Below are 232,778 nucleotides of genomic sequence, written 5' to 3'. Positions count from 1 at the left end.
CTCCTTGTTCCCTACCGCAGTCCCCGGCGCTGCTGTGGGAGATGCAGAGCTGCTGGTGGCAGGTGGGAGATGGGGGGGGGGGGACTTAGGCAGCAGAGGGGCACAGCTGAGGGTTTGGGTAAGACCCCTCCGGCGGCCAGTGCGGGTGTAGACTGGAGAGCAGGAAGGATAAAGACGGGAGGTCTAGTGGGCAGGCTGCTGGAGTCGCCTAGAGGATGCTGCTCCAGTCATCCAGCTGGGGTCCGGGTCAGAGGGCGCCGCGCGGGGGCTGAAAAATGGCAGCGCCAACTTTAGCGCCGCTGGAGCCGAGAAGGCGCTCCAAGTTCAGAAAGGGCTCTGAGGGAACGGGTCTGCCGAGCGCGGGGAGCGCCGCCGAGCCGGCGGGGGAGGGCGTGTCTGCGGGCGGGGCGCCAGGTTGGAGAAGGAGCCGAACGTCTCGGGAGAGCTCCCCAGGCCTGAGGAAGGGGGCCAGGAGGGGCAGGCACGCCGGCCGCCGAGGAAGGGGGTCCGCGGGTCAGCCGGGCCCCAGGGGCCCCACCTGCGGGGGTGCCGGGGCCCCGCCGCGCCAGGATGGGCGGGGCCGCGAGGCAGCAGGTGTGCGTTACCCGCCGAGCGCCGGCGGGGAGGCTGCCGCCGGCCGGGGTCCTGGGGCGGCGCGGCGCGGCTGCCGGGAAGAGGGAGACCTTCCTCGGACTTCGGCAGAGCTATTTCCCGACCTTGTCCTTGAGCGATTTACAAGAGGCCGGCGGGGCACGTTCTCCACAGCCCCAAGCCCGCCCGGAGCCGCGGCTTCGCGCGGGGCCTGCCACAGAACCGACGCTTGGCCGGGGGCTCGTCCGGTCGGGCTTCCCGACGCTCGCCAGGTTCTTCTCTGGGGCGACCCCTCCCGCGCCGGCCGCTCAGGCGGCCCAGTCCCCTCAGCCCCAGCCGCCCCGCCCAGGCTCCTCGCCCGAGACCCTCAGACCGCCAGTGACCCCTCGCCGCGCCGCCGCCTCCGGGCCCTGGGTTCCCTCGGACCGCCACCGCCACCCCCCCGACGGGGCCGCCCCGCGTCCGCCCCTCCCGGCCGCACCCCTCCCCGCCGCGGTACCTGGGGCTCTCGAAGCTGCACCCCCTGCGCCGCAGCGCCGCCCTCCTCTGCCGCAGGAGCGCAGCAGCCTCCCCACCGAGCTCCGGCTCCATCGCCCCGGGCGGGGACCGCGGGCTCGGGCGCACTCGGGTGGGCTCGGGCTTCGGCGGGGCTCGGCGGGCCGCTCGGCTCACGCGCCGCAGCCCACGCCCCGCCCCGCGCGCCTCCGCCGGGCCCAGGCCCCGCCCCTGACCCGCCCCGAACTTCAGCCCAGTCCACTCCTCGCTCCTCAGCCGGGCCCAGACCCCGCCCCAAACCTTGGCCCCTCCCACTCCCTGCCCCTCGGAGAGCTCCAGGCCCCGCCCCGGCCTCCCCACCCCCCGAACTTCAGCCTGGCCCACTCCACGCTCCTCAGCCGGGCCAAGGCCCCAGCCCGTCCCCGCCCCGCACTCTAGCCACGCCCATCCCGCGCCGGTCCCGCTTGGTTCGCGGGACTGGCTCGCAGCACCTCTGCTCGGCCTACACCCATGAAACGCCCACCCGGGCCTCAGCTCTTTAAGGCCCACGGCCCCGCCCCTCCCGCTCCTGCCCCTCAGCTCTGACGCAGGCCCCGCCCACCTGCCACGCGCGGCCCCCGCCCTCACCCCGAGGGTCGGCTCCCTGGGGCGTCGCTCCTCCGATTTTAATGTAGTACCGTCTCCTCTGGAGGCCGCCCGTCCCCGTGTCTCGCCCACAGGCACGGTCCCCTTTTCTCTCCAAAGCCCCCGGACTGCCGGGCTCACTCTAGCCGCCCACCTCAACCCGGCGGGGGACGGGGCTCTGCCCTCAGCCCCGCCCAACCTGGCCCCGCCCACGCCGTGGCCCCGCCCACGCCGTGGCCCCGCCCACGCCGTGGCCCCGCCCATCCCGTTTCCTCTCCGCGGGCGCCGGGTCGCTGGCTCCCCGAGCGCCCGGGTACCGTGCCCGCCTCCGATGCTAAAGCGGCAGGCATTCTACCGCACTGTGCGCGAGCTCCGGAGCTCCCCACCACCAGCAGGAGGTGCTGCTGTCCCCTGGCGGTCGTTTGCGGCGCCTGACGCAGCGGGCCTGAGGGGCTTGAGCTTTGCCGGCTGCCAGCGGTGGGTTCAAGTCTTGACCGCATCACTTTCCAGTTGTGTGACAACCAACACCCTCCACCGCCTTCACCTCCTCCCCAAGTCAAATGCGACGGTCTCAGAGCCCTTGGGCACTACACTGGGGCTGAGGGCAGTGACCCCATCTGGGTAGAGCTGGGGATTACTGTGCCATCTGAATTGTGAGGAGGAGGTGAACTAGGCTCCCTCAGGTAGAGGGCTCGTCTTGGCTAGGGAGGCGTGGCCATGCTGGCCTGGAACTGGGGTGGTGAGCTTGTGCTTGGAGAATCCGCTACTGCAGCTCTGGAAGGCACTAGCTGGGAAACTGAGGCAGGGAGGGCCAGGGCTCTCATGATCAGCTTGGATCACGTCCCTCCCTGGTGCACACTGCCTCAGTAACTAGCTTTCCCAGGACTCCTTTGCTTGCTGCACCTTCCAGCAGAGAAGCCAGTCTGGAGAGAGAATGGAGGGGAGAGGGAAAGATGCAGGGCCTTCCTTTTCTCCTTCCGGCCCCTTGAGACTCCACCTCGGTCCTCCCCTCGGGCTCCCACGGGACCCTTGTAAGACAGCCTCCCCTCGGTGTAAGATGGTCCCGCTTTCTCTTAAGCAAGCTAGAGAGGGTTTCTGGCTTTCGCTTAACATCATGAATTTGCCCCAACATATCTTTTCAGACTTGGATCCCATTCCTCCCCCAAATCCTTTACTTAGTGAGACTGGGCCGGCTGCCTTTCCCAACCTCCTCCTGCTCCTCCTGCCGTCTGTCTCTCTGCTTTCTCCACCCTCCATGTGTTCAGATCTTGGAAATCAATCTCCAAATGTCCACTGTCCTCTAAAGCATCCCCAGATCCCCCACCTCCCTCCCCGAGTGTCCACAGCACTGACTCTGTCCTTCCTGAGGCCACTGCTCCCATATGTCATTTATGTTCTAATAACTCTTAACTGGGCCCTGAGCGCCCCACGCCTCCTTCATGTCTGTATCTGGCACAGCAACTGTTTACGAAGTGAAATACACGTGACCTTAATAAATTGAGCAATATTCATTGGAAAACACATTTAATTTCAAAGTAAACAAAGATGTTTGTACATTAAAGTATTTAATTAGTGAAACAATTATCAGTGTAACAAGCTGAAAAATACAGCAACTTGATACAAGACTGAGGTAACAAAATACTTCACCAAAAATCTAAAGAATCGCAAAGGGCTGATGTTCAGTGTTACTTCGGGTGAGACACTTCACAGAAATTAGAGAAAGTCCTTACACAACTGCATGCAGGGAGTGTGCTGGGGAAGACAGCCGGGGAGAGGGGGACAGGTTCAACAAGAAATGAATTAAAATGTAGAAACTGATTTTCAACTTATTTTGAAGAATACATAAGAAATGGATACTTAAAATACTCTCTACGCAACATTTTGAATGCTAAGTGAAAAACCATGCATTTTGGCACAAAATTTATTTAAAGGTCATACCATACTAATAAATTAATTACTATCGTTTCATTACCAAATGGTCTCAGTCATTCAGAAATGGGTAAAGAGATTAGTGGTTATAGAAGGGACAGATGCTCCATGGCGTCGCTGCTGGGAGCAGGGACTTCGGGCTGCCTCTGGTGTCCACTCACTTGTGCAGCCTGTGAGGTGGTCCACGGTGCAAATTCTCAACGCTCAAGAGATGCAGCTCTCACTCATGCTGTACTTATGTTTAACATGAAATTAAAACCAAAAAACCTATGAAGTAAATACTGTGAACATGCTGGCCCTGCTCTCATTCCACCTTGGGGTCCTCTGCGTGCCCAGCCCCAGCTCTGCCCCGCCTGTTCTGCACCGACCAGTGCCTGGGACGGCAACTCCATCCAGTCACTGCACTGGACTCTCAGATCAAGGGGCCGGCTGTTCAGTCGGCTGAGCCTCTCGAAGCGTCTCTGGAGGAGTCTGCACAGGCCTTGTACTCAGTGCTGGGAGACAGGCAGGGTCTTGCCAGAGGAGATGCAGTGTGAGGATTATTTGTTCTTTGAGCGGTCAGCTCCTGGGGGCAGGGACTGGTCTGTCCTGTTCTCAGCCATTTACATCCGGGAGAGCCTGGCACACAGGAAGCACTCACTGGAGATGTGAACGAATGAATGAGTGAACGGGTGGCTCTGCAGAGAATGTCGTTTTTTTCTTTTTTAAACATGAAATCGCCCAACATGTCAGTATGATACGGGCTGAATAAAGTCATTTACGAAGTCACTAAAAATAGGTTGTGTTTTTGGCCATGTTTGCCTGGTCATAAGCATCAGTGATGTGGGTAGGAGCTCCAGATGCCACCTGTGAAATGAAGGCAGACCCTGCTTGCAAATGGCTTCCCACTTTCACGGGCCACGGTCCGCCTGGAAGACGGCATCCTCAAAGATACATGTCTTGGGCTTCGGAGGTGGGAGGAAGACGATGAAAGAAATACTGGCCATCTTGGCAAGAACAGAAACGCTTTATAAACTCAGTTGGCAAGGAGAGTGGGTTCTTTCCCAACAGAATCTTTTTAAGTATCTTCCTCTTTAGGATCCACGGTGGGGCAGGGTGACGAACGGGCTTCTTCAGGGAAGGAGAGGCCACGCGCTCTCACCGGGCACGCTCAGAGCAATACTGCTACTGCTGTCCATCAAACCAGTCCTCCCGGGGGCATTTCAGTCATCAGGACACACTTGGCTGACCTTGAGTTTCAAAAGGTCAACTGAAAGGAGTGAAAAACACTCCCAGGAAGGGGTGAGGGGCATGGTAATGATACCTATACTCCAGTTAGTAAACGGCATCCCACAATTTTCCTTTCGGGGTGTCATGATCTGTTTGCTTAAAATAAAAGATACAGCATATGCATGCAAGACATACCACCTACAATGGTTTCACAAACATTTGTGCACTATGGACAGTCAAAGAGCAAAAACCAGAAACGCTTCCCTCCAGGGTGAGAACCCGCCTGTGGACTTTCCCCCTCTGGGACTTGAGCCTTGCTCCTCCGTCCCAGCCTGCGGGCCTCCTCACCTGCAGCTTGAGGGGCAAAGCGACACCGGGAAGACAATCTTCCTTCACTGGCGAGCTTGGCCTGAGCCCCTGCTGGGAGAGCCCAGCGTCTCTCAGCTTGTCTCAGGACTCTTCTGGTAGCTCAAGGTTAGTACCAGTTTTACACAGACTTGGCCAATGAGGTCTAAAAAGATTCTTCAAGAATCCAACCTAAAAATAGTTCTAGGAGGGGATGGGGGATCAGTCTCAATTAGTGAAAAGACTGAACACTTTGGAAAGAACTGCAATTGTGCTGTTTCAAATTAGGCCCAGAAGGAAACATTTGTAAGAGAGAAGAAAAATTTGTAAAGGGCAGAAAATGATCTGATTTAGTGGAGCCCGAAATTCTGAGGTTGTTGGATCGGCATGTGTAATATTTCATGTGAGAAAACCCAGGACAACTGAAGAATGGAGAAATACAAGGAAAATACGTAGCTGACGTTCCAGTCGTGCGCATTCATCCACACTTAAGACTTTGTAAAAATTAACAGGCAGGATGAGACTGAATGTAGGTGAGAGTTAACACTGAGTGGTTCTGGTGAGAGGTTTTTGGGGTGTTTGGTGCCTTCATTCAGCTTTTAGATTTCAGATGCTAATTTGAATAGTCCTGGCTGTGAATCAGGTGCATGCACTGGACCCCAGCTGTGGGTAGGCGGGCAAAGCACCAGTGGCTAAGGCGTGATGGCCTCGCTTTTACTGTCTGCCGTTTCTCCTGGCATGAAAGTACTTTCGACTTTGCTCCGAAGGAGGGTTAGTGAATGAGCACAGTAAGGCCCCCCACAAAATAAGATCCTGATGACAACATCTTTCCTCACCAATTCATTTAAATTTTTAGGAAAGTTGTCACCATTTGATCAAAATATAGTGGTGGCTACTTTAGTTGTTTTGAAACTGACCTGTTACAGTTTCTTGGTTAAGATGCTGCTTTGAAGCATCTTGTCTGGAAACTGTTGCGGTGGTTTGATATCTGATCCACGTGAGCCATGAGGCCCCGATAGCAACAAGGACCAGAAATTCCGTTTCTTTCAGAACAGCATTTTAGGGTTTCCCCCTCACAATTAGGACACCCAGATGAGAGAGAGAGAAAGAGGGGGGGTAGGAAGAGAGGAGCTACGGTGACAAAGCTGCCATAAATAAAGTTAGTTTTTATTAGTTATTTTGAACAAAAATGTATTTGTGCAAAATAAAAGTCACTTAAAAATATGACAGATAAAGGATGTTGCTCATGTGCCGAGCTCTTAACTGAATGCAGAGCTTGGGCCGTCACTCCCCAGGGCTTGGTTCTCTTGTCACCATGGTCATCAACAATTGTGCCTTTGGACTTGGATGATGGAAAACTTGCTGGTGACTGGGTTGGGGGGAAATACTGTGGGAGCTTAAGGCCTCAGTATCACTCAGCTCCCCAGTGTAATCAGGACTCCCAGTGGGCCCTGCTCTGGCAGTGGAGGCAAAGGGGTGAGATGAGGGAGCAGAAGCCTCTGCCTGCAGGGAGAGGTTGGTGCAGCCACTCGCAGTGAGCATGGCCGCCTCCGAGCTGCTTCTGGGGAGCTAGGAGGTGTGGCACAGCTTTCCATCCTGGCAGGGAGTGGGCATGGGAAGAGGGGCCTTCAGGCCCTGCAGGAGAGGGGTGGGAGGAGCAAGCAGGCAGGGGCCCAGTCCATAGTCCTGAAGCCAGGTCCTGTCTCGGAAGAGCTGACACCACATGACCTGGAAGGGACCCGGGCCCGGAAGCAGCCTTCCAGATGAATAGCACCCATAGGAACAGAAAACAAGACACGATTTAAGGCATCGTTTGTTTACAGTAAAAGAATGCGAGGGACCCTTAACACGGGGGATCTGGGCTCTCACTCTGACCTTCCTTGGTGGACAAGGCTGTCACTAAAGGTTAAAGCAGGGCCTCAAAGCCAATGAAGTGTTGGATGTCACGAGTCTTGTGCCAAAATGCATGTTTCTCGAAGAGTTCACACTCGTTCGCATGCACACGTACACGGCACGCACGCGCAGAGGACGCTTCGGATTGTACAAAATCTGAGGGGGCCCTGAGCAACCCCATGCACTTGGGGTGTAGAGCCAGTTCCACAACCTGTTCCTGCTCTCTGGCCCCTCATGCAGGGCAACACTGTCCACTCCTTTGTGCAGGAGAAAGCACTGGGGACCCAACGTGGGCCAAATGCTCTCTAGTCGCAGCAGCAGCTGGCGGACGGACGAGGGCCCAGAGAGGGAGCATGGAGTGTAGCTGCTGAATGAGTGTCATGAGAGTCGCTGGGGATTGGTGGCAGATCCTGCACCGGTGGGGCCTCCGGACTGTGAGGCCACAGGCCCCGTCCCCTGGAGTCCAGCTGTGAGTCTCCAGCACCCTGGCCAGTGGCCTGTGCCCAGGACCTGCGCTCACCACCAGTCCCAGGCAGGGCTCCCAGAAGCTTCTGAAGTCACGCCAAGTCCTGCAGAGACTTATTCAAATGACATAAGGTTTGCAGGTACCTAGAAGAGAAAGCTCAGCCTTTGTCAAAGTCCCAACCTCTCAGATGGGGACGAGCAGTGGTCCCTAAAGGATGGGACCAGGCCTTGCCCAGTGAGTCTGTGAATGAGGTCAGGTGGGGAGAGGGCACAGAAATAGTGAACACTGCCACTGTGAAGTGACTGCTGCCAGGCACTGCTCTGAACACCTCATATGCATCATGTCCTTGAGTCCTCCCAACAATCCCGTGAGGCAGGTACTGGAAGCATCCCCACATAGAGATGAGGAAACGGGCTTAGCAAGGTGAGGTGCACAGCCAGTAAGTGGCGGGGCTAAGACACCAGGGCCCATGCTCTCAACCACTCTCCCTGGGTCCAGATAAAACTGAGAAGTCACAGATCCTGCAGGAATGGGGGTAGGGGTGGCAAGACTGGCAGGTGGAAGCACAAGGAGTAGGTTTGGGGAGATCAGGAACCCCAAGACTTCCCCATAGCTATATCCCCAGGATATGATCCCAGCTCCCTTTACTGGGGGACCACCCCCCCAAGGTCACGGTGTTACCCCCTCCCCTTGAAGCTACTAGCAAGCCCCAGGCCTCCTCCCCGCACAGTGCCCAGGGGATTCCAGGAGATCTGATGAGAAGCAATCTCATCAACAACGAATCCATCTTGGTGTCAGTGTGGGCAGGTGATGAGCTGGAAAGGCGCACCGCCCTCACCAGGAGACCGTCACAAGGGTGGGAGGGCAGCTCTGCTCCAAACAGCAAAAAGCAGGAAATCTACCTCGGGGATCACTCACAGAATTGATTTTAAAAAATGGGTACAGTAAATGAATGAAAATGATACACATGGACACAGATGAATCTTAGGAACACACTGCAGGAGAAAAGCAGGTCACAGAAGAGAATATATAGCTACGGTTCTATTTGTAAAAAAATGTTTTAAAAAATGTACCCCAGACAATACATTAAGGAATCAAAACAAGTGCTAACAATTCACAGGAATGGAAAACAAACAAACTGGGAGTTATGGGGTTATGACGTTTAAATGTTAGTACAAACAACTTTAAGAAATGCAACTCCCCCCAAAAGAAAACCACTCTCAGTCTCGGGGGCTTCCCAGGGCGCGGATGCATCTCTGTGGCCGTCCTCGCGCCCCCCTTGTTGCCACCACTGGGGAGGACTGGAAGGACCGTGGCTTGCTGAAATAACCCTCAGCTTTGGAGCAGTCAGTTGTAGCCAACGTCTTATTACTATTACTATATACAGCACAGAGCGGGACTACTTGGTTGAAAGTAAATTAGAAATAAAACGGGAAAAGAGTAGAAAAATGAAACGTCTTCCTCCCCTAGGTCTAAAAATTGGACAAAATACTGAAAAGTAGCAAAACCTTTCCGTGGCACCCCACATTTGCCACACATGAAATCCAACCCATTTGTCCTTCTGACCAAACACCTGCTCTGCCACCTGGGTGTGACCCAGTTCCCTGCTACCTGCTGTGACCCTGCTGCCACGCTCAGCTGCCCTAAATGGGCTCTCGTTCGGGCGACCATTGGTGCTCCTGGCTGGTGCCCCACAGAAAGGCCCTGTTCTCTCCCCCCCCCACTCTCCTGGGGGCCCACCTCAGGGCTGCCAGTCCCTGTTAGACCCAGAGCCACTCCAGCCTCCTGCTCACAGGTCACTCAGGGCCTCTGAGGGGTCCCGGACGTGCACGGTGTGACCAGCATGGGGAAGGTCAGGACTTCTTTCTCTTTTAATGTGACCTGAGGTGGCACCAGCCTTGTTCAAGCCCTAATGCCTTGTTCACTTGGCATCATCTTAAGGTGACTGGCCACCAAAAACAAAACCCCTGGTCTCTCCATTGTGTAGACGGGCACTTACATTTGTTTAATGCAGCGATTTTCATCTCATGCACACATAAACTAATTACTAAAATTCTGCGGCACACCAAAAAATATATTTTTTGCCAATCTGACAAAAAATAGGCATGATTTTGATCCATGCACACTGGACGGCTACTGTTGTGTTGGCTGGCGTCATTGTTCTATTTGACAGTCTAAGGGAAGAGAGGCCAGAGTCCCTGACTAAATAGGCACTGCGTGTTTAAAGAATTCTTGTGGCACACCGGCTGAAAATTGCTCGTCCCGGGTGTGATGGGTGTGGTGGGGGAGGGAGCCGAGCCAGAGCCCTGTTCATCAGCTGCCACGGCTGGCTCTCAGCACGCTAGCTGCTATTATTATTATTATTACTATTATTATTATTATTATTCCAAGGATTGTGGGGGCCAGGAAGCCAGTTAGTCAGTCTGGAGTATTCCTATGGATAAACTTTTGGGGGGAAGATCTAAAGAGATGCTGCGGCCTAACTGGCTCTGATGGATATTTCTGTGGGTTTCCTTTAGTGCGCAGAACACAGGGATGAGACTCAAAGTTCTGGCCTGAAGCTGGGTTTTGCCACAAGCCGAGCAGGGATGCCCTGTCTTTTGGGAAAAGGCCAATCACAAGAAGATGCCAGAGAGCCCAGCTGAGAGGCTCTGAGGGGAGGAGGGAGCCCTGTTTTCTAAGTACCCTCAGCCCCAAGGGTTGAGAGGGTATTTCAGGTGACAAGCAGGATTTTGGTGACTTTACCTGAGGCCTGTTGCTTTTACATGCATCGTCCAAATGCTTGTGCCACAGTATCGCATGAAACCGGGAACCAGTCTGGAACTTGTAAACATTGCCTGATGGGTAGAGAAACCACTAGTTAAGAAGTGGGTCACAGAAGAGGGTCTGCCTGTGACTGAGACATGAAGATAACGCAGACATGGGTAACTAAACTGAGGAAGGTCAGAGCCCGGGGCTTGCTGAGGAGGAGCGCCCCCCCTTGTGTTTCCAGGCTGGCTCTTTGGATCAGGGCCCTTAACCGTTTTTTGGGGCCATGGTGCCTTTGGCTCTGGTGAAACCTGTGGACCCTGACAGAATAATGTTTTCAAATGGGTAAAATATAATACTAGGGGAATCCATACTGAAACACAGGGATCAAACTACTAAAAAGCAAACAGGTGGTGCAGCTCTGCACGTGCCACTTCAGTAGAGCACAGCTACAAGAACCAGGGGGTCTGAAGCTGCACCGTGGCGCAGAGAGGTGCGCATGAGCGGCACTCTGAAATGTCTGCGACAGTGCGTGCCACCAAGACGCCTGTGGTTTCTCTCGGGGATAAAATCACAGATATTGTGATTATTCTAGGAGTTTAGAATCCAAGGCCTGGGCCACACTGGGGCTGTGTCATGTGACACGGCTGCCAAGGAGACAAGCTGACCTGTTCTGAACAACAGTGCGGACAGGGCTCCTGGACAACATGGTGCCCAGAACCTTCCCTTCTTCCTAGCGTGGCCAAGGGGTACGGACAGAACCCAGAGGAGCTGGGAGCTTTTGTAAAAGGGTTCTTCTCTGAGCTGGCCTTGGGTCAGGACACTGCCGGAGTCTCATGGCACCAGTAATATCTGGGGTGTCCCTGAAATCTCCCAGGACCAAGACCCTTCTAGCCACACGGTTGCTGCCTCCTCCAGCATTATGTCATTTATTCTAAGAGCCTGAGACTCCAGCGCCAGGGGTGATGGGCCCCGGCAGTCACAGGTGAGGCCACAAAAAGGATTCCTGCAGCCACATGCCATGTGCACTGCTCAGTGGACACAGCGACCACGATCCTAGCAGCTTCCGTGGGCTAGTGAGGGAGCCTGAGAACATCAGAACCTAAAGCAAAAGGAAAGCTGTACCTCAGCAGTCCCTGTCGCTTCAAGGTGCACGTTTAGCAGAAGGGGACACACGGTCGAGGGGCTGCCGGCACCAGCTCCGCCCACTGCCTACCTCTGTCTGGGTTATTCAGCTGGAAGATGTCCGGGTGCTCAGGGTCGTCGGGCAGCTGTACCATCCAGCCCGCAATGGAGACCTTCTTGCCAGGTGTGGATTTATACTGGAGGAGAGCAGCAGCAGCAGGAGGCTCACACCCCCTTCCCCACGGAAGGCTGGCCCGGGCCACTCAGCCCCCCCCCCGCTTCCCCCCCCCCACTCCCTGCTGTTGACAAGAGGTGAAGTCCCCGCACGGAGAGGCCTTTCGCGGACTTACGTGTTTTCTGTCTGTGCCCCGCAAGGACTTGGCTCCATAGTACAGGAGGGTGGATCCTGAGAGAATGACCCAGTACCTGGTCCATGAGGACAGCTGCGCAGGAAGGGGAGGCTGAGTGACAGCACCGAGAGTGGAGGCAGCAGAGCCCCGGCTGCCTGATCACACACCCAGCCCCTCCTCCCAGTCAATCCCGGGCCCCACACACCCCTCGATGCCACCTCCACCAGGATCCAGAGGAGGCGACTGTCCTCACCAGTGCCTCTGAGCCCCTCAGCCCTCAGCCCTCCCCCCCCTCCGCTCCTTCACTCAGAGCCCTTCCTTTTCCACCTGGTCCAGGGCAGTGCCAAGGCATAATTTCTATGTGTTCAGGGGACCTGGGCCCAAGAATGTCCCGGGGGGAAAACATTTTAAAAACACAGGTATGGTAAACCTCAGCTAGAAGGACCATAATGCCTGCGACAGGGAGCTCTGGCAGGGATTGAATGGCGCCGCTTTTGAAGAATTTATGGCTAGAGGTGGGAAACCCGCAGGGCCGAGCTGTGGGCATGGGCTCCGTTTCTCTAGGCATGAAGGCTGGCACTGGCCGTTCAGGGCCCGGCTCTTTGGTTTGGGGAAAATCACTTCAGTGGCTTTCCGGCTCTGCACAGGCGAAGCAAATGGCCCGCCTTAGGAGGAAGAGGGCTGAGCGCACAGGGGCTGCCTGCTCTGCAGCACAGCCGGCCAGGCCCCCACACACCCGGCGAAAGCAGCGCTGTCAGACCGCCCGCGGACGCCCACGGGTGAATATAGCACGCAAAAAAAAAGGGTCAGGACCTCCTGAACTGATCTCATCGTTCCCTATCGGGAAACCAGCGTTTGGGAAAACACTGTCCTGCTCTGGCCTCAGAGTGGCTGGGGCCTGAACTCTGGGAACGGGAGAGAGGCCGGCAGGTCAGTACAACAGGCTAGATACAGGGCCCCATGTCACAGGATGCTTTGTGACACTCGGGTCCAGGGGTAGTGTGGCCCAGGGCTGGGGTGCAGACTCCTCCCCCATGAACCACCTGGCACCAGAAGATAGGGGACAGTCTGGAGGCTGCACCTGGACTAGGGCCCTGGCATATTCATGGGTGTCGGTAGGAGGAGCATCTCCAAATGGCTCCATGGGCAGTGGACAGGTGGGCAGGGGCCAGAGCAGGAGAGGAAGGCAGAGTAGATGCAAGCAGATGCTGCCTGGAGACGCAGCTCAGACAGATTTGCAGGCAGCTTGCCGTGGGTGGAAATAACAGAGAGGCCTTTGAAGGGACTGAGGCCCTGCCATGGGTGGAGGTCATGGGGCCAGTGACATCTGGGTCCAGCCCGGGTGACCTGGGGGCTAGTGGTAGAGCCTGAAAGGCCTCCTGATTCCTTGTCCCTGTCTTGTGACTTGTTTTATGATGCTGGGGGGCGGGGGGGAGGGACTGGATCTGGGAATATCCAGGCCATGCTGCCCTTCTCAGGGGCAGTATTCACACTAATTCCCCAGGTCTCCAGGCTTCCACTCATCCTCAAGATAACTGTCTAGCTCCTGTTCTCTGCATGCTCACTGTGTGCACATGACGTCTTGCCAAGTCCTTTACGACATAATTTACAGATGGAGAAACTGAGTTCCTCACTCACTCAGTGGCAGAGCCTGGGCTGGAACCCTGGTTGGCTGGTATCTGGAGCCCAGGCCCCTCGCTGAGGCCCATGCTGCCTCCCAACCAAGGGGTGTGTGCACTTACTGCGGGCTTCCGTCCTTCCTTGAGCAGAGTTTTCCTTCGTAAAGGCCCCTCCATGGTGGGCACTGCGGCCGAGCTTCCCAGCGTACAGATGCACGGGCCGGTGGGGCTGAGGGGAGACCACCGGTCATACACTGCCCGGAGGAGCTGAGGGCAGGACCCTCTCAGTCACTGGGATCCACGATGTTGCCACAGACTGGGGAACTCACCAGTGCTGGGGCATGGCCAGGGACAGGAGGGCCCCAAGGCGACAGAGAGCATGAAGGGAAGGTAGCCCTGGGCTCACCCACATCTGGGAACTCTGACCCCCCTCATCTATCTGAGTGCTGCAAGCCCTATGTTTGGTGACCAAACCAGGCCCCTAGGAGCACCCACACCCTATCCTGACCACCGGCTTCCTCCTGGGCTCAATCTGTGGGCCTCCTCTCCACGTGGGGAGCTTGAGGACTATGCAGACCTTCTTTGTGTTGGCAGGAGCCTGGGAGGAGCATGGAGGAAGTGGGCGAGGTGGGGGGGAAGTGGGAAAGGAGCAGAGGGGACCCACACACTGCCAAGACTTGCGCCTCTTCCTCAGGGTTCCTATCTCACCCTCTGCCTGGGCGGAGGGGGGGGGTTCAGGTGCCACCTATGGGTGAAGACGACCCAGTGCAGCACCAGCCCAGACGTCTCCCCTAAGCTCCATCTCAGACAGCAGAAGCTTCTGCTCACTGGAGAGGCAGCCCCCACAGACACCTCCCTCAGCCGGCGCCTTCCCCCAGGCTGCTCTTCGCTCCATCCCAGGGAACAGCACCACCGCCCACCTGGCTGCTTGAGCCAGAAACCTAGGGGTTTTCTTCTCTTACCCCTCTACCCCTGCAATGTCCGTCCCAGCCACCCCACTCCCCCCAACGTACAGGGAGCTTGATCTGCCTCTGACCCACTGCCCACGCTCAACACTGGCCTCCCAGAATCCGCTCTTGCCTTCCTCCCATGTGCTCTCCACACTCAGCCTGGGTGACCGGGTCATGCCCTCTCCCCTCTCCCCTAACGCCTCCATTGCCTGAGGCCACCATCCTAACGCCCCTGCTGGATGTGGCTCCGCACACCTTTCCAGCTTCATTTCACATCCTTTCCCCATCTTTCCTGACTTTCCTTCATACGGAATGACCCTCCTCTTCTTGCCTCAAGGCCCGGTGGACTGTCCCTTTGCCTGGGGACACTCTTATAACCCTCTGCCTCCCCTCCCTTTATTTTGTCCGGTTAATTCCTCTCTCTTCCATACTTTTTTCCAGGGAGGCCTTCCCTGCTCTCCCCTCCCAGAGCACCCCCTTCTCTGGGACCACGGGCACCTGTGATTTTGTTCCATTCCTCTCTCTCCTGTAGCAGCAGCTCGTGGACTGAGGCAGTGGCCATGTCCATCTCACTCACAGCCTCTAGCACGGAGCTTGGCATCCAACATGCACCCTATAGCTCTTTGTCGAACAGACAGACACATGAATGAATACCTGTAGACGCAGCTCCGGGTTCTGGGAGAATTCCGAACTGGAACCCGCCAGTTGGGCCCCAGCGTGGCATAGAGACGTCCCCTGCTTTGGAGGAAAAAGGTTGAGTTTTAGCAACAGGCTGGGAAGACCAGATAATCTGCAGGAGGCAAGAGCATCTCAGACTGTGGTCATTAGCTCAGGAAGCCCCAACCCCAACTCTTCCCGCTGCTTCCTCGGTCATGGTTCAAGCACCTCTGGGCACATCTGAGCTGCCAGGCCAGTGAACAAATAGCCCCAGGTCTCCATCCCTGCAAGTCCCCAGGTCTCCAGGTAATTATTTCCTTGAGAGGCTTGCAATGAAGTGAGTGGATGGGATGCGCTACAGAAAATGATGAATCTGCTCTAATTTCTGAAAAGCTTTGGTACTTCATTGTGACTGGCAACACTGTCGAGCACCTTACAATGGCTGTCACACCGCGACATGTCACCACCCTGTGAGTGGGGCCGTAAGCCGGCTGCTCAGGGGGCTCGCTCACAGACCGCCTCCAGGGTTGCTCTCCTCCCAGCCACACCCGGGGATTTCTCATGAGAATGAACTTGGCTGTGGTGTCGTCCTTCATGCGCAGGAGTCTCCTCATTCAGTCTGAATTCCCGCTGAGCTGAGCCTCTGCTGATGTGGAGCCAGAGATGGACCCTCCCTTCCCTGAGCTGGATCTTCTGGCTCCTTCTCTCAACCTTTCTTCTCAGAAGTCTTCTTTCCCAGGTACCCAGGAAAATGTGCGACAATAGTGGACTGTCTGCGATCACCAGTAGTTCCTCAGACGGGGCGATGGGGTGGGTGCTGCCACCTTCTCTCCTTCATTCTGTCCCCTTCTCAAGACGGTCCATGGCTACATACCTAACAGATGTGGCAGGACGGACATGTGTCGATGGCGAGCTTTACATCAGCATCTTCCAACAGGTCTAGCCTTGCGAGCAGTCTTTCTGTGTTCTCCCTGAAGGAGTGAGGGGCTGCCCAAGGCACTGGGCTGGCAGGGTCGCTGGGGGCTCGCGGAGGAGTCACTAGTGAGTGAACACTCTGATGCACCAGGCCATGCACTATGCCTCTCACTGGAGCTTTGTTCAAGCACGATTAGGCTCCCCAGAATGGGGAAACTGAGGCTCGGTGATATGAGGACACTTGACAGAGATGTGAACCCAGTTAGCCAGGATCTGGACCCAGGTCTGTCTGACCCTATAGCCCAAGCTCCTCCCCTACCTTTCGGGGTGGGGAGAGGCTAAGGTGCCTGCTGAGGTGGAGTCTGCCCTGGGGACTGGGCCCAGGTTTGGAGCAGCCCTGTGTGGGCAGCTGCCTGGCATTCTTCTCCGGAGGCCCCACTTCTTGTCTGTTTCAGCTGCAGCTCCTGCTGGGTGGGCTTTGTCTGTGTGGGTGAGGCTGGATGGCCACATACTTAGGCCCTGGGTCTCCTGGGGTGGGGCCAGCTCCCGGCTGCCCGGTCCCTGGGCTTCCCCGATGGAGTGTTTTTCTGGTGGCTTTGGCTTCCTGGCACTAAAGAGCAGCTGCTGTTGATGGACTCCTAACCATGAGACAATTAAGTGCCCTCACACACCATGCCTCCCAACTCCAGGAGGGGGCACCGTTCTCACCCTGTCATAGAAAAGGAAACTGAGGCTCAAGGAGGTGAAGCCACCTGTCCCACCCCACTGGCCTGTCCTCAGGGATGGAGACACAAGTGCTCAGAAAGAAAGGCTGGCTTTCCTGTGTGAATGGAGGGCCCATGTCAGTCAAGCTGCTCCAGGTGGGGAAAGTCAGAGCCAGCTCCCCCTGGAGACTGGGGAGTGACCCGGCCTTGAAAGGCAGTGGGATGGTGGCTCCTCCCCGAGATCAGCTCGCAGAGAATGGAGTCAGGGCTGCAGTGGCCAGCTTTCCCTCCCAAGGTGGGCCCTGCAGAGCTGGAGGAGGGTGTGACGGTGGGGCAGCTCTGGCTGGGCCAGGCAACCTAACATCAGCACAGGGGAGCCAGGGACAAGCCGATCCCTTCCCTGATTTGAGAAGATCTGTCATTTGAATGTTCAGGGCCACAAAATGCAAAATGAATGGGCAGTGGTATCTGAAGAAAATTCCAGAAATCACAGAATTTCTCTGACTGTCATGGGGGCTCCCCATCCAGAACCATAGGCACCTTTCCCGGCATCATGCTGGGAACATGTGGCTGAACAGCATGTACCCCAGGGAGCCCATTTACTGTTCCCTCCCAGGGACGGGTCTTGGGGGTGGCAGGGGGGAGGGCTGTAGTCGACAACCCTGCTCAGGGCAAGTCTGGTCTGGGGAGGATGTGGGCTGGCAGCCAAGTAGACACCTCCATCCCAAAGGGCGTGCAAGACAGTGATGATGAGGGTGATAGGATGATGGGCGGAGGGACGGTGGGACAGTGGGATGGCGGGTGACAAGGAGGAAGGGATGATGGGTGGCAGGTAATGAGCTCAGCAATCCCCATTCATTATCTTGTTAAGCAAACAACACTGTGAGGCGGGGACTATTATCCCCACCTATAGACAAGGACTCCAAGGTTTGGAGAGGTGGAGGAACTTGCCCAAGGTCACGACACTAGGAAAAGGGAGAATGAGGGGGACTCAGCCAGGGTCCTGCTAGAGCCAAGAGCACCATGAGAATTCAGACTAGCCAAGACAGGCCTTCAAGACATCTCCCCTTGAGAGTTTTCTAGGTACACCTTAGCCGGCAGGTATCTAGGGGGTTAAATTTCATTATTTAACCCTGAGTCCCTGTTACTGGTGTAGGAGGTTGGGGGGCAGGGAAAAGTCTTGGACAATATTCATACTAAGGCCTCAGTAATCTTGTCTTAGCAGAAAAAGGAACCCCCATTCTTCTATCTCAAGTGCACGGAGCCGTGGTAGGAGTGGACCTGTGCAAGGGCCCAGGTGAGGCTGTTCATCAACAGTGTCCCCCGACTCCAGCAAACCTGGGTGGGGAGCCGTCCCATGCGGCTGCTTCCTGATGATTCACTCTCATCTGCAGACAGGAAGCTGCCACCCCGAGTCCTGCTGGCCCCGGGGCATCTCTCCAGCAGTACTTGTTAAAGGACTTCTACTGCCTATGAGTCACCCACTCTCCTTTGGGCAATGTCCCCAATCACTTGCTTGCTGACAAGAGGTACCTACAGAGTGAAATTCATAAAAATCCCCAAGGAAGCTTCTCAAATGGAGCACCTCCGCTTATGTGCTATTTCTTGTGAGCATTCTCCCTGCAAGGCTGAGGGACCTGAGGCTCAGAGAGATTGAGAGACAGGCCCAAGGCCACTGAGACAGCTGCAGTCCTGACCGCAGGCCCCTCCCAGTGCTGCAGGCTGTGTCCAGAGCCAGGCTGTGACCTCTCACTGCGAGGTACACTAGGGACTTCAGAAACCAGGATACATCCTGGAGCCCACCTCTCCTGCGGTGACTCTTAAAGACACCAAGCACTCCCAGGCCATCTCTCCCATCCTGGTACACAACTCAGGCCTCACGGCCTCCTCAGGCCCCAGGACCCCCTTGAGAGCCCACTGTGTCCTACTCACCAAATGTCCTTGGGCTTCTGCTTAACTATCACCTCGCCAGGGGCATAAAGAAGCACCTGCTATCTTTACTGGTGGGCCTGGCTGAAACAGCCCCTTCCTCCTTTCACTGCTGAGGAGCCTGGAGCTTGCTCAAGGTCAGCTTGGTGCAACATCCACAGTCCCTACTTCCAATGAAGTCCATGGGGACAGTGGAAGGGACGCCTCACTCCCCTCCTTAGAGTGTGCCCCTCAGGGTGGTGTCTGACAGGGAGCAGTTGCTTAATAAATTCGTATTGAATAAATGAATGAGTGAATGAATGAGGGAGGGAAGGGAGGGAAGGGAGGGAAGAGAGGGAAGGGAGGGAGGGAAGAAAGAAGGAGCCAATGGATAGTCCAGGTTTGGATGATATTTAAGATCTTGGCACCGTGCCTGTTTCCCACTCGATGTCCCCTTGGCCTGTGGCCAGGGGGACGCTGGATTGCCTGTAAGCCTCTTCCTCAGGGTCGCCCAGAGTCCTCTGACTGGTGCTGAGAAGAACCAAGCTTTTTCTCAGCAGGTCTGCAGTCTCCCCCTGGGGCCTGCCTGGTCTCATGCCACTGCTGAGGTGGCCCCAGGGGTGGGCAGTGGGGTTCGCCTGCCCCAGAGAGTGAGAACAGAGCAAACGCCCCTCCAGGGGTCCTAGAGCAGGGACAGAGGGAGGGCCTTGCTGCTCCTCACTTCCTGCCCTCCATCTGGGGTTTCACAAGGACAGACTGACTGACCGACAAGGGGCCAGTGCCCGTAGCTGTCACAATGGCCTTGGACGAGGCCTGAAAAAGTGGTGGACAGGTGGGCTCAGTGGTCAGGAAGACATGAATCCGCGGCAGCTTTGCCCCAGCAGAGTGCGAAGCAAGCCGGGTCACGCCACCTCCCTGAGCCCTGCTGTCCACACGCATAAAATGGGGACACTGACTAAGCATTGTGTAGAAGTGCTCGCGGACCCGGTGAGACCAGGACAGTGCCGGGCACCCAGGGAATGCTCAACAAAGGTCACTTATCGCCTGTTTCATCCTCGTGCCCGGTGAGGACTTGCTGGGTGGGATCCTCCTCTCTCTGGCCATTTTCTGTTTATGGGGACTGAGGGGACAGGAGGCTCAGCACCAGAGGAAGAGTGTGAGTACGTGTATGTGTGTGCTAGTGTGTGTGTGGTGTATATCTGTGTGAGGTATGCATGTGTGTGAACGTACGTGTGTGGGTATGTTCACCCACATGTGCGAGAGGACGTGAGTGTGTGTGTAACTGTGTGCGTGTGCCTGTCTGTGCACACGGGCCCCCACACATTAGTGGAGGGCCAATCTGAGGGACGGTGCAAACCTGCCTCTCACAACTTCCTGCGTCACTGGGTTTCTCCCTGCCTCCCCTCAAAGTCGCCACGATGCCCTAGGCCTCTGGCAGCGCCATGGCCATGGAGCTCACCATTCATAGAGTCCCTGTCTTCCCAGGGCCCACATGGCACCTGGCACCGAGAAAGCAGCAAGATGTGGAGTGGGTGCCGAGGGTGAGTTCCTGAACGGGAGGCCTGGTTCCCCAGGCAGAGAGGTCCCCGCAGGGAGCCGAACTTGGGCAGAGGGATCCACTTTGCTGTCGCCACTGCCCAGAGTGCTGGGTGCAGCCCAAGGCTGAGGCCATGTGGGTGCAAAACTCTCAGACCCCACCAGGCGGAGCCACATGCCCGTCTGCACATGAGGCCTGTTCTCAGGCTTCTGGTTTCAAGAACCTACATTTCAGAACAAATATGCTCCCAGGTCTCCTCAGCTGCTTGGCCTGAGGAAGAGGAGCTGGCCTCAGGTTCCTGGGCTCACTCTGGACCAGGTGATGAGGGGCTGCTCAGAACATGGGGCTGGGACCCCCACCCCACCCCTCCCTCATTTGGTCCTGCCCCTGAGCCAAGCTGACCTGAGGAGCCACAGAGCAGCCTCACCAGGCTGGGCCAGTGGGGTGAGGTTGGGGGCTGGTCCCTGCTTGGAGCTGTCTCCAGCTCCCCAGGGCCCGAGCACCTCCCCTGGGAGGGAGGCCAAGCTGAGGCCACACTCACCTTTCCAGCCCTGAAGACATCTCTTCACTAAACTCTGAGCTCTCACTACTGCCTGGAAAAGGAACACAGATCAGTGAGCAAGGCAGCCTCCCCCTGGAGGGCCTGTTCTCCTGGCTCACTGGGCACAGGCCCTTGAGCTCCACACAGGTGCTAGAGAAACAGCTTCTTGATGCTGTGGGTCATTGTCACTGGGGTTTCTGCTGCTTCTGTTTCTGCCTCTCTGCCCTGGGAGGGTGGAAAGCACCTGTCCCACTGGTCCCAGGTGGTCCTCTACTCCCTTCCCACTGCCCCCTGGAAGGCTGCGGCTGCCTGCCCCAGGACCCCTGGGGTCTGGGTCCTTCAGCCTGTGTTTTGGCCTGGCCTGGCTCCCCAGTGCCTCCCTTTGGCCAAAGGAAAACCAGTGCTAGAACAGGCCTCGCCTGATGAGGACAGGGGCCAAATTCTCACTTCTTGCCCCAAGAGTCAGGGCTTGACTAAGCCCTGGTCACAGAGCAGCTGCCCAGCATTAGAAGCCTCGAAGGAGGGTCCCTTTAGACCCCTGGCCAGTACACAGGGAGAGAGGGGCTCCCCCCTTCCCCCAGGCCTGCTTCTCAGGGGCTCTCCAAGGCCCGCCTCCAGCCACAAGGACAGCAGAGATTCTGTCACTTCACCGATGCCACGTGCCTTTGCATTCCTGCTCAGACCTCAAGGAGCCTCAGTTCAGGGCTCTCTGCCTGGGCTACCTGCTGGCACCAAGGCCGGACAGTGGGAAAGGGGGAAGGAGGAGGTCTCAGGCCTGCTGGGAGTTACGGGACAGAGGGGACCAGCTCAGCTCCAACAGGGCACATGCGCACAGCCACCTGCTCCTGGGCTTTCAGCTCCAGGCAGAAAACCATCTGAGTTTCCGAATACAGGAGCTGAGAACCAAAGCACTGGTGATCCCCTGCCCGGATGCCAGGCAGCACTGCATCTGACTCTGTTTTCTGGCCAGGAAGAGCAGGGCCTGGGCTCAGGCACAGCCCAGGAAGTTTCCAGGATGTAAACCAGCTGCAGTACCGCGCAGCTGAACGCTTCTGGGCCAGCACTTCCCACCTGGTTCGGAGCCCATCCCACAGGACACTGCGAGGGAAGGGTGCCGTGACCAGACTGTGGGGCCCTGCAGGCTGCCTCAGCATTCAGAGTCTAGAAGAGACCTGCTCACCTGCTTTAACAAGCCTTTCCCCGGCTACATCCCCACGACTCTTCTCCGGGTATTAACCCTCTGAACCACACCGCTGCACACCCGACTAGGTCTCAATAGGATGGCCTCCTCCCAAGATGGAGGCAGACATGGGCCTTGCTTGTCACAGACCCTCTGGTAGTGGGAGATGGCTGTCCCCTGGACACTGGCCTCATTTCACAGGAGTGTAGGACATTTTCCCTGTCCCCACACACCCTTCCTCCCTAAGCTCATGGGCCCTCCACCCTACAGGCCTCACCAGATCAAACCCCGAGCCTGGCAACTATCTACACCACCACCCGCACCAGGAGGGCTCCCTGCTAAGGAGAGCAGACAGACACACAGACACAGGACTGCAGAAGCACAGACACGCTGAAAGGGCAGGGCAGCGGAGAGTACACTTGTCTGATGATAGTAAGGACGGGCGACCTGGTCACTACAGAGGGATGGGCCTGAGACCAGAGCTCACGCCATCCTCGGCTCTGACTCTGACCCCGCCCCGTCCTAGACTCAGCTGCTGTCCCTTCTGGTGACATGAGCACCATTTCCAGCTGAAGCTCGCACATGCAATCACACCCTTGAAGATCACTTTTTCACCCACTCTGACTTTTTGGAGTGAAGACAAACACACAGATGAGAGCCCAGCGGCCCGTCAGCTGCTGTCCTTGGGCAGCTTCCGCAGGGTTGCCCTGTGTGCTGGGGTCTGTGGCTCCCCCGGGGACAGAAGCCCCACTGAGGCAGCAGCCAGGCTCTCACAGTTGCCAGCCAGTGGCGGCAGGTCTCAGGTGTGTCTGGCTGCCCCTTCCACCTGCTTGCTATGCTCAGGGCCACCAGCAGGTTGAGGACAAACCCAGGCATCTCATGACTCTGGTGGCACCTATGGGGGGCCCTTCTGTGGGGGTGAGGGGCCGCCGGGCGCTGCACAGTGAGAGACAGACACGAGCACACGCCAGGCTGTGGCCACCCACTGTCGTGTGCAGGCCAGACGCTTACCTAGGGAGAGTCCATTGGTGATGGCGGCGGAGGAGGTGAGGGCGAGGCCCCTGCGAGGGCTGCGGGACTCTAGGACACTGTCGTCCAGCAGGTGCCTCGCTTTCTCCGATGGGAATGTCGCACTTTTACTCTCAACTACACTCAACTGACACATCATACTGGAAAACGGAAAGGAAGAGAGAAGGCAAAGCTCCTTATCTACGGAGTAACAGCGGTCACACCTGCCTCGGGCTCCTGGTAGACGGCGCACCTGCAGGACAGACCTCCACCCAGAACCAGGGCACAAGTCAGGCTCTGCCCCATCTCACGGCGTGACTTTGGGCAAGTCCCATCCTTTATCTGGGCCTCAGTTTCTCCATCTTTCAGGTGGAGGCCAATAGTACTTGTCCTCCTGTCTCCCAGGGTGACTGAGGCTCAGGCGGGAGAGTGGGGCTTGTGAGCGATGGGGCTCGCAAGTCAAGGGGGAGTGACCCTGCGGTCACCATATCTGGTTCTGGAGTCACACACACCTGGTCCAAATCCTTGTTCCAGCCTTACAGTTGGAAGGTACTTCACCACATCGAACCTCATTGGACTCATAGTTACAATGCATATAACTCAGCACCTACCTCGGAGGCCTGCGGGGCCCAGTGAGATGTGTGACAGGCTCAAAGCAGAGTATCTACAGAGTAAGCCCTGGACACTCCAGGAGCAACCATTTCCTCCTCCAGCCCATGAGTGACTCCAGGGCCAGCCTAGGCTGGCTGAGGCTTGTGTCTTAGTGGTGGGAGGAAGGAAGGCAGGAAGGAAGGGAGGGAAGGAGGGAGGATGAAAGAAGGCAGGCAGGAAAGAACAGAGGGAGGGGGGGATGGACGCAGCTATTCAGGAGCCTGTGCCCAATACCCTGGGGACACAGGCATGGCTGCCCCTGGCAATGCTGAGGCCCACCCGTGTCCCCCAGCTGTCAGCCCACAGGGCTGGGTGAGCCTGTGGCAGGTGCACTGTTCTGCAGGCTCCCTCTAGCAATGGGCAAGCAGAGACCGTGAGCCCTGAGACTGGCAGGCACCATGAGATACCTAGTGCTGCCTGGGATGACGGTGACAGTGCCCACTGGACTCTGAGGTTTACACAGGAAGGCACTAACTGAACTCAGGCAAACTTATGGAAGGAGTCCCACCATGCCTACTGAGATGGGGATACCTGTCACCAGTCCCACCCCAGCTTTTCCTGACCTTGTGCCAGGTTGAGGGGAGGGCACCAGCCAGGGATACCAAGAGCACCGTCAGCATCTTCCAGGTGGGTGGGAGAGCTCCAGCTGGCAAGCACTCCTGTTAGCCCAGACCCACGCTCAGCCAATGTATAGCCCAAGTGGGTCTCACTCAGTTACCCACTTGTTGCCCAGGCTGTGGCTCTTCCTGTGCCTTGGGACCGGGGGAGTCGGGAGGCTGCCAGCAACAGATGTGTCAGGACAGGTGGGGCGCCGGCTGAACCTCGCAGAACTGGAGCCAGTGGAGGGGCCTATGAACAGAGCAGAGAGAGCATAGTGATGGGGGCTGTAGAGGCTCAGAGGACATGGGCACCTGGCCCAGCGGTCACAGGTGGAGCAGGCTCATCAAGCCCCTGGCTTTCTACTCATGAGACACTGACCCTCACTCCCAGAATAACTACCTTCTGGGGATGACAGCAGGCAGGATGGCCAGTGTCCTGCTGTGCACGGTGCCCCTGGTTGAGTGTGCCTTATTCGAGGCCACTGGCAGGACAGCTGAGTTCAGACTTAACAGTAAGTCTTCTGAATCCAAGGCCGGTGACCACCCTGTGCCCTTCCACAGCCACTTGCTCTTCTCTACCCATGCAGTCAACAAGAGGGACAGAGGGCTTAGGAGGGAGGCAGAGGACTCACTGAGTGAAAGCACAGCCAGGCAGGCAGGGGCTGGGCCCCCAGGCTTGTCAGTCACTGCCTGGCTGACCTTGGACGGGTTCCTTAATTTATTCCCTTGACCCTCAGTTTCCTCATCTGAAAAGTGGAAATAATTCAACTCATCTTGCCGGCAGCTGGGAGGAGTCATGAGGTGATGTAAGCACAGTTTCACAGTTAGCACCCATACTTGTTTTATTATAATTATTACCACATTCTTCTCAGCCCCAGTCATGGGGACAACAGGGCGTCATCAGAGCGAGGAGGTGGGGCCACAAACCCCACTGAGCATCATGTGCAGAGACGGAGGTGGATCCTTCATGCCGGCCAACCCACAGCTCTATTTTGAGGGGCATGGTCCTGACCACTGCTTTACGCTTTGGTACTCTACTTGGCGTGGGAAGAGAGGTCTTTCAGACAGGTGACCCCAAGATGCTAAGCCTGAGCTACCTGGGACAGAGGAAGTGTGGCCGGGGCTTCTGCACTTCCTGCAGAGCACACCAAACCCAACGTATCCAGGGGCTGCCGCCTGGCCGAGCTGGGAACGTTCCTGAAGGGTCCAGGAGGCCTGTGGCCCACCCAGGGCTGCACAGCCTCCCCACAAGGTGCTGCAGATCCACAAGTGACCTAAGGGTTCCTCCAGTGTGCTTGGCTTGTCATTTTTTTTAACATCCCAGCCTGTCCACTGTGGACAGCCTGGCTCCCATGTGACACTTGGGAAGGTTCACGAGGTAGGGCAACTCGCATCTCCTCGAGCTCTGAGTTTCTGCTCCCAGCTGCCGTCTCACCCCCGCTCTCCCCTCCACACCCAGCTCTGCACACACCTCCTTCATTTCCCGGAGCCTCACCACCAATCCCTTTACTAGGCCTTGGCCAGCTTTCTCCATCGTTCCCCTCAATGCCTATTCCCAATCGTCACCTCTCTCCATAAGCCCCCGCACAACTCACAGATCCCCCCTTTCAAACAATGGCAGGCCCCACTTTGTGAGAGCGCTGTGGTTGTCAGGCTTAGTCTCTCGCATCCAGCCCCACCATCACCACGTGCGCCTCCATCCACACCAGCCTTCCTGTCAGGCCTGGGGAGGGGGGGGGCCTCCTCTGTCCAAGGCCAATCCCTCCTCTCCAGTCCTATTTGTTTCCTCTAAGAATTCACTCCATCACTTTCCCCTTCTCTCTAGCCCCTTCCTCCAGCCCATAAATACACGCGAGTTTCTCATTTTCTGTAAAATCAGGTCCCTTGGCCCCAGAGCTTCCTCCCTGCCCGTCACATTTCCTCAGAGGTCTGCACTCCCTGTTGCTCTGCTTCTGCCCCTCTCACTCACCCCTCAAGTCACTGAAAATCTGGTTTCCATACCTATTGGCATTTTCAATGACCTCATTTTTGCCAAACCAATGAACACGCATCGACTTCTCACCAGAGCCCTTGGCATCCTAATAATGCTAGTGTTCGCAGCCCAAGGGACCTTCACAAGGAGGCCTCACCACACCACACTGCCTCTGGGTGTGGCTACCTAGGCGACCTGGCCTGGTGGCAGGAGATGGGGCACACTGTCTGAGGTCCCAATCCCAGCCAGCACATGGCGGCTCAAGAACAGGGCTCTGAAGACCAATCCCTGGCAGCTCCATGCGCCGTTTAACAACGGGGATGCGCTCAGAGTGCACTGGACACCTGCCTGGGCGGTGCAGCCGGCTCCACACCGAGGCTACGAGCCTGTACAGCACGTTACTGCACAAACAGCACGAGCTTTAGTAAATCAAGCACAAGAGAAAATGACACAATCAAGAGACTCCGCAAACATGAGATGTATGACACTGCTGTTGGCCCGACACAGCATACTGTTTTCCAGCAAACTTTTTCTCTTTTTACAAGTAGAAAGAACGCAATCTAAAATGATTCAACGTATAGTAACTACCTAAACCAGTAACAAAGTCATTTATTACCATTTTCGAGTCTTCTGTACTCTACATAATTATATCTGCTCTACTTTTACACAACCGGCAAGCAGCAGGTTTGTTTACACCAGCATCGCCACAAGCACACGGGTAACGTGTTGCACTATGATGTTACGACAGCTCTGACGTCACGATGCAACAGGAACTTTTCAGCTCACTACAATCTATGGGGACCGCCGTGTATACGTGGTTTGTCACTGACAGGAACATCCTTATGCGGCACACAACTACAATCTGCTCGGAGAGGCACGGCCCGGACCTCACCGCCCAGCCCAGGTCCACGGTCGGCCTGTGAGGACTGCGTGGAGGTACTGAAATCGTACCTAAGGAAACAAGGGCACACGCGTGCACTTTCCTGCGAGGGGTTCCACTGTCAGTCAGCTTCTTCGAGGCTGTGATCCTTAAGCAGGGCCTGTCCCTGGGTCCTCGGGAGAGTGTGGGAATGGAGCGTCTCAGGCCCATCCCCGCAGGCTCTGATTCCATTGCCTCCGGTGGGGCTGGGTATTGCTCTCCCGGTGATTCCCGGGGACACCCGGTGAAGAACTTCTGCTCAAAGAGTTGGAGCGCAAGCAAGCTCTGTCCTGGAGGAAATGTCTTGTGCCCCAGAGAGGAAAAGGAAGGATGGAAGCCACTCTGCTTTGTTTTTGTTTTGCACATATTGCTCAATAAACGAATCCGTGCAGAGGGCGAAATTTGCCTTGTTTATCAACTGGATTACGGTCTCTCTGCCTGAGTCACTCTGGCTCCCACTCTGGGTTCAGAAAATACTTTGTAAAGGTCAAGTCACATGGCTCCTCCCCTTGTGGTCTGAACTGGAACTGGACTCCCTGGTGTTGTAGCCATAATAAAGGTGATAATTACGCTTGAATGTCCGGCGCCTGGCCCCGTGCTATGTTCCTGGGCTGCAATCCCTGAGGTGGGTACACTTTAGCAGGCCCATTTGACAGGTAAGAACGCCGGGGCTTATATATCTATTACATGCAGGACTTGAACTCCGGGGTACAGTGTGGGGGGAGGAGCTCTACACTTCAAAGGTCAGGCACTGGTGAAAACCGGAGGAAGAAGGGACACAGTGACATGTTCGAGGTGATCTGGTGAGGAGGCACTTCCTCCAGGAAATGTGACTGATAAGGTCCAGCTGCTATTCCTGAGAAAGGGAAGGTGAAGGGGACTAATGTGTGCTAGGCACTAGTTGCGTGCCAGGCTTGTCTAAACACTTCCACATCCTATTCCATCGGGTCCTAGGCAGTGGCTGTTTTGACTATCGTCATTTCACCAGGGATGCTTGGTGCACACCTGGTCACGCAGGGAAGGGGTGCTGGGTTTATTCTCTTAACCAGCCCCGAGTGCAGCAAGAGCTGGACACTCAAGGCTCTTCTGGTAACTTCCCTGACCTCCCTGTCACTCCTAATGGGCTCCCTTTCCCACATGTCTCCCTGTGGTTCCTGCTCCTGGCTCTGCTCCCCACCTTTGGGCTCTCCCAAGCCTGCAGTTCACCCTTAGTCTCTTCCATTCAGCTATTGACTCCCTCCAGGATGGGGCCTGGATCCCCCCCTCTTCTTGCTGCTTTGGATGGCCTCGGGAGGCATGCCTGGCCTCAGATGTCCCTCAGCACGGCTGGGGGAAGAGTGGGGGGCCCAGGCAGTAGTGGCTGTGATCTCCCTGGGCCCAGTGTCAAACTAATGCTGCTCTGGATGCTCTGGCTCTCGGCCACTCCCACCTCCTGCATTGTTGACCAACAACAGCCTGGATCTGACGCTGAAGCAGAATTTCCATTCGGCTGGGACCTAGGGATGGGGATGGCCTCTACCAGTAAGTGACACCCTCTGCTACTGAAAGGCCTCATGTTCCTGCCCCACCACGCTGGGGATGGCCACCACGTGACAGCACCAGGGACACGTGTCTTCCGGGACAGTTTCTAAACTGGGCGGCTGGCGAGCGCTGTTTTCTCCATGTCCTGCAGGCAGGGGCAGGGGCGGGGTGGTGATAATGGGCCAGGGCTCTGGCCTTGCTCAGCACTTGGTCCCTGCTGCCGGCCGATATGGCACGAGCAGTTGGAAAAACTGACCGTGTGGCTTGACTATCTCAGAGGATTGCTCTATTTTTCCTCAGCATAATTTTTCCATGAATAATTTTTAAAGCTCTTTAAGTGGCTGTTTCTTTAGCAGTTTTATTGGAATATATGAGAACTGACAGTCTGTAGGGAATGAGATATCATGTTGGAAAAAAAATCTGGTTTTCATTATATTTTTCTTAAGAAACCAACATGCTGCCCCACAGACCACTCATTGATTGGTAGAGAAAACAGCATGGGCCTCCTAATCGTGGCCTTGGAGTGGACAGGATTGAGGGTGATGGACAGCAACAGCACAGAACTCGGGATCCAGACACAGACAGGCCTGGGCTCCCCCTGGTACCTGCCACCTGCAGGTTGGGCAAGTCACCTCCCACCTCTGAGCTTGAATTCTATGTCTACAAACCAGGAGCAGGGATGTGACCTGGCCAGCAGTTAGAGCGCCACTGAGTGCGCTGAATGCCGCTACGGCGCTCACGGCTGCAGAGCCGGTGGCTCTGCCAAGGAGGACACGGGGCTGGGGTGGGGAGCCTCGTTCCCACGGGTTTCCAGCAGCATCGGAGCGGCCCTGCCCCGGGTCCGCACTGCCCGACTGCAGCAGCCTGGCAGCCCCACGGCTGCCTTCGAGGATGCTTTCCAAGTCTCGCATGTCGGAAATTAATGGGAGGCAGCTGTGGCACAGAGAAACTACTTAACTTGGAGTCACAGGATATGAGTTCCAGTCTAGCTTCTGCCCAGGGCTGAGCTGGGAACTCATGGCCCAGTCTCCTCACTGGAGAAGGGGAATGACAACTGCGTGACCTGGGGCTCCTGAAAGCGCCACCCTGGCTGTGGATGCACAGGGTGCACTTTTGTCCACTCTGAAGGGGCTCTGTCTCAGCTTTGTTCCTGCACCTGCTAAGAGCCCTGTTCCCGGGCCAGGACTGACCCTTTGCTGGGCTTGCCAGAGCCCTGCGGCACCCAGGACCTGGGGCCCCTCTGCACAGAAAGTCTGTTTGTGTTGAAACCTTTCTCTGGCCAGGTTTCATGGTCGAGCCTGGGAGCTGGTCCCTTTCACATTCACACACATTCTTTGTTTCTTATACATGCTGCTCTCATGGGTCCTTATTGTGAGCCAAGATCACCCTTCAACTGTGGCGAGGCCCAGACGTCTTTTCCTTTGAGTCTGAAGGCTCAGATTCCCAGGCCATGGGGAGCGAGGAATGCTGGGGATGCCAGTGATGCCACGAGAAGAGATGGGCAGCAGGGTCGGAGAGAACTGGGCTGGAGTCTCTGCTCCTCGACTGACCTTGACACACCAGCCTACTAAACTGGGAGGCTTCCAGAACAGAGCAGATGTATACTTCTAGGGCGAAAACTGGCTTCCCAGCCCTTGAGCCCCTCACCTAGGAGCCCCTCGCCTATTCTGAGACTATAAAACGGAGGAGAGAGGAGCACATGGAAGGGGAGTCCCCATCCCTCGCCTATAGGGTGATCTCTTCATCTATTTAACCATAGTGAGGGGCCTCCACAGACCACTTTCAGAGCTTGAAATATGTCCCCAGTAGTTGGGAGACCCAGAGGACAACTAGTGCCTTACTCAGGCCTGCGGAGCCAATGTGGTCACAGCCAGAGGACAGTGGTGGTCGTGCTAGGCTTAGCTGTGCTCACAGATCTGTTAGAACAGGAAGGTGTGGCCTCCCACAGACCAAGGTGGCCCCTGTGAGGAATACTGGCACGGAGTTGAGGGGATCCCAGCAGCCAGGAGCTGGAGGTGGGCACAGACTCTGAGGGGCTCGGAAGGGGCTGCAGTGGCCCACAGGATGGTTTTGTATCTGCCCAGGTCAAGGGACCTGTGCATTCTCTGAAAAACCCATGACAGTGCCTGTAGGAGGAAGCATCAGAGTTATCAACTGCCACCTGGGCTTGGATTTGTGTCCAAGACAGCAGCACCCACCACTAAGATTGCGTCCTTCCCTCCAGCTTCCTGAGGTTAGCAAGCTGAGGGAGGCAGAGAAATGCATAGGGAGGGAGAAGGCCCAGTAGCCCTCCTCTCCCACCACAAGCAGTCGGCCTGAAGCCCCAGCCAGGGCAAGGGGAAAATATTTTATGCCAAATCAGGTCTGGAGTTCTGATTCTTACACAGAACCAGACTTCTAAGGACCAAACTGGACCAGTGTGTGACTCAAAGTGTCTGCAGGAAAGTCACACGGGTGCCAAGGTTGTCATCTGGGGCAGGGTGCTCACTGCACTGCAGAGACACACAGGGTGGGCAGTGGGCGGTGGGCGCAGAGCCCAGAACCCTCTGGGGCCCTCATCTGCATCCTGCTCCCTTCACTGCTGGATACAAGTGTGACCAGCCTGACGCCTGGGCTCAGCAATGCTCCGCCCCTTCCCCCATGTGTAAGACGAGGCACCGTGACCTAGAGAAGGAGGGTATCAGCCATACGAAGGTATCGCCTGACAGGGCAGGTGTGAGGGTCAATACATGTTAGAAGAGAGTGTGTGTTCAATACATGCTAGCTGTCATTATAATTATTATCTCTCAGCCTCCGTTTCCCTACCGTGAACCAGCTGTGTGCTGGTTTTAACACCTGTGCACAAATTCTCTGACACCGCTCTTAGCGAGTGGTCACGCCCACATCCCCTCTCCCCGGACCTGGGCAGGCCTTTGTGACAGCCTTGACCTACAGCGTGTGGCAAAAGCAAGGCTATCTGACTTCCGAGGTGGGTCACACAGACGCTGTGATGCAGCTTCCGTCCTGCTCTTGGGACATCCTGTCTGGCGAATCGCTGCCGTGCAAGGGTCTGATGACCCCGAGGCTGGCCCGTGATGAAGTAGCCCAGGGCACACGGGAGGCCACACGCACACACGCTTCACTCCAGCTGCAGCCGCAGCTGCAGCCAGCAGCCGGCACCAAGCATGTCTGGGTGAAGATTCCAGCCCCCAGACATCGAGGCCTGCTGAGTCTCTGAGTCTTTCCAGCGGAGGCCCTGGATACTGCGGAGCCGAGACAAGCTCTCCGGCTGTGCCCTATCCGACCTCCTGACTCACAGAATCGATGAGCCTAATAAAACAGTTGCTTTGTGCCACTAGACTCTGGGTGGCGGTTATGTGGCCATAACCCTGACAGGCTGGTGAGTGGTGAGCTGCAGCGGAGGTGAGGGCCTCTGGCCCCTGTTGGCTGCCTCACACTGTCCCTGCATCGGGACACGAGAGCTAGCGTCCCTGAGGGGTGAGCGTGCGCAGGTGCTGTGCTCAGGCCTTCCCGGCCTGGCCTCAGCCCTCTGAAGCGAGCCAACGTGAAGGGTTTACTCCCATCCCCATCCTACCGACAAGAACACTGAGGCTCGGAGGGATCAAGCCGACTGCTGAGGTCCCCGGCAAGTGCCAGAGCCAGAGCCAGGCTTTGAACTCGGGTTTGCCTGACTCCAAGCAGGGCTTTCCCCCCGTGGGCGATGAAGCCAGGAAGCCAGAGGGGCGTGTGGGAGAGCAGCCCCGAGGGTGCGTGTGCAGGAACCCGAGGCGGGCCGAGATTTTCCATGGACTTGCTTTGCTGCCAAGGACTCTTCAGAGGAAACCTGTCCGCTGGTTTGGCCACGTGGAGGCAGCTCACAAAGTCTGGAAATGTCTTTACCGGTTCCGAGACGCACACAAACACGGCTTGCCCTCTCCGGGGTCAACGCTCTTTATGATTTCTGCTCTCCAGGAAAATATTAGTTCATTTATATAAATGAAACATTACATATGGGGAAAATTGAAAACGTGGCATTCCTGGCCTTTTTTTCTCCACAGACCAGAAACTGAGGTTTCTCCATTTCCTTTCTCACAGTCTATTTGTCCGTGTGGATCTGCTGGCATAGCCCCTCCCCGGGGGTGCAGAGTGGTGGCAGCTCTCTGGTGGGGTGCAGGGGTCATTGCAGAGACAGAGGGCACAGCCTCAGCTGGGACCCCTCTGACATTAACCAAGGTCTTAGAGGGACCCAAGACTACGGTTGCTCCCAACGCCAGTCTTCGTCCCCTATGTCCCTGGCAGGTGAGCTGGTTAGAGAAGTGGGTCCACCTGCAAAAAGGCGTCAAGGAGCTCCCAATGGTCTGCTTTTGGCTCTTCGACAGCTATACCTTGGTCCCTTGTGGCTTCTGCCGTCAGTCTCCCCTACTATCATGTCAGCTCCACGAGGGCAGGTCTGGGCCTTGTTCCTGGGTTGTGGCCCATAGCAAGCGCCTGGTTCACAGCAGAGCCCTGGCATGGGAGTCTTGAGTGAAGGAAGGAATGAATGCATCTTGGGGCCTTTCCCTGGCTGGTGCGGGAGTGCCTGCCTGCTGGAAAGACAGTCCAGAGCAGTAGCTTAAACCCTCCTCCTGAGGAGCAGAGGGAGGCTGCGTTCCTGCCATTCCTGGGACTGCAAGAGGCACATTCCTGTCCCAGGTCTGGTCGGGCTCCTGCCATGAAGCCTAGTCTAACTACCAGACCAGAAAAGGCCTCTATGGAGCTGCCCCTCGGGCCCCGCCCTCACAAGACCCCTGGCTGTCCCAGGGCTGCAGAGGCACCACCTCTCTGTCACCTGAGGCTGCGGGTTGGGAGCCAGGACCTGGAGTGAGTCTGAAGCTTTCCAGACACTCCTAAGCCCTCTGGTGATCAATGAAAACCTTAACATCCTGCTTCCAGGGCTGCAGCCAGGGATTCAGAAAATTGGTGGAAAACACCCGTGAGCAGAGCTTGCTCCACTTTGTGAAAACTGCTGGCATCAGCACTTCTTTGGAGGGAGTGTGGAGTCAGCAGTCCCCGCCTCTGGAGCTGCTTAGAGAACCAGGAGCCCACAGGGCCCAGCAGGGAGCTCAGAGGCTGAAGGGATAAAGGCAGGCAACCATGGGTATTTACCCAGTGCCCCTGGGTGCCAGGCTCTGAGAACTCCAGACGGGGTCCTTACCTCAGGGGTTCCAGTCTGAGGGGGAAGGCAGGCCTGGGACAGACAAGCACAGATACCTGTCTGATTCGTGCAGACAGAAGTGCTGTGGAGAGGTACGGAGCTGGAAGGGGGAAGTGCAGGGTCAGCTAGCTCTGTGAAAGGCCAGCTAGTGGATGCTTTAGGCTTTGTAGGCTGGAGGGTCTTGGTCCCAACCACTCAGCTCTGCCACTGGAATGTGGAAGCAACCACAGACCATAGGTCAACGATGGGTGTGGGGTCAACGATGAGTGTGGCTGTGCACCAATACAAACAGGGGGCTTAATTTGGCCCTTAGTCTGCCTACCCCTGGTGTGGCAGGGGCCCTGACCTGGTCCAGGAGGGGTGGGGCTAGGGTGGGAGGAAAAGGCTTCCTGAGGCAGTGACATCTCACTAAACTCTGAAAGGTGATTTGGTGCAGAGGTGGAATTATAGTACTGACAATTACACTGTCCTGATGAGAGCGGTCTGTGTGTCAGAATCAGTGCTCAGAGTTTTACACATGTGATCTCAGTAAATTCCCACAATACCCCTGAGAAGGAGGTATCAGTGTGCCCACTTTACAGATGGAGAAACAGCCTTGGCGGGCACTGGGTGTTCTGTTTGACCCCTCAGACACTGAGTCCTCTGCGACTCAGCCATCACTGGAGTTGGAAACACTTTTTCTTCCCTGTGTCCCCCAGCCTAGAGGTGCTGCGCCACGCTGCTCCTTATGTGCAGAATTTATCCCTGTTCCCGTGGAATCTTCACGAAGTTGCTTCCTGTGAGCCATCAGGGGCAATTTTGTTTCCTGCCAGGATTCCAACTGACGCCGGAGGCTCATTAACGTGCTGGGCTCTGGTTTCATATGAACAATGGAACCAGGTGGAGGTGCTGGTGGGTGGGGTGGAAGAAGAGTCTGGCTGACCTCGAGGAGACTGGGCCGGGGGTAGGTCCCGGCTCTGGGCACTGGTTTCCATCCTAGGTAGGGGTCAAAGTAAATGCAGCTCCTCCTTCCCGGCCCCAGAGAGCTCAGTGAGTGGCCCGGTCCCGAGGCCCCTGATTAGCAGTGTTCTTTTTCCAAGCCTATTGCTGGTCTACAGCCCTCTGGAGAGTGGGAGGCGCAGGTGGTGCTGACCGGGGCTGGGCGCCAGAAGGGGCTCTGGGACATGAACCCTCTGCACTGTCAGGAGGGTGAAAAGGAAGAGTGGACATGGGAACTTCTTGGCACCAGAGAAGGCCAGAGATGTGGCTTCTCCTGCTAACACATATTAACCACAGAAGGCTGCGGAGGCTTCTCACTCAAACTCATTTGGCAGAGACTCAGGAGGGTGAGCGGAACCTGTCTGTACTGGAGCCCCCCCTCTGCTCCAGAATCCTGGCATTATCCCCTGAAGAAAGTCTGGGATGGTTAGTGTTCCCTATTGTTCCCTGTGTGGCCCTAAACAATTGCTGTAGGATCTGCTGCTGTTCCTGGCCTCCCTCTGATGGGATCCCTGCCCCAGCCCTCCAGAGGCCAGGCTTGGGCAACTGAACACCTGGAAGGAACTCTGCTGACTGGGAGGGGAATGTGTCCTTGGACAGGGACAGAACTGAGGGGCAGAGACAAGACCAGCACCAGGGGCTTACACATGGTCACCTTTGCTAGCGGGTTATCCGTCATGTGTGGGCTCAGTATTGGGCTGACAGGACCCTGTGAAAATCAAACTGAGGCCAGGACTCTGTCTCGAGACGTGGATAGCAGCACCACCCAAGGCTCTGTGGACCAACCGGCATCTCCCTCTGCTTAGTCACTATGTGGCCCTAGGGGCACGAGGGACAGGTCCAGCCCACGCGATGGAGGCAGGAGGGGCTGGAAAAGAAAAGGAGCGTGGAGAAAACCCAGGGGGTCAGGGCAGGGGCCTTGCTTGCTGGGGCTCCTGAGAGGCGGCAGGCAACACTACTTCTTGTGGGCTCTGAGGCCCAGAATCTGCAGCACTAGCCTGGCTCCAGACAGCGGAGAGAGTGGCTTGAGCAGGTCAACGGACTGGAGGTGCCACAACACCAGGCGGCAGCTTGCAACAGCCACTCTTTCCCAAACACACTCATGTCAGACTACACCGAGGGCCTTCCAAATATCATTTCCATTCTGACTTCCCAACAACCCTGGGATAGAAGCTGTATTATCTTTACGGGTGAGAAAACCGAGGCCCAGAGGGGTGGAGCTGCTTATCTAACACTGTAGTGGCCTAGAACCCAGGTTGGTGTGACCCAAGCTCCAATCAGGCGGAGGAAGCACAGCTGGCCCCGACCCCAGTCTGGCCCCACCCCAGGCAGCCTCAGAGATCTGCCCCAGTCTTGGAGAACTGGCTGGAACACTGAGACAAGCAAATTGTCACGGTGATACCAACGACGCACTTTCACCACGTGCCACGAGCAGAGCGTTTCATGGGTATGAGTCTGCCCAGGCATCACAACGACCCTGCAAGGTGACTGCTAGCATGACCTCCAACAGTGGCTGACGCCACTGAAGATCAGAGAAAGAAAATGACAAAGCACAGAAACAGGACAGCTAGGGTTGACTTCAAAGCCTCGGCCCTAATCACAGGGAGGCCCAGCCAGAGGTGCGCTCCAGGGGTTCTGTGTGCTCGGGAGCCTAGGCAGGTCGGTGCGGGAGGGCTGTGAGCGGGACAGCTGTACCCTCTGTCTCCCAGGCAGGACCAACCCTGGCAGCCATATCTGGGCTTTTAGCGGGTTTGCCCCCACTCGATATGATGTGGCTACAATACCTGCAAGATCTTCCTTGGAAGACACGAGCCTTGGAGAGCTGCTTCCTGGTTCAATTCTGAGCGACAGTCTGAAAGCAAAGATTTTTCACAAGATCAGATGGGCTCTGGTGGATCAGAGGGGGAACGCAGCATGTTTGTAATCGGGAGACTGGGCTGCTCTTGAGGACGATTATGGGCATGACACCCAGGAATACTCTGAGGTCCGCTCCAGATCACAGTGACTTCCTTCCGAGTCTCCAGAGATTCCCATGACCAAGAAATAATGGTTAAGGGTGACAGGGCAAAAAGAGTAATCATGGCCCGTCGCCTGCGTGGCGTCAACGTGTTCACTCTCAAGAAAAGCCTATGAGCTAGGCAGGCATGTTATCTGCATCTTATAGATGACGCAGCTGAGGGGTAGTGAGCTGAAGTAGCTCCCCAACTTCATAGGGCAGCAAGTGGCACAGCAGGGGCTCAAACCCCGAGTGTCTTATCCCGAACCGGGGTTTGTGATCATCACTTGGCACTCCCTCTCAGCTGCCACCACAGAGGCAGGAGGCTATGGGCACGTTATGAGGATTGGTACCTCAGTATTATTATTATTATTTAAAAGCATCAATTAAGAACTTCTGGGTGAGCCCTGGTAGGTGTTGCTCAGTGGTTAGAGCATTGGCCCATGAACCGAAGGGTTGTGGGTTCGATTCCCAGTCAAGGGCAAGTACTTGGGTTGCAGGCTCAATCCCCAGCCCCAGTCGGGGGGGTGTGGGAGGCAACCAATCAATGTGTCTCACTCACACTGATGTTTCTCTCTGTCTCTCTCCCTCTCTCTAAAAATCAATGGAAAAAATATTCTCAGGTGAGGATTAACCAAAAAAAAAGAACTTCTGGGTGAAAATGACAGAGTGAAGCCAGATGCCAGACTCCCCTTCTCCCAACAAAACCAACAAACACTTATGAAAGCTTAGGAGTAAACAAACTCACCAGATGCTACTCAACAAGGGAAGGGGTGTGAACTGAACCATGAACTTCAGAAACGTGTAGCCAAGGAAAGAAAAGGAAGACGGTGAAGTCTGACCGAAAGTTGTCACATGCACGGTTCCTGTCCTGCCCTCCGAGACGGCTCAGGAGGGCTGAGCGGGTCCTTGCCTACCCCCTTCTGAACAGCTCCAGGTGCTGGGAGAAACAGCTGAGACGGGTGGGGAGCATGGAAGTGAAGCCTTCATTGGGGGGTTCACGCTTGAGGGTATCCCTTTCTGGAATGGGCTATAGCCCCCAACAGGGTGGAGGAAACCCTGACATAGGTCAAGTGGAGCTCCCCTACCTAAAGCAGACTGCTTGCTCCCTTCCTTATGGAGCATGAGCCCCGCATTCCCCCAGACACCAGGAGGGACAGACTAAGGACCCGTGGACCTCACCGCACAGCAGGAGAATCAACCCATCTCACACATGGGGAGCAGGGTCAGCTGTCCCTCCCGCTGTCACAGCCATGAAATAGCGAGACGGAGCCTCTCAAACGGGAGCAAGATGAAAGGAATGGAAACATCCTCTCACAGAAAAAGGAGAGAGGAAGGAAGAGAGCAAATGGCACGGCCTGGCGGCAGCCCCCACAAACACAAGGAAATCCCCCCAAGTGCTCTGAGCACAGAGCAACTCAAGCAGAACATGCGCTAAATAAACAAGACCTGAAAATGAGATGACACAGGAGATGGAGGGGCCAGAGGCCTTGGGGAGCAAACCAAGCAGTGATTGAATACCTAGTGGAAACAGATGACCCGAGTGACCACGGTGACAAAGACAGAGTAGAGCCCTTAGAAAGAAGCTAATGGATATGGAAGGCAGGGCGCCAACAATGGATTCCTGGGATCCTGGAAAGAGAAAAGCCAAGAAATGGCACAGAAGGAGTCAAGGACACACAGCTCCGACGCGAAGAAAGAGTAACCTCGGGCCAGGGGCACTGAGTACAAACCCTCCACCCGGAGGCGCTCCCCTGCTGAGCTTTTGAACGTCAAGTAATTCTTCACCCACCAGGCAGATCAAGCTAAACACTCAACAAGAGGAAGAGACTGGACTGGCCCAGGCTTCTTAGAGCAACGTATAGGGCCGGATGGCAAGGGAGCAGGGCCTGCGCGTCTTGGGAGTGACCTGCAAAGGACAGCAGCCCAGCGAGCCAGAAGCCATGTGCTCATGAAAGAAATCAGAGCATGTGGGACTCCTGAAAACCTACTGGAATCATCGACATGAGGGGCTGACTTAAAAGAAAGACTCCAGGCCCTCCTCAGTTTTCTCAGTGGTTAGAGCTTTGGCCCTCAGACTGAAGGGTCTTGGGTTCAATTCCAGTCAAGGGCATGTACCTCGGTTGCAAGCCTGATCCCCGGTCCTGGTCCGGGTGCAAGCAGGAGGCAACCAATAGATGTGTCTCTCTCACATTGATGTTTCGATGTTTTTTTTTTCTCTCTCCCCCTTCCACTCTCTCTGAAAAGCAATGGAAAAAATGCGTTTGGGTAAGGATTAAAATAATAATAAAAAGAAATAAAAACATAAAGACTTCAGGAATGAAGAAGCTGTGGAGAAACAACAGGTGGTAAGAACTGACTGTTTAAAAACACTGAGCAGTAGGAATTGTGATTCCTGAACATGATGTGTATGTTGTAAACTTGGATCTGTGGTGACAATAACATAACTAACAACAAATTGGAAGGCGGTGAAGTGGAGGTGACGGGATGGGGAGAGAGCCAACGTTCTCATCTTTCACAGCCCGAGTGAACTGACCCTGCTCACAGTGGAAATCTAGTCAGAACTGACGGGCTGGATCCTTTCAGTGTTTCCCTGACCTCTTCTGTTAATCTCAGAGGCTCTCTTAGGAAATAATATCTCTTGTAGTGGAGAGATATTTATTTGAAGAGCAGCAATTCCTCACATTTTATTTCAGTTCCTTTATTCTGGTTAAATTAAAATAAAATTAAAGTTAATACTTTTAATTAAAAATAGCAAGTGTAGCACAATTCAATTTGAACAGATTCTAGTCTTGCATCCACCCCTCTGTCTACCCTTCTCAATGTATATCTATGTACCTCCTGTGCAGAGAAAAACGTCCAAATTTATGCTCACTTAATGAGTAAAATAAAAGAGACTAAAGGCTGAGCAAAACAAAGCACTGGGTGGGCCTCCTGGCACAGTATCTCCAAAGCGGAGGGGGGCAGGGTGCAGAAATGTAATCATCGAGGTATCAGCTAAGCAGCTGCGCCCTTTGGGGTGGGAAGCGAGTCTCCAGCTGGGCTGTGGAGTGTGGGTTCCTCAAGCGGTCACAAGGCTGGAACGTCTCTGCCGCTCAGAAACAGGGAAGGGGCCCTCTCCCGGGGAAGGGGCTCCCTCAACGGTCTGGGCCCGGGGGCAAGTATGCAGGCTTCCTCCTTGGGTCTGTCCACTTCCACAACAAGGACCTTTGTAAAGTCCAGGCTGACTGGTTTAGCATTCAATACCGGGGGTGCTCAAAGTCCTGCACAAGGGATGGGGCAATTACAACCTTCGGCTTGTCCAAGGATTATCTCATGGCCAGAAGTATTTATAGATCACTTTTCTCCTTAAGGGATTTAGTGTTAATGAAAACTACTATCTCGCCCTGGCTGGCGTGCTAAGTGGTTAGAGCACCAGCCTGCGTACCAGAGGTCACAGGTTCGATTGCGGGTCAAGGACACACACCTGGGTTGCAGGTCTGACCCTCGATCCCTGACCCGGGTCAGGGCATGTGTGGGAGGCAACCGATCGATGTGTCACATCAATGTTTCTCTCTCTCTCTGCCTCTCTCCCCACTCCCTTCCACTCTCTCTAAGAATCAATGGAAAAAAAATATCCTCACTTTTCGGGTAAAGATTAAAAAACAAAACAAAAAACCAACAAAAAGCCCCACTACTGTCTCTTTAATTGTCTATTGGCACAGGAATGGGAAATATTACCCCAGAACCTAAGAAGGAATAATTTCACACCTCAGACTACATTTTTAAGCACAGCAAATGTTTTGTAAGTAAAATGAGTTCAATTTGTGGCAGATACAATTTTAATGATAATCTCTGGCTTTCATCTATTGTTGTTACTATTATGTAATAGATCAAAATTTCATATTATATTCTATTTTAACAAAGTATCATACGATAACAACTAAAGATATGTCTTATTCTCAAGGTTAAAACCAATCATTAGAACCACCTATGGAGCTTTGAAAAAACACAAATTTTCAGGCCCTGCCCCAGACATCTGGATGGTGAGAAGTCCTCCTGGGTGACTGGCTCGCCACCAGGGCCGAGGATCGCGACTGTGGAGCTGGCGGACATGGAGCTGTTTGAATGGTCATTCCTGAGGTCCTGGTGAGTGACCCATGGGAAACCTGGGTTCTCCAGTTTTCAGGGACTTAGATGAAGAGTAATCAAGCTGATCAAATTTTCAGATTCCAAACAGGAAGAGATTAAAAACTATATTGGCTAACAGGGTTCAAAGGAATCACGGTCTACCAGAAGCAGCTGAGAAGGTGAGATTTAAAAAATACACGTAAAGTTGAGAGTTAGGGGTAAATGATCCACTGCAAGAGGGGGAGCCTTGCAGATCAGGTCATACGGAAGTATGCTGAGGCTCGTGGATGACCTCAGGCTCAAAATGAGCCGAGAGGACGTCCGATCAGTATGGCAGAGTTGATATGAAAAAATCCTCCATCTCCCTCTAAATGCATAGAAATGCTGGATAAACTCCCAGGTGCCACAAAGAAAGAACCGAAAGCCAGAGCAGGATGAGTGGAAGGTGAGGCTGAAGGACCCAGAGGGGTCTTCATGAGAACTGAGTCTACTCCATAAGGGCTGCCCGGCACGGAGATGGGCCTCAGCCAATGCCAGTCAGCAAGTATCCCACAGAAAGCTGGGAGCACAGGGAGCTGTCTCATCCATGAAACAGGCTCCCGGAGAACTCTATTTGCCAGCCTGGAGATTCGTCTAGAAGCTGCCCACCACCCCAGCACCGTGTCACTCATGAGACCTGGCGCACCAAGCCTGCCCCTCGCATAGCCGTGGAGTCTAAATTCGCATTCCCTGGGCAGTTTGGGAGAACCAAGCTGGGAAGTCCACAGACCGCTTTCCTCAGGAACCTGGGGCCCGTGGGCCCAGACAGGCAGCAGCTCTGTGGCCGGGGGTCAGGGGTTGTGTCCCTCGCGTGCCGTGTGGGCCAGGAACGTGGGCACTCACTTGTAGTTGTCGTCTTCCACAAACTTCTGGAGCTCTTCGATGTAGCGCACAGACTTCAGGTACTTCTGCACGTGCGGCAGGGTCGTGAGGTGATCTGCAGAGGTGGACAGAAGCCGGGGGTTCAGTCTTTCCCCACCTCCAGGTCCCGAATGAGAAAGGTGGGAATCGCTGATCTGGGCACTAGAGGCTCTGTGGGTGTTGGGACATATATTCAGTCTTCCAAGCATTGCTGATGGTCCCTTGGACCAGGCCTTCTACTGGGCACTGGGCACAGAGGGGTCATCAGGCTTGGTTTTCTGCCCTCGAGGAGTGCGCCCAGATGGCTGGGCCACAGACACCTCACCCGAGGCCACCACAGTTCTTTGGCCGGGGAAAGATGGGTCTTTGGGGAAAGTTGGCCCTCAAGAACAGACCAGAGTCAGGGTCTGTCCTAAAACAGGTTTCCACCGGGGTCATTTGGCAAGCCTCCCGTGCCTACCCACCCCTGTCTGACAAGAAAGCAAGAATGGATGCAAACACCTCATCCAGCCTGGTGTGGAGCCCAGCCCAGAGCCAGGCAGAGCAGGACGGTCTGGCTCCCGGGCTGCAGCTGCTGCATCCTGGGGAGACAGGGACGGGCCGAGACACGTGAGCACCTGCTCTGTGCCAGGCTCTGTACCCCGCAATTCCCAGGAGTCATCTGCTTTAACCTTCACTCCTGCCTCATCTGGGGGACATAATATGTCCGTTTCACAGAGGAAGAGGTCATGGCAACTGGTAAAGTTCATGTCACTGAGAAGTGGCGGAGCTAGGTTTTGACCCCAGGCCACCTGCCACACTTCATTGTCTCCGTTTCCTGGACTGACTGATGTCAGCTGCTTTCCGCATCCCTTCACGATCACGGCACTCCTGAGGGCCGAGCATCCTCCAAGATCCTCTGTGCTGTTCCCCACGGGGAGGGAAAGAACAAGCTAAGGGGACAGGTGGAGGCAGTGGAGGGGGTTGTGAAGAGCAGCAGGGAGAGGGTGGGGAAGGGCCCTTGCTTTCTGGGAGGTGCGTCCAGGCAATGTGAGGAGCACCTGATGCTTCTGCCCCTTATGATTCTGAACAGGTCATTTTATTTCTCTGAGCCTCAGTGTTCTTCTCTGCAGTGGGGATGACCTCTGCTTCCTGAAGCTGACGACGGGGAAGATGCAGGTACAGGGAATGGTACCAAGAGTGAGCGTTTGCTGAGCTCTAATGAAAAGTTGGGGTGTGCTAAGGGCTCTGCACACATCGTGTCCCCGTGTTTACTGATGAGAAAACCTGACTCAGAAATGAGAAAGTGACTTTTCAAGGGGCAGAGCCCCAATCTGAGCCTTAGTCTGTCTGACCCCAAAACCATGTCTGCAGTTGCTCTGCTGGCCATGTACTTGTTGGGGGGCTGATGAGTGGGCTGTTTGCTTCAGTGAGTCCACCTTGCAGAAGCTCACCCTGGCTTCCCAGGGGGCCTTCCCAAGTAGAGGCTGTTGGTTTTCTTATACCCTGAGTCCTGCAGGTTTGCTCACACCCTGTGTCCTGCAGGTTTGCTCACACCTGGTGTCCTGTAAGTTTGTTTACACCAAATGTCCTGTAGGTTTGCTCACACCCTGTGTCCTGTAGGTAACATCTTGTTCGCACAGTCTTTGAAGATCAAATGTGTGTAAAAAAATCTAGCACATGTTTGACGCTCCAGATGGAGCTTTCTCACTGATAAGGTGCTGGACCCAAATTTCAATGATGTAACATTTCACAATTCCAACAACTGGGGTACTAACCGTAGCTGCAGGAAACTTGTAAATCAGAGATTATTCGGAGAATATTGTTCATCTGATTGGATCTTTGTTCGTTTTCCATGATGCTGCCTGAGGCAGGATATGCAGAATCAATGTAGATTAAGTCCAGAAGATAGATCCCTAAAAGTAAAGAAGATATTTAATGATGGTAAGTGTTCACCATTAATCAGACAAAACAGCGCAAAATAGAACTGCTCTGCTAGAAGATATAAAGGGTGACTTAGTGAAAACTGGATACTACTTGGACTTCAACTCCAATCCCGACTACTAATTTTTCACATAGATCATCCAATCGTAAATCAAACATCTGAGTGACAACCAAAGTGAATGCTGGCAAGAGTTTAGCATTTCTGGTTCATACACTCTCCAGCAACAAGGACTTTTTTTTTCTTGTAACCCAACTGGAAAGTACCAGGACGTAAAAGAGATGAATGAATACTTGTGTTTTCACCAACCAGTGAAGTTTAATAGGTCTAAGGTAACATATCCAGGAGAACACCATTTGAACTGAATTCAGCTTTTCATTTATTCACTTAGCTGCATATCTATGTCTGTCTACACACACACACAAATCTAAGATTAACCAAGGGCAAGAGAAGAAATAATGAAAGCAACAGTCCTTGGTAAATAAAAGCTAAAGCTAAACAGAGAATTCTTCTAAGGGTGCTTAATAAGAAAATAACATGCAATATAAAAACGTAGCTATGACAGGCCAGTGTTGGGCCTCAGCATGGCCTCATGGCGTCACCCCGGGGGGATTCGGAAAAGCCACCTGGCCAGGGATGGGAGGACTGGCTATGTAGCGTGATGCCCTACACAGCTCTCAGCTGGCTAGCTTGCCACAGGGCTGTGCTTCAGACTCTCTGGGGATGTGTACGGACAATGGGTGACACGTCCTTCCAGCAGCCCTCCAGGGGTACTGCCACGATCCCCATAATACTGGTGGGGCTGAGCAGCAGTAGTGATGTAAAGCAGAATTCAAGGCAGAAAACATGGAACAAGGGAAGAGGAGTGATTGGTGCTAATGAAAAGCACAGTTGATTGAGAAGATCAAATTGATTGATTACAAATTTCTATGTATAAAGCAATATTAGATCAAAATATACAAAGCAAAAAAATTGCCAGAAATAAACAATGAAGTCAATAAAGACATAACGATACAGGGCACCTTTGGCATGTCTCTTCCAGAACTTGTGTGTGTGCGCAAAAATATACACATATATACATATACAGATATATGTATATATACACATATACAGGTATATGTACATATGCTTGCATATATGAATATAGTATTTGAGTAACAAAATTAACAAGCTTGATGTTACATAAATGAAAATATAATTATTGTCAAATACCCATGGAATGCTTACAAAAATTGATTATATATTAGACTATAAAAAAAAGTTTAATAAGCTTCAAAAAGTAAACATGATATTATCCATATTCTTTGACCTTATATTACATGTAGGATTTAACAATAAATACAGAAAAAAGTCTAACCATTTAGAAAACACACACACGCACACATATACACACACTCACAAGAAAAAACAAGAAATCTAAAATAAAAAGTCTATTTACAGATAATGACCATAAGAACACTACATGCCAAAATTTATGGGATCAGGCCAAATTGGTAGTCAGAGGAAAATTTATAACTTTAAGAGCTTATGGTTAAACTATTAAGAATTATTACAAATGTAATTAGCCAGCTACTTAAAATTGTGTACTTTTTTTTTGCATGGATATATGAGCACCACACTGACTTATACATTCATTGTGTTATTTATTCTTACAACAACCCATTTTATAGGGGAGGAAAAGGAAATGCAGAGGGGATGTGTTACTAGCTCCAGGTCACACAGCTGGTAAATGATGGGAAGGGAATTGAACTCAGGCCTGCCTCCCCAGAGTACACTCCTGCCATCATAATAGACTGCTGCTGCTGGATACCATGAGTCATTCATCTGCTTTTAAAATAGCTACACACTGTTACAGCAAACCGTTAAATCACAGAAACATATGCTGGTATTTCTCATAGGAACCATTTCCACTTCCATTCTTTCTACTGGCATCATGTTTCCAAAATTTTAATAATTAGAAATAATTTCCCTTGTATAGAAGCTCCAAGTGCGGTAGGTTGAAATCCACAGCTGTATTCTTCCGCTTGACCTTGCTTTCCCTCTCTCCTCCTAACAACATAACTCGGTTACCTCCCCAAGGATCCAGCAGTCGCAGTCCTGAAAGTCCCATTACTGCTTCAACCACAACAGAAAGTATCCTCTTGGGCTGAGCAGGAGGCAACGGGATCGGGGGCACGAGGCATCTTTGTTCCAGATGAGAACTTGGTGCAGACTTGAACCAGCTGCCTCTGAGTGGCAGAGTGAACACTCGGCCCAGGAGCAGAGACTCTGAAGAGCAGGACAAGGGAAAGGGAGAGAGAGACCTGATGCTTCCCAGGGATTTACCATAAGATGGAAACCTACCCTCCTGTGATCCTCTCACCAACCCCATGAGGGTTCAAGAGAAAACTAAAGCTTAGAGAAATTAAGAGACCTGCCTGAGGCCTCACAGTGTGTGCAGGATTTGAACCCAGGCCTGTTTGGCTCCAGCACCTACATTCCCACCCACTCAGTGGCCATCAGAAACACACGGGGAATCGTTTTTCTCAACATCAGCAGGGAAGCCTTGCCCTATTCTGCCTTGTGAGAATGGGTGCTGGCCCCTCTGCTTCCTCTCAGGGCCCTGGCTCTGCAAACAGAGGTTAGGAGGAGTTCGCCTCTGAAGGGGCCGGCACCCCTCTCCCACTGCCCAGCCCCTGCTTGCACCCTGTTGGCACGGGGAGCTCACTACTTAATAAGAGCATATTCCACTGTTGGAGTGTTCATCACCCACCTCCACAAAATGTGCAGACTCCAACACTGTCTATTTCCCAGGACCAGAGAGTACAGGCCACGGCCAGGACATGCTGAGGACTGTGGGCAACTCCCAAAGGAGGCCTCCTGGCCCCAGTGACCTGGAGAGACCTTGATCCGCTGCAACGCCTGGACAGAAGCTCCATATAAAGTCTTTCACTCCCATAACAAAAACTCCAAAAGCAGCAAATCTTCCACAGTTAATACCGTACAAATCCAGGGAAATCTTTTCAGTATTATTAGCCCAGAACTGGAAGTATTTAAAAGCCTAAACTGTAATGAAGTCATAAAAATAGCCACCTCCCTCTCGCACTGTGCCAGAGCCGTGCTAAGCCGTGTGCACAGCTCGCACTCACAACCGTAATCTATACTCATCTGTGTCACTCTCACATTTAACGTCTGACTCCCCTTCAGACTCAAAGGCCCTCCACGTAGGAAGTGTGTCTGGCTCCACGAGCTCAATCCCGGCGTCTGGAGCAGAGCACACAGGAGCCGCTCGGTAAACATTAGTTGAAAGAAGAGCAGAGTGAATGAAGCCAGTTTCTTAAATCCATACAATGACCTCGTGAAGGCCCCTTATTCCCACCCTCATTTTGTAGCTGAAGACTCACTCGGAGTTGGGTGATGATAATAAAACAGTGCTCACTATGCGCCAGGTCCTAAGCTAAGAGCTTTGCCCAGGTTATTTACTCCTAACACCACCACCGTTGTCAGGGAGGTTTTATCTTTATTCACAGAGGGGAAGCTGAAGCTGAGGGAGTCGCTTCCCTTATCTGGGGCCACAGCTGGGAAGTGACTGAGGCAGGATTCGAACACAGGTCTGCCCGGGCTGCCATATTGTTGGTCTTCTCCTTTACCCCGGCAGGAACTGGCGAGGCAAGCTGGACGCAAGGTTTCCAGGCTGTGGCTCTCCTGCCTGCTTTCTCCTCCGGAGTCAACACTCTCCCGCTGCCTCCCTGGCACCCCTCATGGTGTATCTGTCCAGGTCCCATTGTCAGTGGGCCACCCAGGCCTGGGGGCCCTGCCAACTCTGCCACATGTGTGAGTGGGAGGGTGTGGGGCTGGGAACCAGGAGATTTGAAACCCTGGGTCTGCCACTCTGGGTGGCCTCAGGCAGGCCTTTCTACCTCCCAGGGCCTCAGTTTCCCTGACTGGGACTGGGAGTAATGACGGTGGTCTCAAGGAGTCTGCTGGCCCAGGGCCTGGACCACTGAGATGCCCAAGAACCTAAGCTAAGCTAACCTCGAGCCTGTCTCCATGGCAAGGCCCCATGGGAGGGATGCCCTGGCTGGGTTTCCCATAACCAAGGATGGCGCCCAGATGCCGACCACGTGGTGGCCACCCACCTCAGGCCAGTGCTGGGAGCTTCCATCTGGGTTGGGACAGCACAGCTGGGCCGTTTCAGCTCCTCTCCTATTTATACAGAGTTACTGCCACAGATGACACCGTGTTATTGGCCTTGTTAAGATGGACAGTAATTGGACCAGCCTCTGGCCCTGGCTGCCATGGGGCTGAGCGGTGCCAGGGACTGGGGCTAGACTGGGAGGTGCAGATGCGTTGGAGGAAACAACCGTAATAGTAACAGCCACTCTCTGTGACAGGACAGGCTGCCTTGCTTATATTACAGCATCTAGGTACTCTCATTTCCCATTTTACAGGTCAGGGAACAAGAGCCTCGAGGGGAAAAGTGACTTGTCCAAGATCACACAGCTTGCAAACAGGGGATTTGAATTCAGCCTGTCTGACTCCAAAGATTTGGGACAGAGAGCAATGCTGAGTGCTAGGGGCTGGGAGGCATTGGCTGGCACAGAAACGAGGGTCCCAGGCACAGAGTTGGGGGTTTGAGGACCGCTGCTTTGGCCTGCTTTCCCCAATGAAGCTGCTGGCAGCCAGCGTCTGCCCCATGGATTGCTCGCCTGCAGACAGGACCTCCTCTGAGATGGACAGCTATCCACATATGCTTCTGCTCTGCTCCCTCCTTCCACGCCCCACACAGGCCTAGTCACTGCTGTGGCTGCAACAGCAGTGCCAACCAGGCTGCCCTGGTGGGGCAGATAGCCGTGAGAAGCCCTCAGCTCGCTCTGCGGCAGATGCCCTCTGCAGCTGGGCTGGTCCCAGCCCCAGGGGCATGTGGCCAAACCCTCTTCCTGACAGTGATCCAGGCCCCCCACCAGGGTCTGTCCACAGACGCTCTGACCCCAAGGCGAGGGCGTGCCAGGCTGACAAAGGAGGTGCTCTCCTGAACAGACACCTTCTCTTAGGCCGAGGGACACCGTGCTCCATGGAGCCAGCTCACTAGGAGCTGGGCGCTCTCAGCCGCCAGAGCCAGGGCCCATGGCTGGCACGGGGCCTCGCCACAGGCCCAGAACTCACTGCTCTCTTGTTTCTCCCATCGCCACCCGTCTCTCTTCCATCCCAACCCTGGTTTTGGTTTTTCTCACACAGCTATCTATTTAATAAGGAATATTCTGCTGTGTTGAGGGGAAAAAAACCCTTCACAGCATAAAAACATGCCACATTTCCATCTTATGCTTTCCATTCTCTCTCTCTGGCTCTTTCTTTTAAAGTTTGAGATAAAAGGCTTTTTTCCATGTTCTCCTGCTCTCCCTTGAAAAGATCACTTTCAAACTTCAGAAGTGAGGAGTGCTGGCACCCAGAACTATACTTGTGTGGTTTGAGCACATAAACTGTCCTGATAAAATCCAAATGAAATAACAGAGAAGCAGCTCATTAGGGCTTTTTTTTTTTTTTTTTTTTTAAAGAGAGCACAAAACGATTCCATCTACTGCAGGAGGAGGTCTCAGCGGGCGGCTTAGGCTCCCTGTCAAGATGCAGAAGACTGTATTAATTAGTGCCCGCTAACTAATATCAATCATGCAAAGCACGGACTGCAGAAAAAAGTCCTTACTTAAGCAATATTCCTTATATGAAATGTGCTGCCAGCTCACTGACACCAAGACACGTGTTTCCCAGGTCTACAGGAAGGGGGCAGGCCCAGGAGTCACATGTCAGGTGGTCAGAGGCCATGTTTCTTGGATAAGCATGTGGCCTCACTTATTTCATGGTGTGGAGGCTCATGAATCACAAAGCCACGTGGGCAAAGCCCCGCAGCCTGCAGCCTGCCCAGAATCCAGGGTCAGGGGAGTCAAATCTCATCCCGGTTGCCCAGGGTAAAATGAGGACACAATCACAGCCCCCCTCATGCCACGGGGACTAACTGGTCATCTACAGGTGCAACGGGGTAACCTGTTCACCCCGTTTGCGAACGTACTCCCTAGAGAGCTACGCGGTCGTGTAGCATGTGCTGGATTCTGATCCACAGCAGGAAGGGGCATGAGGAGATGGCATTAGTCTGGTCATTATTACCTGGCCTGGTTTGTGCTGGACACTGTCCAGGCCAAATCACAAGGACTATCTCATTTAATCCTTCAACAACTCTACTGACAGCAGAGAAGAAACCAGACTTTTGTCTGCTTACCATCCACTCCCAATTCTTTTGGAAACAGCCCTCACTTTTCCTTTGGGGGAAATCGTACCTCCCACACTCATAATCCATGTGGTTTTGGGAGTTCTAGAGTAATTCCACTTCCTCCCCTGCCCCAGAGGTAGAAACGAATTTTTAAAATGAACCATTTGGGAAGGAAAAAACACACTCCAAATAATTCAAAGGTGAAAGAAGAAATTAAAGTGAAAATAACAAACTATAGTATATACATATAGGATGCAGTCAAATCACATAACTGCTAAGAGAAAACTCCACAGCCTCAAAAGCTTATATTAGTAATTAAGAAAGATAAAAAAGAAATGAAGTTAGTATTCACTGTAGAGAACTAGAAGAGCAAAGCACGGCAAAGGAGAGAAAAAAAACAGACTGAAATATAAAAGCAGAGATAATAAATTTCAAAAATAAGTCTTACAGCGTGATAAATAAAACTGAAAGTTGGTTCTCTGAAAGGTCAACAAAGTAGACAATTCCTCTGGTGTGTGTGATGGAGGAAAATGAAAGAAAACAGATGTTCAACGCTAGGGATGAGAGGGGATACGCTCCCAAACACGGAGGCGGGCGGAAACGGTGGTACGTGTAATTTCATGCCAACACATCTGAAAATATAGCTGAAATGGGTGCTTACTAGGGATATCTATCTTCCCAAAATTGTCTTAAGAAGAGGCAAAAATCTTCAAGCTACCAATAAAGAGAAAAATATTAACAATATTGAAAAAGACACTATAATAGAAAAGTACAATATCCAAATGGTTTTATGGAACCCAGTGTTTTAAAATAATATTAGCAAATTGAATTAGCAGTGTGTTAAAGATTAATAAAGCAAACAGGTCTATTATAGGGATGTGACGACACTTCAGCAAATAATCGTGAGAGATGCTACAAAGTCACTGATAACTTTAGTATCCATTCCTGATACAGAACTGAGCCAGGAACAGGCTTTCTTAATGTGATAAAGGATGCATGTCAGAAAAATTAAAACAATGTCCTTATTATGAAACCCAACTACTCAGAAGAAGTCAAGAATACCTACATTCTGCTAAAATTTAACACTATTCTGGACACACGAGCCAATGAGATAAGACAAGACAAAGAAATGTGACATAAGCATTAAAGATACACATAATATTACTATTATTTTCAAGTGATAGAATTGGTTATCATATCGGTTATATAATTAAATAATCTAGGATAGTCAACTGGAAAACAATTAGTACTAAATAACAGAGTTAAGCTCAAAGTAAATATATAGGGTGTCCCCAAAAATGTACACACACACTTTGAATAATTATAAGGGCAGTGTTTATTAAAATACATTTCATTTTCAAAACTGAGCTGTCAGCTGTTAAAGTGTGTATACATTTTTGGGGGATATCCTGTATGGAAATCAATAGCATTCTTATAAACCAGCAACTATCAGCTAGAAAATGAAAATGATGCAGCTATTAAAAGGCTAAAATACATTTCTAAGAACATGAAAAGATATCCATGATGTGTTTTTAAGAAAAAAAAAATCAGGTATGATTTTAGATTGGGGGGGGGGGGGAGGATATATTGCCCAATCTGCTAATGGTAACCATATTTAGGGATAAAATTTTAGGGTTATTTTCTGCTTTACACAATCTTACATTTTTTCAGCCTTAGTTACGGATATATATTGCTTTTAGAAATATAAAGAGCAAGATCTTCCTTCCCTGTCTCCCCCCCTTCCCTTCCTTCCTTCTTACTATTGAGGAAGCAAACACTTTGGGGGCAGGGAAAAGGGAGGCAATATTTTATGCAAATCATTTCCCAAACATTCTTAGTTCCTATTTAAGACCTGGTCTTCAGGTTTGGATTTAAAGACCACCAACTTCTACCCAATGCCTCAGAGTCTACAGGCCGCTGTTAACACTCTGTTACCGCCTGACTCCTCGCCTTGCCGTAGTTTTCCACTTCCAATCCACCCGGCACCAAGGGTTCTAAAACCCCGTCAGACTGCCCTTCCCCAACTTAAAACTACCCAACGGCTTTCCGCCCCAGTGGGCCAGGGTCCCCGGCCTTCGGGGTTCTGCCCCCGCTGGCATCTCTGGCCTCTTCTCCCGTTTTCACATGATACTCCGGCAGCGCGGGCCCCTGCAGCTCCCCAGACGAGCCCCCCGCTTCGCAGCTCTGAGCTGGGCAGAGGCATCTCCTCCCCTCGCCCACTGCACTCCCTTATCCTCTGGCTGTTAGCTGGTTCCTCCTGGGCACTTGGAGCAGGGTGCCCTTTCCTCGATGGCAGCGTTTATCACATACTCCTCGAGGGCAAGGGCCGGCCTTCCCCACCTCTGCGCTCTCAAGGGCGCGGGACGGAGCCTAGCACACAGGGGGGGCTCAGAACATGAATGTCGGGGGGACGCTGGACAGGGTGTGGGATCTTCACTTGCACACATGTGACTCTTCAATCAGCCTGTGAAATTCCACTGTTTAGTGGAAGGGAGTGCCTGCAGCTGCCAGGCACCTCACTCCTCCGCCCCACAGGGTCAGCCCTGTGTTCTGCTATCTCCAAGCTAAATACCCACATTTCTCCGAGCGCTATAAAGGGCTCCCAGAGTAGCTGACGTCACCAAAAGGAAATGCAAGATGATTCCCCCAGTGAAAGCTTCGGAAACCTGCCTCATATTGGGTAGAATCGAGGCTGCCCACGTGCCAAGGAAAACACTCCGAGCTTGTCTTTCCAAGCCTGGCTCACAGATTCGCTACTGTGCACAGAAAGGCTCCCTGGACGTCCAAGGCCACCAGGATCCCGGCCAGAGAGTGAGCTCACGGCCGGCCGGCCGCTTCAATCACCAAAGTATTTTCCACTTCCACTAATGCGCTCATGTATCTGTGACCACACTTCACCTAGTCTTTAAGTGTAACAAAAAATAGCAGAAGCAAAGGCAAAACTGTCAGATTTGGTCATTACTCAATGGAAACTGTGTAACAAAACACGACATTCTAAACCCCAATCGCTAAACCCTGCATTCTCTGGAAAACAAGCAACAGATTTTCGGAGAGTTTGCTAGATCCAAACTGATGTTCACTTTCTTAAAGTAAATTCTGTTTTGATTTTGCTGAAATGAAATACTGAAAGGGTCCTTGGGCCCCTTTGGAGGAAGAAGCCATCTGACTACTAACTAATGTGCGGTTTTCAGGTCAGGTGTTTTGATCCCTTCCTGCCTTGCTCAGTAGAGATGACAGATTCCCTGCAGGACTGTCCTAGAAACCCCTCTTTCAGGGACCAGGGGCTCCTCCTGCTCCACAGTGGGGGCCATATCTGCCGGCTCTGCTCTTCTCCAGGGCACACTGTATACAGCAGGCTCAGGGCCAGCCCACCCTTTTCCAGCCCTACTCCATGATCTGGGGGGGCTGGCAGGGCCACTCCCACCCAACCTGGGAACCGTCCTCACCAGGGCAGGAGAGCACTCAGCCCCACCAGCAGGGGGCGCTCGCTGGTCTGGCCTTGCCTGTGGGTGGGACTGAGGAGAGTAAAGGAGAGCCGGGCCACTGCCTGGGGTCATGCCTCAGGCTGCAAGGCCCACTCATACCTACTCTTGTCCTGCCTTCCCCCTGCCCACTAGGCTCAGCTCTCTTGGGAAATGATTCAGGAAACTGGACCCCTGGGCTCCTGGCCACCTCCCCGAGACGAAGCCTTCCACTCTGGCCGCTTCTCCAGCACCAGTTACTCAGCCCCGCCCCCCCTTCCTCACAGCTCAGGGCCGTTCCAGGGGGCTTTGGGGCCAGCACATCCCTCATTAGGAAACTGCCCGCTAACCCATCATGGGATGCTTTTCAGGGAAGAGAGAGGTCAAAGTGGCAGAGAAACATGTCTGCTGCCCGATGAGAAGTGGCAGGGAGCACAAAGGAAGGCGGCAGGTCACTGTGGGGGCGAGGGAGCCGAAAGGACACAGGGTGAAGTGTTTAGGGACCAGCCCACTCACGACATCCACCATCCCTGTGAAAGGACATCAGTGCTACAAGCAGTCACGGAGCGCCTCCCATGCTCCAGACGCAGGGGGACAGAGGAGAACCTGACCCCACAGGGTGTCCAGGCTAGCAGAGGCCTTCAAAGGAGGCCTGAATGACACAAATAATTAAGGGCACAAAACTGCTAAAAAATAATACTCTAGTACATACTTCTTTTGGAGAATTACCCTTAGATGCCAATGAGAGACCCCAGAGGAACCAGTGGCATGAGAGTCAGGAAGGGGCTGGTCACGTCTTCAGCACTCGTGGGGTTCATCAGCATGCTCCCCCAGCCTCAGCTCCTCACCTCCAGACACAGTAAGCAACCCGCCCGAGGTCACTCAGCACAGCACGGACATGCAGAGGCAGAATCTGAGCTCAGGCCATTTGGCTTTAGGGCCACACTCTTATCTACGATGTCATATATGATACTTAGGCCTCAACATATAAGTAAGAGGAACAATAGTAAAAGTTGAGACTTCTGTGTTCAGATCTGGACACTGTGCCGTATTTGTCCAGTGTGACCCTGGGGAGGAAGGGAGTGGAGACAGTGCCCGGAACGTCCTCACAGGCCGAGGTGAAGATGGAGGGAGATAACCCACGTGAAAGGGACTAGCACAGTGTCTGGATAAAGTGGGCACTTGATGAAGCTACTTGAGAAAAGACATGAGGGGGGGTCCATGTCTGTCTCTGGAAACCTTCCAGAACAGACTACACAGCCCCTCATAAAGCCTCCCCTGACTTATCAGCAACATTTTTGTAGCTAGGGGGGAAAAAAAAGATGAAACACACCTCACCAGCTAAGACTGATGGACAGCCTTGTTGCTAGAATCCAGGAGGAAATGGAATATGCTACAGACAGAAGTACCGGATAGAAAATGAGCAAGTTGAGACCGTGTCTTTTGAAATGAAGACAATGTGTCCCTCCCGGGGCCTGTCCCCAGACTCGGGGACCCAGAGCTACCCAAACTGGAAACCTTGGGTCAATGACCAGTACACTGGAAAGTAAAAATACGCAGAAGAATTAAAAAAACGAACATCAGAGGCAGCGGTGGGTGAAACAGGTACCTTGGAAACTCACATCATTGATATGAGGGTCATCTTGGTAGGGTCTCCCCGGGTGCCCAGGAAAACGGCAAGGGAAGAAAGCATGTAAGGGGGCAGGGGGCCTGAGAACAGTGAGCTGACCCAGGGAAAGCCATCTTCCCAAGGACTGTGTACCAGGTCCCAGGAAAGAGATCCCTCCTTAGTCACATCCTGGATAAGTGTTTGAATTAAAAAAAAATCTTGCAAAGATCCAGGCAAAAAACAAAGAGCAAAATATCCCACAAAACTCAGAAGTGACCGTACCCCTCCCAGTGAGTTGTAGGAGCCCCTCTGTCTCTGCTATAACTGACCCTGACTCTCCACCAGTGATTTTGGCAACCTCTGGCCTGCCCCACAGCTTCCCTGCGGGAGGAGGAGCCTCTCAGAGGCAGGAAGGACGATTTACTCATGAAATGTCAGTGGACATCCGGTCATTTGTCAGTTGCTTTGAGTTTTGAAGAAGAAATATATTGTCCCCTAGTAATTATGGTACTTAAGTATAAAAACCCAAAGAGACTTGATATATGATTTTGGATGCCATAAACTTTGGTCAATGCACATTTTTTTCCATATAAATTTATGGGGTTGCTTCACCATCGCAGACCAAGGCCTGCAGAAGATGCCAACTTCGGGGCGCGCTATGAACGGGTGACATGCGCTCTAGCCGCACGCCCTCGTCAGCGGCCTGTGAAGCCAGCTCCCGGCCTGCGGACGCCGCCCCAACGGCTGGGCCGGAAAGCAAGCACTCAGGCGGCTTTTATGGCTGTTTGAGATCTGGGTGATGTCGGTGAGCTCTGAGGAGGGACACCTTTCTGCGGGCCCAGGGGGAAGGCCACCAGCTAACTGGCTGTGACACCACAGGGAGAGGCATCTGTCAAGTCCAGTGTGGGGTGTGGGTGCTTCCTGGTCATTGAGCACCCAGAGAGCAGGAGCCTGTGCTCAGCTGGGGGGGGAGAGGGGCCCACCGAGTGGAGCTGAGAACAGTGTGGGTGGGCTGGGTGGGGGTGAGGTAGCCTAGGGACCCCAGTAAGAAGGCCCATTTAGGAGTTGAAAAGGCTCATCTCAGCTAAAGTGGAAAGTCTGCCTCAGGGCTCTGGTGGGGGAATGATTTGTGAATGTCCAACTTCCCAGCTGCAGTGGGCACCCTCTGGGCAAAGGCCTGCTCCTCTCCCTCAGTCAGGGTTTCCTGACAGTGGTCTGGCCTGAATCTTACTCTCAGCAAGACCCCCTGGTGACCCAGAACCCATACATCCGGATGGAGCGGTGAGGGAGGGGCTCAAATGAGGCTCTGGGACAAGAGAGCTGCCTCCAGCACCCGGGAGAGCACGAGTCTCCGGGAAGCGAATGCTGGTAACAGAGACCACGGTCTCTATTAAGCTCCTACTACGTGCCAGGCTCTGGGCCACTAAGAGCTGCACCTACACAATCGCATGAAGTCCTCATTTTGCAGAAGAGGAAAGTGAGGCTCAGAGAGGCAAATTCTTTGTCCAAGAGCACAGAGAGTGAGAGGCAGAGCCGAGACTGCACCCGGGGTCTCACTCTTGAGTCGGCTCTGACCAGTGGTGTGGCCCTGCCTTGCGCTTGCCCATCCCTGCAGGATAGCACATTGAGTGTGCGAAGCCGGAGGACCTGGGGTGGAAACACTACCATTTGTGGGGTGGCCCTGAGCCAGATCATGTGCTCTGGGACCTTAGACCCATCTCCTCAGCTCATCTACCAACAGGGCCTGAAGGAAAGTACCATTATCCCATCACTGAGGTGGGGAAACTGAGACTCAGAAAGGGCAGGTGACTTTCCAAAGATCTCCTGGCCAGTAGTTTGAGAAGCCAAGATTTGAATCCAGGTCTGGGTAGCCCCAAACCATGCTCTTTCAACCTGCCAGCCAGGGCTGGCTGGGTGAGCTATAGGGACCACCTTTCAGTCATAAATCTCTCTGTTTTACTTCATGCCAGGAGCTGAGTCCTGTGGGCCCTGCCCTTTGAGATCCTTAGTCCAGGCTTGGAGGGCTGAGTCATAAACCTGCCCTCAGAGGGGGCAGATGTCCTTCTGGGGAGCCGAAACACCTCCCGGCCAGACAGGACTTAGTTCCAAGTGGATTACCAAGCGCTCAGGAAGAAAAGTCTGATTTAACCCCACAAAACTTCACTCCACCTGGCTCCTGGGCCCCAGCTAGGTTACATCCCCGGGCTAAGGCCTCCAGAGCCAAGTGCTTCCTTCAGTAAGAGGTGCCCCCTCTCGTATCAGCACTGCCCCAGCCACGAACCTCAGGACACAGCCCCCTGAGATGTCTCGGCTTTAACAATAAGACACCAGTGTCGACCACGTGGACGGGCTGGGCTTGGAAGCGGGAGGACTGCTGCCTTCTGGAGCAGCAGCTGCTCCAGGCTTAAGCCCTCTGGAAGCCAGCCTGGGAAGCCGGTCCCACTGGTGCCATTTAGGGTGGGGGGGTGTTTTGGAGCCAGGTGGTCTGTGGGGAGGGCTGACTCTGCCACCAACTTGCTCTCAGTGGCCTGGGCACAGTTCCTCAGCCCCTCTGAACCTCAGAGTTGGCATGGAAGCAATGGGGCAGAGGGCCCAGGGCTCTAGCCTCAATCAGAGGTGATACCAGGAGGGGCCAGGAGGACAGGGCGAGGCAGAGCAGAGGGTCTAGCCTTCAAGCTTCCTTCAGACATTCTCTAACTGGGAGTGCTGTCCCTACTCGGAGACCTCTGCCTGGGTAATTACGGGATGCCTAGAAAGAGGGGGTTGTTTTGATGGAGACTCTTTCATCTCTGACTTAAATTATACATCATGCGCTAATGTTCTAACTCCGATGTCTTCTAGAATTCAAATGAGACATAAACATACTCCCAGCAGCACAGAGCCTGCATTCATTACTGGGACCACCTTGAACAAATAAGAGGTGTCACCAAATCTATTTATACTTTAAACATCTTTCCACTGTCTTTCCTCTAAAATCTATTGAGGTAGTTCCCACATAAACAAGGAAGAATGCCCAGCCCCAACAATCATTCATTCATTTGGGCTTCACGTCTAGGGGTTGAGAGCAATGAAGTCACGCGTGGGGAATGAATGGAGAAAGAGGCTAGGGGCCCTGAGCGGAGAAACGGAGTGGAGGGAGAAATGTAAATTAATAAATAAAAGCTGCCATTTGAAATCCATTACATCATTAAATTTAAAACAAGACCAATGCTGAAAGCTAGCAGGGCTGTGGTGAAAGGGGGAACCCATATGGTGCTGGCAGCAGGGTGAGCTGGTACAGCCTTTTTGGAAAGCATTAGGGATTCCAAAGCCAGAAAACTACTGGTATCCTTTGACTCAGTAATCCCACTCCTAGGAACTTATTTTGAGGAAATAATTTTAAAAGAAGGAAAAACATTGTACACACAAAGATATTCATTGTGGGGAAATCTACAGTGGTGAAAAAACAAAACAACAAAAACTGGAAACATTCTAATGTAAAACAACAAGAAAATAGCTAAGGAAATGAAACTATGTGGCAAAAATATGGAAAAAAAGGTATGAAAACATTAAGTGCTAGACTGGTGGGATTTTAAGTGCTTAAAAAATTTACAGCAGTGTTACCCAGCTTTCTGTGCATTTTCTAAAAGAACGCATTAATCTTTAAGTAAGATTAAAGCCTTATTCTAACCATTGATATTAACTATCAGATTTAAGTCACCAAAGTAGGAACAAATATGTTTTTACATAATGTCATATATTATGTAAATATACGCATGTTATGTAAATATACACATTCTACACAAATATGTATTTACACATATATATGTAAATACAGTCAACAAGCCCCAAAAGAAGAGTGGTTTCCTCCTAAAATACCAGGAAACCTCAGTTTCCTCAGCTCCCTCCTCTTCCCGGCTATTTAATTGGTTACCCACGTTGAGGGGCACGTGAAATTCAGGTGAGCCCACAGTGACTCAGGCATCTGACTTACAGCCAAGAAAATGGAGCTAGCAGCCTTCCCTGGAGGGAGACTGGGCTTTGCTGACCTCGCCTGACCTGCCAGGCCAGCTCCCTGGTGCGCCTCTACCAGCTCCTACTTCCCTCCAGACACGTGCACCCACCCCATGGCCTCCAGAACTTATCCCATCAGCCTTCACCCACAGAATTAGGTTGGACCACTCAGCCTGGCATCCCAGGCCCTCCACGGTGTGGCCTGTCTTATATACCATTTGCAGTGCAGGGGGCCACACACTCGTCCATCGGACACTTTCTACTCCGGGAGCAGACCAGGACTTCTTTTAACCTACACATGGGCAGGTCTGTAATGAAGGACTCACTGGCCCTGAGCCCCTCTTGGACGGGTCCCCTGTTCTCTGTGAGGTTGACCCAGCCCTGGACATTTGTTGCCGCTGGGCAGACACCACAGCCTTTGCTAATCCCAAACCTGGCCTGCCACCTCGACTTACTTCCCAGCATGTGGCGAGACCTGTCCTCCCAGAATGTCCCAAATGAAGCAGCTGACGTTTAGAGCGTTGCTCTCATTTTCATCAACAGACCTGTGTGAGGCTGGACTTTCGCAAACAGCTGTGAAAGACAGCAAGTCCTGGGACAGGCTGCTGAAGACATACTCCAAAATGACACGTTCGTATCAAAGATTCACTTACAAATAAGGTAAAAACATGCGATAGAATGTCATGTTGTAATTTTCTATATTCAAGACATTTTAAATAAAGATTGCATTTTTAAAAACTTTAAAAATCTGTGTCAGCAAACGGCTGCAAATTGCCCTTACTTGGGAAAAATGCCCTTTCTCCTGAGACTATGCCCAGCTTACACTGTTGGTGCGAAAATGTCCCTTCCTCTAGGAAATAATCATGATGGTTTATATTTTCTTCATTCACCATTAAAAAAAAAAAAAAGTTGGCAGCCTGCAAGAGTCCCCAAAGTTTCTTTCTGAAGTTCCCCTTGCCCATGAAATCGAGGTCAGGGGCCCACTAGCCTGAGATCACACGAGGTTCCCTGGCAGCGGTCAGACTGTTGGTTGGCACGGGGCATGCCAGAGCTGGCAACCCCCCAGGGTGGCTCCTGAGCGAGGAGAGGGAGCCGGCCGGGCGGGAGGCAGCTCTGTGCTGCTGCAGGCGGGAGGATCTCTAAAACTTACAAAATATCTGAAGGCTGAGTAAGTAGGAATTTCAGTTTGGCACAAAAATAGCAAGCTTGAGTGTGGCTCTTCTCTCTTTTTCTGTCAGAGTTTCCGTATTACAGTGGCAATGACCACCTGGATCCCACACATGCCCCCAACTCCCTGCACCTCTCGTTGGCCAGGTGCAGGCCACTGAAGCAGCATCTCTGTATCCACCTTAGATGGCATCTCCCAGCCTCTGCTCAGGCTGCCAACGCTGCAAGTCCCCAGTGCCCAGCCTTGGTGAGGCCCCAGCCCACTCCTTGGTGTCTCCCCTGTTCCCTCTGGTGGGTGGTTTTCCCCAGCAGCTGCCCATCACCCCACCCACAGCCATCCCTCTGAACGAATGGCCTCAGCTTCTTGCTCTGTGCCCTCAGCTGTCTCCACTCGCCTTTCCCCAGGGCCACCACCCTCGCCCAGTCCCCTCCGCATGGGCTCCCTGGCTGAGCCGTGTTCACCTGGGGATCTTTACTGTCTCCCTACCTACACCACCTTTCTTTCTTTCTTTTTTTTTTTTAGGTTTAAAAGAACATGTCTTTTCTGATTAAAAAGGGAATTTATGTTCATCCTGGAAAACAGATAAAAGCCTAATAAGATAAATACCCGCCCGCTACCCCACGGCTGTGAAATGAGCACCCTCGGGATTAGGTGTCTGCCAGGCAAACCCTCTGTTCGAGCCGCCTGCGTGCTGCCGGGTGGTTCTGTGGACTGTTCGGTTGGGGCGAGGCCCAAGGGTCTCCTTCTTCAGTGATAGTGGAAAGGGTCCCAACCCAAGGTAGGTGCCGAGCCTGGCCACCCAGACACCTCCGTGAAGGACCCAGGAAGTGGGCAGGGACTGCCACAGGCCCTTCGTGACCGCACGTAATCAGAGCCATCGTTTTATTCAGGTGCGCAGATGGCTCCAGGGTCTGGCGTGAATAGCCTGGTCCACACATCAGGCCCCGTCAGTCAGCACCCGACTTCTAGGGCACCCCAAAGTCAACTCTAACGGTGGTAAGAAAAGCAAGAAAAGCAGAGACTCCCTGGATGGAGAAGAGAGTCTGGCAGTGACAAGAGAGCCCAAGCTTTCCTCCTATAGACTCAGTGAGGCGATAATGGCAAGAATAATAATAGTAACACCACGCATAATACTAGAAAAGCTGACCATGTTGGGAGCTCAGCATGTGTGAAGTCCATGGGCTGTGGTTGTTCATCTCTGTGTTCCCCAAAGTATGACACACACCACCGAGAGGCTCGTGGGTGGCCCAGAGGTGGACGTTTGACTCTATTCTAGCATGTATTAGAAAAACTACAGCACACCTAACCCTCAGTATATCACAGATGTGAACCAAATGCACCGAAAGAGAAAAAGTAAGAAAGCTAGTGAGACGGCTCAAGGCCCGAGTACGGGAAACACCGTGTTGCCTCATAGGATCCTCTCGGCAGCTGTTCCACATTCGTGTGACAGCACGCAGGCAGGTTAGGTGGCACCCTGCGGTGGTGACTGGGGTTAGTGGGGCCCTCCTCCCCCAGTCCCTGCTGAGGCAGGCTCTGCTTCTCCCCTTTGCCCTCGCTCTTCTGACCCACCCGCTGCTCACACGCGGCCCAGAGCAGGTTCTCCGAGCTCTGGCCCTCAGTGGGTCACATCACTGGCCATTTGGCACCCATATCCACACAGGTTCTCTATTTTTTTGGGGTGATGCCACCCCCAAAGGGCAAACAGGTTTATTGGGGCTGCAGCCAGGCAATCAATGGTTGAACTTGGCCACACGCTCCAGCTCGCCTTTCTTTTTTTGATTTTTTTGTAAGAGAACATTTATTTGGAAAATCACAGAAGTAGAAGTAATTCACAGAAGAAATGGGCTTAGGAAACAAGTTATAGAGGCAAAGGAAGGGCCCCTGGAGCTTAGAAGTGAGGAAGGTAAAGGTGATGCATCTGAGGGGATGGAGGGCGGGGGAAAGGCTCTAGGTCCTCCTTCCTAAGGGTTTTAAGGGAGGAGATTTTAGGGGAGGTCCCAGGGGAAGATCTCAATAGAATATTCAGCAGCTTTCCAGGTGCGTCCTTTCAGGGTCGTGGTCTCCACTGGTTGGTCAGCGCCAGGGCAGGGGGTCGTTAGTCAGTGCAGTGGGTCCTGATGTCAGCCATGGTGTCGCTTGTCTGGTTTTGCTGCTTTTCTGGGCCCAGAGCTGAAACCCAACTGAGGCCTAGATGTTATCTCTAGGGAGGAAAGGCCAGGGGTCCAAACCTCATGACCAGTGATAAGCCAGGGGAGGAAAGGCCACCCTGAGGATGAGGTCGCACCCTACGATGGTCCTTTGCGAGGTGCCCGGGGATTTCCGTCCTGGTGACCCTCTTCCTCTTTCTTCTTGGTCGCAGAGAAGTTGCAGGAGCCCTTGGCCACAGAGATGAGCTCATCTGCCAGGTACTTGGCGATGGTCTTGATGTTCTGGAAGGCAGCCTCACGGGCACCTGTGCATAGCAGCCAGATGGCCTGATTCACAGGACACAGGGGACACATCCACAACCTGCTGCCTCATGGTTCCGGCTCACCCCATGCGAGTCGAGTCCTCCCGGGGCCACTGCTAATGATGGTATTCACCAGGACCTGCAGGGGTTCTTGCTGGTAAGCAGATGGAAGATCTCGAAGGATGCGCATGGTCATGAGCTCCTGGCCGTTGCTGCGGCCACGCATCATCCCTGAGTTGGTGAGGTACTCCACAATGGGGCACGGTGCCCTGCACTGCAGGGCAGGTACCTGGCACACTGCTCCTTCACTTCGATGTTATCCTGCAAGGAAATGTCATTGATCTGTCCATCATCAGTGCTCCACTTCCCGAAGAGCTTGATGGCAGGGGTCTCTGTTCCCGCAGGGGCAGCCATCTCCCACTTGGTCATCCTGAGACCAGCTGGGGAGTCTGCCACTCTGGGTTGCACACAGTGGGCTGGGTTCAGGAGCATTTACGCAGCTACCGAGTAGGGTGCCCCTTAATGAGAAGGAGACACCTAGGTGGCGAGGACTGGGTAACGTGGACGGGCAAGTCTGCCATGGCCATGGCAGTCACAACATCCTGGGGCCTCCCTATAGTCAGACTAACTCAGGAATGGCAGGTCTGGACATTTCTCCCAGCCACAGGCCACACCAGCAGCCTCTTGGGGACAGGGGCATGGGGTGGCTCATCAAATCTTGTTTTGCCAGGCCTGTAGCATGTCACCACAGGACTGCGTGACCCACCTTCTGGCCAAACCTTCCTCTGAGGCAGGGCAAGCCCAGACAAGGCACCGTTGCCCTGAGGTCTGGAAATGTCTCTCTGGAAAGGATCATCTTCCATCCCTTGTAAGGACAGAGAGCTGTGATGCAGGGGCTAAGCCATGAGAGCAGATTATAGGGAGAGACAGAGCGATCCAGCGGGATACTGTGGGACCCTGTGGGACCCAAACTCGGGATCCTCATCTCTGCCAGGACCAGAACAAGAACATGAAGAGTTCAGATCAGGTTTGAGCTAAAATTTCTGGTCAATGAAAGTGCCTATCCACCAGTAATGGTGACCCTAGCGTATTAATGAGAATCCAGTAAGCACCATTAGCTGGCCGCCTAGCGGATGTCAGGCACTGGGCTTGATCGTGAGCTCCATGGAGCCCTCAAGCAGTCTCTAAAGGAGCTACCGTTACTATGCCCACTTTACAGACCTACCACTCTGCAGGTCTGGCTCGCACACTCCCTGCAGAGCCCTCCAGGCCGCCTTGGGCTCCTCCTCTGTAATAATCAGTCTGCAACTAAGGGAGGCTAATCCTTTCTCTATTCTCTGCCCTTAAAACCCTTAGGACGGAGGACCCAGCTGTGTCCTGGTCCCTCCATAGCTGAAGAGCAGCCAGGTATCCCTTCCCTGTGACAAGGGGCACATGTCCCAACCCCTCTCTCGGCTGGTGTACCACCTGGGCAGCCGCAGCTCCTGCCCTGTTGCCAGCCTCTGTCCTCCTCACATGGAGACACAGCAACATCTGGGGTCATTTCTGGCATCCTGTGAGGGCCACAGAGAACTGGAATGGGAAGGTGGAGCCCACCTCTTTCTGATACCCAAGTCCTTTTAAGTCCTGTTGATTCCACAGAGTCCCACCTTCAGAAATCTTTATAGCAGAAACAAGACACAAGTTTCTATGTTCAAAGTGACCCTCACTTCAGGGGCTAACAGCAATCACCCTCTTCCTCTTCTTCTTCAGAGAGGGAGAGGGGGCTGGAAAGCATGTGGCCCCCTACTCTCAGCTCCCAGGGTGCTCTCCCATGCTCCACAGAGGGTCTGAGGCTCTGCAGTTCATAACATGCCCTGTTTTTGAAAAGGGCTCCCCCAGAGCCTCCCCACTAGGCCTTGGAAAGGAGAAGCAACTGTCACAGCTCAAAAAGACACTTGTTTCAGGTCCAGGACCCTTCTCTTCCTCATAGTGCCCATCTTGCATTTCCAGGAGTGGGTGTGGGAAGTTGCTGAGCACTGGGGGTGGGGGCAGGAAAGTCATATATATTATGTAGTTACTCTCAGCTGTTCAGAAGCTCTGGTTTGTTAACAATAAGGCGGTAAGGCATTTACTTTTTACTTAATATATGCAGCAGTTCAACAACAAAGAAACAAAGAGCTGAGTCAGTTCTGGGGCCAGCCCTTGCTCTGAGGGAGCCTGGACAGGACTTCTGACCCTTCAATGGCTCAGCTTCCTCACCTGCATGGTGGACATCAGAGTCACCGCACCCGCAACAAGCAGCTGTGGGCTTTCGTGTCGTACCCGGCACACAGTAACCATAAACCTCACAGTATGCTTCGGTGGCCATTATTATTTATAGGTGTAGGGAAGGGTCACGGGCCACTGGCCCGGTGTCCTCATGGCGGCTCCAGCTCTGCCAGAGGAGCCTGGTGGGGTGCCAGGCACGTGCAGGCCTGTAGCACACATTTTGTTGAATGAGCGGTGTTCTCTTAATTCCAGGAGACTATTAATCTGCAACTTATTAATGAGGTGTTCTGAACACAGATTTAAGCTGCATTTGGTCCAGCAACCAAAAGAGACTGTGAGTCTTAAAAAAAAACAAGGAGGAGAGACCCCTCTGTGTGTGGAGGGTGGGCGGCCCTCCCGGCCCGGCCGGGCAGGAGCCGGCAGCTGTCTCCCGGGCCGCCGGCGCGGGATGGCGGCCGTGAATACTTTCTTTCTTGAGTGAAGCTCCTCTCTGTGTGCGCTGAATCACAGCATTCACGGGGGGAGTGGGGACAAGAGCATTTACTAAGTGGATACCAGGCATCAGCTGGGGCGGGGGCGGGAGCCCTGGCTGGGCCAGGCTCTAGCAGGAAAGGAACGTGAAACTGGCTCCTCCAGCGGCGTCTCTCGGACCCCGCGGTGGGTGCTGGGGGGTTGCCCAGAGAACACTCAGACCACAGACCTCGGCAGGGGGGTGGAGAGTGGGGGATGAAGAGACCAGGCCCGAAATAGGCTGTGTCTGGGGCGTCAGCTGGGATTTGCCCCTTCCAGCAAGACAGGGCTCAAGCATTCTGTTTACCAAATACTCTGCACATAGAAACCAGGAAGGTCTGGGTTCCACGTTAAAGGAGATGGGGAGGGTCTCTCCAGGGTGAATTTCAAGGTGTGGGAAGGTTCTCTGCCTGGTGATTTCACCCTGGCCTCGTGCCTAGGAAGCGCACTCCTTCGGTCTTGCCAGAAGCCCTCCTTTATCTGCCCAGCAGCCTCCTTGGGCCCTGGGAAAGAAAAGCAAGGTCATCAACTGCTCCCTGCTCCTGGGATGAGTATTTCAGCAGGTATCTGTAAGGAACCGGGATCCTCCTGCACTGACTGTAAGGCTGCCTTCTGTCCCTCATCTCCTGTTTGGGACAAAGGTCTTGTCTGACACAGACAATGTTCCGGAATCAACAATTTTAATAACATTTATATAGAATGGGGATGATTCAAAACAGCTTTGGAAATTTCCTGTAAATTTTTTATTATGAAGATACAAAGAAAACCAGCGAACTAAAATGAAAGCTCTCCTGTCTCCACTCCCCAGCCTCCCCTCCTGGGGATGGGCCCCAGCATCAGCCGCAGCATGAGAGAGCAGGGACAGGACCAAATGAACATTCCTTCAAATGCCGTTATGATGACAAAATGAAAACCAGGCAACTAAAAGTCTCAGCAAATTGGCTTTGAGCAAATTGACCTGCAGCCCAAACTCTGGTGCTCAGATGGGACTTAATAAGTATTTGTTGACTGAATAGCAAATGTGTCTGACTGTTAGGTGATATCCAGACTCAAGGAGAAGCGCTGCCCTGCCTCTGTCCCTGGCAGTGGACTGAGAAGTCAGGAATGAAGTAGATCATACACAAGCTAAAAACAGGCTCTCGAAGCTGCTTTGGAACTGAGCATGCGCCTTGTGCTGACATTTGTTTGGCAAACATGTAACAGACAGTATCTTCAAAGGGCTTTCCACGGGGCCTGGACATCCTCTGTGACACTGGGCAGTACAGGATAACCGGTAGCACTGCCTTAGAATCCTCCCATAAATGCAAATGTCCTAACTTCTCACCAGGGCCAGGGAACACGTGGTTCCCTGCCAGGCAGGGGGAAGCAAGTCACAGGATCTGACCACAATGCCTCCAGGAGCGGAGAAGACCAGCTGGCTCACTCTGAGCTTAGGGGCAGCTGTTTTACTCAATCTGGACGGATGGAGGATTTTGGCAGTTTCACAGGCTTCCTGATGCTCGGACCCTCCCCTAGACCTTTCCAATACCAGCTGACCAGGAGAGGGGGGACTTGCCTTTTTGGCGCTTAGCTATGGGTCAACTTCACTGGAACTTTGATCGCTAAAACTGCCAAACTTCCTCAAATCTGAGAAGTCATCAACTGAAAAGTGCCTCACGTTCTAGTAAAAAACACAGAGTACTGCCAATTAAACCCTGACATGCTATTAACTTTAAGATGCATCCTGATTTCAGAGATCTTAAAACAAGAAAAAGTGTGTTAGAATTGAAGACATGCAATTTGTTTTCAGGACAACTATGTATGTTCCTGCTAGTTTTGAGATAGGTCTTAACCCTAGTCCCATTACTTCCTAGCTGTGTGGCTTGGTACAAGGGACTTCACTTTGCTAAGGCCCTGTCTTCTTGACAGATTAATACTTCCCTCATAAATTTTAAGAAGAGGAAAAAAAGATACCCATAAAATGTTGAGCTTGATGTCAAGTACATCACATATAGCAACATAAGGGGCTCTAACAAGGCTGTGGGGACAACACATTTTGTCATCTTCTGGTGCCCAGGTGGATACCCTGAGCTGAAACAATCTATGGATTATTAGGACTGATATTTCCCAACAGACTATGACCAAGAGCAGGGAGAAAAGATATATGAATCAAGAATTACCAACCAGCTGGCTGGGTTTACGGTAGGGCAATGACAGCAGTGAGTGCAGGGGGTTTGGGTGAGAAGACACATTTAGCTGGGATGTAGGGAGTTCCTGTTCCCGAAACGGAGGAGGGATTGTATTGAAGTAACTCTCTGGTCAATACCAATGATAAGATCTGGACAATATACAAAAACAAACTACTTCAAAGCACTTGAGAACAGCCTAAAGCAACAGAAACTGGAGGAGGCATGGTCCTTGAAAGATGGGAAGCACGCTAGAGCACTTCCCAGTTTATGGTGACACATAGGAGAATAGAACTCAAACAGAATGTAGTAGTATTGTCAGCTTGGAAGAGGGAAAGAGGTTAGAATTGAGGATGAAAACTGAAGAGGAAAATGCCAGAAAGGAGAGAACCACAGAGGGGAAGCTCCAAAATTGCTGTACAAATTCCCCCCCCCAAATCCTTAGTTAACCCCTAAATTGTATACGTGTAGATACAGACTCCAAAGAACCCAAAAGCTCCCCAAAGAAGGCAGTAAATACCTGGGAGGCAGAGAATTCAACACTGCCTAGAAGATAGAATTTGGAGTTCAAGTCCTGCCAAGTTAAAGGGGCTTAGCAAGTACTTAAGGCTTTTGATTTAATTCCAGAAAAACCATGCCTTACAAATAAGCACAGGACTAAGGGTTATACCCTAAGGATATAGGCAAAACCAAAATAAACCTATCTGAACAAAATCTAAAGACCAAGCCTCTACAAGCTCAAGTGGATACACCAGTAATTTGACTGCCTGCTAGAACAAAACATTCTTCAGAGGAAGACAATAAAATACACAGTATTTTCCATGTATCATCCAAAATGTCCAGTATACAATTAAAAACATATAGACATGTGAAGAAGCAGGAAAATATGACACACAATCAAGAGAAATAATAGTCAATAAAATCAGACCCATCGATGAATCAGATGTTGGAATTAGCAAACAAGGACTTTAAAATGGTTATTATAAATATACACAGGACTTTCAGGAAATGAAGAACGGAATAAATAAATGGATAGAGAATTTCAGAAGATAAATGGGACCTATAAAAATAAATCTAGGTAAATTCTAGGACCAAACAATAAAGTACCTGACATAAAACATATTTTGGATGAAATTAATAGCAGATAACATACTGTAGAAGAAAAGATCAGCAAACTTGAAGACAGGTAATAGAAATGATCCAAACTGAAGAACAGAGTGAAAAAAGATAAAAATGAATAAATACACGGAGCTTCAGTGACCAGTGGGACAACACCTCGTGTGTAAATGGAGTTCCAGAAGGAGACAGGAGAGAGAATTGGGCAGAAGAAACATCTGAAGGAATAATGACCCCTGCATTCCCAAATTCAGTATGCAACATTAACCCACAGACCTAAGAAGCTCAGTGAAGTCTGCATAGAGTAAACACAAAGGACGCCACATCTAGTCACACCACAGTGAAACTACTAAAAATCAAAGATAAAGAGAAACCTTAAAAGAAGTCAGAGGGAAAAAGACTTACTATGTACACAGGAACAACAACAAGGAAGAGGGCTGACTTCTGATCAGAAACAACAGTGTAGGCCAGAAGACCATGGAAAGGCATTTAAAAAGTACTAAAAGGGGAGGGGGGGGCTATTTGGGATACGTAACGCTTGAAATGCTTGTGAGACTCTGAGGTTGCAAGATACAGCAAGTTCCCCTCTCAAGCACCCCCTGTAACACACGTTATCCATGCACTCCCACACACTCCTACCACACACACAGTGTCTCAGTTCACCATCCCAACATTCTCAACAGAAAAAAGATTGTATCTGTCAGGAAGGTGATAAGGGATGAAAACATATGAAATCATTTATACAAACTGTGGGACATAGTTAAGATTCTTTGTATTCTGCCACCATGTAAATATCACACATTTTTTCATCCTGATAAAAACTCTAATAAGAAACATGAAGATTCTCTCTTCCTTAAATGCTTTCGTCACATGATGTTTTAGTCCAACAGGCTGGTGGAAAGGTGGGAATAGTGCTCCTAGAGGAGGTCAGGGGGATTCCAAGACTCAGGAGCCATCACGGTAGAAACTTGGCAAAAATGTACTGGGTAAGAATGGGGAGAAGTTTGGGAGCAGCAGCAGCACATGTTTTCTGGGCAATTCCAAATGCCGGGCATTGTGGTAAGTGCTTCAGGTGCATTACCTTAATCCTCACACACGTCTGAGGAGTATTATCATTCCTTATTTTAAAACGAGGCGACAAAGTTTGAAAGAGAATCACAAAGTTGCGAGGTTAGTCACAGACTTGGGACTGGAACCCAGGTCTGTTAGACTCTAAGCCACAGCTATTCATCTTCCCCAGTCAGCCACTGCACTGGGCTAGACAACAGAAGGGCTCTGCATGGCCAAGCCCAAGAGTGCCCCAGTGCTCAGGGAACTCACAGCCACGGAGGCCATAAAAATTACTATAGCCAACATTTATTGAGCACTTACTATGTACTAGCCATTGTGTGTTACACTTAAGGTGTCACATTTAATTTTCACAACAGCCCTATGAGGCAAATCCCTGTATCATCTCCATTTTACAGGTGAGCAAAGTGAGGCTCAGAGCTACGGTAGGACTAGAATTTGACTTCAAGGCTCAAGCTCCTCAGCAGCATACTCGACTGCCCAAGGCCACCAAAGGGACAGGGGTTATGCAAAGATGGACAGAGCAAGGCCACCCTGGTACTCCTCCCCCACTTGATGAGATCCTAGGAACTTTGAATTGTGAAAGCAAATTTGTTTTCAAGGGACATAGGCTGCATCTGTTCCAGAGGGAGGGGAAAGCCCAGGAAACTCCCCCCTCCCGCTGACCCAGTGAATCCAAATGCCTCTCTCACCCAGATGGCTGCAACCATCTCCCACCAGCTCTGGATGACTTGTCTGACACTCTCATCAAGCCAGGCTGCACTCAACCATTCCTGGGGGCTTTTAAAAGAAAAAGTCTGAACACTGCCACGGGGAAAACCTTTCAGTGGCTTCTGACCATCCTTCGGGTAAAGCCCCACCTCTCACAAGGCCTTACGTTCTGCCCTGCTCCCCTTCTCTCAGCCAAATGCACTTTTCCGCTCCTCGAAAGAACTCCTGCCACCGCTCTCGCCTCAGGGTCTGCTCCACTTCCTACTGCCGTGTAACAAACTACCACCCAAACGTCGGGGCCGAAAGCTACCATTTGCTATCGTCATGGGTTCCGCGGTCAGGAATTCGGATGTGGAACAGTGGAGTGCCTCATCTTTGCTCTTGATGTCGGGGACCTCAGCAGGAAGACTCCAGCTGGGGGTGACTCGATGGCAAGGGGAGAGGCATCTTTCCTCACATAGCTGGTTGATGCTGGCTGTCGGCCGGGGCCTCTGCGTGGCAGCTTGCGGGCAGCTGTGCTTCTCAGGCTCCAGCCCGGCTCAGGGCTCCGAAACAGAGCGTCCCAGGGAACAAGGCAGAAGCTGCACTGCCTGCTCTCTCCCAGCCTTGGGAGTCCGGTAGTGTCCCTTCCACTGCATTTTGTTGGTTACAAGCAAGTCACAAACCTATCCAGATTTAAGGGGAGAGGGCAGAGGCCGGACCCCTCAATGGGAGGAGTGTCAAGGTCTCACTGTGGACCGGGAAATTATCGTTGGGGTCATCTCTTTGGAAAAGCAATCCACCACTCAGTCTTTACACGCTATTGTCTCCGCCCAGACCACCATCCCCCTGCAGCCTCACCACCCCTCGTTCTTACCAGTGTCCAGGTTTCAGCGGAAGCACTGCTTTGTCAGGGAGCCTGGCTTGATTGCCCTGCCCAGGCTCAATCAGGCCTCCGGCTTAGATACTTACTTAGCACCCAGAACTTCTCATGTGCCCCAGTCTGTCTGTCTGTCTCCCCTCCTGAATGCAAGCTTGCCACGGTTCCACCACCAATGGCCTGATCCCGGCCCCTCCGGGCCGCTCCAGGCCTTCTGGAGACTCCATAGAATGGATGGGCATCTTCACCCCCACAGTAGATGTGGGGAGGTTTCTGTCCAGCCCAGCTGTCTGGCTAATGTTGTGGCCTCTAACATACTGGGGTCTTTGGGCAAAGACCTGCCTTCTAAAACGGGATGGGACTGGCAAATGGAAAATGGAGAGTGTCTGAGTACGCTGAAGGAAGCTGAGGCAAGAAGAAAAATGTGTCCCCTGCAAGTACAGAAGTGGCAGTCCTTGGGAGAGGAGGGCCACGATGCACCCACCTGCCCAGGGACCGAGAACTTGATACACTGCGCTTAGGAGTGGGGAGAACCCCATTACAATCTCTCTCAATTTGTACCCAAACATCAGTACCACCACCATCATCATCATCACCAATTTTTTTTTTAAGGAAAGAAGAGTCACCACGGATATTTCACATGGCTGTTGCCCAGGCAGAGTGGCACACTTGTGCCTGGTGGCCCCCTTGCCAGTATCTGCCCTCCCTCCTGGAGGAGAGCTCACTCTGTGGGTCCAGTGCCATCTTCCCCTTTCTTGCTAGGACTCTATAAGCACTCACAAGCTCTGCCTTGATGACAGGACTGTGTGGAGGACTCTGATGGTCCCCCATTAGTTCTTCCTTGAAGATCCTGATTGGGGGATGGGTCACAGCAACCCCTGGCCCACCTGACCCCGGAGTCTGAGTTCAGTCCACTGAGTCGTCCTTGCCCTGGACCAAGCCCCTTCCTGAGTGACCTCACAAAATCCTCACCTTGAGGTAAATTACTAGTATTTGCTCATTTACTGATGCGTGAATGGGATGCCCAGAGACGTGACTTAATCAGGACCACTCAGGTGGGAAGTGACAGCATTTCTCCAGGGCTGCCTCCACCCCCAGCTGTGGTATTTCCAGGCCCTCGGTTCCTGCAGCCCGCTAACTTTCACAGCACAGATGCTACTGGCTTCTGTGCAGACAGCATCGGGCTCCTTCCCCCAGGGTTCAGAGATGCAATGAAGCCTCCGGAAGGCCATCTGCAGGGGGCTGCCCTGCCTGCCCACCTGGGGCTGTGCTGGGGGAGGACCCAGCGCCCTGCAGTTTGTGCATTGTTGCCTGCACAGCTGGAGCAGAGCTCAACCCATTACCTGAGTCAGAGGGGAAGCCATCTGCTTTGCAGAGCAAACCGGGAGCTGCCTGGGGTTTGGGGAGCGGGCGGGCCAGGGAGCAGAGCTGGGCCAGGCTGCTCGTGCCAAGGAAGGAGGGGGCTGCCAAAGCGGGCTGGGGCGGGAGGGGCCAGGCCAGCTGGGGCCGGAGCTAGTGTGACATCACCGGGCGGCCCGCCTCTGTCTGGGGCTGAGGGGAGGCCCGGAGCCTTTCTGGGGCCTGGGGGATCCTCTTGCATTGGTGGGTGGAGAGAAGTGCCTGCAGCCAACCAGGGTCAGGCTGTGCTCACAGTTTCCTCCGGGCGGCATGTAAAGGCTCCACAAAGGAGTTGGGAGTTCAAATGAGGCTGCAGCAGACGGCCTGAGGACCGACCGGAGCCCTGAGCTGTGTCTCCTGAGTCTGGACCTGCGGAGCATGGTCCTGAGGCAGCCGCGGCCCTGACCACAGGAGAAGGCAGGTTGTGAGCAGCCCGCAGGTCCCCTGGCCAGCCCCCGCCCCAGCCCGGCCGAGCTGTGAGGCACGGGGCTGTGCAGGCGGAGCAGAGCCAGCAGAGGCCAGTGAGGCAGGGCTGCTTGGTGGCCCAGCCAGCCTGCGACTCAAGGACCCCTCCTGGAGGCCATGGACAGGCTGCCTCTCTGACGCCAGGGGAAGCATGTGAGGAGCTGCCCCAGAAGCCAAGCAGGAGGGAAGAGGTAAGGGGCCAGCTGGGTGGCACCGAGGGACGGGGGAGAGGCAGCAACTGGCCCAAGACCCCTGACCTCTCCAGCTGGGGGGGTGGTGGGTGCAGCTGGATCCCAGAGGGGGTCACTCCTGCTTTCACTTGGAGCCAAACAAGGCATGTGTCGGGGCAGGACCTGTGGATGCTTGGGCGAAGGGTGGTGTTGTGGGCGTGAGGCTATGGGATGGGGTTCCGAGGCTTCATCAGGAAGCCCACTTTCTTCCTCACACAAAAACCCTCTGGGTGATGGCAGTGGCTCCTGGGCCCGCTCAGAGCTGGGTGTGTGCACGAGTGTGTGCTGTGTGTAGGTGTGTGCGTGAGGGGCTGGCAGACAGCAGGGGTGCCTGAGCATTTGGGAAGCTGTTTTGAAGTTTTAGGTTCCTCTGCACTCTGGCTAGGGAGCATATCCAAGCAAAAGCAAAAGCAAACGCTGTCCTGTGGGAGCCGGGAGCCCTCGTTCAGAAAGTTCCCTGGAGCTGAGCAGCTGGTGCCCACACCCTCAGCTGGGGAGGAGAGAGGCAAAGGGCTCTAGCGCTGGGAGAATTTTGTGCCACTGTGACTCAGGGCAAAGTGCTGCCCTGGTTTTCTCTGCATGTCCGAGGACGCCTGGTCCCTCCTCACACTGGATGGTACCCCAGGTATGCCGATCTCCCATACGCTGGATGTGGCTGGGAAAGAGGAGGACTGGCACTGGAGAGGGGGCACAGTGCAGGCTCCACATTCTGAGTCCCTTGAAAGCACTCAGCATTAGATAACATTTCGAAACAAATTCTTCCCCGATCCTTCCCTTCTCCTTCTGTGATATGTATGTCACGGGTCAGCTGTGGGATTACAAGAGCTCCCAGAGTCCAGTTCGGTTACTTAGGAAAGGATCCCCTTTCATTGGGCTCTAAGGAAAGTTGAGAATGCCACTTCCGAGGCTGGCCCACGCTCCCCACATGTACTTTTCCAAATTGAGGCAGAGAAAGGTAGTGCTTATGAGCTAAGTTCAAATCCTAGCTCTTCCACTCATGAGCCAACTGACTCTGGCAGGACACTTAGCCTCTCCAAGCCTCAGTCCCCTGTCCTGTGAAATGGGATGGCAGCAGTGCCCATCTCTTAGTAACAGCTGATACTTATAGTGTACTTATCCTGATCCAACCTGTAGAATCCTCACAACCCCCCAATAACCTAAGTACTGCCCAATTTTACAGGTAGGAAACAGGCACAGAGGGTAAGTGATATGCCAAGGCCACATGGATAGCAAGTGCCAGCCTCGTGACTCAAACCCAGCACTCTAAACCACATTCCCTGCTTTCTAGCAGGGCCACACATGGTCATGCCTGGGAAGGCCTTAGCACAGTGCCTGGTGACAATCTGATTCACAGACAGGAAAGAGGAGAGACCCACATTCTCTCTGTCTTGACCCATCCTGCTAGGGTGTCAGAACATCCACAAGGTCACCCACCTGGGGGTCCTCCCAGGAGTCTGAGGGAGGCTTAATGTCTGGGGTGACCTGCAGCATGTCTGGGTCCTAGAAGTCCACACTAAGGAAGAGTGCAGACGCAATGACAAAAGGAACCCACACCCACATGGGCATTACTTGTCTGCCCGTTGGTCTCCCCACCAGAACCATGGTGGGTGAGGAAAGTGAGCTACCTCTGTGCTGCAGGAGGTCTACGAAGCAAGAGGACCAGTGCCAGGCCTGTCCTGGGGCTGCAGAAGAAGAGGCACAGACCCCTGCCCCAAACCCCACCCCTATCACCAAGTCTGCTACATGGTGGCCAAGTCGGATGGATCTGACACCAGCCAACACTGGTACATCTTAGCCCAAGAGAGTAGCTTCTCTCCTAGGGCCCCAGAGGTCTCGGTGGGCTCCTGAACTCCTGGAAGCATGTTGAGAAGCTGATGTTAAATATTTGCTTTTCTAACACTAGGCCTCTGGGGCTGCAGCAGCTCCAGCCTAGAGCCATGGTGGCTCACTGTGCTCTCTGAGAAGCCCAGGCCAAGCAGAGGCTCTGACCAACTTCACAGGGCTGGCTAAAAAAGAAGGATTAATTATTACTCAATAAAGGCAGTCGTGGTGGAGCAAATAAAAATGGGTGAAGCACAGAGCAGGGTGGGGTGAGGTGGGGGGTGGGGTGGGGTAATGCACGGTATTGCTGCAAGCTCATGGGCAGAATTGAGCCACTCCTCCATCCACAATGATTTATTAAGAACCCACCAAAGCCTAGGAAGCAGTTCTACTTTTAGCATCCCGTTTTACAGGTGAGAAAACAAAGGCTCAGAGAGGGTAACTTGCCCAAGATCACACAGTTGATTATGCAGAACTTGCTCCCTGCTCAGTCTGGCTCCAAAGTCCACACCTCTCCCTACTCTACTGCCCTGTTCAAGTTGTCTTGACTTTTCTTTTCCTGACCCTGTCACTGGGCCCCTGCCCGTGGCCCCCAGCAGCCACATCTGTTTTCATCGCTGTCCTAGAGAATGCTGCACCACCCCATTTGAAAACCACATGCTTCCCCGATTCGGATGCATCGCTTGCTTGTCATAGAAGCCCACCTCTGAGACACAGTAGGCGTTATTGCCACCACTCTTACAGATGAGCCTCAGCACAGCCACGCAGCGTGCCTGTGGTAACGAGTCAGCGAGAGATGGAACTGGATTCCGAACCAGGCTGTCTGGCTTCAGAAACTCCCGCACCTGGTGCTCTGCGCTGCTGTCCCCCAGGGTCAGCGCCACAGAACTCTGGCACCAGCTCAGTGGGGCAGAGCCCTGTGTTTCCTGCACTCCCACCTGGAGACCCCAGGGCTGCTGAAGCGAGGAGCAGGTCCTTGCGGTCTACACTGGGCCATACCTGAGCAATTCTTCAGAAGCCATCAGGGAGAGGCACTGGTAGCTACATTAGAACAAACATAACAGCAGCCCTGCCCAAGGCAGGTACACTCAGCTCCGGCCTCTCTCTTAAGCACAGATCATTTCATCTGAAATGCTCTCGACTGACAGCAGTTGGATAGGGGAGGGGCTCTGTTTCTTGCACCCCACAGCCCAGGGGGAGGAGGTAGAAGGTGAAGCTAACAATCACACAAACACACAACAGCAGGAGACTTGCAAAGGGGAAGCATGTGGTGCTAAGAGGGTCCTGCAAGATGGGCGGTGCTGTCCCCACTTTACAGAAGAGAAAACTAAGGCTCAGAGGGTGCAGCACCTCTGCCCAGGTCTCTCCACTAGTGGGCCAAAAAGCAGGGATTCAAACCCAGATCTGGGCTCATTCTACTCCATCCCGCTCCATCTTGGACAAACACACTGTGGAAATCTCAAGAATGAATCAATTCATTGAATAGCATTTCTTTTCTGTGAATTTATATAAAACACCCCAAATAGAAGGGTTATTCAGCCACTGGCAGCTTGGAGTTTGTGGTGATAGGTCACATCAGAACCTTATTCTGACAGCAGTTTCTATGACAGAACCGTAATTCCCTCACTCTGACTGCAAGCCATATGACTGATTTAATATCGGGGTGGGGGGACATCGTAAGCATTACATTGTAATGTTGTAAAACATTATAAAATTGTAAACAATTGCAATGTCCCGTTACATGTATATATCACTGTAAGACATTCTGATGACAGAAATGTTCACGTGTGGGGGGTGGGGAAGGAAGGGGCAGGCAGGCCTCTTACAATCGAGCTATTGTGTTAGGTCTATTCTCTGGTGAAACCAGCCTGTGTGGGGCCAACAGCCCCCAAGCCTCAGCCGTGCCCTGCTGCCTAGCCCTCCAGAAAGGCAGGCCCAGGATCACCTCGGAAAAGATCAGCATGAACTCTGTTCTTATCTCCAAGAGATGCCTGAGGACCCACCCAGCTCCAGGAATGCCTAAACTCCTGCTCGAGGTGGTCCCACTCCAAACTCCTTAAAGGAAAGGCTGTATCTCTCAGTCCCTGCTGAACCTCCAGTACCGACTCTGCTTGCAGCCAGGCAGAAAAAGGTATCTGTGGAGCAAGTGAGTGAGGAAGGAAGGAAGGAAGGAAGGAAGGAAGGAAGGAAGGAAGGAAGGAAGGAAGGAAGGAAGGAAGGAAGGAAGGAAGGAAGGAAGGGAGGAAGGAAGGAAGGAGGAAGGAGGGAAGGGGAAGGAAGGAAGGAAGGACGGAAGGAGGGAAGGAAGGAAGGAAGGAAGGAAGGAAGGAAGGAAGGAGGGAAGGAGGGAAGGAAGGAAGGAAGGAAGGAAGGAAGGAAGGAAGGAAGGAAGGAAGGAAGGAAGGAAGGGAGGAAGGAAGGAAGGAAGGAAGGAGGGAAGGAGGGAAGGAAGGAGGGAAGGAAGGAGGGAAGGAGGGAAGGAAGGAGGGAAGGAAGGAGGGAAGGAAGGAAGGAAGGAAGGAAGGAAGGAAGGAAGGAAGGGAGGAAGGAAGGAAGGAAGGAAGGAGGGAAGGAGGGAAGGAAGGAGGGAAGGAAGGAAGGAAGGAAGGGAGGAAGGAAGGAAGGAAGGAAGGAGGGAAGGAGGGAAGGAAGGAAGGGAGGAAGGAAGGAAGGAAGGAAGGAGGGAAGGAGGGAAGGAAGGAGGGAAGGAAGGAGGGAAGGAAGGAAGGAAGGAAGGAAGGAAGGGAGGAAGGAAGGAAGGAAGGAAGGGAGGAAGGAAGGAGGGAAGGAGGGAAGGAAGGAGGGAAGGAAGGAGGGAAGGAAGGAAGGAAGGAGGGAGGGAGGGAGGGAGGGAGGGAGGGAGGGAGGGAGGGAGGGAGGGAGGGAAGGAGGGAAGGAAGGAAGGAAGGAAGGAAGGAAGGAAGGAAGGAAGGAAGGAAGGAAGGAAGGAGGGAAGGAAGGAGGGAAGGAAGGAAGGAAGGAAGGAAGGAAGGAGGGAGGGAAGGAAGGAGGGAAGGAAGGAAGGAAGGAAGGAGGGAGGGAAGGAGGGAGGGAGGGAAGGAAGGAAGGAAGGAAGGAGGGAAGGAAGGAAGGAAGGAGGGAAGGAAGGAGGGAAGGAGGGAAGGAGGGAAGGAAGGAAGGAGGGAAGGAAGGAAGGAAGGAAGGAAGGAAGGAAGGAAGGAAGGAAGGAAGGAAGGAGGGAAGGAAGGAGGGAAGGAAGGAGGAAGCCTCAGACCAAGGCAAACAAGCCTCTCAAGGCCAGGTGCCACACCATTCCCCTCTGTGTTTTCCAGGCAAGGTCTCCGGGGATGCCTCCTCTCCCACCTTGTGCTCCCTGTGACTGCCACCCCGGCTGATTAACTGCCACTACAGCCCCCTGAGCGGCCCTACCAGGGAGGGCAATGATCACTGCATTACAAATGCCTGCTCTCTGTCACCTACTATTGTGGGCCCATGGAGCGCATGGGCCGTCCCTGTTCTTGCTCTCTCTCCAATCCCCAGCGCAGCGGCTGGCACAGGGGAAATGCTCAGGAAATACGTTCAATGAAGAAAATCCTCGAATTCCTATTTAGTAGCCCAGGTGCCATCCTGGCTATTGGGAAGTCAGAAGGGGAATCGTCCTGACCTTGCTTTTAAGGAGTTCACAGTCTGGGGGTAGACACCCAGATGAGCACAAGCTGTGTCCTGGGTGCTGTGATGGAAGGAGCCACAGCTGCTCCTGGGAGCTGGAGGCTTCGCAGAGGTGGACTTCTGAGGTCCACTTAGAAAGCGAGACGGCAGGCAGGACTTGGGGGAAGTGCTGAGGCAAAAAGAACGGCGTGTGAAGGGCAGGGAGGCATGACAACACAGGCTGCTTTTTTAAGTAGGACACTGACGAGACCAGATTTAAGTTTTAGAAAGTTGGGCCTGGAGCTGTGACATCTCAAAGCAGGGAGGCTGGTTAGGACTGTGTGGATAAGCTGGCTCTGGAGTAAGCAGGTTCCAGGCCCAGCTCTACCACTTGGTAGCTCTGTGGCCTTGGGCAAATGACTTCATCATTACCTCTGTCTCCTCAACTATGAAAGGGGCACAAGCATAGCCTCTGCTTTACAGAGCTGCTGCGATCAGTGACATGGGCACAAAAGTACTTGTCCCAGTGCTCAAAGGATAAGCCCGTGCCAACAGGCTGCAGTGGCCCTGGTGCCAACCACTTAGCCTGGCCCAGAAGAACAGCTCAGGCAAGGTCTGGTTTTCCAGGGAAGCTGTGTGGGGTGGCAGTGCCCATCCAGTCCCAGGCCTTCCCCTCTCCTCTGAGGTTCCCCCAGTTCCAGGGCTCCAGAGCACATCAGGCCCCACTGGAAATGTAGCGGCCAACTCAGAAGCCGGGCTCCGAAATGGCTTCTGCAGACTCTCCCGCCTCTGCTCTGCTGGCTGAGGCTCCTGGCACCGAGGACTCAGTGCATTGGCTTTGGGGGAATCTCAAAATGGTTCCCAAGTAATGTACCACGAAAAAGTAACAGCAGCATCCTTGTCCCCCTGGCAAAGGCAACCAGCTCCCCACTGCCTAACCACAGCCCCTCTTACCCTATGATCTCACAGTGTGACCACAGCCCGCCTCCTCCATGAACTCAGCCCTTCCCTGGAGCCAGCAACTCCCCGGGGCAGGAGCACTAGAGCCCAGGGCATCAGGCAGAGTGGATCCCCCAGAGGCCTTCTTCCAGGCAAATCTGTCTGACCCTACACTACCTGCTTCTCTGGCTCACGCCTGTGTTCCCGTCACCACGACAGGGCTGGACCCAGGCTGTAGTCACACACAGTGGCTGGGAAAGCTGCAGGGATCGGCAATGGAAGGCTGGGTGGATGGACAAACAGTTTGTTGAAGGTCTGATGAGAGTTGAGCTGGCAGGGTCTGGGGACTGGCTCCAGACTCCCTGGGTGCCCACATGGTCTGTTGGGGGGGAATGATTCACAGGAGCCCAGGCTGGGAGGGGATGGCAGTTGGAGATGTGGCTGATCTTTCCCTGGCCTCCCGGCTGGCAGTGAATCACCTAAGACAATGAAGCACAGCCTCTCCTCCAGGCTTTCTAAGGTGAGGGTGCCACTGCTCATCCTAGATGACCATTTTGGGGTCTCACCAGTTGGATGATCAGAAGCTCTTTCTAATACCTAACAAAACTCACCCTTGTGCTGACCTGAAAGCCCTTCCCTGGAGCCAGCAACTCCCCGGGGCAGGACCACTCATTCAGTCAGCAGTGACTAATACGTAATCTGCATCCCGGCCAGTAAACAGAAAGACAGACTGGCTGGGGAGACGATACTGATGAAAGTAAGGGCATGGACCTCATAGTCGACAGCTGAACCCCAGTCCTGGTGTCTACTCCAAGTAACCTTAGGCAAGTGACCTCACCTTTATGAACCTCAGTTTTCCTCTACTGCAAAGGAGACCATATAACTTGTTACCCAATCAGGGCACTTTTAAGAGTAATAGGGGTGCTATTAAATAATTACATAAGACAGCACAGCTCAGCTGGGCTGACCAGGACTCATGGTCCCCTATTCATAGGGTGTCAATGCCAATGAGACAGAGTACAGCTAGGCAAACAGTAAGTTGGCAGCTGTTATTATCTACACTATTGGTCAGCTGGGCCCTCTTGGGCCTTAGCTTTTGGAATTTTCCCTTGTCTGGATTCCTCTCACATCCTGGATTGCCGATGGGTTTGGGTACCAGCCCACTGGCTTGCCATACATCTCAACCAGCTTTAGTAGGGAAAACTGTCAACTCTGAAGTTTGGATTTTCTCTTGTCTATCCGGATGTTGACTTAACAATCTTGATTGGCGCTCAGGTCTGTCAGACTCACTCAAACACAGCTCAGGTTCCTGGCTTCCCAGATCCCAAACATCAGGGGCACCCTTCAGGCCAGGCGGCAGTTCCAGATCCCTACGCTGCCCCGGCAGAGGCCTTCCTCTCAGGCCTCCTGTGGTGCCTTGGGCCTGGACCCTTGACACCAGCCCTTCACCTGCCATCACAGAACAGTGGGGCAAGGCTGACTGCGGAGGGAGAGGGGTTCTGTGAGCCCTTCAGACTAGTGATGATTCCATTCTGAGATCGGGATCTTATTTAGAGGTTTCCCTGGGTCAGCAGTCCTGGGGATCTCAAGATCTCCCCCTGTTCTCCTGTTCTCCCCCTGCCTGGGGTGGGGTCAGAGAGCAATCTTTTCTGAGTTGCCTGTGACTTCAGCACTTTTGTTTCTATACGTTCAGTGTGGTATACTTTGGAGTTCTGTTACTGGCTCTCCCACTTAGTAGCACTCTGCCTGGTGACTGGGCAAAATGACTCATGGTCTTTGAATCTCAATAGTTTACTCACCTGCTGTTAGTCTTAAAAGCATTTTTGTGGGAATTAGAAGATTGCTGCAATATAAATATACAAAACTCCAAAGATGACGAATGTGAGTTGTGTTCCTTGGAGTTGCCTAGTGCACAACTCGGGCCATATGCACGGGAGCCCTGAAAGAACAGGGCTTCCCTCCCGAGCTGTGGGGAAGATTGGAGTAGTGTAGGGGTGAGCAAAGGTACATTTACAGTTGTGAGGACACGAAACAGAGTTCATAAAGCCACTGTAATAATCATAACCTGAGTGTCTTTTCCATATAAGCAACTGTGAACCTACTTTTGCCCACCCCTGCATATAAAGTGCTTGGGTGAAAATTAGCTGCACTATTACTTTTAGTACCTGAACTTTCCTCATTCCTAACCTTTGGGGTGAGAACTCACCAGAATACCCCAGGCCAGCAGCTTCTGCCACAGGGTAGAACACACAGCTCTGTCTTACAAAAACAATTCTTCCCACAAAGTGGCCCCTCTCCTGGACCACCGTGCTGTGGAGCTGAGAGGGACGCGGACACACGCTGCGTGGCCCACCGCGCCAGGCCACGCAGGGATGCTCACTGGAGGCCGGGAAGGACCCAAGGCCCAGGGAGGCTGCCTCCCAGTGCACAGAGGCCGTCACGTGGCTGTCACACCAGCCCCACTTCCGGGGAGGGAAACCCGTGCATAATGGAAACTCTTCACAATACAATGTGGAAAAGCCATTTGAAGAATCGCTTTTATTTTCCGATCGGAGCCAAGGAAAGTAGCTGGGCTTGCTTTTCTTTGTTGTCACAGGAAGAAGCCGAGGAGCCCTGACTGGAATCGAGCTCCTCCCCAGGTCTAAGATGGCTGGGATGCTGGGGTCGGTATTTCTCTGGGGATGCAATTAGTTGAATAAGTATCAGGAGAGCAAAAGTAAACAAATTTGTGACTGCCCAGTAAGAACTGCCAAACTAGCAAAAAACAGAGGAGGGGGGTTGGAATCTTTAAGGAAAATAAATGACTCCAAGGCTGAGGGCAACACAGACAGCATGGCCCTCGGAGTCAGGCTGACCTGAGCGCTGGGTACCAGTGCTCCTGGGAGTCACTCAGCCTGTCTGGTTCCTGTGTCCCTGTTGCTAACAACCTCCCTGGACTTCCTGGAACAATGTATGTCAGGCGCCCAGCACAGCCCCTTGTTCCTTCCCTTCCATCTTATAACCCGAGCAGCTCAGGTCACTCTTGCCAAACCCAGACTCCAAGGAAATGTAACAGTAAGACCCAGAACCGGCAGTTTCACAACTGGTCCCACTGCACACAGGTGACCTCGAGCAAGACAACTTTTTGAGCTCCAGTTTCCTCACCCTCTAAACGGCATGGTACTAACCAGCTCTGAGTGTTGCAATGATTACGTGAGATAGTGTGTATGATAGGGTGTTAGTGAACCTGAACACCTGTACGGGTGTAACTGTCAGGTTTGGCTCACTTTTTAATTGAAGAATCTCAAGAAATGCTCTTTATAGAGAGCACAGTCTGAGATGGCATTTGCAGGACTCCTCCTTCCCCACTTGTAGCCAAAGCTGGATGACATGCTAGGGACCCCAAGACAGCCAGGATTTCAGCCCAGGCAGCAGACTGCTTCAGGCTGGGAGGTGAGGCCACGCAGACCTGCTGCTCAGAGAGCAGCTTCGTGAGACAGAGCAAGTCCCTCCTCATGAAATAGGATCATTAGTTCTGGCATCTCCTTGGGGTGAGGGGAGGGTTCAAGGAGATGGTAAGAGTGCTGGACACATGGCCTATGTGTGGCCAGTCCCGTCCGCCCCCCCCCCCCCCCCCCCCCCGTCAGCCAGCTTTGTTACCCTGGTTCTAATGCCACGATCTCATTATTCCATCTCTAGTTTTAGAAGCACTCCCATGTCCCAGTGCACAAGGGGGGTTGGATCCCCTCGTTTCACAGAGGAGGCTCAGCCTTCAGGATCTCAAGTCCAGGGGCACAAAACTTTGCCCAGGAAGCGATGAGAGCCCACGCTTGGGGGGAACAGAGCTCAGGGATAAGCAGTGTGCCCCCCTGCCTGGTCTTGAGGCCTGCCTGGGAAGGTTTGGAAGTCAACCCTTCCCTGCACTCAAGCTGCCTCCCTGGGCCTCTGGCAGTTCCCTGGCCATGGCGGAGGCCCATGCTCAGTAGGGGCACAGAGAGGTGTCTGTCACCAGCTGCGTGGGCAGGTGAGCAGCCCTGGAAGGCAGCGGCAGGCCCACCCTAGCCGGGAGGGTGACTCCTCCCCATTGTTCTGGGCCGGGCGTGGCTGCCAGCACGGGAGCTGCCAAAGAGTGTTGGAAACCAGGCAAACACTCACAAACTCAGCCCGTTTCCACTAACGTCACTGCAGCCCTACCTCGTAGCCCAGCCCACACGAGAGGCTCCCAGACACCTTTCTATGCCTGGCCTGAGAGGCCTGAGCTGGCCACTGGAATTATGCCTGGACTTTGTCATTCAAGTAGAGAACAGCTCAGCCGGGCCCTGGGAGCAGGCCATCTGTTTGTAACTGCCCACAGGCTGTCACAGGTGGAGCCTGGACCCAGGCTGCTCACCAGAAAAGCCCCAAAGGGGCTCCGGGAAGGCAAAAACCTTCAGGTACTGTGTTGTGGTTATTTTAGCATAAATTAATGTGAAATTAGGAAGTGGTGATGCTAATATTTTTTTACTACTAAAATCCAGATTAAGTACATTTCTGTGTAGTCATTAGGAGTTTGAAGGTTTGTGGATGGAAAAGGGCCCATATACTGAACCTGATGAGCTCAGGTTGCCTGCACAGTGGCCTCACAAACTCAGACACTGAAAGTAACCACAAAGAATGGTCTGAACATAAAATTCCTAACTAAAAGCAAGCTTTACCTTAAGTGAGTCGGTCTATTGCCTCTTTGCAACTAAGATAACGCCTTTGAAATGTACAGTAATCTCCTTTTCAGACCCCTCAAGGCACAAACCTGGGCTGAGGCCATAGGACCCTTGGCTATCTCGTCCCCCACATGCCATCTCTCTGTGCTGTGAATGTTTATTAACTGTCCTGTACCCACCAACGTAGAAGAAGTAGGTGTCTCTCTATTTTGCCCTTTTATCCAAACCTGAGATGCCCCCTTTGCTGTCTCCCTCCTCCTTAATCTACCACAATGGATTTCATTAACTCTCCTTATGTCTCATGTATAAAATAAACCACCAAACTGCCATTCTCCCGAGCATTTTCTCCATCCCCTGAGATCTTGCTTCTCAGCAATTGTTGTCAGTTTGGCAACTTATAAAAATTCTCTACAGGTCTTGACGTTTCTTAGATCGACAGCTCTGAGTACATCAAACCAGGGCTGAGTCCTGGTTCTGCCAGGCCAGTGTGATCTTAGGCAAGTCACTTAGCCTCTCTGAGTCTCGGCTTCCTCACCTGTAAAATGAATATAACAATAGTACCAACCTTAAAAAGACATTGTGAGAATTGGATAAAATAGAAAACACGTGCAAAATGTATCATGCAGGGTCAGGTACCTAGTGGGCACTTTTCATGGGTGTTATGAAAGTTATGAATAAATATAATAAATGGCTTTCTGTGTAGCTCCCTCCCCACCAGGCAGTCACTTCCCTGCCCACTTGCATGTCCCCACCACAGCACTCCACTGCCTGCAGCTGCTGATGGGCGTGTCTTTTCTTTCAGTCCACAAATACTTATTGCGCTCCTAGTATTCCAGGCCACGAGCTATGAGAATGGAGCAGTGACCAAAACAGACACCTCCCCTCCCCCCCAACAGAGCTTACATTCATAGGAGTAGGGTAGGAGACACTCACTATATGTCTGATAGTGATGAGGACATCTGAGGGGAAAGGTGGTGAGATCACAGTTTTAAGTAAGCAGGGAAAGCCTCACCTGGAAGGTGATATTTCAGCAAAGACCTGAAAGAAGCAAAGTAGCGAGCAATGAGGAAAGTGTTGCAGACAGGGAACAGCAGGTGCAAAGGCCCTGAGTCATAAGTGTGCTTGGGGAGCTTGAGGAACATCCAGGAGGACTGCAGCTGGAGCAGCGTGAGTGAGGATGGGAGGAGTCAGAGATGAGGTCAGGGAGGAAGCGGGGCGAAATCAGGAGGGCCCTAGAGACCGAGACGAGAGCAGCCACGAGAGGCTTTTGAGTAGAAGAGTGACCCAATCTTACTTTTTTAGAAGGATCACTCTGGCTGCTGGGATGAGGACAGGCCATGGTGGGCAAGTGAAGGAGCAGGGAGGCCAGTTAGGTTGGAGTGAGAGGTGGAGGTGGGCTGTGCCAGGCACAGGAGAGGTGGGAGAGCAGTAGGATTCAGGGAATATTTCCAGGATACTGCTAGTATAATGTGGTGGTGAATTATATGTGGGGTATGAGAGAAAGAAAGGATGACTTCAAGGATGCTCAGGCTATTGGCCTGAGCAACCAGGAGAATGGAGTTGCCATTTACCAACATAGGAAAGACGGGTGAACAGGCTGGGGTGGAGCTATGGGGAACACCAGGAGTTCACTTCTGGATACGTTAGTTCGAGGTGCCTAGCAGAGAGTCAAGTGGGAATGTGAGTCTTATTTGGATATATGACTCTGGAGTCAAAGGGTGAGGTCTAGGCTGGAGAAATAAATGTGGGCATAACAATCGACGCTTGAAGGTAATTAGAGCCACAAGCCTGGATGAGACCACCACGGGTAGGGTAGGGAGGGGCCCAAGCTCAGCCCCAGCACAGGAGCAGGAGGTGAAGCAGCAAAGAGGAGGCATCCAGTGAGGTGGGAGGAGAGCGGTGCTCGGGGAAGGAGCCGAGAAGGGAGTGAGCGCCACGTCCCATGGCGCTCAGAGGTGAAGTATTAATGAGGACCGAGAACTGGGCATTTGGTGTGGCCAGTGAGGCCCCTGGTGATCCTGTGTAGAGCATGTGGAGTGGGGGGGCAGACCTGACGGGAGGAAGTTCACGAAAGAACAGGGAGAGAGGGGCTCTCTGGAAAGACTGAGTACAGGAAACTGTATGAAGGGCTTTGCTAAAAAGGGGAGCGGAGAAATGGAACAGTGGCTGGAGAGGGGATGTGAGGTCAAGAGAGGGTACTCTTTAAGTTGAGGGAAACAGCATGATTGTTGGAAAAATGTGGTCATATGGGAGAAACGGGGGAAAGCTCCTGGGGCAATGTCCTCGAGTACACAAGAGGAGGGATCCGCGCATGTCTGTCCCCTCCCTCTTGGCCTGACTCCTAACTCATCCCCAGGGGTCAGCATATAGGTCACTTTCTCAGGGAAGCTTTCCTGACCCCTCCAATAAGGTCAGCTCCCCAATACGCTCTTTCAGGGCAGACGCTACCTCCCTTCCCGGCACTTACGAGACTGTGACGTGGCGGGTAACCCCGCGAGGGCGGCGGGAGGCTCGGTCCTGCTGGCAGTGGTGTCTCCAGCGGCCGCCACACTGACTGGCACACCACAGATGTTCAGTGGATGTCAGGGGAAGGTATGAACGGTCCAAGGGTAGAACTGAAACAACTCCGAAAGACACATGCCTGTTTGCTGCTCCCGCCTGGTTCAATCATGTTGCAGTGACTGGGACCCATGCGGTGACGGGCTGTGGCAAATATTTGGATCTCTAGGAGCTCGGCTGTTTGTTCCTGTTTGGGCTCCGCAGTCTGGCTAACCCACAGACGAAGGCCACGGGACTGGACACATCCTTCCATTCACACTGTCCGCTAGAAACTGAACACATTCCATACTGTAGCTAGCAATTCACTCCTTTAACAAATACTTGCTGAAAGCTCACGTAGTGCCGCAGGTCGGGACACGGGCCTGAATCGGACACAGTGCCTGCCCTCGTGAAACACGGAGTCCAGCAGAAGGCATCGCAAAGAATTCCAGTTCCTCAAAACTGTGATCATGTAGAAGGGGAAAGCCCAGGGGGTTATGACCACGTAGAATGGGGAGGCTTACTGGTCTGAGGAGTATGAGGCAGAGGAGAAGGCGCTAGGACAGCCCTCCTCCACCTCCCTCCCGGCTCCAAGCTGCCCTCATGAGGCTCTCGGGCTGTGGGCACTGGAGCCAGGCCCCGGAGCAGCAGGGCTGTGGCCTCCTGCCTTCAGGCGCCCCGGTCTCCTCCATTTTCCTTTCTATCTCTGCTGGGGCCCGCCTGTCTCCTGCTGCTGCTTCCAGAAGGGCTACCTCCTGGAGCTGCGTTTTTGGAAAGATCAGCCTGGTGAGAAGGCTGAGCTCATTTATGGCACAGGCCACTGGCAGTGACAGGACTGTTACTGAGTCTCCCCTTCTGTTTACTTTCAGGTTTTCATAGGCTCTGTTCGCAAAGAAAAACCACCATTTTGCAAGGACCATGAGGGCGCTGTGTGTGACGTGCTGGTGGCTGGGACTGCTGGCTGCCTCGGGAGCTGCCACCGGCCAGAAGGATGGTTTGGAGGGCACTGAGGAGGGCTCACCGAGCGAGTTCATTTACCTGAACAGGTACAAGCGGGCTGGTGAGTCCCCGGACAAGTGCACCTACACCTTCATCGTGCCTCAGCAACGGGTCACAGGTGCCATCTGTGTCAACTCCAAGGAGCCCGAGGTGCTCCTGGAGAACCGTGTGCACAAGCAGGAGCTGGAGCTGCTCAACAACGAGCTGCTCAAGCAGAAGAGGCAGATTGAGACACTGCAGCAGCTGGTGGAGGTGGACGGTGGCATCGTGAGCGAGGTGAAGCTGCTGCGCAAGGAGAGCCGCAACATGAACTCGCGGGTCACGCAGCTCTACATGCAGCTCCTACATGAGATCATCCGCAAGCGGGACAACGCACTGGAGCTCTCCCAGCTGGAGAACCGGATCCTTAACCAGACGGCCGACATGCTGCAGCTGGCCAGCAAATACAAGGACCTAGAGCACAAGTACCAGCACCTGGCCACGCTGGCCCACAACCAATCGGAGATAATCGCACAGCTTGAGGAGCACTGCCAGCGGGTGCCCGCAGCCAGACCTATGCCCCAGCCGCCCCCTGCCACTCCGCCCCAGATCTACCAGCCGTCCCCCTACAACCGCATCATCAATCAGTTCTCCACCAATGAGATCCAGAGTGATCAGAACCTGAAGGTGCTGCCGCCCCCCCTGCCCACCATGCCCACCCTCACCAACCTCCCATCCTCCACAGACAAGCCATCGGGTAAGTGCCTTCCGGCAGCCTGCTCCATCCGGGCCTCAGAGCCTGGCACCAGGCTTCCCTTGGCTGTGGCCAAGAGTTGGAGAAAAGCCTCAGCAGTTTGAAGCTGGGCCAACAGACCAGCACGATCCCCCAGCAACCCCTTGGGTCAAGCCGCTGGAGCCGGTGGGATCCAAGGGGGACCCCATTTCTTAGATGGATGCTCCAAGGTAGAACGAGGAAGCAGGGGGTGTCTCAGGACAGAACAAGTGCCCTCTGGCTTCTGACAGGAAAGAAACCAAACCCATAGCTTTCTGGGCTCTGCATTAGGTGCTGTGTTGGCAAGTAGGATGTCTTGCCTGTGAGCTCTTGTACCGTGCCTGGCACAGAACTGGCATTTGGTAAATGCCCACTAAAGGAACAACAGGCCAGAGGAAAAAGTGTGTTCACGTTAAAAGCATGAGAAACACACTGTAGGGGCTGGGGGGTAGGAAGGATTACTTGCTGGAGCCTGCTGCTGTCCAGAATTTTCAATGATGATGCCATAGACTTAAATGCACATTTCATCTTAAAATACAGTAATTCTCAGAAAATCATTAGGGGGGGGGATGGAGTTGCAGGTAAATTTTGAAGCTTGACCAAGATATTGGCGATGGGCACTTTCGTGTATATTACATCATTAACCCCTGCAGCTCCTGTGGAAGATAAAGAGGGAGGATAACCCTTGCTCACAGGGTTAGGACCCTCAGGCTGGACGTGGCTTCAGGCCTTTCACTTTAAACCCAGGGCTGACTCCTCTGTGCTCTAGAACTTGGGGCATCCTCACTCTGGGAGGAAAGCCCAGCTCCCTGCAGTTCAGCCTTCCATTCACCTAGGACCCTGTGACCTCTCCAAATGGCTATCATATGAGAATTAAATTCATCTTGGCAAAAACTACCCACATATCTGCTCAAAGTCAGTGACTCTGGTGCCACTTCACTGTATAAGCCGGGAGATATTTTTACTGAAACTATCCTATTTTACACTTACTTCACACTTCTGAAAATAACCACTACTACTGGGAAGAGCAGCTTCGTGCTAATTCCAGAGAGGGGCTGAACCTGAGTACAGGGGGTTGGCCTGTGCAGAACACAAGGACAGCACTGCCTGCAGGTCTACAGGGTAGTGGGGCAGAGCGTCTGCCCTCAGCACCTTGCAGGAAAGCCCTCTACTGGGTGTGCAGGTTGGGAACATACGCTTTGGAGCAGACTCACCTGGACTCAAACTCTGGTTCCCCCAGTGATGAGCTCTGGGACAGTAAGCAAGTCACTTCACCCTGCAGAGCCTCAGTTTCTTCATCTGTCAGTGGGGATAGATTAAAATCGTGCCTGCCTGAGGATTAAATAAAATAGCGCAAAAAAATGTGTCTAGCACAGTGCTGGGTCCATGGTAGTTTCAGTCATGGTAGCTATGAGTCTCCTTTGCTCTTGGTCTCTTCATCTTAAAACAAGGAGATTGAAATAAGTAAATGGTTCCTTTTTAGCTCTTACATCCTACAGCTGATCTGTGGTCTACAGACAGACACATGCTCAACTGTACATGTGTCTGTTTTAAATCAGAAGCTCCAATAGAGAGGGCAGAGCACGCTAATACATCTTGAGAGAATACCCACAGGGTAAAACATGCCCTTTGGGCACCAAATAAAGGCTCGGCTAAATGTTGTTATAATCCTGATGTGAGGCAGGCTGACCTCAATGGATAACAAACACATCTCTTCTCGCCGAAGCATCTCTGGTTTCTGACTCAATAATGTCAGGATAATTGCTGAGCCTGAACTGAGCTGACAGGTATACAGTGTAGGAATAAAGACCTAGGTTTGCATCCACCCCTTGTTAGCTGTTTGGTCATGAGGAAGTTACTTAATTCTGAGCCTCAATTTTCTCCTCTGTAAAGTGGGGACAAGAGCATAATATCGCAGGGCTTGTTGTGGAAACTTGATGCAGTCGCGCATGTGTGATATTACGTCCATGGGGCAGCCAATAATGGCAGAGCCCCTCTCTGTGCTCCGAAACCCTTAGAGGGGCATGTGAGTGCTGCAGGAACACTAGGTGGCACGGCTGAGTCTGCCTGGAGTAGAAGGGACTTCAGTGTTTATCTTCAGGGATTTGTGTAGGAGTTTACCAGGTGGACTTGGGAGTTAGGAAACACAGTTACTAGTGGGTCCTTGATGCAGATGAGTCCGTGCAAAGACCCAGGCGCACACCCTACTCCTGGCACCTGGAATGGTTCAGATCCCCTGCTGCTTCACGTTCACAGTCAGCGTGGGCTTGTGCAGCCCAAGGCTCCTGCCTGCACCCAGCCCTTCCTCTCCCACTTGGGAAAGCACACCTGCACGGCAGGGAATGGCAGGATTTTATTATGGTGAAAAATTAAATGCACTATAATGTACTTTTTTTTTTTTTAAGTAAAGCCCTCCCAAATGTTGGTACCGATTGTTAGTAACAGATTCCTTATGTCCCATCTGACCACTGAGCCAGCTCCCACACCAGGCATCACCAGCTGAGAGTGAGCACCTGGCTGTGGAAGCTGAACGGGCAGACAGAACCATGGTGAGCATAGCTGGGGACTGGCCCTTCCCTTTCCTGGTGTTGGAAACTGAGAGGAAAACACATATGTGCTCTCTGGGCCAATGAGCAGAGAGCACTTATCAGGCCTGTTTGGAGAGCTAGGGGGCAGGTTCTGGTCCTGGAAAACAAAACCTCTTCTATGCTCTTGCCCAACAGATTCTTTGTGCCTGGGGACATCACTCAGCCAGAAACACCTTTGCAATTATACACCTTTGCACTCAAGCTCTGGCAGCTTCTAAGCTTTTCTTTCATTGGCAACAACCTCGGAGCCATCCACTCTTTTCCTCATTGTCTAGGCTGCTCAGCCTGCAGCACGCCCTTCCTCAAGGGACTGAGAGAGCAGTGGCCGCTTATCTGAAGTGGCACTTTCCAGCTTGTTCCCAGCCAGGCTGGCCCCTGGCCAGGCCCAGGACCTCAGAGCCCTAGTGAGGGAGACCCCGCGGCTTCTAGCTTCCCTGGCATATCACTTGGGTTTTGTCCCGTCTCTCAGGTTTGGCTAAACCTGGGGGCATTTAGGTTAGGATGATGCTTGGGATAAAGCCTGGGCCAAATGGCCCTGCCAGTGGCCCTCTCTCCTCAGGGTCCTGCTGCCACTGCCCTTCCCCCCTCTCCTCCTCTCCACGCTTTCTCCTACTCGCACCTCCCCCCCCACCTCCTCCTCCAGCTGGGTGTCTCTTTGGCACACACACACACAAACACGTCAATCAGGTCTACAGAAGAGGAAGGCTGCAGGGCTCACCCTCCAAGAGGCAAAGGGAAGGCCTCAGCTCTGGCCTTCTCTCAAGATGGGTCTGGGAAGCCTGGGACACCACTCCTCAGCTCAGCCCAGGCGCAGCCCTCCCGCCACAGCGCCCCTCCTAGACACTGGTCAGGAAAGAAGGCAGTGCTACCACCAGCTGCCACAGTGAGGCCTTGTCTGAAACGAATCTTTGAAAAACCAAAAGTTGTAAGCATTTCTAGCTGTTTTGTCTCTGGAGAAAGAGAACATAGCCAGCTGCTTGTTTCACAATGGAATCAGAAGGGGCCATAAAATCATAAAATATTAGAGCGTGTTAGGGGCCTCTCAGATCCCCTGGCACAGCCTTCCGGTCCCAGAACCTGTCAGTGGCAGAGCCAAGATTGTTCTCTGGACTTCTAACATCCAGGACAGCAATATTCAACCGGTGTGCCTCAAGAATTTTTAAAACATGCAATACCTGACTATTTAGTGAGAGGCACTGACCTCTTTTCCCTTAGTGTCAAATAAAAAATGACAACAGCCAACTCAATAGCTCTCCGGTGTGAATGAACAGAAATTATACCTTTTTTGTCAGATTGGCAGAAAATATATTTTTTGGTGTGTTGCAGGATTTTAGTAATTAGTTTATGTGTGCATGAGATGAAAAGGTTGAAATCGCTGATCTAGGATCCTGAGGTTCAGAGATTAAGTAATTTAGCCAAGATTACACAGCTACTAAGTAGCTCAGCCAAGGCTCAAGCCCAAGTCTGTCTTAACCACTCTGGGATACTGCTCATTTCCATGGAAAGGCTGGAGGGGAACTGGCATGAAAATCACTCTATAAATGCTTGACTCAGCCCCAGGTGCCAGCTGCCTGGGACCTGACCCTCTATCACTCTTTCATATACAAGGTTCCAACCAGCTCCTTATAAAAGAGCTCTGGGAACAACGGCTGCGGATTTGTTATTAGAACTTTGATGTTTCTAGTAACGGGAGACACGTTACTGTGAACCCACAGATACAATGTTGCCTCCTCGCTCAGGCCTAGGAGGAAACAACTGAACCAACTCTCTGTGGCCAGCTCACTAGTCACAAAGAAGGGGGCTGTTGTGGTAAATTGATGGAGTAGACTGTATCGTAATCCTGCAATGCTGCCAAAGAGGGAGGGAGAGAGGGAGGGAGGGGAGAGACGAAAGAAAGAAAGACAGAGAGGGGGAGGGAGGGAGGGAGGGAGGGAGGGAGGGAGGGAGGAGAGAGAGAGAGAGAGAGAGAGAGAGAGAGAGAGAGAGAGAGAGAGAAAGAAAGAAAGAAAGAAAGAAAGAAAGAAAGAAAGAAAGAAAGAAAGAAAGAAAGAAAGAAAAAGAAAGAAAGAGAAAGAAGTTAGCATCACACTACAGAGTGTCTAAAACAACTGAGCTCTCCCACAGAAAACATAATATGCACCTGACTTCTGATAAATGGACCAACTGAAGCTGTAGATAAATTTGACCTTTAATTTGTTTCAAATCTGGACAAATTCTCTAGGGTTGCATCTCAGCATTCCAACATATAGCTTAGCTAGTTCTTTCTTTAAATATGTTAACTCTAAATATATAAAAATCAGTTCTGATCTTCTCATTGAGCCACATTAGGAGGCAGCCATGCTGTCTCACTAATGACACAGAAATGGCCTGTCCCTCACAACAGACGGTCCAGGCCAGGGAGGTGTGGGCAACTTGAACAAGTGTTTTCCTAGATGGATTTATTTCCTTTAATTTTATTCTCCCCTATGAGGTGGGGAAAAAGTACATTAGGTTGTGGTTCCCTAGTACTGTGCCATGTTTTAAAATAGAGAATGAGATGTATCGCACTGTGGCTTCCGTTCCTTCTGGAGGTCAAGCAACCGTCAATCCAGGTGGAAAGCTGGTCAGGTGTGCAGACCGGCTCTAGTCGCCTCGGCTTCCAAGCCTGAAGCACTGTGGGGAGCGGGAGACTCATCTGGGATCTGTGAGGATGGTGAGGGGGGACTCTAGCCACCACTGACTGGCATTTCAGGTCACAGAGACTGAGAGAAAACCCAGCCCAGCTCTCATGCCTCCAGAGCTCGTGCTGTTTGCTGCACTCTGTTGTCTCGTTTCTGAAATGTTGTTGAACGAAGTAAGATTCCCAAATTCATTACGAACTACGTAATCCAGTGATATTTCAAAAAGCATTCTTTGCTAGCTTCTTCGTAAACAAAAGCCACTCCAGTTTGAGCTGGGTCATCTGCCCTCTAGCTTTGCTTTCTCTTTTCCCCTCATGGGCCACCTTTGGGACCAGGTCACAGAGAGCCTTTGAAAGTGATGGCAAGCTCTTCCTCTATGACGTAGACATTTTCCAAGGAAAATATTTGGCTAAGTGCTCAGGCTATTTACAGCTCCAGGAGATAAACTATCAGCTTGTTACTGTTAAAAGTGGTGATCTGGCATCCCGTGGCCAGGAAATCGCAAGAGTTTGGCACTTGGCAAACTGAAAGTTATCTAGAAAATCCTGGAGCTCAGGCATCTGTGGCCAGCTCACTGGTCACACAAAGGGATTGCTGTAGTGAATTTATGCAGTAGACTGTATCGTATCCCTGAGATGCTCTCCCAGGAAAAATGATAAGGAAGGCAGAACTGAGTTAGCATCCTCCTACAGGGTCTAAACGAAGTTGGGCAGGTTTGCTGAGTGCGGTGGGCAGTGTACTGCTGTGAAAGTAACAACATGTACTTCCCAGTGGCCTCTATCAGGACCAAGGAAGGACGCAGGCAGCAGAGACTGCTTACGGGGACACGAGAGACAGTCCCTCCTACACTCTCGGCAGCAGAGCTGCCACAGCTTGAGCCCCTGCGATGAATCTGGAGGCAGAGCATGAGAAATAAGCCTGATGATCCTGGCCCTGTACCCCAAGATGAGCCACTGGAGCTACAGGACCCAGAGGGGTTTTATGGCATTCTTTATTTTAATGAATAAATGATTTCCCCTTAATAGATTTTTTTGGATATAATAATTTAAGTTAAAATTACTATACATACAGAAAGTAATTTTGCTAAAAACTTTTAGTTTAAGTGACAAATATAAGTCTTCTTTATTAAATTTCTAAATGTTGAAATTAAGTGGTATGCTAGAGTGACATCCAAAAGAACAAAAAATTCATGTGTTAACTTCCCACCACATGCTGCCCACACTTCCCCAGAGCAAAGGTCTCCTTTCGCACGGTTTGGTCTGCAGCCTGATTACCCCTGCTGTGGGGTCCCTGTTTCCAGATGGAATTATTATTATTGGTCCTCAAACTGAAAAGAACAGAGTGAAGATGACAAAGGGATTGCAGCTGACGGTGGTGAGAAAACGGGAGGCGGGAGAAGGTACGAGGAGCCGAGGCTGTGAGGATCAGCACGTGATCGCTCCCCTGGGAAGGCTCTTGCCCCAGAGGAGCCCGCAGTCTGGTGGGCAGACAGATCCCCAGCAGCCCTAATACAGCGGGACAGCCACGGCTCAGTGCGGCAGGAAGAGCCAGGGCTCAGAAGGCAGAGCTGAGTTCCAATCCCAGAGCGTCCACTTATTCTGCCTGAAGCCTCAGTTTCCTCACTGTTGCAGGGACTTGTGAGGATGCGATGAAGAGCATGTGAAGGCCCTAGATACACAGTAATCGTCATTCTTACTATGTCCCAGTCGAGATAAACATGTAAGACATTATGGGAACCCCGATGAGGATAAGTAACTCTTCGGGGATTGGGGGAGAATTCCTGGAGGAGGGGATGAGAGGGCCAAGGGCCTTGCAGATGTTCTCAGAACCACTGCCAGCGACCACCAAGAGATCAGGAAGACCAGGCTCAGCGCTGGGCCCTGGTCGTCTTCATCATTGCACCCAGGCAGCCTCAGGGTGCTGCCGCCTCCCTGACCCGAGCAGCCTCAGCACCACTGACCCCTGCACCCGGGGAGCCTTGGGCTCTCTTCCCTCTAGTCCTGGGGAGCCACAGTGAGTTGCTCTCCTCTGCACTCAGGGAGCCCACCACTGCCCCTCCTTATCTAACCTTTTTTTTAAAATTGCTTTCAAGTCCTTGTTTCTCCTCCTGCCCCAGGTATTGATGGAAACCAAGGAATGGGCACAATGTTTTCCTAAGTGTTCTTTGGGAAGCAACACTGCAATGTCTGCTTATCCTGAGGTCAAACAGGCAGGAGCAGGTCCCCTGTAAGCTCTTCATGGGCCCTCCGAGTTCTTATTGGGAGGCCTCAGAGTGTATTCGATGCATGGAAATGCACCCATCTCACACATCTCCTGCAATTTTTACTGCTAGAATTCTGAAAGGGTTTTAATAATTTTGCTTTGGAAATTATTTGGTCAAGAGTAACAAGTTAATTTATGGTTGGCTCTGATTTCTCGGCAAACATCAGGCATGTTCAGGAATTCTTGGGAAGTGAGAAAAATCTACCTACAAATTGTTTTCAAAGGTAATAACATTTTAATGAAGACTAAATTTAACAATTAACAGATTTGACAAGATGTCAAACTTTGCAGAAATTTAATTATATGCTTATAAATTTTGATTCTGTAGTTCTCTTTTCATATTTTAGAGATAATAGATTTTCTTAGGCCTCGAACACTTTCATAAACTCCTGAAAAGCTCGTCAGCCCCATGCCCCATGCCCATCGTCTGAGGGCACATGAAATAGCCTGAACAGCAGGCACAACCATTTGGACCCTTTCCCCAGTAAGACAGAAATAATGTTCATAACGTCAGCCCTGCAGGAACCTGAACTTGAGGTGCCTTTGGGAACACACCAGCTGTCCTGAGCAGTATCTATAATGGATGACTCCATCCCCTCCTGGGGTCTGCTCTCCTGCCCCGACATGGGACGCCCAGGACTCCTGCAGCTGGCTAGGCCGGAACTCGCACCTAAGCATTCCACACACCCCAGCTCTCAGATAGGTGGCTAGAAAATTCCAAATCCAGTTTCAACAACTAGTCATTTCTCCTGTTAGAGAAACATTTCAGGGAGTGGCAAGAAGACTTTTTGGAGAGAGACCATTAGTGGGAATAATTGAAAACAGCATCCAATTCTCACGCCAAAGCCGTGTGTCTTGGTGATATCAGAGAAGCCTCTCCCCGGTGCCCACATATGAACTAAAACCTCCCTACAACATCTCCCACAGGCCACGGGGGCCTACACATGGCCTCAGGTGGTCAAATCCAGAGACCGGGGCATGGTGGGTAAAAAGGCCCATCAAGCTGCTGGCCAGCCACGTGGCCTAGTCCAGCTCATGGCTGGGAAGGACTCTGCTCCTCCCACTCGCCTCAGGCACAGCCAGGGAGACGAGGCATCACTCCTGCCCACACAGGCCCAGCTGTCTACCACTTCTTAGCTGCTGGCCTCAGGGGACGCTTCCAGTCAACTTGGTCAGATATTCATGAGGCCATGTTTCCCTAGTAGGAGTTACTACACTGAAAGCTGATGCAGTTGGTGAGCCTGTTTCTCCACTGGGGCCTGGGAGGAAGCTGGGACTATGAAGCTACACATAGGTCTGGCCTGGCTGCAGGTCCCACTCTGCTTCACCAGACAGGCCCTGCCCTGGGGACAGCATGCCCTGGATCCGCCATCATTGTGGTTCCTGGCTTCCTGGGCGGCTACATTCCTGTGTGCCTGACCCCTCTTCTGTCAAGAGCCCCAGCCAGGAGAAGGGAGGGAAGCAGGGAAGGGACTTTGGCGCCCAACCTGATCACCGCCACACTTACCAAATTTGACACTGGGGTTTGGGGGCCCAAGGCCTGTATGCTTTGTGCTCCCATTGCCACCTTCCTTGTCCCTGAGGCCTCCAGACCCCACATTCTGTGTACTTTCCACACCCTGCGCCTCTCGGGAAACATGCAAACTCAGCAAGGCCATGGCGGCTGCACTTCCCTTCATGTGCACCGTCCCAGCTGCAGCTCCACCGGGACTGTAAATATGGTATTTATAGGGATGAGGTTGGGGCCCTCGCCCCACTCGGAGCCCGGGTGCTGCTGAGTTAGTGTTGGCCTGGCGCTCTGGGCACCGCTGCCCTTTCAGAAGGGGAGCCAAGGGAAATACTGCCCGGGCATTCTGCACTGTTCCAAAGGGAGAGCTCTGCCCATGCACACTGAAAATGCAGTTTCATTGACAAAAAGATTTCCACTCTTCATCTCAATGTATCTTTGTGGCCCTTTCCACTGAAGTTCTGGCTTTTAAAATATGCCTTTATGGAAAACATCTCTCAGTACATAATTTCACATTTAGTCTCAGAAATTCAAAAGCAGACAGAGTTAACTTATTTGTGTGGGGGTGGGGAGGTGGGCAGTGGACAACTTCTAAACTGTCAGCTCTCATTTATCAGAGGGAGGAATGGAAGAGAGAATTCCCACCGGCACCTGCCCTGGCTGCCTTGTGCTGGGTGCTCCTGTGTCCGTGAGACCCTCAGAAGAGGTAGGGTTCTTCCCCCGCCACACCCCGTTTACAGAATAAGAAGTTGAAGCTCGAGGACCGGTCCAAAGTCCCAATGTGAGGAGACGAGGCCAAGATTTGAGTTGAGGGCTCCTGACTCTGAGTTGGGGGTCCTATCCCCAGTCCCACACTCCCTCCATAAAGTCTTCAGCGGACACCTCACCTGGCCCTCCACAGCTACACCTATATATGTAACAGATTTCCCATCAAAGTTCGATGCTCTGACCTGGCCATCTTAATGGAGCCACACAACAACCTCACTGCCGCTATCTTCTGCTACTTGATTGTTTGCCAATTCTTCAGTGCTAAGTATTTTTCTGACTAGTTTTCATTCATCATTTAATTTTCTGACCTTTGTCAAAGGAAAAGGGAATGTTTGAATGCAAGAGATTTGCTAGAGCTCTGCAGGGGTTCCTGAGAGAAAACTGTTGGGAAATGTGGTTATTGATGGAAGCTAATGGGTCCTGGGTATCATGGGAAATGCAGGACACAGGAGACATGGAGTTTTCTGTTCGTTTTTGTTAACGGCAGAAAATTTTAAACACTTGTACACCATTTTGTACCTACTCCATGATTTTAGAAAGCATGCCATACCTAAAAGCCTTAAAGGAAAGAATTGCCAGATTTGCCTTTAAAAAAGGAGCCCTGTCGAGCTGTTGATTGGAATGCCGTCCAGTATACTGAAGGGTCGAGGTTCGACTCCTGGTCAGGACACATGCCCAGGTTGTGGGTTCGATCCCTGTTCGGAGCAGGTGTGAGAGGCAACAAATAGATGTTTCTCTCTCACATTGATGTTTCTCTCTCTTTCCCTCCCTTTCCTTTCCTCTCTCTAAAATAAATTTTTTTAAAAAATCTTTAGAAAAAAATTGAAAGGAAGGGAAAACTTATTCCACATCATAAAATATACTAAAATAGTTGAAAAATAGGCAAAGGACACCAAAAGGTAAGCATAGAAGAAAAACAAATCACCAATAAAGGTATTTTTTAAAGGTTTAACACCTTGACAAAGAAGAAGTGTAAATTTTTATTTTTTTTAACCTGGCTGACTAGCAAAGATTAAAAATAGTCTTAGGGACATGGAGATAGGTCAACCTGGCCTCCCTGCCCTGTAGTTCACTCTGATTGGAGAAAAAGAAGAGAGCCATAGAGCGTCGTTTCTGGGCCACCCAGACCACCTGAGTTCAGATCCTGGATATGCCCCTCACCAGTTGTGTGACCTCAGGGGTGTCACCTAACATCCCCATGCTGTTGGGAGGATGGGGTGTGTAAATACATGGATAGGGCACATGGTAAATGCTCCCTATATGCTGGCCGGGAGGAGTGTTTTATTATTGCTACTCCAGCCAGAACTCTCTTACAGGGGTTTGGAGGTCCATTTACCTTCTGAAATTACAAGCAAAACTGTGTGAGTCTATGGATTTTTCTGAATAGAGGATCTAGAGCTTTTCCCAAATTCTGGGCGCCATGAGGCTGACCTGCCTCTCCCGTGACCTCCGAGGCCTCCCAACATGGCACCTTTTCCAAAGCTGCCTCCCTGCTGAGAACTCCATGGCAGTCTTGCAGCGAGGGCCTGGCTGGCTGCTGGCTTTCAGGGGGTGTTACTCTGCTGGGTCCGTGTGTCGTCCCCCCCGCGCCCCCGCACCAGCATTCACAGCAAATGGCCCCTTCTGTGCCCGAGTAGGGAAGGAGCTGGGAGGCCTCCCATGCCCACTGCAGGCTCTGCTCCAGCTGTTGGGGACAGACTCCCATTCTCTGCCTTGGACCCCGGGACTGTGGGCCGAACACAACCGAAAACTTTCTCTCCTTCGCATATGCTCCTTCTGAGGTCTGGCGGCCCTGCCCACGACGGGGGTGGGGGGGAGGGGTGGGGGTGGGCATGGCGAAGAAGCGAGCAGCTGCTCACACCACACCCGCTGCTGGGCGGTGCACAGGCTGCTGCCCACCCCTCGCAGGGGACAGGGCTGCTGAGCAGGTGCATGAGTCAGGAGCCTGTCCCTGCCTCCTGGGCTACCTGTCAGCATCCACACCAGCCTTCCTGCTTGTGCTATTCTGGGCCCTGGGGACAGAGGGGCGAGCCAGGCCCCTGCCTTCCTGCCAGGTTCCAAGGAGGCTGCTCAAACACAGCTGCATGGGCTCAGGAAAAGCCCACCTGAGATGCGTAACGAAGACCAAAAACCCAAACTTTTCCTGTTCTGCCATCACGTGTGGCCTAATCAAGCCCTACCACCAGCCAGGAAGGAATTGGAGAAGTCTCCTGTCACCGGAGCCATCCCCTCCCCCACACAGAGGGAGAAGGACCAGATTCCCCGAGCACAAGTCCAGAGGAGGCTGGTGAGGGCAGCCCCACCCTGCCCCGGGCCCCTGCTGCCAGCACGTGGTCCCCAGCCTTGGACTCAGGAACCAATTGTTGAGTAAACATACAGGTTAATAGAAAGAATAATGTCTTTCTATTAAGAGAAGCTGAAGTAAAGTATGGCGATGTTATTTATTTTAAAATACGTAGCTAATAAAATAAAATACATAGTTCAATGTCTAGGCCCTGAAAACCTTCTCAAGCTTCGCAGATGAAAGAGGAAGAAGCCAGCTTATTTGGACCGTGGTGACTCAAGTTTGTCCGTGCTTGTTGATGGGACCAATGTCCAAACACAGGAAACTGCCAGGGGAGATGGGAGTAGGGACAGGGAAAGACCTGCAGTAGTTATTCGGACCCAAGAGACATCTGCTCCTGGCTCAAGCTCAGTGAAGTCACAGAAGATCACAGAATGATCTGGTCTCAGTTTCAGAAGACAGCCATGGACTGGAGTGTGTCCTAGACACGGGGCTGCCTGCAGAAGAGCAACCTCAGAACGCGTGAGCTCCAAGCACTTGGCCCTCGGTGAGCTTTCCTTGAAAACTACACAGATTGAACTGAAAGGGAACTCGGTCCCTCAAAAGAGGTTTGGAGGCCAGTGTCTGAATCCCAGCAGTATCTTGAAATCACTGGCTAAATGGCCAAATTTAGGGCACTGCTCGGGCCCCTGTGACTACACAGAAATTAAAAAACTGCAGCCGTCCATACATACATGTTTTTTCTATACATACATACCTAGGATAAAGTTTAATTTATAAATTAGACATAGTAAGAGATTAACAATAATTAAAAATAAAACAATCATAACATACTATAATAAAAGTTATATGAATGTGCTTTCTCAGCAAACCACAGATTTTTTTTCCTTTTTCACAGTTTCACAGAGAGAACATTCATTCTTATCATAGATCTTAGCAACCTCAGCATATAATTTTTTTTCTTTCCTTAACAAGTTGAGAATTTTCACTTTAAGGAAACACTTTACGGCTTCTCTTTGGCATATCTGAATTGGCAACTTCACTACTCTTGCACTTTGGGGCCATTGTTAAGTGAAATAAAGATGAGTTGAACACCGGCACTGTGATACCTCGACAGTCGATCTGATAATGGAGACAGCTACTGAGTGACTCGCAGGCGGGGAGTGTGAACAGCACGGAGAGGCTGGACGAAGGGATGATTCGCAGACCAGATGGGTCAGAGTGGGAGGGTGTGAGATTTCATCACACTACTTAGAACGGCTCACAATCTAAAACGTATGAATTGTTTATTTCAGGAATTTCCCATTTAATATTTTCAGACCATGGTTGACCGTGGGTAATTGAGACTGAGGAAAAGGAAACCATGGATGAGGGGGGCAACTGCCACAGAGGTTGTGCCTGCTTAGAGTGCAGCTGGGTGTGTGTGTGAATGTGACTCAGTGGCCTAGTGACAGGCAACAGGGAAGTCTGTGACATGTGTGTGTCTGTGCCCCCAGGCCCATGGAGAGACTGCCTGCAGGCCCTGGAGGATGGCCACGACACCAGCTCCATCTACCTGGTGAAGCCGGAGAACACCAACCGTCTCATGCAGGTGTGGTGTGACCAGCGGCACGACCCCGGGGGCTGGACCGTCATCCAGAGGCGCCTGGACGGCTCTGTCAACTTCTTCAGGAACTGGGAGACATACAAGGTGAGGACCTCAGGGCCTATCTGTGCTGCCCACAAAAAGATCCCCCTCAAGGAGGAACCAGTGAAGGAGCCACTCAGAGGCAGGTGCCTGCTGACCTGTTGGAGCCTGTGCAGCCCAAACAGTAAACACCTGAAGCAAGAAGGACACTGACAGGGCCATTTCTGCAGACCCACCAGGGCCAGTGGCTCCTTCCCACCCGCAATTCACAACTGCTGGGAGGCAAGAGACCGGAGTCCCAACCACAAAGCCCACAGATGGGTGAAAGGGCCCCTCACTCCAGCCTGGGTGTGGGAAGCAGCTCACTCCCAGCTGGGACTTCCTTGGGGGAAGATGTGTTTACACAGCCCAGAGGGACAAGTCCCAGTTCCCAGGGAGTTGAATCTCATCCTCACAGTAGGAAGGCTGCTAGGACTCAGGGTACCTCTCCTTCCCTCCTCTAAACAAGGAGGTGCTATGGACAGCCAGAGCGGCTTGGTTTACTGGGTGCCCACCACGTGCCAGGCACCACCCGAGTGCTTCCATTTAGTACCTCATTTCATCTCACATCAGCCCTAGGAGGCACATACTGGTAATGACCCAGTTTACAGATGAAAAAGTGAAATAACTCACTCAGCTGGCAGGTGGCAGAGCAGTGACCACTGCCTATGGCTCTGCTGTGCCCCTTCCTGTCCTGGCTGCCCTCCAACCCACCTCCTGACCTTGGCCTTCTCCTCTTTCTCCTCACGGGTGGTCCCTGAAGACACTCCCTCACCCTTTCCTCCTCCTTTCTGTATTCTCTTTCTCACAGGCAGCAGAGCACAATGGTAAAACTGGGTTCTGGGTTCAAATCCTACCTCTCCAGCGCTCTGTGACACTGGCCTCTCTGGACTTTAGTAGTTCGCACATTCTAGGGAGGACAGTGATAGCATCTAGCTCTTAAGAGCTCGTAGGAGGAGTAATAAAATACTCTATGTAAAGCTCTGATAACAGTACCAGTACAGCATTAAACACTGTTATTACTATTATTATTAATGAATCCATCTATTTTCAAGACTTCAGTGGCCACAACTCAGCTGAGGACTCCCCAAACTACATGTAAACACAATAAAAAAGCCACTGGGTTTTAGACCTAAGAGGGAGCCCAGGTGGATGTGGCACATGCTTGTCACAGCTCACCCCTGGCTGTGCTTTAGAGTTTGCATGACCCTCTCACACAGCCACTCCTGAGAAGGAAACTGAAGCTCAGAGAAGGGCAGAGACTTGTCCAAGGAGCCCTTGTTGCATGCCTGCTGTAAGCCGGGCTCTCCATATACCGCATCCCCTATATCCCTGCACAGCTGTGTAGGGAAGGAACATAGCATCCCCCGTGTACACACAATGCCTAGCACGAAGCAGGCACTCTCTACATGGTCTTGATGATGCATGACTGAGGCTCAGAAAGATAAAGTGACTCATCAAGTCACAGCCAAGCAGATCAGTGGGGATTTGAGCCCAGGCCCCTCTGTCCAGGGCTGTGCATGTGAGCCAGGCTCATCGGCCAAGGGCACTGCATATTCCTAATGCTCTCCTGCGTTTCCCCCAGCAAGGGTTTGGGAACATTGATGGCGAGTACTGGCTGGGCCTGGAGAACATTTACTGGCTGACGAACCAAGGCAACTACAAACTGCTGGTGACCATGGAGGACTGGTCTGGCCGCAAGGTCTTTGCAGAATATGCCAGCTTCCGCCTGGAACCTGAGAGCGAGTATTACAAGCTGCGGCTGGGGCGCTACCATGGCAACGCTGGAGACTCCTTCACCTGGCACAACGGCAAGCAGTTCACCACCCTGGACAGAGACCATGATGTCTACACAGGTAGGGCCAGTGGCATCAAACCCAGGTGGAGTGCAGAGAAAAGAGGTCAACCAAAGCCCTGAGAATGGGAAGATCCCAGGGCCCAGCTGCCTGACCCTGTCCCTGCCCTCGAAGGTCCACTCCTCGGTCCAATCCTCCGCCCACTGCACACAGACCCCCTTTGCAAAGCTGGGTAAGAGTGGCATTTACAAAAGGTAAAGGTAAAGAGATGTACAAATCACATACTTGATGAATAGTCTGGGTGCACTCGCATCGCCTCTCTGCCTGAGGCACCAAGTGCCAGGAATGCACATCCCTGTGGACTCCGGGCCACACGCCCTGGAATACAAAGCTGGCCCCACCTGTTACCAGTCATGTGTCCTTGGGCATCTCTAGGCCTCAGTCTCCACATGTGGAAGTGAAGACCATACCTACCTTGCAGGGTGGTGAGAAAGTTAGAAGTACTTTGTCTGAGATTCAGCAGTCAGGGCTAGACCCAGTGGGCTCTATGGTTATTGCTTTAGCCCCACTGCTCATGTGGTGCTGCAAGGGCGCCAGCGAGAGAAACTAGGCAAGAGAGGTGAAGTGGTGTGTCCAAGGTCACATGCCTCACACCCAGGTCTTTACTAAGAAGTCTTTATTAGAGTAAAAAAAATAAAAAGCAAGGGAAAAAATTATAAGCGCGTACTCACCCCCCTACCCTGCCCCCGTTAATGCCTCCCAAGGCCCCACACTCAATTTCTTGAGCTGAGGCCCTAGATGGCTGGCAGGTCAGCAAGGTGCAGCTCCTCCCTGAGGGGCTAACCTGCCTCCAGGCCAAGGCTGTCTGTTCTCATGGGCAAACCTGGTCCCCTCCCGCCCCAGCTCCCCATTTAGTCCTGGTCCAAAGGCTACGCCCTCCCCTTTGAGGACTGTCCCAGGAACCACCTGCACTTCAGGTAAGCTCTGCTGCCTGCATACTGAGGAGGGAGGTCCTCACTCCAGGTTCCCATGGCAGCCACGCTCAAGCAGGCCATCCTCACAACATTAGGGGACGTGTAGAGACCTCCACCGGCATACTGGTGGGAGGGAAGCAAGATGACCCTCGGAGCTGGTCAGGCCCTGGGAACATAGGGGCTGGTACAGCATTCTTGAGAGCCATCACGGGGAGCACGGAGAAGACTGTTCTATGAGCCCACCTGTCAGGCCTGGCCCACAGCACAGTCAGTAGACAGTGAGGAGGTGAGCTCCTGGTCCCCAGAGGTGCTCAGAGCAAGCTTAGGAGGGGCCTCTGTGGGCAGATGGGAGGCTAGCTGTTAGCCAAGGACTCTCTTTTCTCCAAATGCAGCACTGCCACTTGGGCCTTGTAGCCTCAAGGCATGGCCCAGAGGAACCCGAGAAACATGCTGAGAAAGCTGGGCTGCTGGGGCTCTGAAGTGCAGGGGCTGAGTCTCCCCTCAGCTTTCTGCCTCAGCCAGCCTGCTCCCTCCTCACCTCGTCCCAAGGCCTCGGCCAGCCCCATCAGGCCCCAAACCCATAAACTTGCCTGGAGCAGCCCTTCTCCTGAGTGGGGCCTGCTTCCTGGGCCTGATCAGAAAACTGGGGAACCCCTCTTTTACCTAAGAGCAGCCCAAGTGGGCAGTGGCTCCTCTTACCCCTCCCTCCTGTGAAGTGCAGTGCCCCTGCACGCACCTTGCCCACACTTTCCAAACTGCTTGTCCTTGGCAGGAAAATCCAGAATGATACAACAGTGCCAAAAGTTTCATAAAAATATCTTTCTTTTATGAAACAAAAAAAGTATATAGTTGGCTGGAATTCAGGCTGGGGAGGAATAGAGGAGGGTTTTCTCTTAAATATTTCCTTTGTCATTCTATGAAGACTTTTGATCCAACAGTTTCAACTCTTCAAAACAACAACAAAAAACCCTTTAGCCTCTCCCTCGCCCACCTCAGGTCATTTGCATTTTCTGTTCAGACCTGTGGCGTGGAGCCGTCCCTGCACTTCCTCTGCACCGAGCCCTGAGCTAAGTGCTTAAATCTGTGCCCTCACTCACTCCCGCAGCAGCCCAGTGTGGCAGGTGTGTATGCTCAGTTTACAATGAGAATCCAGTGGCTCAGTGAGGTTAAGTCACTTGCCCGAGATCATGCTGCTTATTAGTCAGAGGCCAAGCTTCAAAGACAGGTCTGAACAGGTCTGCAGCCTGGTCCCCCTCTCAAGCATTCTTGCTCCAAAGGCACCCCAGGGAGGGTCCTGCTCAAGTCCCCAAGTAAACAGCGGACACAAGTAAAGCTGCCTCCTTCCCGAGACCTTCTCACCACCTTCTCTCCTGCAGGAAACTGCGCCCACTACCAGAAGGGAGGCTGGTGGTATAACGCCTGCGCCCACTCCAACCTCAATGGGGTCTGGTACCGTGGGGGCCATTACCGAAGCCGCTACCAGGATGGAGTCTACTGGGCTGAGTTCCGAGGAGGCTCCTACTCGCTCAAGAAAGTGGTGATGATGATCCGGCCCAATCCCAACACCTTCCACTAAGCCAGCTCCCCTCCTGACCTCTCGGGCCTTCGCCAGGAGCCTGCCCCCGCCACGCGGGCCCAGCACACAAAGCAACTCCTCCCCAGTTCACCTGGGCCAGGAGGACTGGAATGCTGGATTCCGTTTCCCCAAGTCACCGCGGCAGATGATGGAACTGACTATACAGTATTCTCTGTCCCTACCACTCTTCTTCACACCAGACAGCCCCTCGTGTTCCAGACAGGACGGGACTGCAGACCAGTCCTTCTTTAAATAAATTAAGTCCCTACAATAAAAACACAGCTGCAAAATACCTTCATAATATATGTGTATGAGCTGACCTTGTACACTTAGGTGTATGCCACACATATGCATTTAGATATATGGCACGTGCAATATATCTAGATACATATACAAGTTTGCCTTATATACCTTAATACACATATATTCAATTCTCGCGTGTTGAAGCTCCTACCAACAGCATGGCTCCTGGGAGGAAAGCATTTCCTTATGTGGTGTTACTTGAGTCTAAGAGCAGATCACAGACTGCACAGCTGGTTCAGAGCTCAGTCCTGGCGTCTGTGTGCCTGAGTGCTTCCTGGAATGTCGGCAACACTGCTCTCTCACACTGGGGTTTCCAACTGAAGAGCCCTTTTGGGCACCTAACCAAATTTCAAAATCCCCTCTATCTCCATTTCTATATTCCACCCATTCTCAGGACTTCCACCGTGCATCCATCCATCCGTCCATCGGCTTAATCATTCATTCAACGCCGTTCAGTGCGTGCCTTGTGTGTCACTCCTTGGTCACTCACTCTACTTCCAGGCACCTTTCTGCTCTCCTCTTCTCCATGCCTACCTTCTCCTTGCCTTTTCTGTCGCACCGTCCTCTCTTTCTAGGCACGATTCCTTTGCCTCTGAGTAGGAGACAGTCCAGGCTCCAGATTTCTGGCCAGGAAAGGGAAGACCAGGCCCAAGGCTAATAACCAGCCACATAGATATTGTATTCGCAGTTTTGTATTTTCCATTCACACTTTAGCCTACATGTCATTTTAATCATCATAGGAATAATAACCTACCTTGCCCAGGAGATAGACCATTGAAGACAAGTCATTATCTGATCATTGGGAGATCAGTGGTTACAGAACAAAGGTGCCATGCTCTCAGGCCAACTAGAGTCCACATCTCATCCCCAAACTACACCTCCTCAGAGAATGCAGGTGCCACGAAGATGAGAACTGGCCACTTCTTGTGAGTTACTAACTAGGGCTGCCGGCCCTCTTGTTTATTGCATCACAGTGAGGTGGCCTTCCAAGTCCTCTTGGCTATAAAGTGTAAGACTCAGTACTACCAGAACTATTGCCAAACAGGGGGCAAGAGATGAGTCAAGGTGAGACCTTCCCAGTGGGCAAGCGGGTCGGGGGGTGCGAGACATTGGAATATTTGGTACTGTCCATGTCTGGGTGTGTGCCTATTACCTCAGCATTCTCACAAAGTATACCATGTAGCATGTTTTGTGTATATAAAAGGGAGGGTTTTTTAATATATTCCCAGATTATCCTTGTAATGGCACAAATCTGCAATAAAAGCCATCAGTGCTATTTGGATGTATTCACACTGTGTGTCATTGTTTGTGACTGCCTTCCTGGGACCTCCTATACCAGAGCCTCTGTAAGTAAAACAAGGAAGAGATTCAGCATGAGGGACACACACCAAAGTCATTTAAATCACACACTCCCTGTTTTTGGTTTCCACTTATGCCCCAGGAGTCCCAGGACAGTAGCTCAGTCCAAGATGGTCCTCTGATGCTCCACCTCCTTATATCTGTCTTGTCCTGGACATCCTGGAGACCCCTCGCAGGCAGTGTGGTCAACACCTAACACCTTCCTCCTGGGGTGGAGTGTGTGGCACGGAAGGGTCAACAGCAAAGGAAAGCAGGGTCCAACCTTACCCGTCACTGGTCTTGGGTCCAAACCCCAAAGCACAGAGCTCTGAGAAGCCATGTTGGACAAGATGGAGCCACCCTTTTTCTAAACTAGTTGGCATCTAAGCAAAAGCAGGCTGTGACACCAGCTATTTCTCCCAACCCCACGCCAATACCCAAATCTGAGTCTTAAACAATACCGTGGCTATATGGAAGGAGAGGAAGGAATAAGCCCATCAGAGATGTGGAACCCACTCTCCTTAGAGCAAAATGGGGAGGCGGAGGCACAGCTTACCAAACCAACAGCACCAAAGGAGAGAGTAAGGAGACGAGAGAGTGTACTCAAGTGCACTGGCCTTAGTGCCCAGTGAACTGCTCCCCCCACCAGCGAACACAGCCAGTCAGCACCCCTGCATCTGACTAGTGCACGTCAATAATGCTCCTCCTTGTCCATCCTGCTCAGGGGCCTTTAGGGCCTCCAATCATAGGAGTCCTACTGGTACTAAGATCTCCACCGTGAGTGCACCTGCAGGCCCAGAAGGAAGTTGGTGAAACACTGCCAAACCCCCGTGCCCCAGTTTGGGTCAAGACCTTAGTCACTGGAGGGAACCCACTTGCCGGGCTTGTGTGGGGAACGTGGCAGGAAGACAGTGATGCTGTCGAAGCCTGTGACACTGACAGGATCCCCCCTCCCCCAAATCTTGCCAATTTGAGCAAGACTGAAAGAGAAACTTGAACTACAGAAAACAATGTTTATGCGTGTCTACAGTTCTCATAACCCACAGATGCTTTTGGGAGCTCAAGGGGTCTTCCATGATCTCCCAAGGCCACCTCATCTGTTTCACACAGTCTTGTAAACACTCCTGGTTACCTAAGAGAAAGCCAGACAACTGGATTAAACGAAACAGGGGACATTTTAAATGTAACAAAATGTTAAACATGCACTCTTTCTGCCTCGGGTTTATCTAGACTCCTAAAGCTAGTACTCCACATTGGAGAGCAGGCACAAACCATCCCTGCAGGGCATGGCCCCAGGCTGGCTCTGCAGCGTCAGCACATTGCCCCCTGCAGCCTGTGACAGAAGTGAAGAAAAATGTCCTGGGGGATAAGGGGGGGATCAGTCATCCCCCACCACCACAGGGAGGGAGGGTGTCCCCCTCACCCTAAATCAAGTGAGGGGGACTTCAAGAGTTCAGCATGAGCATGACCATCTGACTCATGCCTCAAGTCCACAGGCCTGAGGCAGACAATGGGTGAAAAACTGACCTCACTGGGAGCAAACAGCAAGCCCACTGATGGGGGAAAGGGAGGCAAGGACACAGGTCTCTTAGGAACCAGAGGGAAGCCTGGGTGGGGGATGGGATGGGCACAGTGCAGGAGGCCTAGGAGCCAACGAGGAGTTGTAACTGGACAGCTGAAGAGAGGCATTACCCCTCCAGGCAGCTGAGTCAGTGGTGCCCAGAAAGGAAACTCTGAAGCAGCAGTAGCAAAGAGGGAAGACAGAGTGGTCACAAGTTCTGGATAACTACCGAACTGGCAACTAAAGATGGCCCTGACCCCTTACTTCTCCCTCAGCCCCAGGGCCACCCACACGGTGAGGCGGGCGAGTAGGGGAAGACGCTGCCCTGTGCCCTCCCCCACCCCAGGCCTACGAGCCCAGTCTGGCTTTAGGCGTCCAGACTTCTCGTTAAGACACGGGACTATCTAGAATGACGTGATTGTTAGGATGTGACTGTTAGATCATATCCTCTGCGCACACAGGAGGCAACAACTGGCTTTTTTCGTGCCCGACAGCAGAGAGATGAAGGGGCCTGCTAAGTTTTAGCATCAATTGGGAGTAAAACTAGTCCACAGAGTAGGCTGGGAGGGACACTGGGGAAAAAATAAAGTTGGTTTCTTCTTACACCTGAGTCCAGCTCATTTAATAAGTTGGTTACGTAAGGATAAGAGGTATCTCCCTGAGTCCATGAGCAGGGATGCAGCCAGGCCTCACCAGGGCCAGGAACCAGAAACTGCGTGGAAGGCCTTCAAGAGGCAAAGCAGCAGCTTTCTCCTCTCCTTTCCCTTTCCCCTTCCTTGCCTGCAGGGTCTCTTTCTGTTTCTCATTGTGCGTCCATCTGCTTTTCCCAGCACGGAATTCCTGAGCTCACATGTCCTCCTGGTCCAAGTGCCAGCAGACTTACAAGCGTCTCTCCACTCCAACGCAAACTCCGTCCAGGGGATCCGACTGGTTCCTCGGAGTGGGTGCTGCCTCAATCCTATCAACTCGGCCTCAGCACAGAGTGGATGAAATGAGCATGGCTGTTGGAGCTCAATGCTGTGGGAGAGGTAGGGGAGGTCCCAGGTTCCCAGAAAAGGAGGGATCATGGGCTGGGTCTATATCCAAAAGTGTCTAGACTATACTCCAACTCTTGTTGGTCCCCACTCTCTTCAGGGACCGTGTATTGCCAGCTAGATGAATTCTGTCCCACTACTGGTTAGATTGTGTCCTATTCCCCAGCCTCCACTGCTGATCCCAGCCCTACCCCAGAAAACATATCCAACCGTTCTAGGCCCAGCTGGGTCACTAAGCATGACACCTGTCTGTGCCCTGACAGGGCTCTTCCTGCCCTTGCTGTGGATTAGTCTCTGTGGGTTAGTCTCAGGTCCCCACTGTGGGGGTCTTCTTGGCAGCGTTTTGCTCTAGAGAACACTCATACCATCTACCATCTGTGGGGCACCACGTGTGTCTCTTTAAACTCTTACAACAGCCCTATGAGGTGGGTTCTACATTTTTCCTCCTTTTCACAACAGAAATTGAGGCTCAGAGATGTAAGTAACTTGCCCAAGGGCATGCCGCCTAGGATGCTCAGGATTTGGGTTCCTCTGTCACCCATTATCACCCCCTAGTATGTCTAAGAATCTTGGCGACACAGAGCCTCCTGCCCACAGGAGTGGGTGTGAGGCAGCCGGCCAGCCTGGCTGTGTAGAAGCAGCTGGATGGATGGTGGGTCCCCAGATGTCAGAAAGCCAGTTCAGGGCTATTTGCCCAATTTATTTCAGAGCAATAGGCAGGGCACAGGATAATAGAAAGCAATGACAGAGAGTATTCCACAGCTTCTTGGGGTTTCCAACCCTTTGCCAGGGCTAAAGCTGTTGGGCCCTGCTGCTCTCCCTTCATCTTGTAGGAGAAGAGAGCCACTTGTTCTACAACCTACAGCCCCAGCCCTGCCTTTAGGCATTGATAGTGTCCCACTGGCTGTAGCATTGTGCACCAGTTCTACCTGGTACAGTCCTGGTCCACATGCTCTGCTAACTGGGTCCCTGATGTGGTGGCTCATCTCCCATCTCCATGCTTTCAGGCCTGGGCTTGCTGACCTCTCAGGTCCCAGAGTCAGACCTGAGCCATCCCCAGCCTGGTAGTCGCCACTTAGTGTGGACACAGTACCTTAGTACCAACCATTGCCAAGACATTCAAGTGTCCTGTCTCTCCTGACTTGGGCATCCTGGGGCAGCTCAGCCCACACATGGGAACCCAGACAGAGGTAATCCCACCCATCTGTGCAGCCTTCCCAAAACACTTCCACAAGCAGCACCTCCAGGGTGGGCGGGCCATCTGGCTGTCCCATCCCCGCTCGTCGATGGTCATGCTACATCTGGCTCCATGGGCTGGTCAAGGGGTGCTCCCTTTGCCCCTCCTTCAGCACAGGAACCCTCTGAGGGACAGCTCATGATAGAATAAGAGAGCTCCCTGGACAAGGGGGGGCAGGCCACATTTGCCCTGACCCTTAGCAGAGCTGGGAGTGGCCCAGAGCCTGGAGGGGTAGCTAATGCAGAGGGGAGGGAATTAGAATTTCCTTCTGGGGCTCTGTGATGACACAGGCCAACGCCCTAGTCATTTCAAATTGGGGGGAAAATTAGGAGAAGCATGCAGCCTCCTGGAGCCCAGAATGCTGAGGAAGCCCCAGGCAAGTGTGCCCGGGGAATGGATTTCTGTCAGCCTCCTCTCAGCACAAACCAACAGCCAGGCAGCCTTTCCTCACTGATGGGCGCAAAGCAGGGCTGTGCCGGGACACAGGAAGGGGGATTAAGGACAGATATTCAGGACACAGAAGCAAGAGCAAGGGCGGCTAAGCAGCTGGGTGGGAGGCCTGAAGGCCTGGCTGCCTAACCCTGGGCCCAGGACAGCCCAGGGAACATGTGTTTGAAGTAAAAAAGCAGCTTCTCTTCCAAGAGCACAAAGAATTGGTGGGGAGAGAAATGTGTTTTAAAACAAGATGCTCTCTTTCACCTATCACTTTATTATTGTTTGTTTGGAGAGAGAGGTGAGGGTAGACATCAATTTGCTGTTCCATTTATTTATACATTCATTGATTGTTTCTTGTATGTGCCCTGACCAGGGATGGAACCCGCAACTGTGGCATATTGGGAAGACGCTCTAACTGACTGGGCCAGGGCTTGCCTATCATCTTATCATAAATGAAAATGGCTGGTAACATCTCAAGCTGGTGAGAGTACAGAACAAGGCTTGCTCACAGTTTTGTTGGAAACGTCTCTGCAACCCTCCCAAGGGCACTCCAGTGGGAGCTGTCAGAACAACATGTGATGTGTCTCTGTCCCAGCAATTCTACTCCTGGCCCCCAGTGTGTCAGAAATACTCTGGCAGGCGAGTAAAGATACATGTACAAGGATGCTCCCCACTGCACAACCAGTCAGAGGGAGAAAGCAGAAGCAACCTAACCCTTTATCAGCTGGGGCACGGCTAAAGGAATGAGTGCGCATCCAGGCACCACCCGACAAGTCACCTGGGGGTGCCCGGAGCTATTAGCAAGAGTGTAGTTCTCTTTTTGCTGCCACTGAGCGTCGATGACACAGTGAGTGGGACGAAAAGATGCAGAACATTCCGCATAAAACGCCCGTCCCCCTTTTGGTTAAAAAGCACAGTATTATTCTCACACCCCTGCGCACATATATTTGTATATATGGATTAAGAGGTCTGGAAAAATGCACGCCAACTGTTAACAGTGGTGGCCTCTGAGGAGCAGGAAAGCAAGAACGGGATTTTTGCTTTTTACTTTATAGACTTTTTTCGTGTGAATGAGTTTTACAACAAGCATGTTACTTCTCTAATTTAATAAGCTTTTAAGAGAATGAGTGGGCACTGAATCCACTCCCGAGCACAGCCTTTCCCAGCAGCCTGGTTTCCCTTAAGCAGGCGTTCCTGGGGCCTAGGAAGGTCTGGACACACCGCATCCAAAGGACAACATACACATAGCTAGGGAACTGCAGCCTTTCTGGCGTAACTCTCACGCTCTTCTCAGGCACCTTTCTTCCTTAGAGAGGTGCAAGAATCCATCGGCTCTCAAAGGACAACCACACCTTCTGTCCTACAGGATTTGTGCCCCTCAAAATTAGCACATCAGAGGAACCTAGCCCTTCCTACTGCCCTAATGGTCAATCTTACAGTCTTTTATGCATTAAGTTTTACAGCTGATTTTGACCCAATGCCAATGGGGCAACAGAGTAATAAATGTGGGGTAGTGATAAAGATTGTGCAATGAACTAGTTATCCAACACTGTGTGACAGGTTACCCTCAAGTTGAGCAGCTTACAATAGACACTGATTATCTTGTAGTTTCTGCAGGTCAGGAACCTGCATGTATCTTAGCTAGATATCTCTGGCTCGGAGTGTCTCAAGCGATGAGGTGGAGCTGTTGGCCGCCCGGGGCCACTGTCTTACCCGAAGGCTCCACTTAGGTAGAGTCCGCTTCTAAGCTCGCTCACAGGGTGGCTGGCAGGTCTCAATCCCTGGCACATAGGCCTCTTCACAGGACTGCCAAGTGCTTGGCAGCTGGATTCCCCCAGGTTGTGTGATCCAAGAGAAAGTAAGAGAGAGTAGTCTTTTTATAACCCAATCTCAGAAGTGACATCCCATTACTTCTGTCATTCAGTTTACTGGAAGCCAGTCAATATGTTCTGCCCACGCTCAAGGGAAAGGGGTTACACAAGGAATGGATATCAGGGGGCAGGGACCCTAGCGGGCCATCTTACAAGCTATCTACCACACAATGTCTTTCAGATTTTTCAGGGCACTGTCTTAACTCTCCCTCTCCAAAGCAGTGCAAGGAGACGTCCCAATGGCCCCGGTTGGTCCTAATGATGGAGAGATGCGCAAGTCCTTCCTCCACCCCAACCCTTTCTTCTTTAGGGCTGGCAGACCCTGGGAGGGCTCTTGCACTCCCATCTCGAGCCTCTGTTCTACACAGGAGAGTCCTGGAGGCATTCCTCTTCTCACCCACTCTCTTGGTTTCCTCAGAGGGGAAAGACCTGTTGGAGGGAGCATCTGGCATAGCTGAAGGTTAGTGGTTAGGCACTGGGGTCAGACCTGGGTTTGAGCACAAGTCTTGTTTAGCTTCAGTAGCTGTGAAATAAGTTAAAAAACAGTGCCTCCCTCAGAGGAAGGAGTGTTGGGAGGATTAAACGAGATAATGAGAGTAAAGTGCTCAGCTTTCACATGGTAAAAAAATAAACATGAGTTGTTACATTATTATTGTGAGCATTTAATTAGAAGCCCAGAGACTAAAGGTCAGAGAGAGTAGTCATCCTGATGAGTATACAGATTCCTTCTCGGAAAACACACCTTCTCTTGCACAAAATGAGCTTATACACTCACCTCCTTTTGAGGGGTCAAAATTTCCTGACCCAGAGAAAAGCTGACTGCAAGTCCTCCCTGTGCCCCAGAACAGACAAGTGTGACAAGGTGCTCGCCTCTAGGCAGCAAAGTGTGCAGGAAACAAACCCCTCCCCACCGTGTTTTCCTCCCACAGTTTCTCTCCATGGAGACAGAGAGTAAACAAAGGATGCATAAGTTAAGGCTGGGTGGGACCCCATCCAGAGCATGAGATCTTCAGTTAAACTTGGTATCCACTTGGCATATGACATTGGGTAAGTCATAAGTCAAATTGTGGTTCTTCTTTTGCTCATAAAATGGGGATTTTAGTAACATCCATTGGCTTTTTGTGAAAACTGAGTAAGACTATGAAGTCCCAGTCTCAGAAGCCAGACTGAGAAATGTAAATTTTAAGGTAACAAATCCTGAGATTGCAAAAGTAAATGCAAAACTGCCTTCTGGAAGGGAGAAATGTGAGATAATACACCACTGACCACTCTGCAGAATAATGGGAAGGTTTTCTTCACTTGGGGTGCAGGGTGTGTCTTTGTGATGATTCTGTTGATTGAGAAGCATGTTTGAGATGAGTCAGAGGGCAGTTCTTCCCTGTTTGCTGGGCCCCAGAGAGGGAGGATGCCTCATTTCAGAGAAGGGGAAACTTGATCAAAGGTTCTCCTGGGCCAGGGGAAGAGGGCAACAGGTCAGCCCCTGCAGCATGTGGCCACCGGGCAAGAGGAGAAAGGGCATGGCCCATGGACTCCAGAGCAGGCACTCCGGAATGCAGGTTCAGCTTGTCTCTGTGGCACCGACACCTCCTTATCCATCCCCGAGCTGTGCTTCCCCAGCTAAAGAAGGAAGAACACTGGAGAGAGTGGTCAGGAAAGGCAGGGGATGACTGGAGGGAGGGACCAGAGGTTTGGGGCCAGGCAGCCAGCTGAGGAATCATGCAGCAACCAGGATGGATTTATGGAACAAATGAGTATTCCCTGAGGATCTTTGGAAACATGTGGAGTGGGGAACTGGGGGGGGAAGGGGGGTGCTGGATTTACTGCATGTGGAATGGAATTTCTTCAGTTGGGCATTAAAGGAAAGGATTACCCTTAATGCTGAAAAACTTGGGGACAGCTGGATAATACTGGTAACCTTGACTTGGGAGACACTAGACTTGGTGCTGGGGTATTGGTGGCCCCCATCAAAGGGGGAAGCAAGTGGACGTGCTGGCGGCATCCGCGGGCTCAATCCCTCCTGTCTCTGGAGGAGATCAGGAGCACCTGTGCTTGCCTTTTATCTCTGATTTCAGGGGGCCCGCTCAAATGCACAAGCTGATTCTCAAAGCCAAGTACAGGGAAACGCCAGGTGTCTCTGTCAGGTATCAGGGACCTGCTCACTGACAGCTGTTTTGTCTTTCCAAGGCTTTGCTCTAAAAAAATGACCTGTTTGTAAAGGGCTTTCCCTCCCCCCAGCCTTTTCTGAAATACAGTGATACATCACTGGCTTCTGTATGATCCCCCACCTGGCCTTTCCCCCTCCAGCATGACCTCCTCAAAGCCATTCACACCCTGCAGGCACAGTGACTCCTGTTTAAATGCAGATCCAATCCCGTCATGCCCTAGCTCTGTGCTCCCAACTGCTCTTGGGGGGGGTCAGAGCCCGAGCTCCCCACTCTAAGTGTCTAGGCCCCAGGCGATCTCACCCCTCCCTTTCACTCCAGCTGCTCCTCATGACACTCCCCCTCATTCTCTACTCTCCAGCCAGTTTTTCCAACAAACATGTTTTTCCCCACTTGAGGGCTCTTGCACAAGCTGCTGACTTTGTCTGGCATGTTCACCTCCCACCCTTCACCCCGTTTATTCATCCTTTAGAGTTTCCCTCCAGAAAGCCCTCTCTGGTCCCTGAGGCTGGGTCGGGTGCCCCTTTATTTCACTCCTTTGCCTTTCCCTTCACAGTGCTCAGCTCACTTTTGGTTTCGTGTTCACTGCCTATGATCAGATCTGGACTGTGAGCTCCACCAGAGCAAACATGGTGCGTGCGGAGCCCATCACCTGACAGATGTGCCCACTGATCATCTGAGGGCCAGGGTGGAGACAGCCCCCACCTTGCAGAGGGCCTGAGTAAGAGCCCCCCAACTCACCCTGCTGTTCCGAGGGCTTAGGGCATCAGTATAAACACTTCTTTGCGATCAATGACCACTTCTCTTTTAAAGTCCTTTTAGAAATTCAACAGTACAGTTCTGTTTATTTTATACTCAGAAATGACTTGCCTTTATTTTAAACTTCAGAGTTCACCTTTGAAAATAAAGGCTTACTTTTTTAAAGGAAAGGTTTGCTTATTTGAAGGAATAGCTTAGGTCCTAGCTACTTACTTCACATATGAGAAGTCTGAGTAAACTTACCGAGAATACCTAAATGTTCTCTTAAGATTCAGAACTGTCAGAATGCCTAATTTTTGTTCCTTGAGAGATCACAATTTTCCACACTGCTTATACTTTTAGAATCAGCCTAAACCTTTTAAAATGCATTACATTCCTAATTTTATCTAGCTATTTCCTGGAAGGGATTATAGGTAGTGAAAACCACTCTCTAAGTCAATGAAGCTATTTAGAAACAAATGGCATAGCCATTCTTCACAGCTCTTTGCCTGCTTTTGTCATCACTTCTATCTGAACTAGGCATTTACAAGTTGCCATCAGATAAAATTAAGCCACAAATAACCCACCTGACTATTTCCCACCACTATTTTTACATTTGAAGTAATTGAAAAGAAAGTTTTTGATACAAAGAGAGTCTTATTTTTAAAATGTAGTTTTCCTCTCAGTGTTTTTTAAATTATATTTCAGGAGGAACTCAGTGTAGCAAAACTTTCAGTTCAGGAAATTTGCAACGAAAGGATTTGGAATACACACGCACACGGTTAATGAGAACTGCTAGTACTATGTGAGGGCATCTTTCCATAGAGAAAGAGACACATGTTGAAGAGTCCCAAGAAACCAGTTAGCATAGAAGTTTAGGAGAATTATCACAGAGTAAAACCCATACTTGCTAGGAGAGGCAAATAACTACTCAGGCAGCACTCAAGGTCTCAAGCAGTGGAACTAAAGAAGCAGCTGGAAATACCAGGGAATGACCCAAATCACTCCCAAAGAATAGCTCCCTCTCCCCCAGGGAAAATCCTGCACGGAGGACTCTGCCAGGGGAAAAAATGGTTTCAGACATTCTTTTTCTATATTGTACTTTCCAGGAATTACGTAACGATTCCTCTCTCGATAAACAAACTCGTTCCTGGGACAGGCTGGATTTTCAAGAGGAGTCCAATCCTAAAACCACAACCTAGATTTGGTCAGCGTCTGTCCATGGCAGTCAGACTGCAGGTAGGGCTCCGAGCTGCCCTCGGGTGGATGGCCCCACTGAGACTCAGAATGGGATCTTGCTTCATTCCTTTCAAAGAAGCTATGGCAGCTGCGACTCCTGTATATCTCAGGAGTTGTTCTGATGTATGAGAAATGCAGTCCAATGGGCTGAGGGGATCGGGAAATCATCATAAGGCTAAAGAGGCAGCAGAAGGCAGGTACTGGGCTGGCTTATGGCAGAAGCAGGAGGGCCTTGCAGGAGAAGGAGACCTACATGGAGTCTTGCGGGAAGCCCCTGCCATGAAGATGCAGTGATCAAGGACGAGGGCTGCATCTGTCCAGACACTCAGTGGCTACCTGTCCACTGCAAGTCTAATGAGAGCTTTTGTGGTGATGCACAAGAAGCCTCTGGCCAGTGGCCTGACGACGGGACTCATCTGTAGTGGGGGCCTGGGGTGCATGTGCTTGGTCAGATGACAAGGGGCGTGGGTCAGAAAGGGGCGATGGTATTGGTCCAGTATGCCTTTGGCTGAGACCCATGGACTAATGCCCTCGGAAACCCAATACAGCACAGCACCACTTTGTGGTCGAAGAACAGAGAGTATCACAATTCATCCCACTTCACACAGTGCCCAATGGAGGCCACCCACAAGTCATAAATGGCAGGGGATGTACAGGTGGCAACGACAAGGAAGGAGCAGGAAAATAATGACTTGGACAGTAGAGGTGGGGAGTCAGGAGAGGGCAGTGTCAAAGGCTTAGGGCTTCAGCCAGACCACAGGGCAGAGTCCTGGCTCTGCCACTCTTCAGTTATGTGGCCCTAGGCAACATCTCAGCACCTGCTTATTCACTGGCCACTGTGGGCACTCACTGCAGTAGTGCATTAAAAAGCCTCACAAAGTGCCAGGCAGAGAGAAGGCAGAGAATACAAGGCAGCTCTGGTGAGTACATCGTTAAGGATCCTGGAGCACGTGCTAACAGAACCAGTGGACTGTACTTGCTGCCCTCCTCCTAACACCATCAATCTCAGTCCTCAACTGATCAGCCTCTGGCAAATGGGATGGGCTTGGGAGTGATCCATACCAACACGCCCTCCACCTGGGGTCCAAGAAGGGGATTCCCAGTCACCCAGCAGAAAGACATGGCAGTTTACAGCCAGCCATAAGAGGAGAGGGGGAAAAGACAAGAAAATGTGAAAAAAGAAAGCATAAGATGATACACAATCCAGTAATATGGCTTAAGACTAAACAAATGTGAGAATTTTACTCCCCTACTAAAAAGCAAGGTCTCTCATATTGGGTTCAACTAAATGCTGTTTTCAAGGATCACCCATAAAACAAAGCCAATTTAAAACATTAAAATCTAAAATATAGTCAAAGATTTATAAAATGAATGCAAAGGAAAAATAAAACACTTCACACACTTAAACATTTCAAAGAATAAAAGCAAATAATAAATGTAATCCAGATGATTTTGTAGGGGACACTTAGAAATGAATTGACAACTTTGTAAACTCGTATGTACTAATGCAGGGCAAGGGGATTCCAACATATAGTCCTGTCCTTAGACAAATATTAATTAAGTTGTCAAATATTAATAATTTGAATATTATAATTTAGTAATTATAAGAGTAATTTGAGAAATTACACCCTTCTTTTCCAACACCCGGGAAACATTTACAAAAACTGATCTTATATTAACCCACAAGACAAATAAACATTTTGAAAAACCTAGAAAGCATATATGTTATATATTCTAAACCAATGTAAAAAGTTAAAGACTATGTTTTAAAAAACAAAAGCCTTTCATAGCAGTGTTATGCATAATAGCCAAAAAGTAAAACCACCCATATGTCCATAAAATGGATAAATAAAATGTGGTGTGTCCGTACAACAGAATATTATGTGGCAATAAGAAGGAATAACCCAATAATAACAATTCTAGGAATTTATTGTAAGGTAATAATCATAACTATGTGCAGGAAGTTTGACAACTTAGATGTCAATATTAGAGAGCAGATTCGAGTTTGATTGGATTGAATCACAGTATAGAAACGTAAGATATAACATTAGATGTTCACAGTAGAATAAAAATATATTTTTTAAATGCACTCAAATGAATGAAAAGATATGAAGCAAAACAGAATCATCTCTAGGTGGGATAACGAATTATAGTAACTTTCTTCTCTTCCTAATTCTTTGCAGTAAACGTGTATTATTTTCTAATCATAAGAATCAATAATCATTACTATACTTTTGTTCGTACAAATCTTCTAAAATATATTAATAATGCCCAGAGAACCAAAACAGGGGTTTGGGCCCGAGTTCCTCAGTTGGGGAGGATGTGGCTGAACCCATGAGAGTCTTACGACCCTTCTGGGATGCAGGCTGGGAGGCTTGGGATTCACAGGTCTCTTGTGTGGGAAGCAGATTATCCCTTGTTCAAGGCCGCCATCAAGGTCCCTGTACTTGGGAAGTATCAATAGCCCGTTTCAATCCAAGGAACCAACCAATTAATTACCTCTTTTTCCATGGCCCATGATGCTTCCTGGAAGAGTCTCAACTAGAAACTATAAAAACATCTTACTTGGCACTGAAGAGTCTTAAAAAATAATAAGCCAGTTCAGACTCCTACCTAGATAGGGAATACTGGGAACCATCTTCAGGCTTCGGATATACTCCCGAGTCCGCTTGTAATTATCTTCTTTAGACATCAGGTAGTCCAATTTCTCAAAAGTGGTCTTGTCTTTTCGATTCAAAAGCTGAGGTGAAAAGAACACATAGGTATGAGAAAGAAGAGAAACAAACCAGAAGAAGCTAGAGAGAAAGGATAACTGTAGGCAGAGACTAAAGGGAAACATCTGAACGGCGTGTCTGTGCTGTAACAAATCCTGAGCACAACTAAAGCGTCTAAGAGGCAGCTTCATGCAGAGATGGAAAGTTTCACGGCCTCAGTTTATCATTTTTCATAGACTCTCATGCTTGGAAGACAGCCTCTGGAGCTACCTGGTCCACTGTTCTAAATGATGCCAGAACTCCCCACATAGTACTTGCCTCTGTGATGTACAGACCCTAGAACAGCAAGGAGCTCAGAGAGTAAAGCAAACTGTTCCATGTCGCAGAGTAATTCACAGCCACATCCGCCTCTTTACCTGAGGTCACGGCTACTTGCTCTCTCTTCAACATCTCTGCCACTGCCGAAGGCCCAGGGGAATTTCACACGTTTCACCTGCATGTGTTGTGCCATAGCCAGGGTGTCTCTCCAGTCTAGGCTACCCTCCCCAGGTTCCCTCTAGTCTATGGCTGTGTCATAATTACACCAGTTATGGTATTTTAATCAAAAGAAGCCAGGCTTTTTATCCATATATAGTCATCTAAGTGATGACTTAGTTAAGAAAATAGAGGAGGAGCAGGTATCCATGGCCCAGAGATTAGAGAACCGAGATCTTTATGACTGAGATCGCTGGTATGTAAAGCAGTCAACAGGGAAGGATGGTCCAGTGTGCATAAGGAAGCTGTTCGGAAAGAAGGCATAAAAACCTGAATGTTGTGGTCATCCTGCATGTCCCAGGTCAAGGCCCCATGCCAGGAAATGGCAGTACGTCTCCCTGAATAAAATAGCTTTGAGGAGAGGAGCCTATGCTGGGAGAACAGGCTTAATAAGAGGATCTGGGGGAGGGTCACTCAGGGAGGGCTGGCTTTGGCACAGCACATGGCTCCCCCAAGTTTAGCTTCCAAGACCCAGTGCCTCTGGGATTTTAGGTTAATGACTGAGTCCAGGACTATAAATGGAGAGGGAACTTTGAAGCATCCTTGGTCAAGTTTGGTGTTGAGACCTCAATGGTCTGTACAAGAATCTGGACCAGCCGACCTGCCACATTAGTCAGACTGAGGTGGGCCAGTGTTCAAAAGCCCCATCAAACAGCAGGAGCAGAGGAACAGGGCCAGGGGAAGTCCAGCACCAGGAGAATCAGGCCTTTCATACCAAGGTAACCCCTTTAAGTTACTTTAGTACAAGTGCAGGGCAGTTCCCGAGACCTGGGTCTGCAAATCCCAGAATCAGGCCATGTCTGTGCATCAGGGTGCCTGGGTCGCCACGGGCAGGTCCTGCCCAGCTCCTTGACCCTCAGCCTCTGTAACCACAGAGGAGACATCTGGCAACATCTGGCTGAGCAATGACAGCTTAAGGGCTTCAAGGAGCAGAGGGAGCCCTAGCCAGTTTGCTCAGTGGTTAGAGCGTCGGCCCGAGGACTAAAGGGTCCTGGGTTCAATTCGGGCCAAGGGCATATCCCCCGGTTCGGGTGTGTGCAGGGGGCAACCAATCGAGGTGGTTCACATCGATGTTTCTCTCTCTCTCTTTCCCCCTTCCACGCTCTCTGAAAAGCAATGGAAAAAAATATCCTTGGGTGAGGATTTAAAAAAAAAAGAGGAGGAAAGGGGAAAAAATAAGCTAAAAGGAAAGTCTCAATGCTGAAGTTAGAGAGTAAACATCAAGTTGTTTTTTTCCTATTGAGAAATTCAGGACATGTCAGGGTGGGGATGCTACACAGATGCTAGGACAACGGCTGCTCAGCTGGCTTGCTAATTTGAGGCTGTAATTCATCACATTAACAAATGGACAGGAAATAACACCATCCCCCATTTGCTATTTGTAAAACTCCATAATATACAACTCATCTGGTCTTTACAAAGCCCAGTGACAAAGATGGGGCCAAGACTACTGCCTCTGTTTCAGGTTCATACTCACTGTCTGAGTATCCTTGGGGAACTCAATTCCATTATAGCAACATAGTAAGTAAATAGAGACCAAGAATCCAGACAAATAATAAGTAAATTATGGGTGAGGGAAGTGTCAAGGAAAGCTAGCGAGAGAGAGGCATTTGAAATGAACATTTGATGAGAAATTCACTAAATGAACAATATATACCCAGATCAGAACGAGATACTATAGTTATGAACTGCCCCATGGAGTAGGCCCCTCATACCTTTGACTGGAGGTCATCTCTTTATTAATGCAACTTAGAACCCCACCGAATTCTCTGGCAATCACCCATGTTCATGCAGCAGTCAAATCCCGGGGTTACCCTCATGTTCACTGTAGCTGACCATGCCGGTGCCCAGTGCTCACACCCCTGGCTCTATGGACCCCCTGGGAAATTTTCCATGTTCCCTTCCACATTCAGCCTACCTGCCTAGCCTGTGGAGTGCCCCTATGCATGGCACCACAGAGTGAACAGCGTGCCATCTGTGTCCTGACATGGATATGACCAGACCAATATGAGCTTAGAGCCTTGGCGGATGTCCCTGAAAATCGCTCTGCAGATTTGACCTCAAATCAATAGCTGGGGTTCTCTGGCAGAGCAGGACAACCAAAGGCGGTCACATCTGCATGCTTCCTAAATTGAAAACCAAGCTCCTCTAGCTCACACCTCCCTCTGTGAACCTTGCCTCTATTCACATACTCCTTGCCAACTCCCCCACCCCTACACACACTCACACCCCCCCAGAAGGGCTGGATCTGGTTAACTTCACTCATCTGCTCCATTCTGTGCCCACAAATGAAAGTCAGGGTCGCATCAGATTTCTCAATCATAATGCACAGGATGACAGAAGACATGAAAAAGCTCAGAGCATCTATTTCCCAATCATGTATTTGAAAACTACTTAAGAACTTCCTCTAGCAAAATAAGGAAATAAACCAAATACAGGATGATATGAGATACAGGACACAGTGAATCCAATTCAGGAGCGATAAAGGGAGTTTCGGGGTGACAAATGAAAGGTAGGCCTTAAGAACTGTCCACATCCCAGAGAAAGAGAAGGTGCCATAGGAAACCTAATAGGACACGCATTTGTTGGAAAAAGATATACTTATTATATATAATAAAAATAAATAAAAAATTTTAAAAGCTTATATATTATATAAAAATCTAGTAAAATATTATATATTTAAAACAATATTAAAATATATAAAATAACATAATATAATGTATTACATATGAAATGTTATACATACACACACAGTTGACCCTTGGACAATGTAGGTTTGAACTTCGCAGGTCAATTGAACTTCACAGGTCAATTGAACTGTGTGAGTCAATTTTTTAAAACCTGTGTATAAGTGGGCCTGCACAATTCAAACCTGCATTGTCAAGAGTCAGCTCTGCATGTGTGTGTGTGTGTGTGTGTGTGTGTGTGTAATACCTGGCAGATAAAAGGTAGCTAGAGCAAGAATTTTTTTTAAAGGAAATTTTCTAATTCTAGGAAAACACAAATGTATTCCAGAAAAGACATGTCCTTAATAGTTTACTACTTGACTACAGAGAACTATATTTACACATTCCTAATAATTAAAACACTAAATACTCATTTAACAAGTGATTTAACCATAGTAGCATGAGTGTGTTTGAAGAATGAGGGAAGATGAGGGAAGCTAAACCAACATCGATCATACAAAGAAGTCACCCAATAGTGTCTAAAGTAAACGGATCAAGAAATTTTAGCAAAAGCACAACTGGTGGGAATGTGGCAGAAACTACCGCAGAACCAGCTAATGAATTGTTAGGTGGCTGCCTCTGGGGAATGAATGGGGTGTAGAGAGATGAGTGTTCATTGTTTCACTAAACCTTTCAGTACTTAGTGATTTCTAAAATGAATGTGCATGTATTATGCTGAAAAAAATTCTTTTAAGATTTTTTAAAAATATAGTTTGTTCATTCAAAAAGTAACAGCATTTACTTATACATGTTTTAAACTTTTATTACAGGTAGAGCCACAAACTAAAAACCTCATATGAACTGAAGGTCCTTTAGAATTCAGAGTTTACAGGAAGCTTCAGGAAGAAACCATTAGATATATGTACGAGAGGATAAATTATTTGCCTACCTGAGTCAAACTGATAGTAAAGGTATTCAGGTTGAGGAAAAGAGGTAAGGAAATAGGCTTGAGGGAAAGTTCACTAAACACAACAGGCAATTCGGAAGTCTTGGGGCACCCTGAGCTGTTCTTCTACATATTTATTGTGACTGATTGTGCAGTGCCACCTGTGTCTCACTCAGCGGGCGATGCACTCCATGGAGGCAGGGGCGGTGCTGGCTCTACTCACTCTTTGCTGTCCCTGTGTCTATCATGGCGTCTGACTCGAGAAACACTGCCTGGGCATTTGCTGAGTAGGAGAAACAAGAAAGCTACCAATGATAACTTAAAAATCCAACTCCTTGGAAAGCATCCAATAATTCTTGGGGAAAAGAGGAAAAAGCCAAGATTATGGACTATTTACAAACCACAAATAATGAAAACACTATATGTTAAACTATGCGATGAGGCCAAAACTGTACCGAAAGAAAACACATGGTTTTAAACTCTCTTATAATTAAACAACTAAGAATACAAATCAATTAAACATTCAATTCAAGAAGCCAGTAAAATGGGGGGGAGGGGGAATTAATAGGTAAAATCAGAAATTGATATGTTAAAAAACAAAAAACTAAATACCAAACCTATAGAAATGATAACTAAACTCAAGAACTAATTTATATAAAATATCAATAGAACAGGTAACCTCTACAAATAAGCCAAAAGCAAAAATAGACATTAGAATTGAAAAAGAGGTTATAACCACACAAGTGAACTAAAATTACAAGGTAAAAATCAACCCTTGCATACTGATTTTAAATAATTTTCATGGTGCCAAGTGTCAGCTGCAAGGGATACCTGGGAGTCATAAATCACAGGGTCAAAAGCCAGGAAGACCACAGACCTTGGTCAAATACCTGAAGAAGTGTGTTGCTTTGGGAAATTTCCTTTACCATACTCCTAGAGCCTATATGTGGCATTTGTATTTGACTAATAATGAAAAAAACCCTCTTCTGGTAAACATTTCAAGTCTGGAAACTGTCTCCATGGAGGAAAAAATAAAAGTCCCTCCAAATTCTCTTTATGAGGACTTTGGTATCTTGTCCCATTGCCTTGAGAGAATAACATTTCTTGATACGTGGAAATGTGTTTCAACAAAGAGCCTGCTGCTCCAACTATGTAAAACTGGCTCAAAATTCTACTTTAATTCCAGCGTCTATTGTTGGTATGGAAAGAATTTTTAGGGCTGTGGCTAATCTATGGACCAATGGATTCGACAGGCTGAGTGTGGAATGAGTGTGGGATGAAACTAGGGCACTTAAAGTAATTTTCACCTCTTTAGATACAAATTATCAGTTTCTGAAAAATAAGCTACAAAGTCATATATCTACTGTGAAATATTAGATGCAATGGAGGGTGTCATAAATGAGGAAAAATTGTAACTTTGAAATTTACTAAGTGTCCCGGCTAGCTGTCTATTTGTCTTTGAGTACGGCTATCTTAAACTCTTGTACAGATAAAAGTTAACTTGTAGAAAATATTATAATGCAAATAATTCCTGTTCAGAGAGAGGCAAATTATGTGACATGGAATGCCTGATTATACCCCTGGGAATACTGACAAATTTTGTATCCATTTAAAAAATTACTTCAACATTCCTTACCTGACTAGAAGTACTCTGGGTTCTCTTTGATACAGTAGTAATATCTTACTGGTTCTCTCATTAGTGAATGAGTTAAATAAAATCTTCGACATGTATTCATTTTGTATTTGTATGAGTCCTGATTTTATCTTTTAAAAAATATCCTTTCACGGTTCACAAGCACATATATACACACATACATACACTCACGTGCATACATACATACAGAATGTATAATCTTGCACGACAAATATCAGGTGTTTACAATAAAAATTGCTTTTTTTTTTTTTTAAATTCCATTCATGGCAACCCCAGGAGACATTCCCACAAAGCCCCAAGAGTAGAGCCAGGAGGTTGAGACTGGCCCCTGTATAGAAGTTTGCCAAGGGCCATTACTATGTGCCAGGCATCATTCTAAACGTTTTTTGTTGTATGCATTTTTTCCATATATTTACGCATTTAATCCTTACCATAAGAGGCAGGTCCAAGGCTGAGCCAAGATGTATGTTTCAAGAGCACACACCCTTAATCTCCATGGGCATTGCCCCTCATTTCTTGGCCTGGGGTCCCCACACCAGTTCAGGAATTCAGGTCATGTGGTACTCAGACTTCACAGCCACCTGAGATACAGGCCAGGGTGACAGCTTCTACAAGGTGACTTTTTTCATTCATGTTTCCTTGGGGACTTCCCAGATGAACAGATATTTTCTGAGGGGTTCTCTGATTTCTATGAGTGGCTGAATTCCATGGAGTCTGCAGCCTGGCCTCCCCTCCCCATGCAGGCATCAGCCTGGCCTCCCCTCCCCATGAGGCATTAGAACCCGATCCCTCAGCTACAAGGGCCTTGGCGGTTTCACTGAACTCTGCTCACCATGCTGACTCTGACAGCATTCTTTATTTCTAGTGCATAGTGACTTCCCTTTCTTAGCTCTGGCACAGCTCTGCTTCTTGGTTTTTAATTTGGTTGTATTTTATCCAGTGTTTATTTGTGTTTGTGTGTTTGGAGCAGGCAATTGGGAGGAGAGACCTATTCCTCATCAGCTCAGTCTGCCATATTGCCTCAAAGTCCAAAACAGTCTGCTAAGAGAGGCTCTGGCACTCACTGTCACTTCCTGGAAACAAAAGTTGGATTTCAGACATGCCAAGATGTGAGCTGTCAAAGGAATATGTGAGCAGAGGGCTCTGTGGGGCCAGCTTGGGAACTTGGGTCCAGGGCTTGGAGAAAGACTGGGGTGAGAGTGAGGAAGCAGCCACCACTGGGGCACAGAGGTGATGGCTGAAGCTCTCCAAGCCAGTGACATCCCCAAGGGATGGGAGACGGATTGGGGAGAGTGGGAACTGGAGTCAGAGCCTCCAGAACACTTCCATCCAGTGGATGGGAGGAACAAAAGTAGTCAGGGCGGAGCCAGCTGCCAGAAAGGCAGGACGGGAACCAAGCCAAGCAAAGAGATTTTTCAAGAAGAGGGTGATGAACATTGTCCAATGTTGCAACAATGTCAAGGGAGATGAGGATGGTGATGTCAGCAGAGTCCATGGTTGGGGACTCCTGAGAGGCAGAGCAGGCAGGGCCTCTGAGGAATGTCTGGAGAAGGGGTAATGGGAGGGTGCAAATGTTGGTTTCCTCTGCCTTTCATCTTCTCACCCCCTCACCCATCTCGCCTCCTACCTGAGCCAAGGCTAGGGAAAGCCTGAAAGAGGCAACCCATGCCTGTTACCACCCTCTCAGCATCAGAGGGGAGCTACTGGGACACTTCCCGAATGAAAGACTCTAAAATTCAAACTACGAACACATGTGCCCTCGTAGGATATTTGCAAAGTAGCTATTCCCGGAACTGCAGCTCAATTCTGCGCCCCCAGATGTCTAGGAGTGAGAGCCCTAATCCTGAAAGTTCCCCTTCCAGGTCACCACCCTGCAGATCAGGTCTTCTGTCCTCCCAGCCAAAACCCTCAGTTTTCACTTTGCTGCTGCAGATGAGTCAAAATCTCTGGATCAATTCAGTAGGAAAGAGTGAATCATAATAGGAACACACACAGAGCAAGCTGTGCGTGCGTGTGCGTGTGTGTGCATGCATGTGTGTGTGCGAGTGCGTGTGCGTGTGTGCGTGGGTATGTGCATGGGTGTGATGTGAGCACGTGACTGTAATTACTATAATGGGTGACTCACCCATTCTCCACGAATCCCATACCCCCAGGTCACTTATAAATAAGTCAGTTTCCTCTTGGGATTGAGTTCCGCCATTTTCCCAGTTGCTCAAGTGCGAAACCTAGGAATCATCCTTCACTCCTTTCTTTTCCTCACCTCCAGCATCCCATCCACCACAGACGCTGCCAGGTCTCTCGAGAATGCCTTCCCTCTCAGTCTACTTTTCTCCATGTCCACTGCCACTGCCTCCACCCCTGCCGCCACCACCGCTCTCCTAGATTCTGCCTAATCGCCTAACTGGGCCCCATTTCCCCTGTGGGCCCCTCCCAGAGTCCCCTACTTAACTGGATTCCCACACAGTAGCAATAATAATTAAAAAACAAAAGCAACTGTAAGCCAGATCATGTCAGTCTCCTGTTTAAAACCCTTTCCTACACTAAGAATACAACCTAACTCCCCTCCCTGGCCCTGAGCCCTTCATGACCAGACCCACCTCCCACCCACGGCATCTTGTACCAATCACGCCCCCGGCCCACGGTGTTCCTGCCCCAGCGGCCTTTGCATTTCTTGCCGCCTCGGGCTTTGCACTGGCTGTGCCCTCCCTCTGGAATGCGAGAGTCCTCACCTTGGCACAGCTGGCTCCCTTTGTTACTCGGGGGTCAGACAGGCCTTCCCTGAACACACAGTCATTTCTATCACATCCTCCCGTTTCAGGCTTCTGACCATTCTGTTCCCATCTGACAGTTCTTTGTTCATTACTTCATGCATTCAACAAACACTGATCGCTTCTTGTGCCAGGCAGACTAGGCATATGTTTATAATCCCTCAATAACATGTCTGTCTCCTCTGAATAACATTTAAAAAAAAAAAAAAGCTCATGAAGACAGGGGCCTTGAGCATAGCCTTAGGGCCTGGCATGGAGGGGACATTCAATAAATATTTGATTTGCAGAATGAATAAGTACACACGGTAATGTGTACTCAGGAAATCAGAATTGGCTGATACAGCTTCTAAGGTCCCATGGCTTTGAGGCAGCCAGTATTCCAAAGTGGCCCCAGTGCTGGGATAAATCAGACCCTGTCTGTATTTTTCCAGGCTAGCAGGTGATCCTCTCCCTGTTTGTGCATCTAGACAGCATTTACTAAGGGCCTACTATGTGCAGGCCTGTGCTTGGTGTCAGTCTCCGTCCTGTCCCAGCTTACTCAGCTGCTGGCACTCAGCATCCAGCAGGGACCAGACAACAGGCTGCCCTGTTCTACAGTGAATGACCAACTGACCCTTGCTGGAGGTCACCCATGGTGCAACCAAGTGGCAGGTCTCCTTGCACACCTGTAACTCACTTCTGTTCAAGAAGTTTCCCAGGTATCCAGGGTTTCCATGCAATGCCAGGGAGCCAATACTGCCCTGTCCCCTGGCAGGGAACCAGACCCACATCTCCAGAACCACTTCCCAAGCAGTGTGTCCATTTCTTTATGCCCCATGCGCAGCCTGATTCCAATACCAGGTTCTGTCACTGCCATGTCATCTGGCATGCTGGCCAAGAACATGGACTATGGGGTCCAGCAAGGCAAGGCTGCCTCACATCGGCTCTGGCACCCACTAACTCTGTGATCATGGACAGGTCACTGTACCTCTTGGAACCTCAGTTTCCTTTTCTGCTAAACGAAGACTATAAAAACTACAGCAGTGCCCCCAGTGTTCCTGCTCCTCCCTATTCTGTGGGCCATGAGGTCTCACCAGTCCCAGATCAAAAGACATGTGGCAGAGGGGAAAGAGCTCTTTTACTGGCAACATTTATACGGCTAATCTTATTACCAGAAATTAAAAGCAAGAGAAGGATTCAATTAGCACAATAAATATACAATTCAAACAATAAGTGTATACTGAGCTGGGCATCAGGGATACAAGGAAAAATCAGACTTCATCATGAAGTAAAGCAGTCAGAAGGGGGAGGCAGACCTGTAAACAAAACTACAGAGCAGATGTGCCACGTGCTGTGTAAAAACAGGTGAGGAGAGAGTGTCAGGGATACAATGCAGTCGTCGATTCCACTGGCCTGGGGTGGGCAGGATGAAGGGAAAAGATGATGTGTTTGGCCCCTCCATTTCCCAAATGCTTTGTGCAAGCCAATGTCCTTGGATTAGAAGGACAGGTGGGTGAGAGGTGGCTTGTGAGACTCCCTAAGGCCCTCACCAGCTATAAACTCAGAGGAGTCACTGAGAGTCACAATATCACTGACAGTAAGGCTTATGCACCATGAGATTCATAATTCATTCCTCTGGGTCCACATACAGCTCCCAGCAGTTCAAGAAACAATAACAGCATCTAAATGATGGAAAATTCATTTGAAAAAAGAATCTCCAAGCAACTTTTGAAAAAAGCCTCATAGCTCAGATGGAGTCGGGGAATCACAGGGCTGGCAGCAACTGCAAGACCAGTGGCTTCCAAACTTGCTTTACTTCCAAAGCCATTGCTCAACTGAAACTCACCCAGAAGCCCAGTACACATGACTGATACAGAACTGCTCTGGTGGAAATAGTGTCCGACTGTCTGCTTGGTACCCTCCCTCTTTTCGTCCAGTCCCTGGTAGCCCCCACGGCAGCTCCCAGGAACCCCTGGGGCTCCAAAAGTATTGATGGAACCCGCTAGGCCAACCTCTGTGAGTAGATATGGGAAACAAGTCCCACAGAAGTCACACTCTTAACTATGCCTGAACACAGACCCAGTTTTCGGAATCCGAGCTGATGTTTCTCACCCGGCTTTGTTAGAACTAGATCTATGGAAAACTGCACTTTAAAGAAACAAGGCTCAAATCTGATCACCTACAGCATAATCCCTAAGCAGTTTAAAAGCCTGAGAACTAGCCAAGCATGACATGGAGCTGAGCCCCGCCGACTGGCAGAAAGAAGTTGGGAAATGAGTTGCAGAAGCACAGCTGACAATTCCACAGTTTCCTTCAGTTCCGCGGGACATAAACAGGTCTTGAAATGCCTGGGCTGCGTGGCTGTGAGACCCTGGACCAGCAGCCAGGAGGTGAATGCTAACGAGCTATGGAAATAGCAAGTACTTTCCCCATGCCAGGCACCGTGCCAAGCTGAGGATAAAGAGGTCTGAGATATTTTTAAAGTATTTTTACAGCAGAAAAACTTTCCTACAGACTCAATTATATAACAATCAGACTCCACCTTTGCGCTGAAATTATCCATGGCCTTCAGAAAAAAAAATCACTTTTCCTACATGAGGGTCACAGGTTTCTCCGGAGAAACTACTCACTATATGGCCAGCAACCCACGGCAGCTGCAAACCATCAGCCCAGAGGCCTTCCCAAGCAGAGTCTGGCGCCTGCCAAGAAGAATGCCAGCCAAGCAGAGGGCAGAAGTCATGCTGCTGACCCGGCCATCACACAGGACGTGGTAGGGCAGAGGAAGGTCCATGCTAGGGGGCTTCCAAGCCCATCCACGCCAGTGTCCTCACAATTTCCTGACCCCAAATGGGGCTGAGGTCACTGGAGGAAAGCGGATGCCCAGGGAACAGTGCATTAGCCCACAGTCATCCTCTGTTGGTGGCGATAGGCAGACAGTCTGAGAAAGCCTTCTGGGGCTGAAGGAGTGAAGAGCTTCACCAGAGAAATGACAGTCAGAATCAGAGGGACGGACTTGGGAAGATGAACTTACAGCCCAGGTCTTCGTCAGCCTGAAGATGGGTGCGCTTTGTAACGCAGACACCACCGACATGAGAGAATGAAGGTTGTTGAGTTCTAGAAGTTTCTGAAAAAAGATATGGAATAGATTATTTTGCTGCTACAAACAACAGAACAAAAACACACACACTCAAGTGTTACCAAATGTTGTGATATTTATGAAATTCAATTGCACTTAAAAATATCTCCTGTAGAAAATATAGTTCTAGGGACGTTCATAGAAACCATATGCTCCTTTTCTTTCAAATTGTCACAAGGTGAGTTTGCATCTTCAACATTTGTAACATTTCATGAGCTGACCAGTCTGGCTGTTGGACAGAAACATGTGGCTCAGGAGGAGGTTTGATAATGTCTTTATGTTCTTTTTTTAGACAAATGTGAACAGTCCCTGCAGGCTTTTGTAAACTGAAACCCCAGCTGTGCCAACAGTATTGACCTGGGTCTTCTGTGATCACCTTGACACAGGAATGAGAGGGGCTAAGGAAAGACGTTATCCATCCACATAATCCCCCTCAGCTGGCTGGACAGAGCTCTGACTTTCCAACCACTTGACCATGCTCCTCTGAACCAGACCCTGAATTAGTAAGAACATTTGGATTCAATTCAGTCTCAGACAAGCTCCTTGCCATGGAGGGCAACAGAAGGAGACACAGTTGAGAGTAAGTGCAGAAAAATGTAATTGCTCTGCTCTTGGTTCTATGCCGAGGGAAGCCTGCTAACAGGACTGGGGGTCCATTTTCATTCTTGGGAGTCTGTGAAGTTTGCGTTAGCAAGCAGGCCCTATGGAGCCAATCCTGGCTCCCACTACTGTGTCCTTCAGCATAGGTCACTGCTTCTGAGCACTATTTCTGAGCCTTGGCACCCTCATATTTAAAACGAGGAAGGTAATCAGGGCCCCGCTGCTGCCTAGGGCAGCTCACGCAAACTGCCTAGAGCAGTGACTGACACCAGGGTGAGCACTCAGGGAGATGTGGGTTGCTCATTCTTAGTCAGGAAGACGTCCCCCATGTCCCCGTCACTCACCTTGGGTGATTCCAAGCTCAGATGCTACTTCCTCTACTATGTCTTTCCTGACCATGTTCCCAAGTCTGGGGAACCCATCCGTCTGATCCCACAACAGTCTGTGCATCTACTTAGCACAAGAGACTGTGTGTTACCTGAAAGTCGGGACAAAGTTGTGTCTGCCATCATGTCCCCAGTACCTAGCACAGCACACAGTAGGGCCCAGTGAAATGAATAAATGGAAAGCCCTTTTGCCTAGTCTTCATGGCTCTGTTCCTACTCATAGATGTCTCCCTTACCACGCAGTTCATACTTCATTTCACACATCTTGTAACATTTTCTAATTGTTTCCTGTCATGTAGTAATAGATTCTCTGTGTGAATTGAATTTCGTCTTACATAACTGAATTACTATACCTGTCACAGACTTTCCTTAGAGCTGAACGTCCTCTGGGAAGTGATTTAATCCACCCCTTTCATTGTGTAGACAGGAAACCAAGGCCCAGAGAAGGAGGGGCCTGAACAAGCACACTCCCAGGGCACAGTGCAGTGTGGTGACCCAACATTGGAAGACAGCAGAGGCTAAAAAGGGGTCATTTTAGATCCCTTGGGTGGGGACCATAAACTCATTTACAAACTGAAAGCACCAGGTGGGCTGGAACTTAGTCCCACTTTCTCACGTGGCCCAGCATGAACTCACTAACAGCAATAGTATCATGAAGCCCAGCCTGGCCCAAGTACTTCAGATGTGCAGGACATAAAAGTATCTGTTGCCCCTACCACACATACTTTATAGATGGATGCACTTAACCTTCCTGGGAGGGAGGGGCAGAAGAGCAGCTCCCCTGAAGGCAGAGGGGTGCTCCAACTGACTCTCTGGAGCCCTGGGCACAGATCGTCATCTTGCTAAGTCTCCCCTTCATCCTCTGGAAATGGGATAAAAATCATGTAAGTATTGGTGACGATCATTTCAGTAAAGCGCCAGTTATGGTGCCTGGCTCATGTGGGGCAGTAAAGGTTAGCTGGCCTAGAATGTGGGCCGGAAGACAACACACGCACACGAAGCAAGGAATGAACCCGACAGAACAGTGCTCTGCTGAGAGTCGGGCAAGCTTGGAAGCTGGGAGGAGTTGGCAGGTCTGTGTAAGTGATGAGAGTGGTCCAAAAAGGCCCCTGGGACCACAGCCTGGGCTGGCAGAGATAAGGGAAGAGGAGGGGAAAGGTGGGATGCAGACGGGAGCCTGGTACCCAGCAACTGACAAGGACAGAACCTATCAGGCCAGGAGGCAGGAGCTAGGAGTAGGAGCAACAGGGTCATCCAGCTCAGGCCCTAAGCTCAGGATGGGTGGGGTGAGCTTTGCTGACTGGGGACAAAACTGTGCAGGATGTGATGGTATCACAAACGTCGATGCTAACCGAAACCCACCAACACCCAGCGCTGGCTAAATCTGAAGAGGATGAATGGATCCCAAGGGTAGCGCCTGGGGCCTCATGGAGAGTGTGAAAGGCCAAAGGGAATACTGGCTGCCAGAATCATGGAGGGGCACGCTGCCAGTGTGTGGTGGGCGCAGGGAGCCCACATGGCCATCCAGGCTGGCCTCACAGCTGCCTCTGTCTAGGGAAGTCAGGTCACAGCTCCCTGTTTGAACCCTGCCCAGCAGGCCCAAAGCAAAGCTGCTCCCAAATTACTGAGGAAACACATTTTTGAGATAAAGACGAGGAAAGGGGAGGGGAGGGGAGGGGAGGGGAGGGGAGGGGAGGGGAGGGGAGGGGAGGGGAGGGGAGGGGAGGGGAGGGGAGGGGAGGGGAGGGGAGGGGAGGGGAGATTAAAAAAAAAACAAAAAACGACAAACCAGCTTACCTTGGCTATTTTCACAAAATGGCTCAGGATTTCTGCCCTTATTTTTAAAGTCTGGGCCGTTAGAATTTCTCGTACAACCCAAAAGCTGACCTGTAGAGTCAAATACACAGACACAGACACTCACCAGAAGTTATTAAATGCTGGGCCACCCATGTTACCCCTGCCCCCCACTGTTAATGGGATTTCCAAGAGGTTGGGAAACTGGGAGAGCACAGCCTAGGGTTGTGTGAGGCACCCAACCTGGCGAATGGGTCCCATATTCTCCAACACACAGCGGTGCTGCAAGAAGTGCGTAGGCTGCTCCTCCTCCGGGGGTTACTGTGCCTCCGCAACATGAGTGTCTCTACAAGTGCTGCAGGGAATTTTGAGATGAAAGGATCCCAGTATGGGGAGACCATGGGTGGATGGATGGACAAGTGGCCAGGGGGATATGCATACCGTCAGTACCACCCATGAGATCCATATCCCCAGACAGACCCAAGACAAGAAGAAATTTACCAATATTCGCACAATGTGACAAGTTTAGTTTTTCAGGGTAGGATCACTCAAATACTAATGTAAATAATACAGAAGTGTCTTTCAAAGTTCCATAAGCAATGCAGGTTAAGGGCATGTTTTTGTGGAGACAGCAGATACCAAAAGAACATCCTGGTACTTCTGGTTTAGAACATCACTCATGCTTCACCTCTCACATAAGTCAACATCCTCAAGCGCCTGAGTCCCTTGGTGGGACCAAGAAAGTAATATACCCAAGTGCAGTGACTCGCATGACACCTCCATGGACACAGAAGGGGCTTCATGCCAAGAAGTGCTGGGGAGTGGTCAGCTTTCTTGCTTATGTGTCACTGCTACAACCATAGTTCTGTGTGGAGCACAGATGTCAAGAGTTCAATGACAGGTCTGCAGAGAAAGGTGGAGAGCTGGGCACAGTAGGGACGGTGTGAGGTTAAAAGGAAGGTGAGGCATAGAAAACCTCTAAATTCTACAAAGAAAAAAATAGTCAAGGGTATTCTAGAATTAACAGAGCACTTTTACTGCTGCAACCAAATGTATTCTCTTTACTGAAGTACTGTCACTTTTCAATGAGAAAACAAGAAAAGAGTAACCAAGAATCAAAGCTTTGCTTTTCACATTAAGCAGGAATATTACAGAAAAGTTTTCTCTGCATAATTATCTGTGGTTGCTGCCAGGACATGCCCCAGTTTCCACAGAATCATTTTTTTCCAAGGAATTGCCTGAAATTAAGTTCAGACTCAAATGTTTACTAGCCAGTTATAGAAGAAAGATATTCTGGATACCAAATGATATGCCCATAAATCTTATATTTTAATAAATGCACATTTTTATGCCACATAATCTCAAGTGTGATTGTTTATGTATACTGAATAATTTAATAGATTCCTGCATGCGAAAAAAGCACACATATTTAAGGCATAATTATGGAACATGGCAGAGTTGACTCTGATTTGCAACACATGGTATGTGAAGGAGACTCTGGGTCAATTCAATCCAACAGGCTTTCATGAAGCCCTTGCTGTGTGCAGGCTCCAGGCATTGCCAGTCCAGACCTATCAGTGCTTGCCTGACCAAAGGAGGAGGCAGGATCTTCCAGAAATCATAGTATTAAAAGGCAGCTGGTGATCGTGGCCTGAACTGGAATATGAGGGAGGTGATGACTGAGGAAGGCTTCTTGGAAGAGGCAGCCTTGAAAGATGGGCAGACTTTAAACAGGTAAAGATAGGACTAAGGTGTGGTATATACTCCAGGACCAGGGAGAACTGAGTAGGCTGACAGGACTGCAGTGGCAGGTGGGAATAATGAGGGCGATTGGCACTAACAAGGAAAGTGAATGCCACACTGTGGGGGTCTGGAGAAACAAAGTGATAAGAAGGACCTAGGACAATTAATTATACATAGGAGAGTCCCCGAGGCTTCTGAGCAGAAGAGTGACAGGCTAGATCCCATTGCAGGGACACCCAAGAGGAAGCTGGTGCAATGAGAGATGAGAGGCCTGAGCTAGGGCCATGCTGAAGCAGACGGAGAGAAGGGTCAGATAAGAGAGATACAACAAAGGCAGGATCAGCAATTTTAAACATTTTAAATTCTCTTTTCTAACTATAAAAATTAAGAGAAGCTTAATACAGAAAACAAGGGAAGCAGAGATAAACACAAATCATTCAACCTCATTCTCACACACAGACCACCTTGCAACCTCATTCTCACACACAGACCACCATGATAAACACCATGGTGTGTGTCTTTCTAGTCTTTTTTCCATACAAAGAACATGTTTGTTTTTCAATTAAATTGGTATATATTACTCATATTATCACAAGAATTTTTATAAGTGAATTAATATTCTTCTACAAGATAATTTTTAGCATCTGCTAAGTATTTCATCTTAGGGATGTAGCATCATTAAGTGACCCCCTATTGTCCAGTGGGTTATTTCTAATTATTTTGTTGTAATGAAGAATGCTGTGGTGCCCTGGCTGGTGTGGCTCAGTGGTTAGAGCGTCAGCCCAAGCTCCAAAGGGTCCCGGGCTCGATTCCCGGTCAAGGGCATGTACCTGGGTTGTAGGTTCGATCCCTGGCCCCGGTCAGGGTGCGTGCGGGAGGCAGCCGATCAATGTATCTCTCTCACATAGATGTTTCTCTCTCTCTCCCCACTCCACTTTCTCTAAAAAAAAAATCAATGGAAAAAATATCCTCCGGTGAGGATTAACACACACAAAAACATTGCTATGGTGAGCATATTTATACACCTATCTTTATATATTTTTAATTAAGGTCTTCAGATAAATTCCTGTAAGGTGGAATGAATAAAAGTATGTGTACCTTTTTTCCAAAAGTATATATAAAAAAACTTGGCCTCTAAAAGGTTTGTTTGTTTATCTGTCAACAAGTCTGAGCAGATCCGTGTTCCCACACATAGGCAAATGTATCAGTTGTTACGACCCTTATTTCTTTACTAAACTAATGGACAAAATAATGTCTCACTGTTTTTATGTTGCATTTCTTTCATGACTACTCAGTAAACATTTTTTTGCACTTTTTTTGTGTTTTGTTGTTGTTGTTACAAATATTTATAGGCCACATGTATTATTTGCCTTGTGAGTTACCTACTCAGGTCCTTCACCCATCTCTCTATGGGGACATCTCTCCTCTTACTATTGATTAGTAAATGGCCTTTGTATATTAAAGGAAATACATTAACCCTTTGTGAGTCATACATTGTACCAAAAGTGTGGAGAAATTGGTACTCTTCTACACTGTTTTGGGGTAGGACCATTCTGAAGAACAACTTGAATATATCTTTCAAGATGTTAAAGTTATATTCTCCCTAGAATGTTTACCTTATGAATGTAGAAATTTAGAAGGACACATGTTCAAAGGTTCACTGAAGCAGTGTTTATAAAACAACAGAATAGAAAACAAAACAAAATGCCCATCAACAGGGAACTGGTTACATAAATAATACTTTCACCTCAAACTCTCCAAGGAAGTTCCTATAGAAGGAAGTGGGCAGCCATGCTTCACCTTCTTCAGGGCAAAAGATCTACATTAATTATTTGGAATTCTTCTGCATAGGAAGTTTGTCTTGTCTCCTCTATTTATTTATTCAATCATTTATATCAGAATGAACTCACATATACTTATTTTATACTTTGGGTTATAACCCAATACTGTGTTATTTTGTTTTGCTCAGATTGTTCCAGCTTTGGCCACTGAGACCTCTTTCAGTTGGTTCCTGTGCCCTTTCCATTTGACATACCCCACCATTGTTTTGGTTTGTTGGCTTGTTTGAGCATTTCCTTATTTTCAGACACTATAAAGTACTACAGGCTCATCTTGTACATTTCTCGCCCCAGTCCTAAACCAGCCACTTCTCCAAAGAGCCTGGGTTCCTTTTAGTAGGAAATGGTATTAGAAACCAAATACCAGGCAGTACATTACTGGATTGTGTCTGTACTATTTTGCATTCCCCCCAGCGATGAATGAGAGTTTGTGTTGCTCCAAGCATTTGTTAGCAATTGGTGTTTGTCAGGTTTTTGAAAGCCACTTTAATAGGTATGTAGTGTTTTGCATTTTCCCAATGACAAATGATGTTGAGCATCTATTCATGTTTATTTGCCATCTGCATGTCTTTTTGGGTGAGCTGTCTGCTCAGATCTTTTGCCCATTTTTTAATTGGGTTGTTTTCTTATTGTTGAATTTTCAGAGTATATTTTGGATACAAGTCTTTTATCAGATATGTGTTTTGCAAATATTTTTCCCAGTCTGTGTTGTGTGTTTTTTAATTCTCTTAGCAGTGTCTGCATTGCAGAGTGGAAAGTTTTAATTTTAATCAAGTCCAATTTTCAAGTTTTTCTCTCGTGGATTGTACTTTTGGTGTCATATCTAATAACTCATCACCAAATGTCATGCAGATTTTCTTCTATGTTTTTTTCCTAAAAGTTTCATAGTTTCGACTTTTACATTTAGGTCTATAATCCATTTTGAGTTAATTTTTATCAAAGGTCTAAACTCTGTGTCTAGGTTCATTTTTTTACATATGTAAAAAAAGAATTCAAATTATTCCCACATCATTTGTTGAAGAAATTACCCTTTCTCCATTGAATGTCCTCACACATTTGTCAAAGACCCATTGACTTGTTTGTGAGGGCCTATTTCTGGGCTCTCTATTCTGTTCCATTGTCCTAGATGTCTAGGCATTAGTCAATACCATGCTGCCTTGATTACTGTAGCTTTACTGTCAGTCTTGAAATCAGGTAGAGTGAGTCCGTCAACTTCGTTCTTTTTCAGTATTGGTTATTCTGTGTCTTTGGCCTTTCCATATAAATTTCAGAATCAGTTTATTGACATCTGTAAAACAGCTTGCTGAGACTTTGATCAAGAATGAACTGAATTTATACATCAAGTTAGGAAGAACTGACATCTTAATGATGAATCTTCTAATCCATGAAGATAGAATATTTCTCTATTTATTGCAATCTACATTGATTTTTTGCATTAGTGTTTTATAGTTTTCTGCACACAGAACCTATACATACTTGTTAGTTTTATACCTAAGTATTTCTTCGTGTGCGTATGCTATTGCAAATTTTCTTTTAAATTTCAAATTCCAATTCTTCATTGCTGATATAGGAAAACTTTTGTATGTTGATCTTTTTATTTTTTTTAAATATATCTTTAATGATTTCAGAGAGAGGAAAGGAGAGGGAGAGAGAGAGATAGAAACATCAATGATGAGAGAGTCATTGGAGATCAAGCCTTCAACCTGGGCATGTGCCCTCACCGGGAATAGAACCCTGATCACCTGGATCCTAGGTTGACTCTCAACCACTGAGCCACATCCGGCCAGGTTGCATGTTGATCTTGTAAACTGAAACCTTGTTAATGCTCACTTCTTCGTTCCAGGAGGTTTTTTTTAATAGATTTGAGATTTTCTACATACATAATCATGTCATCTGTGAATAAAGACAGTTTTATTTCTTCCTTTTCAATCTGTACATCTCTCTCTTTTTTTTCTTGTCTTATTGCACTAGTCAGGACTTCCAGTATGATGCTAAATGGAAGTGGTAAGAGAGCACATCCTTGCCTTGTTCCCCATCTTGAGAGGAGAGCACCTAGTGTCTCACCATTCAGTATGATGTTGGCTGCAGGACTGTTGTAGATGTCCTTTACCAAATTGAAAAAGCTCCCCTCTATTCCTAATGGGTGTTGAATTTTCTCAAATGCTTTTTTTTTAATCCTTACTCAAGGATATTTTTTCCATTGCTTTTGAGAGAGAGTAGAAGTGAGAGAGAGAAAGAGAAAGAAACATCCATGTGAGACAGACACATCAATTGGTTGTCCCCACACTCACCCTGACCAGGGCTAGGATCGAGCCTGCAACCCAGGTAAGTGCCCTTAGGCGGAATCGAACCTGGGACCCTTTAGTCCGCAGGCCGACGCTCTAACCTGAGCAAACAGGCCAGGGCATCAAATGCTTTTTTGAATAAACTGGTATAATATGATTTTTCTTCTTTAGCTTATAAATACACTGGATTACATTAATTTTCAACTGCTGAATCAGTCATGCATACCTGGAATAAATGCCACTTGGTCATGGTGTTAATAAGCTTTTGAAACACATAAACTATTGTTATCACTATTATTGTTCCAGTGGTATAATTAGCACTAGACTTTAGCCACTGAAGACTACGATATCCCCTGGGAAATTTCACAACAGTATTACACATGAATAAAGCAGAATAGTTATGAACACGAAGAACTTTATTTAATCAACCACAAAGAAAACAACCAAAGCATAAAGCAAAGAAAAATTCAGTTTTAAGAATACTGTCTTTTCTTATGGAAAATCTACTTTGCCATAAATTTCTCATAAGCCCATTCACAGTTTTCTTAGAAACCTAGAGTTAGAGGGGACTTAAAGGCCCCACCCTTCCCTCAACCCCCACATGATGTTCTACAGTCACTGTGATAAAGCCCTGTCTGGTCTCTGCCTGAGCTTTCATGGGTAGGGAACTACCTTGTATTAGGATAAAGCGCTGCCTCCCCACTCCTATCCCCTGGCCCCATAGATTATGCCTAATCAGCTTCTCGATAAGAACCCCTAAATTACTTGAAAACACCTTAATTATCTCCTCCCTGAGTCTTCTCAATCCTAGATCCTTCACCTGATCCTTTCTGGCCACTGCGATATTGACATGCCATTCCTGTGTGATAGTCCCCCTGCACTTCATGTGAGGCCCCAGGAGTGGCTGGATAAAGAAAAGGAAAGTGAGATTACCACACACCATTAGAATGGCTAAAATAAATAAACAAAATTTTAAAACCCTGACAATACTAATTGCTGGCAAGGATCTGAAGCAACACAAACTTTCATTCATTGCTGGTGGGAATGCAAAATGGTACAGACACAATCCAGTAATTGTACTGCTAAGTATTTCCCCAGCTTATTTGAAATCTTGTGAACACACACACACACACATACACACACTAGTTTATAGCAGTTTTATTCATAATCATCAAAAACTGGAAGTAGGTATGATACCTTCAATAGGTGAATGGACACACTGGTATATCCATACAATGGAACAGTACTCATAAAAACAGGAAGGCATCAAGCCACATAAACACATGGATGCGTCTTAAATGCAAATTGCTAAGTGAAAGAGCCATTCTGAAAAGGCTCTTTATAAATGACGCCCCCTTGACATCTGAAAACAGTAAAACTATAGAAATATAAACAGATCTGGATCTGGATCACTATCTTCCTCTCCATACCAAACCCCACCTCCTTCCTTGGGCAACTTCAACATCACTGTGCATGACCATGGCTTCAAGGTCCCTTGACCACTTTAGCAGCTGTTACCCACCTACCACTTCAGTCATCTCCTCCCCATAATTATCCAGAACAGCTCTGGGCCAGAAACTTTAAATTCCAGTCATGGGCCACAGCCTTTCAACCTTCTAGTCCTTACCTTCTCCTTGAGCCCCCACCATGCCTGTCCTTCCTTCTCACCATACCTGGAGTCCCTGGCAGCCCTTCCCCCGACAGACTGATCCCCTGTCATCTGTCACTGCAGCCCTTTCTCAGTCAGTACTTTAAGTTCCTTTGCCCCTTGCTCCTTCCAAAACACCTGCTTTGCTAACCCCCACCTGTGGATGCATCCAAGTATTTGCCCTCCTGTGTCCCTACTGCAAAGTGCGCTACAGGAACCAACTACCCTCTGCACTGGGCACTTTGAAAGGCACAATCTCTGTTTCCTCTGGGCCATCGTCTCTGCCCAAGAGTCTTTCTATATTTCCACAATCAGCTCTCTCCTTTCCCCTAGAGTGGCTCTTTCATTTCATTTTCACAACAACTGTGCAAGGTGAGTACTTACTATTCTCACTTATAGATAAGGAAACTGAGGCTCACAAAGGTAAGTGACCTGCTTTCCTTTATCTGGAGTCTGATGGGGAGGCTTGTTCTTGAATATGGAAATCCACCAGGAAAGGATGCCAATCAGTTTATCTCTGAGAAAGCAGCCCCAGCGGCTGACCAGACCTGGCTGCCAGCCAGTTTTCAAACTGGAGCTACCAGGACAATGTCCAGGAGCCGCTTGCTCTGAGCAGCTTACAGGCCGCAGAAAGACCATCTCTCAGAGCATCGTTTGGGAAAGTGTGACTTTCCTCTGGCTCGCTGTATTGGTCTGATCTGGACAGAACACAACTGCTCGCAGAACAAGCCAAGCTGACCTGGCCCCACATGCAAAGCAGATTACATCAGAGCCCCCAGCGGCCTCCTCGGGGAGCTCTGCGGCCGCTCGGAGGTGGGACAGAGCTGGATCCTGCCAAACAGTTTTGCTCAGGAAACTATGAATCCCCTGATAGAGTGTGCACATCTGTTTGGTTTTTTTAGTTTTTTTAAGACTAAGCTCCGTTGAAAAGGAAAAGATTTTGAAGAGAAAAAAAAAGAAACAAAAGGCTTCAGAACTTCCCTTTTCAAAACACACAGTGTGTAGTCCCTACCACAGACAGGCCCTTCTTAGTTCCTATTGTCTCATAAAACAACAGGAATGCTAACTCCAGCCTTGATCTCAGGACTACAAGCTGGTGCCTCTCTCTCGGGTGGCAGGCGAGGCCGCGCAAGGCTGGAGAGGACTGAGTAATGGTGATGCACAGGACCCAGCATTTCCGAGAGGGACCGCCCAGCTGGAGGGAGGGGCCAAAGGGAACCCAGGCCCATCACCCAGAAGTCCAGTCACGCACACTGTGCAACCTCTAAGCCACTGCCCTCATTTGAGACCAGAAAAACAAGCAGAAAAGAAGAAAAACTGTCAACGGCACCATTTGGGACTTTGATCTATACAAAGGGGGTCTTGCAGGGTGCTTTCCACTGAAGCTCACGTTCCGAGAGGTGTGGCTGAGCTGTCAGAAGCCCCCTTCCTTTCAGCTAGTCCAAGTTCCCACCATCATTCCTTAAGTAGGGATGCAGATCTTCATACATGGAACAAAGGTTCTGGTTGGACCAAATCAGTTTGTAGTAGGACGTATGAGGCCAGTGACCAGGCCATCAGAAATTCAAATAAATTCAATTCAAGAAATGTTTCCTGAGCACCTTGTGCATTCATCCCACATATATTTACTGAGGGTCTATTATACACCTGAACTTGGGAAAAGGGGTGGGGGATGCAGTGATGAACAAGGCAGACATAGTTCCTGCCCTCATGGAGCCCACAGACTGGCAAGGAAGATGGAGACTAGAGAGTTACACAAAATGAGGAAAGATGAGTAGAGGGCCGCACGGAGCAGCACAGGTGCAGCAAGGGAATGCATGACGGGGAGACCTTATATGGGCTGGGGGGTCACGGAAGACTCCCAGAGGAAATGATGTTTGGGCTGAGGAAGAATTCTGTGCTGAGAAGACAGCACCTATGGGAGCCTGATGGGACAAAGATATGGTGCATCGGGAAAGAGAAGGAAGGCAAGGGTGGCTGAAGCCTGCAGAGTGAGGGTTGGGGGGAGACACGAGAAGAGGCTGATGGAGGGCAGAAGCCAGATGCACCATGCAGGAACTTGCAGGGCAATTAAGGTGCTTAAACCTCAGCTTACGTGGCACTGGAAGCCACTGAAGCAATTTAAACACAGGGAAGATGTGTTCAGTTCTACCTGCTGTGTGAAAAAGGGGACTGATGGCCCAAGGATGGATGAAGGTGGGGGTTCAGGAAGATGGGTCTGGACCTGGGGCCAGGTGCCTGGGATTGAGCTCTGGCAGGGCTCCCAGCCTACAGGGGACAACACTGCTATCTATGGACAGGCACGTGCAAGGGGTTGCTTACCTGGTTAAACCTCCGGGTAAAGGCCACGACATTTGGGGCGAGACTGTGTTTCTCCTTCTTGCTCCATCCACAGCTGGCTAGTTCCTAGGAAGTAAAGAGTCGATTTCAACAGTGATCCTAACTGGGATCAAACACACCAGGGGCATCTAACTGGACGTGAATGTGGAAGTGGGGAGGAGCTGAGCCTTGGCCGTTTCTCTCTTCAGCAGGCTGAGAAGAGTCTCCTCTGGAGAGGAGGGCTGGGTGGAGGCGCTTCCTGGGACCCCGAGGGGTGAGGGGAAGTAGGATACTTTCTCCAAAACCCCAGCCACATTTCCTGGGACTTCTGTGCCAAAATATTCTTAACCCCTCCACTGCCACTCTGCCAGCTTCTCTGGGACCAGAAGTCCCTTCCTAATGCAAATTGTCTAAGAGGACGTAACATTTTAACTAGTGGGACTCATCTCCCACAGGCAAACTCCAAATTTAAATCTGGCTGGAGAATCTCAGATTTCATCAGCCTTGTGTTGTCCTCCTTTCCTAGAGTCGAGGAGAGCCCAATCCAAACCCACTGCAATCAGGTAAGCTTCTGGGATTACCTCAGATTCCTACCCTAGGTTGGACCCTCCCATCTGCCATATAAGCAGGACACAGAAGGAGAGGTTCCCTTTAACATCTTCTTCAGGGGCCTTGTCTCTTCTTTTCCAGCAGATTTAGCATTATAATTTTATCAGATTACCTACATTTTACCTATCGGTGAGGCTGGTTCCCAGCCAAGGGAGATAATAGGAGCGATCTAATGGGATTACTTGGGGGGTTGTAGAAAAGGACCAAAAAAAAGTCACTATCCAAATGCCTAGCATTCCCAGCTTGTGCCTGGGGAGCCCTGGCAGAGAATGGAGGAAAGGGTAGATTCTAAAGCTTTCTACCCCTAAGTAATAAGACCTCCTTTTAATTCACATCAGGCCTCGGCATTATTAACAACATTATATTGCCACACACCTGGAACTTTTATAAAATCCTTACTGAGAGCCAGCTGTCCACCAACTGGAATAGACACAGAACAGAGTCTACTAGGTAGGCAGGGAGGGCAACAGGAATGGCCCAAGACAAAACTTGTGCGCTGAGGAGTTATGCCTAACGTGCTGTGCCCTTCAGATGCATCTCAGGACCCAACTATAAACCACAGTTGGGACCCAACTATAAACCACAGACAGGCACTTGTGGGAAGCCTGACTAAAGACAATGGACAGCTCTGGATACAAGATGAATGACCTGGCTTTGAGAATGACTGAGAACCAACCAGGAGCTAACAAACATAGCTCCTCTCCCTGGCAGCATCATTTCTGTAAATAGCATCATTGCCTTCCCAGTCACCCACATGAGGAAATACAACCATCCTTGACCTTGCCAAATCCTTCACAGTACTGGCAATGATATTAACCAATGCTACAATTTATCAAGAACACCTCCCATGCCAGCACTGGAGGAGGCACTGCCCGTGTTATCTCATCTAATTCCCAGCACATCCATTTTAACAAAGAGGAAAGGACTCAGTATTATTCCCCCTCTTGAATCAATACTTTTACTCTACTCTTTTTCAAAAGTGCACAGGAGCCCAGCTGGGCATGGCTCAGCGGTTGAGCAACCTTCTAGGATCCAGGAGATCAGGGTTCTATTTCCGGTCAGGGCACATGCCCGGGTTGTGGGCTGCAGCCGATCAATGACTCTCTCATCATTGATGTTTCTATCTCTCTCTCTCCCTCTCCCTTCCTCTCTCTGAAATCAATAAAGATATATCTTTAAAAAAAAAAAAGTACACAGGAATCTCTTTGAGATGTGAAATATACCTGCACAGCCCTGGCTGAGTGGCTCAGTTGGTTGGAGTGTCATCCCATACACCAAAAAGGTTGCAGGCTCAATCTTCAGTTGGGGCACGTAAGGGAGGCAACCAATCGATGTTTCTCTCACATTGATGTTTCTCTCTCTCTTTCCCCTCCTCTCTAAAATCAATGAAGATATCCTCCAGTGAGGATTAAAAATAATAATAAATTACCTATGAACCACGATTATCCTTGTTCTGAAAGGTCTATTTGACCCATCTGAGTTCTGTGTACTTCTCCCACCCTGCTCCGCCTTTTCATCTATTTTAATCATTTTGCAGATGTATATTACTGCCCTTTCAAAGTTTAATTGTGAGGACAAGAGCCTTTCTCCCCTGTGACTCCCAAAGCCAGTCCCAGAAAGGTATGGATTATAATCAGATATAGAAGTGAATTCAGAAACTGATTTTCAAGGACTGCATGGTTGTTGCCTAATTTATGGCTGATAGTTGCTCCTTTTGTTTTTTTTTGGAATTCTTTAATAAACAGCCAAAGTTGTGTGTGTGTGTGTGTGTGTGTGTACATTTAATTAAGTCCCTAGTTTTCTACCACATGTACCATAAGTAACTTTGGGAGACATCCTGAAAGGGAGCGGTGTGGACAAGACAGAACCCGGTCACACCACCTACATGATCCTTATCTTCTCAGAACCTCAGTTTTCTCATCTTAAAATGCATATAGTACTCTATCTATCTGTAAAGCTCATCATGACAATTAAATGAGAATGAAACACACAGAGCACCCAGCACATGACATGTATGTGATAAAGGTTATCTCCCTACCTCTTCCCAGGGTCATGCTGCCACATATCAGTTCTGACCTCAAACACCTCCACGTTCTCCCACACCACACTCTTGTTGCTGTCTCAAATTATTTAAAAATCTGTTATTATTTCTCTATCATTTTGCTGATGTCACGCAGGCAGGAACCAAAGCACATGGTTAATACATCTGCCCTGAATTTATTTGATTTGAACATTTCTAAGACCATGACTCAAAAACCTCATGTGCAATTCTTGGGTTTTGACAACTCCCTAAGGAAACTTTGCACTGGAAGACATGTAACATTTAAAATTAAAACCCCAACAGAGTTAAACACTGTTGAAGAGGTTCCTTGATAAAATGGAAGGAGCAAAGGACTTAGAGCCAAGGACCTCACTCCAAATCCCAGTCCTGTCACTTATTTCCTGGGCAACCACAGGTAAGTTAACTTCTCTCTCATCAAATGAAATGGATGAAACGGATGCTGACAGAGACTCCACAGAATTGTGGCAGAGACCAAAAGAGGGGCTGACAAAAGAGGTGACATGCAGGGCAGAGGCCTGGCTCGCAGGAGAGGCCGAGCAGCATTTGTTGAATGAATGTGTTCCTCAGTGTTGAAATCTCCCAAATGCGGCGCAGAAAGATTTATCAAGATGTCAAAAGAAATAAGACCATTCTATCTACTAAAACAAGTCCTGAGCCCCACCTCCCTGGCACTGTTCCTCTTCTGTGTTTGGCCTTATAGGATTATAAGAGATTCCATCTGTGTGAAGTGGGTTTGGAAAATGTGAGGTAATAGAACAATACTCTTCCAGTCACTAATGCCTAAAAAAGGTCCATGCTATGGAATGGATCTGAGTGTGATTAAGTTAGAATTGACCAGAGACAGGGCTGGTTCTGGAAGGGAGACAGGGTTTGGGCTGAAGCTGGTAAGGCCCTGGTAGCCCTGTGACCCTGAGAAGCCACTGGGCTGCACCTGGGCTGTGGGGAGGGGGGTCATCCCACCGGCTGCCCCTGAGCTGCAGGGGGGTCATCTCACTGAGGCTGTCCTCAACTCTGACTCTGAGCCCTCTGCCGAGGTAAACTGGATGTGAAAGGAGGGTAAGAGCCTATACAGTCCTTTGCCAGCTTCTTCTAAGGCCCTCCTGTTATGTGGATGTTCCCTGGGTATATCAAGGAGAAAAGATGTCAGAAGAAAACTTTCTGCCACCAAAAAGGCAAATGTACCTTCCCCCCAGCTGCAGTGAGAGAGCTGCCCCTTGCTCTCAGGACCCCCTCTCCTGGGCTCTGGATCCCACTCCCTCCCCTTGCTCAGATCTGATGCCTCTTTTGTTCTTGTATCTTTATCCTCTTCCTCCCTAATTTCTTCTTCCTGCTAGCATTTTAAAGTGCATAAGCCTCTCCCATTAATAATAATAATGGTAGCGATAATAACAATGACAGTAATAACAAAAGACATCTTTTCTAGACCTCCACACTCCTCCAGCTCCTGCTCACTCTCTCTCTTCTCCTTCCAGGCAAACGTCCTGAAAGGTTTGTGGTTCTCGCTGGCTCAGCTGGCTCCCCTCTCCAGACTTCCCTCTCCAGCTCCCCTCCCCAGGCTTCTCTCTCCAGGCCCCCCTCTCCAGGCTTCCCTCCCCAAGCTCCCTTCCCCAGGCTTCCCTCTCCAGCTCCCCTCCCCAGGCTTCCCTCTCCAGGCTCCCCTCCCAGGCTTCCCTCTCCAGGCTCCCCTCCCCAGGCTTCGCTCTCCAGCTCCCCTCCCCAGGCTCCCCTCCCCAAGCTTCCCTCTCCAGGCTCCCCTCCCAGGCTTCCCTCTCCAGGCTCCCCTCCCCAGGCTTCGCTCTCCAGCTCCCCTCCCCAGGCTCCCCTCCCCAAGCTTCCCTCTCCAGGCTCCCCTCCCCAGGCTTCCCTCTCCAGCTCCCCTCCCCAGGCTTCCCTCTCCACTGTACTCCAGCCCCTGCCCCACTGAACTGCCCCTTTTCCACCAGCGACAAGGTTCTGGCTAGGAAACCCTCTGCCATATTTTTCTGTCCTTGCCGTTCAGCCCTGTGTTCTCCTGGTCATCTTCTCTCCTCTGAGGACCCCATTCTCAGTCTTATTTTCCAGTTGCCTTTTTCTTTTCTGACACATGCTCTGCCCCCACCTACATCTGTCCAGGGTCATTGTCTGTATTCTCCTATGTCTGTGTGCCCCTTAAGATCGCATTCACTGCCATGGCCTCAACCACAAGCATGTGTTCGGCCCAAGTCTCTCCTGAGCTCCAGCCAGGACATTTAGCTTCGTCCTGGCCACACCTTTCTTGGCATCGCACAGGCACCTCAAACTCAGCAGGCACAGACCAAAAGGGTATCTGACCAGCTGCCTTAACATAAAAAACCCACAACAATGTGAGATTCATTTAGACATCCATTCTGACATCAAAGGAGAATGTTTATTACAAAGAAACTGTCTATGGAAAAAAGTCCCTAACTGATATAAAAACAACTTCCTCTTAATGCCTCCATCTGCCAGCATTCCTAGGTGACAGCAAGAGTCAACACTGGTTTTAGCTCACTCCGCAAAACTTCTCTGGGCCACACTGCCAGGAGCGCCCTCTCTAGCTGCCAGCTTTGTTCTTAGGTGTCTGGGAGTCACATGCCCCAAAGTGGCCTGAGAAAGGCCTGACCCTGACCATGTCTGGGGTTAGCAAGCTAAGGCCCTGGAAGAAGGAGACCTGGGGAGTGGGACAAGTCCTCCCTGAGGACTCCCACAGGATCTAGGCTACGGGGCCATAGGGAGCTGGTGCCTACCCATGGCGCTTCCATACATGTGCTTAATTCTGGCTACAATCTTCTCCAAGTCATGTTCCTAAAACATGCCCACATGGAAAATCACCACCTCGAGGAAAGGTCACTAAATCTGGCCTCGGGACCACACCAGGCTGGCAGCCAACCACTTTGCTCAATGGCAAACTTTTCTCTTCCTCCTCCCTCTGTCCCTCCCTTCCCTCCCATCTGTCCTCTGGGACAATCTTCACAACAGTGGAACAATCCCACACTTAGTCAAAGTAGTTCTCAAAGCACCCCAGGGGACAGTGATGCCTGAGGCAGTGGGGGACATTGGGGGTGGGGTCTGACTAAGGAGTAAAGCATTTCAAGACTCACACCTTGCTGTTGGGTATGCAAAATGGTACCCGCAATATGGGAAAGCAGTTTGGCAGTTTCTCATAATATTAAACATACCTATACCAAATGACCAGCAATCTCACTAATGTCGACATTTGTCCACACACAAAACATTCTCTCTCTGGACTGTGGTGTATACATTTATCAAAACTCAACAAACTGTTCACTAAGAAGGGTGAATTTTACTGGATGAAATGAAACTCAATAAATATGACTTTTAAAAAAAGGAAACAGTCCAACCATACAGGACTGTGAAGGGCAATCTTATAATAAAAGTTGTGCAAAAAGACTATAGAAGAAAGGGCCCCGAAGGGAGGGCTCTGGGGAAGATTCATGAGACTAAAAATATGGTAAAATAAAAACATAATAGAAAGTTTGAAAAGGTTTGAGGACATGAAAAAGGCAAATGATAATAGAAAAAAGCAATTATAATCTCTAAGAATAACAAAACCCAAAATTCCTATGTGTATACATTTAAATGTTATATATGTATTTAAATATATATACATTTAAATAGTATATATTTAATATGTCTAAATATGTTTTAATAGTTATATCATTTAAATATTATATACCTATATACATTCCAATATCAGGCAGTTGACAGATTGAAAGAAAAAAGAATCTGTGGCTCCCTGATGTGAGGCACATTCTCGCCTGAATGGCCCAGGGTCATCAGAGAATGAAACACAATCTGGCACACCATTCAGTGTGACACTGGGTAATATTTACATAGCTGTGGCACTGGGTAATATTTGCATAGCCGTAATAATAATAAACGCTGTTTGTTGGTTTTCAACCCAAGGAAAAATGTGATGGACTTGGTTATAGCTGCAGAATGTCAAAATGTTAATTTAACTAATTTGACAATGAGAAAGTACAGCTGACCAAAGGCGACAGGTGGAGAGGGGAAGAAAAGCACAGGAAGTGAGCAGTCTAGAAGCACTACATAAAGCTGATGGAACCAGAAACAGAGGTTTCGGTGCACCAAATAAAGTCCAAAGTCACCAGTGGAAGAAAAAGCAGTTTAAAGGGTTCACCTCTGGAGAAGGGCCTGGGGTAAGGGATCAAGTCTTTTTCATAAGTTCTTCTGTACTGTTATCATGTACAGGATAACTGAACAAATTTTATTAAATGACATGTTTCAAGATTACACACTGTAACCCTTCTAAAATTAAATCTTAACAGTTGAGTAAGTACTCAGAAATATAGAAATTTTTATAAAGTCATTACTAGCTTATAACCCGTCAATGTCAACATTTATAAAAAAACAGTTTTCACGTGATCACTAGCTGCTGCTTCTGTACCTTTGATGGAGTAAATCTGCAAAAATCATGATCAGCTGGACTTCTGGAAACAGGCCTGTCCTACAGAGAGATGTCAAGACTTTAATCAAGTGAGGCCCAAAGGAGGCAGCAGCTAACTGGAGGGCTCCTGGCAGGAGCTGCGTACACCTTCACTGGAACAAAGCCAGCTGTGATGAAAAATGGAAGAAAAAGAAAAGGGAAGGAGGAAGAGGCAAAAGGAGAAAGGAGGCAAGACAGGAAGGATGGAGGAAAGGAAGGAAGAGAGATTGGGGGGGAGCGAGGGAAGAGAGTGCAGCTCCAGGACAATCAGTCAGAGCCCTGAGGGGCTCAGTGTCCACCCGGTGGGGACACAGCTCAAGGCAGCAAAGGACACCTGCACTGTCCTGCTTTGTTTCTCGAGGTTGACGTCCTAAAAGACACTTCCTAGGTCCAAGCCTTCTGAGTGGCTGTGGGTGGGAAGAGGGGTCTTTAGCTCTTTCTTGGATGATGACAATGATGATGATGATGACAGAGAAGGAGGGGAAAGGGTGAGAAGAAATGACAAAGAGGGAAGGGAAAGAGAAAAGGTAGGGCCCACAGTAAGCAGCTCCACATTCCTTTCCTATCAGAGTTAACGCACGTTTTAGGAAATACAGCAATGAACAAAACACATTGCTACTTTCCTGGAGCTTATGTCCTACAGGAGGGGAGAGAGACGAGAAACTTGTAATAAACCAGATGATAATGAATCCTATGAAAAAACATTAATCAGGATGAAGGAATGGAATATTTGAAGGGGATGCCTCAGGAGGCCTGGCTGATAAGCTGACACTGGAGTGGAGACATGAATGAGATGAGGCAGCGAGCTCTGCAAGTACCATGGGAGAGGCTTCCAGGCAGAATTCGGAAGTACAAGTGCAAAAACCATGAGCTGGGCAACCATGGAATCTGAGAACAACAAGCAGGCCAGCATGGTTAAAGTGGAATGAGCCTAGGGGAAGGTGGGAGGGGAGGTGGTAGGAAGGGAAAGGGTGGGGAGGCCAGGTCAAGGCCTGGCCTTGAGGGCAGGTAAGGGTTGGATTTTATTCTGAGAAGGATGGGAAGGGATTGAGAAGAAGTAGCTCCCCAAGCCTCACGCTGCATGTGTTTTACTGCCCTGAGGGCATGAGAAGTAAGTGCAGACACACCCAAACCCATGAAGTACTCTTCAGCTGTGCTACGATCTGTCTGTACTAGAATCTCACACGTGGGGTATTATCATTTTCTCATGTGAGAGCCACTCACTTTAGTCATTTGAAATAAACACCTGCTAAGGGCTGTGTGTGTGGAGAAGGCAAGGAGGCAGGGCCCAGGGAGGTACGAACACAAGGGCCTCCATGGAGCCTCAGCACCAGATAGGCAAACCACAAGAGGGGAATCGCTGGGGACAAGTGGCGCCTTCTGTGGAGTGAGGGTGTGCGATGATGGGGAGATCACTGAATGAGGAGAAGTAATTCATCTTTCTCAGCTTTGAGTCATAACTTCTACAGAAAAGTAACTCAATTACAGGCACTGCTGTTTCATCAAATCTCCAAACTACTGTCTGCTCAGAAAACATGTCGATTTGGGATCATGAAGATGATGCAAACCTCCCAAACATCCCTCTGCAACCCCAGTACCTTGCAGCCTCGCACAATCAGAAACAGCTGCTGGCACAGGGCAGCAGCCAAGTGCCCCCCTGTGCACAGCCTCCCATCCATGTGACAGAGAAAGGGCCCAGGAACAGAACGGAGAGCAGGCACCGGCAGACCAGCTTGCCCAGACTCACAGGCCGGACACGAGCCTCACAGGCCACCCCTTCCTGTCTCACTCTTACACTGGGGGCGAGGCTCAATTCCTTTTCTCCTTATTATTGGGAAGTTTTTTCTAAATAACATCATTCATATGTTCTCTTTTTTTAAAAACACACTGTTTTTTTAAATTAGGGACCTAGTACATGTTCATTACAGAAAACTTGGATAATACAGAAAGCCCATAGAAGAAAATTTACATCACCATTAGCCTAATACCCAGAGAAAACAAGAGTTTACACTTTGGTCAATAACAATGACAATAACAACAATAGCTAACATTTACTGAGGACTCAGGAAGTGCCAGGCATGAGATCAACAGTTTTACATGCATTTTATCCTTTGCTCACTGAATTCTCACAACCCTATTCAATCGGTACAATTATTGCCCCATATTACAGATAAAGAAACAAAAGCTTAGTGGGAAAAGTTACATAATTTGCTCAAGCTTCAGATGTGGTCAATATGAGAGCCAAGATTCTAACTCAGTCGGCCTGTTGGTGTCAGGAGCCTGGGCCCTGAGCCATGGAACACCTCTGTCCCCTGGACGGCGGCCACTCCCCACTCCCAGGTGTAAGGGCACACACACATGTGTATACACACTCACTCTTGAAAATTGTGCTCATGTTGTATCGCTGGTTTTAAAACCTGCTGCTGTCCTCACTGTTACCAACATCTCTCACATCTGCCCCACCCCTCCTGTTGTGGAATTCCTGATACACACATGGCATTTCCTAGAAGCAATTCATCATGCTTGTCTCCTTTTGTTTTCCTCAGAGTCCTAGGGGAACATTTTAGCTTGACTTTTAACTCTTCTTAGGTTCTCTGCAATCACTAACCTGCAGCTCACTGTTTCCACTGCAACTGAAATTTGGTGATCATGTTTTTCAGCACAATTCAATCCTTCTTAATCTTGGTCTTCACATACTGCAGGGTCACCCTGAACACTGCTGGGAACACAAAATGAAATTTCTGAAAGTACCTGCTTCATGGAAGATGCAGGCACTGACCTAATCTTCGTACTGCTTTCCATTTTTTGGCCAAATAAACTTTCCTATGTCTGGTGAGTATGCTAAACACCACATCGGGAACTGGAAAAGTTAACTCAAAGGTTCCAGGACCACGTGATTTTACCAGTGAGTCCTCTCAGACTTTTAAAGAACACCTAATTCTTATTCTAAATAATTTATTCCAGAGCACAAAAAGTAATGAAAAAAAAGTCCCAAACCCTAACACCTAACAAACTCAGAACAAAGGGAAAAAGAATCCTGCATGGATGAGTCCTTTAGTGCAACTGCATCACAATTCAGCTCCTCTTCCAGCTCTACAGCTACTGGTCACTCTCTCCCATAAACTTCCTGCATGCGCATGTGCACGCACACACACACATATACAGAATCATCCAACATGATGTCTGTCAAAGAAATATGAGAATAAGCTAATGTTACGAAAATTTTAACAAAACAGCACATCAATAAATCAAACACAAGAAAGTGATATGATCCTCTCAGATACTTAAAGGTAATTAGCAAAATGTAACATTCATTTAGATTTTAAAAAGAAAAAACAGGACTTAGAAGTTTAGTCACATCTGTCTCCAACCAACAGCCATCATTATACAACAAAGAGAAATACTGACAGAATGTGAATTAAAATTAGAAACAACAGGTGGTGCAGACTTTCTCAACTAGGTTCCTTATCTGGACCACAGGACACAGAAAACGATGTGCTTTTTCTCAGTTCTCCTGAGAATGGTACCTTCATTACATACAATGAACCTTCGGGCATTAGGCTTAATTCTCTCATGGATTCCTGGTTGAAAAAGGCATAGAAGCTATAACCCAGTGTTGGCCTAGAAGCTATAACCCAGAAATATAATGCAAGACACACCTTTTAATATTTTCTAATAGCCAGACTAAAAAATGGGACGGGGGTAAAATTAGTTTAACAATGTATTTAACTCAATATACCCAAAATACTATCTTTTCAACCTGTAGTCAATATAAAATATAGTAAATTATTGATGAAACAGCTTACATTCTATTTTATATTAAGTCGTTGAAACCTGGTTTGTTTTTATACTTAAACACCTCAGTTTGGAATAGCCACATTTCAAGTGCTCATAGCCACATGTGGCCACCATACTGGAAAACACAGCTTTAACCAATGTCCAAGGCATGACTTTGAAATATAATATACACTTGTTGAAAAGGAGGGGTCAGGCAGAACCGAAGACAAGTCAAGAAGCAGAGAGCTAAGAACTAGAGAGGAAGGTCAGCCCAGGTCATGCAGGAAGACTGAACAGGCGATGAACCCATGTGTGACTGACCTCGGTTCTTTATTACTTAAACTCTGTCCCACCTCCACAAAGGGAAATAGAGCTTGTCACTAATGGGTTAGGTAGATCCAGTTCCAGCTCTTAGAGGGGCTCAGGTTTCAGGTGGAATGAAAATATTTTTAAAAACTCCAGAAAGACACATACAACTCACATGGGCAATGTTATGGTTTTATGGGGACATCCCAAGTCAGAAGTCCTGGATTCTAATCTCAGCTATTCCCTAAAGCCCCTTTGAGACTTTGGGTCAGTCCTTCCCACTCTGGGGGCTCAGCTTCCTGACTGTAAAATACAGTGGCATTGAATGTGCTTTAAGATCATCCCGGTTCTCCCAGTCTATGAGCCAAAGAGAAGCAGAGGTCAGATGGCTGGCTTTTTAAGTACTAGTAAGTCAGTCCTGTTCCTGGAGACTGAGTGACTGCAGTGTTTTTCTTTCTCATGTGTTTTGAAGGGGTATGGAGAGGTTGAGTCTGAGAGACATAGTAGAGAAAGAGTAGGGGGCTTCAGGGCACTGTGCTGTTCCACAGGGATGGAGTAGACAGGACAATGTGATGAGGCCAGAGGCAGGTGGGGTCTGGTAAACAGCAAACAAATAACCATGGACACTGAAAACTCAGGCTCCAGAAAGAAGGAAGGGCAGGGAGCAGGAGAAAGGGGAGAGGAGAAAGGGCGGATAAGGAGGGAGGAAGGAGAGGAAGAAGCAAAGAACAGAACAGAGAGAAAAGGAAAGAGAAAGGTGTTCAAAGGCAGGAGGGTAAAATTCCAGGTGCGATCAGCCTGCCTCCAAGGTGGAGATGCGGAACTCAGCCTCTCTCCATCCGGGTGAAGTGCGCAGGGCAGAAGGGGTGTGAGGGCCCCGCCGTGACAGACGACTCTCCAGAGCAGGAGAGGAACTCGGAGAGAGAAACAAAAGGGTAGGACATGTGACAATCCACGCTCCCAACAAAAGGCACGTCAGGAGCCAACACAAAAGGCTGGTCAGACACCAAAGAGGCAGCATTAGTCACCTTATACCTGGGACCCACCTAGGGTGGCTGAGACCAAACCATGTGGCCCCAAACCTCCCCAGACAGGAAGAGAACACAGTGGGAACACACTGAGATAACCAACCACCTGCCCCCTTCCTTCTTACTCTAAGAGGCAAGCAGGGTCCTGCCAGACAAGCTCAGTCCTGTGTCCAGGCTAAGAATAATAACAATAACAATAACAATAATAATAATAATACAGCAGCACCTAACAGCATGCTTACTATGTGCCAGGCATTAGGCTAAATACTTTTCTTACATTATGCCACTTAAATCTTTTAAGGATGGCGTTTATCAAGAAGGGTTATTACTGCCCCTAGTTCACACATAAGTAAAATTGGATTCAGAGAGGATACTAAACTAGTTCAAGGTCACACAGCAAATAAGTGACAAAACTGGGATTCAACTCCAGGTCTCCATGACTCCAAAACCCAGGCTCTTACCCCTGTTGCTCTCAGCCTGGCCAAGCATTATCACCACAATTTTCTACCAACATCTTGAATAATATAAAGTAGATGGCACTACTGGGGTTACAAAATGAACAAGAAGACGGGGAAGGAAGAGAACTACAAGTCGCTGCTTGTTTCCAATGCTTTAGGTACTGTACAATATGCTTTTATCTACTTTATTTTGCTTAAGTCTCAAAGCCAGACCATGAAGTAGATTTTACTATTCCACGTTACAGGTGAGATAACTGAGGCTCACAGAGGTGAAATAATTTATGCAAGTTCATCTAGCTAGTAAATGGCAGACACCAGAGCCTGAGTTTTTAACATAAAAGGTTCCAGAGGGAGACTGAGGTAGGAAGTATGGTAACCAGATGGGCCAGTATGTGGAGAGACTTCACTCAGAAAAGGCTAGAGACATGATGGGGAAGGGGCAGTCTGCAGAAACTGATGAGCCTGGAGATTGTACAAAGTCTAGAGGTTGTCCAGGTCCTAGGGACATCCCCTGGAGTGAGGCAGAGCTGCAGGAGGAAGGCACAGGGGAAGTCTTTATTCATCAAGTTAATCGTTTCATTCAACATACTGTATCACCCTGGAAGAGTCTCCCCCAGCCCCAGTAACACGGTTTTTGATCACGAGCAGCTTGAAGTCCCTGGACAGAGCGAGATTTCCTGAAAAAAGCCAGACTTTTGACAAATTCCAGTAATGTACAGCGGGGTGCAGTACAGGAGAGCTGGCTGTTCTGACATTCAAACTGCCTGACGGTGACCACAGATGGCCGGTGTACAAGTAACCAGGAGGAATGGCTCCTTCTGAAAAGCCGTTTCCTCTCCTGAAAGGCTAGAAGGAAAAACCAACCTTCCGAATGTTTGATCTATATAGGGATACTTATTTAAATTAGAAGTGTGAGGAAACCTTTCAGACACTGGAGCCACTAGCCTTTGATGGTGTGAAACCGCCTTTTATAAGACAGGGAGTGAGACTATGGCTTCAAGCCCAACCTCAGGCTCAGCCAGTTCCTTGACTCTGTCTCCAGCCCCATCTAATCAGTACGAGCCAGCCAGTCTTTGCAGAGCACCTCCTTTGCACCAGGTACTGTGAAAGGCTTGGGGGTAGAGCAATGAACAGGGCATTTGCCTTCCACTGGAGAAGACACATGTTAATTATCAATGTGTTACTAAGGGCCTAGGAACAAGATCAGAGTGTGAAGACACAGTGCAACAGGGGGCTGGCTTAGCTAAGCAGCAGGAGGCTAGTGGTGAGCCGGATAATGCAGAGGGGAGTGGCATGGAGGGCAAGCATGCCAGGCAGAGAACAGCAAGTGCACAGGCCTGGAGGTAGACCCAAGGGCCTGCGAGGAAGCTGAGTATGCGAAGCAGAGAAGTGAGTGGAAAGGGCCAGAAGAAGGGCTGGGGAGGAAAGGATATGCCAGGTCTCACAGGCCTGCACACCCATCTTAAAGATGTGAAACTGCCCGGCCGGCATGGCTCAGTGGTTGAGCATCAACCTAGGATCCAGGACAAAGAGGTTCAATTCCCAGTCAGGGCACATGCTCAGGTTGCAGACTCAATCCCTGGTGGCGAGTGTGCAGGGGGCAGCCGATCAATGACTTTCTCTTCATTGATGTTTCTATCTCCCTCTCTCTCCATCTCCCTTCCTCTCTCTGAAATCAATAAAGACATATTTTAAAAAAAAAAAGTGAAACTGATCCTAAGGGCACTGAGGAAGCCAGCTGAAATTCTGAAGAAGCTCAGTGATGTGGATAGATTTGAAAACTGCAGGGTGGATGGTAGAGTAGGACGGGGGCAGAAGTGGGTATAGAGATGCCTGCTGGGAGATAAGCATATACATTGAAGAGGAAGCAAGAGGGCAGCTAAGCTGGGAGGTGGCACTGGGGACACAGAGAAGTGGAAGAAGGGGAGACAGGGTGCAGGGGGTGCAGGGACTGCCTAGGAGTAGAGAATGCCGGAGAGAGAGGAGTTGCTGATGACTGACCAAGTTTTGGGCGTGACTGGGTGGGCAGCTGTGCCATTCCAGGGAGACCACAGGAGGATTCTGGGGAAAGAATCACAGGTTTGGTTTGGGGCTGGCTGTGACCAGGGGTCTGTAGGATTTTGGCTGCTACTTGTTCAGCTTTTTTTTTTTTTAATGTCTTTATTGATTTCAGAGAGAGGAAGGGAGAGATAGAAACATCACTGATGAGAGTCATTGATTGGCTGCCTCCTGAACGCCCCCTGCAAGGAATCGAGTCCAAAATCAGGGCATGTACCCTGACCAGGAATTGAACTGCGATCTCCTAGATCATAGGTCAATGCTCAACCGCTGAGCCACGTGGGCAGCTTGTTCAGCTTCTTAAAGGAAGCACAGCTCTGCCAGTGCCTATAGAACCCAGTCCCATGAGGCCTAGGCATGGCATTCTAGACTTCGGCAACGGGCCACTCTATTCTCCAGTCTCATTTTGCACAACGCCCTTCACCTCTCCTTTGCTCTAGCCAAACTCATCTGCTCACCAGTCCTGGTACAAGGCCGCTTTCTTCCCTACTGCCTTACCTGTGCTCAAGCTGTTCCCTCTACCTGGAATGCCCTTTCTTATGTCCAAATCATACTGATCTTTCCAGGCCGCAAGCAAACAGGGGCCCCAGGACGCTTTGCCCATTGCCAAGTACTGGCTTTCCTCTCACACAGCACTTAGTCTGCCCCCTTCAGTGTGGCCCTTGTAATTATTGATATAAATTTCTTACCCTTCCCATTAGACCAGGGATTTCTCATTCATCTTTGAGTCCCTGAAACACCAGGCAGGGAGACTCACACATAATCAGTATGTATGGGACAACTGAATAATTAGTATAAAAAGCCACCATCCCAAGCAGGCCAGGGAATGCTTAAGTGAGCCATATGAAGATCATTTGAAAGAATATCTCCTCTAATTAAATTCACATCTATAACTCCACGCAGAGACATCAGACATCTGGCCCATGCACATCAGCCTTCCTCCAGATGCCACCAGGCTTCAAGGGCTGCCTGAACCTTGACTTCACATATGCAGCTGAGACTGCTAGGCCTGCTCTGACCACCCCCACATCAGAGGGCAGTGGCTTAGAGCCACCTGCAGTCTCACAATTACCTCATAGGGTCACCTGGGGTCTGATATGGACCACAGGGGGTGCAAGCTGGGGCTGGCCACATTCTGAGCCCTGAGTGCTTCAGGACCAAGAGGAGGGCAGGCGGCTGAGCAGTGGGGCTGAGCTCTGCGAAGTGGGGCCAGGCTACACAGGGAAGTGTCTGGGCACAGCATTCTGAGAGGCTTGTCCTCTCCAAAAAGTTTATCCACAATGCAGAGGGGGAAAGAAAGAGAGAGAGATCACAACCGTGTTTATGAGTAGGTTTTATCCAAGAACCTCATATTTTCCATTGAAGGAAAAGCTGATCTACATATAAAGATTCAAACTTCCAAGACCTATACTCAAGAGAAAGAAACAATCTTCAGCCATAAATTAAAAGTTTGCTTTAAACTCTCACTTCCCAAGAGAGTCAGGGCTCCAGAGCGCTCCACACCCCAGTTGGGCCCTGCCTGTCCACCAGTCTAGTCGGAAGGCAAACAACACAGGCTATTTGTAATGACAAGCAAACACTAATGAATTTCGGAGCACGTCTGGTGCTTGCATTTATGGATCATAAAATCATCTGGCTGCTTCTGCCTGTGCTGACATGCCAATGAGGCAACCCCAAGTATTTACATACAGGAAGGGGCTGCCAGGACCACTCGGTGAGGGAAGACAGGGGGTGCAGGGGCTGCCTGTTAATCTTCCCATTACATACAAACCCATTTTTATGCTCTGACATTCAGACTAAATCTTGGCATGCAAAATCCTATTAAACAGTATTTATTTTTTTTAATATCTTGCGGTGGGAGGGAGAGTCAACATAACTGTCTCAACTACACAAAGGTACGAACCTCGTCAAAATGGCTTTGTAAGTATCAGCCAGATATAAGTAAAGGATTTAATGCAGTTAGATTTTTCCCCCAGTTAGAGATAATTTGTCTAATACACCCAACTGAATTCTAAGTGTCTAGAGGAAGGGTACTTCCACACACATCGCTAGCCACCAGGGCAGACCCCCTCACTGCCACACTGCCAGGGAAAGGAACCAAGGCTCTGGGACTCCTTCTACCCCAGAGGTCTGCAAGAACCCAGCCAGCCACTGGCTGTCTGGGCCCTCCAGAGACGACTTTCATCCTTCAAGTTGTTGAACACCAGAGACCACAGGAAGAGTTACTAAAATGTAGACTGAGCGCCTGCATAAGGGGATCTTCCTTAATCCTAATGAAATATGTAAAGCTCACTTTCCTATGGCCAAGCTGTTCCCACATCTGCCCTAAGGCATGTGCAAATAAAAGCTGTCTAAGCAGGGACTGTTAACGGGCTTTAACTTTCAGGAGGCATCACTCATTCAACCAAGTCCTCCTGGGCCCTCATCCCACAGTCTTGGGCTCTCTTCAGAAGCCTGCACAATATGAACATGAAAGAGGCACTGAATGGAGCAGGTGGGGGTCTCAGAGCAGAGGTCCCCAAGAGGTAAATGACATATTAGGGCAAGGGGCCACTGAAGGACACTGGCTCCCCACCACTCCCACTTCTCTGGGAACTACACCTGGCCCTAAACCTCATCGCATGGCAAGTCACCCTGCATGACATGAACCTGAGCCCCATTGGGCCATTAATGATTCTTTGTGTGCAAATCTGGAATCTAGACGGAGAGAGAAAGAAAAGCAGCAGCCCCCAGGGCTCAGGAGCCTCTTTGCCCACCAGGGAGCCAGAGGGAGCCAGAGGGAGCCAGTGTGGAAGCCAGAAAAGAGACATGAGGAAGGTCAGAGAAGAGAGATGAAAGATGGGTGTCTGGCCAGCCTCCCTCCACTCCTAGCTTCCATGAGACACCCCTTGAGGCTTATAGTAAATTCCCCTTTTGTTGGCAAAGTCCCCTTTTGTCCAGCTGGCTTGAGTTGTGTTCTGTTACTTGAAAGTAAAAACATCCTGACTCACCTGGTTTCCCACAGTTCTGTTCTCACAGCACCTGAGCCTGGGTGGCCTCAGTGAAGGAGGGCAGGGGAAGGGTCCTAGGCTACCAAAATGCTCCTCTCCTCTCAATGTCACCCATTCCAGCTGCTCTGGTTATCACCAAGTCCACTTCTCTCAAGGCTGCCCCTTTGGGTGTTTTTTCCCCCGGGTCCCACTAGTATCCAAACACGTTGGCTACTAATGAGTCTCCAGTGGCAAATCAGCCCCCAAGATCCCTTCACGGGCCCAGAGGTCTTCCTCTAGACAGGGCCAGATCAGCAGCTGCTAAGAACCTGGAGTTCTGCCAAAGAGCCTGCAGATAATGTCCACAGAATCCGAGAAAGAAGTATTCTATTCACAGTCATGCTTCTTGCACTGGGAATCTCACAGGGGTGTCTCAGGGGCACCTCAAATTCGACACCCAGGAAATCAAATTCTCCAAGGGCCCCTATCCTATATCATCTGCTTTTCTCCACTGTCACCCAGTTGCCTGGCCTCTGTGTGTGCGGCCCAGCCACATGGAACGTTTCGTTCACCCTCTGTCCTACCTGTCTTGTGCTCTCACCTAAGGCCTTGGTACATGCTACTCCTGCTCCTAGGTATGTTCCTTCTCCTCCCCTTCACCTGACCAACTCCCCCTCATTTCTCAGGTCTTCACTAAAACCAGACAAACTTTCCTGAACCCCCACCACTACCCAGACCACATGGACGCTCCTGTGTGGACGTGCAATTCCCCTTACTATTCTTTTTTTTTTTTTTTAAATATATCTTTATTGATTTCAGAGAGAAGAAAGGAGAGGGAGAGAGAGAGAGATAGAAACATCAGTGATGAGAGAGTCACTGATCGAGCCTGCAACTCAGGCATGTGCCCTGACCAGGAATCGAACCCCGATCGCCTGGATCCTAGGTCGATGCTCAACCGCAGAGCCACGCCCGGCCGGGCCCCCTTACTATTCTTTATTGTAGTGCTTGTTGAATTGTCTGTCTTTGCTCCCTAGACTACAAGATAGCACCCAAGAATCTAATTTGTTCGCCTTTGTATGACCAGCTCCTAAGTGCCTGGCCATAGGTGATGTTGAATAACTAATTGTTGACTGAATGAGTGGTATCCTATATCAGTTAGCAGGAAGTAAAGTATTTGAAAAAGTGAGTTTTCCAGATAGAAGTTCAACTCTTTAAGCAGTAACTTTTTATTCAGTGAGTTACTGAAAATTTACTGAACAAATACTATGTGCCCAGCACCACGCCAAGTATTTGAGAGACGATACACTAGATGCGGTCCTTGCCCTTGAGTTTCAGGGTCCTTTGGAATCTAATGAAAGCTATAGGTTCCCCCCGCCCAGTAAAATGTGTTAAAATATTATGTGAAATTTTATATACAATTTATCTTAACATTAAATCTGAATTAAAAAAATATTTTCAGAGATTATTTCTCTCCTATTTTTTCAAGCAAAAATAAATAAATTACTACCAACTTCTTGAAAAGAATCAAAAGAAATCCAAACTATGCAACAAGAGTAAATAAGAACTACAGCAAGGAGCCTGCTGCAATCTGGCATAAGAGGCAGTTACCAGGGGCTGACATGTGGACTCTCAAGCTAGACCACCTGAATCTGAACCTGGCTCTGCCACTGACCAGCTCTTGGCAGATGGATTAACCTCTCTGGCCTCAATCTCCTCATTTGAAAATGAGGATAACTGAAGTGCCTTCCTGGCCCTGGCCAGGTAGCTCAGTTGGTTAGAGCATCATCCTGATACACCAAGGTTGTGGGTTCGATCTCTGGTCAGGGCACATACAAGAAGCAACCTATGATGCATCAATAACTAAAACATCAATGTTTCTCTCTCCCCCTTTCTCTCTCTCAAATCAGTTTTTTTTAAAAGTGCCTTCCTTATATGACTGTTATTAATATTCAATGGTTCAGTTCTTATAAAATTATTAGAATAGTGACTGATACAAAAGCATTAAAATATAGTTATAATAATTATTATTGACTATAAAGTTGAACTTGTGAAACACTCAACATCTAACACATGATGCTCCTTGACACATAATACCTTGACATTCAATCAACTTGACTTTATTTACCAAGAGGTGCTGAAAAGCCTGTCTCCCACCAGATCATCACTGCAAAAGGCCCCCATGAGAGTCAGTGGGTGTCAGATATCAAGGCTGGCCATGTTCTCAAGAGTTTTCCAGTTGAATCAACTCCACGTTGTTTTCTTTTCTCTCAAGTCACTGAGGAAAGCAATGTCAAGGTCTCCATCACTGATGGGTTGTCCCCAAGGAAGGACTTTGAATCTATACTCCTTCTGCATGTTTTGCTGAGCAGAAGCAGTCTTCCAGAGAGAAGGGTGGTGCTTCTAGGTATCTCCAGATTCCTGTTGCTGAGACTCAGCAGGGCTCTGCCACTCCTGTGCTGTACAAACATTTCCTCCAGCAGTACAAAGTTTACAGCCTTGTCCAGCCCAGGCTCCTCTCAGGAGGCAGCATGGCCAAAACTGCCCATTTTTCAGAACCATCTATAATGGTGAATTGAAAGATTTACCTCATTCACATGGCCAAAAATAGCTGGCAAGTAAGCCAAGTCATGAATGAATTCCTCTTTCTCTGTTTTGTGTGTTTTGCTTTACTTTCAAAGAAAAAAAAAAAGTAGAACTTCAGTCTGAAGTTCAGGCAAGTACTTCAAGGCTTGTCTTTGGAGAGCCGGTGAACTCCTGGGCAGTCGAAGCAGTATATGTTCTGCTCCATTTCATAGCAAAGCCTCCGGAGAAGGTGGTAACTTGGGCCCCAGCTCCGATGACACTGCAGGCTTTGGGAACACTGCAGTCCTTGACAGCAACGCACACTACCACAGAAAGTCCCAGCCAGTGGTGGGCAGGCTCTCCTACTTCAGCAAAGCTCCCAAACCAGGTGTGTAGCCAGACAAAGCAGATGCTTCGTTTGTACACAGACAGCCCTGACATTCCTCTCAGTCAGAAGGTAGCTTGCCAAATAAACTGTTTGCCATTTTGAAGACTTCGAAGTTTCCCAAAGGGGTCTGCAATATAAGACACTTCTTGAGTACTGACAACATGCAGGTAACAGATACCAGCAGGTGCTGGGTGCACTGAGACCATCGTGAGCAGCTTGTGCAATGAATTTCAAAAGAAATGGTACAACTGCTGACTCTTTCCACAATCCACTTCAAAATACCAGAAGATGGGCAGCTAGTCCAGAAGTGACATCACCTGACACGGAAACTGCTTTAACCTCCGCGCCACAACTCAGCTTGGTCAGGTCCCAGTTACAAAGCTTCACTGAGCTCTCTCCTACAGAGTGGCTTCTTTTGTGTGACAATGCACTAAGCAGTATTGCAGGGGGTTTCAAAACAAGGTTTTGGGTTGGAGCAAGTCCAAATTTGGGGAAATTTCCAGCCTCTCCTAGTGAAGCCTTCTCCTCCATAAGTTCTCTTCTCCCGTCTCAATCTTTGGGAGGTGGGTGCCCTTCCCCCTCTCAGGTGTCATGTGATCACTGACAAGGGTCCTACCACTGGACCATGAAACCTATATAATTTTATTAACCAATGTCATCCCAATAAATTTAATTTTTAAAAAGAAAAAGAAAAATGGATATGAAACATGGTAATTAAAAAAAGAACAAAAACAAAGACAAAAGTAAGACCAAAGTTTAGGTAAGCTTCATTGCACTCTTTTCATTTGACATTTTCTGACTTCAGCAAGGATCAGCGTAAACACACACAGATGTGCACGAGGGTAAAGGTAAGGCGCACTTTCATACATTCCTTTCAAAGGGAAAATATTAGGCAACATAGTACAGTGACGATGAAACTGTCATCATCCAGACGTATATGCCAGTATCTTGTGCCATACTACACACTTTCGGAGTAGAATGATTACTTAACATAATTTTAGAAAAATAACTTTTTTTCTACAGAAGATAGTTTCCAAAATAAAGAAAGAGGCTTTTGATTCTGGCTATGACAAAGTAACTAGTATTGAATTAACTATGAAAACTGGATAAAGTAACAACAACAAAACTGGCTTTTTGAAGATAGCAGAGAGCCAGGGATTTGATATCAAAGGAGCCAGGATTTGAGGGCCCACGGCTCCAGAAAGAAGGGCAATGCACTGAGGTGAGCTCTATGCTCACTGTTTTGTCCTCTGACAATATCAGGTGTTGGGAAAGATGAGGGACAACTGAACCTCTCACACACTGCTGACCGGAATGGAAACTGGTACAAGCACTTTTGAAAACAGCTCAACTGTAGCTATTACTCTGAACATACACATTCCTTCTGACCTAGCAATTCCACTCCTGGGTATTATACTCAACAGAAATGAATGTTCATACCCAACAAAATGTTCAAGGATGGAAGGACGCCTGTAGCAGCATTATTCATAATAGCCTTAAACTGGAAACAACCAAAACATCCATCAGCATTGGAAAAGATAAATAAAAGGCAGTTACTCATGCAATGCGTGGAATACCGCACCAGAGTGAAAGGATAAAACCCCTGCTACGCACAGAAACACGGTGAATCTCATGCACATAATGTTAAATGAAAAGTCAGACAAAAATATATATAATATGGTTCCATTTGCATAAAGTTCAAAAACAGGCAAAACTACCGACAGCACTAGAAGTTAGAATAGTGATTATGCTTGGGGTAGTTAATGACCTGGAGGGGGCATAAGGTAGGCTGTTCTGTATCTTGATCCAGGGGCAGTTATATGGTTGGTTTACTTTGTAAAAATGCATTGAGTTGTATCCTTAAGATTTGTGCACCTTACTGTTATACGTACTTTAAAAAATCTCTTTCAAAGATAATTGACTTTAACAGATAATTATTTCATGCAATAAACAATATCTTGTGGAAATTATTACATATGTAGAAGGGAAATGTATGATAAAAATACTAGAAAGACTAGGAAGGAGGTAAACAGAAGTATACTGTCGTAAAGTTCTAATATTACACATGAAATGGTATATTATCACTTGATATCAGCCTGTGATACGTTACAGATATATACTAAAACCCTAAACCAACCACTAAAAGAAATATAGCTAGTTAGCCAATAGAAGAGATAGAATCATGAAATATGCTCAATTACTTTAAAAGAAGTCAGAAGGAGAGGAAAAGAGGAACAAAGAATAGATTTAAATCCAACCAGATCAATAACCACATTAAATATAAATTGTCTAAGTACCCCAATTGAAAGTGAGAAATTGTTAGGTTGGATAAAAATGCAGGAGTCAACTATATGCTGCCTGCCCAAAGGCCACTTGTCCTAACCACCCAAAGGTCCCATGCCCTAATACCATCACCATGGGAATTAGGATTTCAACATATGAATTTAGGAGGGACACAAGCATTCAGACCATAGCACATGCTAACACTGATCAAAAGAAAGATGGATATATTATCAAACAAGGTAGATTTCAGAGCAAAAACTATTACCAGGGATAAGGCAGGTTACTTCATAATGATAAAGAGTAAATTCAATAGGAGGACATAACAATTATAAATGTTTATGCACCTAATAATAGAATTTCAAAATGCATGAAGCAAAGACTGATAGAACTTAAAGGAAAACTCAACAAATCTACAATTATAGTGGGAGATGGCAATACCCTTCTCTCAATGGTTAATAGAAAAAATTGGTAGAAAATCAGTTAGGATACAGATGACTTCCATAACATTATAACCAACTTGACCTAAATTATATTTATAGAACACTATGTAAAACAGCAGAATACACATTTTTTTCAGGTTCACTCAGAACTTAACCAAGATGGACCATGTTCTGTGCCATAATGTTAAATCTCAATAAACTTAAAATAATTCAAATTGTACAAAGTATGTTCTCTAACTCAATTAAATTAGAAATCAATAGTATAAAATACCTAGAAAATCCCCAAATATTTGGAAACTAAATGACACATTTCTAAATATTTCATGGATCAAAAAGAAATCAAAAGGAAAATTAAAAAATGTTTTGAACTAAATAATAATGAAATCCCAAAATATCAAAATATGTGGGAAAAAGATAAAGCAATGCTTGGGAGGAAATTTCTAGTACTAGATGCCCGACATTGGAAATGAAGAAAGGTCTCAAATGTCTGACCTCAGCTTCCACTTTAAGAAACTAAAAGAGCAAATTAAACTCAAAGTGAGCAGAAGAAAGGAAATAATTAAAAATAGTAACACAAATCAATGGATTAGAAAACAGAAAAGGAATAGAAAAAAATTAATATAGCCAAAAATTTTTTTGAGATCAATAAAATTGATCAATTTAGCCATACTGATCAGGAAAAAAAGAGAAAGAAGACTGTTGTTATTCACAGAGACTTCATCATCTGTGTAGAAATCCTATAGAATCTACAAAAAGTCCACTAGAATAAGTAAATTTAGCAAAGTTGCAGGATATAAGGTCAATTTAAAAAGTAAGTCATATTTCCATAAACTAGTGATGAGAAAGTGAAATAAAACTTACATAAAATAACATTTATAACAGCATAGAAAATAAAATGCTTAGGAATAAATCTGACAAAAGATGTGTAAAACCTAAACACTGAAAACACTGACGATCTAAACAACATTACCGAAATAAATTAAAGACCCAAATACATGAAGACACACACTGTATTCATGGCTGAGGTGACTCAATATTGTCACAATACCAATTATCCCCAAATTGATCTGCGGATCCAGTGTCACCTGATCAACAGCCTATTGGGCTCGTCATACAACTTAACAAGCTGATTTTAAAATTTATATGGAAATGTGAAGAGACAGCCAAAGCAATTTTGAATCAGAACACATTTTAAGGATGGCCTGATTTCAAGACAGCAGAGGGAGTTGGAGCGGAGGGATTGCAAGAAGCATGAGAATGCTTTTTGAGTTATGGGTATGTTTACTATCTTGATTCGATGATGGTTTCACAGGTATATACACACATAGAATCAAGCTCAAATTGTTGGCTTTATTTATATGCGGTTTATTACATGTCAATTATACCTCAAAAAAAGCTAAAGCCCCGCCAGGAGAGGCTCAGCGGTTGAGCATCGACCTAGGATCCAGGTGATCGGGGTTTGATTCCCAGTCAGGGCACATGCCCCGGTTGCGGGCTCGATCCCCAGTTGGGGGTGTGCAGGAGGCAGCCAACCAATGACTCTCATCATTGATGTTTCTATCTCTCTCCCTCCCTCTCCTTTCCTCTCTCTGAAATAAAGATACATTTAAAAAAAAAAAAAAGGCTGAAAAAAAATCTCATTCTGTCGTGTTTAATTTTTGGAGGCAGTAACATTATGGGAACTGAGACCTTGAGAGGTTAAGTGACTTGACCATGATCACACAGATACAAACCTAGGTCCTTCTCATGCCACAGCCCAAGCTCTTAAGCTTTAGGCCATACAGAAAGAAATGCTTTTTTTATTTGCCTCTCATTCATGCATCAAGTGGTGGCAAACACTGATCTTATAATGCACCAGACTCTGTGGTTGGAGTAAGGGATAGAGCAGTGACGGGAAAAGTCTTCCCTAGGGCCCTTCTGCACTCGACTTAACAGCACTGCCCTTGCTTTCCTCCTATTACATTCCCGACTTCTCTCAAAAGAGAAGAGATAACTTGTGAGTTTCTGCCATGGGCCAGGCCGTCTGTCTGTGCGATCCCTTTAACCATCACAACACTAGGAAATGGGTATCATTTCCATTTCACAGATAAGGAAAGGGAGGCTCTGGGAGGTGAAGGAACTTGCCAGGATCACACAGCTAGAGAGCAGCGAAACCAGGTTGCAAATGCAGACCTTCCTGCTTCAGAAGCCTATGACCCTCCCATCGCTCCGAACAGCCTGGAATCCTGCTGCTGCTCCTGCCACTAGGGTCCAAACGAACCCTGTTTTCCTTGCAGATGAAATCACAACCAGGCGCCAAGTCCCCATGGAGAAAAGCAGCTGTTCACCAAAGGTTCTGTTTTGTGTTATTAATTCATTTAAAAGGAAATTTGGTTTCTAACCAGAACTAATGTCATATCCACACTCAAGAATGGAGAAAAAAATTAGTCTGGAAGTTGCAAAGATGGTTTCATTGGATCTAACATGCTGCTGGCCTATGTCTGCAGCCAGACCGACTCCTGACCCAGCCGGCTCTCCCCACCCTCCGCCCAGAGAAGGACTCCAACCTCTGTCTCCATCATGAATCGAGCTAAGGGAAGTCCTTTTCCACTTTGCTTCCACTGTCACAGGAAGTTGTCACAATGGATACAGCAGTTACTAAGAAAGGAGAAGCAAATAACAAATGCAAACTCAGAGCAATAACAGATGACAGAGACGGCTGCTCAGGCTTCCGGTGCTAACATCAGCACTGATCTGACGAGCATCAGGCCAGGCACCATCATCCCACCCATGCCTTGGCCCAACTGGAGGGCAGTGGGCGTGCACCTACTATCTAATTCAGTTTTTTTAACAAAGGGAGGCACTGTAGCATAGAGGATTCAATATTATTATTACTCCTACTACTACATCCTAAGTGTACTGAACAAATAATATCAGGCACTACACTGGGTCACAGCCTATGGGGTGAATGGTACTGTCATGATCCTTGCGTAGATAGAGTTTATAATCTAGAGGGAGACAGACTTGACACAAGGATTAGTCAAACTTTCCAAAGGCATCACATTTCAGCACAGTGGTGAAAAGCACCACACATAAGTGGTGGGTGGTGAGGCGGGAGGGAGCATACGGGGAACCTGCGCTACCCTGGAGCTCAGCTGCTCACTCCATCTCCTGAGGGACAAGGAGTTGGCTGTGAGAGGGAAGAGAACAGCATTCCAGGCAAGGGCACAGCATGTGTGGGCACAGCGTGTGGGAAGGCGCTGAGGCGGGAGGGAAACGTAGAGGATGCAGGGAGCAGAGGATGCGGGGAGTGTGGAGTTGTGGCAGCGTGCTGTGGCCCCTTGAGGCCAGGAGGGCCGTTGCTGGTCTACCATGCAGAGCCTGGCCAGTGGGTCTGCATCCTGGGAGCAGTAGGGAGCCTCGGAGTGTGCTGGGCAGGACCAGGAAGTGGTCAGACTCTGGATTTAGAAAGATGTCCCTGGATGCAGAGAGGAGGTTAGGGGGTGGAACTGACCCTGGGGGTTAGTGATTGGAGAAGTGGCAGTAACTTAGGCCAGACTGGGGCAGTGCAGGGAAATGGTCTGAGAAAACTGCCCAGCATGTGACCTGAGAGAGGGGTTTTAATGATGTCAGCGAAACCGATCTCCTCTTTACAAATAACTGCCTGCTGGCAAAGCTCTTCCCTTCTCCCAGGGCCCAGCACTGTGATTCCAGGGAGCAGCAGAGACACACAGGGTTTGTCCGGCATCCAACACTGACCTCGGCCTTCTGGAATGCCCGCTTCTTCGGAGCAGGCAAACAGCATCCAGACAAAAGGCCAGAGGGTCAGGTTCCTGAATCCACAGGCAGTGTTTTCCTAAACTAACGTGTCATGTGGCCCCGGGGAAACTGTGTACTCCGGCGGGGAGTCTTCGTTCCTGCAGGCCAGCCCTTCTGCCAACCAGCAGATGCTGGTCAAGTCACACTCCAGGGTCTCAAGCTCTTGAGGACAGGAAGGGTGAAACCAAATCTCTCTCGTCAGTGTCCCACAGGGACATGAGTTCTATCTGGATAACGTCCCAAAACATTTGTTAATGCTGCTCCTACTGCTCCGTTCTAACCCATTCTGCCTTTTCCTTTAAATACCAGGCTCTCCGAGGGCTACAGGAAGGAGGAGAGCCGAGGATGGCATGCCCATCCAGACCACCCCTTGCCTGCCTTCCACTAACACTGAGCACCTGGCCTGTGCCTTCACCCAAGTGGCAGGCAGTGGTGACAGTCTGGTCCGTCCCCTCATGAGGCTCCCAGTCCAGGCCCATGGCTTTCCTCTGGGAGAGCTTAAGCTGTTTCCTGGCGCCTCCATCTCCCTCCACATTGCTGTCATCTCTGGACCCTGGGATGTCCTTAGGCCTTTAGCTCTGGATCGCAGTCTTCTCTTCTCCCATTCTGCTGTCATCTCCAGGGACCTCACTAAACTAGGTGGTGTGACTTTTCACCCCTGGTCACACAGTACCTCAACCTCCTCCCAGAAAGACCTTTATCTCCCCTCCACTTCAGCCACCAAAAAGGCAGAGCCATCGCCCTTCCAAGCACAGGCACCAATACTCCGCCTCCAAGACCCTGAATTTGGAACTCCTGCTCCCCCTGTGACCTCCTGGCCTCCCTCTCGCCCCCTACTCCTAATCAAATCTCCCCTTTGCTGCTGCTTCACTTTCGGTCCCTCATCCCTTTTGAGTCTTCCAAGCCACCTGCCCTCTCCAGCCCTCCAGCCCCCAGGCAAAACATTGCTGACCACCTTGCCTGACTTGCAGGGTGCTTCCCTGAGCCTCCCCTATTCCTGGGGCCACTTTCTCTGCCTCCTTCCTGATCTCTGCTCTTCCTTCTGCTCCCCAAATGCACAATCCACTGCTTTCACTATTTCTCCTGGTCTCGGCTCTTACAACAGCCTCATAACCAGTCTAGCAACAAGCCCTCCCTTCGTCTCTGTCACCACTACCCTCGCCTCACACAGACTATTGCAAAGCCTGCTGACCAATCCCCCTGACTCTAGCCAGTTCTGCCTCAGGTGGTTAGAATGAACCTCCTAAAATACGTATCTGTCATATGCCTCCCCTTTTGAAATCCCTCAGTGAATCCCCAAGGCTAACAAGGTAAAGCTCTGCCTCCCACCCATCCCACCCCCCACGCTCTCCCTGATGCCCCTACAGCCCCCAAATACTTCTTGTCTACTGTCTGTTTATATTCTGCCCCTCACTCTCGTTGGAGTGTGCCAATGTCCCCTTGGTCTTTTTCTCTCCAGCAGGTAGCACAGCAGACTGAGGAATGGATGAGGGTGTGGAGGTGGGTCTGACCACCAGGAAATCTGGCAGTGGGGATGGAGCAGTGTTGGCAGGGGCAGCAAAAAGACTGGAAAAATCACAGGCACACAGAGCAGCTTTCTGCCTCATCAAATTTGGTACCCACTGCAGTTCATTTGCATCGCACTCAGGCCTGCTGGACACCCATCCCCATGCCTCTGTGACCCTGCATGCCCCCAGTGCCAGTGCCAGTGCCAGCTGGAAGAAATGACACACTGACTTCAGATAAGCCCTCAGCATGACAACATCCCAGACAGCAATGCCCTCAAGGAGCAGAGAACCAAGAGAATGGCAGGCTCAGCTTGTCTTCTCCCCAGACACCAGCACCAAAAGTAGTGTTTATTCCTGCTTAATAGATTATCTGCCTTTTCAATGAGTCATTCACTCTGCCTGAAATGCCTTTCCCAGCTCCCATCCCATTCCCCAAGTCCCCCGTAAGACATGACCCCTTTCAGCCTTCAAGGCCCCATGCCAATGCCAACTCCCAGGCAGAGCAAGTCTCCTATTCAATATTCACAGGTCCTCAGCACACCACGGTGCCCATCTTCATTAAACCTCAGCCTCCCTGCCATCTGGGACGCACAAGCATGTGAACTCAGGTCTGAAGGATTTCAAGTACAGTGCTCTTAGCCACTATGCTACTGAAAGCATCACTGTTCTGGGCCACTGGCTCCTACAGGCACCCCTGGATGTTCTGTTGGGCACAACCTCATGTCATAATACAGAGCCCGTGCAAACTTGTGCTGGTGAGAAATAATAGCTGTGGGTTCCTGGGAGCTTACTGCACGCGGCACTGACCTCAGTTCTCACAGGCCCACTATAAGGCAAAAACTATTATTTCCCCCGCTTTACATGCGAGGAAATCAAAGCATAAAGAGAGTGAGCAGTAACTTGTCCAAAGTCCGAGTTGGAAAAGGCGAGGCCGGGAGCAAACCCAGCTTCATCAGATGGAGTCGTGCTCTTAGCAAATGATGCAGTGTTCGTGGGCCCAGAGGCTCGACTTGGCCAGAGCCCTGGGCTGAGGAACGCACACACCGTGCTCACTTTCAGCACATTCTAAGAACAGCAGTTCCCCCTTGATGCTGCTCCACATGGAAACTAATGACAAAAACAGTTCTGACATTTAAACTGCCTTCTGAGAAGCTGTTGGACCTTCAACTCTGTATTCTGGGAGCTGGGCATAATGACTGACAGATTTATTTGACAGAGAATGCTGGTGGGAACAAAATGCCACTCTGGAAATATGCCTTCTTGCAAGGCTGCCGCCACTGGGACCCCTCAGAAAGGCATCCTCTACAGTGCAGCCCTCACCCTGGCCCCCGGCGGCCAGGAATCCACCCAGCCCTGCAACCCAATCCCCTGCTGCGGCGATAGGGTTCTAGGCCACAGCTTATAAGTTAAACACAGCTGTGAGCTATTATACTGCAAAGTTGTATCTGCGTGAACGTGCCAATTTTTGATAAAATTTTCACTTGTTGGAGTCACTAGGGAACAGGGCAGTCAGTCATGGCTCCATTATTTGCTAACTTCCATTTTCCTTGCTCTCTGCCAATCCTTAACTCACCGTCTGCCTGGCTTCCTCTAAACCCTGGGATGATGCTCTTACGGTCCCCTTTGCAGAAAGGAGCAGAAGCCACAGTTCCACCCTCAGTTATCAACAGCATTTGGAAATTTGAATTTTCAAAGGCTGAGCTCACCAGGCAAAACCCTTGCTTTGGGGAAAGTGGTTGCACCACAAAACAGGCACCCTGGTAGTAATGTTCCCTTAAGTGGTATGCCCCGCCCCACCCTGCCGCCACCCCCACCCCCACCGGCCTGGCAATGCACCCCAGATAGTGTTCCGCTGCAGCCCTCCTCTCATGCAGCCATTCACTCTCCACTCATTCAGCAAATATCTACTGAGTATCAGCTATGTTCCAGGCATCAGGATTACACAGGGTCTCAGGATGCAGATCTCCAGAAGCAAAGGAGCAAATGCTCCTTTTCTGCCCTGGTACTTCCAAAGACCTTTGGGGGAAGTAAAGGAGGGAGGCCCGCCTGGGTGTATCAGTGGTAGGAGTAGAGGGAGAGAAGATAAGAAGAGAAGGAACGAAAGACAAATAGAATGGCAAAGAAACAGCAGTCTGTGCCCCGGCCAGTGTGGCTCAGCTGGCTGCTGTGTCATCCTGCGCACCAGAAGGTCGTGAGTTTGATTTCAGGTCAGGGTACATACCTAGGTTGTAGGTTCAATCCCCAGTTGAGGTGTGGACATGAGGCCACCGGCCAGTGTATCTCACTTACATTGATGTTTCTCTCTTTCTCCCTTCCTTCCTCTTTAAAAGCAATAATAAATTTAAAAAACGAGTAGTCTGCTGGTTAATAGTAACATTAATATTGTTATTTTAAGACTATTTTTATATATCATTGGATAATACAAAAAAGTAATTATTTACTGTTGTTAGGAACCCAAATTCTAAGTGTAAAAGATAGCATATAAAAAGTCAAGGGAAGTAAGTTTACAACCCTGTAATGTTAGACTGGAAGTGAGAAGATCAACACTGTACTGGTCATGTGGTACTAGATAATGTGGTACAATACACAGCCCTCAAATCTCAGAGGCTTACAGCAACAATAGTTATTTCATGCTCTCAGGTCTATAGAGTAACTGCAGTTCAGCTGATCTCTGCTGGGTCCCCTTGGACTGGACCAGGTTGGGATGCAATTCAGGCTTCGGGTTTGGGATTCAGGCTACACAAGCAACAGCTACCAGTGCACCATGGAGAGTAGAAATTCCAGGAGGACTGGTGGAAGGATGTCATGCCTCTGACCACCTCAGCTCACCACCTGCATGCTATTACTTGTCCCTAAGTCACAGGGCCAAGCCCAAAATCTATACAATGGGGAATTATACACACCCACAGGGGGGTTATGACAAGGATGAGGAGGGAAGAAAGAATTGTGGAGAAATATCACCACCTCCCCTAATTATAATCTCATGACTTCTCCTTTTAAAAAAATAAGTATTTCCTAGTCCTGTCCACCAAAAAGACCGAAAAGCGACAGCAACCCAATAGCGATGAATATCCTCTCACCCAGATTGTGGTTTCTAAATATTATTCTGCACTAAAAGAAACCAGCGCGCTAAAGAATGCCTGAATCCAGATCTTCAGTGGGAAATGTACATTACATTTATATGTATCATTGTGCCAAAGAGCATGGAAGTTATAAAAGATGAAAATATCATGTTGACATAGGAGATGACATGAAAGGGATCCCATTGGTTAAGGATAGGACAAATTACGCAATAAAAAGAATAGTGACTATAACTGATTAAAACGCAGATTTCCCCACGCACTCTAACTCTATGGAATCAGAATCTCCAAGGATGGAGCCTAAGCATCTGTATTTCTGTGTGTGTGTGCAGAGCTCCCCAACCAATTCTGATGCATAGCCAGGGCTGGAAGTCACCAGTCCACAGGTTTCCTGGTCTTCTGGGAGTCCAGGTCACTCATAGTGTCCATCTTGCTCTCAGATGCCAACCTCTGCTTGCTGGAAAGTCTTGCCTACAACAAACTTAAAATTGCCCCCTATTCATGTCCTTCCAACTCTGGGGTGGTCCAGCCACAATGTGGCAGGCATCTTCAAGGGAAAAAAATTCCAGTTTTCAGTCTGTTAACAAAAATAAAAACAGTAAAAAAGCTCGGGCAGCTCCCAAGGCCCTCCTTTTAACCGCAGTGTTGACAATGACAATGAGGAGCCAACACTTCCATTTTTAGCTAACATATCATAGATCCAAGACATTCAGGTTTGGGGTTTCTCCAGATACCTCAAAGCAATTCGCTCATAATCCCCAGAACCATCTGGTAAGTTTTTGCAAAATAGTGTTGGCTGGGTTCCGGACCCTGACACAGATTCAGGTTCAATGGTCTGGGTGGAGTCTGGGCACCCCATGTTTCCAAGGCTGCCCAGGTGATTCTGATGTGCAGCCACAATTGAGAACCACTGCTCCAAGCTAAACTTTTGAAAGCAAAACATCTCCACCTTAATGTCTTGTCACAACTTGAAACCAGATATGCCTTGGGTGAGGTGCCTTCCAAACTGTAGTGCCCCGTGGAAAAGTCTTGGTCTGCCCTTGTTTGTGCCTCTGAAGAACTCCCCACCCCTTCCCTCCTACAATCAGCCTAAGCAGCAGTCCCAGCCCCCCAGCACATGCAGGTTCAGGGTTCAGGGCTCACAGCAGGCTGGGCTGCCCTGCTCAGCGTTCAGGACAGAGAATAAAGACCCAAATGTCTAAACCACTCCAGATCAAAACTAAGCAGAGCACATGATCAGAAATAGCTGAGAACTAAGGTGACCACCAAACATCTATTCCCCCAGAAGACTCCAAGGTGAGCTGTTTCAGTTTTTGTTTTGTTTTTTCATTAGAAAGAATAGGTAACTCCACATTAGAACAAAACAGAAGATTGGAAGTCAGCCAATTAAAAAGCAAACATAGCTCTACTCCCCAAAGCTAATGAACACAATGTGCGCGTGTGTGTGTGCAAGCATACACACACAAAAATAATATAAATCACATTCACATCTTCACATAAATGCCGATCACAGCTAACAATACGAGTTTCCTCCTCATCTCTAAGGTTAGATGCCAGCTCCCAGAAGGCCTGGATCCTTTGTCTGACTGCATTAAAATGCTGTTTTTCTCAGTCTTTATAGCTACCATACTGTAAGAAGAGCATGTTAGGAATGTTCTGGAATTCACAGTAGACACCTTTTGGTTGCAGCAGACACACTGTGACATATCTCTCTACCAACACCTCTCCTCTCTGAAATCTGCACCCCACTCACAAGGCTGCGTCCCCTCAGCTGTGTTTGCTCATCTTGGCCACGTACTGATGACCTTGGTCACTGAACCCGCACTAGACACATGCTCAGCTGGGCTGGCCTGAGAGTTGCTGGTCTCAGTCTGGAAGGTGGCTTCAGTGGGATCGGTGTAAACGTGGGCCCTGTGGAGAGGTGGTGTGGGACCACATAGGCAGACAGAAGTGAAGGCAGAAGAGAGGAGAGGGAAAGCAGAGGCAAGGAGCAGAGTGGCCTGCATCCTGGTCAGTTCTCCAGGCTGCCTGAACTCCACGCCCATGGATTCTGTAAAATGCCCCTTTTATCCCTGTAATAAATTCCTCTTCTGCCTATCACAGCTACTTGAAATTCATTCCTATTACTTGCTAACAGAAAAAGAACCCTGACTAAAATAACTATAAAGCCTCGTTATCAACTGCTAAGCATTTCCAGCAATTTTTAATCAACTTTAAGTCAACTTTCTTATCTTTATTGAACATGCTGTTGCTATAAATGTACATTACAATTCAATGTAAATATGTATGTGTTTTGCTGTAGCAACTGGTTTCAAAATCAGACACAAGGCAACCACCGGAATATGGGATCAACAAAAAAAAAGCTCTCTAGAAAAACATTCCCCAACATTCCCTTCCTGAGAGTGACCACTTCCAGGAGGAGGAGCCTGGGAAAAGTCATTCATGGGCCAAGACCTGTCTCAGGCATGGAGGCCATGGGCACCAAATGCCACAGCCCAACCCAAGTAGACCAGATGTGGTGACATCCTCTGGAGAACCCAAACACCTGGCTCAAAGAATGAGCAGCACCAAGGATGGCAAGTTTCGGGACACTCTCTTTAATGGGGCTTAAAGCGATCACATGCGTTTACAGAGACTACAAAAGAGAAACTGTCTCACTCTAACGTGGCTGTTAGAACAGTAGGAAGGACAAGGTACAGACCTCCGGCTGGATGGCTTTAAACACAGGGATGTCCATTAATGTGATCTGGCTCTGCAACAAAAGAGAACGGGTGTTAGAAAATACAAAGGTAACTGTCATGCTCCATTGCATCTATAGAGTAATAAAATATTCTTAAAAGTTATACTTCACCCCTTGAATAAAAATCAAGATAGAACAGAGTAAAGAACAGGCAAATTTCTAAAATGCCTTCCCATCCCTTCCCTCATCATAAATCTCGATCCACACCCTTCTCTCTTGAATGCGAGACAAATGTCCAACTTAAGAACTGGTAATAGTAGTTTGGAGGGTGGGACTGAGAGGAAGGGGAACATTTTTTGGTTTGGATATTTTTGTATAATTTGAGTCTGTTTTTTCAAGCATGAATTACTTTTGTAATTTTAAAAAGTTGACAATATTAAAAATTAGATTGCTAAACAGAGATACTATTACTCTAAATTTAAATTAAAAAAAAAACTGTGGCTTATAGAAATTGTCCATTTCTTCTGAAGTTTAAGCCTTCTCAAAATTATATGGTAGAGTGCCATTCCAGATGCCTCCACAGACCAGTGTTGGACCACGAACTGTTTATTCCACAGCCCACGGTATATAAGACAACTATAGAATTTGAGAGCAAGCATTTGGAAACTTACAGCAATTTGCCAAATACTCATTGTATTTTTTAAAGTATTAGCCTTCTATAGATTGGAAATGAAAAAAATTGGTCCTTCACCACAACTAGCTTGAGAGACATTAATGTTAGCACAGAAAGCACATGTCTGGTTAGAAGGGTGTTCTCATTGGGCAACAGTAAGACAGTGTCACTGCTGACAATTCTGCAGACCGAGGCAGGGACTGAGCTGGCTTCACATGGCCTATACCTATCTTCATATGTCACATGGGGGGCCAGGGGTCAGATAATAGGCGCCTCTGTGACAGGCCAGGGAAAGGAGAGCTGATGGCCTTTGGATGCCTCCTAATGCAAGAAGACACCGTTTACCAAACACAGGTCATCTGTGAGGACACAATGCTGTGCGACAAACATGGGCTCTGGGATCAGTGGGGCTTGGGTATGTGTCTGGACATGTTGCTAAACATCAATATTCTATTTGACACCTGACAACTCTCCCAGTCTCAGGTGCCACATCTAGAAAACAGTAACAATAATCCCTATCTTATAGGCTCTTTGTAAAAATTCAAGACAAAGGATGCAGAATGCTTAGCACCTGACAGATGCTCTCTATATACATATGTGGGGGAGCAGGGAGTGGGTATAGTGTGGGTGTGGTTGTGTGTGTGTATATATATATAGAGAGAGAGAGAGAACTATGTGTATATTATACACACGTTCACACACACAGAGAACATCTCTGAACAGGAGGGAGGAATAAGCAGGCAGCTTCAGTGGAAAGCTCTTTGTCCCCTCCAAAAGACTAGTGCTCTTCATGGGCCCAGAGGTGAAATGCTGCCACTGATGGAAGCTCAGCAGAGAGACAGTGGATGGCACTGGGAATGAAGCACTTGGGAATCTACCATCTTCCCACCTCTCAGTCCACTCACCAGTGGCATGGGGGCATTGGACATCTGCACATATGGATCTGGCCCTGAGGCCTGTAGGCCCATGTGCCTGGCCTAGGCAGTGCAAACAGACTGGCATTTCTCCTGCCAGACCCATGGAGATTGCTGGCTAAGTGCTCCTGACATTCGGATTAATTCTGCCATCCGAGGGAACAGAAAGGACTTGTGAAAACAGATTTGAGCTGAGAGCTCTCAGAGGGCCTTGGAAATCTCTCCCAAGTTCAAGTGAACTCTCTATCCGGGAGAACCGGCAGGATGTTTGCAATGTCATTTAGGAAAAGAACCAAAAGTCTGCTAATGTGAAAATGAGAAAACTTCCTTTGCATCCTGCCATCAGTTCTAGGGTTTGCTACTGAATTTCCAAATGATTTATTAAAATAGTGACTTTACATTTCATATATGTTTTTGGACAGTTCAAGTTTCAAATATTCTGATCCCTGCTCAAACTGTATATCAGAAAATGTGTTCAAGTGTTTTTTTCCTAAACAAATAAGATCAACAGAGGTCACCAGACTTAAAATAGACTGGCTGGTCCCAAACACACACTTGGAGCGTTTTCAGGAGAATCCCTTCCGTTTCTATCCTCTCACCTCCAAGCAAAAAAGATGCAGTGTCCAGAGCAAGAATATATCAATACATAGGTAAAATCAACCAATTATAAATTTCATGTCATTTTACTACAAATGCAAACACCTGTGACAAAGGTTGCTGGTGAACAGTCCTTCCCTGGAAATTTGAGCACCCCAAGGCAGGCAGTTTTACCAAAAAGGGAGGGTGTGGGTAGGGGTGGGAGCTTGAGGGCGAGGTCAAGCCCTGGCCCTCTTCAGCCCTCCCTGGGGAGAGGCCCTGGCTTCCTGGACGGAGAGAGCATCTCCTAGGGGTGTGGCGCAGCCTCCACAGAAACAAGACAATGGTGCTCTCATTTCCTAGCAGCAAACCGGAGGTGGTGGGGAGCACATGCCTGAACCGATGAGAACACTCAAGAGCAAACTTCTTAATGGCTTCTCCTTAATTGTTCGAAATAAAGCCTCAACACATGATGTCCAGTTAAGCTAGTCACTCAGCAATGCCTTTAATCCGAACTCCTCCCATCTCGTCCTTCCTCCTAAAATCCAGCCTTTTAGGGAAGTGGCCAATCTCCACATATCTCAAAACATTTCTGTAGATCTAAATCCTTCAGAATGGAGAGATCTATAGGGCCACTTCACAATGAAAAAGACTCTATTATATGGATAAATGAAAGCTACTAGCCAAAAAAAACAAACAACAATGTTTTCATATGTTAAATGTAGTGTTTCTCCCCTCCAACAGTGGCTGACTGGGTCCTCTCTTCCCAGCTACAACCTTAGTTTAAGGCCCTCCCAGCCCCCAAATAAACTAACCAAAAAAAAAAAAAAAAAAAAGCAAGCTGTTAGCAAATCCGGGGTCTGTCTTATCTTAGAGGATCTCTTTAAATCTGCATTTAGATTACTCTGTCAGGGCCTAACCAGGAGGGCTCACAGAACAAAAAGTAATCAGCTCCAAAGAGACACATTCCGGCTTCTACTCTCAGGGCCACAGGAAGTGCACGTCTGGCAGTTTTAGAACTGGAGTCAAGGAAATGCAAATTAAACAGGAAGATACCATTTGTCATCCACCAGTGCCATGAGGACTGATGGGACTAGGAACTGCTCTGTTTGTTCTTTTTGGAAAGTAATCTGGCAGTAACTCATAAAGAAGTTTTTAACTTTTTTTTAAATGTCAAACTTACAAAAGAGTTACCAGAATAATATGGTGAACTCTATAACCTTTCACCTAGCTTAACTAATTATTAACATTTTGCCTCATTTGCTTTATCTCTGTGGTACATGCCCATTTTTTTTCTGAACCATTTGAGAGTAAAATGCAGATATTATGACTCTTCACCCCTAAATCCTTCAGTATGTTGTTTCCCAAGAACAAGATGACCCTCTTACATAATGTTAAACTTACTACATTCAGGAAATTTATCATCAGTACAATAGTATTATCTAATATACAGTCCACATTTAAATTTTGCTAATTATCTCAATACTGCTTCTTATAGCAATTTTGTCTTGATTCAGGATCATCCACTGCATTTAGACATTATCTCCTAAAAGGCGAAATGAGCGTACTGTTAACACAGTATTCCCTATACCTACGGAAAGAAAAGTACTCGTGTTAGGGGCAGAGATGTTGATCATGCTCTATTGATCATGATTGTTAGCTACGAGTTATAAGAAATATTAATCATGTTCATGTGATAGGCAGTTAGACAGACATGAGCAGAGCAAGGGCAATGAGCCAGGTACAGGAGGTCACCAGGGCAGAAAGCCCCCACCCTCAGGATGCCCAGCAAAGGACAATTGTAGGGTGGAACCTCACCCCCTGGGTGGCCTTTCCTCCCCTAGCTGGTCATGTGGTTTGGACCCCCTGACCTTTCTTCCCCTAGAGATAACATCTAGGCCTCAGCTGTATTCCAGCTCCAGGCCCAGAAAAGCAGCAAAACCAGCCACAGCTGCATTGGATGATGACCCCCTGCCCTGGAGCCAGCCAATCAACCAGTGGAGGAGACCACAACCCTGAAAGGACGCACCTGGAAAACTGTTGAATATTATAATGAGATCTTCCCCTGGGACCTCCCCTAAAATTTCCTTCCTTAAAACCATTAGGATGGAGGACCCAGGGTTCTCTCTCCTGGGAGCAGCCTGTTCCATTAGCTTTCCCTTTCCCTTTCCCTTCTCCCTCCACCCCCACCAGGCATGTTACCATTAGCTTCCTCACGCCCAAGCTCCAAGGGCCCTTCCTTTGCCTCTATAACTTGTTTCCTAAGCCCATTTCTTCTAGGAATTACTTCTTCCACCTCTGTAATTTTACCAAATAAATGTTCTCTTACAGCTTGGGTCTTGGCTCTGAATTCTGTCCTAGCCAGAACCTAAGTTTTGAGGCTGCTAAACCCAGGTCCAGTGTGACCCCAAGGACCTAACACCCAGTGCAGTTCCCGCCATCTACAACATTCAGTTAACTGTGATTGTTCTGTTCTAATTAGAAAAAGCGCTTTCTAACCTGGCTGGGAGTTGTGCGCCCCGAGACATAGGAATTACCCTTGGAATGCAGTCCATTCCCTGTTTTGGAGAACTGCCTATCATGGAAAGATTAACAACCTTTTTCCTGAAACAATGAAATCCCAGAAGCACCCGCCCTTTGCAACCCCCAGCCCACATTGCCTGTAATCTGGTCCCAGAGGTGCCCACCCTGGAATCCCTGAGGCACCTGCCCTTGAAAGTCCTCTGTGACCTCCAGCCCACCTTGCCCATTTCCCCATGCCTGTAATTCCTACTTTCTCATGTAATCTTTGTTCTTCTACCCAATGTAAACAGCTGGCATATGGAGGGCAGCAGAACAGATTTTCTTGGATGACCCTTACTGCTCTCCCATACGGCTTGCAATATTGGAATAAACACTCATATATGATTCAACCCTGTCTCTGCTTAACTGGCTCAAGTGGTGACAGGCAGCCCAGACCCATTATTGTCTGATTTCACTAGTATATAAGAAAGTTTTATAGAAAGCTCTACATTTAGATACAGATATAAATATAGATGTTTACTGCACAATTACTTTTACAGTAAAAATCTGGAAACAACCTAAAAGGTCATCAAAAGGGACTTGTTGAAAGAAAAATCATGATATATCCAGACTATGGAATATCACACAGCTATTAAGAACAGGGAATGAGCCCGGCCAGGCATGGCTCAGCAGTTGAGCGTTGACCTGGGATTGGGGTTCGATTCGCAGTCGGGGCACATGCCCGGGTTGCAAGCTCGATCCCCAGTCAGGGGCATGCAGGAGGCAGCTGATCGATGACTCTCTCATCATTGATGTTTCTCTCTCTCTCCCTCTCTCTCTGAAATCAATAACAATATATTAAAAAAAAAAAAAAAAAAAGAATAGGGAATGAGACCTATACATGTGGACCTAGAAGGATGTCCATGACTGACCGATAATAAAGACAAGTCCCAGCAATGCTTTTTGCTCTGCTTTCAGCCATTGGGGAATAAAAGGACCAAGATCTATTTGTAGAGTGTCCCCAGTAAAAAATGAGGACCCTTTTAATAATTTTAAGCCTTTTTATTGTGAAATAACACACATTTACAGAAAAACCACATTAAACAAATGCATGGTTTGATGCCTTATAGATGAACACCCTGTAACCACCACCCAGGTCAAGAAATAGCCACCCCAATCAATAGATGAGTGGACAAAAAATGTGGTATATACACACTCTGGAATATTATTCAGCCTTATAAAGGCAGGAAATTCTGATACCTGCCACAAGAGGGATGAAACTCAAGGACATTATGCTAAATGAAATAAGCCAGTCACAAAAAGACAAATGCTATGCGATTCCACTTATATGAGAGTAGTGGAATTCATGGAGACAGAAAGTAGAATGCTGTTGAGGGTAGTGGGGAATGGAGAGTCCTTTAATGGGTACAGAGTTCTGGGTCTGCATGATGAATACAGTTCTAGAGGTTGGTTGCACAATAATGTGAATGTACTTAACACTACTGACCTGTACACTTAAAAATAAAGATGGTAAATTTTATTACATATAGTTTAACACAATTTTCAAAAAGAAAGTCACCTCAGAGTTCCATCATGTGCCCTGCCCCAATCACAAGTCCCTCCCTCCTGTCAAAAGTAACCATGTGGCATTTCTCCTGCCAGACCCATGGAGATTGTTGGCCAAGTGCTCCTGACATTTGGATTAATTCTGCTGTCCTAGGGAACAGAAAGGCCTTATGAAAACAGATTTGAGCTGAGAGCTCAGAGGGCCTTGGAAGTCTCTCCCAAGTGCAAGTTAATTCATTCTCTCCTGGAGAACTGGCAGGATGTTTCTTTATAATTTTATCATCCAAGTGTGTATATACCAAGGCATCACAGTGTCTTTTTAAAACTTTGATGCATATATTTAAGTTTCTTTTTAAGCTACAGGTATTCTCTCTACCTGTCTGTTCCGTATAATGTATCTGTTGAAGAATTCAGGCCATTTGACCTACACATTTCCCCATTCTTATAGTGCAGGCCAACACATTCCTCTGTCCTTGGTATTTCCTGTAAGTGGCAGCTGGAACTAGAGACTTGATCAGACACAGGTTTGATCCCTTGGCAGGACTGGAAGTGGTGTTGTGTTGTTTCATTGGGAGGCACATAATTTCTCTCCTTTGTGATGTTAATGGCTATTGATGTTCAGTGCTTAGATCTATTAATTCATTGGGGTTATAAAATGATGATATTCTAATTCTATCATTTCCCATTTATTATCTGAAATAATTTAATAAAGACTTTCTCTCATCTACTATTAGGTTACTCAGTACAGGTCAAAAGTAAAAGGCAAGACAGAGACTGGATTCTATCCTTATATTTCTCAGCTTCTGAGATAATAAATTCGTTTCCTATCATCATCCAATGATGACCTATTGCTTGATGGGTTTCGATCAATTGCAATTATTATCCTTGTGAAAGCCAAATTGTCCCATCATTAGTAGGAGCTTCCTCTAGCTGGCTCCTGAGTCCTTTTGACATGACTCTAGTTGTCCTTGATAGCTTCCTTGCTGGTATCGGAAAGATATATGAGGCTCATCTTGAACATTTCCTGTCCCAGACTTGGAATCAACCAGTTATCTGGGAAGCCACGGACTCTTTCAGTGATAAATATTATTTCAAGACCTCAATATGGAATTCATACTGATATTTTTAAATTCAAATTCAGAACACTTTCTCCCCCTAACTTACTTCTTCTGTTTTACTTCTCTATCTCCTTTCATATCAAAAATCCCAGTCTCAAGGACACCAGGTATATAAAATTATAGTATCCCACAATTATTCATTTACTTTATCCTATATTATACACACAATGGTCTCGGAAAACAATACTAATGCTACCACTCTAAGTATAATTACTGAGAAAAGTTATGAAATTTTGCATATGTTCTCTCCGTTCTCCTGCATTTTTGCAGTGTATACTGTAATAGTCACGCTATGTCTATTATATGGGTGTATATAGTCATTATATACTATGTCCTCTCCCTTTTAATCCTCATTTAGCCTTAACACTACTGTGAGTGCTTACTGCTCTCCACGAGTCTTTAGAGTGATGTCTAAAGCTTGTTCTTTAGGAGATTCCTCAGGAAGGGCTCACAGGAATAACATTCTCTGAAGCCTTGCATGTTCATAATAGTTTATTGGTGTCCTTTATTTTTTTTAAGAATAGTGTATTGATTTTTTTAGAGAGAAGGGGGAGAGAGAGAGAGAAACATCGATGTGAGAGTGCAACACTGATCGGTTGTCTCCTGCACGCCCCCTACTGGAGATCGAGCCAGCAATCTGGGCATGTGCCCTTGACCGGGAATTGAACCCAACCTTGTGCACAGGACAAGGCCCAACCAACTCAGCCACACCAGCCAGGGCTATCAGTGTCCTTTATACTTGAAGGTTTTGCTGGATATAAAATCTTTGGCTCACACTTTTTTCTTTCCTTGATTTATTTGTTATTCTATTTTCTTTTGGCAAAAAGTGTTTCTGTCAAAAAGACTGATGGTAATCTAATCTTATTTCTCTTACAACCCATTTGCTGTTTTGTCTAGATGCCCAAAGGATTTTCTTTTCCTTTAATATCCTGCAGTTTACCAAGAAAATGTCTATGGTATTGACCATTCTGGGTTAACACTGTCAGCTTCATCATGTGCTCTTTCAATATGTAATTCTTAACCTTTTTATTTTGTGAAAGTTTTCTTAAATTATAGTTGAAGTATCATTTCAGTTCCATTGCCTTTTCAGTCTCCTCTTTCAGGGATTTCTATTATCTATATGTTGGATCTTCTTTTCCTATCATCAATATTTGTCACTTTTTCTCAGTCTTATTATCTCTTTCTTCATTTATTTTGATCTTAAGATTTCTCCTGCCTTAAGGCATTTTCTGTTGGGTTTATCTATTCTTGTGTTTCTTCTAGTTTAACTTCATTTCCAAAATCATTTTTTATTCTCACTTCTCTCCTAAGTTCTGTCACCTCATTACTGAATTTTTTCTATTTCAGATTTATGTTGTTTAAGGCTTACAACATGATCTTAATGTCTCTTAGCTTATTTTGAAAAAGAATTACATTTTTCATTTGCTTCATGGCATGTCTTTCTTGTATTCTTTCATTATCTATAGGGATTCTCTCCCTAACTCTTTTTTTTCTTATAATAACTGAAAGATTTGACGGCAATAATTTCCTGTTGCTTATTTTATGTAAAATTAGTTTTCCTGAACTTTTCTTTAAAATGTTTTTATTCATTTTAGAGAGAGGAAGAGAGAGGGAAAGAGACAGAAACATCAGTGATGAGGGAGAGTCATTGATCAGTTCCCTCCTGCATGCCCTCTACCAGGGATTAAGCCCGAAACCCAGGCATGTGCCCTGACCAGGAATGTGCCCTGACCAGGAATCGGACCCTGATTTCCTGGTTCATCGGTTGATGGTCAACCACTGAGCCCTGCCACTGAGCCCTGGGAAGTTTTCCTGAACTTTTAAGAGGGAGACATGGTTCAGGGTAGCCTTCTATTTTCACATAGCTCTTCTTTTGGTTGCTTTCATATAGTGTGGTTGCTTTCCTGTAGTGTTCCGAAACACGGAGTTGCTTTTTGAGATTTCACTCACACACACACAATTTTACTTATTTATTTTATTTATTTTCCCTTAACCATAACTTCCCCTATCCTGATTATTTTGACTCCACTCACATACTGAATTTCTCTTTGGCATGGAGCCTTGTCCTGGAAGTGAGCCCTGCTGGGTTGGTTTCAAGAGATTATAGGGACCATTCCACAGATCTCGTCCACCCATCCATTATTTGAATGCTCAAAATCCCTCTCAATTTCAGTTGCTGTTCTCACATTAACCTGCCAAACTTTCCAGTGAATTCCTGTTGAAAAATTTGGGGTTCTCCTATTCTCAACTCTGCCAAATGCCCCAGTGCTTACTTCTGTTTTCTCCTGTATGGATGTTGATACTCTGCAGGTCTTGTTGATGGTGTATTCCAAGCCACTTGTGTTTTGGGTTTTATAGGGATAACTTGTCACCTAGTTTTATTGTAAATATTGTTAATGGGTTTCAGAGTTTGCTATGTGGGGATTCAGAGAGAATTAAAAACTATGCTGTTGTCACCATCTTCCAAAATCACAAATGATTTTTAATGGACTTTTGTATCTCGCTTCTTTCTTTCTTTCATATTAGACAGGAAACTAAAATACCAGGTGGTCTGGTTCGATTCCAACACCTGGCAACTCCAATGCTCCCCCAAGAGACTAAAAACTCCAGGGGACCTGGCTTCACATCTAAGCTAAAGACACATTGGCTCTGGCAGGGGAAGCACAGCTTTAGCACTGCATCCTCAGAGCATTTACCACCCTCCCTACAGTCTTCCAGCCTCAGGAAATTGGGCAGGGGCAGGCTGAGCAACACCCTAGGACTGAGACTAGAAAATCAGGCCCAAGTTTCACCATGAGTCCTGCTAGGCAGCTACTCTAGGTGCAGCCTAATTCTCTGCCATTCCTCACAGTCAACAACTGTAAAGGGATTTTAAACCTCATTATTGCTTCATTCCTTTCATAAAGCTAAAAAATACAATTCAAAAATACAACAAGCAAACAAATGCAAATAGAAATAGAAGCTCAGCCATCAGTCAGTAAGGTCCATGAGGTCTTCTAAAGGAGAGGCAATACAGCTTTGTGGCTGAGAGTATACACTAACATTGCACTGCCCAGTATGGTAGCCACTAGTCACATGCAGCTATTTGAAATGTCACTAACACTTTAAGTTTAAAATACACATTGAGCTTGGAAGAATACTTTGAAAAAAGGATACAAAGTATTTCAACAATTTTATGTTGTTTACATGTTGAAATGATAATATTTTTTAATATACTAAGTTAAAATATATTTTTAAAAGTAGTTTCACCTATTCTTTTATGTGGCTACTAGAAAATTTTAAATCACACACGTGGCTCAGATTATGTATCTGTTGGGCAGTGCTGGTCTAAAATCAGACAGCCCTGCTTCTAAATCCCAGATACATGGTGCCACTTACTGTGTAAGGAGGTGGCTTTCCTCTCTAAGCACTGACTTGCTCATTAGTATATTGAGAAGAATGAATATACCTAACTTATAATGCCATTGTGAAAAGTAAATTAGATAATGCATGTAAAACATGTTGCATAAGATACAGACATGGTTCAAAAATCAGGGCTGCCCTTATTATTACCATCCAGCATTAAGTAAGTAAATAATGAGTAGATTAAGGTTTCAGACTTGGCTCTACCCACACCTGACCCAGGCAAAATAATTAATCTCCTAGATCCTTAGTTTCTTTATTAGAAAATCAGGAGCTAATCTATGTGAGGGCTGAATTTTTTCAGTCACCATGGATTTGTGGCACACCCACTATGAGCTGGGCACTATTCTGGGCTCTAGGGAAAGAGCAATGAACAAGTCAGATAAAGTTTCTGTCCTTATGGAGTTTATATTCCAGTAGAAAAAACATACCATAAAAATATTATATAGTGTTATGTTGGGTAGTAATAAGAGATATGAACAAAATAGAGCAGGGTGAGGGAATAGCGTGATGGAGAGATGCTACTTTAGCCTATGAAAGTCCTCTCCAAGGACTGACATTTGAATAGAGGCTGAGAGACACGTGGAGAGCCGTTAGGGCTGAGGGAAGAAGCACAGGGCCCTGAGACAGGGGGATACAGCTGAGTCTGGGAAAGAAAGGCAGCCATTGCATAGCTGGGGAGCAAGGAGGTCAGGGCAGAAGAGCTGGCATGGCCAGACCACCACAGGCACAGAGACCTGGGAGCAACTCTGGGTCTCATTCTAGCACGAGGGATCCACTGAAGAGTTCTACACAGATTTTTTGTTTGTTTGCTTGTTATTTATTTTATTTAATTATTGAAAGTATTACAGATGTCCCCTTTTTTCTCCATTGACCCCTTCTATCCCACACCCAACCACCACCCAGGCCTTCCCCACACTATTGTCTGTGCCCATGGGTTACAAATATATGCATATAAATTCTCTGATTAATCTCTCCCCTCCCACCCACCCCCACCTTCCCTCTAAGATTCGTCAGTCTGTTCCATGTTTCTATGTCACTGAATCTATTTTGTTCATCAGTTTATTATATTCTTTAGATTCCACATATAAATGAGATCATGTGATATTTGTCTTTCTCTGCCTCGCTTATTTCACTTAGTGTAATATTCTCCAGGTCCATCCATACTGTCCCCAAAAGGTAATAATCCCACTTCTAGGAATATATCCCAAGAATCCCAAAACACCAATCAAAGAATATATGCACCCCTATGTTCATAGCAACGCAATTTACAATAGCTAAGATCTGGAAACAGCCCAAGTGCCCATCAATAGATGAGTGGATAAAAAAGCTGTGGGCCCAGCCGGGCGTGGCTCAGTGGTTGAGCGTCGACCTAGGATCCAGGAGATCAGGGTTCAATTCCTGGTCAGGGCACATGCCCCGGTTGCGGGCTAGGCAGCCGATCAATGACTCTCTCATCATTGATGTTTCTATCTCTCTCTCTCCCCCTCCTTTCCTCTCTCTGAAATCAATAAAGATATATTTAAAAAAAGAAAAAAAAGAAAAGCTGTGGGACATTTACACCATGGAATACTATGCAGCTGTAAAGAAGAAGGATCTCTTACACAGGTTTTAAAGGGGTCCCTGAAACACACTGAAGGAGAAGATATGTGTGCCAGGCTTAGCATGGCCTAGACAAAGTAAACGTGGGAGCAAGTGATGGCAGAGCAATGAGAGGGGCCCAGTGAGCTCCCTTAGCACCCTGGAGTGCAGGAAACCTGCTGCAGCAAGGGAGATGGGGAATAAGTGGGCTGGCAGGAAACAGTTCCCGGTGCTGCTACACCTCAGAAATGCAGCACTCTCAGCCAGGCTCGAGGTCACCCCAGGGCCACTGTCCTCCCTCTACTCTTAAAGTGCAAACAAGGAGCCAACGCTACTCCTGCTCAGGAACACCCCCTCAGTCAGACCAGCAGCAACACACTGGTTGAAGAAAAAACAAATTGTAAAAAATTTATGATTATATAAATTGCCCAAATATTATTATTTATCATTGTAAAAAAGCAGTCATTATAAAAATGTAGCACAGATAAATAAAAATAAGAAAAATTAAATTCCAATTACCTAGAATCCTGTGACCAGAAACTATAGTAAATATGTTTGGCTATATATGTCCAGATGTTTAAAACATGTAAACAACAAATCTAGGTCTTTTCTTATGCAAATATGCGTATGGTATATACTTTTTAAAATGGCACTATTCTCTATAAATTGTGCTACAACCTGCTTCTCTCACTAACTATTCATGTATATTGAGTATGCCTCCCTAGGTGGCTCATTTCTCGATTGAGAGTATCCTATCTAATGCTGTGTGGAATTTCATGAAGAATATTTTATTCAATAATCCCCTATTGTTGGGTATATGGTTTGTCTCCAACCTGAGCAAAAAGGCCGAAGCAGTGACCCTTCTAGCACCCAGTTGTGGGCCCAGCACCCACATCAGTTCTATTACTTACAGCAAACTCCTCGGGAGTAACTTTCAAGACATCGAAGACAACGGCATCGTAGCTCTTGCTGGCATAGTCGCAGCTCTGGCCCTCCAAAGAGTCTGAGCTGCTGCTGCCCTGTGGGGGACAGGGAGAGATGGTGCCACCTGAGTAGTCTGGCTGACTCCTGAGTCACTGCCTCCCACCCCTCAGAACTGAGGAGGCAGGAGTGACAGAACTGTATAATGGTAAAAGCTTGTATTGTTTAGTGCTTCACTTTGTTCCAGGCACGGTGGTAGGCACTTCATGTGCATCATTTAATTCTTGTAACAACTCTGAGTACACACTGTTACTATTCCCATTTTACAGATAAGGAAGTAGAGGCAATGTTACTTCCCCAAGGTATCTCTCAGCTAGTAGTGAAGAGCCAGAAAGTGAACCTGGTTTTGTATCTACCTGATCCCAGATCACTACTCCCCACCTGCTTCCAGCTGCCTGCGTGTTGGTGGGGTCAAAAGTACAGCCCCTCTTCCTTCAGAGAGAACAGGCCTTCACATCTTAGGGGCCAGAGGAGATCACCTCTTTTGCTATGTCTTTCAAACATTTCCTGGTTTTACCTTTTTTTCCCCCTACTTGAAGTCATTGCAGGAAATTGTTACACAAAATACTAAACTGGCTCTCAAGGCTTATTTCATGCATGGGCCACTTGGAATTCAAAGCCTGTGAGCTGATGAGGTGAGAGGCAACCAACTGGCCTTGGAGACAGGCATGAAAGTTATATTTAGTAGAGTCCCCTGTTGGGAAGAACACTGTGAGTCCTGCAAGTAAAGAAAGGGTCTCCCAAAAAAAGAGTAAGTGAAAACTCCCCAAACGTGGCCAGTTGCATGAAACCCAACACTGCAGGGATCCCAGAATGCTAAACATACCTTCTCTCCATTTCATTTAATTTCATCAAATTCTCCTTTGGGGAACCAATCACACTTACCACCCAAAAATTGTGCCCTGTTCATAAACAGTTTTATTCGTCTCAATCCACGGAGAGGGATTTTGTGGTTTCCATTAACCTCAACATCTTGGACTGGGATTTAGAGAATATGCTTTTATTAATTCCTCTTTATTTCACTCTTTCCAAAATGGCTATATCTGGAAAAACTTTGCAATCTTACTGGAAACTCGAGTGCTTTTAGGCCAGTGAGGGAAACCAATAGTCAACAACTGAAAATGTGAGGTTAAAAGGAGGAGCAGAAACTTAAACCTGTAGATTTCAATAGGCCTGTGTCATTTAGAGGTTTTACAAATGAGTCTACTATACTAAAAACTCCAAGATGATCTTAAGAAGCAGTGTCCTGTGTGGTGTGGTTAGGAGCTCCACACCAGCCCCACACCAGCTGCTGTCCGACCTCAGACAAGTGACTTCATCTTACTGAGTCTCATTCACCTGTAAAATGGCACTATTGGAACCTACTCCCCGGGGCTGTAGTGCGGGTTATATAAAGTGAAGCTCACAGAGCCAAGGGCAGAATCCTCTCCCCTCCCCGAGAGATGCTGGTTTTAGGGTTCGAAGGGCCTAGGTGGGCTCAGGCGTAGCTATTTTAGAAGTTGTTTGGATAATAGGACAGCCTCCCCTGAGGAAAACTTGTGTTACACTTTTGAAAGTAATGAAGACTAACCCTGAAACAGACTAGCCGTCTGTTTTACTCCTCTGTCCTATACACACCCTGAGCGGACAAGAACCTGTACATCACTCCACACTTCCACGCCCATCTTCCAGGAAGCAGGCTGAAGCAGGTGACAGGGCAGGTTTTCTTCAGGATGGTGTAGTGTCATCATGGTCAGGAGCACACCAGCTCGAGTCACAGAGGCCTGGCTTTGAATCCCACCCACCAGTGACCAGCTATGTTATCCAAAGCTAGTTTACCCACCTCTCCCTGCCTTAGTTTCCTCATGCACAAAACAACAGGCTTATAATATGGACTGGGGTAAAACAACAGTCCGTACCTCATGGGGTTATTGTGAGGACTAAGTGAGATAATGCCTGTGAACACGCAAAAAAAGTGCCTGCTATATATAGTCAGCACTAATCAGCAGATGTGTGCGAACGTGTCATTTAGTCACCAACATTTACTGAGAGCACTTCAATTATACATGTATCCATTCATACAACAAATGTTTACTGAGTACTTACCATGTTCTGGATACACACATACATGTATATGTGTATACACACATGTGTGCATACACACAGTATATACGTATGCATATATGCACACACACGTGTATGTATACAGAGAGGGAGAGTAGAGAAAAAAGAAGTTTTACTTTAGATGGAGTGTAAACTATAAATAGAAAAAGAAGTGTGATTCCTCTAGTTACCAAACAGAGTCCATTCCTGGGTGTCAGGTTTTATAACTTTCCTGTAATGCTCATTGCATCTACCCTAAACATACACTCATACAAGGGTCCTTGTTTAATCAAAAGTTGCCCCAAATACATTCATTGGCGGTCGTGGTGGCAGTGGTGATCATGCAGTAACTTTATTTAAACCTATGTTGGCGCCATCAGGAAATTTTAAAAGGTACCAACAAGTCTGCTTTTCAGAATTAGAGATCAAAACAGAAAAACTTTCAAAAGGTTTATAAGAAATGAATTAGTTCCTGTGAATTTCTAGCTGATTACATAGGATCATTTCAAAAGCCCAGCTCAACTATGAGGGCCTGTGAGCTCAGAACACAGCATGTCCAGTCTGTCATAGGACCAGGTGTTACGCACTGGGTGGGGTGGCATCCCCGGGCCACAGATAACACCCACTCCCCTTGTGTGCCTCTGTTCCATTACTGAACTTGGAAGGCAAACTCCCAAACCCCCAGAGAAAGGCCGTGGCCCAGCCACTCTCAGACCACCAGTCCTTACAGCCATTTCCTCCTGAGCAAGGTAAATAAGAGCACAGGGCCAGTTGGAATCACTTCTGTCTGACTTCATTCCGGAATGTGTGACTTATTTATAATCAGCAGCGGCTTTTCTGGGGAAAGGTCTGATCTCTTCTTGCCACCAAAATGGAATGTGGCACTTGCTAAGACTGGACCAAGCAGGTATTTGTTTTTCTTTGAAGAGAACGACTTCAGAAAACATACTGATCCTCAGGACTGACTGCCTCCCAAATCTCACGCCCGGCGTGGCCGGGGGCCTCAGGAGTGCTAAGAATGGCGGTATTCATGGAGCCCTGCAGCCTTGCCACCCATGACTCAGCTAGAGCCTGGGTCAGCTGAAGAGAAGGGGCGCCCACTGTCCAGATCCTCGCAGGCTCCATACCTGTGGAGTGGCGGAGGTGACCAACACGCTAGCCATCAGACCATTCCTCTTGTACATAGTCTCCAGGCCGCAGGGAGCTTCAGGGCAGCCTTTGTCGGTGACATAACCTGTCTGGAGAAGTCCTGCAAGGCAAAGGAGCTCATAAGAACCAGCCCTCAAAGACAACTAGATCCCACTCCTGGGGAAAAGTCGTTCGAGACTTGAGCAGATGACCCTAGAAGAGACGTTTGAAGAAAGGTTATAAGCTGGTGGCCTTCAAGCTAAATGTAGCCCACAACCCCAGCAGGTTTGGCTCCGTGGTTAGAGCGTCGGCCTGCAGACTGGAGGGTCCTGGGTTCAATTCTGGCTAAGGGCATGTACCTTGGCTGCAGGCTTGACCTCCGGCCCCTGGTTGGGGTGCGTGCAGGAGGTAACCAATCGATGTGTCTCACTCACATCGATGTTTCTCTCTTTCTCTTTATGTTTCTCTCTTTTTCTCTCTCTCTCCCTCCCTCCCTCACTCTTCCACTCTCTGCAAAGCAATGGGGGGGGGGATCCTTGGGTGAGAATTTAAAAATAATAATAATAAATAAATAAATGTGGCCCACAGATGTAGTTTGTTGGGCTATAGGTTTTAATATTTTAAAATTAGTCACCAATGTTTAAAACTTGAAAGGTTTCCCATAGAATTGTGGATTTCTGACTTTTCTTGAAAATAGGAATACCTGGCAGTACCTGGCCCACACTCCTGTCTGACTACCATCAGCTGTGCTGAGCAGAGGCTGCCCACCTGGCCTATGCAGGCACTAAAGTTTGTGACCTTGGTTTTAAAGTAAAGGCAGGTAAAGACGACAAACTGCTTCTACTGTGTCTTCCTGTGCACCAGACCATGTCACCAGCAATAATGTGGGCAACAGCTAATATTGCACAGTACTCGCCATGGGCTATGCATTTTATACACCTCAATTTCTCTAACCCTCACAGCCGTCCTCAGGCAGGTCCTATGATTATACCCATACTACACATGAGGAGTCTGAAGCAGAGAGAGCTAGAGTAACTCACGCTTTGGTGCCTTTGCTCATGCTGTTCCCCATCCCATCAAGCATTCAAGATCCTGCTCAAATGTCATTTTGTCTGGTCATCACACCTGGACCACCAAAAGCAAAATCAGTTGCTTTCATACCAATGTGTACAAAATTCTAGCAGAGCATTTATCATATCACTGAACATCACAGAACTATAGCCACGCCAGCTTTTTTGCAAGAAAGTGACAAGAGTAGTAGGGAGAATGTAATGGGGGAAGGGAAGGAGAAGGCAAAGGTACCAGTTGGAAGCCAACTGCAATTTTCCAGGCAACAGATGAGGGGGCTCCTCTGAACTAAGGTGGTAGCAGTGAAGTCAGAGAGGAGGAGACAGATTGAAAGACAGTAAGGGCAGAAATTCAATAGAAATTGATGAGGGAGGGAGGGAAAACAAGCCGAGGATAAATGGTTTCTGGCTGGAGGTACCAGAAGGATGGCATGTCCTTCATCAAGGGAAGGGACAGAGGTGTAGGAAAAGATGATGAATTTAATTTAGGACATGCTAGACCTGTGGTGCCCATCATATAATCAATCCTGGAGAACAAGGTCAAGCCTGAAGGTCACTGGGAAAGGTAGAAAAGAAGGAAGTATCAGTCTGATTGTCTGTATCCCCACTATGCTTCCGGCAGCCTGAGCTAGAAAGACAGACAGCACTTGTTTCTGATCTCACTCCTGCATGTCTCGCCACTGACGAAAACAGCCTAATTTATGGGCAGCAATTCTCAGACAAGTGATATTTCACATGCTAAGAAAAAAACAGAACCAAGCAGAATGGAAGATCTTTTCCAGGGCCCAGAGAAACCTCCACCCATCCACCTTCAGTCCCTGAGGCCTGGCCAAGCCCCTACTCCTCGCCAGGAACCAGACTCCCAACAAAGAAGTCAGCCCAGCCCAAGCCCCTCCCTGAGAACCCCTTTGCAACCCCACAGGTGGGCCCCCAAAGATGGGAACCAAGCCTCCAAGGCTGGACTGACTGGGCCACAGTGGCCGCCTCATTCTCCTGGGAACTCAGGACCCCAGACACCAACCTCTGCTGGTCAGCCAAGCTGAGGCACTGTACCCTCAGGAGCAGAAGTTGGCCAAATCCTGCTGGGGGCAGGGGCAGTCAGTCAGAAGGAGATGCACAGAGAGAAGCTAAAGGGACAGCGGCGTCTGAAAGAGAGCACTGGGCCCGGTTCCCACTGCTTTGTAACAAATCCTCTTTTTCATGGTCAGATAGATTTCCAAAAGACCTTGACCAAGGCTATTTCCTAAACACCAAGGTCATGCCAAGCCACCAGAACACTGACCCTGGAAACACAGGGGCCCATCTGAATGGGGGAAGATATGTGCCCCCATCAATCCATCTTTCCATCCATCCACCCACCCATCCATCCATCCATCCGTTGAGCTCCTGCGTCATGCAGGCATAGTCTAACCAGGAGTCCCTAGCTGTTTTGTGCCTTGGACCTTTTTGGCAGTCTGGTGAAGCCTCGAGGCCCTTTCTCCCAGCAATGTTTTTAAATACTTAAAATAAAATCACACAGGAAATCGATTACATTAAAGTACTGTCACTAAATTATTTTAAAACATTTGGTAATGTAGTAATATATATACTTCAAGTAAGGGTAGGTAGGTAGGTAGGTAGGTAGGTAGGTAGATAGATAGATAGATAGATAGATAGATAGATAGATAGATAGATAGATTTTTTTATTTTTTATTTTTTGTATTAAATAACAGGATCTATTGGTGAGTCTGGAAACTACCATAATTTCAAAGCAGTTATGAGCGCAGGCATTCTGAGATACCCACAGCTATTACGTGACAGGGAAATATCCGATATTTATTGGTGACAAAGTCCCAGATACTGTTAATATTACTGATTCATTGTCTATGTTAGTAACTGAGAGAAATGCTACATTTCAGTTAGAAGTTTGTGAAAATAAAGATGTCTACTTTTTCCCATTCAAATTCAGAGATGCCTGGTTGAGAATCCCTTCCAGACACTGAGGACATGAAGTGAGCAGGCCTTGCTCCCATGGAATTCACATTACAGAGAGTCAGAAAATACACGTGAGCAAAGAGGGTAATTTCAGATGATGAGAAATGTCCTGAAAAAATAGAGTGGAATATAATATTTGCCAGGGTGGTCAAGGAAGGGCTCTCTGCAGATGTGATATTTGAACTGAATCTTAGGAAGGAGCCAACCACAAGAAAAAAAGGACTGTTCGCAGAGGGCACAGCAAGTACAAAGGCCCTGAGATGCACATGAGCTTAGAAGCTTTGGATGGAGGCAGATGGCCATGGCTGGAGCTTAGACAGTAGCCGGCAGTGGACAGACAAGCTGGAACCAGGGCACGGAGGGCCTTGCAGGCCATGTGGGGAGTTTGGGATTGATTTTGGAGTACACTAGAGGGCTCTAAGCAGGGGAGTGACATGATCTGATCTGTTTTTGAAGATGACTGTGGCTACTGTGTGAAGAACTGGACTAAAGAGCCAAAAAGGCAGGGACAGTAAAGCCAGTGGTGGGTAAGGGATGGTGATGAGGAGGACTGCTGGCCATAGGGAAGAGGGATGGATTTGGAAGGGGGTCTGGAGGTGAAACAGACAGGACTTGCCGATGGACTGCACTTGAGGGAGGATGACTTGGAGCTCAGACTACGTAGATGTTGGCCTAACAGCCACACACTGACAAGCAGTTCACTCATTCGTTCACTCAACAGCCATCCACTGAGACAGCGGGGGGACCAGCTCTGGGGAATCTGGAGTCGAAGATGACACCACCCTGCCCTCCAGGGTCCTGCAGGGGAGTGGAAGAGAAACTCCAGGAAGGACATATGCTGTAACTAATCACAGGTTCACTTGGGGGTTCAAAGGAGATGTCACTGAGAAGAGCTGCTGAGCTGGGTCTTAAAGGCTCAGTGGGAGTGTTTGAAGGAAAGGGCAGAGAATGGGAGGGCAGTCTGAGCACGTGTGGAAGCACACAGGTGTGAAAAGACAGACCTGAGACGCTCCTGTTTCTCACTTCACCCCAACCCCACGTCCATCCTAAACTTACACGGGCACTGGGGGCAAAGCAGCAAACAAGCCAGGCATGGAGTGTGTTTTAACAGACAGCCCTGACACTTCTGTGCAGCAAACATGGTGAACTTTCCCTAAGCCCTGAGCTGTGCAGTCTGATCATCACTGTCATCCCGACAATTTATTAGACACTTTGTTTTAGGCTCTTACTAAGGACTTATATGCATAAAAAAATTTTTTTTTACAGATGAGGAAACTGGCATTCAGAGGGAAATTACACTGTAACTTGGGGCTACATTTTGACATACCCACATTGACTGTGTTCCCTGCTACATTGGAGGCAGTCTAGCCTAAAAGTAACAGCATCAGCTTTTTTAGTTTGGCCATTTTAATCTGTACACACCAAAACCCTTTTTTTCCACCCTCTGTCTGCCTCTCTCACCTCACACACACACACACACACACACACACACACACACACACACTCTCTCTCTCAGGCTGCTAACGCCTCTGTGGAAACCAAAACACTGCAGGAGAAAAAACGATTCTCATGATGTAACTTTGCAAGCACGTGGCAGTGGTAGCAGAACCACAGAACAATCCCACGTCTCGTTTCCCTATGACAGAGTCTGGTCTGGTGTGTGTGGGCTCCCAAGGAGGGGAAGGAAAATCCCATATGCAACGTTGGTTTCCTTCCAAACTCAGAATTCTGCTTCAGTGTTTTAGGCTCAGGAAACCAAGAAAATAACACAAGACAGTCTGGTGCAGACCACTATTGAGAGGCAGAATAACCACTTTTTCCTAAGCTTGTGGAGGTTGTTTCAAAGAAAATACACACATCCAGGAATGTTCAATTACAGGAGAGTGATCTCTTCCAAATGTTCGGACAAGTATGAAAACGGACGCCAGGCTGGTAAGAGCCCGCTTCCTCAGCGCGGGGTGTGCTGCTCTCCGTGGACGTGGACATGGTCGAAGCATGCTCCACCTTCCCGTGTCTTGAACAGAAGCAGTGACAAAGATGAATAGTAAGGAGACAAAGAGGGATTCTGCCCACAACCTCTCCACCAATTTTCAGTACACTTAGGAGCAGTAAGTGTTCATATGTGTACACACACATGCACACACACACACACTGAACCACAGACACAGGGTCAGATTTTATATTGCCAAAAAGTATCCCTCAGGGTCTGCCACTCTGGGGCTGGGCCACCTGCCAGCAGCTTGGGAAGGACAGCCTGTGTGGGCTGGCACTGCTGTTATCTCTACCTCCTCCTGACCCTCTCTGAGCCAGCCAAGCCTCTTTTCCTGGCCAGGAGCAGCGTCTGGCAGCGTTTACAGAGCAGCCTGGCCACGTAAGCACATCGGACCTGTGATGCCATCACTCACTGTGGTGTCCGCCCACGGGCCCCACTCCTTTCAAACCATCCTGCCAGATGTTCAACATCCAACATCTCACCTCCTTGCTGAGGGACACAGAATGGGCTGGGGAGGTACTACTGTGTCCAAAGGCCACTGTGCCTCCGTGGAGGACAGGAAGCAGCAGTGCTTGGGAGAGAGGGCAGGGTTTAGAGATTGAGGGTCTGCAGATACCATGAAAAGGGGGTAAGACCTATGAAACTAAGCAAACCTGGAGAAAAGGGCACAGCTGGGGATCTTCTTGGGGAAGGGAAGCACCTACATTTATAGAGCTATGTAGGGCTGGAACAAACAGGCAGTGACCCACGACTTTACTTGACAGACACTGACCAACAACCCCCTCCCCCCCCACACACACACACACTCCATGTGCTAAAGCCCGAGAAGCAGGGATGAGTAAGGCCCATCTTGCCCTCGGAAACCTCAAGTCCAGCCAGACGCCTAACCTTTGCAGGTAGGAGGGCTTCCTGAACTTTTTACATAAAAGTAATACATGTACATGTTAAAATTATATAAACTGACTCCCAAGTGTGCCCACCAGGTCTACACGTCCCTGGACACTGCTACTGGCCAGAAAAAGAGAAGGGCCCAAGATACAGATCAAGCTTAGGGGGTATGGGAGGCCCAGTTGGGCTGTGAGCCCATCACCTGCTTCAACCAGCTTTGGCCAGAGCCCTACAGTGGGTGCCAGGCCCTGGCCCAGCTCAGCATGCAGATGCTTTGCTTCTCCTTCGATGCTGTCCCTTCTCTGATCAGGTACTTCAGAAACCTCATGGTGAGAAGCAGGTTGGCAGAACAGGACACCCACATCTGGGGGCGCTCCTGACAAATACCCACTGCCTCCTGACATTATGCACAGCCTGGCCCACCCCATCAAAATAGGAGGCAAGTTGTCTGCAGGTAGTAAGGCGGGGTAGGCAAGGTCTGGCTGGGGAAGGGAAGGAAAACAGTCTGGGCAAAACCCCAGGTAGCCTGTCAGGAGTAAAGGGCATGACTCAGGAGTTTGGAGCCGAAGTATAAGGGAAATATCCATGTAGTTCTAAAGTATAAGGGAAATATCCATGTAGTTCTTCAGGTATCATTCCACACTCCATGGAGAACACTGCAGGGGGGTGGGGGGGAGGGGCCAAACGTGTTGAGAGAAAATGACATTTTCACATCAAACTATAAAAATAGATTTTGGTTTCAAGGCCATAACCTGGGTCCATACATTTACCTTCCCCTCTTCAAATCTTGTTGAAATGACCAAAGATACAAAAAACAAGAACAAGAAATCTGATAGTGTTAAAATAAAAGGAAGGATGAGATCAACAAACCAGAAAATGGAATTGGATTAAGGAAAAAGCTATGAGTGTTAGACATCTGGCCATAAAATCAACTGTTTTCTCTATCCAAACAATAATTGGCAAAAATGTACTGGCACAAGAGCCTACTAACTACACACACACACACACACACACACACACATATATACGTAAAAGAAATGTAAACAAAAGTTTTATAAAACAGAGTTTAAAATCAAAGGAGAGCTATTTCACTTCTTAATAAAGAAACAATGTTGTCTCTTTATTCTCCCTAACTGATCTATATATAAAATGTAAGCTCATCCTAATTCCTAAGGGAATTCATTTTGCAACTCAACAAATTGATTTAAAATTTCATCTGGAAGAATAATTAAAAAGAGCTAAGTAGTTTTCAAAAAAAGAAGTATGATGAGAAAGGGCCTGTCCTGCCAGGAAGCCAAATGAAAGAGATGAACAGATCAGCAGGAAAAAACACAGTCCAGAAAACGGGATCAAGTACACATGAGAATTAATATCTGAGCAAGACTGCATTTCAAACAGTGGGGAAGAATGGATTATTCAATAAATGTTGATGAAACAATTTACTATACACTTGAGGGGGGATTAGTTTAAAAACTGTATATAAGAATAAATTTTTGATGGATTAAAGACTGAAGGAAAAAATTCCCTTAAAAATACTAGTGGAAATACAAATCACTTTTTTATAATCTTGGGGTGAAGAAATCCTCCCTACAGTGATGCAAAAGCCAGAAAACAAAAGAAACTATTGGCACCTTTAACTACATTAAAAATTAAAACTTCTGATTAGGAAGAGACATATTATGAAAAAGATGAAAAAGCCCAGCTAGGCATGGTTCAGTGGTTAAGCATCGACCTATGATCCAGGAGATCACAGTTCGATTCCTGGTCAAGGCACATGCCTGGGTTGTGGGCTTGATCCTCAGTGGGAGGCATGCAGGAGGCAGCCAATCAATGACTCTCTCATCACTGATGTTTCTATCTCTCTCTCTGAAATCAATAAAGATATATTTGGGGGGGGGGGGGGAGAAGAGTCCTGACCAGTGTTGCTCAGTGGTTAAAGCATCGGCCTGCATACCGAAGGATAGCAGATTCCCAGTCAAGGGCACATACCTGCGTTACAGGTTCGCTCCCTGCCCCCAGTTCGGGAGCATGTGGGAGGCAACCAGTCAATGTCTCTCTCACACTGATTTTTCTCTCTCTATCTCTCCCCTTCCCTCTCACCTCCTATGAAAAACAATGGGAAAAAAAAAATCCTCAGGTGAGGATTAACAAAACAAACCAAAAAAAAAGAAAGACAATCTACAAAGTGGGGAAAGGGTGTTTGTGATAGTACATGAGAAACGATGAAGTAATATCCTTAATATAGAAAGAATCCACACACAAACACACATACACACTGCCCTGACCGGGTCACTCAATTGGTTGGAAAGTTGTCCCATACACCAAAAGGTTTGGGGTTTGATCGCCAGTCGGGGAGCGTACAGGAAGCATCTCACATCAATATTTCTCTCACATCAATGTTTCCCTCTCTCTCTCTAAAACCATAAAAACATCCTCAGGTAAGGATTAAAAAATTTTTTTAAAGAGAATCTTCCCCCCACCCCGAGAGCTATGGCTCAACTCTCGGCAGATGTGTGGTCTTGAGTAGGGGCTGCTCACCTACAAAGAGAGAAGCTAAGAGCGGCACCTTTCACAGGCGTGAGGTGTATGGTATGAGGATCACATGATATGTTGTGTGTAAAGCACTAAGCAGAGAGTCTGAGCAAAGCAAGGAAATCATCAGACTGGCAACCAGAGAATATGTTCCAGGAAGGTCGCTGACTGCAACACAAAAGGCAAGAAAACACCTGGAAACCACAAAGATGTGCTTCAGCACAGAGAGTGGAGTGTACCCACTCAAGGGGGACACTAAACCATGGTTTAAAAGGATGAGCTAGATCAATATTTACAGTTGAAGAAAGATGTCCACAATTCGGGACATATTCACATTCATATTCATTCAATGAGTATTTACTGAAAGTCTAGTATGTGTCAGGCACTGTTCCAGGTGCTAGGCATAGAAAAGTGAAGAAAAAGCCAGAAGCCCCCAGTACATTCTGGAGTAAACAGAAAATAAAAATACAGCATTCAGTAAAATCTATGGTATGTTAGCTGGTGATAAGTGATAGAGGAAAAAGCAAAGCAGGAAAAGCAGAGAGAGAAAGTGGAGAAGGGCAAGTTTACAATTTTGAAGAGGGTGAGGGAAGTATGAGAAGGCCTCACTGAGAAAGTGAAATTTGGACATGTTTTTAAATATTTATGCATACTGTGAACACATAAAAGTACAGAAGGATATCCATTCAACTGTTTGCATCATTGCTTCTTAAAGGTGTCCGCTGTATACCACTTTTACTTTCTACTTTTTGGACATTTCTGTTGTACTTCTTTTAAAATTATTATGAAAAACATTTATGAGAAGCACAGCATTTGAAGAAAAAATTGAAAATAAATTTCCACAGACAAGCACTTCAAGGATGGCTCACCGCCAGGTATTAGAAAGTTGGAGTCCGTTGTCTGGTGCTGTGGCGCCACCTGGTGGCCATCTCCTAACACAAATCTCATTTCCGACTGCAAAAAGGGAGCAGGAGGCAAGCTGTACCACTGCGCGTAAACCCTCTTGCCCTGTAGACAAGGACTGAATGGTACATGGGAAAACAAACACAGTTTGATTTGTGGGGGTGGAAGGCTATGGTGGGGTTTATTTCGCTTAGATTTTCTATCATAACCTTATAATGATGTTTCATTCCTTTATGTGTACCTGCAATGGAGCAACCCTATGGGAAAGCCGAATGTGCTCACTGGATGGACAGGAATGGAGAAACAGTTGAGCAGCACAGATCTAACCCAGGCCATGTGCACATGTCCCTAAGGAGGCTGGGGGATTCATAAAGCAGAGCGACAGGGCCTCAGGTCACATGGCACTTGGAAGAGGAGGGGTCCTTCCCAATGGGAATGCCTGGGGGATAAGATCCCAGGAGTCTAGCTGGAATGAGTAGACACATCTGCCTTCAAATGATTAAACACTGAGTATGTGCACAGACCACTAGTGCCTCCTCACCAAAGGTCAGAGGACACTGAGGTGTATCCCATGGATGACAGGGAAGCAATACTGATTACACCGAGGGCTCTGCCTGGAGTACCTCTCTTCTCCATCCTTCAGGTATGGGTCAAGGGCCCCTCCTCTGTGCACCTCCATTTAGCCTGCTGTAGCACTTGTCACTATGACACAGAATTGCTTTCTCTGGGTATCTCCCTGCTAAACCAGGAGTCATGCTTATCTCATTTACCGAGAGATGGGACTTGGGAGTCCAACAATTCTGGGTTTGAATCCTGGCATTGCCACCTACCACCTACGTGATGGCTGGCAAGCACCTCTAAGCTTCAATTTCCTCTCTGTAAAGTGGGGATATGGGACTGTATTCACCTCACGTGAGCATTAACTAACAGCCATAGCTGGCACTCAGGAGTACCGGTGGGTGCCAGGCACCTGTCAAAGAGCTTACGTCTTAAGTTCTTGAATTGAGGCCACCTCTATGGAGTTTGATCACAGTGAATGGCACAGTGTAAGAGCTCATATTTATTTTATTCCCAGTTCCCAGCATCGCACCCAGCATAGTGTTGTATTCTGAATAAAAATGAATGTACTTCCCTGGCCTGCTACAGAAAGGGGCAAGGTCGGAGCAAGATTGCAATGCCTAAGCCACCCCATCAGCACCCCCAGCCACCAGGTTTGCTGCCAAAAAAAAAAAGCTCAAGAACTGCACAAAAGAACTTCAAGAAGAGGTGCTCTGGCAGAAAGTGCTCCTGCAGTACTGGAGAGAGGGGGAGGGAGAAGTGGTACAAACACCTGGGGCTAATGCATTGGGCTCAGGTTCAGGTTCAGTTCAGACAGGACCCAGGTAGACCCACCCCTGAGGGGTTTCAGCTAAGAGTGTGTGAGACTGGCTTTAATAAACCCTCCAGCCCAGATCCCTTCCTAGGCTCCCTAAATACTGGCCTTCAACACACCCAACCAGTAATCAACCATGTGAAGATCACGCCTGGTCCTTGCTTTCCATTTGCTTCCCTCCATTCCCTTGCATTCCAATCCATTCCTAGGTGGTCAGGACCACTGCCCTCATAGGGGAGGAGCAGGATGTACAAGCTGGGTGTGAGGGAAGGAGGGGGCACTTAAAGGCACCCAACCCACTGAGAATCCCAGGCGCTGCCTGTGGGGGAGCATGTTCTGTGATGAGTGTGTGCAGCCCCTCTGCCAGCCCCTCCCCCATCCAGCCCCTTGGACATGGCTTCCAGTCAAGGAAGGAGAGATGTACAGACTAGAACAGGTGCCAAAATGCTGCTGGAGCACCTGGTGGCCACGCCCACTCTGCTGTCTCATATCCAGCTGTAAACAGGCTGGGTCATCTCCTCCTCCTTCCTCCCTCTTCCTTCAATGTCTCTGCTCTGCTTTGTCCTTCAGCTCGAGAACGTCACTGGGTATTTTCCTCAGGTACGTTTAATAGATAATGCTATGTTCTATGTCCTCACATGTTTTAAATGCCTTTTTTTTTGCAATGAGCCATGAGTGACATCTTGGCTGGATATACAGAGGACTACAGCCCCCTCCGACTGTCTGGAGACACCAATCCATTGTCTTCGAGCCTCCAGGGTGCACATGGGAAGACCAGCTACAGTCTGAGTCTCTTCCCTTTGAAAACAACCTGTTCTTTCTTCCTGGTTCAGGAAAATTAAGGATTCCTCCTATTCTACTTGTTCTGGTCTCCGATCTGGTCCATCATCCACTTTTGGTGTCTCCTATTGCTTTCCTGACCCTTCTGCGATGCACAATAGATCTCCTCTTGACTCCTTGACCCTCTGTGGTGCCACTGATTTCAAATGCTGTCATTGTGTGATTCGTTTCCTTATGTTCTGTAAGCCCTCAAGCTCCCTTTGCATCTCAGTCTACTGACTCATCATCTCATCTTTCAGAGCATCTATAACTTCTCTGAGAGGACAAAGAAGATGATGTTTGAATTTACTTCAGTCTAGTGAGCAAAGGTCTGGAAACTTTTCCCCAAAGCCTGCTCTTCCTCTGTTTCTTGCATGCCTTATTTCCCTTTATGCTGCCGATCTTCTCAGTTAGTGATTCTATTTGTTCATTCTTGAGTGAGCACAGATGAGCCCTGGTCTGATATTTACCCCAAAACAGTGCAGATGGATTCCCTTCTGTCCCCTTTATTTACCCTAATGGATTCAAGGTCTCCTGGACAGGCCATGGGCTAAGGTCAAGTACCATATCTGTCACCCACCAACCATGGCCACTTTCTAGTCAACATCTTCACTTCCCTTGCCTCAGTTTCCTCTTCTATAAAACTGGAAAGTTGAGCTAATCTTTAAACATTCTTTAGCTCTACATTTTTATGATACTCTTATATATCATATAAAGTTTCATTAGTCTGGAATTACTTATCCAGAATTTTGCTAAATATATGTATATACAAGTAATACTCTATTTCTTAAGGCTTACTGTACTTTATTTCAAATTAAGTGAATCATGAATATTAAGCTCAAGAAATAACTTCATTTGATTATATATGAGAGTTATAAATAATTGACCAAGAGTGAGCAGAGTACAGGACCAAGAGATATAGTGGGTATGAAATGTGTAGAAGGAATTGAGAGTTAGCTTCCACCCCTTTCAGTCTCCCCAGCATCCTGTCAACCTCAGGACATTTGGTCAGGACATTTGGTCTAACACTGAAAACCAGGCAGAGAGACTGTGGTAACTAACCATGTCATCACTGGGCTGGTCTTTCCACAGCCCACAGACATTACAAGGGATAACGCTGATTGAGAGCTTCCTATTGGCACACACCCCACACACATTATCCCACTGAATTCTGCCAACCACCAGCTCGGAGCCTCAGTCCTCCGCAGTCTCTAGCTCCGTAGTCTCCAACATGTCTTACTGGATATGCCACAAATGCAGGGTCCTGACCACCCTAACCCAGGCCATTTGGGTAATGAGTCCTTAGGCAAAGAGAAGATTTAAACCCAGCTAAGTCTACACCCTGTTCTGAACCATTTTTTTATGTTCTATCCCACAAGAGCTCAACAGCATTTAACATTCTGTACTGGAACATGTGCTCCCATCTATCCATCTGTTCCCTTCTCTCTGCCTAAGCACTGGGGCCTCTTGACTCCACCAACATTAATCTCTTTTCTTTTTCTTTCCCTGAGGAGCAAATGGCTTCATACCAGGGTGGCTGGCTCTGGTATTAAAGACAGCTACTTCCCTGGAGTTAACTCTGATCCTTTCTTAGTACTCCTCATCTGTGGCTTTCAGCACCAGGGTCAGAGACAATCCTGTCTCTGCCTCTGTCCTACACTCCTAGGTCTTTGAGTACTGGGTAATACAAAACCTCTGTTGGATCACAGACCAGTTTCCCATTGGCTTTCTCAGATTAAAGGCTCTTCGCTGGGTTCTGTAAGCAGATCTCAGTCAGTCATTTAGGGGGACTCAGTCTACCAGGGAAATTTCTACTTTTACCAAATTTAAGATCTTGCCTCCACCAGCAGTCTGGGTAGATCTCATGTACTCTACCTCTGAGACCCCACCTGTAAGTTCTGGAAATTCTACAGCAGGCTCTTCCCTGCTACCCAAGCTCAGGATACATAGGGGACCAACAATGCACTCCCAAGTGACAGGGCTCCCACACTACATTAGTCCAGGCTGAATGGGTTTATCATCTTCCCAGAATTTCCTCCAACAGTTCTGCCAGCTGCCTTTCTTAGGATCATACGCCTTTCCCACCAAGGTTGCAGAACCCCAGAATGTTAAATTGGACCCCAGCTTTCCTGCTTCAGGAGACAGGTTTTGGTCCAAAGGACTGCCAACAGAAGATGTGAGTGGATTGCTTGAGAAGGTTCTAAGGGAGGCAAAATAGAGTTTAGAGCCTCCCTCAGAGTCTCTTACACACAGAAGTAAAGGTAGCTAGAAGGACCTCTCTCATGTGAGACTGGGTGACATCAGTGAAAACAAGACTTCCAACATGAGGCACTGAACACTCAGCTTCAGGGGCAGGGATGGAGGCCCTGCAGGCAGAGAGCTGAGGGGATCCTCACACCAGTTTCAACACCATCTTCCTCCTTCCTCACCAACCACTCCTCTGGCTCCTTCTCTGGCTCTCCCACTGTGTTGTACCCCTCATGCCGGGGCTTCCCGGCAGTGCAGCCAGGATCCTCCGCTCACTACACAGAACCTTCCTGAGTAACCCATTATCTCTCCTACCACTTCAGGGGCCATCTGAAAAGGGTGACTCCAAGTCTCACTCTAGACCAGCATTGGAACCATCTGTGAAAACTCTTCAACATGCAGATGGCCAGCCTCTCCCCCAAACACAATAGGATTCTGATGCTCCATAGAGTGAGAGCCACCACGCTAGCCCAGCCCTCTCTCCGAACTCCAGACTAGCAGGCCAGCTGCCGAATGCTGTCCCACAGGCACCCCAAACTCAAAACGGCCTCCCGCCAATTCAATGCTCCTTTTCTGTCCCTTATCTCTGTGACTGGCCCAGCACCTCACCTCACTGGTGAGAGACATGGATATTGTCCTCCCTCCCATACACTAGATCTCCAAGGAGAGGGGCCTCTACCTCGGTTTCCCGGAAACCTACCTGTTCCTTCTCCATTCCCGTGGCCAAGTTCAGATGCAACAGCCCCCTTACTCATCTACCAAACTCCAGTCTCCTCCCACACTACCCATTTTCTCCCAGGATAACTGATGGTATTTCTCTCCTCCTGTAGCTCCAGAACGTTCTCCACTCACCACAGAATAACATCTGAACTCCTAAGCACTGCCTGCAAGTCCCCAAGTACTGACCCCAAACCACTTTTCCAACCTCATCTCCCTCCGCTTGTCCCTCCTTCACCATGAGCCTCACACTCCAGCAACACCGCACAGCTCACTTGAGACACACATGGTCTCTCTTGCGGTTTCTCTGCCTATGTTCCCCTTCACCTGGGAAAATGAAAATCTACCTTTACCATCCTGTGATTCTGATTCGGTCCCATAAGCTTCCATTTCCACCACTTACCACCCCTGACGAAGCATCATCATCATTTATTCACTCCTGTCAGGTCTGTGGGCTCCTGAGGGCAAGGAGTCAAGTCAGTTACATGCTCAGTAAATGTTTCCTTCATGAATGAAAACCACTAATAAGGTCAAGGTATCTTCCATCCCCTGGAGGAGCATAGGAAACAACCAATCTTTAAAGTGACAGAAATAAGTCCAACTGCTATCTTGGAAACCATGGCAGTAACGTTCCAGTAATGCTCTGGTGCTAGAAGGGGGTTTTGAAGAAGAGTCAGCAACTGTAGGATTTGTCAGGATTTCCAGCGCAGGTCAGGAAAACAATGTCATGACCACCAGGCCACGGACACTATAGTGTCTCCCTTGTACTTGGAGCCCCAGCCACACTGGCTGACTGTTACTTCTTGAATTCACCAGACCCTTGCACCATGGCAGATACGCCTGCCACCTCTTCACCTGGCTAACTTCAACCTACCTTCCTCTGAGAGGCTTTCTGACCCACCAAGCCAGGTAAGGCCACCTCGTTCTCTAAGCACCTCGTTCTCTTTTGTAGCCATTGGTACTGTAATTAACTTTTCACATACTTGTTATTATATTTACACTTATTTAACTCTGCTACTAGACTGTAAGCTAAGAGAGAGCAAGGACTAGACTTGTCTTTTTCCTCTCCTGTGGCCCCAGAGTCAGCACAGTGCTGGTGCTCAACAGGTCCTGAACAAGAACTGGGTGAATGGGTAGATGGGTGGGTGGATGAGTGGATGGATGGACGGACAGATGGTCCGGCAGGCAGGTAGGTCTGAAGACAGGGAGGGACAAGGAATAGGGTTGCCTTTGATTAATGGTACAATAATTTAACATCATCCATCTCTCTTTACTCTGACTCAACCCTCGCAAAGCAATCTTGGATCTTAAAATTGGGGCTTTCCTACTGAAGAAACAATGCACACACACGGGGCATATTCCTGTTTGCTTGGGAAGCGGGTGTCAGAGCAAACTGGCACACCTGGCATTCTGGCTTCACATTCAGTGATCCTTCTGTAAAACAGGTTGCTTTCTCTGTTCCACAAGTATACTGGCAATATTGATAAAACTAAGTTTCAAGAATCTCTCATCTCTTAAGGAGCCCATAATACCATGATAAAGCCACTGAGATCAGTATGTGTATTGCTAACAGACCTCCAGAGGCATTCCCTTTTCTCAGCCAAACTCTGCACTAAGCCAGGTCTTAGTTCCTGTTCCCATGTAGTCACACCAAGGGTTCAACAAAGGACTTTGACACAGAGGTTTCATCGGTGAGAAATGCTTCTTCATGGACATGGTCTATAAGCAACGTTCCATGAGCTGTTGAGAAACTGCAATATGCAAATGGATGTGCTAAAGTCCATGGGTGTTCCTGGGGGGGGGGGGGGAGGCGGGGGAATCAGGACAACTGAGTATAAAACCCTGGCAAAGTCCCCATGTTCATCTGAAAAGTGGGCAGAGTGGACTCAGTGACCTCTAACCTTGAGGATGGACTAGCACTATATCTGATGAGCACAAAGGCCACAGCAATGTTCAATTTCAATGCAAAACAGCCTAGTAGCATGTATACCCAGAGATAAAGTACAGAAATAAACTAACTGAAGCAACCAGCATCTTTTGAAAACAGCAAAAGAATGCTACATGTCAATCAGCAAGTAACTTCTAATTTTATCAAAAAGCTTCCCAATAAGAACAAATTCTAATCTTAGTTGGTTATCAACCAATCAGCATCAATGATTACTATACTTAAGCCATTTACAAGAAAGATCAGGGTTTCCTGGTCCCTAGAATGAAACCAGGCCTTAAACCCATCACTCCAAGTTGAACTTAACTCCTCGAATTCAATAATCAGGATTTAAAATAATTAAAACCAAGAGAAATTACAAATACCTCTTTTCAATGAATCCCTGTTTCCTTACTGCACCTGTGTCTCCTCCATTGTATGTTAGAAACCCCACCTTGAGGCAGCCTAGGGATTGAGAAAAGGCAGGTGAGGTGCACTCAACTTCCCCCATAGCTACACCTTAGACCATTTAAATTCTCTGAGCTTCCATTTTCTCCTCTGCATGTCAAAGCCTGCCCCCACCTACCATGCAGAATCAATATGAGGATGAAAATTCAGGAGTCAAGAGACTTTGTAATGTGTTGAGATATTTTATAATGAAGGGATCTCAGATCCAACAATCTTCTCATTTTTAATTAGTCCCTGGGCATTCACTTCATTATGGAGCACCTACTATGGGCCAGATGCTATCTGCCAGGCATTGAGGACCTGGTGGTGAGCAAGGCAGCCACAGTCCATGATCTGATGGGACTGCATCATACTGCACCAGAGGAGACAAACATCACCAACAGTTACACTGAAGAGCACACTGTTACACCCTGCAGGCCATGCTAACAATTTGGTCTTTTTTCTAAGAGAAATTGGAAACCACTGAAGGGTTTTAAGCAGAGGGAATGACATACTCAGATCATCAGGGCAGGAGGAACAAATGCAGACTCTTACTCTGCAGAGCCCAGCAGGGGAGTCACAAGGAAGTTGCTGTTGGTCATCCAGTGTCACCTGCTACAGCAGGGTGCTGTGAGGACCTAAAGGAGAAACAATCTACAAGTGCTAGTGGACAAAGTATTGAAGAAATGGTGCCTAGAGGAACAAAACAACAAGGCACAACCACAGAAAGGACACAAAATAATAAACATTTTAAAACAGTGAAATTCACTAATTCCATATAACAGACTTTATGGCCACAAAAAGAGACACAGCAAATTCTCCTGAATTTATTAACTCGTTCCCCATAAATATTTAATTACTCAGAAATGTACCAAAAGTGCAGATTTCCCATGACCTAGTTATCAGGCTTATACAAGAGTGAGTATGAATTATTATATCCAATAAAAACAAACTTAATTATGTTCATTATTCTTCCTTTCATCTCCAATAAGATGATCATAAAGAAATCTTTGTTGAAATTATGCATTTAATTTGTCTTCTGATTACTCAAGTAATTGTCTTAAACTTAAAATAAAACCTTATAATAAAAATATTTAAATTCTAAAGAGGGAAATTGTAATGTTGTATTAGTTCCTATTGAAGACCCATTATTTACATGGAATCACAGAAAAATAAAAAAGAAGGAATTGGGTACACCAGCCTTCAGTTCCTGAACTGGCCTGAGAGGGGGCCCACCCTCAAGGTGACTGTGTCCTCTCCCTCACTGGAACCCTGCAGCTGTCATGGGTTTGTATCTGCACTCCCAACACAGGCTGAGTTCTGCCTTCCACCCTCCACAGGGCATCCGAAAAGCCCTCTAACAGTGATTAAAAGAAAACGTTGTTCTAGCTCGCATTTACCAGGTGCTCATGGTGTGAGAGCACTATGCTAAGTCCTGTTCCACAGCACCTCCTTGAGCCCTGTGAGAACCGTAAGGAGGTAAATACCATCACACTTTCTGTACTTGTGAGGAAACAGGAGTGGTTACCTGCCTGACACCACAGGGCATGTGAGTGGTGGAGTCAGAACAAGAGCCCACATCATCCTGACTTCAAAGTCTGTGCTTTCAGTGCTGCCCTATCTGACTCTCTGATGCTCAGGAGATAAATCTCCTGCAAAGAACACAGCCCAGCTAGTGTAGCTCAGCGGTCGATCGACGACCTATGAACATGGAGGTCATGGTTGGATTCCTGGTCAGGGCACATGCCCAGGATTTCGAACTAGTTCCCCAGCAGGGGGTGTGCAGGAGGCAGCAAGTCCATGATGATTCTCATCATTGAGGTTTCTCTCTCCTCCCTTCCTCTCTGAAATCAATAAAAGCATACCAAAAAAAAAAAGAACACAATGGACTTGAAACCGTGGAAGGATTTGTTGTTCTGGGTCTTCATGCTCTCCGTTTTCCTCATAAGTGCAGATAAGACAAGCCTGACTTGTCTCCCCACAGGGAAAAGTCCTGAAATTGATCGGTGCAGGTGATTGCTCCTAGTGGTGCTGGGAAATTACCTTTGAGAAGGGCTTGTGCAAAGGAGGAGGAAATACTTGTAAACAAACCCATGGCCCTGGCCCAAAAGGGCCCCTGAGGAATGTTTCATGGACTCCTCAAGCACTTTGTGACTTCAGAGCTGGTTTCTTGGGTACCTTATCCATCGCCTTCACCTTTACCACCCAAACAGCACCATTACTCCTATACTAGAACCCAGAGAAAACAGCCAAAGAGGTGTTTCTTGCTGTTCCCATAGCACTGAGCATAATTAGAACAACAGTGAACACTGTAAGCATCAGCTTCCTGTCAGGGACTATGCTAAACATTCCACTGCATTATTTCACTGAATCTTCAACAGCAACCAAATTAGGTAACTGAGACTCAGAGTGGAGAGCACACTTGCCCAAGGTCACAGAGGCTGTGGGTGGAAGAGCTAGGGTTTGAACCCAGGTCTGCCTGGCTCCGGAGTCTGAATCTGCTTGGCCGCTTCACTGAGGTCCTCCATCACATCCAATCACCTAGTCTGTATGTGATTCCTCCACCTATCGCCCAGCAGCTCCACAAGGACAAGATGGAGCTCCTTCATCTCCACAGGCCCAGCATCCAGCCATACCCAAAGTCTACAGCTGGTATATGGCACAGCACATGCCTGTCTCAGTCAGCACTCACATACTTGCGGAATGAAGTAACAGAGTCCAGAGTCTGGATTTCACCAGAGACCTGATGCCTTATTGATAAGTTTGCCAACATTTGGTGGCATGACTTGTCTGAGCAATGTCCACCACAATGTCCAACCATCACAATGTCCACCAAAAGCCTAACCTGCAGACTCAGCAACGATGCAAGTAGGAGACTCCCTGTGCAGTAATATACATGCAATAATGCTCCCATTAAGATGTATACACAATGAAAGAAAAGGGAGCACAAATGGGAATAGTCACTTGTGCCTAGAATGGAGGTTTCACAAAAGAGGGAAAATTTGAGCTGGGAAACCATTCTCAGATCATCCAGGGAGAAGTCATTGTTTCCTGCCTCCATAGCCTCCATACTGGGCACTTCCCCACCATCAGGCCCACCATACTGTTTTGTCATCAGTGACTTGTGTGCCTGTATCCCTGCATAGTATGTGAGCATCTCAAGGGCAAGGACTTGGGCATTCTCCATGGCTCACCATCAACTGCCAAGTAAATATCTGCTGACAAAGAATAAAAGAGTCAACTTTAGATTATTAATAACATACCAGCTACCCCTTCTTGAGCATCTACTACCACCTGCTACTGATGCAAGTACTTGCCTGTATGGTCTCATTTCCTCTACACAAAACCCCCAGGGGCAGGTCCTATTATCATCATCCATTTTACACATAAGGAAACTAAAATACAGAAAGATTCGGTGAATTGTCTCAAGTAAGAAGTGACAGAGCTGAACTGTGAATCATATGTGAATGAAAAATCCATTTTCCCCTGGCCAGCATTGCTCAGCAGTGGAGCATCGACCTATCAAGAGGAGGTGGAGCATCTCCTGATCAAGGTATCAAGGTTCAATTCCCGGTCAGGGCACATGCCTGGCTTATGGGCTCTATCCTCAGCAAGGGACGTGCAGGTGGCAGCCGATCAATGACTCTCATCATGAATGTTTCTCTCTCTCTCCCCCCCTTCCTCTCTCTGAAATCAAATAAAGACATGAAAAAAGGGGGGAAAAAATCAGTTTTCAATTACTAGTGGGCAAATCCCTTTCCTTTCTCTGTCTTCTGCCTTGAAGCCAATACATGGATAACCCTTTGCTCTACTATGCACTGAGCCCAAAGCCATTTCTTTCCTGGAGGAGAACAGGGCTGTCTCTAATTATTCATCTAAACAATGAATGCCAACCACTACTGAGTAAACATCACAGGAGTGGGGGTGGAATGGAGATCAAAATCGAGGGCATGCTAATCAGAATGCCAGAGCTCGGACCACTCATGATGTCCACATAGCCCAACACCATTCTCACTCAGCTAAGAAGACCCAGGCCTGCGGAGGGGAAGGGACTGGACCAAAGTTACATAAGAAGTGAAAGCCTCAGAATCACCAGTACTTCTATGCTACATGCTGTCCAGTTGTGTTGAAAGATGGGCAAGCAGGGAGGGGCAGAAACAGACCCTAATATATATAAGTGCCTAATATATCAGGTGCTTTCTCATATCTGTCTGATCTGTTCTTCATAATTAGCTCTCAAGGTGGGCATAGTTATCCTCGTTTTATGAATAAGGAAACCAAAACTCTGAAAAGCTAAGAAACCGGTGCATGGGGCTTCAAATGCAGACCTGTCTGACTTCCAAGCCAGAAGTCCTACCCTCTACACTGAAAAGAAAAATCGCCTGGCCGGGCGTGATTCAGCGGTTGAGAGTCAACCTAGGATCCAGGCAATCAGGTTCGATTCCCGGTCAGGGCACATGCCCAGGTTGCAGGCTCGATCCCCAGTTGGGGGCGTGCAGGAGGCAACCGATCAATAACTCTCTCATCATTGATGTTTCTATCTCTCTCTCTCCCTCTCCTTTCCTCTCTTTGAAATCAATAAAGATATATTTTTTAAAAAGAAAAAAAATAAAAATCAATGTAGAAAGGTAGACTGGGCTATGTCACAGAGAGCCTCAGATGCCGTCTTTTCCATTAATGAAATTTCTCTCTCAACCCTGGTTACTGTCACTCCAATAACAACCAAAAAGGCTATCCAATACATGTCTAGCTCTTGTGTGCCACCAAGTTTGGGCTTTCCTTTTAACTCACAGAATATGATGGTTATCCAAAGGGCAGCAATCTCTGAGAGCCATTTACATAGTTTCTGCCAGGACAGGATAGGACAATTCATACATGCTGCTTCTAGACTCAATGGGTACAAGCCACATGAATACAGGCCACAGTAAGGATCCAGCCCTGAGATGTCATCCCCACAACACCACTGGGTCACCACCACAAAACTGGTGGTAGTAAGAGAAGCCACCTCCTGCCTTCTCTTCTGTCCATGCAACACAGGCAGGAGGAATCACAGTTCGGACTGGTCTAACTGCTAGAGAGTAAAGGCACTGCACAATAAAAGGTCACACACACGGGTACGGGACACTCTTCTAAATAGGAGGGAGCCCCATCACCTTCCTTTCTTCTCCCTGCCCCTGTAGGAAACTAATGAAGTCTAGCATTCCCCTTTGTTTAGTGTGGTTGTCAGGGTTTGTACCTGACTCAGGGCAGGGGGTGGAATTCCATAAGGTTCAAGCCTAAGCCTCATGCTCCAGTTCAGAGTCCTCACTGGGGTTGAGTTCTAAAGGTCAGCAAACAATGAAATGTTCCTCTGAATTCCTTCTCCCCTTGTATCCTGCCACAGCTCCCTCAGAACCTCAGAGGGAGGCGCAGTCACCATCCGAGACAGGAATGAGTCTTTTGGGGACTTCCTGCCACAAGCCTCATCCCAAACTCAAACAAGAAAATAATCTAGAAATCTTCTCCTCTTAGATATATCTCCTCCTCTTAGATATCTCCTCCTCTTTAGACCCCCAGTTCGGAATCCAGCCTGCCCATCAACACAGACAAGAGAGACTCATAGCTTCACAAGGATGTGATCAGTAAGCAAGGTTCCTCACAAGGCCTCTGGGAAGCACACAAGGCAGGTACCATGATGCTCGTTGTGCAAAGGAGTAAAAGACTCTCCAAGATAACACAGAGAAAAAGCTTCTGAACCCTCATCCCTGTTCTTCCCCCTAACCAGGCTCCCATTTCGGGCTTTTGGAGACTACCCCTTTTAAGATTTGCAGCAGCTTCTGGTCTCGGGAGCCAGCAAGCCAGGACCCTTCAAGCTTCACACTACCTGGTCTTCAAGCACACACATTTCTCAACAGCTGATCATCGAATGAAAGCCAAGCGCCCTCCAATCTAGGCATAGCCCCTCCAGCAGCCACAGGAAAAGTCCCTGAGAGGTGAAAACTGGCACGTCGCACTTAAAACACGTGTGGCACAGGGGAAGCCGCCAGCCTAGAAACCAGGACAGCTGAGCCCCAAGTCCGCCTCACGAGCAGCACAGGAGGGCCTGGCCGGCCCTTCTGGCCCAGCGGCAACCCTCGAAGCCTCCAGAATCCTCAGAGAGCCCCAAACTCCTCCTTCCACCCAAACCCTGCTGGAGAGCGGAGAAGGCGGCACCCCCTTCTCGGGCGACCACTCACCTCTGCCCGCTCCTCACCGGGGCCCCGCTTCCGGACCAGCAACCACTCAGGGCCCCGCCCCCCGCGCCCGCGGGGCTCCCTGCCCCGCCCCTTGCACCTGTGGTTTCCTCAGGCACTAGCTCTCCCGCAGCTCCGGCCTCACCTCGCAGCCACCTCCCACTGGCAAACCTGCGGTCCCACCAGGCCGGGCCCCCGCATCTGCGGCCCCTCGACCCCGCTGAACAGCCCCGCCAGCCCCGATCCCCGCACCTGCGGCCTTGCCCCACCCCCATCCCCACACCCGCTGCCCTTCAAACCAAGGCCCGGGCGAACAGGCGCAAAGAAGGTCCCCCGGCCCGGCCCCCGCCCCTGTAAACCCGCCCCACACAACCCCCAACCCCAGGCCCGCCTCCCGCCTCGAGGCCCCTCCCGGCCCAGCGGCCCCTCCGGGTCCCGCCTCCCGCACCTGCAGCTCCCTCCAGCCCAGCCCTCAGGGCCCCGCCCCGCCCCACGGGCCGCTCTTCTCACCGCCCGCTCTCGCTGCCGCTGCCGCCGCAGTCCCGGCCGGTCACCTTGACGCGGGCCGCAGTGGCTGCCGCCGCCTCCTCATGGCCCTAGGGGCAGCCCAGGCGGCAGCGGCGCCTTCGCTCAGAGGCCGGGGCCGGGCCGGGCCGGGCCGGGGCCGGGCCGAGCGCAGCTGGAGCGCAGGCCGACGCGGGAGCGGAGCCGGTGCCCAGCCGCAGTAGAAACCGTCCGCTCCTGGACCTGAGCGGCGGGTCGCCCAGCCAATCCGTGGGCAGCTCTCGACCAGCTCCCCCAATCAGCAGGTTGTAAAGGCGGAGACACGCAAATCAGCCGGCTGGGCGCGCCAGTGCGCAGCCGCTGCGGCCGCGGTCCTCCCCGGACTCGGCCTCTGCTCCAGCCCGCGGACGTTCTGTCAGCCTGCGAGGATGCTGCGCTGCCCGCTCCCCGCCAGCGCCCCGCCACGCCCATCGCCTTCCTAGAAATAGCATCGCATCTCGTACCCCACACATCATCCCAGGTCTCAAGCAATTTCCCCCAAAATCCCTGCCTAGGATTTACCGATTTCAACAAAAAATGGTTTTGTGAGAGACATTACCTTAATGCCCATTCTTTGAAACTCAGAGGTAGGCACAGGGCACAGAACGTCAGAGCCATAAGAAACCTCAAGGAGCCTGGAGTCCAACCCATTTACTTTACAGCTGGGCAAAATAAGGCCCCACAAGGCAAAGGGACTTGCCCAAAACCACAGGGGTGCAAGGCTGGGAAATGAGCCTGTCTCTTATCTCCTTGCTCCCGGATCCCTTACTCGGTGCCGGGTGCAATGAGGCGAACAGAGAGGTTAAGCGATTTGTTTAAAGTCGCAGAGATCATAAGTTGCAAACAGTGGAAGCCAGGCCTGTGAAGCCTTGGAAATCCGGAAACACACACACATAGACACAACCACGCCTCTGTTCTGCCCCCCACTGAAGGGAGGCCCTGTGCCCTGCCTTCCTCTGAATGATTCTCAGACACACAGACAAGTAAAATGTCACTTAAACAATTTTCAAATTCACCTTGCAATAACATCAGAGTATGGAAAGATTTGGTTAACTGTGCTTCCCAACGCCGATGAAAGAAAAGAGAGAAACAAGCAAGAAAGAAAAGAAAATCAGTAGAAATTAAGCCATTTCTAAGTCTTCGGGGATCTCTGAGGAATTTTTCTGCCATTATTTAAAAAAAAGAAAAGAATCATCATCAAAGAAAATAATGAACTGTCGCCCACTGTTAAAGCGTGATGTGCTGGCGGAGCCAGCCGGCTCTCAGCATCTCATGTGTTTCAGCCGCTCGCAATGAGGGGAAGGATCTTTGGAACCACAGGAGGAGAGGAGAGTTGGAGAAGTCACCGAGGGGGATCGCCCAGGCCAGCTGCCTCTGCATAGGTTTGTGCTTCATGGAGAGCCAAGCTTCGGGACAGTGCAAAGGGCTGTTTTCATTAGTGATGCTGATCAGCAAAGGAAGCCATGGAAATGGACTGTAGGATGGCCCCGAAATCCCTGCCTCGTAATGTCCGTGGCCTTGTGTGACCCTCTTCACTGTGTAGAAGGTTTTGGGATGTGTGTGGTTATGTTACATAAGATTATAACCCATCTTGCTAGGAGGCTCTCTTTTGCTGGCCTTGAAGAAGCCAGCTGCCATGTAGTGAGCTGCTCTGTGGAGAAGATCACTCAGTAAGGAGTCTCTGGCCCACGGCCAGCGAGAAACGGGTCCTCGGTGCAGCAGCCTGCAGGAGCCGAATGATGCCAACAATCACGTGAGTTCAGACACGGATCCTTCCCTTCTAGCCTCAGATGAGACTGCATCTTTGGCCAAAACCTGGATTACAGCTTTGTGAGATCCTGAGTCAGAGGGCCCAGCTAAGCTGTGCCAGACTCTTGACCCACAGAAACTGAGATAATAAGTGTGTGTTGTTTTAAGCCGCTAAGTTTGTGATAAAACTGTTACATAGCAATAGATGACTAATACAGAGGCACAACCCACCCTGTCCTGGTGCCCAGGAGACAGCTTCTGCTCAGAGGCCATCAAGCCCCCGGGTGCAACAAGGATTCTAGAATGTAGTGCTCCTGCAAGCCCTGGGGGCATCGGGAGACAGAGGAGAAGATATATAAAAGAACACCGTCACTGGGGTACCGATAACTGGCAATGGTGCGGTGCCCCCAAGGTAAGCCATCAACATGGGCAGCTGGAGGAGAGCGGAAGATCAGGAGTTGAGAATGAAATTTTCCATTTTGTCAGTTCCTGGAAATAATGCTGGCTTTGCCACTTTCCAGCTCTGTGGCCTTAGACAAGTGTCCAAACCTCCCTAAGCCTCAGTTTTCTCAGTTGTAAGAAGGTAATATTCAGAGTGCCTACCTTGTAGGGTTCTCCTGAGAAAGTGATTGAGTCCTCTGATGGCCGTGAAAATGCACCTTGCAGACCTCCAAATAGTGAGAGTTCATCTGACTAAGGGCCCAGCTGCTGCTGATCTCTGAAACCAAATAATGAGTTTGCACTGAGGCAACACTACACATGGGCCACACCCAATACCAGGCGTGGTGGGGATTCTAAGGTGGGCCAGTCACTGGGTGACAGTGGGACTCCTCTGACGATCACCTGTAGCTCAAGGGCTGCCCAGGAGTCCTGCTGAACTCCCTTATGAGCCACGGTGGTACAGGCTGTTTCCACACACTGCCTTCCCCCTCTCCTTCACTTGGCGTCAGGTTTGCATCAGTCTGGTGGCTCTCTCAACCTTCTCAGCTCCCTGACCATTTCCCTTAATAAAACCCTTGCATGTTGAATCCTGTGTTGGCATCTGCCTGGACTGGCACAAAAAGTACCAGGAGTGGTCAGGGAAATTAGGACTGGCTCACCCACTGCCCAGCAGGCAAACTGGCTGCTCTCCTGGTGGAACGAATAGTCCCTGGAACAAGGTGGTGGCTCAAATGCTAAAGATTTTGCTAGTGGTGATCTGCAAAAATGTCCCTGTGGAGGAGAATACTGTGGTAGGTGCTATGATGCCAGTGTTTCAAAAAATAGGGAGGTCAATGTCGATAAAGACAGGAAGTGCCCTGGCCCTGGCCAGTGTCCATCCCCTGTAGGGGGCGTGCAGGAGGCAGCCAATAGATGTTATGCTCTCACATTGAAGTTTCTCTCCTCTCCCTTTCTCTGTCTATAAAAATCAATAAACTATATATATATATTTTTAAATAATCTAGTTGGCTGTTTTCAGCTGAGAGACTGCAGGCAGTTAAGGAGCAGTTAATGGCTAAGCATGAGAGCCAGAAAGCTGTGGAGGTAGCTTGCAAAGAGGCTCTGATCACCTGTGGTAGTGGAGGAACAGACACACTGAGCGGCAGACTGAAGATCTAATTGTTAGAGTCTAAAGCTCCAGAGATGTCTGAATGCTCAGCCAAGGCAAGTCTGTTGGGGTGAATGTCAGGGCCCTGGTGGGGAAAACCTAGGATCCTAGAACATGGGATGGGGGCATCTGGATGGGTGTTCCTGAGGATGTCGGCTCTGCAACACACACGCACCCCAAGCCCCTCCAGACTTGTCAAGCTAGTACACCTTCCCTTCATAAGAACTGGAGCCACTACTGTGCTGGCAGGTGCTACGGAAGCCCTTTCCCACAGACAACAGGTGCCCCTGCCTTGGGTGCGGTCCCCACCTCTCTCCAGGCTGCCAGGCTGGTAGCTAGGGTTAAATCCCAACATAACCTGGCTGGGTGTGCCCTGGGACCGATATGGAAAGAAACAGACTATATACCTGAAGAATGCCAGAATTAGCCAGCGTGCCCTGGCAGAAGCTAGGGCAGTAACCCTGGGATTGAATTTTGTTGGTGCTTGATCAAGGAAGTGGGAATATAGGACTAGATAAGCAAGGGCTCATTGACTTGAGGACACTTTCTCATGACTCAGGGTTTGACACCCCAGCTAGGACCCCAGCTACTGGAGTAGCTCTTAGAAGCCTGGCAAAAAAACAAACAAAAAAACAATGGCCAATTCTCAGTGAAGTGGAAATACCTGAGTTGCCCTGGCAGATGTTAGCAGTGGGCATGCTGAAATGGACCTACAGTGGATCGGCATTATTCATGGTTTCCGTATTTACAAATGAGCCCACCACTAAAATTTATTTGTAATCCAAAAATTAATACTCACAGCAATTTCAAGGTCATTCACAGACAAGCAAAACATTTGAGTGGCCTGATGTGCACATTCCCAGCAGAGGTCAAACAAGCTCTCATACTGTAAACAAGTGTCCTTTTCACATTTTTTGCATTTTTGAGCTTTTTGTTGTTGATTTCTCTGTTTAAAATGACCCTCAGGCACAGTGCTGAAGCACCGTCTAGTGTTCCCAAGCACAGGAAGGCTGTGAGGTACTTTCCAGAGAAAGTTAGATAAACTTGGTCCAGCCATGAGTCAGGGAGCTGTTGGTCGTGAGTTCAATGATAAGGAATTAACAATATATATTAAGGTGTTTTAAAACAGAAGCACACATAAGACAAGGTTATGTTTTGATTGGTTCACAAAAATGTTGTGCAGAGGCTCACAGGAACCTAACCCTGTATGTACCCTAGGAACAATGGTTTAATTAGTGTTCACAGTGACTTGATAGGCATCATTACTGCAAGTAACAAGAGGCAACTGTACTTTTCCTTGGTAGACTCTAACTAGTAACCGGCAAGGAATGCTGGGAAACGTAGTTCTCCTAAGCATCCAGATTCTGATACACAGGAGACCATAGGAGGAGGAATGGTACTAAACTGCTGACAGACAATCCAGTACAGTATGTTAAACCACTTAAATGCTTCAAAAATGTTAATGGACTACCTAAGGTTTACAATAAACATCTTTAACTAGTCAGAGTTTATCTTCAAATAATATCACTTCACATGTAGTGTAAGGACCTTATCAACCTAAGGAAACACATAATGATAGAAGGAAGTAGCTCCTGCTCCTAGGGCTGAAGGGACACAGGAAAGTAAAGGTTCTGATCACTGATTTTAACTGTGTGTGAAGGGGGCATAGTTTTCCCCATACCAGCTGGGTATCCTACAATTTGTTCAATTCTGACACTATCAGAGCCCCGATGAAGGACACCACCCAATTCTTTCCATCTAGGCTTAGACCATTATATCCAGATGGCATCTGACGCTTTGTGAAGGGGAACATTTTCACAAGTAAAACTGTAGGCAGAGAGGCGCTGGGTCTACCTTCAGGGTGGAAATCTCTAGCACTCATAGTGCCTGCAGCTGGTCATACCCTGACTGCAGTCGGAAGTGGGGCTTTTCAACAGAGCCAGGGGGCAGGAGGTCCCTGGAGGCCCGTTCTGGGGAAAACAAGAAGGAGGGAGGGAAAGAAGGCAACTAGTCGTTTAGTTATTGAACACCTAACAGCATCCCCATTTCACCAGAAGCCTGGCCAGGGTCCAGCAGGCAGGGGGTAAGTGAGGCCAGACTATGGGGAGGCAGGTGTGTTGAAAGGGCAAAGAGGAAGTGATATGAAGCCAGCAAATGGCCCCCGTGCCTGCCCTCTGCAAAGATGATACACACAAGACAAGAACCTCTTTGCCAAGCTGAGTTAGCGCCAGTGCCTGTGAGGTAGGAAAGCCAGAGCGCCCGGGTGAGAAACGGTCATACAGGGAGAGGACGCTCATGGAGGGAACAGGTGTGAGGCCTCGGGGAAATTCAGATGCCAGAGTCCATTCTCAGAGCCCAGAGCTCCCAAATTCAAGGCGCCTTTCCATTCTCACTTTAATATTTGGAGATGTAAGGGGAGAGAGAGAGGAGCTGAGGGGTTAAAAAAGTAACAAAACCTGAAAACAGCTCCAGGGAGCCGGATGTGCGATGAATAGAACATCTGGCAGAGACAGGCTAGTTAAAATAAGTCACACAAAAGTAATTTGTTTGCCAAAGAAGTGTTCTTCCAAGTTACGGATTCAACCACCTCAGTTCCAACAAAATTCTGTCGGAAACATGTCTCATAACGTCTGTTAAGGCCCTGAGGTGGAAGGAGCTGGGCAGAGAGAAAGAAGGCTCTCCCCATGGCCTAGACTCTAATAAAAGAAATAGCCCCAAGTCACATTCAGCCTAGAAAAGCCCCAAGAGAGGGCTAGAAGGAAACGGGACTGCTGTCATTGACTATTTGAAGCACGCTGTGGTCCTGTGGAGGAGAAGAGAGAACCAAGGGCCTAACTCCAGGGAGGCAGATTTGGGGCTCAGGCTCAGGAGGGACTTTCTATCATGGGAAACTGTCAACGATGCAGAGGCCTTTGGGAGGCAGCCAGTTTCCACAAGCAAGTAGAAACTGGAGATTCTTTCATATGCTATAGCTGCCCCAGCATTGGGAGGCAGGGAGTAGATAGCCTGGGTGGCCCCTTCCCACTCTTAAAATGTAAGGGTCTTTCTCTTCCACATAAGCACTCTGGGGAAGGGGGCGGAATTCAAAATGACTTATCCTCCGTTTTGCACATTTTAAAGCGCACACACACACTCACACTGCACCTGAAGGTGGTACAAACTCGCAGGATCCATTCTAGCTCAGAGGCTTGGGCCCTGCACAGCCACTAGTGGGGCCCGGGTACAACAGGGACAGATCTTGTTTTGAGACACAAGGAAGAGTGTCCAAGGGCTGATCAGAGTGCCAAGGCTGATGCCAGAAGGGACAAAGAAATGTTTTGAGTGCCAGGACCTCAAGGCCTCCCCAGCAAAGCTTGAGGTGGGCTTGTCTACCTAGTTGGAGGGGATGGCACGACCACCAGCAACACCGAGCTGGCCGCCTCTAAAGGGAATGTTGCTGTCCCCTATCCAAACTCCATTAGGGCAGAGGCAGGAACAAAAGATGTCCTAGTAAGCAACCTCTTTCAAAGATGAGGGGTGGGGGACCCATTTGCTGGGTTGGAGAGGGAAGGGAAGCAGTTCTGTCCCAGCCCCCTCGGGCAGGTTACCCTGTTGGGGATTGCATTATAATCCACTGTTCACATATACATACATCCCTCCACCCTCGTTTTCAGGATAATAGTACATTGGTCAATGAAAGCTCAGTACCACACAGTAATGACCCAGAGAGGGCTCCAAGGCACTCCCCCAGGTTGCAGGGCTCAACATTTGTTTCCTTGGAAGTGGGCTTTTCTGAAAAAACTTGTGTTCTGAAAAACTTTGAGCCTTATTTGCTGACAAAAGGCATGCAAGTTAGGCCTGCTGTGAAAAACAAAAGAAAAATGTCATGTGAAATGTTTAAGTCATCGAGGCTTGAAGAAATGGTCCAGGAAACAGAGATGAAGACCAGCAAGCAATAAGGGCCTGGTGGTGGTCCTTTGACATTATAAAGGATATCATAAATATCCCTAACGCCAGGTTGGCTTGCCAGTTGTATGTACTATAAATGGAAGAAACAAACGTAAAGGCAGATCATGACTCCAGGACAAATGGAAGAGCCAGCTACTGCCAAGGGCCTTTGCCAGCAACGCAGTTCACCTACACACCTGCTCTGAGTCAGCGTCTCTGCTTCAGGCGGTGCTCCTATTTCCAGGACCTCGTTCCCTGGATATTCCTCTAACCGTGCTGGAGAGGCGTGCCCCACATTCTTGACTCTGGGTTCCTTTTCCAGCCTTTAGGAAAATGCAAGCCTATCAGAAGCCACTGCCTCACAATTTACCTAAGCCACAGGAGCCCAACTCCATCATTTTAGACAAACTGGGACTAAAGACTGTGAGTAACCGGCTTAAGGTCATGGCCAGGCAAAAGCATGGCTAGACACCAGACCTCCAGGCTCAAAAGTCAGTGCACTTTCTCCATCACGCCTTTGAGTACCTCAGGAGGCCCCAACCCCCTAGCTAGCTAGTGAAGCTGGTTCCTACATGACCTCTTGCACTGTGCACCAGCTCAGTGCCCACTTGCCTGTAAAGAAGCCCTAGTGAGAAGGGAGAGGCCTCGTTTTACACCAAGGAGTGAGCTGGCTCTAGCAGTATAGAAGCCAGGTGTAATCCCCAGCCACTGGCCCTGCTCGACCCTCCCAGGACACATGCATTTACTCATTCGTTCAGTCCTTAAAGTCGTGACAGGTCCTGTGCTAAGGATATACAGGTGAGGGAGACGGTCAGGATCCCTTCTGTCATGGAAGGTACAGGCTAGGAGAAACATTAATTGAATAATCTCACTAGTCAATATATAATTACCCACTGAAATAAGTGTTCTGAAGGGCAGGAACACCGCTCAATGCAAGTCTCCGTTAAAGGGGCCTGACCTAGAAGGTCTGCTGCAGGGAAGGGCTCCCTCGCTCAGCTGAAACCTGACGAGGAGTTACAGGCTCCAGGAGAAGTTGGAGACGCAGAAACAGCACATGCTGCTCCAAGCCCTCTGGCAGAACAAGGCACAATCAAGGCCACCAAAGGGGTACCTACAGGCCGTGGGGAAAGGGTTCACCAGGGATTTGTCCTGGGGAAGCCTGGGTACACACGGGGGCCCTGAAAATCCAGTCTTTGCCACACAAGGGAAGGGTCAGAAACAGACCAGCTTTTTTCCCCTCTTCCCAGCACCATAGTGGCACAAGAGCTTTTTATGAAATCCCAACCTTTCGAAAACAGTGGTTACAGAAACTATGACACTGCAGATGATTGTTCGAGACAGTGAAACTCGCAGAGGCCCGAAGGGGCAAGCACAGAGGGACACCACAGCACATTCGCTCTAGCAGCATTTTTATTTACAAACAGCAATTTCCATGGACTTTACTTATACCATAAAAAAGCCATTTACAAGCAAGAAACAAGAATTCAGAACAAAATTAAGCAGCACTGAAAGATTCATGTCACAAATCTAAAACAAAATGAATACAAGAGTAAAATATCATTTGAATAAATAGTCTTAAATTCATGCTATAAAATAATCCTTAATGGCAAGTTACTAGTTGATACAGCATCCGCTTAGCTAGCTTCATTTACTTCATGTGGTGATGAAGTGTGGAGTTGTGAGGTTACCAGTTTATATTGCAAGATAATGACACTGTTAAGTCATTCAAATTGCTCAACCATTTATAACGGAAAAAAACGTTAGCCCTACTAATAAAGTGGTGAGAGAGATGGTTTTCACATTAGGAAAATGGTGTTCTCAAAGAAACCAGGTAAGTTTACCTCTTACTATAGTCAGGGCAGCAACCAAAGGCTTGGGCAGCAAGTCCAATGGTCGAATTCACAGCATACTTGTCACTGAGGGGCAGCAAGAGGTCCGTTTACTGAATCTGCTGGGAGGCTCACTCCAGGACTTGATCAAGAACTACACAGCCCTGTCTGTGCAGACCCAGAGAACACAGGTTCTCCTCCGGGCCGAGAGGTCAAGCACTGGGCAGAAACAGTGGAAACACTCTGGCACTTACTGAAGACGACGTATGTGGCGTGTGACAACCATTACAAATTTGGAACAATGTGAATGACTCTTCTGAACTTTTAGTTCAGTTGCACTGAGTAATATGAAATCTATGATTTATGAACTAGATAGTTTCATATAAAGATTTTACATAGTTCCCCAATACTTTCATATATAAAATTTAATAAATAACCCTGACCAGTCTAGAAGCACCATTCAAGGGGCGTGTGCCCTTGGAAAATAGTTTAGGTGTTGCATATTTGAGTCCCTTTCAGTGGAGGCTTCACAGGAAACCATTAGAGAATTTAACAATAACAACAACGACAACAACAGAAATCACAGTAACTAATAGAAAAAGTTGTTAAAATAAAACACACTGATTTCTTTAAAGTAAAGCTCATTCACATAGATGATTTCCCCCACAGCCCTTGTTTTGTGTTCCTGCAAATTCTTCCTAGAGTCTAGGCTGTAAAAACAAAAAAACAAAACCACAGACAAAAATATGCAGGCCTATGGTCTGGGCTAAGGGGAAACAAAGACTTGGTTATAACTGCTATCATTAGAAAGGACATCTACTCATGCTCTGGAAGATTTTTAAATGATCAATTTAGTTCTACAGTATATTCTGCTTAACAGTGAACTGACAGTATCCTTTCTCTGCTGTTAAAAAAAACCACGAACTGCCAAGGCAGAGCCAACTGCGAGGTTTTCCACTGACCAAAAAATTAACCTGTCTTCGTATACTGTATTTACAAATATAATTTCTAAATGTATTTACAGCTTTAGTAGAAATTAGAGGGTAGAGAACTGATTAGAAGGAAAATAACTGTTTAGAACCACAAACAGTAAAAGTATAAAATTCTTTGTTTTCACAGTTTGTAATAACAGGTAAAACCCTATAGAAAAGGACACTGTCACTGTCTTCACATTGTCTATGTATGGAAAGGTAGCTCAAGGAGAGACTCAATTATGAACAAACCTAGATGAACTCAGGATATATTTTACTGTAAAAGATTTCTTCACATATCGCTTTTATCTTAACTGATTTTTGCATTTGTTATAAATGAAACATCTAATCTAAAACTGTACAGAAATAGGGACTTTGCTTTCCAAAAAGAGTTGCTCTAAGGAGTTACACAGCATACTTCGTCTGCGGAGACGTGAGGTGAACTTCGGGGAGAGAATGTTTCTGTTCTGTGGTCACGGTAATCCTCCTGGCACATCCTCATGTGACAAGGCACAAGTAATTGCTGCTGCCCGATCTGAAAGGAGTGGCTCTCACCCGCCAGGCAGGCGCGCCCGAGAGGCCGCCGCGCGCCGGCCTGCGCTCCCTCGAAGCCCTGCGGACCCTTACAGTACTGTGTTATGGCTTGAGAATTTTCTTAACACTGCTGGCAGTGCAAAGGGTAAAGTGTTAGCAACATGAATGGGAGCAAGTGGAACTTGCAAACTGTGGAATCATGATTATTTGAGGGAAACTCAATCAATTTTCTGCCCCTTAACAGTCCCATTACAATGTTTGAACCTGAACTGTACAATCAAAGCAATGTATATTTTTGTCAAAGACAATTTTGGATAAGTCACTCTTTGGTAAACTCAAACCAGTTAAACAAATTGACAAATACAAAGAACTCCATGTAAATAAGGGTAAGACAGACACCGTGACAAGAACCAGGGCATTGGAGGTGCTTGCCCAAGTGTCTTCCCCTCCCACCTTGTCTGATACATCACAGAATGCTCTGGAGACCTCTCAGAAGGCCCCAAGCCTGAGTGAAAAGGAGGTTCCTTCCCTGAGCCTCACCTCTCATGTCCTTTGGGAATTTCTTGTCACAAACATAACTTTGTATCACAACACAATTTTTTTGCATTTCATTCTTAAAAAAAAAATTTTTTTTAAATCAAAACCAAACTTACTCATGTAAGGAAAAAGAATGCAAACATTTACCTGAAACCCCAGAACATATTTAAGTGGGTAAACACTTGGGGTCCAGCCTCCCCGAGGCACACGGCTCTGACCGGAGTTAAGCAAGTGCTTCAGGGAGAGGAGAGGCCCCTTACTTAGGCAGTTTGACAGGAAAAGGCATACCATATACCCGATTTAGCAAGAGCTGCTCCTCGGGAGCAGCAGGACTCGAGTGTAACCTGTACGTAGTAACACTGATGTGTAGCGCAGCAGTTCACATGTGGACAGAGCCTGTGTGCTAAAGAGATGCCACGCACAGCTACCACCCCTGGGGACTATCACACACAAGGGCCTGAATGACTCATTTTTTCTCAAAATGAACCCCACAAAAAAAAAATAATCCCCAACCCCCGCCATTCTTGGTATTCTGAGAGCCAAAAAAGCATGGCAAAGGAGCAAAATGGCTGTTTTTGTATTCCTTTAACTCCTAGCCCTGAGGCTGGTCTTCTCACTCCTGCGGAGACACACCGGTGAGTTTCAGAGCCCAGGTTCTCAAGCAGAGCGGGGAGTGCTGATCCCCCACTGGGGGCCTGCGGCACAGACTCACCACCCAATTGCTCACCAAATTACTGTCAGTGGACACAGTACCAAGCAATCTTGTAAAGCCTGTTTTGTTTACTAGAAGCCCACGGTGAACAAAATATAGAACTGAAGACAGTTCCTAAAGCACTGATAACACATTACTCAAATAGGACTCAGGTATGTTTTTATACAGTAATGTGTTTGCCAGCACATGCTTTTGAGGTCTCTTTTCAAGCTATAAACTCAAGAGAGGGGAAAAATTGTAATTCACTATTCCCATTAGATTTCACATTTTCTACAACTATACTGACCTAAAAGATATAAAACATAAAGATAGCACCACGTGACAAAACAAACAAACAAACAAAAAAACACAAAATTAGTGACACACACAGATTTGGTGACACACAGAATATCTTAGAGGGCTTTTTAACTGTTGGTTTCTTTAAGCGGGAACACTGAGGTGGAAGAGCCATGGAGGCTCTCGTTAGCACACACAATACTAAGATATATTGCTTGTAATTCCCATAGAGTATATCTTTACAAAAGTACAAATTCCAAGTTCTGCAGTTTCCCTGGGAACTGCATGTAGAAAAAGTTGCTGTGCACCTGAACTGGCTGTTTGAAAGAGAAAGAAAAAAACACACACAACACTGCTTGGAGAATATTGTACACAGAATTACAAATCCCTTTCCTTTAGTGCGAGTAGTAACTCATGGTAGAGAGTGATTCGATTTAGTTACCTGGTGTGTATG

At 49.0% G+C, this 232,778-nt stretch overlaps 2 protein-coding genes and 1 pseudogene across 3 annotated transcripts; 1 reads left to right on the top strand and 2 right to left on the bottom strand.

The window, feature by feature from the left end:
• Positions 1 to 3,229: 3,229 nt before the first annotated feature.
• On the bottom strand, positions 3,230 to 196,671 carry RALGPS1 (Ral GEF with PH domain and SH3 binding motif 1). Of its 2 annotated transcripts, XM_016210986.2 has the most exons (19): positions 196,563 to 196,671; positions 193,284 to 193,391; positions 180,062 to 180,112; positions 145,573 to 145,656; positions 135,740 to 135,829; positions 132,852 to 132,944; positions 121,173 to 121,299; positions 43,371 to 43,508; positions 41,596 to 41,689; positions 36,392 to 36,459; positions 24,168 to 24,294; positions 22,798 to 22,955; positions 20,607 to 20,658; positions 14,999 to 15,082; positions 13,518 to 13,623; positions 11,776 to 11,868; positions 11,517 to 11,622; positions 10,298 to 10,389; positions 3,230 to 7,695 (listed from the first exon to the last, which is right to left on the bottom strand). In XM_016210986.2, exons 1-19 carry the CDS (start codon positions 196,617 to 196,619, stop codon positions 7,666 to 7,668), a joined length of 1,758 nt encoding a protein of 585 aa, XP_016066472.1. In that variant the 5' UTR covers positions 196,620 to 196,671; the 3' UTR covers positions 3,230 to 7,665. The 2 variants fall into 2 exon arrangements, with proteins under 2 accessions (XP_016066472.1, XP_016066471.1); XM_016210985.2 differs by lacking the exons at positions 20,607 to 20,658; positions 22,798 to 22,955 and having other exon boundaries at positions 196,563 to 196,668.
• LOC107535499 (small ribosomal subunit protein uS7 pseudogene) lies at positions 62,265 to 62,887 on the bottom strand (annotated as a pseudogene).
• Positions 72,773 to 108,230, top strand: ANGPTL2 (angiopoietin like 2). Its single transcript, XM_016210987.2, has 5 exons — positions 72,773 to 73,188; positions 87,680 to 88,545; positions 102,126 to 102,319; positions 103,881 to 104,151; positions 106,442 to 108,230. The coding sequence occupies exons 2-5, from the start codon at positions 87,729 to 87,731 to the stop codon at positions 106,639 to 106,641; spliced, it is 1,482 nt and encodes a 493-aa protein (XP_016066473.1). The 5' UTR covers positions 72,773 to 73,188; positions 87,680 to 87,728; the 3' UTR covers positions 106,642 to 108,230.
• Positions 196,672 to 232,778: the final 36,107 nt, after the last annotated feature.

Source organism: Miniopterus natalensis, chromosome 12, assembly GCF_054644295.1.
Source record: "Miniopterus natalensis isolate mMinNat1 chromosome 12, mMinNat1.hap1, whole genome shotgun sequence".
Lineage (NCBI taxonomy): Eukaryota > Metazoa > Chordata > Mammalia > Chiroptera > Miniopteridae > Miniopterus > Miniopterus natalensis.
Note: the sequence above shows the minus strand (reverse complement) of the source record. Positions and strands in the feature narration are given on the sequence as shown.

Excerpts from the sequence above, each read along its gene's own strand:
- ANGPTL2 (XM_016210987.2), top strand. The coding sequence starts at position 87,729 with ATGAGGGCGCTGTGTGTGACGTGCTGGTGGCTGGGACTGCTGGCTGCC. Across the intron at positions 88,546-102,125 it reads CTCCACAGACAAGCCATCGG|GCCCATGGAGAGACTGCCTG; the intron begins GTAAGTGCCTTC and ends CTGTGCCCCCAG. Across the intron at positions 102,320-103,880 it reads GGAACTGGGAGACATACAAG|CAAGGGTTTGGGAACATTGA; the intron begins GTGAGGACCTCA and ends CGTTTCCCCCAG.
- RALGPS1 (XM_016210986.2), bottom strand. The coding sequence starts at position 196,619 with ATGTACAAGAGGAATGGTCTGATGGCTAGCGTGTTGGTCACCTCCGCC. Across the intron at positions 13,624-14,998 it reads ACCCGGAGCTGCGTCTACAG|CCCCACCGGCCCGTGCATCT; the intron begins GTATTCATTCAT and ends GTCTCCCCTCAG. Across the intron at positions 11,869-13,517 it reads AGGAAGGACGGAAGCCCGCA|CTGTCCTCATGGACCAGGTA; the intron begins GTAAGTGCACAC and ends CTTCCTGCGCAG.